Raw genomic sequence first — 237,601 nt, 5'->3', positions numbered from 1 at the left:
AATTCTTCTAAATTTTCATACAACAAACATTCTGGTTGGTTTTTTTTTTAATGGTCTGCTTTTGTTGTGCTAGAATAGTGCAGGAGTGCCCCTTCTAGCAGCAAAAATGCAATAATAAGAAAGCGGAATGATGTTCAGTATAAATCAGCCACCAAATGCACTATCATTGTACCAGTGACATTTCACAAAAGCACATTTGGAGAAACCCCACCACCATGCTGGAGGGGCCCTAACAAATTTGTTGTGGCATATGGTTTCACAGATTCAAGTCCACTTCATCAGATGCATGAAATAAGGTATGGAAGTCCTTGTTCCCCTAATTCCTGGCCCTGGTAAATCAGTGCCCATGTTTTGAGGAAATACCTTTGAACAATTTTCTTTAAAAATGCTTTGCTAGCTTTTCTTCCTCTTCCTCTTGTGTGTCCCGCTCCATCCCAACCAACTGCTTACATGCAAAATGGTGCTGAATGCATTTTGCATTTCAGTCATAGGAGGTTGTGGCACATTAAAGAGGAAGGTCACTTCCACAGTACACATTTAAAGCACTTCTAACAGCCATGGCTTCACCCACAAAAACCTGGAATGTTGCTTGCTAGTGGTGCTGACAGTTGTTAGAAGAGCCTCAACAGAGCTGTAATTCCCAGCACCCGGGGCAGCGGGGGGGGGGGGGGGACAGTCTCCAAGATTGCAGAAGGGGAAAGCCATGACTGCTTTAAATTTACAGGGTGGGTGCCTCCTAACACAGAGATCAAGTTCACCAAGGTTCTGCCACAAACAAAACTGCCAAAATTTCACAGGACTGCTAGGCTTTTTGTATGTATGTACTGGCTTTCACACATGCACACAAGATTTTAAGTACAGTGGTACCTCGGGTTACATACGCTTCAGGTTACAGACTCCGCTACCCCAGAAATAGTACCTCGGGTTAAGTACTTTGCTTCAGGATGAGAACAGAAATTGTGCAGTGGCAGCGGGAGGCCCCATTAGCTAAAGTGGTACCTCAGGTTAGGAACAATTTCAGGTTAAGAATGGACCTCCAGAACGAATTAAGTACTTAACCCGAGGTATCACTGTACTTTTTTTTAGTGTAGGCATTCTTTTTCAGGATTGCTATACAGTATTTATACTTGCACACCAGTCTGTGAACAGAGTCTCTGCCACTCCTCCCCAAAAAAGTGGTTTGGCAGAGTCTAGTGCAACAAGCCCACCCACCCCCCAAGAAAAGTTAGACTTTTTGCAATAAGGAAAATGATGAGTTTCCCCAACGCACTGGAAAGTGTGGGATAACCCTTGTTTTGACACATCATCTTACCTGCCGGCAAACAAATCAGAATAAATGCTCAATAAACAGGGTGTCTGGAAGCAGCCTTAGACTGCAGACACCCCATGTATTCAAAGCCTCCCCAAATCCTGGGAACTGTAGTTCCACTCCCCACAGAACTACAATTCCCAGCACCTTTAAACTACTTTCCATGATCCAATGGTGTGTTAGCAGCCTGAGTCTTCTGCCCATCTCTCTTCTTGCTCCCATCCCTTCGCTCTGTGGTGCCTTCGGGGCGAGATTATGGACAGATGTCCAGGGCCGCCACTCAGCAGAATGAGGAGGGCCCCCCAAGGCAGCAAGCCTGGCAGATGGAGTTTGTGTGCAAGGACAGACATTAATCTTTGTGAATGTATCCAAGTTTGGCATAGGCCTTTAACAGCAACCTGAGAAAACCATTCTACTTCCAAGGAAAGAGGGGTCAGTGCAGTTCAAAGCATAGAGACAGTTTAGGAAGCTGGAGGCCTTCTACTCTTGTTTTAACCTCATGCAAAAGCCCTTAGAAAGCTGAGCTGTGCCCCACTTACCACATTACAAAGAAAGTGATGTAATACCCTAAAGAGCCCCATCAGACCATTAAGTCTAAAATTAGTTTCCACTTTCAATACTCTGCTTTTCTCCTCCTACATCCAATGTATTACAATTAGAGAGGGAAAGGCCTGGGGGGAAAAACAGAAAAATGGGGGTGGGGAACGGGACAGATTTTTCACCCCAAAACCGTCCCCTCCCCTGAAAAAAATGGGGGGGGGGAGTGTGTGGAATATGTTCTTTTCCATTGATAAATAATTTATCTATGACATTTTATTCAAACAATATAACATGAAGACCTGAATAAAAGATTTCTAAGGCTTTTTGTAAATTAAATTATTGCAAGTTCTCTCAGCTGAAGACAAGCAAATCCTGGAATAGAATTAAAGTTATACTGTACAGTACTTACTTCTCAATGAAGCTCTCAAACAGCAGAAACATGCATTTGTGCCACTAGGGGGCACTGCAGGGGAAAGCCTCCAGTTTACAGTGGTGCCCCGCAAGACGAATGCCTCGCTAAATGAAAAACCCGCAAGACGAAAGGGTTTTCCGATTTTTTAGCGGCTTCGCAAGACGAATTTCCCTATGGGCTTGCTTCGCAAGACGAAAGCCCATAGGGAAATCTCCGGGGACAGTGGGGAAGCGCAGCGCGCCTTCTCCTCTGTTCCCGGACCTGTCCTAAGGCTTGCGGTGGGAGGTCCGGGAACAGAGGGGAAGGCGCGAAGGGCTTCTCCTCTGTTCCCGGGGCTTGCGGTGGGAGGAGGGTTTTTCCTCCCCACCGCCAACATTCAGAACAGCATTCTGAATGTTGGCGGTGGGGAGGAAAGCCCTCCTCCCACTGCAAGCCTTCAGGACAGGTCCGGGAACAGAGGGGAAGGTGCGCAGCGCTTCTCCTCTGTTCCCGGGGCTTGCGGTGGGAGGAGGGTTTTTCCTCCCCACCGCCAACATTCAGAACAGCATTCTGAATGTTGGCGGTGGGGAGGCAAGCCCTCCTCCCACCGCAAGCCTTCAGGACAGGTCCGGGAACAGAGGGGAAGGTGCGCAGCTTGCTGCCCCGCGCGAGGGGTGCTCTTAAGCAGAGCGCCCCTCGCGCGGGGCCGACATTCGCCGCTTGGAGAGCCCTGCGGGGAAGTCCTGCAGGGTTCCCCAAGCTGCGAATGTCTGCGCCGCGCGAGGGGCGCTCTGCTTAAGAGCGCCCCTCGCGCGGGGCAGCAGGCCGCTATCCGCAGCTTGGAGAGCCCTCTGGACCTCTTCTGAAGGCGGGTGGGGGGCAAAAGTCTTTGTCCCCCCTGCCTGCCTTCCCGGGGGATTTTAAAATGCTGGCGGGCGGCAGCATTTTAAGATCGCCCCGGACAGCGGAGAAGGCAGGTGGGGGGGAAGCAAAGACTTTCGCCCCCCCCCCCGCCGGCCTTCAGAAGAGGTCGGGGGACAGACTGTCCCCGGACCTGGTCTGAAGGCGGTTTCCATAGGAACGCATTGATTGATTTTCAATGCATTCCTATGGGAAACCGTGCTTCGCAAGACGAAAAACTCGCAAGACGAAAAGACTTGCGGAACGAATTAATTTCGTCTTGCGAGGCACCACTGTACTATACTTGTGTACCTCAGACCTCCTACAGTTGAATAATGGTTAGTATATTCAGGATGTGATAGTTTCTGTCCTCCTCTCAGGTCTTAACTGACAGGTAAGAGGGTAAATTTGTCTGACAAATTAGTTTCTCTTTTGTAACCCTTAAATGATTCTTATTAATGTTCTCCACCATCACAGCATAATGTTTACCTATAGTCTGGTCAGTAAACTGATAGCAGTAGTTCAGAAAATGAGATAGAATAAACTGCATTTATATGTTGTGTCTTCTGTTTCTTTCTTTTTAAAGCACCCCTCAAAGGGTAGACCTTCCATGGAGCTTAAATATTGAGGTGGACCTTAACTTTATTTGCTGTTGGCGCTAAGGGGCAAATCTGATTATTTTTTATGTTGATGGTTTCTTGCTTTTTTGTTGCTTTCGAGGGAAAGGGGGGTGGTTACCTATTTTATTGCAAGCATAATACTTTTATATACACTGCTTTTCACACAATTTGTAAAACTACTCCACACTGAACTTTCCCCCCATTTCCCCAAAATTTCTATTTTTTCTGGGGGGAAACAGGGGAAAAACATTTTTTTCTCATGGCTTCAAAATTTCCGGAAATTTTACCTCTCTAATTACGATACATACACAGATACACACACAACAAAGCAGTAACTCAAATTCCTCTTTATCAATGATTATTCAAAGTGGCTTACAAATAAAGGTTAAAGACAATATAAAGCAACTAATAAATGCAAAAATTCATCAGAGGAGCTGGTCTAATGGTACAAGACAGGAGCTGGTAAAAATCCCTTCCCAGCAGGAGACACACACAAACAGCCACCCCTAACAATAAAAAAATGAGCTACAGGGAGGAATGGATCAACAACCACCCTCAAATCCCACCTTTTCTATGAGGCCTTTGGCTTAACCCTCTAGTTCCCATGCCCTACTTAGCCTAAAACTAAGGATCATGCAATCGAAACAACCATATATTGCTTCTTTCTTGACCAGCAGAGGCCACTCAATCGAGATGCATGGGGCAGTGCCACACCAACCTCAATTTTTGGCCTGGGGGTTCAATGAGCACAGTGTCCGGGCTTGGCAGAACCTCTTGAGGCAGGGGCATTCTGCACCGTGGTGCAGCTGCAAAAAAGGCTCTGCTCTTAACAGAGGTCCGCTGAGCTTTGTTTGGCAGTGGTACATAGAGTGGGGCCTTAGATGTTGAAGAGTGTGAGCAGGGCATGTAACAGAAGGTGGTGGTCCTTAAGATGCACAGCTCCCAGGCCAGTTAAGGCCATCGCCTGTGATTTGAACCCCTTTCACTTCATCACAGCCCTGCTTATATCCTCAGGCCCACCCTTATGGCTGTTTCTCGGCGTGGACTTTCTTATGTTTACGAAGACCCGTGAGACCGCAGAACCTTTTCTCACACTCCAGGCATTTGTACGGTTTTTCCCCTGTGTGGGTCCTCTTATGCGCTTTCAGCAAGGTGCTGGACCGGAAGCTGAGGTCACATTCTGGGCACTTGAAGGGCTTTTCTCCCGTGTGGATTCTCTCGTGTTTAATGAGGTTGGTCCTCCGGCTTAAGCTCTGCCCGCAGTAGGAGCACTTGTAGGGTTTCTCTCCCGTGTGGGTCCTTTTGTGAACGTTGAAGACCGAGCTGTTTCTGAAGCTCTCCCCGCAGTCGGTGCATTTGTAGGGCTTCTCTCCGGTGTGGGTCCTCTCGTGCACCACGAGGTGCGGCCTTCGGCTGAAGCTCTGGCCGCAGTCGGAGCACTGGTACGGCTTCTCACCCGAGTGGATCCGCTTGTGGGTGATGAGCTGGGAGCTGGTGCTGAAGCTCTTGCCGCACTCTGAGCACTGGTACGGCTTCTCTCCCGTGTGGGTCCTCTGGTGGATGACAAGGGTGGCCTTCTGGTTGAAGCTTTTGTCACAGTCGGCGCACTTGTAGGGCTTCTCCCCCGTGTGCGTCCTCTCGTGCCTCAGGAGGTTTGAGTGCTGGGAGAACGACCTCCCGCAGTTCAGGCATTCGTACGGTTTCTCTCCGGTGTGGGTCCTCTCATGAATCGACAGGTGGGATTTGTTCTGGAAACTCTCCCTGCAGTACGTGCATTTGTACGGCCTCTCCCTCACCTGCTGCTTCTGATTCTCCAGGAGATCAAAGATCTGGCGGATTCCGTGCTGGAAGGTATTCTGGTTCAAGCCCCTGTTGCCTTCCTCGCGTTGCCCCGATGGTTTTGCCGCCTTCCTCGGGTGCTTGTCCCGGCGATTTTCTTGCCCCTCCTGGCTTCCAGGTCTCTTGTCAACTTCAGAATCCTGAAATAAATCTCCCTTGGCTCTTTCCGGGGATACTCCAGCCACAACTACCTGCTCAACTGTTTCCTCTTCAAAGATCCCTTCTGCATCTTCCAGTTCGTGCCTGTCATCTGTTGAAATAAATAAGAGAAACAAGAAATGATAGAGAAGATTCTAAATACCATGATTTAGAATGGGAAAGGTCGTAACTCAATGGTGGAGCATCTGCCCTGAATGCAGAAGACCCCACGTTCAACCCCCAGCATCACCAGCTAAGAAGCTTCGTAGTCAAAGGACTCAGACCTAAATCTTGACCCAGCAAGTCGATCTCATCTGCTTCCTCCTTGACCTCTGTGCAAATCTGCATTTCAGCGGTGTCTGAGGAATCCTCCTCTGACGCGGGCGAATGAATGGCCACATTTGTGAAAGGCCCCCATATCTGAAACCAAAGAAGAACGAAAGATTTAGAACTGTAGGTGTTAAATCTGTATTATTAGTTTTATTAGTCACTTTAAAAACTTATTCGTCACTTTTACAAAAAGGAACTCAAAGTGACTTACCAAAATTAGCACATACATTACCTACATAAAACTAAATCAGTACAGTGGATCCTCAGGTTACCCTTCAGGTAACGTAATCCTCGGGTTGCAAAGGCGGCAAACCCAGAAGTGGGTTTGCCACTCACACATGTGCAGAAGCGCTCTGCGGCACCGTGTGTATAGAATCAATCCTCTGGTTATGAAGATTTTGGTATACAGCCAGGCCTCCAGAACGAATCCCGTTCATAACAAGAGGTACCACTGTAAAAGCTACAGAGGGTGGCTACAGATTATAAAAAGGCCTGGCTGAAGAGAAACATGTTTCCTGCACGTAAAGAAATGTAGTGATATTGCCAGACATCTGTAGCCCGGGAGATTGTTACATAAGCATTGAGCCACCACTAAGAAGACCCAGTCTCATGCTGACACTCTCCACATCTCCCTCTCAGAGGGGGCACTTGGAGAAAGGCCTTGGATTATGAAAGCAGGGTCTAGGCTGGATCATGTGGGGAGAGGTGGTCCATATACACACACACTTAAAAAAAAAGAATTAAACACTGATACGATTATTGCTGCATATAGAGATATTGCACTGTATTGTTTATCTATATACATTCAGGCCTCACCATTAGCGTTGCCGTACGACCGGATTTCCCCTGACATATCCGGAATACTGCAGTCAGCAGCAGTGTCTGAGTGGAAATTGGGAAAACATCTGGGGAAATTTGGACATATGGCGACCCATATTGGCATAGCTCAAAAATGGCATTTTGCCCCAAAAGCTAAAGCTCAACAGCTTTTCTGTCTGGATTTTCAGTTTGAAATATGGCAACCCTACCCACCATCCACCTGCTCATTATGCAAAAATTCACTTCTCTTTATACAGAGAGTTAAACCCAAGCTTCGCTGCACACTCAGCTGACTCAGATATGTGAACAGCTGGAGTTTGCCCACTTCCCTGCTTGTTTGTACTTTTGCTGGAGTAGAAACCATGGCGAAAGAAATCAGACTAATCAGGGAGCAGCAAACAAATCAGTTTTCCTTTTGCCTCTCTTTTGCTGGTTGGCTGCAGCCATTTTAGGAAGAAAGTATGGTGGGAACACACATGAGAAATGGTCCCATAAGAAATAATGAAAATGGTCAGCTCATTATGCGGACGTTTGCCTAAAGGATGATTTCCTGGGAAGCACATTGTGTTCGGAAAGCAGGACCTATATGTAGCTGGATTTTCTTCATCCTAAATTGTTGAAAGTGTTTTATTCTATATTTATGTTCCTGAATTTTTTAACATGTAAACCACTTCAATGTAAGCTGCTTCAAGATCTATTGATAGCGAATGGCTTAAATAACATATTTTCCTCCACATAAAATGGAATTTGGAGCAGATAGGAATGTAATGACTGAAAAGTAGTATCAGGTATGAGGATAGTGCTAAACTACAACTCCTGTCAGGGTTGTTTGCAATTTAGGGTTAATTTGATTAGCATTAATGTCAGCTAGCCAAGAGGGGGACAGGTGGAGTTATTACTTAGCAACCAGGCAGTGGCATTATCTTTAGTGAGATAGCACATGCTCTGGTTGGCTGTGCAGTTCCGAGGGAGTTTTACCTCTATATGTTTGACAATGTCTCCCAGCACTCTGTACAAGGCCCAAACTGAAACACAAAACCTCTGTTTCCTTTCTCCTCAAATTATACACCATTTTGTTCAGTATACTTAGTAAAGTGTTATCAAGACTTTTCTCTCTGGACACAGTCTGTGTTATTGAACCGTGTTTGCCAAGAGACATTTCCAGACCAACTTTTCCACACTCACAGACGACCCAAGCTGTCACAACTCCTAGGTCAATTCGCACAAGCTCCGTTCACCTTTTCCTCTGGCCTCTCGGCCTCTCGAGGCTTCAGCAAGAAATCTTCAGCAAGGTCCACCGCTTGGGTACAGGTCTCTGGGCCCCATTCCCGGACCCAGCACTGCATCTCCAGGGGCAGGACGGTCAGGAACTGCTCCAACGTCACCAACTCCAGGATCTGCTCCTTGGTGTGCCTCTCAGGCATCAGCCACTGGCGGCAAAGCTCTCGGAGTTGTCTCAAGGCCTCTCGGGGCCCCTCGGTCTCCTGGTAGCCGAAGTGCCGGAAGCGAAGACATCGAATCTCCAAGCTGAGAGTTTCCTCATCCAGAATCTCCTCCTTCACTTTCACAAAAGGATCCAGCCTCTGATGGGCCCCACGGGCTTCTCGACGGGACGCACTCTCTCCTGTTGGCCACCGGCTGGTGTCAATGACAGCCTTGAAGGAGGCCTGGAAGTCATTAGCATCATCCAACCTCGGCTGGGACTGAAAGAGCCGCGAGGGTTTTGATCTTGAACGCATAGACCATTTGGACTTCAGGAACCCCAGCTGCGGAGTTTTCTGGTGGGGCCCCTTGTTTAGCTCATGCTTAACTATTCCCGGGGTTGTCTCAGCTAGAAACTCCCTGGCAGTCCCAGTTTGGACAGTACGGGAGCCTTTTCCTCTCATTTCTGATCTCTTTGCTGGATTGGGTCCTGGCAGGTCCTGCTCCTCCATTTTTATTCCTGGCAGCAGCGTCTGAGGAAAAATAAAATAAAATTGAAATACAGTGGTACCTCTGCGAACGGGATCCGTTCCGGAGCCCCATTCGCATCCTGAAGTGAACGCAACCAGCATCTGCGCGGGTCACTGCTTCTGCGCGTGACATCATTTTGAGCGTCTGCGCATGCGCAAGCAGTGAAACCTGGAAGTAACACGCTCCATTACTTCCGGGTTGCCGTGGAGCGTAACCTGAAAACGCTCAACCTGAAGCACATTTAACCAGAGGTATGACTGTATGAGTGAAAGATTCTGTATGCTTATAGCAAAATCTTAGGATCTTGCTTGCATTCTAAGATAAGTTAGGTCTCCTTCAGACCACCTATTTACTGAGCATTCATCCCAATTTGTTTGTGGGGCGGTAATATGACAGCAAGCATTCTCTCCGATTTGCTTGTGTAGTGTTTTTTATACATCTCCCTGTTAATCATTTGTTCATCCCACACTATTCGGTGCATTTTCCTCATTTCCCTAACCACTATAAATCTCCTTCTCTCTTTTTTAATTGCACTAGGACAAGATTGTGCTTTAAGTCACTTTAATTATACAAACTAAGGGTCCCTCTACAGTTGAGGTTTGTATGTGTGTTCCGCAACAGGTCAATGATGCAAGAATAGCAGCCATATGTATCAAGGCTTGTGTTTCTTTTCTTATTTTATTTTTCAGCATATTTTTTTTTGCAAGTATACCAAAAAGAAAGTAAAGGATAATGAACCGTTGCTGACACCGATGATAAAAATAGTCCATCAGTCCTAATCTAAACACATAGATTAACAGAGGCAGTCCATATATCCAAGGTATCTAAAAGACATAAACTATTATAAGCCATGTGTTTTGTCTCTTTGTAGTTACAGAACCTCTCACAATTCTGTCCTGCATTCATGGAGGTTAACCTCACTCCTCTCATCAGTAACTTTCCCACTTCCCTTATAATCAGCTCCCCTTTCAGAATGAATTTTATCAGTCTGGTATATATAGCAAGGAAGGACAGGGTATGAGCAAACATCAGCATCTCAGAACAGAATCATTTTCTAATTGTTTAATGGGAGTATTTGCCTGATCATCAGTGACAGGCGACTTCACAGAAGAGCCACACAAAAGCTGAAATGCACCTTCTGAAATGACAGGACATCAGAAGCCATGGATGGCCCATCTAGCTCAGTATTGTCTATAGCAGGGGTGGGAAGCCTCAGGCCTGAGGGCCAAATTCCCTCCTGTCTGGCCCTTGGGTCTCTCCCCCAGGCCACACCCTCCCTCCAAGTTGCATACTTCTTCAACCCTGTCCATGCCCTTCATAGGTGTTTTCAGAGCACCTATGAGTGCTCTGAAACAAAGTCATTTGTGTCCTTAGTGTTGATGATAGTCTTACCCCCCCCATTGAATTTTCCAAATCCTCTTTTAAATCCATCCTCTTTAACCAGGCATTTGGTTGATCCAATTTACATCCTATGCCTTTTTAAAATGTAGGGCTTTTTGGGGGGGTGTAATGGGTTGCTGTTTTTATTTTTAATTAGGTATTTTGTGGTTTTATATCTTGATTTTATTCTTTGAACCGCCCTGAGAATAGGGTGGTATATAAATTATATTATTATTAATAATAATAACTCGGTGCCCATCACTATTTCTTGCGGCAGTGAACCCCATAGTTCAATTACATGCTGCATGGAGAAGTCCTTCCTTTTGTCTGTCCTGCATCTCTCACTGCTTGGCCCCAAGTTCTGGTTTCACGAAAGGCGGAGTAGAACGTCTCTCGAGCCACTTCCTCCCAAACGCCGTGCCTAATTTGATGCACCCCTTTCCCGGCTCTCCATTCACTCCCTCCGCCCCCCAAATGCTGCACCCTTTCATCACTGGGGAACTGCTCCAACCCCCTTCGATCCATCCTGGCTGCCCTTTTCTGAGCCTTTCCCAGCTTTTGTCAGCAGAAGCCCCCCGGGAGAGCTGCTTGCAGGGCAGACTCTGAGCAGAAACAGGCAAAGAGGCCAGAGGAAGCGTCTCCATTAACTTCTCGCTCTCCCCTCCGCCATCTCCCAACTCACCTTTGCGGGCAACCTCGGCTAATCTCCAATTCCGATGCCCAAGCCCGGACCATCGAGACGCGCTGGAACAGGAAGCGGGGAGCATTCTTACGCTTCCGGATCTTGTCTAGGCAACCGGTTGCCGTTTCCTTAACCCTTTGAGGAATGTCACCCTGCGGAGATGCGAAAGGGAGACGGTGCAACGCTGCGCTGTGAAAATATTTTTTCCTGGTGTGCATTGAGACAAGAAGTGCCCTCTGCACGTGCCTGTAATAGTTATTTTAACAGGATTGTCCCATTTCTGGAGGAAATGGGGGCGTGGCAGGCTGGGAGTGTTGCAAGCGTGGATTTATATACTTCCCTGTTTTTGTATGTAATTTGTTGTTATAATGGTTAATGTGTGTTTATAACTGCATTTTCTATCGCTGTAACCCGCCCTGGGCAATGCCCTCTTTCCCCGAGAATGAGATCCCAAGGGTTAAATCAGCAGAGCTGCATTTTTACAGAGAGGCCTGGACATCTGGGAATAAAGCTACCCATCGCCTTTTCCTGTAGCTGTTAGGAAACTCGGTGGTTTGTGGGGCTCCCTCCCCCTTCGTGGGGTTTTTAAAATAAATATATTTATAAATATTGCTAGCCTCCGGACTATTTGGACTGCAGAGATTTCTTGAAAAGGAGGTTGCATCACCAAGGCGGCGGCTGGCTAGTGCAGGGAAAGAGAGAGAGAAAAGAGGTGCGTTGATGGAGATGGAAGAGGAAGGGTGCGGTTGGGGGAAAGGAGCAGCTATCCCTGCAAGGAGGCATTTGAAATGACACAGGAGAAGCGAAGGGGGAAACTGCTAACAGCACCCTGATCTCCTTCCCTTCCTGCCTGCCACCCACCAGAATGCAAACCGAGGGGGGAGAAGGGGACTAGATCCCCAGCTCTGAAACAGAATGAAGCCCATTCTCAGGATGTTTTGGATGGAAAGAAAGAAAGAAATCATTATGGAATGTCAGTCTGACTCTCAGAAATCGAAACAAATTGTCGTGTAGCCAACTAAATTATTCTTATCAAAATTAATGGGCCAAAATGAGTCATGTCAGTTAATTTCAGTAGGTCAGCTCTCAGTAGAAATAACTTTGGGATACCACCCCAAGTTAAGAAATCAACCATGAATACATATACCGTATATCTTTAAAGTGTCACTTAAAAAATATCTGTCTATTGTGTTCTTCATAGAGTTAGCGTCCTTGCATGTACAGTGGTCAACTTACTTTGCAGGACTTGGCTCCCATGTTTCTACCAGCAGCCTGCTCTGGTTATGACTGTGTGGATAGCCTGGGGCCCTACTCCAGATCAGTGCCGGTCAGCCAGCAAAGCCAGGGATGATGGGAGTTGTAGTTTGGCAACACCTGGAGAGCTATAGCTACCCAGCCTCTGGTCTATACATACATTTGTATTGACTTGTTTAAGATGTTTGTAAATGGTCCACACACGTGGGTGGCGCTGTGGGTTAAACCACAGAGCCTAGGACTTGCTGATCTTAAGGTCGGCGGTTCGAATCCCCGCAACGGGGTGAGCTCCTGTTGCTTTGTCCCTGCTTCTGCCAACCTAGCAGTTTGAGAGCACGTCAGAATGCAAGTAGATAAATAGGTACCACTCCGGCGGGAAGGTAAACGGAGTTTCCGTGTGCTGTTCTGGTTCGCCAGAAGCGGCTTAGTCATTCTGGCCACATGACCCGGAAGCTGTACGCCGGCTCCCTGGGCCAATAAAGTGAGATGAGTGCTGCAACCCCAGTCGGTCATGACTGGACCTAATGGTCAGGGGTCCCTTTGCCTTTTTAAATGGTCCACACACATAAAATATCAAAGTGGTGCACAGCAGGTACAACAAAACCTAAGATCCCATGAAAACACTAGCCTTTACACTAGTATTTATATGTTGTTTGAATTTCATTCATATTTGTATGGTGCTGCCCCGTAACCTTTTGACAAAATTTGACAATTTCCCCCTTTCTTTGGGAAAATTATAATGGAACAAATCCACCTGCTTATTTCATAAACTTTTTGAGTGAGGCTGCAGTTCTTTTTCTCTGGGAAATGGAGAATTTGGTTCGGGTTCAATGCCCGGAGAGCTGTGCTTGGGTCGTGACCCAGGTGAAGGATTTCCTGCTGAGGCAGCAGGAGAATGAAAGATGGGGAGCTCAGGTGAAGAGGCATGCAAGCCCCAAAGCTTTTGCAGTACAGTCGTACCTTGGTTCTTGAATATAATCCATTCCAGAACTCTGTTCGACTTCTGAAAACGGTCAAAAACCAAGGCGCAGTTTCCGACTGGCTGCAGGCGCTTCCTGCACTCAATCGGAAGCTGCAGAAGCCGCGTCAGACATTCAGGTTCCCAAGAACATTCGAAAACCAGAACACTTTTGGGTTTTCGGTGTTTGGGAGCCAAAACGTACAGGTACCAAGGTGTTCAAGAACCAAGGTACAACTGTACTGTATTGAAAGTGGGTTTGTGTGTGACTGCCCTGATAGCATAATGAGCACAAATCATCTTGAATGCAGAATAAAAACGTCTGGTTGTGTACTGCCTCTGAAGCTAGAGGTTCCATTTACCTATGAGTAGCAGCCATGTTAGTCTCCATTGAAAAATATGGCCCATCCTGCTTTTCAGTTTTGTATTTCAATTCATACTGTGATAGCATTAGGTGGGAGAAGTGTGTCTTTTGGGTCACAATTCTTTATTATAAAAGGTTGCCTTTAAAATACACACACCACACCATTTTGTTTCTAAGCCTTTCTGCTCCTTTCTGACTCATGATTCTTAATGTCTAACTGCAGGCAGCAGCCACAAACCTTTCTGATACCAAACTGCATCCCTCAGACACTGAGCAGGAGCAGAACCTAAAGCAGGAGAAAGATGAGGACATGGTCTCACTCAGTAAGGATTTATTTCCCCCCAGGCACTTAATTTTTAAAATGAGAGGTGATGGAGCTTTAGATTACCTAGATGTTCCACTGTGCCCACTTAGGACAGGAGCGGAGAAGTTTTTCAGCTCAAGAGCCACATTCTCTCATGAGACACTGTATTTTTTGCTCCATAAGACGCACCTGACCATAAGACGCACCTAGTTTTTAGAAGGGGAATGCAAGAATTTTTTTTTTTTTTAAAGGAGCGCTGAGCTGAGCCTGTATGCATCCCAGGCTCTGCTCAGCGCTCCCTTTCACGAGCCGCGTGGAGCGTATGTGCGGTGCTTGCAGGCTTTTCCCCAGGAGGGAGAATGGCAATTCCCCCACCTCATAGAAAAGCCCACAGGAGCCGTGCACCCTTTAAAGAGCGCGCGGCTCTTGGGGGCTTTTCCCCGAGGAGGGAGAAGGGACTGACTGGCCGCTTCAGTTTATTCTCCCTCCTTGGGGAAAAGCATGTAAGAGCCGCGCGGAGCGTGTGTGCGGCTCTTTGGGGGCTTTTCCCACCTGCCACCCGCCTGCATTCGCCCCATAACACACACACACATTTCCCCTTACTTTTTAGGAGGGAAAAGGTGCATCTTATAGAGTGAAAAATACGGTATCTCCAGGTGAGGCCACAGGCAAAAGTGGGCAGATCAGTGAAATTAACCCTTACATCCTCTATAGTAGACTACATTCCAACTCTGCAGGGGGCAGATACCGGTAATTCTTTTCTTAACTCTGCACCAGGCAAATAGAGGGATGTATTCCAGCAATGTAAAAACCTTGGTGGGGTGGGGACAGAGAGGAGTGGGAGACTTCCCAAGGTTGGATAGAGAGGCCTGGACAGCCACGTTTAATTCTTGAGCCTAAGGTTCCCCACTCCTCCCTTAGGAATTCTTGCTATAGAGGTACGCAATCTGCACATGTTCAGGGATGCTCTTACCAGGGGCTGTGCATACTGCACCAAAAATCCTTGAAATCTGCTAATCTGCATGAGCTGGACAAGCTAACATTACATTCTTTTTATTTTCATATGATCAGCAATGCTTTATTATTTTTCAGTAACTTTTATTAGGTTTTCCTCACCATGAGGGAAGGTATGGGGCTGTTCAAGACACTGGATCCCTTTTCCAACTCTAGGGGGGAGGGGGGAATTAGGTGCAGCAACAGGAACCATACACAGCATTTCAATTGTAGTTACATCATAATTACCATTGTGCTATTGACAGCTTTATTTTTGATCGCTCTCTGAAAGATTCCTAATGCGAGTTCTGCTTTTTGTGCTGCGCTGATGCTTCCATGCATGTGCTGCTGGGCTCTAGTCTGGGGGTTGGACAGAACTTGTGGTTCTCCAGTTTTTGCTGTGCTTCAGTGCTGATCTTCCCAGGCTATTGACCATGTTGACTGAGGCTGATGGTTACTGGAGTTAAGCAACATCCAGAAGGAGGCATGTCAGTTGTTCTTGGCTTTATGTCATAATAAATTAGCTAGTCTTCAAGGTGACGCCAAGCTCTGTTCTTTGGGGCCCTTCATTATTTAATTCCGTGGCTGAAGGTTTCATTAGCTGCAACGCCACAAAGCTCAAGGGTTGGATTCATGACATCAAGGTTTTCTGCTTCTCTCAGCAGGTGATGGAAAGCTGAGTGAGAAGAAGAACGAGGACCAGCTCAGCCTGGAAGAATCTGAGGCAGACGGAGCAGCCCTTGGAGGAGACAACTGGGACATTCATGAGATGGTAGAAACATCTGGAAATCGCCAGGACTCAGGTGGGCACGGGAAACAGAAGGACATACCTGTTCCTCCTTATGACCAGGGAGACAAGCCCTACGACTGCTTAGCCCTCGTGGCGCATGAGAGGTCCCACACTGGCAAGAAACCATTCACCTGCCTGGACTGCGTGAAGAACTTCCACCGGAGGTCGGGTCTTTCAGCGCATGAGAGGATGCACACAGGAGAGAAGCTGTACAAATGCACAGAGTGTGGGAAGAGTTTGAGCCAGAGCTCAAGTCTTTTGGCCCATGAGGGGACCCATCCAGGAGAGAAGCCATATGTGTGCACCAAGTGCGGGAAAAACTGTGAATGCACACATTTGTGTTTTACCACAATGCCAAGGAGGAAAGACATCAGCAATGCTCTTCGAGAAGCAATTGTTGCTGCCCACGAAACTGGGAAGGGTTATAAGGCCATCTCCAAACAATTTAAAGTCCATCATTCTACAATCAGAAAGATTATTCAGAAGTGGAAAACATTCCAGACAGTTGCCAACCTTCCCAGGAGTGGACGTCCCAGCAAATTCACCCCAAGGTCAGACCGTGCAATGCTCAGAGAAATTGCAAAAAACCCAAGAGTTACATCTCAGGCTCTACAGGCCTCAGTTAGCATGTTAAATGTTAAAGTTCATGACAGTACAATCAGAAAAAGACTGAATATGCTTGGAAGGGTTGTCAGCAGAAAGCCTCTTCCCTCTAAATAGAACATGGCAGCACAGCTTAGGATTGCAAAGTTGCATCTGAACAAATCACCAGACTTCTGGAACAACGTCCTTTGGACACACGAGACCAAAGTGGAGATGTTTGGCCATAGTGCACAGTACCATGTTTGGCGAAAACCAAACGCAGCATATCAGCACAAACAACATACTAACTGTCAGGCGTGGTGGTGGAGGGGTGGTGATTTGGGATTGCAGCCACAGGACCTGGGAACCTTGCAGTTATTGAGTTGACCACGAACTCCTCTGTATACCAAAGTATCTTAGATTAAATTGGGAGGCCATCTGCCTGACAGCTAAAGCTTGGTCGAAACTGGGTTATGCAACAGGACAATAATCCCAAGCACGCCAGTAAATCTTCAACAGAATGACTGAAAAAGAAAAGAATCAAGGTGTTGCAACGGCCCACTCAAAGTCCAGACTTTGACCCAATTGAAATGCTGTGGTGGGACCTTAAGAGAGCTGTTCATAAGCAAATGCCAGCAAACCTCAATGAGCTGAAGCAACTTGTGAAGAAGAATGGGCCAAAATTCCTCCACAACAATGAGATCGATGGATAAAGAATTACTTCATGTTATTGCTGATAAAGGTGGTTCTCCAAGCTGTTGAATTAAAGGTGTACTTAGTTTTACACACATGGCTTCTACATCTTGGCTTTATTTCTGTTAAATAAATCACAATGCGACATATTATGTGCTGTTGTTCACCTGAGGTTGTATTTACCTGATATTAAGACCTGCTAAGGAACATATATTTTTTATTATGTCCTCGTGTGTAAAGCCACATAATTCAAAGAAGGTGTACTTTCTTTTTCCCATGACTGTATACCTCCTTTTCTCATTGGCCGCAATCCTTTTCGGTCCCAAATCTCTTAGGATATTGTTTCCTGAGGTGGAATTCAGAGTGCTTAAAAACATCCAAATGGTTGCTCCGTATGAATAAGTGTATGGAGGAAGGGGGAAGTGGATGAGAGATTTTGGAATCAGGGCCATTGTAGACGTGAGAGTCGATAAAGTGTTTAAGACCAGCTGTAAATGTCTCCCTCTGATAACACTCTGAAAATCCCATTTCCCAAAGCCCTCTTCCACTGGAGGGATTGGGAATATATTAATAACACCAACCCTTCTTTTTTACCAAGAGTTGGAGAACCCCAGGCAGAATAGCCCTGCAAGCCTTTTTTTAGTTTTTATTTATACTTTTCAAGTTTGTACATTTCATTAGTTTTACATTAACATTGATTTAACATTTCAGAATTTGACTTCCTTCCCGCCCCTTTCTGCAGTTCCTTAAATTTATTTTTTAATATCTTCTGCATATCCAAATTCATTTAATTTGCTCATTTACTCATCTCCTTTAAATATATACTCTTATGAAACTGCTGGTTATTACAATAATCCTGCTAATGTTTTTATCTGATTGCAATTTATCTGTAAATATTCAATAAACCAGAAATGAAAATGGATATGGTGCTGAACAAAAGACAAATAACGGAGAAAAGGATAGCAGGGATGTTATATAAACTGATGATAAGCGACAAAGAAAGAATGATAAAGATAATCCAGATTAAATGGGAGCAGGAAGGTATGATCCATCCAAATATGGCTCAAGAACTGATGAAGAATATAAACAATATTAAAATAGAAAAGTATAAAGAATTAAGTAGAATTTTTTTATTAAAATGGTATAGAACCCTGGCACAAATGGCGTATATAGTGAAAGGGTTTAGTCCCAAATGCTGGCATTGTGGTCAGGAAAAAGGACTATATTCACACATGTGGTGGGAATGTAATCTGGTTAAGGAATATTGGCAAAAGATTATAAAGGTAATTCTGGACTATTTCAAATAAATAGGGATTTGTTATTTTTGGGAATACTGGGACATAACAAAGTAAAGAGTAATAAGCAAGAGTTGTACAAGATTATGATTCTAGCTGGAATGGCAGTTACTGCTTTGGGATGGAAAGAAAAGGTCAAATGGAATATGGAAAAATGGAATGATTATGTTTTTGAATACGTACAATCAGAAATATTAGCAAAGATAGTGGCAGAGGATAGTTGGGAAAATAAATGTCAAAGAATCACAAATAAATGGGCATTTTACAGGAACTGGATAGAAAGAGGGGAAGCCAACCCTAACATACAAGCTCGAATGAACAGACTGTCTACATGGATAAAGATATGAAGAAGGAAGGCCTGACCGGGGGCGGGGAGGGCTGGAGTGGGGAGGAAGGGGGAAGAAAAAAGACCAAGTAAACCGGATGGTATTTTGAATTGATTTTGTTATGTAAGCCTTTTTTTCAGAAACCATATACAGTATATTAATGTTATGCAGTTAGGCATTGTAGTATGAATGAATTTTGTTCTGTATTCTTTGTTTTATAGAATATATATAATAATGTTATGTTACTAAGCAAATTTAATAAAACAGAAAGTAAAATATTCAATAAACCATTTCCATTCTTTTATAAAAAGTTTGTTGATCTTGATTTCTTATTCTTCCGGTAAGTTTCGCCATTCCTGCATATTCCATAAGTTTTTGTATCCATTCTTCCTTTGCTGGGACTTCTGCTTCTTTCCACTTTTGGACGAGTAGCATTTTTGCTGCTGTAATAGCATACATAAATACATTTCTATACAGTTTAGGTAGTTCTGTCCCTATTTAATTCCCAAAATAAAAGCTGCTGGTTTGTTTTACAAAAGTTATTTTGAATATCCTTTTCAGTTGCTTGTATATTATTTCCCAAGGCTTTATGCCTGGGCCTGTGGGAAATTCACCCTCCCCAGTCTGACTGCATATGAAGCACCAAAGGTTTTCCACTCCTGGTAGAAGAGAGAGTTGTTCTGAGGAAGAGGGAAACATTTGGGGGGGGAGGGGGGAGATGGACTAGTTGGTTCTCGTGGTCCCTTCCAACCCTTATCATTCTATTATTCCCTGAGAATGATCCTATTTGCGGGGGGGGGGGGAATGAATGGCCACCCTCCTCTGCTGAAGACACTTTGGGGGGGGGGTTGGGGGTTGGAAGGACCCTTGTAATGGGGAAGTCAGTCATTAAGAACATAGATAGTTGGGTGTCTGATGGGCATTGTTATGTACTGAGTTGAATAGGATCCAAACTGCAGCAGTCTGATTGGTCCTAGAACAATAGGCTCCAAAAGGCAGCAGTCTGATTGGTCCTAGAACAATAGGATTCAGAATGCAGCAGTCTGATTGGTCCTAGAACAATGCAGCAGTATGATTGATTAGCAGGAATCACCCAATCATGCTCCAGATAGAAGTGAATCCACAACCTGATTGGCTTGCAGTAGAATTCCGGAATTAGCCAATCATGTGCAGCCCATTGTGTAAATAATGTATATAAAGCAGATACTTTGAGGGGACTTTCATTCATTCCTCCTCACCACTATGAGCTGAATAAAGAGCATGAAATCACTTTGTGACTCTGAGTATATTTCAGGCATAGAGATAGCAAAGGTTGGGGATGTTCCCCATCGCCTAGATAGCATGTTGAGGCAAAAATAAATAAATTTGAATTTCACATATACTCTCATGGGATGACAGACCAGGAATGAGACCTTGGAGTCGTAGTAAATAGTTTTAATGAAGACATTGACCTAGTGTGTGGCGGCCATGAAAATGTGCTAGGGTTCAATAGGAAAGGGAATGGAAATAAACTCCAGGTATCATAATGCCATGACACTAATCGATGATGGGACCACATTTGGAATCCTGTTCTGGCTGGCTCACCCCCAAAAGGATATTGTAGAGTGGAAAAACTTCAGAAAAGGGCCGTCAAAATGATTGAGGTGATGAAGTGAGCTCCCCTTCCCATGAAAGAAACATTGGGACTTTTTAGTTTAGAGAACAGGTCAGAAAGAAGCAACATGATAGAAGTGTAAAAATTATGCATGGCACGGAGAAAGCGAATAGAGAAAAGTTTCTCCCTTGTAACACTAGAACTTGAAGACTTCCAATTAAGCTCAAGGTTGGAAGATTCAGGACAGATAAGACAATGTAGAAATTTAGCCGCATGCGCGTTGCTGGGGGAGGGGGGAAGGAGCGGGCAGGCAAAAAGAAGTAGAAATTCATGTGGCACATTGTTAATCTTTGGAACTCACTCCCACAGGAGGTAGCAAGGAACACTATCCTAAACAGTTTTAAAGTGCTTCCCCTCCAAACAAAATATGTTTAGGGGTACTCTCATTTTCCTACTCATATTGAAATACTGCTCCTCAATGAGGCCAAACTTAGAGTCACAAAATGTTTAGGGATATGCATGTGTGTCCCCCCCCCCGACAAAAAGCACTGGTTTAAAAAGGATTAGACATACAGTGGTACCTCAGGTTACATACGCTTCAGGTTACATACTCCGCTAACCCAGAAATAGTGCTTCAGGTTAAGAACTTTGCGAAGTGGTTAACTTTGAAAGAAGAAGATGTTGCACAAGCAATAGAAAAGGTTTTCAGAATAAAAATAAGACCCAAACAAAATAAATTGAAAAAGGTCCCAGGAGATTGCTTAGTGATCTTTAAATCGATAGAGCTGAGAAACATAATTCTGAGAGAAAGCTATCAGAAGAAACTCGTAATTGATGGAAGACCAATCATCATATTTAAAGAAATACCGATTAGGCTCCTTCGTAAGAGGGAAGGCTACAAACAACTAGTCAACACCCTGAAAAAGAATGGTATACAACACAGATGGGAATTCCCAGAAGGGATTTCCTTTTTTTACAAGGAAAAAAGATTTAAGATTACCGAAAGTCAGGAAGTCAGTAAATTTTTACGCAGATATGAGAAAGATCTTGGGAGGATGGAGGAAAGATTTGGAGGGAGGGGTAGAGAGAAGGAGGAGAGAGGTGGTGAGGGATTGGGGGGAGGGGGGGAGAGGGATCTAGGGGGGGAAGAGGTGGGAGAGGGGGAAGGGGGTGAGACAGGAGAGGAGGAAGTAGGTGAGGAAGAAGAAGAAACAGAAAGCAAAACCACCCGAATTTAATCTAGCAAAAACCCAAATCGGTAAATTACTGACTTATTAGTAGATAAAAACAAGAATGAATCTTAAAATTTTAACATGGAATGTAAACGGTTTGAATGACAAAACAAAAAGGAATAAAATTGTAAATACCTTGAAAAAGAAAAAATTGGATGTAATTTGTATGCAAGAGACCCATGTGGCCAAAAAGCACAAACATGTCTTGTCAAACAAGAATCTAGGAACGGAATTCATAAGCTCCACGGCAGAGAAAAAAAAAGGAGTAGTAACATATGTCAATGAAAAATGGGAACCTAAACTGATCTACAAAGATGAAGAAGGTAGGATACTAGGGGTGCAAATCAGTTTTCAGGGGGAAAAGATTAATGTGGTAAATATATATGCCCCAAACTCAGATAGGCCAGAATTCTTTAAGAAACTAGAACAAATTTTAATAAAATTAGAAAGCAATAGGACGATACTATTGGGAGACTTCAACGCAGTGCCAACACTAGAATTTGACAGACAAACAGAAAAGAAAAAACGAAAACAAGGGAAGCTACCAAAATCATTCCAAGATTTGGAAGAAAACATGGACTTAATAGACATATGGAGACACAAACACCCAACAGAAAAGCAGTTTACATTTTTCTCAGAGGTACATAAAAGTTGGGGTAGAATAGACCAAATTTGGATTTCGAGGGAACTTACCTTAAGGGCCTCAAAATGTGAAATCCAACCGAGAACCCTCTCAGACCACAACTCAATAACATTGGAAGTAAAAGGGGCAACGCAGGGTGGTTTCAGATGGAGGTTAAATGAATATCTATTAGACAATGAGGAGGTTACGGAAAAAGCCAAAGCCACTTTAAAAGAGTATTTTGATCTGAATCTCAATACGGCAACGAATTTAGAAGTGGTATGGGATGCTAGTAAGGCGGTTCTAAGAGGTTTCTTCATCCAACAAAATAGTTACAAGAAGAAAATAAGACAGCAAAAGACAGAAGAAATTATTAGACAGCTAAGGGAATCTGAGAAGAAACTAACAGAGAACCCGAAAGATGAACAAAGTATACAATCAATAAAATTATTACAAACACAATATTCGATGTTGACGAATCAGGAAATTGAATGGAAAATCAAGCAAATGAGGCAAAGATATTTCGAATCGGCAAATAAAATTGGAAAACTTCTAGCTTGGCAACTGAGGAAAAGACAAAAGCAAAATGTGATAAATAAAATAAAAGTAGAGGAAGAGTTGATAGAAGACCCAAAAAGGATACAAAATAATTTTCTCAAATTCTATGAGGAGCTATACAAAAAAGGAGAAGAAGACCCAATCAAAATAGAAAAGTATCTTGAGAACTGTAAAGGAAAGACTGTAACGGATGAAGAAAGACTTCAATTGAACAGACCCATAAGAATAGAAGAGATTCAGAATGCGATCAAAAAAATGAAACCAGGGAAAGCACCGGGACCGGATGGTTTATCGGCAAAATACTATAAAGTCTTGGGAAATCAACTGGCACCAGCACTTTGCGAGACCATGAACAATATTTTAAGAGGAGGAAAAATACCTGAGTCCTGGAGGGAGGCCTTTATAACGTTAATTCCAAAACCGGACACAGATAGACTGAACATCAAGAACTATAGGCCAATATCCCTATTAAACAATGATTATAAAATATATGCGGATATTATGGCAAACAGATTGAAAAAGTGCTTAACAAATTTAATCCATAAAGACCAGGCGGGTTTCCTGCCGAACAGGTTTATGAAGGATAACGTGAGACATATCATAAACATAATTGAATATTTGGGGATTAATAATGAAGTTCCAGCGGCTCTGATGTTTATAGATGCCGAAAAGGCATTCGATAATGTTTCTTGGTCGTTTTTAATAAAATCCATGGAGAGGGCAGGAATAGAGGGCGAATTTCTGAAGGGAATACAGGCAATATACTCAGTCCAAACTGTCAAATTAGTAATAAACAATAATCTTACAAACACATTTAAAATTGAGAAGGGAACAAGGCAAGGATGCCCTCTCTCCCCGCTCTTATTCATCATGGTATTAGAAGTACTGGCGAATAAAATAAGATCGACATCGGAAATACAAGGAATTAAAATAGGACTGAAGGAGTACAAATTAAAAGCCTATGCGGACGACCTGATGTTATCCTTGGAAGAACCGCAAGAAAGTATGGGCAAAGCGCTGGAGATATTAGAAGAATATGGCAAGCTATCCGGATTCAAATTGAACAAATTAAAGACAAAAATGCTGACAAAGAACCTGGGAAATGAGCAAAATGAAAAATTAGAGAGAAATCATGGAATAAAGGTGGTAAAAAAAAATAAAATATTTAGGAATATGGCTCACACCAAAAAACATAAATTTAATTGAAGACAATTATTCGACAACATGGAATGAAATTAAAAAAGACCTAGACATTTGGAATAGAATTAACCTCTCGTGGCTGGGCAGGATGGAGGTAATAAAAATGAATGTTCTTCCAAAGATGCTGTTCTTATTCCAGAACATACCTGTAATCAGGGGACCTAGACTATTCAAGGACTGGCAGAAAACCCTTTCAAGATTCATATGGCAGGGAAAGAGGCCTAGGATTAGATTTAAATTACTCACGGACCGAAAGGAGAGAGGGGGAGAGAGGGGGCAGTTCCCAATCTAAAATTGTATTATGAAGCTGCTTGTCTCTGCTGGGTTAAAGACTGGATAACCTTGGAAAATAATGACCTATTGGATTTGGAAGGGGCAGACAACAGGTTTGGCTGGCATGCCTACCTGTGGGCAAATAAAGAGAAAGTGCACAGAGGGTTCTCAAGCCACATTATCAGGGGCCCACTGTATGAAGTGTGGGGAAAAAACAAAAAACTGCTGGAATGGAGAGTACCTTGGTGGCTATCCCCAACAAACATCCTAATAAACAAAAAAATAAACACGGAGGAGCAAAAATTGACTTACGAAGATTTATTGATTAGATCAGAAGACAGCTGGAAACTAAGACCGTATGAAGAACTAAAGGGAAAGATGACAGGCTGGCTACAGTATCATCAAATCAACGCAATTTGGTCGGAGGATAAAAAAATTGGAATGAATGAAAAAAAATCAAAATTTCAGATTGAGATAATTGAAAGTAATTCTAAATTATTGTCTAAAATGTATAAAATATGATTGGACTGGGATACAAAAGATGAAGAAATTAAAGAAGTTATGGTTAAATGGGCAATAGACTTGGGGCATAACATAGAATATGAAAAATGGACAAAATTGTGGAATGAGGGAATTAAATTTACGGCGAGTGCTGCAATCAGAGAAAACCTAGAGAAGATGATATATAGATGGTATATAACACCAGAAAAACTAAGTAGGATATATAAGAATGGAAATAAGGCTTGCTGGAGATGTAAAACAAAAGAGGGTAATTTCATACATATGTGGTGGGCATGTGAGGAAATAAAGAAATTTTGGGACATGATATATAATGAGTTAAAAAAAATATTTAGATACACATTCCCTAAAAAACCAGAGGCCTTCCTACTAGGTATTATTGGAGAAGAAATTAGGAAAGAAGATAAAATTTTATTTCAATATTCAACAGCAGCGGCCAGAATGTTAATTGCCCAAAACTGGAAAAGCATAAATATACCAACGGTGAGGGAATGGCAAACGAAATTATTCGATTTTGTCGAATTGGCAAAAATGACGCAGAGAATTAGAAACCAAAAGAATACAAAGTTAATTGATGACTGGATTAAATTTATGACATATATTGAAGGTAATCATAGAAACCTACCAACTATAGCAGGACTGTTATAAAACTTCCGATGTAAAAATTAATAACCAATACCAGTTGTAAAAATGAAACTTTTAAAATTAGAAACCCGAAATCAGGAGGGAAGGAAGTCAGACAGTGTGTATTATGTATTAGTTTTTATTTTTCTGTATTTTTCACGCTTTTTTTTCCCTTTTTGTTTTGGTGCCTTTAATGTATTTGTGTGTTTTTTTTCTTTTCCTTGTGTGTATGTGATAAGTGAAACTCAATAAAAAGATTAAAAAAAAAAAAGAACTTTGCTTCAGGATGAGAACAGAAATTGTGTGGCAGCAGGAGGAGGCCCCATTAGCTAAAGTGGCGCTTCAGGTTAAGAACCGTTTCAGGTTAAGAACAGACCTCCAGAACAAATTAAGTACTTAACCTGAGGTACCACTGTATTCATGGAGGAGAGGGCTCCCTATGGATGTTAGCTATGATGGTTGTGCTCTGCCTCCACAGTTAAAAGCAGTAATTTTTCCAAACCCCAGTTGATGGAAGCTGCAGCAGGGGTGAGAGCTCTTTTGCTCAAATCCTGCTTGTGAGTTTCCCATAGGCATCTTGTCAGCCACTGTGAGGGCAAAATGCTGCACTAGGTGAGCCACTGACCTGATCCAGCAGGCTCTTATGTTCTTATTTCTGACCTTGAAATAAATAACTTGAGACAACTCTGGATGGAATTGTTTATTGAGCACCCATCCTGATTTGCTTCATTAATGTCTTCCTGTTAATGATTCAAAACAAAACAAAATTCCTTCCAGTAGCACCTTAAAGACCAACTAAGTCTAACTTAGTTGGTCTTTAAGGTGCTACTGGAAGGAATTTTGTTTTGTTTTGACTATGGCAGACCAACACGGCTACCTATCTGTAACTGTTAATGATTCAGTCATCCCATAATTTTCAATGCCTTTCCCCTTCATTTTCCTAACTCCCCAAAATCTCTTAAATGTAACGACGTGGATTTCTTCTGCTAAACTGGTAGCATCTTGGTAAAAAGTTCTGCTTTTTCCAAGGCAATTGTATGCCCTCTCTTCAAAGGAACGATGTTCCCCCTGACCTTGTGATATTTGCAATCTTCTGAATAGGCCCAAATATTTACTGTCCGAATGGATACATCTCTGTGTGTGTTGCAGTGCAATACACAAAACTTTTTTTTAAAAAAGAAAGGCGTGGGGGGGGGGGAGAGAAAGAGAGAAGCTACACCGGTCTAACTCCTGCCTGCACCCAAAAGGACCACAGCAGCAGCCGTTCAAGAGATCGAGGTGTGTGGCTGCAAAGACCCTCCCCTTTCCTCCCCAATGGAGGCCTGAAGCCGTTTGTCCATTCTTTCCCCGAGAATGAGATCCCAAGGGTTAAATCAACAGAGCTGCATTTGCACAGAGAGGCCTGGACAGCTGAGAAGGAAGCTGCCCATGGCCTTTTCCTGTAGCTGATAGTAAACTGGGTGGTTTGTGGTGCTTCCTACCCCTTCGTGGATTTTTAAATATATATATATATATACATATATTTAAATATTGCTAGCCTCCGGGCGATTTGGACTGCAGAGATTTCTTGAAAAGGAGGTTGCATCACCAAGGCGGCGGCTGGCTGGTGCAGGGAAAGAGAAAGAGGTGCGTGGATGGAGATGGAAGAGGAAAGGGGCGGTTGGGGGAAAGGAGAAGCTCTCCCTGCAAAGGAGGCATTTGAAATGACACAGGAGAAGGCAGTGCGAAGGGGGAAACTGCTAACAGCATCCTGATCTCCTTTCCCTCCTGCCTGCCTGCCACTCACCAGAATGCAAACCGAGGAGGGAGAAGTGGACTAGATCTGCTGCTCTGAAACAAAAGGGCTTTTCTACCCAACTGCATTATTCTCACCGAAGTTAACAGGCTAGCTCTTAGTAGAAGTAACTCTGGGATGCTGTCCCTAGTTGGTATGTGGCTTCATAATAAATTGAGCAATGAATTGTGCATCCAGAGAGAGAGAGAGATCTTTATGGATTTAGCATCCTTGCATGTAGTGTGACCTATTTATTTTGCAGGGCTTAGCTCCTGTGCTTCTAACAGAAGCTTGCTCTGGAGAATATCTTACAGTGAAGGAGGGTGGAGAGCCTGGGGCCCTCCTCCAGATCAGGCCCAGCAAGCAAAGCCAGGGATGATGGGAGTTGTAGTCTAGCAACATCTGGAGGGCCATAGCTACCCAAGCCCTGATCTATACATATGTATTTATTTGTTTAAATGTTTGTAGACAGTCCACACATATAAAATATCTAGGTGGTGCACAGCAGGTACTATAAAACCCAAGATCTCATGAAAGCACTACTAAATGATTGTAAATATGTCTTTCCATTGTATTTATATATCGCTTGCATTTCATTTGCGCTTTTGTATGACGCTGCCCCTGTCAGTTTTTGACAAAGGACACTCTGGAAATAAAGGAAACAATTTCACTTGTTTGTTTCAGAACGCTTTTGAGTGGCACCGCAGCGATTTTCCTGCGAAATGGAGAACTGGGTTCAGGATCGAGGGCCAGAGATCTGTGCTCAGGTTGTGGCCCTGGCAGAGGATTTCCTACTGAGGCAGCAGGAGAATGAGAGATGGGGCATGCAGGTGAGAGGGAAGGAATTCACTCTCCATGGATGCTTTTCTCACACCTACATTGCAGTTTTTGAAGTGTTTGGGGGGGGGGAATTCTATCAGGGTCCCACCAAGATTGGTGGGGAGGGGGGCAAGTGTATTCTGTAATATGTCATTGGGCTTACCCACACTATATATTTCTAGCACTTTTATACTACTCTAATTGTCAGGGTTTCCCCTAAACCCTGGGAATTGTAGTTTGTTAAGGCAGGGACGCGGGTGGTGCTGTGGGTAAAACCTCAGTGGCTAGGACTTGCCGATTGCATGGTTGGCGGTTTGAATCCCCGCGGCGGGGTGAGCTCCCGTCTTTCAGTCCCAGCTCCTGCCCACCTAGCAGTTCGAAAGCACCCTTAAGTGCAAGTAGATAAATAGGTACCACTTTATAGCGGGAAGGTAAACAGCGTTTCCGTGTGCTGCGCTGGTGCCGGCTCACCAGAGCAGCTTCGTCACGCTGGCCACGTGACCCGGAAGTGTCTCCGGACAGCGCTGGCCCCCGGCCTCTTAAGTGAGATGGGCGCACAACCCTAGAGTTGGACACGACTGGCCCGTACGGGCAGGGGTACCTTTACCTTTACCTTTAAGGCAGGGGTAACCCAGTTGGATGGGCGATATATAAGTAATAAATTACTGTATTGTTATAAGGGTGTTGAGAATTGTTAGGAGAAACCCCTCTGATTCCCCTCACAGAACTACAATTTCCAGAGTTCCTTTGGATAGAGGATTGATTGTAAAAGCTCTTGAAATCTGTAGTGTGGGTGTGCCCATTGATGCAAAAATGGTGTATTAGTGATGGATTCATACTGGACCATCCATCGTTCTGCTTTATAAACTGTTCTGTGATCCTTCCACAATGTTACCGCATTATTGCTGTGTGGAGCGGGACTCTTGCACTGTAAAAAGTGGGACCCAGAAACCCACACTGGAACATATGTGGTATAAAAACTTACAGGAGTTCAGCAGGAAGCTACAGGACATGCACTGATTGGAAACGAAGAAGCATGCCTGTCCCAAACTTTCACTGTACTGTATTGAAACTGGCATTGTGTGTGACTGCCCTAAGACCATAATGAGTGCAAGTCAAGGACTTCTCTATATAACAGTCCATTGCTTAGACAGAATTGCTCAGGACTTTCAGGGGTTAAAGGCACGTCAGATTTGGCTGCCTCAAAACAATTAACTAAATCAGCATCTTCTTTCTGTTCTTGGGCAAAACTATGTTTTTGGTTTTTTATAAAAGGAACCAGGAGGGCTTCATTTCTCCCCTCAGAGATCTGTTCCTCAGCTCTGCCTCCTTTGGCAACAGTAGCATTCCCCTCAGCATCAGGTGACTGTTTACCCCCCTTTGAGCGAGTAACTACAAAAGAACTCTGTACATGCTCTAAGAGATCCCATCTGATCAGCACAGCAGTAGGAATCTCCGCAGAAATAGCAACCTGCCACTTCCCTGACCAATCTTGGAACTTAACATGGATTTCTGCAACTGGTAATACCTCAGGGTGTTTTGAAATTCCTTTTAATCGCATAACTTTTCCTGGAATTATTTTGGTGGGACAGATTATCTCTGGGTGGACTATAGTGACTTGCGAACCTGTATCTTTTAACCCTAGAAATCTCCTCCCTTCAATCCAAATATTTTCCCCAGCATTTTTCAAAAGAAGATTGTCTTGTTTAATAGCATAGCAATGTGCCACTCTAGCCTCCACCACTTCAGCAGGCTTCGGCCTATTCTGACTAGCTTGGCTCTCCTCAGCTGCTTTGATACAATAGGTTTTTTCGGAGGGCTAATATCATTTGGGGTCACGATTATTCATGTAAAAAGTTGCCTTTTAAAAAAACACACATGAGAGACACCTTTCTGTTTCTAAAACTTTCTGCTCCTGTCTGACTCACGTTTATTAATGTTTAACTGCAGGCATTGGCCACAGACCTTTCTGATACTGAGCTGCCTCCCTCAGACACTGAGCAGGAGCAGAGCTTAAAGCAGGAAGAAGATGAGGACACGGTTTCACTCGGTAAGGATTTATTTAATTCCATGCCTGAAGGTTTCATTAGCTGCAACACCATAAAGCTCAAGGGTTGGATTCATCACTTCAAGGTTTTCTGCTTCTCTCAGCAGGTGATGGAAAGGAGGGTGAAATTGAGGAGAACGACAACCTTGTGCAGGAAGATTTTGAGGCTCTTGGAGGAGACAACTGGGACATCCTTGAGACGGGAGAAACATCTGGAAGCCGCCAGGGCTCAGATGGCCACAAGAAACAGAAGGACATCCCTATTCCGCCTTATGACCAGGGCCCCTGGGATCTGAAAGAGCCCAGGATCCGGGCAAGGATCTACAACTATGGGGGGTTGAAGATGTGCATGGACTGTGGGAAAACCTTCAAGCAGAGCTCGAGCTTGTACAGGCACCGGAGACTTCACACTGGAGAGAAACCGTATGGCTGCCCACAGTGTGGCAAAAGTTTCAGCCGGAAGTCCCACCTCATTGCACATGAGAGAACCCACACAGGGGAGAAGCCCTACGACTGCGCAGAGTGCGGCAAGAGCTTCAGCCGGAAGTCCCACTTAATCACGCATGAGAGGATCCACACAGGGGAGAAGCCGTACAAATGTGGGGAGTGCGGGAAATGCTTCAGCCAGAGCTCAGCCCTCGTGGCTCATGAGAGGTCCCACACCGGTGAGAAACCCTTCACCTGCCCGGACTGCGGGAAGAACTTCCACCGGAGGTCGGGCCTTTCAGCGCACGAGAGGACCCACACGGGGGAGAAGCCGTACAAATGCACAGAATGTGGGAAGAGTTTCAGCCAGAGCTCGGGCCTTTTGGCCCATGAGAGGACCCATACTGGAGAGAAGCCGTACCGGTGCACCGAGTGCGGGAAAAGCTTTTGTGAACGCACAGCTCTCGTTAGACATTTGAGAACCCACACGGGGGAGAAACCATACACGTGTGCAGAGTGTGGGAAGAGCTTCAGCCAGAGCTCGGGTCTCCTGGCACACGAGCGCACCCACACAGGGGAGAAACCATACAAATGCTCCGACTGTGGGAAGAGCTTTGGGCACCGCTCTGACCTTCTACGACATCAGAGAATCCTCAAAAGAGGGAAGCCATATAAATGCTCCGAGTGTGGGAAATGTTTTGGACGGGGCTCCGATCTCCTCCAGCACCAGCAAATCCACACAGGGGAGAAGCCATATAAATGCTCCCACTGTGGAAAGTATTTCAGCTGGCGGTCAAATCTTATTAAGCATGAGAGAATCCACACAAAGGTGAAAACTTACAAATGCACAGCCTGAGTGCTACGTCTTCTGTCTTAGGACATGAAAGAATCCACACAGACTGGTTGTGGTACTAAAGGCTCCAGCTGTGTAAATCACAGAAAGTGTTCCTGGCTGAATGTCAATAAATGTGATTTGGGGGCGGGGGGGTAGGATCTAAATGAAAGTGGGGAAGAAGAGAAACCCTCATTGGAGGAGCAGCTTCAGTCTTGGGTTGTGTGTTATTAGAAGTCAGAGAATCTATGCTGGAGAAAGGATTGTATCCTTTGCCCTGGCTAACCCGGAATTTCCCATCCATATCTCCCAATGGTGTAATTTCCAAAGAGTCTGGTTCAGTTGCTGGAAACAGTAGAAGAATTGTAAAACTGGTAGTAATTGTCAGTCCTTTTGCCCCCAGCTCTTAAAATTCTGTTCCAAGTCCTAGTCTAGAAATGTTCTTGATACAACATTTTTTAATAAGAATGGTGGGGAAATTCCACTACTGTATACATACATACATACATACATATATATATATATATATATATATATGCTTTCGTAGATTTTCACGGGTACAGGAATGCAGGTTTTGGTGTCCTCGGGTGTCCTCCATAAACACAATATCAAAACAGCCTTTTGCACCAACCAAAAAATAGCCAATATCCTCAGAAACCCCAAGGATAAAATCCAGTTGGAAAACCAAGGGATCTATGAAATACCCTGCAAAGTCTGCCCAGCCACGTACATTGGACAAACAAACAGACGAATAAATGCACGTATCGCAGAACACAAGAATGCCGTCAAAAAAGAAGAAAAAACTTCCTCTCTTTTCCAACACATGAAAGAAACAGGACACGAAATTAATTTTGCAGATTCCAAATTGCTCTTTAACACGGAACATCACCACAAGAGAATAATCATGGAAGCCATCGAGATAGAGAAACACCCTCACAACATGAACAAGCGTGACGACACATCCCGCTTGCCAGACATCTGGAAATTAGCCCTCCCCACAAAAACTGACACCAGATCCAGAGGCACACAGAACGCCAACACCAATCAACCACACCAGACCCAAACCCAGACCCTCTCCACAGATGAATTACTGACACCATCCAGTAGCCAATCCATGGTGGCACCTCCGGATGCTGCACCCCCCTGCAATCCCTACACAGATCTGGCTGACACAAGCCACAAAACCACAGCTCGCCCCTATACACGAAGCCAAGCCAAAGCACAACTAAGTGCAATACAGCCATCTTCTCAGGAAAACTCTTCACAAAGTTCAAGAGGTCAAGACACAAAGACTTTAGCAACTAATCCACACCTAATGACCCACCTAAGTGGTACTCAGGATATCACTCAAGAAATCACTCAAGGTATCTCTCAAGTAATTAAGGAACAAAAGAAGAAAAGGCACACTAGCCTGGGAACTTCCTCTCTGCCCAGAACATTGGAGGCTAGACACCACACCCCCTCTACAGTATTTATAGGAACTCAAACATTGAGATCCCGCTCTGTTCCAGTAACAAGAAGCCGAAAGCACCAGCCTGAAGATGACGAGTGAGACCTCGTCGAAACGTCGCCTAGACACCCCAACTTTTACACGGGAAGACACCCGAGGACACCAAAACCTGCATATATATATATATATATATATACATACACCGTATTTTTCGCTCTATTGGACGCAGTTTCCCCCCTCCAAAAATTGAGGGGAAATGTGTGTGCGTCCTATGGAGCGAATGCAGGCTTCTGCCATAGCCGCGCGCAACCCCTCCGGCAAGGAGAGGCTGCACGGGGCTATGGCTTCTTTAGCCCTGCGCAGCGTCTCCCGGCAAGGAGAGGCTGCAGGGGCTAAAGGGGAAGCCAAAACAGCGAGCGGGATCCATCCCACTCGCTGCCTTGCCTTCTTCCATAGCTGCGCGCAACCCCTCCGACAGGGAGGGGTTGTGTGCAGCCTGTACGTTGCTCTTTGGGGCTGGGGGGGGGAATTTTTTTTTCTTGATTTCCCCCCCTAAAAACTGGGTGCGCCCTATGGTCCGGTGCGCTCTATGGTGCGAAAAATACGGTGTGTGTGTGTATATATATATATATATACACACACACATACACCTCCTTTTCTTGTTGACTGCAATCCTTTTTGGTCCCAAATTGCTTAGGATATTGTTTCCTGAGGGCGGGGGAAATGGCCGAGAGATTTGGGAATCAGGACCATTCTGGATGTGCAAATGGATGGAGTGTTTAAGATCCGTTGTGATAACATTGTGGAAAACCCAAGCACTCTTCTGCTGAAGGGGGGAAATCTTCATAACGCTAACCCTTCTTGTTACCAGGGGTTGGACAACCCCAGCAGAGTGGCTCTTCAAGACTTTATGCCCTCGGAACATTCATCCTCTCCAGCCGCACTTGTTACAGACCCTGCTCTGCCTTTTCCTTGAGTGTTTTCACGTGTCCTTGAACTCTGACCATGACTCTTACTTACCTAGATGGAGGATACAGAGAGGGAGGGTGCAGATTGGAGACATTGCTCATTTATGTTGCAAAGATAACACAGCTATTTACCCAGATGCATCCAGTGTGTCACTCCTTTGGGGGAGGGATCCAACTGCCTACAGTAAATTTAGGTTTGCACAATGATAGTGGATTTAAGCACTCCGGTGCCCGAGAACAGGAAACCCATGTCTTTAAATTTTAAGAAAGAGACTTTGGTGAGTTAGGAAAGTGAAGAGGAAAGGCGCTGAAACTTGTGGGATGATTGAATTATTAACAGGAAGACATTAATGAAGCAAATCAGGACAAATGCTGATTGTCATCTATCCCCTGTTATTAAATCCAAAGTAAAAAATAAGAACATATGAAATGCCTGCAGGATCAGGCCAGTGGGCCATCTAGTTCAGCATCTAGTGTTCAGAAGAATTACTTTTTCCAACTGTGGAGACAGAGCATAGCCATAAAAGCTAACAGCCCTAGGGATCCCTCTTCTCCATGAATTTGTCTAATCTTTTAAAACCATTTAGGACAGTGGCCATCACTGCCTCCTGTAGGAGGGAGTTCCATAGGTTAACTATGCACCATGTGAATATGTACTTTCTCTTATCTGTCCTGAATCTTCCAATCTTGAGGTTCAAGTTCTAGTGTTACAAGGCTGAAACTTTTCACTATTCACCTTCTCCAAGCCATGCATCATTTTTAAACTTCATGTTGCCTCTTTCTCACCTGCTCTCTAAACTAAAAAGTCCCAACCTTCCTTCACGGGAAGTGGGCTCCCTCCATCCCCTCAGTCATTTTGGTGGCCCTTTTCTGAAGCTTTTCCAACTCTACAATATCCTTTTTGAGGTGACCAACTAGAACTGTACACAGGATTCCAAATGTGGTCCCATCATCGATTTGTATCATGGCATTATGTTAGGGACTGGGTAAAACCTCAGTGCCTAGGACTTGCCGATCGTATGGTCGGCGGTTCGAATCCCCACGGCGGGGTGCGCTCCCGTTGCTCGGTCCCAGCGCCTGCCAACCTAGCAGTTCGAAAGCACCCCCGGGTGCAAGTAGATAAATAGGGACCGCTTACCAGCGGGATGGTAAACGGCGTTTCCGTGACCCGGAAGTGTCTGCGGACAGCGCTGGCTCCCGGCCTCTAGAGTGAGATGAGCGCACAACCCTAGAGTCTGTCAAGACTGGCCCGTTCGGGCAGGGGTACCTTTACCTTTACCTTTATTATGATACCTGGAGATCATTTCCAATCCCTTTCCTAGTGAACCTTAGCATGGAATTTGCCTTTCTCACGGGCAGGACACACAGGATCAACAACTTCATCAAGCTTTTTACTAGGCCCGAAGGTCTCATTTGTGGTCTGTCACCACCAGTTCCGACCCCATGGGTGTGTATGTGAAATTCCTGAGAACACCACTCTTCTCTGAGATGCTCATTCTCCCTGACAGTGGGGAGCTATAATCATGAGAGTGGGACACAGCTATAACATCCCAGAAGGCCTTATATACCAACCTCTTAGCCTCTTCTTAGCTTTTCTGGCTAAGAGCTGTTGCCTCAAGGCAACAAACATGTTCCTGGAGAGTCAGGAACTCGTTACACCTCAGACACACCCATTACTTCTGTTTAAGAAGCAAGATAGTCATACATGTGACAGGCACGGCAAAATATTTGAGATGTTTTTTGGGCCCAGAGGCGCATTTGGAAATCACAAGGAACTGCTACGGCAGCACAAAATACCTATGTCCTAAAAGAAAACTGGAGATGCTTAGGCACCACCATCATTCAAACACTCCAAAACCTGGATACAAAAACAATGTCACACGCAGAGAGGAAGGGAGGACCCTCAACAAAACAAAGGAGAACATGCCAATAAAGTTAGTAATAGATAGTAAAAGATAATAATAAAGATAGTAATTAAAAAATTGAGACAGGCAGGAAGCATTGACAGCGGTGACACAGTGGTATCTAAGAGTGCTGTGACACAGGTGCAGTTACAGATAGGTAGCCGTGTTGGTCTGCCATAGTCAAAACAAAAAAAATTCCTTCCAGTAGCACCTTAAAGACCAACTAAGTTAGTTCTTGGTATGAGCTTTCGTGTGCATGCACACTTCTTCAGATACACTTCTTCAGATACACTCACAGGTGCCACACTGATCCAATAATTATTTATTTTGATTTGTGATCCACCTTTCACCATAAGGTCCCAGCACAGAACACAACAATATAAAATGCAGTATTTTGTCTTTCTATTCTGACTGGTAGTGGCTTTCCAGAGTTTCTGATGGGGCTCTCCACCCTACTTGGCAGATGCTGGGAAGTGAACCTGGTACCTTGGTGTTCTAACCACAGAGCTACATCCTCTGTCACCTCTCCCCACATGGGCCCATTTGTATTCGGTATTCTTACAAACTATACAAGTGGGATTCATGGGAGATAGACAGGGCTGCTGCCCACTTGCTGCTTCTATTTAGCTGTTTCTATTTTATCCATAAACTGCCTTGAGTTCCTGTTAGTGAAAAATAATATAATAATAATGAGGAAGAATTTTTCTAAAAGAGTTTTGCGGAGGGAAGAGGGCAGAAGATCTATGCGTCTATTCATCTAGAAGTCAGCTTTCTTACATGCTTTCTTACATGCCCTTCACCGTAAGGTCCTAGGGCAGGTTACAGCAACAGAAAAGGCAGTTATAAAAACAGATACTGTACAACGAGAAATTACATATAAAAACAGGGAAGTACATAAATCCATGCTTGCAACACTCCCAGCCTGCCATGCCCCCATTTCCTCCAGCACCTATAAAAATTTGGATGAATATAAATAAAAATAATAAGGATGACCCCATCAGCATGAGAAATTAACAATATGGGCCAACCTAAAATTAAAAATTGGAAATCAAGTAATAATTTGGCAAAATTGGATGAAAAAAGGTATTTTGACATTAAATCAATTAATTGATGAAAATTACAATTTTTTGGAATATAAGACTTTGCAAGTAAAGTATGGATTAACCAGTGAAACACAATGGCAATACATCCAATTGAAACATACGTTGGAAAGGCAGTTTGGCCTGACGCTATAGCAGCATCGGAAACACCTATGCTGCTACAAGATTTAATTTCTGCAACAAAAACAAAAAACTCTACACTTGCACTATATAAAACCCTACTCAACAGGAAGAAATATGATTTAGAATATGATAGACAAAAATGGAGTGAAGAGTTAGGGGTACACATAAATGATATATGGGAGTCAAGTATAAAATCAACAGAAATAGCCTCTGTGGATCTAAGACTAAGACTTATTCAACAGAAAATAATATTCAGAGTCCACTGGACTCCAGCAAAACTATACCAGAAGAAAATAACAAGTGCAGACAACTGCTGGAGATGTGGGAGTAAAAATGTGAACTTTAATCATATGTACTATGATGATTAACTGCCCGATGATAAGATCACTTTGGTGCGAGGTGAGGATATTTATAGCAAGAGTAATAAAAAGAAATTGTTATTTAGGGGAATTGAATTGAATTCTAAATTATATTCCGGAAACGTGGGAGATTTCAAGGGGTCAAAAAAAATGGATGTACCGTACTATATTAGAAGCAAAAAAACTTGTTTTGATGAATTTGAAGAGCCGCAAAAAGATTCCATTGAGCACATGGATTGATAATATGGACAGATTAGCTACATATGAACAAATTGCATGTCGATGCAAAATAAGAATGGATAAATACTGTATGAAGAAATCTGGAACAAATATTTAAGCAATAAGGCGGATAGTGGCGGGACATAGGGGGAGGAGAGAGAGGTGGGGAAATATTGTTAATAAAGGTGTAGCCATAGGTATATCAGTGTATTCAAATCTCACTTGTCAAATCGTGTTATTACGGTTTTTGTTGTATGTGTCTTAAAAGGAAAAAAAACCTGAGTACAAAAAGTACACTCCCCTCCCAACAGTGCGCAGAAATGGATTCAAAGGCACACTGCCTCATACTGTCGTGGTGGAGCATAGCCCTCTTGGCCCTTTAGCTGTTTATAGCCTCCTCCTGCCTCCATGAATTTGTCTAATCCTCCTTTAAAGCTATCCAAGTTGGTAGCCTCCATTACATCTTCCAGGACCAAATTCCATCGTTTAATGTGCTGTGTGAAGGAGTAATGCACTCTGCACCCCCCATCAGATCAACCTCTGTAGGTGATGAACATCATAGAAGTGTAGATTAGGAAGATGTCCCAAAGGCCATCTGGTCCAGTCCCCCAAAACGCAGGAAGTAAACAATCCCCAATGGGTGGCCTTATTTCCGAGTAAAGAGGAGTAGGCTTGCATTGTCTCATCACTAACCCCAGAGTAGAGTCCTTACACACTGTTGCATAGTTAAAAGTGCATTGTGTATGGGGGGGGGGGGGAACTGTTGTAAACGCTGAAAGAGTTAATCACAGAGAGCTGTTCGAGCCTAGAAAGGCCCATGGAGGGGAGAGACGGTAGAAGGTGGGACTTAAGGCAAGTAGAGCGGAGATTGTCGGGTTTTCCTTCCTTGGGGCGATGGGTCGAGTGTGCGCGGAGTTTCAATTCCTAGAAGGGCCGGCAATGCAAAGGCTGCAAACAGCAGGTGAGTTGAAACGGGGGAGAATGAGAGATCGGGATTCAGGGGCAGGAGAAATTGAGCAAGCTTGGGGGGGAAAGAGAGACTCCCCATCCAGGGTTTTCATTGCAGCTGTTCCCAGGGGAGAGCGTCCTCCGTGTCGCTCATTCCGCTTAGGGCGGTGCAGAAAAAGGGAGAGAGGGAAAGAGGACGCAGTTCAGAGATTTGGGGTCGGGAAGAGGTCAGGATGGAGTTACAGATAGGTAGCCGTGTTGGTCTGCCATAGTCAAAACAAAAAAAAATCCTTCCAGTAGCACCTTAAAGACCAACTAAGTTAGTTCTTGGTATGAGCTTTCGTGTGCATGCACACTTCTTCAGATACACTGAAACAGAAGTTTCCAGACCCTTCTATATAGTGAGAAGGTGGGGAGGGGTATTACTCAGAAGGGTGGTGGGAATGGGTGATTGGCAGATAGCTGTGATGAGCCTGTTGACTACTCTTAACGACTGCAATAGGTCTTACAGGAAAAAGCAAGGCGTGAGAAGGTGAAAAGTGGCTTTGTCATATATAATGAGATAAGAATCCAATGTCCTTGTTCAGACCAGGTCTCTCCATGGTTTTAAGGAATCACAAGACAGAGAAACCAGTAGGAGAACACTTCAGTCTCCCCAGGACATTCTATACAAGATCTCAAAGTAGCTGTTTTACTACAAAGGAATTTCAGAAATAGACTGGAAAGAGAAGCTGCTGAATTGCAACTTATCACCAAACTTAAAACCATGGAGACAACCCGCAAGAACGCATTCTCAGTGGCAACTCCACATTTGTGGAATTGTCCCTAGTGAGGCATACTTGTCTCCCTCACTATTAACTTTGAGGAGACATTTGATGACTGAAATATATTGTTCCTGGCAACCTTGAAATTATTAACTATAAGGACATTGGACTGCTTTTAAATGTTTCTAGGTGTTTCTAATTATTGTTACCGGTAAATGATTTCAATCTGTTATTTTATTTTATTTTTAATTATAATGTTTTCCCATTTTGCTTTTTGCTGCCCTGGGCACTTTAGGGAGGAATGAGGAGATGGAAGCTGCCTTAGACCAAGTCAGACCATTGGTCTATCTTGCTCATTATTGTCTACACTGAGTGGCAGCTACTCCCCAGGGTTTCAGACAGGTGATATTCCTAGCAGCAGTCTTTTGTATGCAAGGCCTCTACTCCATCACTGAGTTATGGCCCCAGTTGTATCCTGATGCATTGATTAATACATGGGGCTGTTTGGTTTTCTTGTGCTTTGCCCTTTCCAGAGCTGGAGGTAGAGCAAGAAATAAAAATGGAGGACCAAGACCCTGCAGGGCCAGAATTTTGAAAGAGCTTGAAGCTGGAAGGCAAGGAGTCTCATTTTCTGACAGCTGGGACCAGAGGTGAATTTGTGACTCGGCCGCTTCTGCGGCATATTAAGCAAGATCTGGAGGGGGAGCATTTATGGAACTGGGATGTTCGGTGGGAAGCATATTTGAAGACAATGGAGTCACCACTGGTCCCCCATTCAAGGGAGAATAGGAAGACATTCCCGGGCTCCCTTGTTGCAGTAGCTGATGACATCCATGGGACTGAAGGAAAGGAAGCAAGCCTCCGTCAAGCCCAAGAAGCCTCAGGAAGCCTCTATTCTCTTGTGAAAGTGAAGGAAGAGATTGTGGACAAGGGCGCCATCATCCAATTCTGCTACCAGGAAGCTGAGGAACCTCGCCAGGTACGCAGTGTTGGGCATGATCAGGGCTGTCTCCTGGTTTGAGAGGGCTCTTGGTCAAATGTTCTCTGGTGGACCCGCTCGTAAGACCCCTCCTGAATCAGGCCAAAGTCCCTGGCTTTTGTGCTCACAGTGGCCCTGCAGATAATTCTGGGAATCCCACAAGCAGGTTATGAGCACAGCAGCTCTCTTCCCACACTGGTGGGCCTCATTTCTTACCAGACAGATTCTGGTGCTAGCTGTGATACCGCTATTGTCAGAGGCCGTGTGTATTCTGAATCGCTAGAATTCACGGGGGGGGGGGGGGAATGGGACTTTGGCCTGATCCATCAGGGCTCTTCTTATGTTCTTAGATGTGCTTCTGCAAGAGATAAAGTGTTGCTAATTTCCCTGGTAGGGAGGCTCTACAGTTTTGGTGCCAGGAGTCAGAGGAACCAACCCCCACGGCAGGTTGCCAGGAATGGATAAGACAAGGGAAAGTCCTTACCATCTGCTTTTATTCAATATTTACAAAGAGAGACTTGGGAATGCAGCCTCCTGGTGTTGTCCCAAGAGAATTTCCACCCGCTTTTTCTCTCTCTTCCTCATTCGTCTTCTCTTTTACAGGTGACACTAAGGGCCCTTTGCTTCTAAGCCCTTTGCTCTCCTACTTTTAAGGCTTGCTGGGTTCTGGGAGATGGTGGGTCTGGAATGCTTTCTAGTGATAACGTGTCAGCCAGCTGCTCCAGCTCTGCCTCCGCCTCTCCCATTATTTCCCAACTTTTCCCCTTATTTTCCTCTGAGCTGTGACCTCCCTCAAACCCGTGTTGTAATTCTGAACTGTCTTCTTCTCTGGAAGGGCAGGCTGGGGAGATGGTCTCCACCATTCCTCCTCTGCCCAGTCCCTGACAAAAGGACCTGTCTAATAACACCTCTAATGATGTTGGCATGCATAGTGGGATTTGCGACATCCCTTCCCTCCCTGCAGTCCCCCACATTCTACTCTCAAAATCAGTGCCAGAGGGTTGGTGTGCCCTTTGGTACAGTATGGGAAGGAGCTGCTGTGTAGGGTGGTGGGATGAGGAGAATCAGCAAAAGATTGCCCTCCTTGTTCTGTTGACAGATGCCTCTGCAGGATCAAATAGCCTCCTTCTGTTGGCATGAGAGACAGCACTAGACTTAGCGTATTGGGAGTTCCACGATTGGCAACCTTTGAATTACACGTGATCTGTGCTCTTTATGAGCTTGCAGAGACTCCTTCCTTGGAGGTTTTTAAGCAGACGTTGGGTGGCCATCTATCATTGATGCTTTAGCAGAGATTCCTGCATTGGACTACAGGAGGAGGTCTCTACCAACTCTACAATTCTGTGATTCTATCTGATGGTGATATCATTCTCCTCTTACTGTTTTCAGGGACCCAAGCCTTTAAACAATGTGGCTGTTAATCTCCCCAAGTCAAAGCAGGTACCATTACACATAGTGGAACCCACCATGGAAGTCAAGCAGGAAGCTGACAGGGAGGCCAACTTGCTAGGTAAGTGTTACTGTCTGAACAGTTGAGCCCAGAGGAAGGGAACCTGCTGTGGCCTTCCAAATGCTGTTGGGTCTCCAGCCCCCTTCTGCCACAGCCACTGTAGCCAGTGACCAGGGATGAAGGGAGTTGGAGTCCAGCAAGTTCTGGAAGGCAACAGGTTCCACATCCCTGTTTTGGGTGTTTTAGGCCTGGTTCTGACACAGACTCTTCCGGACAAAGTAACAGCAACCAGGGCTATTCCCCCAGTAAAGGCGTAATATGTGCATGTCCAATTTCTCTTCTCAGTAACCTGGCTACAGCTTCTGGACCAGCCACAAGGGAAACCCCCACTGTAGTTGTCAAGTTGTGAGGTTCAATATTATTATTATTATTATTATTATTATTATTATTATTATTATTACCCCACCCATCTGGCTGGGTTTCCCCAGCCACTCTGGGCAGCTTCCAACAAAATATTAAAAATTCAATAAAACATCAGACATTAAAAACTTCCCTAAACAGGCTACCTTCGGATGTCTTCTAAAAGTTAGATAGTTATTTATTTCCTTGACATCTGAAGGGCAGGCGCCACAACTGGGTAACTAAAGCACACAAATGAAATAAAGACTCTTCATTTCTAGCGTGGAAGAATGAGGAGACAGAAGAATCCAAACTCTCAAGCTTTGGAAGAAGATGGTTGAGCACAACCCAAGAGAGAGACTTCCAGATTGCTGAGCCAGAAGAGACCCCTGGATGTCAGTTGGACCCAGAAGAATACTGTGGGAAGCATCCGGAGAAGGCAGCCGAAGAGGTCTCTTTCTGTGAGAGGGGTGATAGACGACTGTCTCAAAGTACCTTCCAAAATGGAAGCCACAGCAGGCATAGGAGGAAAATGAGAGCCACTGAGGGCAGCAGAAATCTCTGCCAAAACACCGACTCCCTTGAAAGTAGGGAAGTAGAAAGGGAGGGCAAGCCTTATGCATGTGTTTACTGCGGGAGAAGTTTCAATGAGAGTTCGTCGTTAATTATACACCAGGGAGCCCACGCGGGAGAGAGGCCCTACAAATGTTCAGATTGCGGGGAAAGCTTTGCAGAGAGAGGAGACTTTAGGAAGCACACTTTGGCTCACATGGATGACAAGCCATACGAATGCTCGCACTGTGGGAAAAGTTTCCACAGCAACTCTCACCTCCGAGCACATACGAGAATCCACACTGGGGAGAAACCCTTCGACTGCACTCACTGCGGAAAGACTTTCGGCACTAGCTCACATCTGAAGAGGCATGTTCGGGTGCACACTGGGGAGAGCCCTTTCACGTGCACCGAGTGCGGGAAAAGCTTCACTCAGAAGCCGTCCCTTATTAAACACAAGAGAACCCACACAGGAGAGAAGCCTTACAAATGCCCTGAGTGTGGCAAGAGCTACCGGGACAGCTCTTGCCTGCTGAGGCACATCAGGGCCCACACAGGTGAGAAACCCTATCAATGCTCAAGGTGCGAGAACCGGTTCATCCAGAGGTCGGATCTCATCCGGCATGAGGGGACGCACACCGGAGAGAAACCATACGAGTGCTCAGTGTGCAGTAAAGCCTTCAGTCAGAAAGGGTCACTTGTGAAACATGAAGGCATGCACACGGGGAAGAATCTCTACGAATGCTTGGACTGTGGAAAGAGTTTCAGCCGGAAACAATCTCTGGTTAGGCACAAGAGGACTCACGCGGGAGAAAGACCGTACAAATGCACTGTTTGCGGCAAAGGTTTCAGCACTGGTGCTTGCCTGGCAATACATGAAAGAGTGCATACTGGGGAGAAGCCATACAAGTGCTCGGAGTGCGGGAAAAGCTTCTGTCGGAAACCATCCCTCGTTACGCACAAGAGAAGCCATACGGAAGAGAAGCCGAATGGCTGCTCGGTGTAAGGCCTCATCTGCACCAGGCCTTTAAAGCTATTGAACGGTTTCACCACAAAAAATCCTTGGAACTGTAGTTTGTGAAGGGTGCTGAAAGCTTTTAGGAGGCCCCTAATTCTCCTTGCAGGCCTCAGATTCCCAGAGTGGCTTTAAAAACAGGTCCCTTTTCCCAGGGAACTCTGAGAATTGTAGCTCTGTGAGGGGAATAACTCTCAGTCAGCACCCTTAATAGTTTCCAGGGTTCTTTGGGGGAAACCGTGGCTGGCAAAGTGGAATAAGAGTGCATTAAATTTCTGGGGCCTAAGGTACAGATTGGAAACCATGGCCCTCCAGTTCAGATGGTGCTGGACTCCCATTTCTTTTGGCTACGCTGGCTGGAGCCAAGGGAGGCCATGTGCCTCTGAATGGCAGTTGCCTGGAATCGCAGGTGGGAAGAGTGCTGTTATGCTCGGGTCCTGCTTGCGGGCTTCCCAGGGGAATCTGGTTGGCCCCGAGAACAGAATGCTGGACTACATGGGCCTTTGGTCTCATCCAGCAGGGCTGTTACGTTCTCATGAGTTGGGGGGCTCCCTATTTCAGCTTCGAAGGGGTGGGAGAAGTTTCAGTTTCATTCCAGAGCCTATGGAACACAAAAATAACCACCTGGGAAGAGGGCTGAGTTAATAAACGTGTCCCGAGGGAGAGACAATTCTGTTGTCTGAGAAGTTTCTGTAGCTGTCAGAAAATTCACATTTATTTCACCAAGTGGGCCAAAGCCCTTCCTGAGCAGGAATAATCTTGGGTCCTGAAAACTGAAGGGATTTTAAATAGGAAAGAAACCCCCTGAATGTGAGAATATCCCCATCTGGGCAGATCGCATTGGAAATAAGCCAGACAGGAGGCATCACGGTTCAAATACACGTATTAGTCATGGAAAGGCAGTTGAGGAGGGCATGTAGCAGGACCAGTGAGGGGTGTGGCCTGGGAGAAGGGGTGTGGCCTCGGTGGCATTCCAAGGGTCATACAGGGAGACCTAGCTGGAGGGCCAAAGTTTGCTCCTGGCTCTGAGGTTCCACAACCCTGACCACTGATCCTGCTGGCTAGGGATGATAGGAGTTGTAGCCCCAAAACAGCTGGAGACTCTAGTTGGGGAAATCCTGATTTAGATTCTCTGCTATCTGTGTACCCTCAAAATTTCACTGGGCTTCTCTCAATCTCAGTCTCTGTGTGTGTCTCCATCTTGATAGTACTATTGTCCTCCAATCTCCCTTTGCTTCTCTCTAATCTTCCCCTATTTAGTACCCTCCAGAACTTCTCAGACTACAACTCCCAGCAGCCCTGATTACTGGCCATGCTGGCTGGGGATGATGGGAGTTGGAGCCTAAACGTACGCTGCCACCAGAAATGTTTCCAAATCCACTACAGTGGTACCTCGGGGTTAAGAACTTAATTTGTTCTGGAGGTCCGTTCTTAACCTGAAACTGTTCTTAACCTGAAGCACCACTTTAGCTAATGGGGCCTCCTGCTGCCGCCGCACCGCTGGAGCACGATTTCTGTTCTCATCCTGAAGCAAAGTTCTTAACCTGAGGTACTATTTCTGGGTTAGCGGAGTCTGTAACCTGAAGCGTATGTAACCTGAAGCATATGTAACCCAAGGTACCACTGTATCTGTCGCTCCCTCCTGATTTCTCAAGGCTTGAAATGTCATAGCACACCACTCCGGCACCAATCATTCTCCTGTTTACACTTCAGCTCATATTTGGGGCCTGCAGATGCATGGAATGTGCTAGAACACAAAATGCCTCGCCAGGACAGCTGCCAGCTCTCGATTAATAATCAACAGAATATATTGCTAAAGTTTACCTATTTCCTTCTGCTCAGATCACCTTTCAGGCCTAGGTCCCAAGAAGCAACTGAACAAACCAAATGTTAAAAATAATAATACTTGTTACCACTTTGCCATAACTGCCTTGCAAGAGACGTTGACCATGAGACTAGCTCCCTCTCCCTCTGCCAACTCTGGCCAGGGATGAGTGAGGTAGCCGTGCACCAGAACCAGCGTGGCCTAGTGGTTAGTGCAGTGGTCCTCAAAAGGGTGTGGCACACCACACTGGTGTGGCAGGAAAGGGTGGCAAGTGTGGTGAAAGGACAGTCAAAGAAACATTTAAACTTTTCATGTTAGTATAGTGGTGCCCCGCAAGACGAACGCCTCGCAAGACAGAAAACCCGCTAGACGAAAGGGTTTTACGTTTTGGAGGCGCTTCGCAAAACGAAATTCCCTATGGGCTTGCTTCACAAGACAAAATGTCTTGCGAGTTCCTGCGGGTCCCCCCCCCCCTTTCCCCCTTTTCCTAAGCCGCTAAGCCGCTTATCAGCTGATCCGCTAAAAGCCGCTAAACCACTAATAGCGCTAATCCGCTAAGCTGTCAATGGGCTTGCTTCGCAAGACGAAGAAACCGCTATACGAAGAGCCTCACAGAACGGATTAATTTCGTCTTGCGAGGCACCACTGTATAAAATATAAAGAACAGACTATAAAGAACACACAATGCTGCTTTTAATTAAGCAGAAAAATGTTTGGAGTGGCCAGTTGTGACATATTTTTATTCTGAAAGTGCGGGTCAGTCACTGAAAAGTTTGAGAACCACTGGATTAGAGTGTCTGACTGGGAGATGCTTCCAATCATCAATCGGCCACGAAGCTCTCTGGGTGACCGTGGGTCAGTCACTTCATCTCAGCCTAGCCCAGTGGTTTTCAACCAGTGTGCCGGGGCACCCTGGGGTGCCTTGAATGATGCTTAGGGGTGCTGTGGGCAACACTGCCTCTGTCCCTCTTTCCTTCCCTCTCTCCTCTGATACGCTCTGGAGTCTCTGCCTCCCAAAGGTTTGCACAGCTGTTTGTTGCAGCAGCCTGGCTACAAGCTCCCCAGGCGAATAGTGCCTCAGGGGCTGGCCAGGGGGTGCTTCCCAGGCCCCTGTAGGGCACTGTGAGAAGCCACCTCTCTTTAGGGGGGGGGGGGACAGCTCAAAGACAAAATGTGGCAGCTACAGCTGCCCAGAGGACTCCCAAGGAGAGGGGAGAAGATAGAAGGCTGAGGCAACGCTCCACAAGGGAGGATTCGAAAAGGGGTGAGGGGCTGCCAGCTCTACAGGCAAGGGGTGACACAACTGGGCTCCTGAGCCCCACAGGGGTGCTGCAGAAATATGTAGTTGGTCAAGGGAGCCATGGACCCAAAAAGGTTGAAAACCTCTGGCCTAGCCCACCTCCATGGCCAGACTGCCTCTGTGGCTGGTGAGGCAGTCTCCTCAAGCGACAGGCTGGGGGGCAGCTGGGAAAGGTGGCAGTCCAGCCCCACAAGAGTGTGCTGCTCGCTGCCTCCTATGCTTGTTGGCCTCTTTCTCCATCGCCCCTTGATCCTCTCCAGCCTCTTTTTTTCCCTCCCTTGCTACCTTCAGCATAGGGACGTGGGTGGCACTGTGGGTTAAACCACAGAGCCTAGGACTCGCCGATCAGAAGGTTGGCGGTTCAAATCCCCGCGACGGGTGAGCTCCCGTTGCTCAGTCCCTGCTCCTGCCAACCTAGCAGTACGAAAGCACAAAGTGCAAGTAGATCAATAGGTACCGCTCTGACAGGAAGGTAAATAGTGTTTCCGTGCGCTGCTCTGGTTTGCCAGAAGCGGCTTAGTCATGCTGGTCACACGACCCGGAAGCTGTATGCCGGCTCCCTCAGCCAATAAAGCGAGATGAGCGCCGCAACCCCAGAGTCGGCCACGACTGGACCTAATGGTCAGGGGTCCCTATACCTTTTTACCTTCAGCATGCCAGGGCTTCCCTGGGCCACTGTCAGTTGCCTCAGGTGGTGGTGAAGGAGGAGCAGCCACCATGCCTACCTCACAGGGTCATTGTGGGGATTAGAGGAGGCGGAGAACTCTGTACACCACCTCCTTGAGCCTCTGGGTGTGGTGTGATATAGACACAATAAATAAATAAAATTATCGCCACCCTGTAGACACCTATGCCCAGATGTTGCTGTACTACAGCTCCCATCCCTAACCATTGGGCTCTGCTGGCTGGGAGTGATGGGAGTTGGAGTCCAACAACACCTACAGGACACAACATGGGCTAGCTCCGATCCAGGATATCCCTGTGTTTGCGTTTGCAGAACGATTTCTCTACAAGATACTTTTTCCGGATCAGTCTCTTGTATTCCAGGTGTGATTAAAGTGAGCTTTAAAACAAGAAAAGGAAATAATGAAAAGGTTTCGGTAAACATGCTGGTGGAAAACCTGCAATATGGTTGGACTCCAACTCCTGCGATTCCATAAGGACATAGGAAGACATTTGTCGATCAGTGCAATGGCATCCTGGTCTCTCAGAGGCCAACCAGGTGCCTATGGAAAACCTACAGACGGGACTGAGCCCCAAAGCCCAAAAGCTTCCAGCACCTGGTATGCAGAACCATTGCTACCTCTGACCATGGAGGCAGACCACAGCCATCATGGCTAGTAGCTGTCCTTCCTGTAATCTGTCCTGAATCTGTAAAGTGAGAATCACAGCATTCTAGAGTTGGAAGGGACCCTGAGGATCATCTAGTCCAACCACCCCCTGCAATGCAGGATTATACAGCTGTCCCATATGGGGATCAAGCCGGCCACCTTGGTGGTATCAGCACCAAACTCTAACCAACTGAGCTATCCAGGACCAAGTTTTTCTTTGTTCACTTTCTTTTGTTTATTATTTATTTCATAGAATTTATATATTGTAGGGGGGACGACACCTCATAACGCTTTACATTAAAAATAAAAATATCACCGTAATTATTATTTTTTAAACAACCGTAATGTAAAACATACAGAAAAGTTAAAGCCACAATAGAATAAAGCACATTAGCTTCTTCTGCATCTGTCTTATTTCCTGTCCATGGTCAGGATGGGCGCTGTAACCCAACACTCTCTCAAGGGCCAGATGTTTCCCTGATCTAAGAAAACCCCACCCCCGTTTGATCGCTTTTGCCTCAATTTCATGTATATAGGGGCCGGGCTGCCTTGTTCCTTTCCTGCTTTTATGCCATGTCCCACCCGGACTCTTAGGGGTTAAACTGATAGAGAGAGGCGTTTCCTAGACGGGCACTCTCCCCCACCCCCAAGGTGTGCTCAATTCTTTTTCCTGTTTCTCCTTGGCCAGGTGGGAGAGGCTCTTCTCTCTCCGTTCCGCTTACTTTTTCCTCTCTTTTTTTTGCCTTCTCAAATTTTTGGCCATTTTGGATTGCAACATCCGAGGGGCTGCAAGGGATCCTGCAAGTGGAATAATAGTAATAAAAAAAAAGGTGAGCGAAGAGGGGATTGTTTTGGGGAGAAAAGTTGTGAATTGGGAAGGAAAAGGCAGAGAAGTGTCTTCTGGAGGGAAGTCTAAGCAAAAGACGGTTGTTTAATGCGGAGCCAAGTGTGGTTCAGTGGTTAAGGGACTGAGCTACAACTGGGGCAGGCGGGGAACCTGGGTTCAAATCGTCACCCAGCCACGACGCTGCCTTGGTGAACTTGGGACACTATCTCAACCTAACCTTCCTTGTTAGCTTTTTTTATTAAAAAATATGGATGTGGAAGTGATTGGTCGTATGCTGATTTGAACTTCCTGGATGAAATGTGAGATAACTGTAGAATAAGGATCCCAATCTCCTGCAAGTGTGTGCCACGTAATTTTCGTTCCGCACATTAGATTCATAGAACTGTTGGAAGGGACTCCAAGGGTCATCTAGTCCAACCCCCTTGCAACGCAGAATTCAAACCTAAATAACCCAGACAAGTGGCCATCCAACCTCCACAACAACTACAGAAATGTACATCAGGCAGAACTTTAAAGCTTGCAGGAAAAAAAAGAAAAAGGAATTTTTCCAGGGTGGTCAGGGAAATAAACACTCCAAATAAGTACATCCGCAACTCGCATCCGGGACCAGGTGGCTGAGAAACCCACTGCAGCAGGAGAAGAGGGTTGCCCATGGCTCTTTGACATCAAAGCCAAGAATGGGCTATCTTAGAGCCATACTGGATCAGGCCAATAGCCCATCTAGTTCAGCATCTTGTTCTCGCTGTGGCCAAGCAGGCGCCCAGATAGAATACCCACAAGCAGAATCTGAGCAGGAGAGCCCTGTCCTCTCCTGTGGTTTCCAGCAGCTAGAATTCAGAAGCATCTCTGCCTCCCAAGTGTGGAGGCGGAGCAATAGCCATCCTGGCTAGTAGCCCTTGAGAGCGTTTTCCTCCTTGAATCTGTCCACTCCTCTTTTAAAGCTGTCCAAGTTGGTGGGCATTACTGCCTCCTGTGGCAGTGAGTTCCATAGTTTATGCAATGGCAAAGAATCAATATCAGGCAGGTTCCTTCACTGAACTGTTTTAAGTGCCTTATAAATACCTACTTTGTTTAAGCAAGTCCACTCAGGCGTGTAACCTTATTGCATATATATATATATATACACACACACACACACACACACACACACACACACACACACAGTGGTACCTTGGGTTAAGAACTTATTTTGTTCTGGAGGTCCTTTCTTAACCTGAAACTGTTCTTAACCTGAAGCACCACTTTAGCTAATGGTGCTGCCCTCCGCCACACAATTACTGTTCTCATCCTGAAGCAAAGTTATTCACCCGAGGTACTATTTCTGGGTTAGCGGAGTCTAACCAGAAGCGTCTGTAAACTGAAGTGTCTGTAACCCGAGGTACTGCTGTATGTTTGAAAACATATACATATGAAAACAAATATATCCCATGCTCCGATTCATGGGAAGGGACCTTCTGGGCCAATGTCCAATTTCCAACACGATTACGTTCTATTGATTCAGACCTTTGGTCCATCTGGTCTACCCCAGGTCTACGCCTGCAGGTGTCCCCAGATGCTGCTGGATTCTAAATCCCATCCTCTGATCACTGTCCAGACCAGCTGGTGCTCATGGGCATTGGAGTCCCAACAACTTCTGGGAGCTCACAGCTCCTCCACTTCTGATCACAATGATTTTTGTCTGTTCTTGGAGTCAGCTTCACTCTTATCAGTTCAGCAAATTTCCCACTTGCCTTGTTTACTCCTCTCCCACTCTGCTTTGCTCCCTCCATGTTTTTGCTTTCTGGGATGGGTCATTGAACTCTGAGAATGCTTCTTGCTTGCCTGCAGGGAGGATAGAGAAGGGTGTGTGTGTGTGTGTGTGTGTAAATTTATCTTGCTGTACAAAGGTAAAAATTTTGCTCATTGCTTTGCTCATGTTTGCCTCTGGTCCCACCCACCTCTGACATGTGGCTCAGAAGGGAATGCAGCCTTCAGAATCCCCACCTCTGCACTAATTTCCTGGTTCAGAAGGAGTATGTGCCAATGACTGCAGTAATGGGAGAGGGTGGGGGGCTGTTGCCCTGCCTCTTGGGTCATCTAATCCAACTGCATGCAAAGCATTTTCCTGAACTACTAAGCTGTGGCCTTTTCCCGCAGATGTGCAATGCTTGTGCACAGTTTACGCCTCTTCCCTTGAGGCCACGGGTGGGGGAATCGGTGCCACTCCAGACATGGTTGGGTTATTTCTATTTACTTAACAAAATTGACATGCCTTTTGACTGAAAAAACACCTCGAAGCCATTTACAAAAATATACATACTATACTGTATGTCTGTAGAATGTATATCATTGGTCGTCCTGGCTGAGGGTGTGGAACATGGACAGGGGTTTTTATTTTTTGTATTTTTTAACTGCAAGTTTTAAAACCATAAAGGCTGGTAATAATAATAATAATAATAATAATAATAATAATAATAATAATAATAATCCCCGTGATGGGGTGAGCTCCTGTTGCTCAGTCCCAGCTCCTGCCAACCTAGCAGTTCGAAAGCACATCAAAGTGCAGGTAGATAAATAGGTACCGCTCCGGCGGGAAGGTAAACGGCGTTTCCGTGCGCTGCTCTGGTTCGCCAAAAGCAGCTTAGTCATGCTGGCCACATGACCCAGAAGCTGTATGCTGGCTCCCTCGGCCAGTAATGCGAGATGAGTGCTGCAACCCCAGAGTCGTCCGCAACTGGACCTAACGGTCAGGGGTCCCTTTACCTTTACCTTCATACATACAACAGGAGGGCTGCAACCCCGCCCCCATCTCTGATGTAACCAAACAGAGGAGTTTCCTCAGTTCACAAGTATTGATGGTTGTTTGCTTTTCATTCTCCGTTCTGCAGCCAGAATAAGAATGGAAGACAAGAACTTGACAGGATCCTTCCAAAAGAAGAGATTTGAGGCAGGAGGGGAAGACCCCCAGGTTACCCCCATTGGGGCCTTGAGAGAGTTTCAGGCAGGGGCAACCCTGCGACAAATTAAGCCAGAGCCGGAGGAGCAGTGCTGGGATGCCCAATGGCAGCAGTTCCTGAAGACGATGAAGAGCCCTCAGTCAGGCTGGAGAACTCCGCAGATATCCAAGTTCACACCAGAGGAGGATTTGAAGGACTCCCAGGCCTCGGGGAAGACCGTCGCCATGGGCAACCAGTGGCCTACAAGGGAGTGTGTGGCCCAAGCCCTGCCAGGCCTCCCGGGAGAAGTCCAGGAGGCCCATCAAACTCTGGACCTTTCCGTGAAAGTGAAGGAAGAGGTTCCGGAGAAGCAAGCTCTCAGCTTGGAGATGCGCTGCCTACGCTTCCGCCATTTTGGCTACCGGGAGGCCGAAAGGCCCTGGGAGGTCTTGAGGCAGCTCTGGGAGCTCTGCTGTCAGTGGCTGACACCTGAGAGGCACAGCAAGGAGCAGATCCTAGAGCTGGTGACCCTGGAGCAGTTCCTGACCATCCTGCCCCTGGAGATGCAGTGCTGGGTTCGGGAGCGCAACCCGGAGACTTGTGCCCAGGCTTTGGCCCTGGCGGACGAGTTCTTGCTGAGGCTGCAAGAGGCGGAGCAAGTGGGGAAAAAGGTCTGAGATATTTTTGTAATTTCATAAAATGTTGTACTCCAGGTCATGAACCTATGTCGGTCGTGTCCATTGACGTCAATGGGTCTACTCTGAGTAAGGCTAACATTGGCCGCCACCCAAGGTTTCCCCCTGAGCCTGCTGACACCTCCGTCTTCTGTGTGGACGGTGCCATTTAACTTGCATAAGCGACTTCATCTCACCGGCTGCGTCTCTCTTCCTGTTTCAGCTCCCGGAGCCTTTTCATATAGTGACTGTTAAGTCCCCCAAATCAGAGGAGGATCCCTCAGATGCTGTGGAGCTTCTTTTCCCTGCGGAGGTGGCCCGGGACAATGAGGAAATTGCCAGGTTGCTGGGTGAGGATCCCCGTGTCCAAATCTCATGGTTGGGTGGCCTCTGTGGGGATGATTCCTGTGCTGGCATTGGAACTGCCTTTGCCGTCCTGGTGCCCTCCACATGTGGGACTACAGCTCCCATGGTGTGCAGGCCAGGATAATAGTAGTAGTAATAATAGTACAGTGGTGCCTCGCTAGACGAAAAGAATTCGTTCCGCGATTCTCTTCGTCTAGCGGTTTTTTCGTCTTGCGAAGCAAGCCCATTGACAGCTTAGCGGATTAGCGCTACAGCTGTCAAGCGGCTTCCAGCGATCAGCTGTTAAGCGGCTTATCAGCGGAACAGCTGATAAGCGGCTTAGCGGCTTAAGAAAAGGGCGAAAAAAGCGAAAAAAACCCGCGGGGGGATGCAAGATTTTTTTCGTCTTGCGAAGCAACCCCATAGGGAAATTCATTTTGTGAAGCGCCTCCAAAACGGAAAACCCTTTTGTCTAGCGGGTTTTTCGTCTTGCGAGGTGTTCGTCTTGCGGGGCACCACTGTAATAGTAATAATAATAATAATAATAATAATTTATTTATACCCGTCCCATCTGGCTGGGCTTCCCCAGCCACTCTGGGTGGCTTCCCACAAAATATTAAAATACATCAAACGTTAAAAGCTTCCCTAAACAGGGCTTCCTTCAAATTAGGGGGGGAGTAGTGCTCCAGCAGACGGGGAAACGTGCGACCCTCCGCATGTTGCTGGGTGCCAAGGGTGCTGCCAGTGAATGTACCCAGCAGAGAGTTATTTCTTTATTGTCCAAGCTGACACTTATAGTAGTTTCCATGGCTCAAAAAAAAACCACACACACCAGCCTAGTGTCTAGACAGCTATTCCTAGACCTGTGCTTTATGGAGCAGTTGCAACAACAAGAGACCACAATACCTCCACCAGTTTATGTACCATTTCCTGATAGGCTTTCACACATGTACCTGGAGACTTCCTCAGTTAGCAGAGCCAGTGATCAGACATGATGGGAATTGTAGTCTGGCCATGTCTTGAGGCCCACATGCTCCCCAGCGCTGCCACAGAGTAAGACGTGTGGTCTCCCAAAGGTCTGTCTTTGACCCTGTGCTTTTAAACTAGATTATAAACAACCTGAAGTTTGCGAGGAGCCTTGACGTTTGGCCAGGTTTGCCCGTGGTACCAAATTATGGAGGGTGGTAAATATGGAAAAGTTGTGATGAGCCCCAAAAAGATCTCTCCAAAGTGGGCGAACGGCCAATGAAATGGCAAGTGCTGTTTGGTGTAAGTATGAAAGTGATGCATGTCGGGGCAAGAAATCCTAGCTTCACATATGTGCTGAGTGGTCTGAGATTCTAGATACAGTGGTACCTTGGGTTACATACGCTTCAGGTTACAGATGCTTCAGGTTACAGACTCCGCTAACCCAGAAATAGTGCTTCAGGTTAAGAACTTTGCTTCAGGATGAGAACAGAAATCGGGCTCCGGCGGCACGGCGGCAGCAGGAGGCCCCATTAGCTAAAGTGGTACTTCAGGTTAAGAACAGTTTCAAGGTTAAGTACGGACCTCCGGAACGAATTAAGCACTTAACCCGAGGTACCACTGTACTGAACAAGAGAAGGATTTTGGGTTCATTTTGTGGATAAATCGATGAAGGTGTCCATCCAGTTTGCAACAGCTTTGAAAAAATGCAAATCCCATGTTGGGCAATCATTGGGAAGTGAGCAGATGTAAAACTGCCAGACTTATTAGAAACCTATAGTGCAACCATACTTTGAATACTGTGTATAGTTCTGATTCTCAGAAAATATATTGTAGAACTAGAAATTATCATCATTTTTTAATTTATTACCTGGCCTTCACCAGCAGGTCCCAGGGCTAGTTACCACTATTTAAACTTCAAAATGAATAAAAGTTAAATATTACCATCAAAGGAATAGGGTCAGCTCTGAAAGCACATGTCTTGGGGTGTCAGAGGGCAGGGTAAAAATTCAACATTCTCCCCACAGATTCCTCAGATTGTTCTTTACCCCACAGGCAATGCAGAAACAAAGGCAAAGGAGGGAGATCTTCCATTGCAAAGATCGAAGCAAGCAGAATTCAACTCAATACCTTTGGGGAAAGCCAGAGACGACTTGCTCCATCATGACAATCGAGGCTGGCTTTTGACTCACCAGGGACTAGAAACATTCCAGCAGTCAGTGCCTCGTGAGGAAGTGGACACCATCGTATGTGACAGCCCTGTGAAACAGGGACTCACTGAGAGTGAAAGAAGAAATATGTGCGTGGACTGTGAAAATCTGTGCCATAGCTTCAACTTTCCCCAGAGTCAGAGGATGCAGATGGGAGAGGACCCTGACCACTGCAGTCTGTGCGGGAAAGCCTTGAGGAGCGGCCCCTCCCTCGCTGCACGCAAGGGGGCTTTCGCGGGAGAGAAACCGTACCGGTGCTCTGAGTGCGGGAAGAGCTTTGGCTGGAAATCGTCGCTCACTTCACACAAAAGGATCCACACGGGGGAGAAGCCATACAGGTGCTCCGAGTGCGGGAAGAGCTTTGGGATCAGCTCCCAGCTGGTGAGGCACAAGAGAATCCACACAGGTGAGAGAAACTTTCCCATTGCCCCGACTGCGCTAAGAGCTTCAGCCAGGTAGCCTCTCTCTCCTGACACACGGGAAAACCACCACGGGGGGGGGGGGGGAATGATCTGAAATATCATAGCTTGAATTGGTTTTATTGTGGATTGTTTTATTTGATGTGTTGTAAAGCGCTTTGAGGCTTTTTCTTTAAAATATAAAGCGGTATAGAAATGAAATGAATAATAAGGATAATTTCATTGCCAAAAGTAAAAAATGGCACCTCGGCATTCCATTGTGGCGACCGTAGCCTAGGTTTAAGGTGCCATTTAGCAATTAACTGATAGATATCTGAGTTTTTAATCCTGCCATGGAAGGATGTCATCAGCAGGGCTTCCTCTCCCACTAATAAGGCTGAAGGAGGCTGAAGCACAAGATGGCGGTTGTGGAGCCTTGGTTTCCAGTATTTTCTCTTGATTATAATTATATCTTCACTCCCCTCACCCTGAAAGAAATCCAGTTAACCGCTCCACCTGTTTCTTTGTTAGATCATTTGGTTGCAATGCCGTCGCACAAGAAGAGGAAGATAGATTTGGAGTGCCGCATTTTCAATAAGAAATGGACACAAGACTATTTCTTTGTGGAGCTGAAAGGCATGCCCGTGTGCCTCATTTGTGGTGAGGCCCTCTCCATCCTGAAGAAGGCCAACCTGCAGAGGCACTACAGGACGAAGCACATCCAGTATGAGGAGTTCCAAGGGCAGCTGCGCGAGGAGAGGGTCAAGGCGCTGAAAATGGACCTGCACGCCCAGCAAGGCATCGCCCCAGAACCAAGGAAGGAAATGGACAGCGTGGAGCAAGCCAGCTTCGTGGTGAGCGAGCTGGTCTCCAAAAAGCTTCGCCCGCTCTCCAGAGGCGAGCTGGTGAAGGAGTGCATTGTGGCCACCGCTGCTCTCTTGGCCCCAGAGAAGCTGAAGCTCTTTGAGAGCGTGAGCTTCTCTCGCAGGAGGGGGCCAGCTCACAGCAAGAACTCGACTCGGGGAATGGAGGGGTCTCTGGCAAGGGATCCCCGGGGCCCCCGATTACCAGAGGTGAACTTGGAAAGCCAGCTGCTAGCGGCCACATTGTTGATGCCGCCAGGCAAAAGTGAGCTTGAAAAAGAAACACAGCCACAAGTGTCACACTGAAAAGCTGCTGTGTTGAATGTTTATCATTATTTTATATACATTCACGTCTTTATTTTTTTCTTAAGTTCTTCATCATCAGAATTTTATCATTTGTACGCCACCCATCTAACTGCGTTGCCCTACTACTCTGGGTGGCTTCCAACAAAATATTAGAAACACAAGAGCCCTCAAACAGTTAAACCTTCAGCTATGAAGTTATATAATTTTTACTTTTTTATCTTGCAGATTATAGAAGATGGTTCTGGAATTGGTTGGCTCCGCCTAACACTTCCTCCTGCTCTGCCAAGCAATGGGCATCAATCCCCACTGCTTCTGTTTGGACCCCACTCCCCACAAAATAGATTTTTCCAATGGGTCACTGGCCTTTCATTTAACAAATAACGAAAGGTTCCCCACAGCAGAGTGTTTAAGTGTAAGCTGGTGCCAAAGGTTCCTTTTTTTCCATTTTTTCTTCTGTGAAAAAGGTTCCTTTTTATTCCTTTTTTTCTTCTGTGACTGACCTTCAAGAAAGCGACCTGGTGGTGAGGCAGGGATTGGGTGATCTTTCCTCTTCGAGGCACAGTTTGTTCCTTTGTATGTTCAAACATGAAAAGTAAAAGTGGGCCAGCACGACAAAATGGTTACAGAATATTTACCTGGCGAAAGGCTGGCATCCTGTGGCCCCTTCAGATGTTGTTAGATTTCAACTCGCGTCTTCCCTGGCCATTGGCCATCCTGGCTGGGACTCATGGGAGCTGGAGTCCAATGATCTCTGAAGGACCACAGGTTTCCTTGCGTCTAGGTCCACAAATGCTGGGGACAATTCAAATCCCTCCCCAGTCGTGAAGCTGATTGGGTGACTTAAAGCTGGTCACCATCTTTATGTGAAACCTCCCTCACAGGGTTGCTGTGTGCGTGAAAGCAATATATCTTGCAGCGGCCTTGATGAGGGAAGTGTGGAACAGAAATGTACTTCCTAGGTAAAAAGACAGGAAATAGTTCTGAATCTGATTGGGAAAAAAGCATTCCTTGTCTCCATATAGCATATAGCAGGGCTGCGGCCCATGTGTTGTTGAACTCCAGTTGAAGTCCCAGCATCTGGTTCCTCAGCCCTCTGCACTCTCTCTCTGGAAACCTCCAGCTGCCAGGTGACAGGAACCAGCCAATGCCTTATAGTTCAGAAACAGACTGCCAGGAACTGGGACTGCAAGTTGCCAATCTGGGAAACTTAGGCATAGGCGCCGACTCCATGGGGCCTGAGGGGGCCCGAGCCCCCTCAAAAATTCGTTTGGGGGGGCTCTGCCCCCCAAATAATTTAAGAAAATTATTAGTTATATTATGCTTTGTAAAATCACAAAATTATGTTGGTATTTTTTATTTTCCTTGTTTGACGATAGTTACCTTTTAAAATACATTCAGTAATGAGTTAAAACAAAGCCACTCCCAATCTAGAGAGGGGGTGGGGTTGCGGGCTCTCGACCCATCAACAATCTCGTGGGGCTGGCGTCAGACCCGCGAGAAGCGGGGATTCCCCCTAGCTCATTAATATTCACCGCCCACGGCGGCAGCCAATCGGCTGCCGCAAAGGGCAGGCCCTCACAGGTTCACTTAAGGTTGGGGCAGCCCGGGGCTCGCCCCTTTCGTTCCCCCAGCAGCAGCAGTTTGGAGGTCTTGGGCCCCCCCAATATTTTTTATAAGTCGGTATGGGCCCCCCAATATTTTTTATAAGTCGGCGCCCCTGAACTTAGGCAAGCATCAACATATTCGGTTTCCATGCTTATGAATGTTGATTTGGATCAGATCGTCTGAGGTGTGGAAATATTAGGGAAAATATCTGCTTGACACCACCTTGGGATAGTTTTGACAGCAATTAGGGGAACTGGGAATATTTCTAGGTCCATCAGGGTTGATGGACCAGCAAATAGCTAGAGAGGATTAAGGTGTGTGTTGGTGGGGTGGGGGTGGAATTAGGCCTTGCTTCTTGTGTGGCAGATGAGATTCCATAGTTCTTAAGGGTGAAGGTTTGCTGCCTGTCAAAATGATGCTTGAGCCTTTTTTTTTTCCTTTCAAAAAACCAAAACAAAACAACCCAAACATGGCAGCTGGTCTAGTCAAGCAGGAAAATATAAGGTTCATTTGTGAAGTTACCTGTTTAGCTCCGAGCTTTGTTTACACCTGTCCTTTTTAGCAAACAAATCCACATAATTGTTGGTGGCTGTCAATGTTCTTGTCAAATAGAACTAATTAAAAGTTTTTACTGTTAAAAAAAGTTGTGAAAAATACTTTCAGCTGAAGTTGCAAACACACTGATCCTGATCCCTGTACAGTCGTACCTTGGTTCTCGAATTTAATCCGTTCTGGGAGTCCGTTGGATTCCTGGAACCGTACGAGAACCAAGGCGCGGCTTCCGATTGACTGCAGGAGCTTCCTGCACTCAATCAGAAGCTGTGTCGGACATTCGTCTTCCAAAACGTTCGAGTTGCAAGGCGTTTGACATTCAAGGTATGGCTGTATTACATATGCACTACAGTTGGGTTGAAACAGTTCTCTTTACACTTACCTGATTTGCACTTAATAATTTATAATAATAATTTATTATTTATACCCCGCCCAGCCACTCTGGGCAGCTTCCAACAAAATATTAAAATACAATAGTCTGTTAAACATTAAAAGCATCCTAAACAGGGCTGCCCTCAGATGTCTTCTAAAAGTCTGTTAGTTGTTTTTCTCTTTGACATCTGGTGGGAGGGTGTTCCACAGGGCGGGTGCCACTACCGAGAAGGCCCTCTGCCTGGTTCCCTGTAACTTGGCTTCTCACAGGGAGGGAATCACCAGAATGCCCTCAGCGTGGACCTCAGTGTTTGGGCAGAACAATGGGGGTGGAGATGCTCCTTGAGGTATACTGGATCGAGGCCGTTTAGGGCTTCCTAAAGGTCAGCACCAACACTTTGAATTGTGCTCAGAAACGTACTGGGAGCCAATGTAGATCTTTCAAGACTGGTGTTATGTGGTGCCAAGGGTGAAGAAATTCATACCTGGGGGGGCCAATTGCACATGTGGTCTATGGTCCTCAGAATCCACCCCACCCCCTTCCATGGCTCTGCTTCGCACCTTAGCCAGCCGGGATGTCCCTTTAAACTCCTGACAATGCCTCCTCCTCGCCTGGATGGAGGGGAGAGAGTTGTGTGTGCATTTGTATCTCAGATATATCCTTCCCATACAAGGCAAAACTGTTCAAACTATGGCACTACATCTTTTTTTGCTTTAAAAAGAAAGCATTGAAAGAAGGGTTGTTTTTAAAATTTATTGCTTTATTTTTCACAACTTAATGCAAAGAAAAGAACTTCCCCTTTTTCCAGCCAGTGTGGTGTAGTGGTTAAGAGTGGTAGTCTTGTAATGTGGTGAACCAGGTTTGTGTCCCCGCTCCTCCACATGCAGCTGCTGGGTGACCTTGGGCTAGTCACACTTCTCTGGAGTCTCTCAGCCTCACTCAACTCACAGAGTACAGTGGTTACATACGCTTCAGGTTACAGACTCCGCTAACCCAGAAATAGTACCTCGGGTTAAGAACTTTGCTTCAGGATGAGAACATAAATCGTGTGGTGGCGGCACAGTAGCAGCGGGAGGCCCCATTAGCCAAAGTGGTGCTTCAGGTTAAGAACAGTTTCAGGTTAAGAACAGACCTCTGGAACAAATTAAGTACATAACCAGAGGTACCACTGTATTTAACAACAAGTACTTGAAAGACCAAACCACGATGTAGCCGTGCTCTTTTCCATCCCTTTCCAAGAATTGCAACAATCTGTTCCTCCAATTGGTTCTCCCTTCACTGCAGCCAACTGAAGGCAACCAACTATGCCCTGGGGGCCCGATCTTTCTCACTGCCAATGAAAATGAATGAATAGAAGGAGAACCTATGCATGTGTCACCGACACAAAAACTTTGGATATGCACTCTGTAAAATAATGAAAGTTTACTTCCCCCCCCTCTATCCCCACTTCTCAACTCCCCAACCTTATATTGTATGCAACATTATAGTCTGTCTGTGTGTGAATTTTGATGATATCCAAAGTAACAGAGTAGCTTATAGCTAAGAAGCAAAATAGCTGTTCTAGGTGATAGTTCCTTTTTACAGACTACAATGTCCAGACTCTTGGTATTCAAAAGAACCTTACTTTCATAAACATATAACTGAGAAAAATACATTTACAATCTCATGCTTACTCAAACACGGGCATGTTCTCACTTGAATTGTCTTACAGTTTCTTACAAAAGGTTTTTACTTTCACCTCAGCAGTAATTCTGTTTTTGAACTTTTGAGCAGTAATTTTGATCAGCATTTAGTGATCTTCCACTGTTTCACTTCAGACAGATCACACTGACACACAATAGTATCCTGAGACATCTCTCTCAGCAGCACTTCTCCCTCATGCACAGAGAGAGAAAAGAACAGAAAAGCAGTTAAAAACAACAGTTACTGGAATAACAGTCTCAACAGAATGGAATGCCTCCCTCATGTGACTAACACACATGAGGGCTACTGTCAAAGGAAACTCCATCTTAAAACATTCTCATTTATGGAAATTAAACCATCATCCTTAGTACTTTCCCCAGACTTAGAGAAACCAGCGAGCCTTAAAACTAGGAGAGCAAAAAGCTCAAAGACAGAGGGCACGTAGCGGCACCCATAGAAAAGATGATTATGATGATAGCTCCATTGATGTCAGTGAGCTTATTCTGAATAAAACAATCCATTGCTTTGTAGACCTCAGATCTCCAGAGGAGGAAATAAGGGGATTTGTGTCAGGGAACAGCTTCCAAACCCTGCTGCCAATGCATTCTCCTCCTAGCTACACTTGCTATTCACAGTTCATTGTCTTCTGGATCAGTGCCTTAATCCTTTGTAGATTCTGTATATCACAGAATAACCATTGAGGTGTCCCCAGATGTTGGTGTCCAGTTCCCATCAGCTTCAGCCAGCAGGGCAGATAGTCAAGGAAGATAGAAACTCTAATCTGGACCTCACCACCTGGACTCTGCTGCCCTATATCCTTCCCATTGAAACAACCGTGAAAATAAATTTTGGACGCTATAGATTTAGCCTGGTCTGGTGCATGCAATGTCTTTTGTTTTGCAGCTGCATGATTTGTGCTTGTATTGTGGTGGCCATTGGCTATAAACAATAAAATTTATAGATACAGTAGATTGAACTGCAAAAAATAAGTAATAAAATAATAAAATGATTATTATTTTTTTGGTCCTCACTCCCAAATGGTGTGTGTGTTTTTGCTTAAATTGGGGGTGGGGGTTGAGAAGTATGAAGGCGAAAACTGCTTCCCTCCTCTGCTAAATGGATGCAGGAGACCAGAGGCAGTGAATGAAAAAGCAGGGAAAGACAAACCCTCCAAGTGCCACTATTTTCCAGGGATGTCCCTGATTTAGAGAAGCCGTCCTGGTTTCTGATTTGATCCCAGAATGTCCCGCTTCTCCTTAGGGTCTCCCTATTTTCATTGAAGAAATGCTGGAGGGAATGGAGTTATCCGACCCCCGGGCATCTGACAAGGCAATCCTGTATAGGAAAGTTTTTTAGGAAGGAAGTCTAAACAGAGTTAAATTTGAGAAAATTAGGTTAAGATTGTATATTCGTGTTGAAAAATTAATAAAAATTATTTTTAAAAAAAGGAAAGTTTTTTTAATGTTTAATGTTTTATTATGTTTTTATACATGTTGGAAACTTCCCAGAGTGGCTGGGGCAACGTAATAAGATGTGTGGTGTATAAATAGTAAAATTATAGTTATGGAATGGGATGTCCCTATTTTCATCAGTTTGCGTCGGTTGCTGGAGCTAAGTGATTGTATGATCCCAACCAGCAGAGCTGGGAACTGGACTGCCTCCTCCAGCTACACATTCGAGCTGCAGGCATAGCTGTCAACCTTCCCCTTTTTTTTGCCGGAAATTCCCTTATTCCAGTGCCATTTCCCGCTGCTATCCCGGATTGTTAGATATCCTGTAGACTGTCCCCGGGACAGGTGAGGCTGCCGATCCCTTATTTTCGAGTCAGCTGATCCCTTATTTTCAAATCTGAAAGTTGACAGCTATGGCTGCAGGGTGGCATCGTCCCAGCTTTCTGAAAATATTTACTGATGAGGAAACCAGTGACTGCACATCGGATCACAGGGAGACTTATTTGTGCAACATTCTGGATGGCATATAAGATGCCAGATAGATTCCAATGATACAATAAATTTTGAGGGACAGCGCAAGGGGGCGCATCCAGCCTCGCAGCCTCCCAGGGCCCAACCCACAGCCAGCGAGCTCCGATGCTCAGAGAGGCAGGAAACGGGGCCAGCCAGGGGGACTCGAGAGCGGCTGCACTTTCCTGTCCCCGCCGAGGAGAGCGGAGGAGCAGCGGCCCCGTGGCCTGGCGAGTTTCCCCGGAGAGGAGCCGGATTCCGCTTCAGGGACGGAGCGAGGAGTCCGAGGTGCGGGAGGCGGGGGGGGGGGAGGAGGGGGAGAGCAGGTGGCCCTGGCAGGATCAGGCCCCGAGTGGAGTCAGAGGCTGCAGGCCGCCCCCCCCCAACCGGGCAGGAAGGGGAAGGGGCGCAGCTGAGGGGCAGGGCATCTGCAGGAGGGCACAGGGGCAAACATCTCTGGCTCAGGCTGGCACGGACCCTGCCGGAGACCCTGGGGAGCTGCTCCCTTCAGTCCTGAGCTCAAGGGGCAGAATGAGGGGTCCAAGGCAGCTGCTGCTTCGCGATAGACGATGAACTCATTGCTAATTCAGCAGGGTCTTCTTGTGCTCTTATTTCTCCTCCAGCCCAGCACTGGGATTGGAAGGTCTAAACATGCTGATTGTGTTTGCAAGACTTGTATGTATGCTAGAGGCCATGTCTGGTGAGTGTGTGCAGCACCTCTGGCGTGTCTGCATGTGACTTTATGGTCTGCATTACTTTTCTGTGTGTACATGCATGTGCATACATTGGCCTCAAAGCTCACTGGAATGTGGCCTCCAGAATCAATGCAGCTTTAAGCCCATAAATGTTTCGTTCCTCCTGCTCTATAGGAAAGAACAATCAAATCTGAGACTATCAGGTGGAGAGAACTCCTGGATCTACAGAGTTAATGTTCTCAAGATCCTATGGACACAAACGGCAATGAGATTTCCCTTTAATTGCTTTGAGATTTTTTTCCCTTAAAAATATGAAGCAGTATAGAAATGAAATGAGTAATAATCTGAACATGAATAAAACCTTAAGACTCTCCCACTTATTTACACACAGACACAAGAGGCCAGCTTTGATAGCTTGGGGAAAGGTCAGATGCGTTCTCCAGGGAATAAATCTATCAGCTATTTTATTAGCCTTGACAGATCAACAGAACCTCCATGAGTAGGCACAGTGTACCTTGATTTGGGGAAGGCAAAAGAAGCCATTTCCTTGCTAAATGAATCGGATAGACATCATTGCCACAAGATGCGGTGATGGTGGTGGCAAAGAGAGCTTTAGAAGGCGATCTGACCAATTCACGAAGGAGGGCGATAGGTTTATCAATGGCACTGGCAGAGGAAGGGGGGGCAGGAGTAGTGGCCAGCAAAGGGTGTCAGGGGGCTGCAGAGTGAGAGGGGCACCTCCCTGCTGCACTTTCCCCCCTGCCTCGCCTTCTCTCTCCACCGGTGGGAGAGCGTGAGCTTGTGCCTGTGCTGCCGCCCCCGGAACCCACTCATCACCCTTTCATCCCCCACAGGGAGGCAGAAGCAAGCGAGAGGGAAGGACAGTCAGTGGGTTTTTGAAGTTGGTTTTAGTGATGTGAGGACTGGCAATAGAGGGAATGATCATCATGATATATTTTCTTTAAAAGATGAATTGTCCAAAAGCATGTTTCCAATAATAATAATAACAGTCAATGGGTTTTTGAAGTTGGTTTTTGTGTTTTAACCTTCCCTGGTGTTTTGCCTTGTGCAGCAGAGTGATGTGAAAATGGAGGAACAGGGACCAAAGAGGAAAAGACTGGAGCCCAAAGGAAAAGAATCTTCTGCGGACCAACTTGGGACCATCAGGGATCTTCTGCCTCAGGAAGATGTACGTCAAATTAAGCAGGAGGCAGAGGAGGAGCAGCCGCAGCAGCAGCACTGGGAAGCCCAGTGGCAGGATTTCCTGAAGACGATGCACCCCCCTCGTTCACGGTGGGAAACCCCACAGGCTCCCAGTCCTCCCCTCTCTGGAGATGGTGTCCTCCCGGCCTCCTTCAGGGGAGCTGCGGATGCCAGTCGGTGGCCCAGTGGGAGAGCAGGGGGGACAGACCAGACCCTGCCAGACCGGAGTGGGGAGGCACACGAGGAAGGAGGGGAGCAGATTTCCTCTGTGAAAGTGAAGGAGGAGATCCTGGACGAGGAGGAAGAAGACGCCAACCTGAGGTCGGAGATGGAGCGGCAGAGCTTCCGGCGGTTCTGCTACCAGGAGGCCGAGGGGCCCCGAGAGGCCTGGCTTCGGCTCCAGGAACTTTGCTCCCGGTGGCTGAAGCCAGAGAGGCGCACCAAGGAAGAGATGGTGGAGCTGCTGGTTCTGGAGCAGTTCCTGACCATCCTGCCTGCGGAAATGCAGAGCTGGGTCAAGGGAGGCAGGCCAGAGACCTGCGCCCAGGTGGCTGTAGCGGTGATGTTTCCATATACTGACAAGAATGATACATTCCACCAGCATCAAAACACAATAAATGCATGCACCTTCCCAGTTTGGTGGGGTTAAGGGACAAAGGACCAGTTATCATGATATACAATTCCTGTGGCTGGAGGCTCTGCACTTAGGATTGGGCATATAAAGTCCAAGATAACTGTGTAAACTTGCCAATCTTACAGACTGGGGTTGTTTGTGTGAGTGAGTGAGTGAGTGAGTGAGTGAGTGAGATAATAATTTTAGCATCCCTGTGTAATGGCTTGGTTCTCCCGCACAGACATGAGATAACTCCAGTAGTGATTATCTCAAACTCATAAATCACTGTGGAGCTCAGTCTTCGGCCTGTTCATCCCAGCTTGCAGTTGCCGAGTCCTCCAGCAAAGAAGGCCCCACTTTCGCTTTCTTTTCCCCTCTTCTCGCAGATTCTCTCGAGCCTACGATTTTTTGGACAGGCTCTTTTGGGGGCTCTGTGTCAGAGCTAAAAATGGAGATAACGGTCTGTGCCCCCCCCCCGCCGGCACCCCCTCTTCCTGCTCTTTGTTCTTTGCTCCTGCTGCAGCTTGGCTGCTCCTCCCCTGCTTCACATTCCAACTGAATCACATCTCTTGCGTTCTCAGGCTCTGTCAGCGAAGGCACAAGAGGTTTGAGATTCACGGAGCTGACACCCTGTAATTTTGTCCGTCCCTAAGCTTCCATGGAGATACTGTGGTACAACCTTGGTGCAAATTTCAAAATAAGTACACAAAGCCAACAAAGAGACTCAGAGGTTTATAGTGGCACCAGCTTTCCTGGTCAAGAGTCCACTTTGTCAGACTGCAGCCCACAAAAGCTTAGGCCATAATACATTTATCAGCCTTTAATTTTTTTCCAATAATATTCAAATTTTAAAAGGTTACAAAAAAGAACACAGTATACAAAAACAAAACATATCCAAGAAAAAAAAAGAAAAATAGCAAAAGCAGCTAAAAAAGAAAAAAGATACAATCCAAAAAAAATCAAAAGAACAAGTTAAACCTTAATATAACTCCCTTTCTTAACTCATCTCCTTGACCTCCTCACACCTCCCCTCTTTGTATTCTAATTCATATAGATATTTCAGCAAATCCTTCATCTTATTTTTATCCTTATATCTTACCTTAATATACTGTAATTTTCCATTCTTTCTTTCACCAATTAACCATCCACTTTTACTTTATTTAATCTTATTTCTCATTAAAACTTATATATCTGAACTTATTCTTTAGACGTTTCCCCGAGGGTCAAAAAAAATATTCCATTCCACGATTTTCCCATCTCTCATTAAAAGAAAAAAAAAAAAACCGCCCAAGGTCCCAGCTCACAGAGGACCAAGGCCAGGTCGTTGTTATATACAAAAGTCTTTATCGAAGTTCAGTTTCCATTTCAAAGCCGTAGCGCGCAGCTCTACGTCTTAAACCCTAGACCGCCGAAGTTCCGTCTGAATCTCCTCCCCCCTGACACCAGTTTAAGACTCTAGCCCTGCTCCACCTCTTCCTCTGCTCTCTCCTCCTCTGGGTCCTCCTGTCCGCTGGGGCATTCCCCTTTCTGGACTCTTCTGACGCTGAGTCCCCTGACTCCTCCCCCTGCCTCCGGCGGGCTTTAGGACCCAGTTCCCAATCCTCGTTCCCTGCTGTCCCGCGCACCTGTACATTTGAACTTGGCTCTCTCGCCAAGCCAGTGACCTTCCTCCTGACGGTTACACTGCTTCTGTCACTGCTTCCCTCTTCCGGGATGCTAGCTGGACCTGACCTCCCCTCCATTGCCTGACTCTTCGATGGAGGCGTGGTCAGCCCTGACTCATCTTCTCTCCCTGCTGGGGGAGACGCTAGCCCCGATACCTGGGACTCTTCCCCCCCGCTACGCTCTGGTGGGGAAGCTGGTCCTGATCTCCAACTGCTGCTCTGGGAGTCCCCGCTGGCCCCTTGCTTCTGGAGTGTCCCCCTTGGGACCCCCCTTGCCCTGGCCACCGGCGCCCCCTTCTGTGAATCTTCCGATTCGCTGGAGAGGCTCATGGAATCTCTCGGGCCACTGTCATCTTCTCCTACGCTGCCCTCAGATTCTTCCCCTTCGCTCTCCATTCGCTCTCTTCCCTGTGCTTCTGCTCCTGAGCCCCTGACAGATAATATATACAGTGGTGCCTCGCAAGACGAAATTAATCCGTTCCGCAAGTTTTTTCGTCTTGCGAGTTTTTCGTCTTGCGAAGCACGGTTTCCCATAGGAATGCATTGAAAATCAATTAATGCGTTCCTATGGAAACCGCCTTCAGACCAGGTACGGGGACAGTCTGTCCCCCGACCTCTTCTGAAGGCTGGGGGGGGAGGGCTTTTCTTCCCACCCCCAGCATTTTAAAAAACCCCGGGACAGCAGAGGACTTCTCCGCTGTCCCAGGGTTTTTTAAAATGCTGGCGGGCGGCAACACTGCCACCCACCAGCATTTTAAGATCGCCCCGGACAGCGGAGAAGTCCTCCACTGTCCCGGGGTTTTTTAAAATGCTGGTGGGCGGCAGCGCTGCTTTTAAAGCCCCCGGGAAGGCAGGCGGGGGGGAGCAAAGACTTTCGCCCCCCGCCAGCCTTCAGAAGAGGTCCAGGACCTCTTCTGAAGGCCAGCGGGGGGTGAAAGTATTTGCTCCCCCCCGCCTGCCTTCAGAAGCCGTCCAGGATAGCAGGAAGGCCGCCGCCGGCCTTCCAGGACCTCTTCTGAAGGCCGGAGGGGGGGGAAGGCTTTGCTCCCCACCGCCAACATTTAAAAGAGGTCCCCGGAGATTTCCCTATGGGCTTTCTTCTTGCGAAGCAAGCCCATAGGGAAATTCGTCTTGCGAAGCGCCTCGAAAAATGGAAAACCCTTTCGTCTAGAGGGTTTTTCATCTTGCGAGGCATTCGTCTGTACACTTTAAATTCCCAATTTTCTTTCACCAGCTCCCCTCCCCGGTTTCGGCCCCTAGCAATAGTTCCATCAATCTCGGAAAACCATCAACCTGGAGATCTTAAGTCCGAGGCTCTTAAGTCTCTTTCGTGTCCCCTCTGCCGGTCTTTTTGGTAGTCTTTGGTATTAAAAACCAGATCTCGGGGAAGCTCCAACCCAACGGTAATCATATTCCTTCCTGCCAGACTTCCATAGTTAAAAATAGGGCCTATAGGATATTCCAAATCTTGTTTCACACTCCTTTCAAATCCAAAGGCCCCAAAACCTCCAGCCTCCACCTGGCTCAGATTTGTATCCCAAAAGACATTTGATCTCCACATAGGGTGATCTCTCCATCTTTCATTTTCCAAACCAAGCCAGGCTTCCATCTCCAAAAACTTCCCCTTTACACAATCAAGTTCAGCAAATTCTAACCCTCTTTCAGACCTCATTTATAATTGTAAATTTCAACCTATTATGTCTCCAATTTTTCTTCTCTTTTCTAAATCAATTTTTACCTATTATTTATAATTTAAACCCTTGTGCCATTTTGTTGAAGTTTGACATAATATTACTCTGGTCTTTTCCCCCTTTTCATTTTCAGAATTTTTGCATACTCCTTTTAACTATATCACTGATGCCATATTCTCTTTAAATCCAACATCATTCTAACATTCAAACATTTTACAATGTTTCTGCAAGTAGTCTTTAAACTTCTTCCAGTCCTCTTCCATCGACTCTTCTCCCAGGTCTCGGATTCTGCCAGTCATTTCTGCCATCTCCATGTAGTCTATCACTTGCATCTGCCATTCTTCCAGGGTGGGCAAATCTTGTGTCTTCCAATATTTTGCGATGAGTATTCTTGCTGCGGTTGTTGCGTACATAAAGAATGTTCTATCTTTCTTTGGCACCAATTGGCCGACAACAATTCCCGAATTTTAACCTTCTCCTGCAGGCTTCCCTGCTTCCAAAAGAAATATTGATAGTAGTTTCAATCAGTGGAATTTAAATCCTTTACGTAAGACTCTCCATGACCTTAGTTAACAAATTCTTTGCTTTAGTTTATTTACAGAAAGGGGAGGTGGACTTCCTGTTTAGACCTTCCCCGATCGGTGCCAATTTTAAAATACTTTAAAAGTCCAATTTCCGTTATACTCACGGGTTGTTGTTTGAATCCAATTGTCCACAAGAAAAAGTCAGCGCTCTCCGGCAACGGCTTCACACGGCTTCACTCTGTAAAAATAGCGGCCGATTCAAAACACCGTGCCGCTCACCTCACGTCACTTCGGAACCCCCAAAAAGGGATTTCCCTGCAGGTAGTGGGGTGCTCCTGGTGTCAGCCGAATCCCACGTTCCCAGGCTTCCTCCACCTGGGATTTCTAAAGGGTCTCCGCCTTCGCGACAGCGGCATGACCCGAATTCCACATAGCGGGTTCCTCTCAGTCAGAGGAACGCCGCCATTGCCGATGGCGCTAACCCGGAAGTCCCCCATTTATCTGCCTTTAAGGGCTACAAAAGATGAATAAACAGAAGCATAGTTCATCTATGGAATCTATCCTACAGGAGACAGTGACGGCCAGCAACATGGATAGCATGAAGAAAAGGATAAGACTGATGCCTCTGCTCTGCCCTCGTGGTCTAGGCAATAATGCTTCTTGATACTAGTATCTGGAAAGCACATGAAGGCAGAGAAGACTCTTGTGCTCCAATCCTGCTTGCCAGTTTCCCACAGGCATCTTGTTGGCCTCTGTGAGAAGAGGATGCTGGACTAGGTGGGCCTTTGCCTGATCCAGCAGGCTCTTCTTAGGTTCCAATATATTGCAATATTTTTACAGTTACATGTAGCACTTAAGTTTTATTTATTTCACAATGGAGACACTGTTACTTGAGCCTGAGATCATTTCTTCACATCAGAAAGAAAAAAATAGATGTGTCTAATAAGCCAATTCCACCATAGATTTGTATTATAAAATGATGGTGCATTATTCAGTTTGAATAGATTTGCTCTTGCCACTATCTCATCAGCTTTCGTAAAATTTGGAACATAGAGAGGATAGTGGAGAATGAAGGTGTTAAAATGAGAGAAGGTACAGATTGGGATTGACAGGTGTTCAGTTCCCTTTTTGTCTTTCATGAAAGTCTAACAGGATTCTCTTTCCTCCCAGACTCCCAAACAAGTGAGGAAGATGAAAGTCAGAATTCTATGGAGCCACATGTGAATTTATGGGGGGAAACAAATTGAGGATACAACAACAAACTCACAAAGGAGAGAAACTATTTGAATGTGGAAAGAGCTTCAGTGAAAGTGGAAAACTTCGAATACACCAACGAACTCACACAGGGAAGAAACCATTTAAATGTATTGAATGTGAAAAGAGCTTCAGTACAACTGGGAAACTTAGAATACACCAACGAACTCACACAGGGGAGAAACCATTTAAATGCATTGAATGTGAAAAGAGCTTCAATGAAAGTCAAACACTTAGAGTACACCAACGAACTCACACAGGGGAGAAACCATTTAAATGTGTGGATTGTGGAAAGAGCTTCAGTCGAAGTGGAACACTTAGAATACACCAACAAACTCACACAGGGGAAAAACCATTTAAATGTATTGAATGTGGAAAGAGCTTCAGTCGAAATGATGCACTTAGAATACACCAACAAACTCACACAGGGGAGAAACAATTTAAATGTATTGAATGTGGAAAGAGCTTCAGTCAAAGTGGAAACCTTAGAATACACCAAAGAACTCACACAGGGGAGAAACCATTTAGATGTATTGAATGTGGAAAGAGCTTCAGTACAAGGTGGAAACTTAAAATACACCAACGAACTCACACAGGGGAGAAACCGTTTCAATGTATGGAATGTGAAAAGAGCTTCAGTACCAATGGGAAACTTAGAATACACCAACAAACTCACACAGGGGAGAAACAATTTAAATGTATTGAATGTGGAAAGAGCTTCAGTCAAAGTGGAAACCTTAGAATACACCAAAGAACTCACACAGGGGAAAAACCATTTAGATGTATTGAATGTGGAAAGAGCTTCAGTGATAGTGGATCACTTAAAATACACCAACAAACTCACACAGGGGAGAAACCATTTAAATGTATTGAATGTGGAAAGAGCTTCAGTGATAGTGGAGCACTTAGAATACACCAACGAACTCATACAGGGGAGAAACCATTTAAATGTATGGAATGTGGAAAAAGCTATCGTCAATCTGGAACACTTAGAAGACATCAACAAACTCACACAAGGGAAAAACCACAGATACTTTAATAAACTTTAATAAACCGCATAGGTGTTTTTTACCTTTCCTTCTATGCTTCCTTGCAATACTGATAAAATCAAACCACGCCAATGCTTTCAGCCCCAGAAGAGGAGCTCCCCTTGGTGTCAGGGGAGGGGTCCAAGGGAGCATCTGAAGCCCTGCCATTCCTTCTGTCCCTGGCCCCTTCCCCTTCTCTCTCCACCATCCCTGTGCCACTCTTGACTCCACAGCAGGAGACTGGATCTGTCTGTGATGGTGAGATGTCCTGGCTGGTTGAAGGACCACTTCCTGTTTCCTGGAGCTCCATCCTGCCTTCTCATGCAAGGTGGAGTCATGAAGCAGGTGAAGGCTGAGCACACCTAAGGGTGGCGCAGCGGGTGGGTGGGATTCTGCTTAACCTTTCCCCGTCTGCTCCTTTTCTGGATCCAAATCCCCACACAAAAAGGGGCAGTGTGAGGCCGCAATCAGTGTTATGGAGCTGCACTGAAAATCATTGCTTTGTGACCGTAAGAGGCCCTTCTCAAAAAAAACAAGCATCAAGGAAATTTAAGCTATAAAATTTAAAGCAAACAGATAATTACAAAAAAAAGAAAGCAGTCTGGTGCCACATTGCATAGGAGTTACTTTAACACACTCTACCTGGGGCTGCCTTTAAAAAGAGCTCAGAAACTTCAATGGCTCAAAGAGCTGCAGACACATTACTGACCAGGGCTGGCTATAGGCAGCATAGGACTCCCATATGAGAACAGCTCCGTCTGCCTAATTGTCTCTTTCTGGACACAATAAATGTGTCCACAAGAAGAGGAAGATAGATTTGGAGTGCCGCATTTTAAAAAAAGATGGACACACAACTATTACTTTGTGGAGCTGAAAGGCATGCCCGTGTGCCTCATTTGTGGTGAGGCCCTCTCCGTCCTGAAGAAGTCCAACCTGCAGAGGCACTACAGGACAATAGCACATCCAGTACGAGGAGTTCCAAGGGCAGCTGCACCAGGAGAAGGTCAAGGTGCTGAAAACAGACCTGTTGGGTAACCTGTGGCCCCTCCAGATCATGTGATATTGCAACTCACGTCTTCTTTAGCCATTGGCCATGCTGGTTGGGGCTCATGGGAGCTGGAGTCCAAGGATCTAGGTCCAGAAATGCCAGGGACAATTCAAATCCCTCCTCAGTCGTGAAGCCAATTGGGCGACTTAAAGCTGGTCACCATCTTTATGCGAAACCTCCCTCGCAGGGTTGCTGTGTGTGTGAAAGCAATATATCTTGTGGTGGGCTTGATGAGGGGAGTGTGGAACAGAAATGTAATTCATAGGTAAGAAGACAGGAAATAGTTCTGAATCTGACTGAAAATAAAGGATTCTTTGTCTCCAAATTGCATATAGCAAGCACCTGTGTTGTTGAACTCTAGCTGAAGTCTCCGCATCTGGTTCCTCAGCACTCTGCACTCTCTCTCTGGAAACCTCCAGCTGTCAGGTGACAGGAACCAGCCAATGCCTCCCAGTTCGGAAACAGTCTGCCAAGAGCTGAGATTGGAAGTGGACAACCAAGCGATGCTGGAGAGGGGCCCAGCAGGGAGAGAGGGAGCTCATTGGCTGGGGAAGGAAATCAGTGCAACACCAGTAGAGAAAGGGGGCAGATGGGGGATTTGGAGAGGAGGCTCCAAGACTCTTCGCCAGAAACCAGTGGGGAGAGCACGTGCACTCCGCTGCCCACTCCCTCCCTGCGCAGAAGACTTCCGCGCAGGGAGAGTAGGAGGGGACTTGGCGTCAAACAACTTCTTTGCTGGAAGAGGTTCAAAAAATGCCCACTGACGGATTCTGCTAGCGACTGAACAGCCACGGAGTGAAGGGCTGTCAGCCAGGACAGGTTTAACCAGGCAACCTAGCCAGGAGTGGCGGTAACTTCGCACGAGCAACCCCTTATAACCATTACACTTATGAATATTGATTTGAATCAATTCATCTGATGTGTTCAAAATAGAGAAAATTTATGGTTGACACCACCTTGGGATAGTTTTGACAGGAATTCGGGGAACTAGGAATATTTTTAGTTCCATCTGGGTTGATGGATCAGCAAATAGCTAGAGAGGATTAAGGGGTGGGGGTGGGAATCAGGCCTTGTTTCTCATGTGACAGGTCTTAAATTCCACAGGTCTTAAATGTGACCATTTGCGACACAAGATCTACCCACCAGGGAAGAATGGCAGATGAAGGTGATGGACTATATGGAACTGGCGAAAATGACTGGCAGGATCCGAGACCAGGGAGAAGAGTCGGTGGAAGAAGATTGGAAGAAATTTAAAGACTATTTACAGAAACATTGTAAAATTAATGAATGTTAGAAAGATGTTGGAATGAACTTAGAATCATGGAATCATAGAATCATAGAGTTGGAAGAGACCACAAGGGCCATCGAGTCCAACCCCCTGCCAAGCAGGAAACACCATCAGAGCACTCCTGACATATGGTTGTGAAGCCTCTGCTTAAGGACCTCCAAAGAAGGAGACTCCACCACACTCCTTGGCAGCAAATTCCACTGTCGAACAGCTCTTACTGTCAGGAAGTTCTTCCTAATGTTTAGGCGGAATCTTCTTTCTTGTAGTTTGGAACCATTGCTCCGTGTCCGCTTCTCTGGAGCAGCAGAAAACAACCTTTCTCCCTCCTCTATGTGACATCCTCTTCTCCACGCTAAACATGCCCAGCTCCCTTAGCCGTTCCTCATAAGGCATCGTTTCCAGGCCTTTGACCATTTGGGTTGCCCTCCTCTGGACATGTTCCAGTTTGTCAGTGTCCTTCTTGAACTGTGGTGCCCAGAACTGGACACAGTATTCCAGGTGAGGTCTGACCAGAGCAGAATACAGTGGCACTATTACTTCCCTTGATCTAGATGCTATACTCCTATTGATGCAGCCCAGAATTGCACTGGCTTTTTTAGCTGCCGCGTCATACTGTTGGCTCATGTCAAGTTTGTGGTCAACCAAGACTCCTAGATCCTTTTCAGATGTACTGCTCTCAAGCCAGGTGTCACCCATCTTGTATTTGTGCCTCTCATTTTTTTGGCCCAAGTGCAATACTTTACATTTCTCCCTGTTAAAATTCATCTTGTTTGTTTGGGCCCAGTTCTCTAATCTGTCAAGGTCGTTTTGAAGTGTGATCCTGTCCTCTAGGGTGTTAGCCACCCCTCCCAGTTTGGGGTCATCTGCAAATTTGATCAGGATGCCCTTGAGTCCATCATCCAAGTCGTTGATAAAGATGTTGAATAAGACCGGGCCCAAGACAGAACCCTGTGACACCCCACTAGTCACTCTTCTCCAGGATGAAGAGGAACCATTGATGAACACCCTTTGGGTTCGGTCAGTCAGCCAGTTACAAATCCACTGAGTGGTAGCATAGTCAAGACCGCATTTTACCAGCTTCTTTACAAGAATATCATGGGGCACCTTGTCAAATGCCTTGCTGAAATCAAGGTAGGCTACATCCACTGCGTTCCCTTCATCTACCAGGCTTGTAATTCTGTCAAAAAACGAGATCAGGTTAGTCTGACATGACTTATTTTTCAGAAATCCATGCTGACTATTGGTGATCACAGTATTCCTTTCTAGGTGCTCGCAGACTGTTTGCTTAATGATCTGCTCCAGAATCTTCCCTGATATTGATGTCAGACTGACTGGGCGGTAATTATTTGGGTCCTCTCTTTCCCCCTTTTTGAAAATAGGGACAACATTTGCCCTCCTCCAGTCTGCCGGGACTTCGCCTGTTCTCCAGGAATTCTCAAAGATGACTGCCAGTGGTTCTGAGATCACATTTGCCAGTTCTTTTAATACTCTTGGATGCAGTTCATCTGGCCCTGGAGACTTGAATACATCTAAACTAGCCAAGTATTCTTGTACTATCTCCTTAGTTATTCTGGGCTGTGTTTCCTCTGCTGAATCATTTGCTCCAAATTCTTCAGGTCGGGCATTGTTTTCTTTATTGGAGAAGACTGAGGCAAAGAAGGCATTGAGGAGTTCAGCCCTTTCTGTGTCCCCTGTTTGCATTTCACCATCTTCTCCTCTGAGTGACCCCACTGTTTCGTTGTTCTTCCTTTTGCTACGAACATACCCATAAAAGCCTTTTTTGTTGCTTTTAACCTCTCTAGCAAGCCTGAGTTCATTCTGTGCTTTAGCTTTTCTGATTTTGTGTCTACACGTGCTGGCTATTTGTTTGAATTCCTCTTTGGTGGTTTCCCCCCTTTTCCATTTTTTGTACACATCCTTTTTTAATCTTAACTCAGTTAAAAGTTCTTTAGCAGAAATGTTATAAAGGATTAGATAAAAAATAAACTGTTAATTGGTGAAACGGGGGAAAGTAAAGTTAATCATAAATTACAGGACAAAAATTGGAAAAGATGGAAAGGATTTGCTGAAATAGTTAACCGAACTAGAATACAAAAAAAGGGGGGTTGAGGAGGTTAAGAAAACAAGCTAACGAAAGATAAGTTATGGGAAGATTCGATGTGTTATTTTTTTAATGGACTTTATTTTCTGTTTTTGTATTTTCTCCCCCCCTTTTTTCTTTTCTTATTATGATGTGTTGTTTTTGATGTTGTTTAATATGATGTTATTATTTTTTCTTTTTGTAACCTTTAAAACCTTAATAAATATTATTTAAAAATAAAAAATAAATGTGACCATTTGCTGCCTCCCAAAATTATGCTTAAGCCTTCCCCCCCCCAAAAAAAAAAACCACAACTCAAACATGGTAGCTGGTCTTGTCAAACGGGCCAATATAAGGTTCATTTGGCAAGTTTGTTGTTGTTTAGTCTTTAATTTGTGTGTGACTCTTCATGACCCCATGGACCAGAGCACGCCAGGCACTCCTGTCTTCTACTGCCTCCCGCAGCTTGGTCAAACTCATGTTCATAGCTTTGAGGACACTGTCCAACCATCTCGTCCTCTGTCGTCCCCTTCTCCGTGTGCCCTCCATCTTTCCCAACATCAGGGGCATCTTTTCCAGGGAGCCTTCTCTTCTCATGAGGTGGGCAAAGTATTGAAACCTCAGCTTCAGTATGTGTCCTTCCAGTGAGCACTCAGGGCTGATCTCCTTCAGAATGGATACGTTTGATCTTCTTGCAGTCCATGGGACTCTCAAGAGTCTCCTCCAGCACCATAATTCAAAAGCATCAATTCTCTGTTGATCAGCCTTCTTTATGGTCCGGCTCTCACTTCCATATGTCACTACTGGGAAAACCATAGCTTTAACTATACGGACTGTAGCCTTATTGGAGTTCACCGATTGGGTCTGCGTTGCTCCGGGACAGGAGGAAGGAAGTCAAAATGATACCGAGGTTGGTTCAAAGAAAGAGTTTATTCTGCTCTCCGGATAGCAGAAGGCACTTGCGTGGTGAGTCCACAGCAAGTACAAAGAAATGACAGGTTTCATGCAGTTTATATATCCTCCAGGCACCCTCTCACTCCTCCCCTAGGAGCCCAACCACGTCGGCGTACGTACACAGGTTGACATCACATATGTTCCTGCTCTGGTACTCTCAACCATAAAGGGATCTTCCTTCCTGCACTCCTGACCATAAAAGGATATTCCTGTTCCTACTCCTATCTTGGAGCAAGAGGTCACTACTTCCGAGAACATGCTCTGGCGTTAGTCCCAGACTTGGGTCTCTGCATCATTTGTGTTCAGAACATAAGATATGTCTGTGTCTGTTCTACTGGTAGAGTCAAGGCCAGTCTTGCCGTCAAACTGATAAGGGAGAGAGCTGTGTTCTTGTTTTGCATTTGCTCAACGGCTAAAGTTTATGCATTTTAGCTAAGGAGAAATGGGGATTTTGGTGCAGTTTAAAAACTGCCTGCACAGTCAGTTTTGGGGTTTGGGAAACCCATTCCTTCATTCCCTACTCTTCTTTTGGACAGCCTTTCGGCTCGTCCCAAGGTACTGGCTGGTATTCTCGTGTCAGTGCTGTAATCTGGGGCTGAATCGTTCGCAACATCATTTTATGCATCATATTTTGCAGGCATTGCGTTAAGCAGGGTATACAGGAGCAGAAAAGAAGCAAGATTAGTCTATTAACATCATTACAAGTCCTCTAAGCCACCCAAGGTTTGGAAGCCACTCAGTCAAAGAAGACATGTCCCATCCCTTCCTGGTTGGGACAGGAACATGGGCTACTTTCTCTCTTTCTGTTGCCAGGTGTCAAATAGCTACACCATGGTCAGAGATGTTAAAGCAACAGGCTCCTCCTGTCAAATTTTTAACGAAGCCCAAAATCCGGCGGAACCCAAAATCGGGGCTGTAGCTGAGGACTCATTCCTAGGTCACAGAGTCCGAGAGGTTCCAGGTGCAGACCGTGCAATTGGTTCGGTTTTGCAGAATAGGCTTCCATTTCTCTGTGTTGCGGGCACCCCATTCTCTCATTAGCCACTGGGTTACCTTAAGTGGTATGGGCGCGGTGATGGCTAGAAATAAGAAGATCACCATCCCGGCCAAAACCATGTCCCCCCTCAGCCCTACCTGCATCATTTGGGCACAGGGATATATATCTATTTCCTAATACCTTCCTTCTTCTAATACCTGGGGTACCTCCCACAAAGCAATATACAAAGCTACATATTCATTCAAGGGGAAAGAAAAGAAAATGTCCTCTTTTAGTCCACACTGGAATTTTCTCTTGCCGTGCGTAGAGATGCCAGTTTCCCGGGGTGGCACCAGCAGGGTGGTCGTTTGGTGGACGCTGAGCCGATGCGGTGAGGAGAAGCATGAGGCGATGTCTGTAGGGCACCGAGAGATGATGAGTTGAAGGGGTTGGTGTAGATCAATCGTAGATATCCAATCTCATACTGCCTGGGGTTTGCTTCATCCTTCAAATCAGGCCTGCTGTAATATCAGGTGTTGGAGGCCCATCCTCTCCCATAGGTAACCAGGTTAAGAGTCTCAGTAATTTGCAGCTGCAACCATGGGTGCATGGGCAATATAAGTCAGCGGCTAGGCGCTTCATCATCTCTGCTTGGGATAGAAAAATAAGTTCCTTTCATGTCCACCAATGCTGGCACAGCATGAGGAGTGACGCACGTAGTTTCTTGTCCAAAGGTGAACCTGTCAGTTCTCTTTAGTCAGTGGCAGCCGCCACTACTGCTCACATGCAGGGAGGCAAACCTTGTTCCGTAGTGGTTAATTTTTCAGACAAATAGGCTATGAGTTGGTCATCAACAGGGTCTAACAATTACCTTGATAAAATTACCTTGATAAAAACATATTTTGCCATGTGCAAATGGCTTTAGATACCTACTAGGTCCACAAATCACCATATGGCATATATTCAACACACACAAAAAATGACAATTTGATTCCAACAAAGGACTGCTGGACCTCCAAAGGGCCCCATTACCCCATTAATGCCTTCTGTTTCTTCAGCCAATTCCCATCCCTGTACTCTGCTGCCCTCAGGACCAAAGGCGCTACACCCACTTTATCGCTATATGATCTTATATCCTGAAGCTCCCTTTTGTACTGTCCTTTTGTCCACTTCACCCCCTTTTCTTAAGTCCTTTCTAAATTATTCAATCCCAACATCATCATTATTATTTTTTTCCCTCTCTCTCATCCTCTCTCTCTCTCTCTCTCTCTCTCTCTCTTTTTTCAAAATTTTTATTAGGTTTTTTTAATAAAAGAGATACAAAAATGAAAAACAGCATTGTTTGTGTCTTTACAAAATTTCATGACATCTTTGGACTTCCTCGCGTCATCCGCTCGCACTTACATTGTTCATAAAATTTTTCAAGCAAATTACCATCTTATTTGTAATCTTATAACCAATCATTACAATATAGTCTAATAATACTCATCTAATTTAGTGATGGCCAATTGTTTATAATCAAGCATCCTTCTTAGCATTCCATCAAATTACAATAATTTTGTAAATAAATCTTAAATTTCTTCCAGTCTTCTTCAATCCTTTCTTCTCCCAGGTCTCGAATTCTGCCAGTCATTTCCGCCAGCTGCATATAGTCCATCAGCTGCATCTGCCATTCTTCCAGCGTGGGTAGATCTTGAGTTTTCCAGTTCTTTGCGATGAGTATCCTTGCTGCCGTTGTTGCATACATAAAGAAAGTTCTGTCCTTCTTTGACACCTTCTGGCCGACAATACCCAGAAGGAAGGCCTCTGGTTTCTTAGTGAAAGTATACTTAAATACCTTTTTCAGTTCATTATATATCATTTCCCAGAAGGCCTTCACTTTAGGGCAAGTCCACCAGAGGTGAAAGAATGTTCCTTCATTTTCTTTACATTTCCAACATTTATTGTCAGACGAGTGGTATATTTTGGCAAGCTTAACTGGGGTCATGTACCATCTGTATATCATTTTCATTATATTTTCTTTCAAAGCATTACATGCAGTAAAGTTTAGCCCAGTGGTCTCTCTCTCTCTCTCTCTCTCGTTTGTGTGTGTGACACTGACACAAAGATGAAGTACATTAACAAGGTAACACAGGTGATGATCTGGCATCTGAAATCATTCACACAAACAGAAAGCTTAAAAACACAAAAAAAGCATACCAGATGCTGGCTCTCTTCTCCAGGGTTAAATGTGATTGTAGCATATACACAGAAATTGCAAGCAGAAATTAAATCACAAAAGAATGAGATCCTCTTGGAAGGTAGCATATTACCGTGATTACCCTTCCTTTGCCTTTTAAGATATGCTTCTGTTTTAAATTCATTCTGCAGAATATTTACTGCGGAAGGGTGTTCTGTTGGCTGCATTTGAAAGTTGATTGAACTTTTGAATAAACTGTGGGACAGTCCTTCCCAGTTTTCCCTATTATTATCTATTATTTATCTGCAAATAATTTAATCCTTGATATCCATATTCATGTACTGTACTTAATTGACTTGGGACAGTGGTTCAGTTAAATTAGGGTACAGCAATAGGTTAAGTTCTGCCTGCTGTATGGCTCAATTTTCTTATAAAAAGCATCTGATAACAGTTTGACAGGGTGCAACTCAACTTTTAACACCAATTTTTTTCTTCATTTCTATTCAATTCAATCCTATATACATATCAGATGGGGGGTCGGGGGGGGGGGTTGAGAGAGCAGGTACCAAGACACTGTTTAGGGGAAAGGTTCCTGCTTGTTCCTTTTCATAATGTGAAACTAAATATCTGACCTAGAGCACTAGGAACATTTTAGAGAACACCATGTAGAAGGCTATGACAGCATACAAGCAGCCCTGATAAGAAGTGCCTGATAACTTCCATATTTGAAACCACAAAGAAAGGCACAAACCACAAATGAACGAATACAGGCAGTGGGGCCTCTTGCTTGGTGTTATTTGCTTTATGAATTAAGGTCCCAGTTTCTCAATACACACACTTGCTATTCACCCCAACACTCTTCCTACATGGATTCACACACACAGAATTCTTATCAAGTAGTTACAAGAATATTAAACTGGAGTGTGCCTGAATTTGCGTCAGTGTAACCATGTTTGGTAATAATAAAATTCTGCACATTTATGTAATTCAGACATACAAATTATAATGCACTTTTGCATTCAGTTGGGCCAGTGTTCACAACATTCTGTTTTACTTAGCATTTTGTTTTGAAAACCCAAGTTCCACCTTCTCTGCACTTGCTGCAAGATTGTATATTATTAAACAATAAAAGGCACAATTTTCCAAGAGAAAATATGTCTTGGAGTTGCATATAAGCCCCACCAGGCGTCAGAAACTGGCAGATATTACTCGGAAATTTCAAAATTAATGCCCAGATAATTCATATCTTTTTCCTCTGGGTGGTCGCAAATATAAACTTGAAAGTCTTTTGATACATTCATATAAAAGTTCATTTACACCTTACATACTTCAGATAGAAATGGTTCTGGAAAAGTGCAGTTACAATCAGAACACAAAATTCTTCCTCCATCCAATTATTCACCATGGTTCAGTAGCATACCAGTGATTAGTTCATTGTACATACTTTCTCCATTTACTTTAATACATCAATTTGCATGCAAACATTAAAAATCACTTTTCCTTCAAAGGAACCATACATAAGGTAACTTTGTTCAATATTGCCTTTCACCCAAGGGAAACCTAGGAGGAATCACCTACTGGGTAACTGTATCAATAAGCATCGAGGTATTTGTCTATCAACATCTTAATTCTGCTGTCACTAATGCATTTGACAACTTTTGATTCTGGCAACTAACCTGAGTATGTGTGTCTCAGAAACAGGAAAATTTCAAAGCATTGGACACTTTCCACAGCCTAATGTGAACAGGGAAATAAAACTTATTTAGCCAAAGACCTCTTCTGGCATGTACACTTATAAATCAAAAAGGTCCATCTCAATTTTCAATTAATAGATATCCAAGGGGTATCTTTCATGGGAGGGACATACTAAAAAGAGCACAAACAATATTCCAGGTCCCTACTCTTGCTGTTAATTTATGGATGGTTAGCTGTCCAGCCAGCCAAAAAGAGGGCTGTTCCATAATATATTATATTATCAGTTCTTAATTCAGAATTCTTAAAAGTTGGCTTTTACTCATGAAAACCTCAACCAATAATCTGAGTGCATTTTAACAGCACATGCAAGACTTTGACTAAGTGTGTCGCTGGTCACACACCACCTTTATGCAATTCAGCTTTTACTATATTTAGTAAACTCTCAATAATAGCATCTTAATATATTACTTTCATTAATACTCATCAGCATAAACACTCAACCGTCTTTACAGTCTATTACCCAACTTTCCTCCTGTTCCAACATTCTCACTTCTCTACCCTCTACCTCTCACCTTCTTTTCTACTTCCCTCTACCTTCTCCAGCTCTTACTACTTCAACACCTTCCCCATAACATTCAGGACACAATTGTTCATCCCTTTTACAAATAAAAATTATACGCATTTCAAAAATATATCAGAAGAAAGGTAGTGCAAAAATCAATTTTGGTATCAAATAGCTCTGGGGGACTGGCATGCCATGCAATATTTGGTAATTTGTCATTTTCCTGAGTGTTCTCTGGCCCCATTTTAACCTGGTTTCCAGACTCCACTAATGGCTGCATAGCATCTTTGTTTCTGTGTTAAACACAGACACTGCAAGGAGGAATGATTTACTGCTTTGTCCCCTGTAACCCTCTCACTTATCTTCTCATCTGTCTGAACATGGGATTTAAAACCCCATCCCTTTTGACAACACTACCTTTTCCCATACATTTGTACATTTTTACTTTTGATCAACATTTAACAAGTGGTTTCTAAATCACCCAGGGTACCTTATGCAACAGAGTCAATAAGAAACAAACTTATTAACAAAAACATTAAGATACCAGGTAGCTCAAAGCACAGTGAATTGATGACATTCAAATTCTGAAACCAGTACATGATTACATGATTGTATTAGTAATTGAAACCTTCCCAACTTTAACATGAAAATATAAAATTTGACCTCATGAGCAACTCATGTCACTTTTAATATTAAAGACCAAATAATCCCCCCTTTTTAAAAAAAAAATACTTGTACTCTGCAAGATTCTGGGTATTTTAAGGTCTGTTTCCCAACCCCCCAAGATGCAGCACAGTAGATGTGGCAGAATCGGGAACCCCTTCATGCAGGGTTCTATTCCTGGTGCCTCTGCGCATCGGCAGAGCTCATATTTTTTTTTCCCGGACTCCACGTGTTGGCAATACAATACAAGCCAACTGGACGCACCTATTCTGGTCACTGCCAGAATACAGAAAGGAGCTTAAAGGGGTTTTTTTCAACTGTAGCTTGACATTTCCAATTGTCCAAAAAGAACAAACACTGCAAGGGGGTTGGTTTACTTTTTCTTTTCTTTTCTTTTCTTTTTCTTTTTCTTTCCCTTAACCTCTGGGACACTCCGTCCACCTAACGTTTCTCACTCAGTCACCTTTCTCCGCGCCCTGTTAGTGGCCTAGACGGACTCGCGTCACTAGGAACCGCACCTTACAAGGACCACACTTCGCTTCGTCAGCGGCTCTGAGCCTCGATGTCTCATCCACTCAAAACATTCACTGAAGTGTCCCCATACAAAAATAAATACACATACATACAAACCCCCATACACATACAAACCCCATGCACCTCCCCAATCCCCTTTACCCACAAACTTCCCAAGACCGGTGGCACTTTACTGCTCTTCTACCGGCAAACCAGCAGCACTTTACTGCTCCTACTGGGCGGGGCTGATCAAACCCCTGACTCCCACAAAACAAGCTGTGGAGCCTACCTTTCCCCTGGGTACCCTTCTCCCGTGCAGCTGCTGTCTTTCTTCCGTCTCTGCTGCGTCTCCACTCAGGTACGGGGTGGGGGGCTCCCCCTAGAAAATGTAGGGTGCGCGCTTGGAGCCACCAACGCCGACCGAGCTGTTCGCTGAGCAGTGACGCCCCGGTCCTTCGTCCTTGTCCTCAGAGAACGCGGATTCCCGGCCAATGCACCAATAAATGTAGCCTTATTGGAGTTCACCGATTGGGTCTGCGTTGCTCCGGGACAGGAGGAAGGAAGTCAAAACGACACCGAGGTTGGTTCAAAGAAAGAGTTTATTCTGCTCTCCGGATAGCAGAAGGCACTTGCGTGGTGAGTCCACAGCAAGTACAAAGAAATGACAGGTTTCATGCAGTTTATATATCCTCCAGGCACCCTCTCACTCCTCCCCTAGGAGCCCAACCACGTCGGCGTACGTACACAGGTTGACATCACATATGTTCCTGCTCTGGTACTCTCAACCATAAAGGGATCTTCCTTCCTGCACTCCTGACCATAAAAGGATATTCCTGTTCCTACTCCTATCTTGGAGCAAGAGGTCACTACTTCCGAGAACATGCTCTGGCGTTAGTCCCAGACTTGGGTCTCTGCATCATTTGTGTTCAGAACATAAGATATGTCTGTGTCTGTTCTACTGGTAGAGTCAAGGCCAGTCTTGCCATCAAACTGATAAGGGAGAGAGCTGTGTTCTTGTTTTGCATTTGCTCAACGGCTAAAGTTTATGCATTTTAGCTAAGGAGAAATGGGGATTTTGGTGCAGTTTTAAAACTGCCTGCACAGTCAGTTTTGGGGTTTGGGAAACCCATTCCTTCAGGACCTTTGCTGGCAAGGTGATGTCTCTGCTTTTTAAGATGCTGTCTAGGTTTGTCATTGCTTTTCTCCCAAGAAGCAGGCACTTTTTAATTTCGTGACTGCTGTCACCATCTGCAGTAATCTTGGAGCCCAATAAAGTAAAATCTCTCACTGCCTCCATTTCTTCCCCTTCTATTTGCCAGGAGGTGATGGGACCAGTGGCCATCATCTTCGGGTTTTTTGATGTTGAGCTTCAGACCATATTTTGCGCTCTCCTCTTTCACCCTCATTAAAAGGTTCTTTAATTCCTCCTCGCTTTCTGCCATCAAGGTTGTGTCATCTGCATATCTGAGGTTGTTGATATTTCTTCTGGCAATCTTAATTCTGGTTTGGGATTCATCCACTCCAGCCTTTCGCATGTTGAATTCCGCATATAAGTTAAATAAGCGGGGAGCAATATACAGCCTTGTTGTACTCTTTCCCAATTTTGAACCAATCAGTTGTTCCATATCCAGTTCTAACTGTAGCTTCTTGTCCCACATATAGATTTCTTATGTTAAGGAAATTAGGGGGCGGCACATCTTTAAAGTTATTAAATGTTACAGGTATTATGCCTGAATGTATCCTTTCAACTTGACAGCTCAGGGAAGTTACCGTATTTTTTGCTCTATAAGACTCACTTTCCCCCTCCTAAAAAGTAAGGGGAAATGTGTGTGGGTCTTATGGAGTGAATGCAGGCTGCACAGCTATCACAGAAGCCAGAACAGCAAGAGGTGTTGCTACTTTCACTGCGCAGCGATCCCTCTTGCTGTTCTGGCTTCTGAGATTCAGAATACTTTTTTTATTGTTTTCCTCCTCCAAAAACTAGGTGCGTCTTGTGGTCTGATGCGTCTTATAGAGCGAAAAATACGGTACCTAGCTTTAAAAATAATATAAAATCAACTCCTTTGCCAGTTTCCTCCGTTCCAAAGCTATTTTCCCCTTGAAAAAGGACTCCAGGAAGTGTCCAGGGGTGACAATTGCTGAGCTGGGCCAAGGAAAGCCTAATCCCATCACCAAACTTGTCAAGGGGCCAGACATGCAAAGGAAGTTCTATTGTACTTTGGGTGATGGGCCTTCAGAGGTGTTTGCCTATGCTAATCTTATACCTGAGTCTTGCCCTGACATGGGCATGCTTATGCTAATCTTGTACCAAGGACTTGTCTGGTCATGTTTGCCAAGGTTAGACTAGTGTAACCCCTGTCTACCCCTCCGCTATTGTGACATGTCAGTGATGTAAGAATCATATAGCAATGATGCTCTAGAAACGGTATTCTGGGATATCGTGGGGAAGTTTTAAAAGTCTTTGTCACCCCATGCTTGGGGTCCAAAATTCCTCTTTGAACCTGTTGCGCAATAAACTTTGGTCTACAGCGATTTGCTCCAGTTGGTGGCTGGATTCCTTCCTTTATTCTGCAAGGGACCTGCGGGCTCTTCCCAATGAGCTGGTTTGACTGAACAGCCTCACACCTAGATTTTTCCATAACACTCAGGAGACAGATGAGGTGATCAGGCACTCCCATTTCTTTAAGAACTTGCCATAGTTTGCTGTGGTCGACACAGTCAAAGGCTTTTATGTAGTCAGTGAAGCAGAAGTAGATGTTTTTTATGAAACTCCCTAGCTTTCTCCATAATCCAGCATGTTTGCAATTTGGTCTCTGGTTCCTCTGCCCCTTCGAAATCCAGCTTGCACTTCTGGGAGTTCTCAGTCTGTCAGGTTCCACTCTGACAGAAGACTCAGAGGAGGCTGGATCTTTCCTCATAACTCATCGCTGGAGGCATAAGCTGCAGAGCTCTCACGGAAGGAAGCTTAAACTTGAGAAGCCAGTGTGTTCTTGCTGGAGATGGCTAGGAGAAGCAGCAGCAGCAGTTGCAAATAAGTCATGCAATGTTGAAGAAGCTTAGGATCTCCCTCTGGGAACAGGGATAGGAAAGCTGACTGAATTACATAAAGGACTGAACATTGTTTGCAATGTGCTACTTTATCATGCTTATCTTATTGTTAGACTGTTTAAGACTGTTCTGCGGTAAAGCTTCAAAACTTATTTTTGTGATGGAGAGAATTCATTTCCACACAAGGTCCAGATCAGGAGTTCCACAGAACAACTTTAACAGCAAGTACTTGAAGGGTACTTCAACAAGTACTTCAACAAGTACTTGAAGGGACGCGGGTGGTGCTGGTTGTTAAACCACAGAGCCTAGGGCTTGCCGATCAGAAGGTCGGTGGTTTGAATCCCTGCGACGGGTTGAGCTCCCTTTGCTCGGTCCCTGCTCCTGCCAACCTAGCAGCCTAGCACGTCAAAGTGCAAGTAGATAAATAGGTACCGCTCTGGCGGGAAGGTAAACAGCGTTTCTGTGCGCTGCTCTGGTTCACCAGAGGTAGCTTAGTCATGCTGGCCACATGACCCGGAATCTGTACGCCGGCTCCCTCGGCCAGTAAAGCGAGATGAACGCCGCAACCCCAGAGTTGTCTACAACTGGGTCTAATGGTCAGGGGTCCCTTTACCTTTACCTTTCCCTTTACTTGAAGGACCAAACCAAGAATTACAACAATCTGTTCCTCAAACTGGTTCAGCCTCCACCACCTTTACTGCAGTCAACTGAAGGCAACCAACTATGCCCTGGGCCCCCCGATCTTTCTCACTGCCATTGAAAACTAATAAATGAAAAGGAAGAGAAGCTACCCATGTCACACTGACACAAACACCTTGCATATGAACTTCGTAAAATAATGAAAGTGTCCTGCCCTTCCCCCCCCCCCGCTTGCTCTCCCCACCTCTCAATTCCCCAACCTTACACTGTATACAATATTAAAGTCTGTCTGTCTGTGAATTTTTATGATATCCAAACAGAGTAGCTTATAGTTAGGAAGCCAACACCCTCCCTTCAGATGTGAAGGTAATAAGCAGCTATCCTATCCTAAAAGACATCTGAAGGCATCGCTGTTTAGGGAAGTTTTTGATATTTAATGCTGTACTGTTTGATTTGATTGGAAGCCGCCCAAAGTGGCTGGGGGTATAAATAATAAATAATAATAATAATAATTATAATTATTATTATTATTATTATTTTGTAATGATCTTCCTCTGTTTCACTTCAGATAATTCAGTGGGGCCTCTTCTCAGTTCATTCTCTTCTGGATCAGTGTCTTAATCCTTTGTAGATTCTGTATATCACAGAATAGTCATTGAGGTGTCCCCAGATGTTGTTGTCCAGTTCCCATCAGCTTCAGCCAGCAGGGCAGACAGTCAAGGATGATAGAAACTCCACTCTGGACCCCACCACCTTGGTTCTGCTGCCCTATATCCTTCCCATTGAAAGAAATGTGAAAATTGATTTTGTACACTATAGATTTATCCTGGTCTGGTGCATGCAGTGTCTTTTGTTTTGCAGCTGTGTGATTTGTGCTCATATTGTATTGTGGTCGCCATTGGCTATAAACAATAAAATTTATAGATACAGTAGATTGAAATGCAAAAATAAGTAATAAAATATATAAAACGATTTTATTTTTTGGGTCCTCACTCCCAAATGGTGTGTGTGTTTTTGGTTATATTGTGCTTTTGGTTATATTGGGGGTGGCGTGGGGGTGGAGAAGTATAAGGCCAAAAAGGCTCCCCTCCTCTGCTAAATGGATGCAGGAGACCAGAGGCAGTGAATGAAAAAGCAGGGAAAGAGAAACCCTCCAAGTGCCACTGTTTAGAATTAGAGAATGGAGTTATCCAACCCCCGGCCCTCTGAAGGCAATCCTCTATAGGAACGTTTTTTATGTTTAATGTTTCATTATGTTTTTTATATATGTTGGAAACTTCCCAGAGTGGCTGGGGCAGCGTAATAAGATGTGCGGTGTATAAATAGGAAAATTATATTTATGGAAAGGGATGTTCCTATTTTCATCAGAGAAATGTTGGAGGGTTTGGAAAGGTCGGTTGCTGGAACTAAGTGATTGCATGATCCCAACCAGCAGAGCTGGGAACTGGACTGCCTCCTCCAGCTACACATTCGGGCTGCAGGCATAGCTGTTAACCTTCCCTTTTTTTTGCGGGAAATTCCCTTATTTCAGCGCCATTTCCCGCTGCTATCCCGGATTGTTAGATATCCTGTAGACTGTCCCCGGGAGAGGTGAGGCTGCTCATCCCTTATTTTCCAGTCTGCTGATCCCTTATTTTCAAATCTGAAAGTTGACAGCTATGGCTGCAGGGTGGCATCGTCCCAGCTTTCTGAAAATATTTAGTGATGAGGAAACCAGTGACTGCACATCGGATCACAAGGAGACTTATTTGTGCAACATTCTGGATATCTTATAAGATGCCAGGTAGATTCCAATGATACAAAAAAAATTGAGGGACAGCGCAAGGGGGCGCATCCAGCCTCGCAGCCTCCCAGGGCCCAACCCACAGCCAGCGAGCTCCGATGCCTAGAGAGGCAGGAAACGGGGCCAGCCAGGGGGACTCGAGAGCGGCTGCACTTTCCTGTCCCCGCCGAGGAGAGCGGAGGAGCAGCGGGCCGTGGCCTGGCGAGTTTCCCCGGAGAGGAGCCGGATTCCGCTGCAGGGACGGAGCGAGGAGTCCGAGGTGCGGGAGGCGGGGGGGGGGGGAGGAGGGGGAGGAGGAGAGCAGGTGGGCCTGGCAGGATCAGGCCCCGAGTGGAGTCAGAGGTTGCAGGGCGCCCCCCCCAACCGGGCAGGAAGGGGAAGGGGCGCAGCTGAGGGGCAGGGCATCTGCAGGAGGGCACAGGGGCAAACATCTCTGGCTCAGGCTGGCACGGACCCTGCCGGAGACCCTGGGGAGCTGCTCCCTTCAGTCCTGAGCTCAAGGGGCAGAATGAGGGGTCCAAGGCAGCTGCTGCTTCCCGATGGACGATGCATATAGTCGCTCACGGATCAGCGGCGTAGCTGGGGCTTTTGCCGCCCCTCTCCCTGTCCCTCATCAGGGAGCCCCGTCCTCTTCCACGGTCCTCCCCACGGCGGAGAGGGAAGGGGAGGCGGGGGGGGGGGAGGAAGAGCAGTGCAACAGGGAGGTGTCCCTCTCACCCTGCAGCCCCCTGACACCCTTTGCAGACCACTTCTCCTGCCCCCCTTCCTCTGCCAGTGCCATTGATAAACCTATCGCCCTCCGTCGTGAATTGGTCTGATCGCCTTTGAAAGCTCTCTTTGCCACCACCATCGTCGCATCTTGTGGCAATGATGTCCGTCAGGTTCATTTAGCAAGGAAATGGCTTCTTTTTCCTGCCCCAAATCAAGGTACACTGTGCCTACACATGGAGGCTCTGTTGATCTGTCACGGCAATTAAAACAGCTGATAGATCTATACTCCAGAGAGTGCATCTGATCTTTTCCTAAGCTGTCAAAGCTAGTGACCTCTTGTGTCTGCGTGTAAATCAGTGAGACAGGCTTAAGCCTGTTTCATTAATTGTTTTATTTCCACCTTCCTCAGTAAGGCTGCAGAGTTTTCAGATGAAGGCTGAGGGTTGAAGTGGGTGACAGTTTAGAGAATGCAGAAGAAAGGAGGATTCTTAAGATGTGTGGCATATGGAAATGAATTAATGATAAAAACGTTGAAGACAGTATTGTAAAAGACTGAGGAAGGCGAAATTGAAATTAGCTATTCATGTTCAGATTATTACTCATTTCATTTCTATACTGCTTCATATTTCTAATTTTTTTATAATAAATTTTATTAAAATTTTCACAATATCTCCAATCATACAATTTTCCAAATCACATATTTTGACTTTTTGAACCTCCCTCCTCTGACAATCATTCGTAATTAAATTTCTACCTTCACATTCCTTAATTATAGTATCGCCTTCAAGTAAAATCTTTCTATCCTCGTTTACATTCTTGCAATATTCCTTATTTTTTTCACAAAGCTTCTTTAAAACACACTAGCGTTGTTTGTTCCTCACATACACTCTTCAAATATTCTCTGAATTTTCCCCAGTCCTCTAGGAACTTGTGGTCTCTTTGAAGTCTGATTTTTCCAGTTAATTTATCTAGTTCTGCGTAATCTGTTAGTTTTTTTTCTCCATTCTTCCAAAGTCGGTAATTCTTCTTGTTTCCATTTTTGGGCCATCAATGTTCTCGCTGCTGTTATTGCGTACTGAAAGAGTTTACAGTCCCTCTTATTTATTTCATTTCTAGTTATTCCCAGTAGGAAGGTTTCTGGTTTCTTTACAAAGCTATATTTCAGCATTTTCTTTAATTCATTATATATCATTTCCCAGAACCCCTTCACTTTCTTACACTCCCACCACATATGAATAAAAGTACCCTCTTTCTCTTTACATTTCCAACATTTGTTACAGGTTTTATACATTTTTGCCAATTTAACTGGTGTTATATACCATCTGTATACCATTTTCATAACATTTTCTTTTAACATAGTACATGCTGTAAACTTCAGATTTTCATTCCATATTTTTTGCCAGTCTTCCATATCAATACTATACCCTAAATCTCTGGCCCAGTGAATCATTACAGATTTAACTTCCTCATCCATCGTGTGCCATTCCAATAATATTTTATACATTTTTGAGATTATCTTACAATCATTGTTAACAGTTTCCGTTTGAAATTTTGAATCTTTTTCTTTATACCCTTTTTCTTTCACATCCTTTTTAAACATATCATTTATCTGGTAGTAGTGCAGCCAATCAAATACATGTTCTTTTACTTGCTCGTATGGCTTCAATCTCCATTTCTCTCCTTCTTTTACCACTAAATCTCCGTAAGTAATCCAATTACTCCTCATATTAATTTTCTTGACTCCCATAACCTCTAATGGGGATAACCAATGTGGAACCCCCATTTCTAATAGATTTTTATATCTGTCCCATACTTCAATTAACGATTTCCAGAAGATATGGTTTTCAAACGATTTATAACCTTTTTTCTTCTCTTGCCATAGATATGCATGCCACCCAAATCTGTTATCTGCTTCATATTTTTAAGAAAAAAAATCTAATTGAGAGAAATCTCATTGCAGTTTGTGTCCATAGGATGTTGAGAACATAAACTCTGTAGATCCAGTTCTCTCCTCCTCATAGTCTTAGATTTGATTGTTCTTTCCGATAGAACAGGAGGAACGAAACATTTATGGGCTTAAAGCTGCATTAATTCTGGAGGCCACATTCCAGTGAGCTTTGAGGCCAATGTATGCACATGCATGCGCACACAGAAAAGATATGCAGACCATAAAGCCACATGCACACACTCACCAGCGGTGCTGCACACATTCACCAGACATGCCATCTAGCATACATACAAGTCTTGCAAACACAATCAGTATGTTTAGACCTTCCAATCCCAGTCTTGGGGGGAGGAAAAATAAGAGCACAAGAAGACCCTGCTGAATTAGCAATGAGATCTGTGAAAAAAAGTCCCTTCTGATTGTTCTTTAGAAATCCTCTTTAAAGAGCAGCCAGAGGGATCATTTATTTTCCTTTTGCCCCATTTCAGCACTGTGCTGGTTTGTGCTGAAATTGGAGTTGAAAAGATCTCTCTAAGGGCCCCTTAGGCATCTTTCTCTCCAGGACAGACAGAGATCTTCATCCTATGATCAGATCAGGAGATGGAAACGGCAGGGACTAGCAGGACACACCCTGAGGCTTGGCAAGCCATATGCAGCCAATGGACTGCAAGTTAGAGTGTCTTCAGTCAAGAGAGTTTGTGAGCATCAAATATAAAATATTTTGGAGTGGGTTGTTTGATTTTGTTGTTCAATATTCCTTTTGTCTGTTTGTTTTTTAGACTGTGCAGATACCATACATTTAAAGCATGTGGCTTCCCCCAGAGAACTACAGGACTTGTAGTTTATTGCTAGAGTTCTCAACACCCCTAACAAACTGCAGCTGGCAGGATTTCTTGGGTGAAGTCATGTACTTTAAGTGTTAGGTGGGTCTGTCGCAGCCTTAATCATATACGAAGATCTGTTGTTTCTTTTCCAACATGGTAGAAGTTGCAGCCAGGATCAGCATTCCCTGTCCACTGAACATGCTCAGTCCTCTCAATGGGTTGTTTTTGGATTTCCCTCCCTCTGCCTTGGTCCCCCCCCCAAATATTATTTGTACTTCCATAAACCTTGATGTTTTCCCCAGTCTTTGAATAACTTCCCCTCGTCCCTGGGTGGAGTAATTTGGGTGACATAATGATTGTCATTCACTGCCTGAACATCAGAAATAGAAAGAGTAATAATATATTTCAAAAACTGGCTAATGGTTAAAATGTGCTTTTGTTTTTATTCTTGGGTTTTATTTTACTTTGTGTCTAATTCTTTTCCAGCAGGGTGGTGTAAAAATGGAAGAGCAGGGACCCAGGAGACCCATTCAAAGGGAGAGACTGGAGTGCAAAGGAAATAAACATCCTGCCGGCCAAGTTGGGACCATCAGGGATCTTCTGCCTCGGGCAGATTTATGTCAGATTAAGCAGGAGCCAGAGGAGGGGCAGCCGCAGCAGCACTGGGATGCCGAGAAGCAGGATTTCCTGAAGACGATGCAGCCCCCTCGTTCACGATGGGAAACCCCACAGGCTCCCAGTCCTCCCCAATCTGGGAATAGTGTCCTCTCCTTCAGGGGAGCTGCAGATGCCAGTCGGTGGCCCAGTGGGAGAGTAGGGGGAGCAGACCAGACCCTGCTCCCAGACACTGAGGGGCTTCTGGGAAAGGTAAGTGCCCTCCTTCTTGTAAAGAAGCTGGTAAAATGTGGTCTTGACTTTGCTACCACTCAGTGGATTTGTAACTGGCTGACTGACCGAACCCAAAGGGTGCTCATCAATGGTTCCTCTTCATCCTGGAGAAGAGTGACTAGTGGGGTACCACAGGGTTCTGTCTTGGGCCCAGTCTTATTCAACATCTTTATCAACGATTTGGATGATGGACTCAAGGGCATCCTGATCAAATTTGCAAATGACACCAAACTGGGAGGGGTGGCTAACACCCCAGAGGACAGGATCACACTTCAAAACGACCTTGACAGATTGGAGAACTGGGCCAAAACAAACAAGATGAATTTTAACAGGGAGAAATGTAAAGTATTGCACTTGGGCAAAAAAAATGAGAGGCACAAATACAAGATGGGTGACACCTGGCTTGAGAGCAGTACATGTGAAAAGGATCTAGGAATCTTGGTTGACCACAAACTTGACATGAGCCAACAGTGTGACGCGGCAGCTAAAAAAGCCAATGCAATTCTGGGCTGCATCAATAGGAGTATAGCATCTAGATCAAGGGAAGTAATAGTGCCACTGTATTCTGCTCTGGTCAGACCTCACCTGGAGTACTGTGTCCAGTTCTGGGCGCCACAGTTCAAGAAGGACACTGACAAACTGGAACGTGTCCAGAGGAGGGAAACCAAAATGGTCAAAGGCCTGGAAACGATGCCTTATGAGGAATGGCTAAGGGAGCTGGGCATGTTTAGCCTGGAGAAGAGGAGTTTAAGGGGTGATATGATAGCCATATTCAAATATATAAAAGGATGTCACATAGAGGAGAGAGAAAGGTTGTTTTCTGCTGCTCCAGAGAAGCGGACACGGAGCAATGGATCCAAACTGCAGGAAAGAAGATTCCACCTAAACATTAGGAAGAACTTCCTGAGAGTAAGAGCTGTTCGACAGTGGAATTTGCTGCCAAGGAGTGTGGTGGAGTCTCCTTCTTTGGAGGTCTTTAAGCAGAGGCTTGACAACCATATGTCAGGAGTGCTCTGATGGTGTTTCCTGCTTGGCAGGGGGTTGGACTCGATGGCCCTTGTGGTCTCTTCCAACTCTGTGATTCTGTGATTCCTCTCACCTGGGTTTCCAGCACCTGGAGGTCACAGGTCCAGTGCTTCTAGACATGGAGGTTCTGCTTAGCTTTGGTGGTGAATATTCCTCCTCCCTGCACTTTCTCTCTAATCCACTTTAAAAAGGTTTGCTAGACCAAACCTTACATGGCAGGTTTGCGATCATATCTCCTGCTATTCTTACTTTACCTAAACAGCTGCAGGTGACTCTGAGTTTTATCAGAGCAGAAGTTGTGTCAGAAGAGGTGACCTTCCACCAACCCCCGTTTTCCTCCTCTAAATTGCCTCCATTTCCAAAATGCTCTTTGGTCCCCACTGAGGTAAAAATCTTGGCACGTCTTGCAGCCTCAGCAATCCCATGTGTAGTCGCATTAAATAAGACTGGCCTACCTTGCAAGGTTGTTGCAAGATCTATTAAGATAATGGCCAGGTTCAGATGACTAAATCACAGCCTGAAAAGCTGGGTTAAAAATAGGAACAGTTTTTAATGCATTGCTGCAGCAAAGTTACGCTAAAACCTAAGTTGACCCAAGTTCAAAACAAAAAACTCTAGCCGCCGCCACCACAGTCTCCTGACCCCCACAACCAGAATGCATCACTCCAGGAAGGACCCCCGCCTAACCTTTAGTGAGAGAGGGCAAAAGAAAAAGACTCTAAATGGGTAGTTGCACAAATTTACCAGCCGTGGTCCTGCACTGGCAGCAAGGCTAACAAACAGGGGAGCTGGGAACGTGCTCTTCCCATTTCTACTTGCATCTGCCTCCTGACCTAATTGTCCCAGCTTACCTCATGATTGGGCCGGCCCTGAGGGTGAACTGTGATGAAACCAGGCACTCTCTTATGAGCCATAACTAACAAACTTTCCATTTTGCCCAAACCAGGAAACTACAGCTGCCAGCTTTGGAACAAGCTGGGATATTAAGCTAACTTCAAACTGTGCTTGGTGAAAACAGGAAACTCTGGCTGATCAGTGGCTTCGTGGTTTGACTGATCCCACTGATAGCAGTAAAAATAGGAAGCCCTGTTGCGTTCAAAGGGGTTGTTTGGACAGAGTCTCTGATCAGCATGCCTAGCAGGACAGGCTTAAAAAGGTAAAGGACCCCTGACCATTAGGTCCAGTCGTCACCAACTCTGGGGTTGTGGTACTCATCTCGCTTTATTGGCCGAGGGAGCCGGCATACACCTTCCGGGTCATGTGGCCAGCATGACTAAGCCACTTTTGGCAAACCATAGCAGCGCACGGGAACGCTGTTTACCTTCCCGCCAGAGTGGTACCTATTTATCTACTTGCACTTTGACGTGCTTTTGAACTGTTAGGTTGGCAGGAGCAGGGACCGAGCAATGGGAGCTTTAAAGTGCTTATCTTGCAAACTTGCCATCTAAGTTGTTTACTCTTGACCGAAGTTCCTGTTTCCCAAAAGGACAGGAGGGGGAGCAGAGGAGGCTCTTTCTGCCTCTCTCCCCTGAGAAAGGCTCTTTCTGCCTCTCTCCCCTGAGAAGGCTCTTTCTGCCTCTCTCCCCTAAGAAACAAGAGCAAAGGGTTTTTGCAGGGCAGGAGGACAGAGGAGGAGGCAGTGAGGGCAGAGGGAGCAGTGGGCGGATCCACCGCCTCTCCCAGGGGGTCCAGATGCAAGCAAGGGGCTTCCTTCTTCTCCATGCAAGGGCCACCCATGTATTCAGAGCAGTCCTTTGCAGATTAACTCTTAACTTCCAAGGGATCTACTCTCAGGCCACTAATGTGCATACCATGCCAGCCTTAGGAAGGAAGGTGGGACAGGCAGGTGAAAGGAATTGCCAAAGGTGTTTGAAAATGGGTGAAGGCTCCTGGGAAGTGGGTGCCCAGTTGGGGCTTCTTCAGGGGCAGCGGAATGTCTTGGGCAGGAGAATCCCTGCAGGGTCTCTCAGACTCCCTTGGCTTCTTCTTCCCCCCCTCCCAGGAAGCTGCAACTTGCTCTGGATTCTGTGCTCCTCAGGAAGCTGAACCTGCAAACCTAGCTGAGACTGAACCTGCAACCCTGGCCAGGATGGAAGGAGGAAGATGGACCGTTGACCTGGTCAGGCTGTCTCCCGCATCCCTCCCCACAACCTCTGAGCATTCCCTCCCAGGACCCTTGGAGAAATCTGGTGAGTTCCAGGGGGGAGGAGATGGGGACAGGGATAGATGGATGGTGGAGGGAGAAAGAGGAAAAGATGGAGAGGAGACAAATGGAAGGAAGTTCCTGACAGGAAGAAGGAAGGGGTGAGGCCTTCTCCGGAGTATCTCTTTGTTTCTTGAATCTTTTTTCTAAAGTAGTGGGGGCAGATTTTCTTCCTCCAGGCTTTGAAATCTTAGGTGTTATTTCCATGGCAGGAATAATTGATGATAATGATGTTGCACACCAATCCTGAAAAATGGGTGAAGGGGAATGGAAATGTTTCCCATAATTATTTATAATTAATGTATTTAAATGGTTTCTATTACCTTTATTTTTTATAGACAGAGTCAGAATGATACATTCCACCAGCATCAAAACACAATAAATGCATGCACCTCCCCAGTTTGGTGGGCTTAAGGGACAAAGGACCAGTTATCATGATACACGATTCCTGTGGCTGGAGGCTCTACACTTAGGATTGGGCATATAAAGTCCAAGAGTGTCTGGTATTATAAGCAAATTGTGTAAACTTGCCAATCTTACAGACTGGGGTTGTTTGTGAGAGTGAGTGAGTGGGATAATAATTTTAGCGCCCCTTGGTTCTCCCGCACAGACGCGAGACAACTCCAGTAGTAATTATCTCAGGTTTATTGCTCAAACTCACAAATCACTGTGGAGCTCAGTCTTCAGCCTGTTCATTCCAGCTTGCAGTTGCCGAGTCCTCCAGCAAAGAAGCCCCCACTTTCGCTTTCTTTTCCCCTCCTCTCGCAGATTCTCTCGAGCCTACGATTTTTTGGACAGGCTATTTCCAGGGTCTCTGTGTCAGACCTCAAATTGGAGATAACTGTGCCCCCACCCCCGTCACCCCCTCTTCCTGCTCTTTGTTCTTTCCTCCTGCTGCAGCTTGGCTGCTCCTCCAGTGCTTCACATTCCAACCGAATCACATCTCTTGCGTTCTCAGGCTCTGTCAGCGGAGGCACGAGAGGCTTGAGATTCACGGAGCTGACACCCTGTAATTTTGTTCGTCCCTAAGCTTCCATGGAGATACTGTGGTACAACCTTGGTGCAAATTTGAAAATAAGTACACAAAGCCAACAAAGAGACTCAGAAGTTTATAGTGGCACCAGCTTTCCTGGTCAAGAGTCCACTTTGTCAGACTGCAGCCCACAGAAGCTTAGGCAATAATACATTTATCAGCCTTTAAGGGCTGCAAAAGATGAATAAACAGAAGCATAGTTCATTTATGGAATCTATCCTACAGGAGACAGTGACGGACAGCAACTTGGATAGCTTGAAAAAAAGGATAAGACTGACGTCTCTGCTCTGCCCTCGCGGTCTAGGCAATAATGCTTCTTAATACTAGTTTCTGGAAAGCACAGGAAGGCAGAGAAGACTCTTGTGCTCCAATCCTGCTTGCCGGTTTCCCACAGGCATCTGGTTGGCCTCTGTGAGAAGAGGATGCTGGACTAGGTGGGCCTTTGCCTGATCCAGCAGGCTCTTCTTAGGTTCCAACATAGTGCAATATTTTTACAGTTACATGTAGCACTTAAGTTTTATTTATTTCACAAGGGAAATACTCTTACTTTAGCCTGAGATCATTCACTTGAGAAAGAGAAATAGAGATGTGTCTAATAAACCAGTTCCAGCATAGATCTGTATTATAAAATGAAGATGCCTTAGTAAGTGTGAATGGAGTGATCATGTATTGCTCTTGCTATTATCTTGCCATTATTAGCTTTCGTAAAATTTGGAACCTCGAGAGGATAGTGGAGAATGAAGGTGTTACAATGAGAGAAGGTGCAGACTGGGATTGACAGGTGTTCAGTTCCCTTTTTGTCTTTCTTGAAAGTCTAACAGGATTCTCTTTCCTCCCAGACTCCCAAACAGGTGAGGAAGATGAAAGTCAGAATTCTATGGAGCCACCTGTGAATTTATGCGAAAGAACAAAGAAATTGAGGATACAACAACAAACTCACAAAGGAGAGAGACTATTTGAATGTACGGAATGTGGAAAGAGCTTCAGTCGAAGTGGAAAACTTAGAATACACCAACAAACTCACACAGGGGAGAAACCATTTAAATGTATTGAATTTGGAAAGAGCTACAGTCAAAGTGGAGCCCTCAGAATACACCAACAAACTCACACGGGGAAGAAACATTTTAAATGTATTGAATGTGGAAAGAGTTTCAGCAAAAGTGGAAATCTTAGAAGACATCAACGAACTCACACGGGGGAGAAACCATTTAAATGTATTGAATGTGGAAAGAGCTTCAGTGAAAGTGGAGCATTTAGAATACATCAACGAACTCACACGGGGGAGAAACCATTTAAATGTATTGAATGTGGAAAGAGCTTCAGTCGAAGTGGCACACTTAAAAGTCATCAGCGAAGTCATACAGGAGAGAAACCATTTAAATGTATGGAGTGCGTTAAGAGCTTCAGTCAAAGTAGACACCTTAGAATACACCAACAAACTCACACAGGGGAGAAACCATTTAAATGTATTGAATGTGGAAAGAGCTTCATTCAAAATGGACATCTTAGAATACATCAAGGAACTCATACAGGAGAAAAACCATTTAAATGTATGCAGTGTGGAAAGAGCTTCAGTCATAATGGAGCACTTAAAGTACATGAACAAATTCACACGGGGGAGAAACCATTTAAATGTATTGAATGTGGAAAGTGCTTCAGTCGATATGAAATCCTTAGAATACACCAACGAACTCACACGGGAGAGAAACCATTTAAATGTATTGAATGTGGAAAGAGCTTCAGTGAAAGTGGATCACTTAGAATACACCAACGAACTCACACAGGAGAGAAACCATTTAAATGTACTGTATGTGGAAAGAGCTTCAGTCATAGTGGAACACTTAGAATACATCAACGAACTCACACGGGAGAGAAACCATTTAAATGTATGCAGTGTGGAAAGAGCTTCAGTCATAACGGAGCACTTAAAGTACATGAACAAATTCACACGGGGGAGAAACCATTTAAATGTATTGAATGTGGAAAGTGCTTCAGTCGATATGAAACTCTTAGAATACATCAACGAACTCACACAGGGGAGAAACCATTTAAATGTATTGAATGTGGAAAGAGCTTCAGTCGTAGTGAAACACTTAGAATACATCAATGAACTCACACGGGAGAGAAACCATTTAAATGTATGCAGTGTGGAAAGAGCTTCAGTCATAACGGAGCACTTAAAGTACATGAACAAATTCACACGGGGGAGAAACCATTTAAATGTATTGAATGTGGAAAGTGCTTCAGTCGATATGAATTCCTTAGAATACATCAAAGAACTCACACTGGGGAGAAACCATTTAAATGTATTGAATGTGGAAAGAGCTTCAGTCGTAGTGGAACACTTAGAAGACATCAACAAACTCACACAGGGGACAAACCAGAGAAAGCATTTAAATGTATTGAATGTGGAAAGAGCTTGAGTCGTAGTGAAACACTTAGAATACATCAACGAACTCATACGGGAGAGAAACCATTTAAATGTATGCAGTGTGGAAAGAGCTTCAGTCATAACGGAGCACTTAAAGTACATGAACAAATTCACACGGGGGAGAAACCATTTAAATGTATTGAATGTGGAAAGTGCTTCAGTCAAAGTGGACACCTTAGAAGACATCAGCTAACTCACACACAATGAAAACTACAGGTGTATTGAATGTGGAAAGGACTTCAGAGGGAGTGGAGACCTTAATATTCATTAGCAAATTCACACTAGGGAAATGATATAAATGTATGGAGTTTTCCACTCAGGGTTCACTACTTACACCAAGAAACTCATAAAGGGGGAAATCAGATGTAAATGCATGGAATGATGTTTTAGTGTTTGTACTTAAATTTGTATACACATATGTATGTATAAAAGTAATGAAGGTCATATATACTAAATGTACAAAATAAGTGGCAACTTTTTCCTAGATAAACAGGGAGGGAGTGTGAATCTGGAATGCTCAAGGTGTGTGTTGAATCTGTTTAGTTTTCAGGTCCGCCTTTCACTGCCAAAATGATGGGCTGCCCTTGTCTTGTAGATCAGTATTCCAGGCGCTCATTACTTGAACTTTGCATAACCCATTGAAGACCTTTTTACTGATAGCATTTTCCAGCTGAATGAAAGGTCTCTGTGTTAAATGTTCATTTGGTATTGCTTTTGAAACTCATCTCCTTTTTTCTGTGCTCTTGTGTACCTGTTTAGAGCTGTTTTTATTAAATATTTTCTGCATTGGCTTTTGACCTGTGGAAGGTGACCAGTGAGGGTGTTTTTTGTGTTCCTTAGTTCACAGAAATGTTTTAAAGGAATGTGGAAGAATTAGGGCTAGGGGAGGTTAGTGAAAGGGACTGAGGAGTGGGAGACTGATTTGTTGTGAATGTGGGAGGTGGAGAGGGAGAGAAGAGAGAGCTCCGTTATTTGGTCAGGGCTGTGGCTAAAGGCCTTGGTCCAGCATTTCTGGGAATTGTAGTTGGCTGAGGAGGCTCAGAAACCTCTGAGAGGTTCCTCCCAGAACTACAGTTCCCAGAGTTCCTAGGAAGCGAAGATGGTTGTGAAGTCTCTGGACAGAGGTCAGCAACCTAAGGGCCACGGGCTGGTTCCGGCCCGAATGGGTTCTGGATCCGGCCCACGGAAGGTCCAGAAATCGCATCATGTTTCTGATTCATATAGTTTGGGCTGCACCATTTTTCTCTCTCTTTTTCTCTTCCTGACGGTGGCGCCTCCTCCCTCCCTTCTGGCTTCTCCCCCGCCCTGCAGAGGAAGGGGGCCAGCCTTTGATTGGTGCCAGCAGCATTGTTTCCCTCTGATTGGTTGCAGAGTTCTTTCCAGGAAAGGGCCTGGGCTTTGTTTGTGCCAGCCTGGTTGCTCGACAGCCGCCATTTAAGGCAGCCCCTCTCTGGCCCTCAACTGGCTCACTGCTCCTGCCGCCGCAGCGAGTGGTTCCGTTCTGAGACACCCTCCCAGGGTTCTGGGGTGTATGAAGCCTTGTTTACCTGTTTTTAACTCTGCTTCCGAAAGCATCTTCCCCTCCAATACAGGAGAGCGGAGAACACGCGTCTTGCAGAAGGAACCGCTCGCTGCATTCGGTAGCGGAGTTAAAAACAGGGAATCAAGGCTTCATACACCCCAGAACCCTGGGAGGGTCTCTCAGAACGGAACAGATATGCTGCGGTGCAGAACTGGGACCTTCAGAACTTTATTATTTTTTGGTTTAATCTTTGCATCGTGTAGTAACGAAAGAATGCGCACGCATACTCCATCCCGTGGTGAGGTTTGAGGACAGTGATCTGGCCCTCGACTTTAAAAGGTTGCTGAGCCCTGTCTCTGGGGGTGCAAAAAAGAATTTGGAAGTGTTTGTTTTCATTCTTGGAGGCCATGATGTTTGGCAACCCTCTCTTTTTCAAGAGCTAATTTCAGGGCTATGAGAGCCTAAGGAAAAGCCTTTTGTTTGTTTTTAATAAAAAACCCCTTCAAGATGTGACAAATGTTTGTGGGGGCTCCATCTGTTGTTGCTGCTGCTGCTGAGGGGGCCCTGGATCTCACCCCCAAATGTCTGCCATGATGGTAGCAGGATGGGAGAAGTCAAGTGCCCAGAATCAAAAAGGAAAAGTATTTTCTGCATCTTTCTTGAACAAAATGTATATGTCTGAAACCTCAGACAAAGCTCATGTTGACAGCATTGAAGCTGTTGTTCAGTAACCAATTAATGTCATATTTATCACTGCTGATAAGTATGTCCTAAATAAACAACCATATATATTTGCCTTCTGGAAGGTGGGGTACGATGCTGAGGGAATCTGTATTATATCTGGAGGAGAGAAGGCGGAAGGGGGGGAAGCTCAGTGCACCTAGAAGACGCCAGTTGTTGGTTATAGTTGCATCTATACAAAGTGCATAGCCTTTGCCCCTCCATAAAGAAATGGGGAGGAGACAAGAGCTGGAATAGCTGACCAGAAGGAAATGTAACCTGGGAACTTCATGTTACTCCCCAACTCCCTGACCTCAAGAAAAGACTCCTCCAGGGAGACAGGTGAGTATCACAGCTAAACCCCACATTATGCTCTCCAGCAGCTAATTGCTCAGAACAGGGCTTTTTTCATTCAGTTCTTTGTGTTTGGGGGGGGGGGGTTACCTTCCCTCCTTCCCTTGCAATCATGACAAAAATGAAACCTCCACGGCAATGCTTTCAGCCCCAGAAGAGGAGCTCCCCTTGGTGTCAAGGAAGGGGTCCAAGGGAGCATTTGGAGCCCTGCCTTCCCTTCTGTTGCTGGGCCCTTCCCCTCCTCTCTCTGCCATCCCAGGGCCACTCTTGACTCCCCAGCAGGAGACTGGATCTGTCTGTGATGGTGAGATGTCCTGGCTGGTTGAAGGACCACTTCCTGTTTCCTGCAGCTCCATCCTTCTTTCTCATGCAAGGTGGAGTCATGAAGCAGATGAAGGCTCAGCACACCTAAGGGTGACCCCGGGGGGGGGGGGATTCTGCTTAACCTTTCCCTGTCTGCTCCTTTTCTAGATCCAAATCCCCACACAAAAAGGGGCAGTGTGAGGGCACAATCAGTGTTATGGAGCTGCCCTGAAAATCATTGCTTTGTGACCGTAAGAGGCCCTTCTCAAAAAAACAAGCATCAAGAGAATTTAAGCTACAGAATTTAAAACAAACAGATAATTACAAAAAAAGAAAGCAGTCTGGCGCCACATTGCGTAGGAGTTAGTTTAACACACTCTACATGGGCTGCCTTTGAAAAGAGCTCAGAAAGTTCAACTGGCTGAAAGAGCTGCAGGCACTTTGCCTCCAAATTAGCATTATTAATACATGATCGGTGTTCACCAATCCGAACCCCCACAGCTCGAGTGGTAGAGCCTATATACAATAAATTGCCAGCTGCTGCCTTTGCTGCCTTCGTGTGTTGTGTTGGCAGCAGCAGCGGCAGAGGGAGCAACCCTCTCATTCCACTAACGAAAGGAACCTCTGAAGCCTGGTGCTGGGCTGGCTCCCTCCACCATCCCTCCACTTGGATACCCACTCACACACAGAGAGAGAGACCCATGCACCTTCTTGCCTTCCCTCACGCGCACTGCCCTCAACCTCAACTTGCCCTCTTGGTCAGGCTGCCGAGAGGGAGGGGAGGGTGGGCTTCTGCTGGGCCAGAGCCGCTTCTCTTCTGGGCGACACCCCCCTCCACACCCCAATCCCTTTTCTGTTCCGAGCGGCTGTGTTGCAGGGCCCCCGGGTAACATATAAATACCCTCTATTTAAAACTTTTTCTTATCAGGGGATCATCGAAATTTTTATTTATGGACATATTACTGACATATTTTTTAGCTGCTTTTGGGGGGGCCCTCCTCACCTGTGCCCCTAGTGGGGGCTTTCCTCGCTGTCCCCTAACTATGGCCCTGACCCCAATCACTGCAGCCTGTGTGGGAAAGCCTTGAGGAGCTCACTGTGTGCAAGGGGGCTTTCCCAGGAGAGAAGCTGTACTGGTGCTCCGAGGGCAGGAAGAGCTTTGGCTGGAAATCGTTGCTCACTTCACACAAAAGGATCCACATGGGGAAGAAGCCATACAGGTGCTCTGAGTGCAGGGAGAGCTTGGGGGTCAGAATCCACACAGGTGAGAGAAACCTTCCCATTGCCCTGACTGCAGTTAGAGCTTCAGACAGGTAGCCCCTCTCTCCTGACACACGGGAGAACCCACACGAGGAGAGGGGGAGAAGAAGGATCTGAAATATTTCCCTTGAAGCTTGAATTGGTTTTTATTTTTTTATTTGTTTTATTTGATGTGTTGTGAAGCCCTTTGAGGCTTTTTCTTTAAAATATAAAGCGGTATAGAAATGAAATAAATAATGATAATGATAATTTCATTGCCAAAAGTAAAAAATGGCACCTCGGCATTCCATTGTGGTGACCATTTAGCAATTAACTGATAGATATCTGAGTTTTTAATCCTACCATGGAAGGATGTCATCAGCAGGCCTTCCTCTCCCACTAATAAGGCTGAAGGGGGCTGAAGCACAAGATGGTGGTTGTGGAGCCTTGGTTTCCAGTATTTTCTCTTGATTATAATTATATCATCACTCCCCTCACCCTGGAAGAAATCCAGTTAACCGCTCCACCTGTTTCTTTGTTAGATCATTTGGTTGCAATGCCGTCGCACAAGAAGAGGAAGATAGATTTGGAGTACTGCGTTTTCAAAAAAGATGGACACACAACTATTTCTTTGTGGAGCTGAAAGGCATGCCCGTGTGCCTCATTTGTGGTGAGCCCCTCTCCGTCTTGAAGAAGACCACCCTGCAGAGACACTACAGGACGAAGCACATCCAGTATGAGGAGTTCCAAGGGCAGCTGCGCGAGGAGAGGGTCAAGGCGCTGAAAATGGACCTGTTGGGTAACCTGTGGCCCCTCCAGATGATGTCATATTGCAACTCACATCTTCCTTGGCCATTGGCCACGCTGGCTGGGGCTCATGGGAGCTGGAGTCCAAGGATCTAGGTCCACAAATGCCGGGGACAATTCAAATCCCTCCTCAGTCGTGAAGCTGATTGGGTGACTTAAAGCTGGTCACCATCTTTATGCGAAACCTCCCTCGCAGGGTTGCTGTGTGCGTGAAAGCAATATAAATATCAAGGGGAGAATATAAAGTAGGCGAACTGGGAAGTCTGTGAACTGTAGTCTCCTGATCAAAAGGAGATTTGTAGGAGGGAAATTCGGACAGGCTTAGGGTATGAAGTATCTATGATGTAAACAGAGCAGGGCCCTTCCTCTTTACAGCAAGAGCTGGGGAGTTGGCTGTGCAGCCGTGTTTTGAAAACAACTTGTGGTTTTACCTGATCTTGGTGACAGACTCCTTTTTTTTACAGAGCAATTGACTCCCTCTGGGGAAGATCCCTGGGAGACTCCATGTGCTACTGGGGTCATTGCTACAGAGTTCTTGTGTACATAGTTGTGTTATAGGAATTCTAAGGTCATCTATATCTACTGTATATCATCTATATCTATATCATCTATATCTATATATAATATGTTCATAAATTTACAAGGCCAAACACATACATAAGTACATAAATGAAGTGTCTGAAATAGTACAGGTGAGCAATCCTGAAACCATTTTGTCTCTTCCAAATTGACTTCAAATGTTTCTCTGCAAGGAGGAAGGAAATGGGAAAGCCTCTCCATTGTCTCTTTGCTCACAAATCCTGTCTTAAGAGTGTATCTGTGTATGAACAGGGTGAGCCTGTGACCTGGATTCAGGAACTAAAGTATTAACCGTCACAAAAAATGGCCAGGATGCCCAGGTAAAAGCAATCAGTGACCATTATCAGGTATCCTGGCAGACAGATTTTCTAATGTAGACCGCCCCTTCTGTGATGTATGTATGATTTTTTGGGGGGTGGTCTTGAGCTACAGAGGAGGCAATTTTCAAATGTCTATATAAGAGCTTGCACACCATTGTTCTAGGTTCCTCTCCTCCCTCCCTGCATGTGGCGTGTGGGGGACCCTGTTGCAACAGTTAAATAAAGATCATGCTTACTAGCTGCTTTGCTTCTGAATAGTCTCTGGTTGGCCTCTGTTAATAATAATAATAATAATAATAATAATAATAATAATAATAATAATAATATTTTATTATGACGGTCAGAGACCAGCTTGCTGGAATTAAATGTCAGTTATATATATTTATGTATGTGTTTGCCTGGTACATTTATGAGCATTTATTTTATATCTTAGAGCTTATAATTCTCATAACAGCCTCTGTTATTTTCTCCTACTGATAGAGGACTTACTTAAGGACTCTATATGGGCTTTTAGATACCCCATAAGGGAAAGGGGAGGTGGGTGGCGTTGTGGGTTAAACCACAGAGCCTAGGACTTGCCGATTAGAAGGTCGGCGGTTCAAATCCCTGCGACGGGGTGAGCTCCTGTTGCTCGGTCCCTGCTTCTGCCAACCTAGCAGTTCGAAAGCACGCCAGCGCAAGTAGATCAATAAGTACCGCTCTGGCGGGAAGGTAAACGGCGCTGCTCTGGTTCGCCAGAAGCGGCTTAGTCATGCTGGGCACATGACCCAGAAGCTGTACGCCGGCTCCCTCGGTCACGACTGGGCCTAATGGTCAGGGGTCCCTTTACCTTTTGTTGTTTAGTCGTTTAGTCATGTCCAACTCTTCATGACCCCATGGACCAGAGCACGGCAGGCACTCCTATCTTCCACCGCCTCCCGCATTTTGGTCAGGCTCATGTTTGTAGCTTTGAGAACACTGTCCAACCATCTCGTCCTCTGTTGTCCCCTTCTCCTTGTGCCCTCCATCTTTCCCAACATCAGGGTCTTTTCCAGGGAGTCTTCTCTTCTCATGAGGTGGCTTCACGATCTGTCCTTCCAGTGAGCACTCAGGGCTGATTTCCTTAAGAATGGATACGTTTGATCTTCTTGCAGTCCATGGGACTCTCAATAGTCTCCTCCAGCACCATAATTCAAAAGCCTCAGTTCTTCGGCGATCAGCCTTCTTGATGGTCCAGCTCTCACTTCCATACATCACTGCTGGGAAAACCATGGCTTTAACTATACCTTGCTGGCAAGGTCATGTCTCTGCTTTTTAAGATACTGTCTAGGTTTGCCATCACCTTTCTCCCAAGGAGCAGGCGTCTTTTAATTTTGTGACTGCTGTCACCATCTGCAGTGATCATGGAGCCCAAAAAAGTAAAATCTCTCACTGCCTAGATTTCTTCCCCTTCTACTTGCCAGAAGGTGATGGGACCAGTGGCTATGATCTTTGTTTTTTTGATGTTGAGCTTCAGACCATATTTTGCGCTCTCCTCTTTCACCCTCATTAAAAGGTTATATAATTCCTCCTCACTTTGTGCCATCAAGGTTGTGTCGTCTGCATATCTGAGGTTGTTGATATTTCTTCCGGCGATCTTAATTCCGGCTTGGGATTCATCCAGTCCAGCCTTTCGCATGATGAATTCTGCATATAAGTTAAATAACCAGGGAGACAATATACAGCCTTGCCGTACTCCTTTCCCAATTTTGAACCAATCAGTTGTTCCATATGCAGTTCTAACTGTAGTTTCTTGTCCCACATAGAGATTTCTCAGGAGACAGATGAGGTGATCAGGCACTCCCATTTCTTGAAGAACTTGCCATAGTTTGCTGTGGTTGACACAGTCAAAGGCTTTTGCATAGTCAATGAAGCAGAAGTAGATGTACCTTTACCTTAAGGGAAAGGGAGCAGTATTTTTATTATAACAGCTGCATACAGGTATAACTGGACAGAGCCAATCGTCTTCCACCCCCTGTGCAATTATGCTGCTTTAAACAAAAGTGGGGCTTTTTCCGGGGGTACACAAACATCCACAACATTCCCCAACTGTTCAAAGTATGGCACTTACTGTAACAATTCCATGGTGAGTATCTGCATCTTTATTGCTTTAAAAGCAAGCACTGGAAAAAAGGGGTTGCTTTTTAAATATTTTGCTTTATTTTTCACGACAGAAAATGAAGCTAGGAACTACCCCTCTGTCCTTACGTATTAAAATTTCCCTCCACTTTTTCTCAGTACTTCCCACAGAGAATATTTATTTCACATCCGTAGTGTACATTCAGCACGTACTGAAAGTACATGGTTCCCTTAAAAAGATTCATGGGAGGGGTTGCATGTGAGGAATTCTTTGGCAGTTAGTCTGTCTGGCAGCTGCTGCTGCTGCTGCTGCAAATCCCTGTTCAATGTTCCTGTGTCTCTGTGTATGTGAGGAGAATAGCAGACGACACAGCGATTTCTCCAGAGCAGCTCTTTATTTGTAAGCTGGACAGAACTGAACAGCAAACAGCTCAGCCGGCCTGCTTTTATAGGCAGCCGGCTGTCAACATTGTAGCAGCAACAACCCAGGGTTTCCCACATAAAATAACTGACGTGAACCTGAGTGAAAACTATCTACAGTATCCCCCTGCTGGCCCAGGGTGAGAACTTCAGTACATAACAAATACAGGACACTGCAAAAGACACTGTGTGTAATGAATGTGCAATAAGCCAGAGAGAGAGTGTTCCCTTCCTATAATGTAAACAGGGAGACTTCTGTCCAGGAGATGGGTAGGGCGGGCGGGTTGCCCCTTCAGCAGACATCATACACAAACACACCGACTACCTGAATCAACACAATCACTTCTGCAAATGTCCCCACAAAACACTTCATTACAGTTTTTCCTATCTATTCAAAGGGCCTCTGCTGCACATAACAATTCACTGATAAATTTACAGTGGTGCCTCGCAAGACGAAATTAATTCGTTCCGCAAGTCTTTTCGTCTTGCGAGTTTTTCGTCTTGCGAAGCACGGTTTCCCATAGGAATGCATTAAAAATCAATTAATGCGTTCCTATGGAAACCGCCTTCAGACCAGGTCCCGGGACAGTCTGTCCCCCGACCTCTTCTGAAGGCCGGCGGGGGGCGAAAGTCTTTGCTCCCCCCCCGCCTTCCCGGAGAGCGGAGAAACGCAGCGCTGCGTTTCTCCACTCTCCCGGGAAGGCAGGCAGGGGGGAGCAAAGACTTTTGCCCCCCGCCGGACCTCTTCTGAAGACGGGCGGGGGGCAAAAGTCTTTCTTCCCCCCTGCCTGCCTTCAAAAGCCATCCGGGGGCTTTTAAATCGCCCCGGGACTGTCCCGGGCGATTTAAAAGCCTCCAACGGCTTTTGAAGGCAGGCGGGGGGGGGAGCAAAGACTTTTGCCCCCCACCCGCCTTCGGAAGAGGTCCAGGACCTCTTCCGAAGGCGGGGGGCAAAAGTCTTTGTCCCCCCTGCCTGCCGTCGAGGGGGCTTTTAAATCGCCCCGGGACTGTCCCGGGCGATTTAAAAGCCTCCGGACGGCTTTTGAAGGCAGGCAGGGGGGACAAAGACTTTTGCCCCCCGCCCGCCTTCGGAAGAGGTCCAGGACCTCGGGGGGCAAAAGTCTTTGCTCCCCCCGCCTGCCTTCAAAAGCCATCCGGGATAGCGGGAAGCGCTTCCCTGCTATCCCGGACTGCTTTTAAAATGCTGGCGGTGGGGAGCAAAGCCTTTCGGCCCCCGCCGGCCTTCCTGGACCTCTTCTGAAGGCTGGAGGGGGGGGAAGGCTTTGCTCCCCAACGCTAGCATTTAAAAGAGGTCCCCGGAGATTTCCCTATGGGCTTTCTTCTTGCGAAGCAAGCCCATAGGGAAATTCGTTTTGCGAAGCGCCTCCAAAACAGAAAACCCTTTCGTCTAGCGGGTTTTTCGTCTTGCGAGGCGTTCGTCTTGCGGGGCACCACTGTACAGTGGTACCTCGGGTTAAGTACTTAATTCGTTCCAGAGGTTTCTTCTTAACCTGAAACTGTTCTTAACCTGAAGCACCACTTTAGCTCATGGGGCCTCTTGCTGCCGCCACACCGCCGGAGCACAATTTCTGTTCTCATTCTGAAGCAAAGTTTGTAACCCGAGGTACTATTTCTGGGTTAGCGGAGTCTATAACCTGAAGTGTATGTAACCTGAAGCGTATGTAACCCAAGGTACCACTGTATCTATGTTCTGGCTCACTGGGAAAACTTCAGAAATTCATATAGAATCACTTGAGTGTCGGATTTACACCATTCCAACATTGATCTGTTCAGGAAGGAAATGGCTGCCAAGGGAGGAGCTTGGGACATGAGTGAGGGCAGCCGTAATCTCTGAAGTGTGAGCCCATGTACTCAGCAGCCCCTCTGCCTGAGTGATATAATCTCTGGCATCCTGATACCTGAGTGCGGGACAGGTAGCCATTCCAGAAACAATAGCAAACCCAGATCAAGACAAAAGGGTGTGATTAACTTGACTGGGAAACAGGGAAATGTAAATCTCTCTTTTGCATCACTTGATGAGTGTATGGTGGAGGTCAGTGGAAGGGGGGGGCAAGCCCTGATGCTCAGGTTTCTGTCGCCAGACCCTCCCAATTTGTGACGTAATTTGTAATGTATCCATGATGTAATTTTAGGGGTGTTGTGGGTATCTCTCTAAAACTGATCAAAGTGGGAGCCATGCTTTGCTCTGGGCTTCCTTCCTGGTGGTGGGTGGAAGTCCTGTTTGCAATAGTTTTTTAAAAATAAAGATCCGGCCTCCTGGCTGCTGCTTTGCTCCTATATTCCTGGCTGGCGTCTTTGTTTGGTAATCCATTTGAGCCCAAGGATTTTCCTATAACAAGACCCTTGAACTTGCTCCTTAAAATGCAATCTGAGCAAAACTGGTGAAGCAGTGAGGACAATATATTCTTGCAAGAGCTGAGAGCCAAAGCAGGCACAGTCCAGCTGGGGCAAAGAATGAGCTTATATTCCCTATGCACACGTTCCCTCCCTCTTATCTCCATTGCTTGGGTGGTTTTCCTTCCCCCATTTATCAAATAACAGACAAGAGGCGGAACCTCCGGGCTTGCAAAGGAAGGAGGTGAGGAGGCGGGAAGGGGGGCTGCATCCTGCGGAGGCGGAGGAGGGGGCTTCTTCCTAATCAAGCCTCCTAATTAAGCGCCCTCACTCCCTGCCTCCCACGCGGGGGCTCCCATTCCCGCCCCCGCTGCCTGGGATTTCGGGTGAATGCAAAGCCAATGGCGGGGAAGGAGGGAAGGGGCTTTGCGAGGGGGTCCAGGATGAGAAGCCCCCAACGGGGAGAGGCGGCCCTGCACAAGATCCGGGCGGGAAGAAGAGAAGGGAGGAAAGGGAGCTGTTTTCTTAAAGGGGTCCTTGAAGGCGGAGTGGGGGGAGGTTGCGCTGGGGAAAGAGAGAGAGAGAGAGAAGCCTCCTGCAAAGGGATCTGGTGCAAAGGGAGTTGCAGGGAAGGAGGCGGGAAAGGGGAGAGGGGTGGGAATTGCTGGCCAAGATCGCCTTAATAATAGTATTAATTTTAATATTTATACCCCAGCAGAAGACTCCTGGTAGGAGGACCTCAGTGTCCCGGCTTCCTTCCTTCCTTATCTTTAGGCACCAGGCGAAAGCATTGCTCTTCTTCCAGGTATTTGGCTCATGAAACCATATGTGGCCTTCACAACTGCAGGGGAAGGGGCGTTTTCCTTTTTATTTTTTACTCTGCTATGCATCTCTGTGTTTTTCTATTGTAAGCTGCCAGGTGATCTGCTGGGGAAGGGCAGTATAGAAATGTAAAGAATAGCAGGAAAAACAGGAAGCCCTGTTGCGTGAACCAGGTGCTGCAGCTCCTTCCCCTCTCACTGGGCTACTGCAAGAAAAGGCTGCAGAGGAGGAAAGGGATGGGTTTGAAGGCTCTTCCTGCCTCTCTCCCCTGAGCAACAAGAGCAAAGGGTGTTTGCAGGGCAGGAGGGCAGAGGAGGCGGCAGAGGGAGCAGTGGGCGGATCCCCCGCCTCTCCCAGGGGGTCCTGATGCAAGCAAGGGGCTTCCTCCTCCTGCATGCAAGGGCCACCTATGTATTCAGAGCAGTCATTTGCAGATTAACTCTTAAATTCCAAGGGATATATATATATATATATATGCAGGTTTTGGTGTCCTCGGGTGTCTTCCCGTGTAAAAGTTGGGGTGTCTAGGCGACGTTTCGACGAGGTCTCACTCGTCATCTTCAGGCTGGTGCTTTCGGCTTCTTGTTACTGGAACAGAGCGGGATCTCAATGTTTGAGTTCCTATAAATACTGTAGAGGGGGTGTGGTGTCTAGCCTCCAATGTTCTGGGCAGAGAGGAAGTTCCCAGGCTAGTGTGCCTTTTCTTCTTTTGTTCCTTAATTACTTGAGAGATACCTTGAGTGATTTCTTGAGTGATATCCTGAGTACCACTTAGGTGGGTCATTAGGTGTGGATTAGTTGCTAAAGTCTTTGTGTCTTGACCTCTTGAACTTTGTGAAGAGTTTTCCTGAGAAGATGGCTGTATTGCACTTAGTTGTGCTTTGGCTTGGCTTCGTGTATAGGGGCGAGCTGTGGTTTTGTGGCTTGTGTCAGCCAGATCTGTGTAGGGATTGCAGGGGGGTGCAGCATCCGGGGGTGCCACCATGGATTGGCTACTGGATGGTGTCAGTAATTCATCTGTGGAGAGGGTCTGGGTTTGGGTCTGGTGTGGTTGATTGGTGTTGGCGTTCTGTGTGCCTCTGGATCTGGTGTCAGTTTTTGTGGGGAGGGCTAATTTCCAGATGTCTGGCAAGCGGGATGTGTCGTCACGCTTGTTCATGTTGTGAGGGTGTTTCTCTATCTCGATGGCTTCCATGATTATTCTCTTGTGGTGATGTTCCGTGTTAAAGAGCAATTTGGAATCTGCAAAATTAATTTCGTGTCCTGTTTCTTTCATGTGTTGGAAAAGAGAGGAAGTTTTTTCTTCTTTTTTGACAGCATTCTTGTGTTCTGCGATACGTGCATTTATTCGTCTGTTTGTTTGTCCAATGTACGTGGCTGGGCAGACTTTGCAGGGTATTTCATAGATCCCTTGGTTTTCCAACTGGATTTTATCCTTGGGGTTTCTGAGGATATTGGCTATTTTTTGGTTGGTGCAAAAGGCTGTTTTGATATTGTGTTTATGGAGGAAGTTTATGAAAACTTCCTCTCTTTTCCAACACATGAAAGAAACAGGACACGAAATTAATTTTGCAGATTCCAAATTGCTCTTTAACACGGAACATCACCACAAGAGAATAATCATGGAAGCCATCGAGATAGAGAAACACCCTCACAACATGAACAAGCGTGACGACACATCCCGCTTGCCAGACATCTGGAAATTAGCCCTCCCCACAAAAACTGACACCAGATCCAGAGGCACACAGAACGCCAACACCAATCAACCACACCAGACCCAAACCCAGACCCTCTCCACAGATGAATTACTGACACCATCCAGTAGCCAATCCATGGTGGCACCCCCGGATGCTGCACCCCCCTGCAATCCCTACACAGATCTGGCTGACACAAGCCACAAAACCACAGCTCGCCCCTATACACGAAGCCAAGCCAAAGCACAACTAAGTGCAATACAGCCATCTTCTCAGGAAAACTCTTCACAAAGTTCAAGAGGTCAAGACACAAAGACTTTAGCAACTAATCCACACCTAATGACCCACCTAAGTGGTACTCAGGATATCACTCAAGAAATCACTCAAGGTATCTCTCAAGTAATTAAGGAACAAAAGAAGAAAAGGCACACTAGCCTGGGAACTTCCTCTCTGCCCAGAACATTGGAGGCTAGACACCACACCCCCTCTACAGTATTTATAGGAACTCAAACATTGAGATCCCGCTCTGTTCCAGTAACAAGAAGCCGAAAGCACCAGCCTGAAGATGACGAGTGAGACCTCGTCGAAACGTCGCCTAGACACCCCAACTTTTACACGGGAAGACACCCGAGGACACCAAAACCTGCATTCCTGTACCCGTGAAAATCTACGAAAGCATATATATATATATATATATATATATATATATATATATATATATATGTATATTGTGGGGAAGGAGGGGAAAGGAGAATGTTAGCCGCTTTGAGACTCCTTAGGGTAGTGATAAAGCGGGATATCAAATCCAAACTCTTCTATACACACACACACACACAGATTTTTTATTAGTTTTCAATTACAATGATGTTGCACACCAATCCTGAAAAATGGGTGAAGAGGGATATGGAAATGCTTTCCCGTAATTATTTATACTTCATATATTAAAATTGTTTCTATTACTTTTATTTTTTATAGACAGGGTCAGAGTGGTACACTCCACCAGCATCCAAACACAATAAATGCATGCACCTCCCCAGCTTGATTTGTTTAGGGACAAAGGACCCATTATCATGATACACAATTCCTGTGGCTGGAGGCTCTGTACATGGGATTGGGCATAGGAAGATTGGGCATTGGGCATAGGAATTATAAGCAAATTGTGTAAACTTGCCAATCTTACAGACCGGGGTTGTGTGTGAAAGTGAGTGAGTGAGTGAGTGAGTGAGATAATAATTTATAGCACCCCTGCAATTTTGTCCATCCCTAAGCTTACATGGAGATACTGTGATACAACTTTGGTCCAAATTTCAAAATTAGTACACAAAGCCAACAAAGAGGCTCATAAGTTTATAGTGGCACCAGCTTTCCTAGACAAGAGTCCACTTTGTTAGACTGCAGCCCACAGAAGCTTAGGCCATAATACCTCTAGTTGCACTAGGTTCAGGTTGTGGATTTTCGGGTTGCGAACGCTGCAAATGCCGCATGTGCAGAAGCATTCCGTGTGCTTCGAGCATGCGCAGGGGAGCGCCCTATTGCATCATGCACAGAAGCGGCGCTCTACAGACTTTTCAGGGTGCAAACAGCACCCTGGAATGGATTGCGTCCATAATAAGAGGTACCACTGTATCAGTCTTTAAGGGCTACAAAAGATGAATCAACAGAAGCATAGTTAATCTATTGACTACCCTTTCTTTGAAATGTTTTTAGTGGTTTTTACAAATACAAGTTGATATCAAAGACATTTATATAATCATTTAATGAGATTCTCTGAATCTCATGACATCTCCCCGTTCCTTTCATGGATCCTTATATTAATTTTTTCAAAACTAAATATTATTTTTTTAAAGTATTTTTCTTAAACAATTTCAGCATAACAAAGTATCAGTCCACATAATCAATTACATTATTCCCTCCCTTTCCCCCCCACCAAGGCCTTCCCTCAGCTCCCCTCTCTGATTTATTTGCACATATCGTTCTCTGCATATTATAAAATTGTACATATCCTTACTTTATCTATCATGTGTTCAGTTAATAAATTTGTGGATGTTTATTCAAAACCTGCCAAGGAGTCCAAATCATTTTGTTGTCTTTTTAAGTAATTTGTAAAAAGCTCCCATTCTTCCTTGAAGTCACTGTTGTTCTTTTCACACAGTTTATATGTCAATTTGGCCAATTCCGCACAGCTCATCAATTTTTCTTGCCATTGTTCTTTCCTTGGGATTTCCTCATTCTTTCATCCTTGTGCTAACAAGACCCTTGCCATTGTTGTAGCATACATAAATAAGTTTTTTTTTTTTTTTGGCAGGTCTTGCCCTACAATCCCTAACAAAAATGCTTCTGGTTTTTTTACATATGTTAATTTAAACATTTTTTTCAATTCATTATATATCATTTCCCAAATTTTTTTGACTTCTCTACATTCCCACCACATATGATAAAAAGTCCTTTCTTTTTCTTTACATTTCCAACATGTGTTTAACCCAGTTTTATACATTTTTGTTATCTGTACTGGTGTTATATACCATCTATACATCATTTTCATATAGTTTTCTTTCAAAAGAGAACAGTCTGTAAATTTTAAAAATATTTTCCACACTTTTCCCCCAGTCCTCAAATTGTATATTATGTCCTATATCTTGTGCCCATTTGATCATAACTGATTTGACCTCCTCATCTTTCATTTCCCATTCTAGCAAGATACTATATACTTTGTTCAGCAACTTCACTTCTTCTGTAACTTCCCTTTGAAATCTAGAAGTTGTATAACTAAACCCCTTCTTGTTGTCTTCCTTGTACATCTCATGTAATTGTCTGTAGTGTAACCAACTCTGAAAATGATCTTTTATTTCCTCATAATCTTTTAATTTCCATTTTCCTTCTTGATCCTTCAACAAATTTCTATATATAGGCCAACTAAATATTGATACATTTCCCACAGTTTTCATTTACCTAAATTGTCCATAAACTTCTTTACTTTACAAGTGATTCTTAAAGTCCAACTAACGTTTTGATTTGCTTGCAGTAATCTCTTAGGCAAAATTATAAATTTCCCCCATTCTTTTTTAAATTCCTTATCTTCTTGACTGCAGAGTCTCGTGGTAAATTTTGCCATTTCGGCAGAGTCTAGCAGTTTGACTTGCCATTCTTCCCTAATCAAGATTGTTGCATATTTCCATTTTTGGGATAATAACATCCATGCAGCTGTTGTCGCATACATAGTCTTTCCTGGTCTTTTGGGATCTTGGTACCTGTAATTCCTAATAAAAGGCTTCTAGTTTCTTAACAAAAGTTGTTTTAAACATTTTTTCAATTCATTATATACCATTTCCCAAAATAATTTTGTTATCTTACATGACCACCACATCTCTTTTCTTTTCTTTTCTTTTCTCTTCCTCTCTTTGGCAATCACTCATAGCTGAGTAAGAGTATCTTCCACAAACACAGTTTTAACAATGAGTCCGTAAGTGACTGTGGAGGCCAATTCTGGATCCACACGACCTTCCACAGAGGGGACATTGGTTTCCAGGCGGGAGTTGATCACAGTGTGGATTTGCCAAGCGTGCCTTCCTCTTAGCACATTTCTCCCTTGCATCCCGAGTTTGAGTGTCCTCAAAGCCCATGACACGTTCTCCAATTGGAGCGCTCGCAGGCAAGCATTTCCCAGTTGTTGGTATTTATACTACATTTTTAATATTTGTCTTGAGACAGTCTTTAAACCACTTTTGTTGACCACCAGCATTACGTTTCCCCTTTTTAAGTTTGGGGTAGAGTAGTTGCTTTGGAAGATTATAATCAGGCATCCGCACAACATGACCAGGCCATCAAAGTTGATGTTGAAGAATCATTTGCACATATAGTAAAAGGTACCCACGTCTCTTTACATTTCCAGCAGGTATTTGAATTTGTTCTATACATTTTAGATAACTTGCTAGGAGTCAAATACCACTGATACATCATTTTAATATAGTTTTATTTCAATGTACAACAAGCTGTAAAGTCCAGATCTGTTTTCCAAAGCCTTTCCCAATCTGCCATTTGTATGTTATGTCCTTAGTCCTTTGCCCATTTAATCATAACTGATTTGACTTGTTCATTCTTTGTTACCATTCTAGGAGCAAGTTATACATTTTAGACAGATTTTTGTTGTTACTTCCTAAGAAGAGTTCTTTTTGAAATTGTGATATCTCATAACTGAAACCTTTCTTTTTGTCTGTCTTAAAGATATTGTTTAGTTGATGGTACTGTAACCAGTCAGTTACAGCTTCCCTTATCTCTTCAAAATCTTTTAATTTTAGTTGGTTTTCATCTTCAGTTAACAGCTCTCTGTAAATCGGCCAATTACTTCTCATATTCCGTTTTTACAGAGATATTGCTTCAAGGGGGAAAGCCACCAGCAATTTTTTATTTGCTCAAGCAAATTTTTATACTTCTCCCAAACCCTAAAAATTGATTTTCTTACTATAGTGGTACCTCAGGTGTCAGGAAGCTGCCATCGGAGCCTCAAGTGGTGGAGGGGCTCCAGGATGCTAGGAGACCCTCGGATGCTGAGGAGGGAACCAGCAGGGGGAGAGGGAGAGTTTCAGCGGAAACCGAGTCGGAGGAACGGCTCCGAGACGCTTCCAGTGAGAACAGCGGGGAGAGCTCAGGACCTCCCCTTGGGATGCCTACTCTGCGCAGGAAGCTGTCACATAGAGAAGCAAGGTGTAGAGTTTCTGTCAAAGAACTCTTATGTTGGAAGAAATTCCGGAAACGCCCACTGACGGATTCTGCCAGCGATTAAGGCAGCCATGCACCGATGGCTGCACGGAGAGGGACAGTTTTGAAACTGATCACAAAACTTTGAGAGTGTAAACGCTTACGCACAAGTAGCCCCATATCTCATCGCATCAGGTTAAGAACTTGATTCGTTCTGGAGGTCTGTTCTTAATCTGAAACTGTTATTAACCTGAAGCACCACTTTAGCTAATGGGGCTCCGGCTGCTGCTATGCCGCTGGAGCACAATTTCTGTTCTTATCGTGAATCAAAGTTCTTAACTCAAGCTACTATTTCTGGGTTAGTGGAGTCTGTAACCTGAAGCTTCTGTAACCCGAGGTACCACTGTATATGATTCTGAAAAGCTCTATGCACCTCCCAGATCTAAAATACCTCCTAGAGGTATTTTAAAATGTCCTCCCAGATCTAAAATACCTGTGTTTTCCAATGTAATCAATTCCCGGTTCTAGCAGATACAGGATGCTTCATACTAAAGTTTCAAATCCAGCAGGGTGAAAGAAGAAGAGAAGAGTTTGGATTTGATATCCCACTTTATCACTACCCGAAGGAGTCTCAAAGCGGCTAACAATCTCCTTTCCCTTCCTCCCCCACAACAAACACTCTGTGAGGTGAGTGGGGCTGAGAGACTGAGAGACGTCAGAGGAGTGTGACTAGCCCAAGGTCACCCAGCAGCTGCATGTGGAGGAGCGGAGATGCGAACCCGGTTCCCCAGATTACGAGTCTACCGCTCTTAACCACTACACCACACTGGCTCTCTCTCCTCTCTCTCTTACAACTGTAAATAATTTATATTTTATCCTTGGTTTCTTCCCTTGCCAGATAAACCTAGATATGTCTTTTTGCCATTTTTCAACACATCCTGTGTTGCCTATCGCCATGACTGATTGGAATAAAAATGACATTTTTGGCAATACATTATTTTTTATTACTGAGATTCTTCCCCAAAATGATAAATTCATTCTTCCCCATAGATCTAAAACTCTTTTTCTTTCTTTCCACACATTATAAAAATTGTGTTTAAAAATATTAATATTCTTAGCTATCAACCAAACTAAGTATTTGACTTTGTTATGTATAGCTACTGTAACTCTGTTTTCTGTTGTAATTCCTTTTTGTCTTATTCCGTCAGGTTTTTTACCAAAAACTTAAGTCTTATTCTTGTTTAGTTTAAAGCCTATGACCTGCCCGAAGTCCTGTATCTTTTCTAACACCTTTGGTAGAATATTTTTGAGATTACAAGGTCAACTACAAAAGCTTTTAATTTACCATATTTTTCGCCCTATAGGGCGCACCTAGTTTTTTTTTTGGGGGGGAATAAAGGGGGGAAAATCCGCCCCCCCCCAGGCACGGGGCTGGGGAAGCCCGAGTTTCCCCCGACCCCAGAACAGGCTGCTATCTGCAAGCCTAGGGAGCCCGGCGGGAGCTCCCGCCAGGCTCCCCAGGCTTGCGAATATCTGCCCGAAGCCTGGGGCGTGCTGCTCAGCGCGCCCAAGGCTTCGGGATGCAGGCTGCTATCCACAAGCCTGGGGAGCCCGGCGGGAGTTGCCGCGGGCTCCCTAGGCTTGCGGAGAGCTTCCTGAAGCCTGGAGAGCGAGAGGGGTCGGTGTGCACTCTCGCTCTCCAGGCTTCAGCGAAAGCCTGCATTCGCCCTATAGGATGCACACCCATTTCTCCTTCATTTTTGGAGGGGGAAAAGTGCGTCCTATAGGACGAAAAATACGGTATATGTTTTATTTCCTACTGTTATTCCTCTAATTATGTAATTTCTTTGCTCTTATCTCTCCAGGGCCTCTAATACCAAATTAAATAATAATGGTGATAGGGAACATAATTGTCCTGTCCCTTTCGTTATCTTACACTTTTCTGTATCTAACCCTTATTAACAATCAGCATGGCCTGTTGCTCAGAATAAATGACATCAATTCCTCTCCCAAATGCTTCCCAAAATTCATTTTTTTCTATGAAAACCCATGAGACGTTATCAAAAGCCTTTTCAGCATCTATAAACATTGAGGATGCTTTTATCTCATTTCTTACTTCCAAATATTCAATAATATCAATTATATTCCTTATGTTATCCTTCATCTGACATACTGGACTGATTGTGATGAATTATTTCTGCTAAAACACCTTTCATTCTATTGCCCAAAATGTTAGCGATACTCTAATTGGAGTATTTTTCTGACCTTTTAGTTCAAGAATTATTGAGTTGTGGTCCGAAAGTGTTCTTGGTTGCATTTCTCCTTTTTTAATCTATGGACTCCCATCCTACAGGAGACAGTGGTGGCCAACAACTTGGATAGCTTGAAAAAGAGGATTAAATTGATGCCTGTGCTCTGCCCTCACGGTCCTAGGCAATAATGCTTCTTAATACCAGTTTCTGGAAAGCACAGGAGGGCAGAGAAGGCTCTTATGCTCCAATCCTGCTTGCTGGTTTCCCATAGTTGGTGTCAGGAGCTTGTATTACTCTCGAGTAGGACCCTGGCAGAGACACATGTCTGACTGGCATGTTCTGTCCCTCCTGATTGTTCGTTCGGGAGCTTTAAAAGCTTTCTTCTGCCCGAACATCACAGCGACCGATGCCAACAGACATCAGCACACTTGGGGATCCGCAGAGTGTTTGCAGCTTGCATAACAGAACTCAGAAACTCAGCATTTTGGCTAATCTACTTTGTTTGCATATAAACACACACAGAGCACTGCAACATGGCTTCCTCTCTCTCTAGCATCAAACAGCAAAAGAGAAAGAACAAACACTTCACGGAACACAGTAACACAAACATCCTGTCTTCATCACTTCCCACACTGTGGAGTCAAAACATACACCGTCATGTGATAGACATCAAACCCATGACTGCAGTCACAGAGCAGGAATCTTAACAGTTGGCCTCTGTGAGAACAGGATGCTGGACTTGGTGGGCCTTTGCCAGATCCAACAGGGTCTTCTTATGTTCTAAAACATTGCAATATTTTTACAGTTACATGTGGCATAGTAACACTAAAGTTTTACTTCTTACTCATTGGAGAGACTACTTGTCAGGGGCTCAGGAGCAGAGGCACAGGGAAGAGGGGAAATGGAGAGCGAAGGGGAAGAATCCGAGGGGAGCGTAGGAGAAGAGGACAGTGGTCCGAGGGATTCCATGAGCCTCTCCAGCGAATCGGAAGATTCACAGAAGGGGGCGCCAGTGGCCAGGGGTAGGGGGTTCCCAAGGGGAACGACCCAGGAGCAAGGGGGCAGCAGGGACTCCCAGAGCAGTAGTTGGAAATCAGGACCAGCTTCCCCACCAGAGCAGAGTGGGGGGGAAGAGTCCCAAGCATCGGGGCCAGTGCATTCCCCACCAGGGAGAGAAGACGAGGCAGAGCTGACCACACCTCCATCGGAGAGTCGGACAACGGAGGGGAGGTCAGATCCGGCCAGTATCCCGGAAGAGGGAAGCAGTGACAGAAGTAGTGTAACGGTTAGGAGAAAGGTCACTGGGTTGGCGCGAGAGGCAAGTTCAAATGTACAGGAGCGCGGGACAGCAGAGAATGAGGGTTGGGAACCGGGTCCTAAAGCCCGCCGGAGGCAGGGGGAGGAGCTAAGCGACTCAGCGTCGGAAGAGTCCAGAAAGGGCAATGCCCCAGCGGGCAGGAGGACCCAGAGGAGGAGAGAGCAGCGGAAAAGGTGGAGCAGGGCTAGGATCTTAAACTGGTGTCAGAGGGGAGGAGACTCAGACGGGACTTCGCCGATCTAGAGTTTAGACGTAGGGCTGCACGCTCTGGCTTTGAAATGGAAATTAAACTTCAATAAAGACTTTTGTACATAACATCAGCCTGGCGTTGCTCCTCTGTGAGCTGGGACCTAGAGGCAGCCCTGACACTACTACTAGAACCTGAGATCATTTCCTCACTTGAAAAAGAAAAATACAGAGATGTGTCTAATAAGTCAATTCCACCATAGATCTGCATTATAAAATGATGCTGTATTACTTAGTGTGAATGGAGTGATCATGTGTTGCTCTTGCCATTTTCTCATCTGCATTGCTATAAATTGTAACATAGAGAGGACAGTGGAGAATGGGGAAAGTGTTAAATTAACAGAATGTGAACATTGGGTTTGGAATGTGTTCAGTCCCTTTCTTGTCTTTCTTGAAAGTCTTAACAGGATTCTCTCACCTCTACTCCCAAACAGGTGAGGAAGATGACGGCCAGTATTCTATGGAGCCTGTGAATTCATTAGGAAGAACAAAGAAACAGTTTAAATGCATGGAATGTGGCATGAACTTTAGTCACAGGGGAAGACTGAGGATACACCAACAAATTCACACAGGGGAGAGACCATTTAAATGTATTGAATGTGGAAAGAGCTTCAGTCAAAGTGGATCACTTAGAAGACATCAACGAACTCACACGGGGGAGAAACCATATAAATGTATTGAATGTGGAAAGAGCTTCAGTGAAAGTGGGAACCTTAGAACGCATCAACGAACTCACACAGGGGAGAAATCATTTGAATGTATTGAATGTGGAAAGAGCTTCAGTGAAAGTGGATCACTTAGAAGACATCAACGAACTCACACAGGGGAGAAATCATTTGAATGTATTGAATGTGGAAAGAGCTTCAGTGAAAGTGGATCACTTAGAATACACCAACGAACTCACACAGGGGAGAAACCCTTTAAATGTATTGAATGTGGAAAGAGCTTTAGTGAAAGGGGAAACCTTAGAACGCATCAACGAACTCACACGGGTGAGAAACCATTTGAATGTATTGAATGTGGAAAGAGCTTCAGTCAAAGTGGATCACTTAGAACACACCAACGAACTCACACGGGGGAGAAACCATTTGAATGTATTGACTGTGGAAAGAGCTTCAGTAGAATTGAACACTTTACAACACACCAACGAACTCACACAGGGGAGAAACCATTTAAATGTATTGATTGTGGAAAAAGCTTCAGTAGAAGTGGAACCTTTAGAATACACCAACGAACTCACACGGGGGAGAAACCATTTCAATGTACGGAATGTGGAAAGAGCTTCAGTGAAAGTGGATCACTTAGAACACACCAACGAACTCACACAGGGGAGAAACCATTTAAATGTATTGAATGTGGAAAAAGCTTCAGTAGAAGTGGAACCTTTAGAATACACCAACGAACTCACACGGGGGAGAAACCATTTCAATGTACGGAATGTGGAAAGAGCTTCAGTGAAAGTGGATCACTTAGAAAACATCAACGAACTCACACGGGGGAGAAACCATTTAAATGTATTGAATGTGGAAAGAGCTTCAGTGAAAGTGGATCACTTAGAAAACATCAACGAACTCACACGGGGGAGAAACCATTTAAATGTATTGAATGGAGGAAAAAGCTTCAGTGGAAGTGGACACCTTAGAATGCATCAAGGAACTCACATGGGGGAGAAACCATTTAAATGTATGGAGTTCGGTAAGAGCTTCAGTGAAAGTGGAGCACTTAGAAAACATCAACGAACTCACACAGGGGAGAAACCATATAAATGTATTGAATGTGGAAAGAGCTTCAGTGGAAGTGGATCACTTAAAAAACATCAACGGACTCACACTGGGAAGAAGCCATTTAAACGTATTGAATGTTGAAAGAGCTTCATTGAAAAGGAACACCTTAGGAAAAATCAGCTAACTCACACGGGGGAAATTATAGATGTATGGAATCTGGAAAGAGCTCCAGAGGGAGTGGAGACCTTAATATTCATAAGCAAATTCACACAGGCGGATAACCATATAAATGTATGGAGTTTTCCACTCAGGGTTCCCCGGGTTCCTGATAAGTGACGGTGACTGTCAAGTCTCTGGATGTGCAGAAAAGAATTTGGTAGTGTTTGTTTTCCATCTTCGGGGCCATGCTGTTTGGAGACCCTTGCTTTTTTAATTTGAACTGTTGATCTGGATAGCTTGGAATCTGGCATTCTGGACTTTCCCCACAATGCTGCTTATTGGTCAGAACAGAGAGCTGGATCTGGATTTCCTGCTTCAGTGCATCATTCCCACGCACACTTCCTCAGTTTGTGAATATGGCTGCTTTGGATTCCTTTGGGCCAGTTACTAATAATCTACTTTTGTTGTTGTTCAAAATGGGTTTTTGCTGATAATGGGTTCATGAAATTTCAATAAAGCAAAGATCCCTTTCAAGAGATTTATTTTCATGTATTCCACTGTATAGTTTGGTTGGTCTGTGACACCCCCCTGCCCGGTCGTTTTGTTTCTTGCAGAGCGCCCAGTCTTTTGGTGAAGTGTGTTTGTTGCGCAAGAACTCCAAAGCAGCTTTAATTACGAAACCTGAATTTTCCTGTGTGTGACTGAATCCCACCCCAAAACAGAGATGGTTTGGAAATGTCCTTTGTCAGATGCATGAAGCATGAATGTAAGCTTGTTATATTTATCTCTACACACACACACACACACACACACACACACACACACACGTGTTCATGGGTGGAAAGAAAAAAGTGAGGTCAGACAGACAATGAAATTCAAGCAATGCAGAAGGGCAGGTTTATGAAAATTAAACTATTATCCTTAACACTTTCCCAAACTTGGGGAACCCAGTGAGCCATAAAAGTAGGAGAGCAAAGAGCTTGAAGACAAAGAGCACTTAGTGGCAGAGCAGGTGATACTGATGGCGGCGAATGAGGAGGTGGGAGAGATTGGGGGGGTGGAGATTCACTTGGGACAATGCCATTATCCAAGAGGCTGGGTTCTACAGCTTCTCTCTATAAAGTTTTAAATAAATAAGGACTGTTAGAAACTTTCCCTTGTCTTTATACTTTCCTGGGCTACCATCTGACAGCACCCTAACAGGTGCAAATAGCCATGGGCACAAGTCTCTTGGGGTGGGGAGCCCACACAGAATACCAGTATGCCCAAGGGACCTGATCCGAGGAAGAAGCCAGCCAATCCATAAACGGGTTGGAGGTCAGAGCGGCCAGACTGGCCCTCCTCTACTTTGAGATGTGATGGAATCTATAATCCCTATCAGCAGACCACATAGCAGACCTCCCAGGCGAAATGGAGCCTTTGCCCACAGGTTTTGCAGCAAATAGGGGATTGCTTTGTCCTCCCAAGAGTGGAGCTGTTTGCAAGTCCAGAAAACCAAAAGGTGGAGCTCTTCTCCTGGTTCAGGACCCAGGGAGCAATGGGTATGGATTCCTTGACTTCCTCTGGCTGGGGTTGGGCTCCCATATGCCTTCCCACAGCCCTAATCCAGCTATTTCTCAGGCGAGTCAGATCTGCTTCACTGTGGTAGCTCTCTTCTGGCCATGGAGGCTCTAGTTCACAGAACACATGGCCCCAGAACTCATGCTGGAGGACTTATCCGCTGCTGGGAGGCCTTTTCCACCTGACCTGGAGGGCAGAATCTAGCCTCCATATTAAAAAATAATGCTGAAGCAAACTCTTGGGTTGCAGTGTTAGGGTCTCCTTTTCAGGTCTCTGTTATTGGTTTTACTGCCCCAAATGTCTAAAATGCTTTAAAATGGCTTTTAATCTGTGGGTATTTAAATTTTATTGGAGGTGGCTCCAATACTTTGGCCACCTTATGAGAAGAGAAGACTCCCTGGAAAAGACCCTGATGTTGGGAAAGATGGAGGGCACAAGGAGAAGGGGACGACAGAGGACGAGATGGTTGGACAGTGTTCTCGAAGCTACCAGCATGAGTTTGACCAAACTGCGGGAGGCAGTGGAAGACAGGAGGGCCTGGCGTGCTCTGGGGTCACGACTAAACAACATTTAAATTTTGGTTGTTTTGTTTTAAATGAGTGCAGCATGTGCCTGGGAAGAGAGGAGAAGGGGGGGTGTAATTACAGTGCTTCAGAGTAGGGGGAAATACAGTGGTACCTCTGGTTATGAACTTAATTCGTTCTGGAGGTCTGTTCATAACCTGAAACTGTTCTTAACCTGAAGCACCACTTTAGCTAATGGGGCCTCCTGCTGTCACCGCATGATTTCTGTTCTCATCCTAAAGCAAAGTTCTTAACCCGAGTTACTATTTCTGGGTTAGTGGAGTCTGTAACCTGAAGTGTATGTAACCTGAGGTCCCACTGTATAGGGGAAATGGGGCAGGCCCGGTAAGGAGCACATGGCATAGGCAGTTGGTGACTAGTGCTCCTGTGAAAGCCCTGACTGACCTCTGGAACATCTGAATGGCTCCCCCCCATTTTGTGGAGCCCACTTGGCTCCCTGGTCTACTCCATAGCTTAGGGCAAAGAAGGAAGCTAGGAGAAAGCTCAAACACAACTGGAGGAAAGATCCTGTAAAATGTTATCAAAAATTGGTAAGGGCTCCTCATCGAGCCTAACGAGTGACAGTGAAGGCAGCCAAGAAAGGCATACTGCCATGGACTGACTGGATGAGGAGTGGTGGGAGACACGAGCTGGGGGACCTCTAAGAGAACCCCCAGGGGAAGAAAGCTCAGAACTAGGGGAGTAGAGGTGGGATGACAATGGGTGGTCAGAGGGAGAAAAAGGAGTAGATGGGGGGGGGGAGGAGGTGTCAGAAGCTGAAGGGGCAACAGGGCTTAGTGAGCAGGGAGAGTCTGCACCAGAGAGAAGTCCAGAATCAGAGGCAGAAGCGGGGGGGGGGGGCAAGAAGAAGAAATCAGACAGGCTGCTGGAGAAGCCAGGGAATCTTCCTCCTACTGTGACCAGTTCCCTTCCTCTTGATCTCCCAGAACACACAGAGGAACAGCCAGTCTATATCTGCATCAGGAACAATATGGGTGTGGCTGAAGTGTCAGGCAAAGTTCATGCAAGAAAGGCCAAAGCAGTTACTCATTAACCATTTACTGTAATATTTCTGATTTTAAAAAGCCTTCCATGCCTCCCCCAAAAGAAACTATGTCTTTGTTCTATTTCGTATAAAGACGTCTCACACAAATGCTCAATTTAATAACGATGGAGAAGGGTGGTTTTCTCTTTCTTTCTTTCTTTCTTTCTTTCTTTCTATGCAGACTTCTATATTGAGGGTGGGGCAAAGATGAAGAGGAAATCTGTGATATTTGAGAAGTGAAGAGAGAGAGGGAGGGAGGAAGTTGAGCATTCCCAGAAGCACCATTTAAGGCAACAGTTCCTGGTTGTAGTTACATCATTCTGTACATAATACACACTTCTCTGCCCTGTCATAAAGAAAGGGCGAGGAAGCAAGAGCAAGAATAGCTGACCGGGGGAAAAGGAAACCTCGTCGATCAGTCAGCCCAGCATCTTGGCAGCAAGAGAAAGCTAATTCAGGGGTGAGTATTTTACCACTAGACCCCAATTTATGCTCTCAGGCAGCTGGTTGCTCAGAAAGGGCTGTTTTCATTCAGTTCTCAGTGAGCCTGCAGGGGTGTTTTAACCCTTCCCTTCTCCTTCACAATCCTGTGGAAAATAAGACATCCATATAGAAACTGTTAGCCCCAGGCAAGAAACTTCTATTGCAGACCACAAAAAGGCCAAGTGTTTTTAAATTTTGTTTGTTCCAATAGGATGGTGGAGCTATTTAATCTATTTTCGCTCCAGAATGTGCTTGAATCCACACACCCAGTCTGGAGGCACTGTCACTCCCCACTAGAAGGATTTGGAAATGCTTATTGACCAATAGTTTTCACCCCAACCCCTTTATCCTCTAGCTGCTTCTCATTTTGCTTTTTTTTCTAGAGCTGCCTCTTCTGTCAACAAATCCGCAGACTCTTCATCCACCATGGCCTCCTATTCTCCATCCACAGATGTGGAGGATGAAGTTAAGTGCCCCATCTGCAGGGACTATCTGACAGACCCCGTGACCTTGGACTGCGGCCACAACTTCTGTCAGGGCTGCATCCAGAACTGCAGCGATAAATGGGAAGAAAAGGGTGCGGGGGACTTGGAGTGTCCGGTCTGCAGAGCCAAGATCCAGAAAGGGAATTTCCGTCCCAATTGGGACCTGGCAAACATATCAGAAAAGTTTAAACTCCGAGGAAAGGAGCTATGTGAGAAACACAAGGAAAGACTCCACCTGTTCTGCAGAGATGATAAAGAATTGGTGTGCATGTTTTGTGAACGTTCCCCGGAACATGAATCGCACACTGTGGTCCTCAAGGAAGAAGTTGTCCAGGAATACAAGGTACGAAGTCATCTTGGCACTTGGTAACTGAATCCTTCCTCCTCCCCACCATTCGTTCTCTTTGCAGAATATTGTCTCAGTGTGTCTGGAAAATAACTCCCACTGCAAGGGTACGTCTAGTTTTCTGTCCCCTCAGCAAATTACCAATACTGGAGGGTACCTTCTGCCCTCTCCCTTCAAAAAACAGCTCCTATTGCTCCAACACCACAGCAAGGGGAGGGCAGGGGCTAGACCAGGGGTGAGGAACTCTGGCCCTGTAGGTAGTGGCCTCGATCCAGTATACCTGAAGGAACGTCTCCACCTCCATCGTTCTGCCCGGACACTGAGGTCCAGTGCCGAGGGCCTTCTGGCGGTTCCCTCGCTGCGAGAAGGCAAGTTACAGGGAACCAGGGCCTTCTCGGTAGTGGCGCCCGCCCTGTGGAACACCCTCCCACCAGATGTCAAAGAGAAAAATAACTACCAAACTTTTAGAAGATATCTAAAGGCAGCCCTGTTTAGAGAAGCTTTTAATGCTTAATAGGTTATTGTATTTTAGTTGGAAGCCGCCCTGAGTGGCTGGGGAAGCCCAGCCAGATGGGAAGGGTATAAATATATTAGTAGTAGTAGTAGTAGTAGTAGTAGTAGTAGTAGTAGTATTGGGGCTCCCATCTTTTCCCTAAAAAAAATTCTGTATTAAGGGATTCTTTGTTTTGACATTTCCTGGAACATTTTGTAAAGGATAGTTTCATCCATCCCAAGGGGTGAAGAACAAGGTAACACCCTTCTCCTCATTGCAAACACAGCAGCTGTGCAGTCTGACAGGACAATCTTAGGGTTCATCCACACTTATGCTCAGTGGCGTAGTAACGTCAGGCGGTACGCGGTGCGAAAATTTCTTGTCACCCCGCCCCCCCCCCCACATTGAAATTATTAAAATAAGGAAAAATAAGATACTTATAGTTGCAGGTGTTATTTTCTGGTTTATTTACTTAACATTGTAAGCAAAAGCACTTAAAACCCCTTTTCCGAACTTTGTTCTCTGCAAATTTTGAAATCACATCATCAAAATCAATTCCTTTCGCTACTTTATTTTCAATTGACAAGATGGCTAAGCCAGAGATCCAAGCTTGACTCATTCTGGACCTGAGATAACTCTTGATTAATTTTAGTTTTGAAAAACTCCTCTCACATGCTGTCTAGCAATGTAAACTGAACTTTAGAATAACTTCGTAATTTGAATTAAGGCTGAAAGCAAACAGGAAATTGCCCTAAAAATGGCAATTTATACATATATTTGTATTTACCTTTTAGGCTGTGTACCTGTTTCAGCAATTCACATAAGCCTATAGTAAAAATAACATTTATAGAAATAGCAGGAGTTATACAAACGGGTCTTACTCAAAAATGACAGAAAGCACTTTGCAACTACTCACTTAAAACCTAGGATCGCATCCTCTGCAAGGAGATAGAGCAGTTTCAAGCCTATCACTCTTCCTAAGCGCAGGGCCGACCTTGCTCCCAGGCGCTTGAATGCATGGCAGAAAATAAGCATATCGTCCACCTCTACTCTCTCCAAATCAATCCTGAGTTTTTGTTTTCTCTTCAGAATGTGGTGGATAGTTGCCTGGAGAATCTGCTGGAGGAGAGAGAGAAAATTCTGGTAAAAAAAGCTGCGGTGAAAAGGGAAAGCGAAGACTTGCTCGTAAGTGACCTGGACACTGGGAAGGGAAGAAGGACGTAAACCATCACCCTCATATTGAGAAACTTCATGTAAAATGCAGAGAAACAAAAGCCAAGAGGCAGACCAAGTCCTCAGAACACCTGTCCTTTTGGAAAGGCCTCATATCTCCTAAAATTTGTTAGCCGGGAGTAAGGCACACCGAACGCAATGTGACTTTCTTCTGAGTGCACTGGCTATGAATTAGTTTCCGGGCTCAATTCAAAGTGCTGGTTTTAACCTATAAAGTGCCTCGGCAACATCCAAAGGCCCCGATCTACTAGGCGCTGGGGTGGATTGCAGAGTCAGGCCCAGACTGCCACCAGGCCCAGCAAAAAAGCAGCTCCGGCTCACCCAACCCTGCCCATTGCCATCCCACCACCGCATTTACCTGGCATGGGGGTTCTGGGTTGTGGGCTCTATAGGTCAAAACGGGAGCCTCAGCAATTGCCCCCTCCTGCCAGGAAAAAACCAGGACGACTCCAAGAAAACGCACATGGCAAAAAGGAGTTCCAGGCCCTGGTGGGCACTGCCTTACACACTTGGGATTGGCCAAGCAAATAGCTAGCCAATCAGGATTTTCTTTCTTCACTTTTCACTTCCCTCTGTGGCCCCCTAGTCTCTTGTTGTGGCCCCCCATTTATGCATTTTTTACCTGTGGCCCCCTTAGAATACCATGGGGGGGCCGGTTGGGGGACACTGCTTTACACCACCAGCCCTTTCTGGGTCAAATTACTTGTTACAATCCTTGGCATTTTACCCCCAATGCTTCCCACCAAGTCTAGAAGTCTCAGAGTCAGCATCTTCCTGACTTCTCATCTTTAATAATAATAATAATAATAATAATAGTTATTTATACCCCACCCTCCCCTGCCAAAGCCAGGCTCAGGGCGGCTAACGCTAGTAAAATTACAGTAAAAACATAATGGGGGGGGCAATTTAAATACAGGTTAAAATGCAATTTAAAATGCAGCCTCATTTTAAAAGTAGCCCATAGATTAAAACCATAAGGGGAGGGAAACATAAGGGCCAGACTGAGTCCAAACCAAAGGCCAGGCAGAACAGCTCTGTCTTTTTTTTTTAATTGATTTTAATTCGTTTTGCTACATCAAACATTAAAACAAAAGAAACATACATAACACATACACACAAAAAAGAAATACATAAAAAAGAGAAATAATAATAACGAAAACAAAAGAAAAAACATCTCCTAACATAAGATACCAACAAATTAACTTATATTTACTAAATAACACACGACACTGATTGACTTCCCTTCATCTCGGTTTCAGAATATATTATATGATTTTTTATCTGCAGTTTCTTTTCCTCAAAAAACTCTTTACATCACAAGTGTTATTTCACACCTACTGTGATTTTTAGATTTTTTACCTCTGTTTCCATGTATGTCATAAATTTATTCCATTCTTTGTTAAACTTTATATCTTTTTGATTTCTTATTTTCTGTGTCATTTTTGCCAATTCTAAATAATCAAATAGTTTGGATTGCCACTCGTTTATAGTTGGGATTTTTGATGTCTTCCAATTCTGCTCTATTAGAGTTCTGGCAGCAGGGCCCTAGTCTCTTGTGACAGAGCGTTCCACCAAGTCGGGGCCAGTACTGAAAAGGCCCTGGCCCTAGTTGAGACCAATCTAACCACCTTGCGACTTGGGACCTCCAAAATGTTGTCATTTGTGGACCTTAAGGTCCTCCGCGGGACATACCAGGAGAGGCGTTCCCGTAGGCTTTGAGAAGCCAGAGTTGCCCTTCCTGTGGAATTCTCTCAACACCCCTCTATTCTGCGAAGATTGGACACAAATAGAGATGCTGAATTCATTTCCTCTTCTTTTTATTCTGCTTATTGCAGAAATTAACAGAAACGGAGAGGCAAAAGGCAGCCAGTGAGTTCAGGCAACTGCGCCAGTTTCTCAAAAAGCAAGAGAAGCGCCTGCTGAATCAGATGGAAAAGGTGGAGAAGGAGATTGCAGCAAAAAGGGATCAGCTCATGGACCAGCTCTCTGAGGAACTCTCCTCTCTTCAAAGGATCATCCAGGAGATGGAGGAGAAACGACAGCAGCCAGGAAGTGAACTCCTCCGGGTAAGGCTGTGGCAGAAGCAGCTGAATGTGTGTTTGTAAGGGAATTATTATCATTTTGGGAAGTATTTAAAGATTTGATGTTTCCTTATTTTTATATATATATATATATATATACATATATATATATATATATATATATATATATATATATATATATTCTGTTGGAATATGCCCAGAGCTGGTTGCCAGGGCTGTTCTATAGAGGAGCAGGGTGAGCCTCGAGTTCCCTTCAACTATACAATTCTACGATTCTATGGGAGCTTCTTTCCATTGTTTTCCAAATGTGGGTTTTCTCTCTTATGTTGCATGAAAAACTGGGAAGTTTCCCTGCAGATTTTAAAAAGTGGGAGCAGCTTTGTTCTATTCATTTGCATCTAATAGTTCACCTTTCACTGCGTCGAAATGGAGCCATTTTGTCTGTTGACAATAATCTCGTGAATATCTCCTCCATGGGAAACCCACAGCCCCAAAGGGCCAGAGCGAATCCTATCCTGGGTCTATCTTGTGGCAGGCACTGATTTCCCTTCTTCTCTCCCTCTTTTTCTCTCTAGGATGTGAGAAGCACCTTGCAGAGGTAAGTGGGTCCTTCTCATTTACAGTAGCTTCTCCTCATGAGGCTGGGAAGGGTCCAGGAGCCCAGTACATAAAACCTGCCCCTCCAGGCTCCAAGGGAGAGACAGTGGGACTCCCCACACCTGCAGCATTTCGCAGGTAACAACAGGAGTCCTCCTTTGAACCCCTCAGGTCCAACCTGTTTTTCTGCTCCTTTGTTCTCTTTCTCAGAAAATGACAAAGAATAGAAAGCATCTTTTAAGTTGTTGTTGTTGTTGTTGTTGTTGTTGTTGTTTAGTCGTTTAGTCGTGTCCGACTCTTCGTGACCCCATGGACCAGAGAACGCCAGGCACCTCTGTCCTCCACTACCTCCCGCAGTTTGGTCAAACTCATGCTGGTAACCTCGAAAACACTATCCAACCATCTCGTCCTCTGCCGTCCCCTTCTCCTTGTGCCCTCCATCTTTCCCAACATCAGGGTCTTCTCCAGGGAGTCTTCTCTTCTCATGAGGTGGCCAAAGTACTGGAGCCTCAGCTTCACGATCTGTCCTTCCAGTGAGCACTCAGGGTTGATTTCCTTCAGTATGGAGAGGTTTGATCTTCTTGCAGTCCATGGGACTCTCAAGAGTCTCCTCCAGCACCATAATTCAAAAGCATCAATTCTTCGGCGATCAGCCTTCTTTATGGTCCAGCTCTCACTTCCATACATCACTACTGGGAAAACCATAGCTTTAACTATACGAACCTTTGTTGGCAAGGTGATGTCTCTACTTCTCAAGATGCTGTCTAGGCCTGTCATTGCCCTTCTCCCAAGAAGCAGGCGTCTTTTAATTTCGTGGCTGCTGTCACCATCTGCAGTGATCATTGAGCCCAAGAAAGTAAAATCTCTCACTGCCTCCATTTCTTCTCCTTCTATTTGCCAGGAGGTGATGGGACCAGTGGCCATGATCTTCGTTTTTTTGATGTTGAGCTTCAGACCATATTTTGCGCTCTCCTCTTTCACCCTCATTAAAAGGTTCTTTAATTCCTCCTCACTTTCTGCCATCAAGGTTGTGTCATCTGCATATCTGAGGTTGTTGATATTTCTTCCGGCAATCTTAATTCCGGCTAGGGATTCATCCAGCCCAGCCTTTCGCATGATGAATTCTGCATATAAGTTAAATAAGCAGGGAGACAAAATACAGCCTTGTCGTACTCCTTTCCCAATTTTGAACCAATCAGTTGTTCCATATCCAGTTCTAACTGTAGCTTCTTGTCCCACATAGAGATTTCTCAGGAGACAGATGAGGTGATCTGGCACTCCCATTTCTTTAAGAACTTGCCATAGTTTGCCGTGGTCGACACAGTCAAAGGCTTTTGCATAGTCAATGAAGCAGAAGAAGATGTCTTTCTGGAACTCTCTAGCTTTCTCCATAATCCAGCGCATGTTTGCAATTTGGTCTCTGGTTCCTCTGCCTCTTCTAAATCCAGCTTGCACTTCTGGGAGTTCTCGGTCCACATACTGCTTGAGCCTTCCTTGTAGAATTTTAAGCATAACCTTGCTAGCGTGTGAAATGAGTGCAATTGTGCGGTAGTTGGAGCATTCTTTGGCACTGCCCTTCTTTGGGATTGGGATGTAGACTGATCTTCTCCAATCTTCTGGCCACTGCTGAGTTTTCCAAACTTGCTGGCATATTGAGTGTAGCACCTTAACAGCATCATCTTTTAAAATTTTAAATAGTTCAGCTGGAATACCATCACTTCCACTGGCCTTGTTATTTGCAGTGCTTTCTAAGGCCCATTTGACTTCACTTTCCAGGATGTCTGGCTCAAGGTCAGCAACCACACTACCTGGGGTATACGAGACATCCATTTCTTTCTGGTATAATTCCTCTGTGTATTCTTGCCACCTCTTCTTGATGTCTTCTGCTTCTGTTAGGTCCTTTCCACTTTTGTCCTTTATTATGGAAATCTTTGTACGAAATGTTCCTTTCATATCTCCAATTTTCTTGAACAGATCTCTGGTTCTTCCCATTCTATTGCTTTCCTCTATTTCTTTGCATTGCTCGTTTAAGAAGGTCTTCTTGTCTCTCCTTGCTATTCTTTGGAAATCTGCATTCAATTTCCTGTATCTTTCACCATCTCCCTCACATTTTGCTTGCCTTCTCTCCCCCGCTATTTGTAAGGCCTCATTGGACAGCCACTTTGCTTTCTTGCATTTCCTTTTCATTGGGATGGTTTTCGTTGCTGCCTCCTGTATAATGTTACGAGCCTCCATCCATAGTTCTTCAGGCATTCTGTCCACCAAATCTAAATCCTTAAACCTGTTCCTCACTTCCACTGTGTATTCATAAGGGATTTGACTTAGATTGTATCTTACCGGCCCAGTGGTTTTTCCTACTTTCTTCAGTTTAAGCTTGAATTTTGCTATAAGAAGCTGATGATCTGAGCCACAGTCAGCTCCAGGTCTTGTTTCTGCTGACTGTATAGAGCTTCTCCATCTTTGGCTGCAGAGAATATAGTCAATCTGATTACGATGCTGCCCATCTGGTGATGTCCATGTGTAGAGTCGTCTCTTGTGTTGTTGGAAAAGCGTGTTTGTGATGACCAGCTTGTTCTCTTGACAGAACTCTATTAGCCTTTGCCCTGCTTCGTTTTGATCTCCAAGGCCAAACTTGCCAGTTGTTCCTTTTATCTCTTGACTCCCTACTTTAGCATTCCAATCCCCTATAATGAGAAGAACATCCTTCTTTGGTGTCCCTTCTATAAGGTCTTGTAAGTCTTCATAGAATTGGTCAATTTCAGTTTCTTCAGCACAAGTAGTTGGTGCATAAACTTGGATTACTGTGATGTTAAAAGGTCTGCCTTGGATTCGTATCGAGATCATTCTATCATTTTTGAGATTGCATCCCAGTACAGCTTTCGCCACTCTTTTGTTGACTATGAGGGCCACTCCATTTCTTTTACGGGTTTCTTGCCCACAGTAGTAGATATGATGGTCATCCGAACTGAATTCACCCATTCCCGTCCATTTTAGTTCACTGATGCCCAGGATGTCAATATTTATTCTTGCCATCTCATTTTTGACCACCTCCAACTTACCCAGGTTCATGGTTCTTACATTCCAGGTTCCTATGCAATATTTTTCTTTACAGCATTGGACTTTCCTTTCGCTTCCAGGCATATCCGCAACTGAGCGTCCTTTCGGCTTTGGCCCAGCCGCTTCATCAGCTCTGGATCTACTTGTACTTGCCCTCCGCTCTTCCCCAGTAGCATGTTGGACGCCTTCCGACCTGAGGGGCTCATCTTCCAGCATCATATCTTTTATATGCCTGTTGTCTTTGTCCATGGAGTTTTCTTGGCAGGGATACTGGAGTGGCTTGCCGGTTCCTCCTCCAGGTGGATCACGTTTGGTCAAAACTCTCCACTATGACCTGTTCATCTTGGGTGCCCTGCTCGGCATAGTTCATAGCTTCTCTGAGTTCTTCAAGCCCCTTCGCCACGGCAAGGCAGTGATCCATGAAGGGGTCCATCTTTTAAGAGCCAGGCAAAATCCTTTCAGTTTTTTCTAGACTTGTAAACTTCTTCTTAGATACCCTTACATATACTTTTAAGATGGTGGGAGTTGTCTTCTGTAGCCCACTCTGCTGTATCTTGAAGTGCTTTTTTGAGTTACATTTGATTCCATTTGTTGAATTTTAACAAATGGTTAGAGCAGCCCAAAGGCATAATCAAGGCAAAAATGAACTGAGCAATCGGTTGAAAAGAGGGCAAGAATGGCCCAGTGCCGTGTAATGGGTGATGGAATGAAATATGCAGTGTGCTGTCAATACACTCAGATAATTTATGCCCTTTTAGGGTTGCCATGTTTCAAAAAATTAAAAACTGGATGCAGAAGTTGTTGGGGTTTTGTGGGGCAAAGTTGTTGAGTTATGTCTGGGAAATTTCGGACATATGGCAACCCTGTTATAGGCAATGCAGCAAAGCTGGAAACAGAGAAACTCTGAGCGTAATGGTATCACTTGACGTTTCTTTTTACTGGCATAGATGTAAGTGGGGAGACTTAGAGACCGTGTTCTGGCCCCCAGGTGTCTGGCTTTGGCGTCCATAATCTCCTCCATCCCTCTGGGCCTCAATCCCTCTGTGCTTGCCCCTGCCTCTTGGCTTTCTAGAGGTTCCTTCCTCCTCTCAATTCCTTTGCATTCCTTGGAGTTGGGTGGTTTAAAATTGTTTTTCTCCACCAGATATGAGAAAAGAGAGAGACTAGGGAATCCAGTGGATCTCCCTCCAGAGCTGAAGAAAAGGATCTCGCAATTCTGTGCTACAAATCCCCTTCTGCAAGGTGACATGAAGCAGTTCAAAGGTAATGAATAATGGCGGTGAGGATTTTATGCTAGGTATTGTATAAGTCTGAAAATGAGCATGCCGGACTCTTCATTATATTTTGTTCTTGCCAAATAGTCAGTGGTAGCACCAGCAGAGATTCCTTTTTTACAGCCTAGTCATCATTCTCTCCTCCTCAACTACCTATTGCCCCATTTATATTGCCATTCTCGTCCTCAGAGGCTGGAGTGGTAACCGCTGCAAATGCACCAGGGTATATTGTATTGTAAAGTCCTGAGTTTTTGTTCCAACATGTTTCTGTTCATAACTATATGGAATCTCCTTTGCATATTGTTGCTAATCTGCACAATCAGGAGTGGTCCTTTGGGAGATTCTCAGTTTGCTTGGGCTTCACAACAAGCACCTGTTACCCTACAGAAGCATCTCCTCCTCCTCAGACTCACACCCGCACCTGCTCTATCTATCATCTATCTATCATCTGTCTATCATCTATCTATCTATCTATCTATCTATCTATCTATCTATCTATCTATCATCTATCTATCTATCTATCTCTATCTATCTATCTATCATCTATCTATCTATCTATCTATCTATCTCTATCTATCTATCTATCTATCTATCTATCTATCTATCTATCTCTATCTATCTATCTATCTATCTATCATCTATCTATCATCTATCTATCTATCTATCATCTATCTATCTATCTATCTATCTATCTATCTCTATCTATCTATCTATCTATCTATCTATCTATCTATCTATCTATCTATCATCTATCTCTATCTATCTATCTATCTATCTATCTATCTATCTATCTATCTATCATCTATCTATCTAATCTATCTATCTATCTATCATCTATCTATCTATATCTATCTATCTATCTATCTATCTATCTATCTATCTATCTATCAATCATTTTTATACCACTCCATTATTCGATCTCAGGGCAAATCACAGAATGAAAAAATCTAGTGCTGCAACCATCTTGGTCTCACAAGAGATTCCACATTTCACTGGAGAAGGGGAACATTCCAAACAGCCTGTACCTAAATGTTGGTTTGAAAGAATCCCAAACCCCCAAAATGCTTTTATCCACTTTCGAACAAGAACCAAAACCACAATGTGGACTACATTAAGGCCATAAAAATAGGACACAGTGCAAGCAGTGCTGAAGTTGACGTCTATATTTAACTGAGTTCTCCGCCTTCTGTGATTGAGATCCAAATAGACCATATAGAAATTTGAGTACAGAAGTGTTACTGCTTGCAAAAAAAGGAAGAGAAACCATAAGCTTTCCAAACTGACCTCATTTGGCAAACCTGCTTATCTGACCAGTCAACAGAGCTGTGTCGTGTGCTCTGAGAGGGCAACGTCCCATATATGATCCTACCAGCCTTTGATGCAAAAACCATCTCTAGAGTCCCAGGGCAATGCTACTGGAAATTAAAATTCAGTGAGGCAGGACTTCATACCCTCCAACATTTCTCCGATGAAAATAGGGATGTCCTAAGGAAAAGCATGACAATCAGAAGCCGGGACAGCTTCTGTAAATCCGGGACTGTCCCTGGAAACTAGGGACACTTGGAAGATCTGGGACTTCCTTTTGCTTGAGAGCCTTGCCAATTCTGCCTCTGCAAATTTAGTTTCTTGTTATGTTAAACAATTGCAGCTTTAATAACCCCCACCATCGAAACCACCAGTGTACTTGGGGCAGATGTGAAGCTGTGGCCAGCTCCCCTTTGTCTTCCTGCCTAAGACTGGTATTGCAGAGCTTATGCACCACTGTTGATCCTACTTTGAACTATGAGGTTCATAGACAATCTTTTCTAGTATGATTTATTATTTCTGTGTTTTACATTTTTAATTATTTTAATCTGTTCCCCATATGAACTACCCTGATATATTCTGGTAAAGGGCAGTATATATACATTATTATTATTATTGTTGTTGCTGCTGCTGCTGCTGTTGTTGTTGTTATTCACACCCTGGCCAGCACTTTCTTGATCTCCTGCCCTCAGGCAGAAGATATAGAAACATGATTAGTCACACCAACAGGGTAAAGAACAGCTTCTATCTGTGGGCTGTTAGGCTGCTGAATGAAAAGATAACAACAGGCCAACTGACTTTCGGGTTTGGTGGGTGTGCGTCAGTAAAGGAGGGGAATTAAGACTAAGAGAGCTGAGTGGGGGGTTGCTCATGTAATCTCACTGTATACAAGTTGCACAAGTGACAATAAAGTATTTCAATTTCAATTTTTTTAATTAGTTTTTTTTTAAAAAATATATTTGTTCAACTTAATTTCTTTAACTTTAAATAAACAATATGCAGTATGTTGTGAAGTCATATTATTGTGACAAGATTTACCAAAGGTCCAATACTGTAGTGCTTAAACTTTCTATCTTCTTCCCTCTTCAGACACTGTATTCCTCAGACTGGCTCAGAAAGGTAAATTTCCAATGGAAGACCAAATTCACAGGGGGGGATGGGAAATGTTGTTTTATTGAGTTTAAACAGCCTGTCCCCCAGACTTTGGAACTATCAGTAGCTTAACTTGAGTGAATTGCACTATGATGTAGCAGCCATCATGGCATCCAATTCCTGGATCCACTCTCACAAAAAAGGAAAGTAAACATGTTCTGGGTCATTTGAGATACCTGGATTGACAGGAGGGGTACAGCATAAATAATGTTATTATTTTGTTTCTTTATTACATTTATCAATTTCTTTATACAGAGAAAATGTCTCAAAATGACTTGAGCAGATAAAATACACAACGTAAAAGCCATTTAAAGTCAGAAAAATGTAAGGCAATGAACAGAATATACAAAATGTTCATCCAGCAACATATGTTGAATAAGGGGGGTGGGGAGCCTAATTTTAAAAGACAGCAAAAAGGGCATTTATCATCTGGAGGAAGGAGAGGAGGATCCCAATCCTGAATGCAATGCAAGGAAGTCCTATTTCATGAGAGAGGGAACCTGGTTCTTGGGTTTTGTCTTGCCTTGGTGTCTCCTCTCTTTCCACGGATTCTGCCTCTTTTCCTTACGCCTCATCTCTCTCCCCAACAGCAAATGTCGCTCTGGATCCAGCCACAGCTTATCCTCGGCTTGTCCTGTCTGAGGACTGCAAAAGCGTGAGATGGCGAGACGAGTATCAACACCTGCCCAACAATTCCGAGAGGTTCTACAGCGATCCTGCTGTGCTGGGACGTGAGGGCTTCACCAAAGGCAGCCATTACTGGGAAGTCATTGTGGGAAGTGAGGAGATGTGGGCTGTTGGGGTTGCCAGGAAGTCAGTGAGGAGAAAGGGCTGCTTAGCCTTAAGTCCTGAAGGAGGGGTCTGGGCTGTGGGGAAGAGGGGAGGTTGGTACAGTGCCTTCAACCCCCCTGACAACCCTCCCCTGTCCCTGAGCAACAAGCCCAAGAGGATCCGAGTGACTCTGAACTACGATGGGAGGGAAGTGTCTTTCTTCGATGCTGACACAGGAGCCCATCTCTACACCTTCCTAGGAGCTTCATTCTCTGGAGAGATGCTCCTCCCTTTCTTTTGGCTGTCAGGAAACAAAACCCAACTCAGGATGGCTTAAGCCTTAAGGGGACCAAATCTACCTCACGGGCCCAGGAGGCGTTTCTCTCCAGAGCAAAATGATTGCTCTGAAAGGGAACGTTTATTTGCAAAGAGCTCTGTTGACATCTTCGTAGAGGTCCATGGAGAGGATTCATTCCAGCCACAATCAGCAGAAATATGAAAAAAGTGGGCTTTGCTTTTCCCATCCCACCCGCAGTGTTCTCCCTGCAGCTTTGTTCCAAAAGAGACAGCAACACTTTCAGCAGTTCCAAACAATTTATTTCAGCGTCACTGATGTCCAATCCTGGTTTCATTTTTTATTTTTCCACCTCTCCCTCTGCACTAGACCTCCACCAGCTGTTGGCATGCGTTTTTGTATTGCTGAAGTGGATTACTAGAGAGCAATCCCTCCACCCACATCGGCAGGGAAACCTCACTGAGTTGCATCCAAGGATAACCATGCTTGGACTTAGACCCACTGAAAGTCGTGCACGTGGGTAACTTAGCTCCACTGATTTTGGTGAGCTTATTCTGAATAAAACAACCCATTGCTTTATAGACTTCAGATCTCCAGAGGAGTAAATAAAGGGGTTTAATGTCAGGGACCAGCTTCCAACCCCTGCTGCAAATGAAGCCTGCCCCTAGCTATAGTTGCTCCAAGGTAATTCAGTGGGGCCTCTTCTCAGTTCATTGTCTTCTGGATCAGTGCCTTAATCCTTTGAAAGAAAGAAAGAAAGAAAGAAAGAAAGAAAGAAAGAAAGAAAGAAAGAAATGTTTTATTTATACCCCGCCCTCCCCGGCCAAGACTGGGCTCAGGGTGGCTAACAACCAATAATTAAAAAAAAGTTGATGATTAAAATACAATTTTAAAAACAAGATTAAAATACATTAAAACATTAGGGTGCAGCCTCTTCACAGGAGGGGAAAGGAAAAAGAGAGGGGGATGGAATCAAACTGATTCTAAGCCAAAGGCCCGGTGGAACAACTCTATCTTACAGGCCCTGCGGAAAGAAATCAGATCCCGCAGGGCCCTGGTCTCATGAGACAGAGCGTTCCACCAGGCCGGAGCCAGTGTTGAGAAGGCCCTGCCTCTGGTTGAGGCTAATCTAACTTCCTTAGGACCTGGGACCTCTAGGGTGTTGCTATTTATGGACCTTAAGGTCCTCCGTGGGACATACCAGGAGAGTATTGTAGATTCTGTATATCACAGAATAGCCATTGAGGTGTCCTCAGATGTTGTTGTCCAGTTCCCATCAGCTTCAGCCAGCAGGGATGACAGTCAAGGATGATGGAAGCTGTAATCTGGACCCCCCACCTGGACTCTGCTGCCCTATATCCTTCCCATTGAAACAACTGTGAAAATAAATTTTGGACGCTATAGATTATCCTGGTCTGATGCATGCAATGTCTTTTGTTTTGCAGCTGTGTGATTTGTGCTCATATTGTATTGTGGCCATTGGCTATAAACAATAAAATTTATAGATAGATTGAACTGCGAAAATAAGTAATAAAATAGTAAAACATTTTTTTGGTCTTCGCTCCCAAATGGTGTGTGTGTTTTTTGTTATATTGTGCTTTTGGTTATATTGGGGGTGGGGTGGGGGGTGGAGAAGTATGAAGGCCAAAAACGCTCCCCTCCTCTGCTAAATGGATGCAGGAGACCAGAGGCAGCGAATGAAAAAGCAGGGAAAGAGAAACCCTCCAAGTGTCACTATTTTCCAGGGATGTCCCTGATTTAGAGAAGCCGTCCTGGTTTCTGATTTGATCCCAGAAGGGAGAGTCCACCACTCCTTGTGTTGCAGAGTCCACTGCCTCTTGAGGCAAAACAGAAAATGGTGATCACCTGCTACTGCTGCTGAAGTTATCACCCACTGAAGCTGCTGCTGGAGGAGGTGAAAAAAGGAGGCTAGAGAGCAGCAGGGGAGGAGACAGGAAAGCAGCATCCCTGGGACTTGGATCTGCGGCCCCCCCTTACTGTCTGCCCCCTTAGGCAACCGCCTCACTGGGCCCTGCTACTAGCTGGTTGCAGTATTTTTATTTCAAAAAGAATCTCTTGCACAGAAGAGCTGTCCTTAGAAATAAATGCTCAGTTGCTTTCTCCCAGCCCTCCTGGCTCTTTCCGCTTCTGTCCTGCTCTTAGCCTCCGTTTCTCAGCCTTTCTGCACACCCAGAGTTTTGCCCCTCCTGCTACCCAGCTGGGCCTGATCTCAATATCCTTTCGATGCCATTGGCCAGGGGATCCTCTGGGGTCGGCCCTGTGGGGCATGTACTGAATGCGTTCACAGTTTCACAGCAGTTACCTCCAGGGTTGGTTGCAAACAGCAGCTTGAGAGTAGCTGCTCTTCGCCCCTTGGAATCTGGGTTCCACAGGGCACTTATACCGATGCTATTAGACACCTATAGCAGGGATGGAGAACCATTTTTGATCTGAAGAGCTGCATTCCCCTCTGAGCAACCTTCCGCGGGTCACATGCCAACAGCGGGAGTGTCCAAATGGCAAAAGTGGGAGGAGCAACTAATGTAAACTTTACCTTTGTACCTTTCCAGAGACGCAAGAGACGTCATGAGTTCAAGAAGACATTCCAGTCGGGCAAGAAAACAAGTTGGGAGCAAAGCAGGGGTACATCCTGGCGGTGGGATTCCAAGGGTGAGAGAGGTACCCTACCCCTGATTTATACAAAGCAGTTGGGAGCAACTAAGACAGGATTTGAAGCGTCCTGATGGCACCCAATTCTGCTTCATAACATGTGAATCAGGTGTGGCTGTGCAACAACTGGATTGGTGCCAAGGCACAGCTGGATGAGAGCCAATAAACTGGTCTTGAGGGTTGACCTATCTCTTTGGATCTAAGAGTAGTAATCTGATATAGTGATTTATCATTTGCATTTGGATTTTCGAAGGCAAATTTTTTATTGATTTTACATGGTTCACCATCACAGCATATTTTTTTATATTGACAGTTAATATTGCAAATAAATAATATAAATATTTGAGGTCTGTTCCGGAGGGTGAGCATAGAGAGCAGCCTGTGCCAGCGGCAACATTCTCCCATGCTTTGGGTGCAAAATATGTGCTCGCAGACTCTCCATTCACCTGAATCTCCTCCCCCTTCGCCAGAATTCTTGTCGTCCCCTCCTTTTTTTTTTAGAGCTAACCATGGTGCAGTGTTACATTGACACCAGCACTAATTCTAACCATGGTTATCTTCAGACAAGACTGCAACCAGAATCTTGAGCACGTGTCAGGCTGGAGCCAGCAAGCGGACAGCAGCAGCTGCCAGACTTGAACGGCAGCCCAGGGGACGAAGGGAGGTTTGTCATGGGAAGATCAGAGGAAAGGGCAGGGGGGAGTTCACAGCCCAGAGAAACACAGGACTTAGCAGACGATAGCTTGTTCGAACCAGTTTGCAAACCTCTCAGCTTGCAAGAACACAGAAGAGGAGGGGTACAAGAAAAGGGGATATTGACATCACAAAAGCAACAGAAGAGCTTCGTTTTTTTGCATTGTTTCCTGAGGAAGATAAACAACGCTGAGGATTTAGTTGAGTCGTCATCAGGGTAGCTATAAGTCATGGTGGCAGAGAGCTCCAGACAAGTGGCATGGTTTTTCTGGAGTAAAACCAACTTTTAATTGACTGTTGCTGCTGCTACTGCAGGTGTGCAAATACTGATTAACACGAGCTACAGGTAGACACAATCCTGAGCTATGGTTAAGTCCACTGAGGGAAAGAAGCAGGGTGTACTATAGAGGAGACGGGGAGCGAATCTGTGGCATGATATTGATCTCCAACCATGGTTAGAAGATTGGGAGAGTTATGTTTGCACACATTATTTGTATGTTTTTAGAAACTGTAAGGACCAAGCTATTCCTGAGCTGCTGATCACAGCCTCTCTCTGTCCACCTCCATCGTGGAAACAAGACAATATGAATTTCTACCTGAAGCCCTCTACCCATATTCTTGGGCAACCTGTGACTCTCCAGATATTGCTGGACTTACAACTCCCATCATTCCCAAACATTGGGTCATGCTAGCTTAGCTAGTGGGAGTCCCAAACATCTGGAGAACCACAGTTTCCCTCATCCTTGCTCTGTACTTTTATTATTTCTCCTCAGTGTAGGTCCCCTTGTGCTTCATAAGGCTGAGTTTCTGATGGAAGCCTTTGCCGCAGTCTACGCAGTCCCATCGCTTCACACCCATGTGGACTCTCTTATGCCTTATCAGGTGAGAGCTGGTGCTGAAGCTTCTTCCGCACTCGGCACACTCGTACGGTTTCTCCCCAGTGTGGGTCCTCTTGTGCGCAATCAGTTCTCCTTTCTGAATGAAGCTTTTCCCGCAGTCTGAGCACTCGTACGGCTTCTCCCCCGTGTGGGTCCTCCTGTGTCTTATCAGGGATGCGTTATGGCTGAAGCTTTGTCCACAAGCCAAGCATGTGTATGGTTTCTCCCCCGTGTGAACCCTCTTGTGGTTTATGAGGTTCGAGGTGGTGCTGAAGCTTTTCCCGCACTCGGAGCACTCGTAGGGCCTCTCCCCCGTGTGGGTCCTCTCGTGTATCATCAGGTTCGTCCTTCCGTTTGAGATTTTCCCACAGTATGAGCATTTGAAGGGCTTTTCTCCCTTCTGCATCCTCTGGCGACTGAGAAGGACCAAGTTCTGGGAGAGGCTTTTCCCAGTGTCAGAGGCCATCTTTTCTCTCTTACACCCATGAATCCTCCCTTGGAAGGGCCTTTCATCACATTCCTTGGGATGAACAGTGTTTTCTGCTGCTGTTCCCAGATGGACTTCCTGGAGATGTATGGGTCTTTGCTGACCTATATCCCTCACTTCCTCCTCAGTGGCCTGGAGGGATAGGCCTTCAGCACTTTTCAAGGATGTTGTGTCAAAGTTCATGCAGTCAAGTCTTTCCAGCTCAGGATCCTCCTCCTTCATCCTCACTTGCATATCACCTGCTGGAAGACATCGAAAAACAACCTAAGTTACCTCTTCTTACCTTACATATTGCCTCAATAATAATACAGTGGTACCTCGGGTTAAGTACTTAATTTGTTCCGGAGGTCCGTTCTTAACCTGAAATTGTTCTTAACCTGAAGCACCACTTTAGCTAATGGGGCCTCCTGCTGCCGCCGTGCCGCCACTGCACAATTTCTGTTCTCATCCTGAAGCAAAGTTCTTATCCTGAGGTACTATTTCTGGGTTAGCGGAGTCTGTAACCAGAAGCGTATGTAACCTGAAGTGTATGTAACCCGAGGTACCACTGTACAGGATAGCTAATGTGGTGTATTGGTTTTAGGAGGAGTGGAGTGACTCCGGCCTGTGGCCTTCTTTATCTGGTTCTCATGACTCTCCTCATTCTTCCCCTACCCCCAGACCCCTCCCCAGCCCTCCGTGCCCCTCTCAAGTGCTCCTAAGAGGAACTGGTTCCATTTACTGCTCTGGCAGGGTTCTTCACCAACCTGGTACTCCCAGCTGTTGTGGGCTACAACTCCCATTAACCAGCTGTGTTGGCTGGGCCTGATGGGAGTTGTAGTCCTGAGCTGAAAAGTCCATGTTTTGTAGTCCCAAAACTAAGGTGGAGAATCAGCTCTAAGCCATGGTTTCCTTGCTGGCAGCTGAAATTGTGGTTTGGGTTCTAAGCCATGCTTAGTGCAAACTATTGTGTGGCATGAAACCTGAACGGAGCCAGTGGTCAAATAACAACAACAACAACAACAACAATAACAACAACAATAATAAATTTATTAGCACCCATCCATCTGACTGGGTTGCCAATGCCAACATATATATATATAAAATAAAACATTAAAAATCTTCCCAATACAGGGCTGTTCCCTAAACAGGCCCACAGAAAGAGGTTTCTGTGCAGGATAGCCAATAATTCCGTCAAAGAGCAGGGAATGACAGAAACAACCTCAGGAAAAGAAACTCGTTAACATTTAGCCATAATAAAATCCTTACCCACCAACTTGGTCTCCCCATCATCGCCCTCTTGCTTGGCTTCCAGCAAGAGATGGATTTCCATGGTGGTTGATGAATTCTGCTCCAACGTGGGCAAGTTAACAGGCCCTTCTTCTGAAAGGCCAGGGACCTGGAACAGGAAGAGGCACACAGTTCAGGATCCTCTTGTCAGGGGTCACAGCTCAGAGGCAGAGCAGAAGGTCCCTAATTCAATACCCAGGAGAGCAACTGTCAATCTATGTAGGCAGACCTGAGCTAAGTGACAATGTGCTAAATATTTATTTGCTAACCTTTATACAGACTTTCTTCAAAGAAATCTTGGGCTAGACCTTTCCGGAAGTCTCTGATGTTGTTGGCATCTGCCTTTCTCGAGAAACAGTGGTGTATTCAGTGAAACCACAGCCTCCCGTGTTGTTTTTGCTGCTTAATTGACACTAGAGCTACATGCCTGGAGCACAAGCCTGCGTGGTGTACATGGAGGTCCTGGGATACCCAGAGGACAAAAAACCCCTCTCAACCTTGCTGATGGTGGTCCAAAGGAAAGCAGAGCAATACATCTGGCACCAGCTTGGCTGCAGAAGTTGCCGGAAGGAGAGGTACAAGCAGGGCCGTCTTTAGCAGATGCGGCGCCGGGGTGCAAATATTCACCCAGCGCCCCCAAATTACCACGGATAGTGTTGGGGTGGCCATAGCTGCACACTGCCAGCCATTGGGGGGCGCACCTCTCTCCCATGCCGCTGCGGGACAGCGATCCCCGCAGAGGCTTGGGAGCGGCCGCGGAGACCACATAACACCGGTCTTGAAAGACCTACATTGGCTCCCAGTATGTTTCCGAGCACAATTCAAAGTGTTGGTGCTGACCTTTAAAGCCCTAAATGGCCTCAGCCCAGTATACCTGAAGGAGCGTCTCCACCCCCATCATTCTGCCCAGACACGGAGGTCCAGCGCCGAGGGCTTTCTGGCGGTTCCCTCACTGCGAGAAGCCAAGTTACAGGGAACCAGGCAGAGGGTCTTCTTGGTAGTGGCGCCCTCCCTGTGGAACGCCCTGCCACCAGATGTCAAATAGAACAACAACTACCAGACTTTTAGAATACATCTGAAGGCAGCCCTGTTTATTTATACCCCAGATGGGCGGGGTATAAATAATAAATAATAATAATAATAATAATAATAATAATAATAATAATAATAATTCCCTCCCAAGCCTCCTCGGGAGGAGAGTGGTCCCCGCAGAGGCTTGGGAGGGAAGTTGCGTCCCAGCCAGCCATATGGTTGGCGGGGCGCAGCTGGCGGGTTTGCAGGGAAAGGGGAGGCCGCCAGTAAAGCTGCGCAGCTCCCCCACTTGCTGGGGCACCCCAAAGAGGCTGGCACCCTGGCGCGACGCACCACTAAGCGCTATGGGAAAGACGCCTCTGGGTACAAGGTGCAATCCAACCACAATACCTCAAGGACTACCTCTTTCCATATGAACTTTCCTAGACCTTAAGATCAACTTCTGAGGGCCTTCTTTGTGTGCCTCCTCCATGTGAGGCCTGGAAGGTGGCAACACAAGAAGGGGCCTTTTCGGCGGTGGCTCCCCATCTGTGGAATGCTCTCCCCAGGGAGGTTCGTCTGGCACCTGCATTATACACCTGTAGGCACCAGGCAAAAATGTTCCTATTTAACCAGGGCTTTGGCTGTTTGACATCCAATGCTCTTTTAAAATGAGTTGGGGAGGTGGGCGTGTTAGATGTATCATCACTGAAGCAGTCAAATACAACATTTCCTGTTGGCTAGAGTGGACACACAGGGAAATGTTGCTCCAGACAGGGAGGACTTCCTGTCATACCAGCTCTGGAGCATCCTCCGTGTGTGTGTGTGTGTGTGTGTGTGTGTGTGTGTGTGTGTGACCAAATAGATGGGCGTGACCCTAGCAGACCCTATAAAAAGGGCTAGTCATGCAGCAATCTTCCTCTTCTGCTCTTTTGCCATCTTCCTCTCTTCTGGCTCTTAGCCAGCAGCACACGGCTCATCCTTACAGAGGATGGAAGCCACAAGGTAGAAAGTCTGAGGGCTAGCTCAGACTTCTTCTCTCTACAAATGTAACTGTAACCACAAGATAAAGCCTGCCTTCAGGACAATACTGTGAAGTGAATGTAAGTAAACTTTACTCTTACTTTTAAACACGACTGTCATGTTATTATTATTTTAAGAGGGAAATAAAGAGGGGAAACTTACCAGGACCAATCCAGACTGGACATGTCAGACTGGATTGCTCAACTTAAATGATGCTAACGAATCCATCAACTTGCTTCCAGCAATGTGCAAGGGAATGTGCTCTGCTGCTTGCTCACTAGCATGAGTGAGGAGGGATAATATTTAATAATAATAATAATAATAATAATAATAATAATAATAATAATAATAATTATACCCCACCCATCTGGCTGAGTTTCCCCAGCCACTCTGGGCGGCTTCCAATTGAGTTTTAAAAACAATACAGCATTAAATATTAAAAACTTCCCTAAACACGGCTGCCTTCAGATGTCTTTTAAAGATAAGATAGCTGCTTATTTCCTTCACATCTGAAGGGAGGGCGTTCCACAAGGCAGGCGCCACTACCAAGAAGGCCCTCTGTCTGGTTCCCTGTAACCTCACTTCTCGCAATGAGGGAACTGCTAGAAGGCCCTTGGTGCTGGATCTCAGTGTCCGGGCTGAACGATGGGGGTGGAGACGCTCCCTCAGGTATACTGGACCAAGACCCTTCAGGGCTTTAAAGGTCAGCACCAACGCTTTGAATTGTGCTCGGAAACGTACTGGGAGCCAATGCAGATCTCTCAGGACTGGTGTTAAGTTGTCCCGGCAGCCATTCCCAGTCACCAGTCTAGCTGCCGCATTCTGGAATAATTGCAGTTTCTGGGTCACCTTCAAGGTAGCCCCATGTAGAGCATATCCTCTTCTACTTTCCTCAACATCCCCACAGGGTGGTTATTGGGTTTTTAGGTTATTGGCTCTATCGTCTACGACTGGCAACAGCTCTTCAGGATTTTCAGTGAGAGACTCTCCCAGCCCTACAGATGCCGAGGCCTGAACCCGGGACCTTTTGCATGCAAAGCAGATTGGATGGACCTTTGTCCTGACGCCACAGGTCTCTTTTTATGCTGCCACTGCCCTCCACAGGTGCATTAAGGTGAACAGCATGCAAAACCCTCACCTCTTGTTCTGTTCTCATGGCCTCCCGGTGGATCTTCATCAAGAAATCCTCCACCTGAGCCACAGCCTCCGTGCAGTTCCCCGGACCACGTTCCCAGACCCAGCTCTGCATCTCCTGGGGCAGGATGGTCAGGAACTGCTCCAGAACCACCAGGTCCACAATCTGCTCCTTGGTGTGTCTGTCTGGCTTCAGCCACCGATAGCAGAGTTCCTGGAGATGATTGCACACGTCTCGAGGGCCGTCAGTCTCCAGGTAGCAGAACCGCCTGAAGCTTTGGCGCTCCATCTCCAAGCTGGCGGCATCCTCATCCAGAATCTCTTCCTTCACTTCCACAGGAGAATCTTCCCTTCTACTAGGCCACCTGCTGAAAGAGACCTGGGTATCCTTATGAACTCCCATGGACACCTGTTGAGGCACCTGCAAGCTTTTCCACCCTGAAAATGGGGCCTGCATCTGCAGTGGCAAAACCTTCTGCCGCTGAGATTCCCAGCCCTGCGGGTCTTGCTCCTCCATTTTCAGGTCTTGCTCCTCCATTTTTATTCCTGGAAAACAAAAGCAATGCCAATAAGCAACAGGCGATGAAAACTGGGCATGTTTACTCTCCCCTAATAGACACATATTATTAATAAAAAATATAGCATATGTGCTATCAACCATCCATGACTCATGGATGGGGAACATGTGACCCTGCAGATATTGCTGGACTACAATTCCCATCATCCTTGGTTGTTGGCCTTGCTGGCTGGGGCCTGATGGGAACTGCATTCAATAATGTCTGAAGGGCCCCTGGTTTATACAGGAAGCTGCCTTATGCCAAGTCAGACTGTCAGCTGCTCTCCAGGGTTCCAGGCGTTAAGAGTTTCATGCTCTACAGAAGTGTTTCCCAAACTTGGGCTTCCAGCTATTTTTGAACTACAATTCCTATCATCCCTGACCACTGGTCCTGCTAGGTAGGAATGATGGGAGTTGTAAGTTCAAAAACAGGTGGAGACCCAAGATTGGGAAACTGTGCTCTACAGCAAGAGGCAGGGATAAAACCTCTGTTTACAGTAAATATTAAAATTAACAATAAAAACAGCTAATAACATTTAAACAAAGACAAAAACCAACAGTGTATGATATTTAAACATGCCAGCATCTATGTGTCTGGATAGGTTTGACTAAACAAAAATGTTTTTAAGCAGGTGCTGCAAAGAGCACAGCGAAGGCGGCCTGCCTGATGTCAACAGTTTCTAACTTTTAGAAGATAACTAGAGGCAGTCCTGTTTAGGGAAGTTTTTAATGTTTGATGTTTTATTGTGTTTTTGGTAATTCTGTTGAGAATCGCCCAGAGTGGCTGGGGAAAACCCAGCCAGATGGGTGGGGTATAAATTATTATTATTATTATTATTATTATTATTATTATTATTATTATTATTATTATTATAACAGGCAGACAGGTAGGGATCTCCAACATGTTGCCCCTGCCACACTAAAGGATAAATTTCTTACAGCTGAGGAAGGAGTATGTGTGGCACCTGTTAACATTGCCAGTTCTGCGGATCCAATTGTCTGAACCAGCACATATGCTGTGCGGTGATCCTGAAGGTATGATGAAGATTATGATAATAAATAAATACAATTTGTGATTAGCACAGCACCCATTCTTCCTTCACAACCAATATCAGTGGTCCTTTCTAGCTGATCTGACGCCCTTGGTGAGAGGTGGAAGCCCTGATCTCCACTGAGCCCGAGGACACTTGCTAGAGAGTCTCATCTCTCACCCTCTGCTTGCTCTCCCAGCAGATCCCCTTCTGCTAGATTCCGCTCAATCCACTTCCCCTCCCTTCCTTCCTTGAACGCACCTGCTTCAGGCCGGCTTTGCATTGCTCGCCCTTGGCAGCAGCCCCCTAATGGCTCCAAGGATAAGAAATCCAAAAGGGGGAGGGATTTGTTTTTCAATTAAAAAAGAAAGGAGGAGGGTAAAGTGGCTTTGCTTTCCTCAATTCTCCCCCAATTTGTCACACACACTCGGCCACTCTAGGCATCATCTCGTTCAGTGCCCTTTAACTCTTTCAGTGCCTCGCAGCAAACGCTGGAGTTCATTGGTGCGTCCCCCGCCCCCAGATTAATGTTGGAAAGTCTGTTTCCATTCGGGAACTCGCAATTTTGCCACAAAAAAAAAAAAAAAAGGGAATGAGCGCCATCTGCCTGATTAGGTGTTTCCTGTCCAGCAAAAGGACCACATTGCAATCCCAACCTGTGCTTGTCTACTCAGTCGTTAAGTCCCATTAAGTTCAATGAGATTTACTCCTAGGTAAGTGTATGCCCATTGAAGCCCCTCTGCAGACACCCACAAATTGGTACTGTCTCTTCTGAGTTCCCCGACTGTGCAATATATTTATGATTCCTTGTTTTGTTCAGTATTATTCAAAGCAGCCTTTAAGAACACCCGGCCTCCCGGGTTACGTACAAACTTAAACCCAGTATTGAACTCGCTGGTTGGTATCTTATCATCACGCTCCAAATTACAGCCTTACAAAGAGTGTGAAAGCTTTACAGAAGGAGCAGGTGTATCCCTGATTTACAGAAGGCTTGTTCGCACGTTACACTGAACACTGGTGCACACTGTCTCTGCATATGTGCAAGTGCTCTTGCGAATGAGTGAACTCTTGTTGATCTGCATATCACAGCTGCTGCGTAAAAAAGGTGTCCAGCCTGTGACTTGTGAAACGCTACACATTAGTAACTCTACGCGTGTCAAATACTTGTGTACAGAGAGGTATACTGCACATATTGTGCACTCATAGAATGTAACATGTGAACACTCCTCTTGTATTACCAAGTACACTGGTTGTGCATCATTTGAATGCAGCATGTGGACACACGACACGCACACTGCGATGTATTTTTGAAGTTGGTATTTGCTAGTATATGTGATGCTGTACAAAATTCTGCAAATTAAATAAGTAAACAATAGCAACACGCCTACAGATACAGAAGTAGGGAGAGATGGAGGCTAAGGGAGAGGATACATTTATTATGAATCAAAAGGGGTTAGTCTAAAACTTCTGCTCCCCACCACCCATTAATAAAAGGTGTACAATGCCTCCAATAATCTTTGTGTCGAAGGGAAGAGTTAAACTGACAACTCTCCCGTTCCTAGATAGGCAAGGGGGTGGGTGCGTCTTGGAGGGGCATTGACTTCCTGTTCCTGCCCATCCCCATAGCTTTGGTGCAATAAATAGCTGGGGGGGGGGGGGATATTTTGCCTTAGGAGACTTTGGCTCCAGGGATCTGAATCGCCAGCACTGGAGACAGTAGCGAGAGGTAAGTTGAGTAGGGGATGAAGCGGAAAGGCAGAGATAGCTGGGAAGCGAAAGAGGGAGAGAAATGGCAGAGAAGGGACGGGATTGCAATTGGCCGGTCAGGGTTGCAAACAGGGAGAAGACATGCAAAGTACCCAGATCTTGCGGGTTGTCTGTGCACCAGTGCGCCCTCTTCGAAATGGGAAAGGAGCAGGGCTAAGAGATGCAAAAACGCTGGAGAGAAAACAAGGCTTCTCTAACCAAGTGACAGCCTTAAGCTTATGGGGTGGGGAACCTGTGGCTCTCTAGATGTAGGGGGAGGACAGCAACTCAGAGCACCTGCCTTGCAGGCAGAAGTTTCCGGCTTCAATCCCCACCTGAGCATCTGCATTTTTTAATACAAACTCTTTTCTATTCCAGGAGCTTCAGTGAGAATAAAAAATGGAAGTACATGAACCAGCAGGACCTGGACCAGGCGAGCGATTGGATGCAGGAAGAGGCAAACCCCACTTCTGCCAAATGGGAGCCACCAGGGAGTCTCTGACAGGGGCTGCTCCACAGCCTGTTAAGCAAGAACCGAATGAGCAGGGCTGGGAAGGCCAGTGGCCCGGATTCATGGAGACCATGCCGGCCCCTCAGTCCCAGAGGAAAACTCAACGGCTGCTTGAGCCCACCTCAGGAGAGGGTGCTGAGGGATTCCAGGTCTCCTTTGAAGGAGCTGAGGGCGGCCTGGAGCACAGAGGAGGGGACATGTCTAGCACCCTGCTAGGCCTCAGCCAAGAGAGCCTGGATTCTTCAGTGAAAGTGAAGGAAGAGATTCTGGAGGACGAGGACACAGTCAGCAGCTACTTCAAGGAATTCACTGGCCAAAGAGCCAAGGAGGCCTCAGAGGTAATTTAGCCCACTCTGGGAAGCTTTGCAACCAGGATTTATTCAACCTTCCCATTCTGCCCATTCGTATTGTGCAATAAATCTCTTTCTGTCCACTCCATTTTATAGGGACTTGACACAGCCCCAAGAAGGTTGTCCTGCATGGTTGTTCCCTCAGTGCTAGGTGGAGTGGTGATTGCAAGAAATCAGAATTACTTTCTAATTTGTATCTCCCCACCTCCCTTTCTATTTCAGATGCCACCAGGATCCGTTGAAGACATGGCAGCTAATTACCCCAAGTTAATCTCAAATCCTGTGAAGGGCCAAATTCCTTTGGAAGTCAAGGAGGAGGGTTGTGAAGAGGCCAGCTTGCTGGGTAAGGATTTGAATCCGAAAGTTAGTATTATTTGGAAACTTCTAGATGCTTCTGATATGTAGAAGTTTTTCTCCCTCTCTTTTAACACTATGACTCAGGGACATTCAACAAACCTCAATGCTGGAAGATTCAGGACACATTTGTAAGGCTTGTATTTCTGCACACCTTTGGGTTTCCCTGAGCCTGTTGATGTGTGGATGGTAGCTTTTTGGCTACATCACTTAAAGGAAAAACTCAGTCTTAAGAGTAGAGGATTGGGTAATTCACTTTATTTCTTTGAGAAAACTTTTTCTAACTCATGCCCTTATTCTGTTTCTTCCAGTAGGCCAAGAGTGGGAGAGCGTAAAGGAGGCTTTTCCACTTAAGCAAATTGACACCAGTGGAATATCCTTGGAAAGAGCTAAAGGGGTGTTTTTCCTGGGTGGCGAGGTGGACGAGATGCCTGCAGTTCAAGAATCCAAGCAGGAGTACCGTCAGTGGACAATGCCAGAATACAGGTTACTTTGTGAGGAAGGTAACAGTGACTCGTGCAAAGGAAGTTTCCAAGATAAATTCTTGAGGCATGAGGCAATACAGATGGACTCAGAGTGTGGAAAGAACTTCTGTCAGGACGTTGACCTAACTAAGAATCAGAAAATGCTGTACACATGCACATTCTGTGGGAAAATTGCTAACAGGAGAGCAGACCTTCTTGTTCACGAGAGAACCCACACTGGAGAAAAACCATACGAGTGCTCCGAGTGTGGGAAAAGCTTCAATACCACGTCTTACCTCACAAAACACAAAAGAATACACACAGGAGAGAAACCATATAAATGTTCAGAGTGCGGGCAAAGCTTCTGTCAGAAAGGGAATCTGGTTTCACATGTCAGAATCCACACGGGGGAGAAACCATATAAGTGTGGGGAGTGCGGACAAAGCTTCAGTCAAAGGAAAATTCTTGGTAAACACCAGAGGATCCACACGGGAGAGAAACCGTATAAGTGTTTAGAATGTGGGCAAAGCTTCAGTCAGGCATCACATCTCCTTACACACAGAAGGACCCACACAGGAGAAAAACCTCATAAATGCTCAGACTGTGGGAAAAGCTTCAATCAGAAAGGAGACCTTGTTATCCACAAGAGAAAGCACACTGGACAAAAGCCATATGAATGCTCTGAGTGTGGGAAAAGCTTTAGCACAGGCTATCAATTCATAAACCATAAAAGGTTACATACAGGGGAGAAACCCTATACTTGCTCAGAATGTGGACAGAGCTTTAATTGGAAGTCAAACCTTATTACACACAGGAGAATCCATACTGGTGAGAAGCCATATGTGTGCTCCATCTGTAGGAAAAGTTTCAGCGATAAATCCTCCCTCACTAAACACCTGAGAACCCACACAGGGGAGAAACCCTACAAATGCTCTGATTGCGGGCAAAGTTTCAATTTGAAATCAAACCTTATCACACACCAGAGAACCCATACTGGAGAGAAACCGTATTCGTGCCCCGAGTGTGGGAAAAGCTTAAGTCACAGATCCTCCCTTACGAAGCACATAAGGACCCACACAGGAGAAAAGCCTTATGAGTGCTATGAATGTGGGAAAAGCTTTATTTCTAGCTCTGACTGTAAGAAACACGAAAGGGTACACACACGAGAGAAACCATACAAACGCGGGAGGAAATGTCCACTATTCCCTCTGTTTCTGTAACAGAAAATCTACATGTGAACCTTTAGGATGTCTGTGAAGAAGAGTTTGGAGTGAAAGCTTCATAAATTTAGACTGTGTGAATAGTTTATGATGGAGATCAACGGCTACTAGATAAAAAAAAACGGTGAAACTACACAGGGTTTTTTATCTCTAGGCAACATTCCATTCATTGCACATGGAAAGCAGACCTCATAGATAGATTCTTGAAATTCCTTGATAGAAATTAAGTCATTGCTAGATTCCACCATATTAATATTTAGTTTAGTTGCTGAAATTCATTGGAGGCAGATGGAGCACTAACCTCACTCTCCAACAGCCAGAAGATTATCCAAAACTCAGCAGGGAGGATAGGGACAAAACCAGAACTATCATGGGCTCTGGCTCCACCTACTGTTGGCCTCCTTGCCTTCCCGCTACCAAGTCACAGTGGGCACCGTTCTCCACTGCTGAACATATGGGTGCTGAACTAATGTTCCAACATTTTATCTTGCTCTAGAGAAATCTGATGGACTCTGGGCCTGTGCATCCAAAACGTTGGTGTTGGCCCCTTAGAAGTTCCAAATATTTATTCAACTATTTTGGAGTGCTGGTGCCTACAGATGATAGAAGCAAAATAGCTGCTTCTAAAAAAAGCACAAAAACACCCGGAAATATTGTGTGCAGCTAGTAAAATTTGTATTGAATTGGGGTGATTTTGATGTTAGTTTGTTTGTTGGTTTCTCCCTCTCTCTTTTTAAAGGTTTTCAATATACCTGTTCTGTGTAGTTTTCTTTTCAGCCATTGTTAGACTCTGTCTGGAGTTGCATGACTGGATGTTTTGAGTGTGTCAATTCATACACACTTCAGACTCCAGGGATGCTAAATGTAGTTGATGCACATGCAATGGCTGAAAGAGTTGTGTGCAAAGAGTTTTCTCATTAAATTCTAGATCTTCCCCCAATCCTGTTCAATATATACAAATCTCAGGGGAATTCAGCACCATATACTTGCGCCAAAAAACCACAAGTCCTGTCACCTTAAAACATGGACAGGGAACCTCAGGGGCTGAATGTGGCCCTGCAGACCTTTCTCTAGCCCTGGGAACTCTCTCCAGGCATCCCAAGTGCTTTTGCCTGGCTGGAATGTGTCCTTGAACTCTGATCATGCCTCTTGCTTCCCTGGATGGAAGACACAAATAGAGGTATAAGTGTAGAAAAGTAATATTTGCATTTGGTGGTCTGCCCATTTTTGCCTCTGGCTTCACTCATCCCTGGCCCACAGACGTTTGCCCAAAAAGGAAAATGGCTCTCAAACCAAAAACACTTTCCACCACCCCTGCCTTAAAGGTAAAGGGACCCCTGACCATTAGGTCCAGTCGCGGACGACTCTGGGGTTGCGGCACTCATCTCGCTTTACTGGCCGAGGGAGCCTGCGTAGAGCTTCCGGGTCATGTGGCCAGCATGACTAAGCCGCTTCTGGCGAACCAGAGCAGCGCACGGAAATGCCGTTTACCTTCCCGCCAGAGCAGTACCTATTTATCTACTTGCACTTTGATGTGCTTTCAAACTGCTAGGTTGGCAGGAGCAGGGACCGAGCAACGGGAGCTCACCCCGTTGCGGGGATTCGAACCGCCAAACTTCTGATCGGCAAGCCCTAGGCTCTGCGGTTTAACCCTTACAACCTTGCAGATCAACAAATTTATTATGGACAAAACTTACCTATAGCCATGTTGCTCTGCTGTTTGAGGAGGACCTCTAACAGAAAAAAGAAAAAGGATGACAGCTAGATTAGTACTCAGAACTAATGTGTCAGAAGTTTGCAGTGCAATCCTGTACGATTCTACTGAACATAGAAATGGTAAGCCCCATTCAATTCATTTGGTCTTACTCCAAGAAAAATGTAGCTTTCGACCTTAAGAGGCAGTGTGCCTTTAAGTACGAGTTGCTAATAAGTCACAATAGGAATATGCCATAGTCGTCGTTGCTTATGGGCTTCCCAGAGTTAGCTGCCTGGCCACAAAATGTTGCAATATAAGGGTCTTTGAGATGATCCAGAATGGTTTTTTCATACCACAGAATAGTGAGTTAAAGTACAGTGGTACCTCGGGTTACAGATGCTTCAGGTTACTGACGCTTCAGGTTACAGACTCCGCTAACCCAGAAATAGTCCTTCAGGTTAAGAACTTTGTTTCAGGATGAGAACAGAAATCGCGCAGCAGCGGCACAGCGGCAGCGGGAGGCCCCATTAGCTAAAGTGGTACCTCAGGTTAAGAACAGTTTCAGGTCAAGAACGGACCTCCAGAACGAATTAAGTTCTTAACCTGAGTTACCACTGTATGAGCTTTCTTTAATTCTTGTTTTCAGTTCATGCTACAATTCCAAAGCAGAGGTCCAGGACCACCTGCATAAAAAGTGTGTGTGTTGCCCCTGAACTACCAACCCTCTCTGGGAGTGTGAGAATGGGAGAGGAACAATACATTTGCTTTTCTGCTCTCAAACTTTTTGTTTTTTTTTTAAAAAAAATAACAATGTGCACACATAGGTATAAAAATACCTGTTCACGTGCTCAGAATGGAAAAGGGGAGTGGGACAGCAGGGATGAAATGACTGAAAGGGGAGAAAACAGCCCAACCCCGAAACATTTGTCAAGCTTTGTGCCCTGTTGTGAGCAATAAATGAATGAGCCATTGCAATTTTCCGAATGGAATGTGCGGCAGCCAAACAGACCAATCACAGAGGCATCCATAAAAACAGGATCTGAATGACTCGCATGATGTTAAAGTACTGTCTGCAATCACCTTTAGGCTTCCTTACTGTAGGGCTGTCCCTGTCCCCCCACCCCCAACCCAGACAAAACCTCAATTGAAGGATACTCCTTCACCTCCTGAGGGACTCTGTTCCACTGTCAAATGTCTAATGGCAGTGGCATTTCTATACAGGAGCCACTCATTTTCCAGCTTCATAAAGTGCTACATGTTGATTGATTTGAAAAACTCAAATAAACAAATTTACAAAAAAAGAAAGAAAAATAATTCAGTATTTTACCTAAGAAATTGTGTACACGTAAGAGGTGGGGTCGAAGCCCTGAACACCAAACCATGGATTTTACCCCAGTTTTGCTGTTTTATAAAAAACAGCAAAAACAATTTCACATAAGCCTCTTTGCTTAACTTATCCCCAATTAATTTCCCACCAAAACAATAGGACTGTAACAATAAACAAAACATAAACAGCTTTACAAAATCAACGAAGTTTATTTAAACAGACAGAAAGAGGAAAAAACACAGACAAGCCTCATGTAGTAATTATTATTGTTGTTGTTATTTAAATCAAAATAATTCTAAGTCATAGGTTAGGAATACTATACTATGTCCTCAGTAGATGACCACCTCACTTAACTATTGGTGAATTCTTTAAATGCTAGAGTTGTTTCCCTAACTCAGGGAAGAAAGATGTCCCACAGAGGGGCAATTAAGAGTCATCTTCAACAGCCTTTGCTGTTTGTACGCCCTAATAACTTTAGCTAGTAGTTTTGTAGAGCCAGTTCAGTTAGGAACATTAGAAGTGACCCTATACCACGCCAGACCAACTGCTTCATGTTGCTCAGAATAGTCTGCACTGACTGGTAGCGGTTCCCCAGGGTTTCAAACAGTGGTCTCTCCCAGTCCATCATGGGGGTGTGGGAACCTTCTGCATGCAGACTAAGCTAAAACTGCCCCCCCCCCCATCGTCTGCACTGACTGAGAGCAGCTCTCCATAGTTTCAGGCACAGAGTCTTTCCCGACCCTACCTAGAAAGGGCTCCGTTCACAAGCGAGGGGGAACAGGAGGCACACAGAATTGCAGAATTGGATCTCAAAGGTCTTCTCGTCCAACTGCCTGCAATGCAAAGCATCCATGACGGATGGCCACCAACACCTGCTAAACAACATGTGACGGAGATGCTCAGAGGTCAGGAGAGGCCCTGTCTGCACCATCTTCATGCCCCCTCCCCCTTTTCCATGGGGGAAACGTGAAGCCAACTTATACTGACCAGGCCATTGGTTCCACTGTCCCAGAATTACAGCGCTCTCAAATATTTTTTTTTAATGGGAGATTTCAGGAACCCAATGCAGGACCTTTTCAAAGGGCGCCATAGCTCAGTTGCAGGGCACAATTTTCCCGTGTAAGGCTCATCTCCAGCAGGTGAGGTGGAAGGCCCACTCTCCCCCTGAAAGCTTGGAGAGCCCATGCCTGTCAGAATGCATAACACCAGGCTAGATGAATAAGGCTACTTCTTACATCCTTGTGTTCTGCCTGTGAGATCTGGATGCTTCTGGTGAAAGGTGCAGGAGCCAGTGAGGGGAGCGGCCAGGGGAAAGTTCTACCTCTCTTTTAAATCAGAACCAGTGGAGGGAGTGAAGGTCCTGTGTGAGTGTCTGGAGACGGTTGGAGGATGGTTGGCAGCTAACGGATTGAGGTTGAATAATGACAAGATAGAAGTACTGTTCTTGGAAGATAGAGGGCGGGCTGGAAGGGAGGACTCCCTGATCCTGAATGGGGTAACTGTGCCCCTGAAGGACCAGGTGCACAGCCTGGGAGTCATTTTGGACTCACAGCTGTCCATGGAGGCACAGGTTAATTCTGTGTCCAGGGCAGCTGTTTACCAGCCCACAGACTGTCTTGCCAGCGTGGTGCATGCTCTATTTATCTCACGCTTGAACTACTGCAATGCGCTCTACGTGGGGCTACCTTTGAAGGTGACTCGGAAACTGCAATTAATCCAGAATGTGGCAGCTAGACTGGTGATTGAGAGTGGCTGCCGAGACCACATAACACCGCTCCTGAAAGATCTTCACTGGTTCCCAGTACGTTTCCGAGCACAATTCAAAGTGTTGGTGCTGACCTTTAAAGCCCTAAACAGCCTCGGTCCTGTATACCAGAAGGAGCGTCTCCACCCCCATCATCCAGCCTGGACACTGAGTTCCAGCGCCGAGGGCCTTTTGGCGGTTCCCTCGCTGTGAGAAGTGAGGTTACAGGGAACCAGGCAGAGGGCCTTCTCAGTAGTGGCGCCTGCCTGTGGAACGCCCTCCCAGCAGATGTCAAGGCAATAAACAACTATTTTACTTTAAAAAGACAACTGAAGGCGACCCTGTTTTTAATGTCTGATGCTGTATTGTTTTTAATGTCTGATGCTGTATTGTTTTTAATATTCAGTTGGAAGCTGCCCAGAGTGGCTGGGGTGTAAGTAATAAATTATTATTATTATTATTATTATTATTATTATTATTATTATTATTATTATTATGAAGGCCAGGCCAGGATGAGAGAGGTCAGTAATTGTCCTTATTTGCTTTAACCATTAAAAGAGATCCCCAGTATGAATTCTTCCAGCATTTACATTTAAAGCACCATCGTCAATCCCTGGTGTTCCAGCTCAAAATCTGACCCTGCAAGTCTAGGCCTGTTCTAGCTGGGAAGGTCAGAGGTAGAGCAACTGCTTTGCATGCAGGTTGCAGGATCAATACCCGACATCTCCAGGCAGGCCAGGAAGGTGCCTGAATCCCTGCAGAGCCACTGCTAGTCAGTGTGAAAAACGGGTGATTCAAGGATGGGTGTTAATAGTACAGGTTCAGAGCCATCGCAAACGGGTCACTGACAACAGCTTGGTCTTTTTTAAAGTTCCTGAAAAGGGTAAATCTGGACTAATGGGGGGTTGGGCGGGGATATGGGCTGGCATAAGGTGAGGAGCGCTTAAGGTAAAGGTAAAGGTACCCCTGCCCGTACGGGCCAGTCTTGCCAGACTCTAGGGTTGTGTGCTCATCTCACTCTATAGGCCGGGAGCCAGCGCTGTCCGCAGACACTTCCGGGTCACATGGCCAGCGTGACAAGCTGCATCTGGCGAGCCAGCGCAGCACACAGAACGCTGTTTACCTTCCCGCTGGTAAGCGGTCCCTATTTATCTACTTGCACCCGGAGGTGCTTTCGAACTGCTAGGTTGGCAGGCGCTGGGACCGAATGACGGGAGCGCACCCCGCCGCGGGGATTCGAACTGCCGACCATGCGATCGGCAAGTCCTAGGCGCTGAGGTTTTACCCACAGCGCCACCCGAGTCCCTGAGGAGCGCTTATCCCACCGTAAACAACCATCTGGAAGCACCCAATTCTGAGCTAGAAATAGGAAGTTGCCTTATACCAAGTCAGACCACTGGTTCATTTAGCTCAGTGACCTGGCAGTGGTTCTCAAAGGTTTCAGACAAGACAGTCAGTCAGAGCCCTGCCTGGCAACACCGGGGATTGAACCAAGGACCACCTGTGAGTGAGGCAGGTGCTCTACAACAGCCCTTCCTAAGCTAGACAGGTCCATGGTCTCTAGACAGACTTGGTCTCCTACAAGCCTGTGAGAAGAGCAGGTCTCAACCTTTGTCCGCAATGCAAGCACTCAAGAGGTGGTCTCTCTCGAGTGGATTCTCTTGTGTCGTCTAAGGGATGCTTTGTGGCCGAAGCTCTGCCCACAATCCGAGCACTCGTAGGGCTTCTCGCCTGTGTGGACCCTCCTGTGATTGACAAGGTTGGAGTTCGTGCTGAACTTCTGCCCACAATCCATGCACTGATAGGGCTTCTCTCCCGTGTGCACCCTCTTGTGATTGACAAGGTTGGAGCTTGTGCTGAAGCTTTTCCCACACTCGGCGCACTCAAAGGGTTTCTCTCCCGTGTGCGTTCTCTCGTGGATGAGAAGCTTGGACCGGCTGATGAAGCTCTTCCTGCAGTAGCTGCACTTGTGGGTTTCTTCCCCGGCTTGGGTTTTCTTCCCCGTGTGAAGCCTTTCGTGTTTCCGGAGGTAAGAGCTCGAGATGAAGCTTTTCCCACACTCCGCGCACTCGTACGGCTTCTCCCCGGTGTGGGTTCGCCCGTGTATAATGAGGTCTGCTTTCTGATTGAAGCTCTTGCCGCACTCCAGGCACTCGTACGGCTTCTCTCCCGTGTGCGTCCGGATGTGGATGACGAGCTGGGGCCTGTGGACAAAGCTCTGCCCGCACTCGGAGCACTTATACGGCTTCTCCCCCGTGTGCACCCTTTTGTGAGTGATGAGGTTGGAGCTGGAGGTGAAGCTTTTCCCGCACATCGGACACTCGTAAGGCTTCTCTCCCGTGTGGGTTCTCTCATGTACGATAAGGGAGGCCTTGTCGCTGAAGCTCCGCCCACAGTCCGAGCATTTGTACGGCTTCTCGCCCGTGTGGACCCTTGTGTGCTTCATAAGGTTGCAGTTGGTGCTGAAGCACTTGCCGCACTCTGAGCACTTGTACGGCTTCTCCCCGGTGTGGGTCCTCTCGTGGATAATCATGTGCGCACTGTTGTTGGAGATCTTCCCGCAGTAGGTGCACGTGTATAGCTTCTGCATCTTCTGGTTCCGAGGGAAATCAAAGCTCCGGCGCAAAACGCTGCCCCAGTCAGGGCCTGTCCTTTTCCTCTTCGCCTTCTGGCTTCCCCCGGGGAAGGTGCTTCCTCTGGTGCTCTCATCACAAAGAAAAGCTTGGACCTCTGCTGAGTTCTCCCGGTGGCTTTCTTGACTCTGTTGATCCCCTGGCATCTCTCCCAACCCACAAACCTGGAAAAATTTCCCATTGAGTCTTGCCAAGGACACTCCGCTGATGCCCACTTGTGGGTGTCTTTCAAAGGGGAAGGACTCGCCCCCATTCTCATACGCTTGGTCGCTGCCTGCCGGAACAAAGAGAGAATCAAAAACTCACCTCTACTCCACACTGGAGGAAAAACCCTCAAAGCTGCAAATTGGATCAATTATCAAAGCTATTTTATACTGCCACACTCATATAGGAACACAGGAAGCTTCCTTATAATGAGTCAGAATATTTGTGGGGAAAACAGAAGCTTCTTTTACTACGAATTTTAGGTCCAGAAATACCAAAGGAGCGGAAGAGACTGCTTTATGTACACTACGACAGCTGCGCAAATACTACTTGCTCAAAGATGGAAGGAAGATAAACTACCTACAAAGGAAGAATGGCTGACAAAGATGGTGGAGTATGCTGAAATGGCCAAAATGACCGGGAAGATCAGAGATCAAGAAGATAACAAATAGAATAAAGAATAAAAGAATAGGGGAAGTGTACAAGTTACTTAAAAGAACATTGTAAACAATTATCCGGACCGGGGACATTCTCAGCCTCAGTTGGAGATGCTGGGAATTGGGAGCCTTCTGCATGCCAGACAACTGCTCTACCACTAAGCTATGGCCCTTCCTTGTTTCCTTTCTGTAACTAAGCCTAACAACATGTGATTTAATTTAATACTTCTCCTTCCTCTTTCTCCATGCAAGCATGTAACACATATTTACATAAACTGTGCTTATGAATTAGTTGATGGCAGTAAAGTTTATGGAGAAGAAAACTTTAAAAGACTGTCATTTTGTTATTTTGTCGATGGGACAACTGTATTGTGGCTTCCAAAGAAGATAGTACTATTTGTATAATCTACGGCTCACTGGCATATTGAATTTTATATGTATTTTATTTCGCATTATGGTTTTAACTTTGCTTTGTTTGCCATCCCGGCCTCTCGCAAGAGGGACGGCAGGGTCAAAGAAACAATAACAGCTAATTCCTTGACCTCACCAGGTAGGGCTGACAGGAAGCCTGAAGGTTTGGTACCAGTCAGCGTACAGTAGACAATATTGAGCTCAATGGACTTTGATAAAAGACAGCTTCCTGTGTTGCTGCTACTACTAATAACACTATATTCTTCTAGAAGGAAATTTAATAAACCAAATGCATTAAATAAAATACATCAATTTTAAAAAGGAACGTGGCAAAGGGCATCTAAGGCCTTTCGGTTTGCAACTGAAGCTAGAAAAGCTCTCCCTTTTCTAGATGATGCTCGGCCTATCCTAGTCAACCAGAGCAGCCACTTGCTCCATGTTGTATCAAGCTCTGAAAATGGAATGAGAGATCTAAAGGGCAGAGACCCGGGTGCCACTCAAGGCTTTCCTCCCAATGCAAACGGCAGCTGCAGGAGAGCTGACAACAACCCACCCCTTGAAAATGTTATTTGCATTAACACACACACACACAAAAAAAAAACCACAGGCGCGGTAAATAAATGCGAAGAGGCATTTCATATCACATCTGGGTCTGAGAAAAGGAGGGTGAAAGTTGGGCTTTCCCCCCACAATAGCATTCTCCCAAATTGATCCCTTCAGGTAATGCTAGCTGCAGATGATGGGAGTTGCAGCTCAAAATCCCTCCAAGACACTAGATTGGGAAGTGGCTTTTTCAGAGCTTTCACTGTCAAAAGCAGTCTGATAATTTCGCCACAGAAATTGCAAAACGACCAGAGGATCCAGACCCCTATCCCTTACCCAGAAAGCTGGCCTCCTCTTCACTCTCCTCCTCAACCTCTGCAGAGAGATGAATGTTTGCTGTGTCAAACAGATCTTGTTCGGACTTTGGGGAATTAGCAATATCTTCTGCAGGCCAAGACACCTGGAACAGAAACACGGGTGCAAATCCAGATTTATTTATTTAAAATTTGTATACTGCAGGTCCCAGGATAAAATTACAATATATATATATTGTAAAAATATATATATATATATATATTATATTTTGTTTATATATATATATATATAAACAAAAAATACATAATGAAAACAAAAACAACCCAATAGCCCCCACAACACATTGGAAGGCAGATTAGTGGAGACACTGCTGTATTTCGATAAACAGCATCTGAATAGCACTTTAGACCACAATCCTATACACACCTACCAGGAAGTGAGTCCCACTGATCTTGTATAAATAAATGGCTTATTCCTTTCCATGTTTAATAAGCCAAGGTACAATCACCTGTCCTGAACATGGGCATCATCTCAACAAACATTACAACAATCTTACACTGCAGATGGGAGTGTTGAAACCACAAGAAAAATCTAGATCCCCCCCCCCTCCCACCGGGGAGCAAACAGCATTTTGGACAGGGTGGGGGAGCAATTTAGATCAGGAAGACGGTGTGATAGGAAGGAAACCTCCTTCGCCACAGCTGCTATACTGATGAAAACCAAATTCCCCTGAAGATGCTTTGAATGCCTCCAGATATTTGCTCTAATAAGCCTTTTTTAAGGATTAGAGAGAAATGCAGTGAGGACGATGGGCCTGTCCATGAATCTTTGTCACTATAGCTCAGGGGTGCCCAATCCTTTTCCAAAGGGGGCCAGATTTGATGAAGTGAATATGCATGAGTTCTTGAGCTTTTTTTTAGGGTTGAAGTTGTTGAGCTTTTTTTTAGGATCTTACCCCAAATTTTTTTTATAACCCAGAGAAGGAACTGCCTGTAGGGGCTGACCGGCGGGCCGGATTATGCTCCCAAAACGGGCTTTGGATGTGCCTGCTATAGCTAAACAGAACCTCCATGTCTAGAGGAACTGGACCTGAGACCATGAGATGCTGGAGACCCAGGTGAGAGGAGGGCACTTACCTTTCCCGGAAGCCCCTCGGTGTCTTGCAGCTGCAGCAGGAAGTCTTCAGCGAGGGCCGCCGCCTGGGCGCAGGTCTCTGGCCTGCCTCCCTTGACCCAGCTCTGCATTTCCGCAGGCAGGATGGTCAGGAACTGCTCCAGGACCAGCAGCTCCACCATCTCTTCCTTGGTGCGCCTCTCTGGCTTCAGCCACCGGGAGCAAAGTTCCTGGAGCCGAAGCCAGGCCTCTCGGGGCCCCTCGGCCTCCTGGTAGCAGAATCGCCGGAAGCTCTGCCGCTCCATCTCCGACCTCAGGTTGGCGTCTTCTTCCTCCTCGTCCAGGATCTCCTCCTTCACTTTCACAGAGGAAATCTGCTCCCCTCCTTCCTCGTGTGCCTCCCCACTCCGGTCTGGCAGGGTCTGGTCTGTCCCCCCTGCTCTCCCACTGGGCCACCGACTGGCATCCACAGCTCCCCTGAAGGAGGCCGGGAGGACACCATCTCCAGAGAGGGTAGGACTGGGAGCCTGTGGGGTTTCCCACCGTGAACGAGGGGGGTGCATCGTCTTCAGGAAATCCTGCCACTGGGCATCCCAGTGCTGCTGCGGCTCCTCCTCCTCTGACTCCTGCTTAATTTGATGTAAATCTGCTTGAGACAGAAGGTCCCTGACGGTCCCAACTTGGCCCACAGGAGATTTTTTCCCTTTGGATTCCAGTCTCGCCCTTTGAATGGGTCTCCTTGGCCCCTTCTCTTCCATTTGTACGCTGCCCTGCTGGAAAAGAAATCAACACAAAGTAAAGTAACAGTATAGAATAAAACTCAAGAATAAAAACAAAAGCATATTTTTTAACCATTACAGTGGTGCCTTGGGTTACATTGCCTTCGGGCTACGTAACCTTCTGATTACCTTTGGGTTACTTCCTGGTTTCGACGCTCGCACATAGACAGAAGCGCTAAACCACACAGCGCGCATGCGCATGGGCAGTGCCTTGGCCTGAGGAAACTTTGGGTTGCAGATGAGCCTCCGGAATGGATTATGTCTGCACCCCGAGGTTCCACTGTAGTCAGTTTTTGAAATATATTATTACTCCTAATTCTTATGTTCAGGCTGTGAATGACAATGTCACCCAAATGGCCCCACCCATGCACAAGAGGAAGTTATCCAGACCTGGGGAAACCCCAAGGTTTATGGAAGTACAAATAATATTTGGGGGTGGGAGAACCAAGGCAGTGGAAGGGAAATCCAAAAACAACCCAGTGAGAGGACTGAGCATGTTCAGTGGACAGGGAATGCTGATCCAGGCTGCAACTTCTAGCATGTTGGAAAAGAAACAACAGATCTTTCTATAGGGTTAAGGCTGTGACAGACCGACCTAACATTTAAAGTATATGACTTCACCCAAGTTCTTAAGGGTGCTGGGAACTGTAGCAATAACCTACCGTTCCCATGATTTTCTGGGGGAAGCCACGTGCTTTAAATGTATGGTGTCTGCACAGCCTAAGAAACAAACAAAGAGAAGGAATATTGACCAACAAAATCAAATAACCCACTTCATGTGGCCTGCTAGTCCCTGTGGTTTCCATCTCTTGGTCTCATCATGTGATGAACCTCTCTGTCTGTCCCAGAGAGAGATAGAGGTGTCTAAAGAGCCCTTAAAGGTAAAGGTAAAGGGACCCCTGACCATTAGGTCCAGTTGCGGATGACTCTGGGGTTGCCGCGCTTATCTCGCTTTATGGCCGAGGGAGCCGGTGTACAGCTTCCGGGTCATGTGGCCAGCATGACTAAGCCACTTCTGGAGAACCACAGCAGCACACATAAACCTTCCCGCTGGAGCAGTACCTATTTATCTACTTGCACTTTGACGTGCTTTCGAACTGCTAGGTTGGCAGGGGCAGGGACCGAGCAATGGGAGATCACCCCGTAGCGGAGATTCAAACTGCCAACCATCTGATCGGGAAGCTCTAGGCTCTGTGGTTTTGACCACAGCACCACCCACGTCCCTTAAAGAGCCCTTAGAGAGATCCTTTAAACTCCAATCTCAGCAGGAATCAGCACAGTGCTGAAATGGGATAGAAGCCCTGATCTGGAGATAAATGATCCCTCTGGCTGCTCTTTAAAGAGGATTTCTAAAGAACAATCAGAAGGGTCTTTTTTCTTAGAACTCATTGCTAATTCAGAGGGTCTTCTTGTGCTCTTATTTTTCCCCACCCAAGAACTGGGGTTGGAAGGTCTAAACATGCTGATTGTGCTTGCAAGACTTGTATGTATGCTAGATGGCATGTCTGTGAGTGTGTGCAGCACCTCTGGCATGTGTGCATGTGACTTTATGGTCTGCATCTCTTTTCTGTGTGCGCATGCATGTGCATACATTGGCCTCAAAGCTCACTGGAATGTGGCCTCCAGAATCAATGCAGCTTTAAGGCCATAAATGTTTTGTTCCTCCTGCTCTATCAGAAAGAACAATCAAATTTGACACTATCAGGAGGAGAGAACTGGATCTACAGAGTTAATGCTCTCAACATCCTATGGACACAAACTGCAATGAGATTTTCCTTCAATTGCTTTGAGATATTTTTCTGAAAAATATGAAACAGTATAGAAATGAGTAATAATCTGAACATGAACAGCTAATTTCAATTTCGCCTTCCTCAGTCTTTTACAATACTGTCTTCAACGTTTTTATTATCATTAATTCATTTCCACATGCCACACTTCTTAAGAATCCTCCTTTCCTCTGCATTCTCAAAACCGTCACCCACTTCAACTCTTTGTCTGAAAACTCAGCCATATTACTGGGGAAGGTGGAAGATAAAACCTTTAACAAAACATGCTTTAAGGCTCTCTCACTTATCTACACGCAGACACACTAGCTTTGATAGCTTGGGGGAAAGTTCAGATGTGTTCTCCAAGGAATGGATCTATCAGCTGTTTTATAAGCCCTGACTAATAAAGGCACAGTGTACCTTGATTTGAGACAGGCAAAATATGCCATTTCCTTGCTAAATGAACCTGACGGACATCATTGCCACAAGATGCGGTGATGGTGGTGGCAAAGAGAGCTTTCAAAGGCGATCAGACCAATTCACCAAGGAGGGCGATAGGTTTATCAATGGCACTGGCAGAGGGAGGGGACAGGAGTAGTGGTCTGCAAAGGGTGTCAGGGGGCTGCAGGGTGAGAGGGACACCTCCCTGTTGCACTGCTCTTCCTCCCCCCCCCCGCCTCCCCTTCCCTCTCCGCCGTGGGGAGGACCGTGGAAGAGGACGGGGCTCCCTGCTGAGGGACAGGGAGAGGGGCGGCAAAAGCCCCAGCTACGCCGCTGATCCGTGAGCGACTATATGCATCGTCCATCGGGAAGCAGCAGCTGCCTTGGACCCCTCATTCTGCCCCTTGAGCTCAGGACTGAAGGGAGCAGCTCCCCAGGGTCTCCGGCAGGGTCCGTGCCAGCCTGAGCCAGAGATGTTTGCCCCTGTGCCCTCCTGCAGATGCCCTGCCCCTCAGCTGCGCCCCTTCCCCTTCCTGCCCGCTTGGGGGGGGGCGCCCTGCAGCCTCTGGGCCTGATCCTGCCAGGGCCACGTGCTCTCCTCCCCCCCCCCCCGCCTCCTGCACCTCGGACTCCTCGCTCCGTCCCTTCAGCGGAATCCGGCCCCTCTCCGGGGAAACTCGCCAGGCCACGGGCCGCTGCTCCTCCGCTCTCCTCGGCGGGGACAGGAAAGTGCAGCCGCTCTCGAGTCCCCCTGGCTGGCCCCGTTTCCTGCGTCTCTAGGCATCGGAGCTCGCTGGCTGTGGGTTGGGCCCTGGGAGGCTGCGAGGCTGGATGCGCCCCCTTGCGCTGTCCCTCAAAATTTTTTGTATCATTGGAATCTACCTGGCATCTTATAAGATATCCAGAATGTTGCACAAATAAGTCTCCTTCTGATCTGATGTGCAATCAATCACAATCTGATGTGCAATCCTCATCACTAAATATTTTCAGAAAGCTGGGACGATGCCACCCTGCAGCCATAGCTGTCAACTTTCAGATTTGAAAATAAGGGATCAGCAGACTCGAAAATAAGGGATCAGCAGCCTCACCTCTCCCGGGTACAGTCTACAGGATATCTAACAATCCGGGATAGCAGCGGGGAATGGCGCTGGAAAAAAGGAATTTCCTGCAAAAAAAGGGAAGGTTGACAGCTATGCCTGCAGCTCGAATGTGTAGCTGGAGGAGGCAGTCCAGTTCCCAGCTCTGCTGGTTGGGATCATGCAATCACTTAGCTCCAGCCACCGACCTTTCCAAACCCTCCAACATTTCTCTGATGAAAATAGGGACATCCCATTCCATAAATATAATTTCCCTTTTATACACCACACATCTTATTACGTTGCCCCAGCCACTCTGGGAAGTTTCGAACATATATAAAAAACATAACAAAACATTAAACATTAAAAAACTTTCCTATACAGGATTGCCTTCAGAGGGCCGGGGGTTGGATAACTCCATTCTCTAATTCTAAACAGTGGCACTTGGAGGGTTTCTCTTTCCCTGCTTTTTCTTTCGCTGCCTCTGGTCTTCTGCATCCATTTAGCAGAGGAGGAGAGTGGTTTTGGCCTTATACTTCTCCACCCTCCACCCCACCCCCAATATAACCAAAAACACCAGGAGACACACACACACACCATTTTGGAGTGAGGACCAAAAAAATAAAATCGTTTTATTATTTTATTACTTATTTTTCTAGTTCAATCTACCGTATCTTTAAATTTTATTGTTTATAGTCTGTGGCCACCACAATACAATATGAGCACAAATCACACAGCTGCAAAACAAAAGACATTGCATGCACCAGACCAGGATAAATCTATAGCGTCCCAAATTTATTTTCACGGTTGTTTCAATGGGAAGGATATAGGGCAGCAGAGACCAGGTGGTGAGGTCCAGATTAGAGTTTCTATCTTCCTTGACTGTCTGCCCTGCTGTCTGAAGCTGATGGGAACTGGACAACAACATCTGGGGACACCTCAATGGTTATTCTGTGATATACAGAATCAATAAAGGATTAAGGCACTGATCCAGAAGAGAATGAACTGAGAAGAGGCCCCACTGAATTATCTTGGAGCAACTGTAACTGGAGTGTGTCAGTGTGATCTGTCTGAGGAAGATCACTATATAATACTAATTTATTATTTATACCCTGCCCATCTGGCTGAGTTTCCCCAGCCACTCTGGGCGGCTCCCAATCAAGTGTTAAAAAAAGTACAGCATTAAATATTTAAACAGGGCTGCCTTCAGATGTTTTTTAAAGATAGGATAGCTGCTTATTACCTTCACATCTGAAGGGAGGGTGTTTCACAGCGTGAGTGCCACTACTGAGAAGTCCCTCTGTCTGGTTCCCTGTAACCTCACTTCTCGCAATGAGGGAACCGCCAGAAGGCCATCGGCACTGGATCTCAGTGTCCGGGCTGAATAATGGGGGCGGATATGCTCCTTCAGGTACACAGGACCGAAGTCGTTTAAGGCTTTAAAGGTCAGCACCAACACTTTGAATTGTGCTCGGAAACATACTGGGAGCCAATGCAGATCTCTCAGGACCGGTGTTATGTGGTCCTTGAGGCCACTAAATGTTAACAAGCAGAAACCTGTGCAGGAATAGAGACAATACTGCTGATGTGAAAGAAAAATATTTCATAACAAACTATAAGAGAATTCAAGGGACAACATGCCCGTGTTTGAATAAGCAGAAGATTGTACAGTGGTACCTCATGTTACATACACTTCAGGTTACAGACTCCTCTTCTACTCTTCTCAGTTATATGATTATGAAAGTAAAGCTCTTTTGAATAGCCGCTGTATAGTCTGTAAAAAGGAACTATCAACTAGAATAGCTGTTTGGCTTCCTAACTATAAGCTACTCTGTTACTTTGGATATCATAAAAAATCAGAGACAGACTGATTTTAATGTTGTATACAGTGTAAGGCTGGGGAATTGAGAGGTGGGGAGAGTGAGCGGGGGAAGGGGTAGTACACTTTCATTATTTTACAAAGTTCATATGCAAGGTGTTTGTGTCAGTGTGACATGGGTAGCTTCTCTTCCTTTTCATTTATTAGTTTTCATTGGCAGTGAGAAAGATCGGGGCCCCCAGGGCATAGTTGGTTGCCTTCAGTGACTGCAGTAAAGGTGGCGGAGGCTGAACCATTTTGAGGACGTGAGTTGCAATTTGACATCAACTGGAGGGGCCACAGGTTACCCAACAGATCCGTTTTCAGCGCCTTCACCTTCTCCTGGCACAGCTGCCCTTGGAACTCTTCGTACTGAATGTGCTTCGTCCTGTAGTGCCTCTGCAGGTTGGCCTTCTTCAGGACGGAGAGGGCCTCACCACAAATGAGGCACACGGGCATGCCTTTCAGCTCCACAAAGAAATAGTCGTGTGTCCATCTTTTTTGAAAATGCGGCACTCCAAATCTATCTTCCTCTTCTTGTGGACACATTGATTGTGTCCAGAAACAGACAATTAGGCAGACGGAGCTGTTCTAATATGGGAATCCTATGCTGCCTATAGCCAGCCCTGGTCAGTAATGTGTCCGCAGCTCTTTGAGCCATTGAAGTTTCTGAGCTCTTTTCAAAGGCAGCCCCAGGTAGAGTGTGTTAAAGTAACTCCTACGCAATGTGGCACCAGACTGCTTTCTTTTTTTGTAATTATCTGTTTGTTTTAAATTCTGTAGCTTAAATTCTCTTGATGCTTGTTTTTTTGAGAAGGGTCTCTTACAGACACAAAGCAATGATTTTCAGTGCAGCTCCTTAACTCTGATTGCGCCCTCACAAAGCCCCTTTTTGTGTGGGGATTTGGATCCAGAAAAGGAGAAGACTGGGAAAGGCCATGGGGAAGGGGAAGCGACAGAAGGGATGGCAAGGCTCCAGATGCTCCCTTGGACCCCTCCCCTGACACCAAGGGGAGCTCCTCTTCTGGGGCTGAAAGCATTGGGGTGGTTTGATTTTATCAGTATTGCAAGGAAGCATAGAAGGAAAGGTAAAAAACACCTATGCGGTTTATTAAAGTTTATTAAAGTATCTGTGGTTTTTCCCTTGTGTGAGTTTGTTGATGTATTCTAAGTGCTCCAGATTGACGGTAGCTTTTTCCACATTCCATACATTTAAATGGTTTCTCCCCTGTATGAGTTCGTTGGTGTATTCTAAGTGCTCCACTTTCACTGAAGCTCTTTCCACATTCCATACATTTAAATGGTTTCTCCCCCGTGTGGGTTCGTTGGTGTATTCTAAGTGATCCACTATAAGTAAAGCTCTTTCCACATTCAATACATTTAAATGGTTTCTCCCCTGTGTGAGTTCGTTGATGTCTTCTAAGTGCTCCACTTCGACTGAAGCTCTTTCCACAATCCACACATTCAAATGGTTTCTCCCCCGTGTGAGTTCGTTGGTGTCTTCTAAGTGCTTCATTTTGACTGTAGCTCTTTCCACATTCCATACATTGAAATGGTTTCTTCCCCGTGTGAGTTCGTTGGTGTATTCTAAGTGATCCACTTTCACTGAAACTCTTTCCACATTCAATACATTTAAATGGTTTCTGCCCTGTGTGAGTTCGTTGATGTATTCTAAGTGTCCCACTTCGACTGAAGCTCTTTCCACAATCCACACATTCAAATGGTTTCTCCCCCGTGTGAGTTCGTTGATGTATTCTAAGGTATCCATTTTCACTGTAGCTCTTTCCACATTCAATACATTTATATGGTTTCTCCCCTGTGTGAGTTTGTTGGTGTACTCTAAGTACTCCACTTTTGCTGAAACTCTTTCCACATTCAATACATTTAAATGGTTTTTCCCCCGTGTGAGTTCGTTGATGTATTCTAAGGTATCCATTTTGACTGTAGCTCTTTCCACATTCAATACATTTATATGGTTTTTCCCCTGTGTGAGTTCGTTGATGTATTCTAAGTGATCCACTATCACTGAATCTCTTTCCACATACAGTACATTTAAATGGTTTCTCCCCTGTGTGAGTTTGTTGGTGTCTTCTAAGTTTTCCACTTTCACTGAAGCTCTTTCCACATTCAAAACATTCAAATCGTTTATCTCCTTTGTGAGTTTGTTGTTGTATCCTCAATTTCTTTGTTTCCCCCCATAAATTCACATGTGGCTTCATAGAATTCTGACTTTCATCTTCCTCATCTGTTTGGGAGTCTGGGAGGAAAGAGAATCCTGTTAGACTTTCAAGAAAGACAAAAAGGGAACTGAACACATGTCAATTCCAATCTGCACCTTCTCTCATTGTAACATCTTCATTCTCCACTGTCCTCTCTAGGTTCCAAATTTTTTGCAAAGCAGATGAGATAATGGCAAGAGCAACACATGATCACTCGTTTCAAACTTAATAAAGCAACATCGTTTTATAATACAGATCTATGGTGGAATTGTCTTATTAGACACATCTATTTTTTCTTTCTGAAGTGAAGAAATGATGTCAGGCTCAAGTAACAGTGTCTCCCATGTGAAATAAATAAAACTTAAGTGCTACATGTAACTGTAAAAATATTGCAATATATTGGAACCTAAGAAGAGCCTGCTGGATCAGGCAAAGGCCCACCTAGTCCAGCATCCTCTTCTCACAGAGGCCAACCAGATGCCTGTGGGAAACCGGCAAGCAGGATTGGAGCACAAGAGTCTTCTCTGCCTTCGTGTGCTTTCCAGAAACTAGTATCAAGAAGCATTATTGCCTAGACCACGAGGGCAGAGCAGAGACGTCAGTCTTATCCTTTTCTTCAAGCTATCCATGTTGCTGGCCATCACTGTCTCCTGTAGGATAGATTCCATAGATGAACTACGCTTCTGTTTATTCATCTTTTGCAGCCCTTAAAGGCTGATAAATGTATTATGGCCTAAGCTTTTGTGGGCTGCAGTCTGACAAAGTGGACTCTTGACCAGGAAAGCTGGTGCCACTATAAACTTCTGAGTCTCTTTGTTGGCTTTGTGTACTTATTTTGAAATTTGTACCATGCTTGTACCACAGTATCTCCATGGAGCTTAGGGACGGACAAAATTACAGGGCGTCAGCTCCATGAATCTCAAGCCTCTCGTGCCTCCGCAGACAGAGCAAGAGAGGTGATTCAGTTGTCTGGCAGGGCAAAAAGCCCAGAATAAAGTATAAGATATTAACTGATGCAAAAGAAAGAGGGGGATTTGCCCTGCCGGACTTAAAATTGTACTATGAATCAGCAGCGTTCTGTTGGTGAAAGACTGGCTACTTCTTGAGAATACAGACATTTTAGATTTAGAAGGGTTCAATACTAGGTTTGGTTGGCATGCATATATATGGTATGACAAGGTAAAAACTCATAAAGGCTTCAAAAACCATATTGTTAGGAAAGCTTTATATAATGTTTGGATTCGTTATAAAGATCTGTTGGAAAACAAAACCCCAAGGTGGTTGTCGCCAATGGAAGCCAAAGAGGCGAAAAAACTTAATATGCAATCTAAATGGCCGAAATATGGGGAAATTTTAGAACAAGAGGGTGATAAAGTCAAATTACAGAGTTATGAGAAATTGAATTTCAAAGTACGAGATTGGCTCCATTATTATCAAATAATGGAGGTATATAAACAGGACAGAAAAATTGGCTTCCAAGTGGAAAGATCAAAACTAGAAACAGAATTGTTAGATCCCAATACTAAGAATTTGTCAAGAATGTATAACTTGTTGCTGAAATGGAATACACAAGATGAAACAGTTAAATCAGCTATGATCAAGTGGGCACAAGACATTGGTCATAATATTATGTTTGCTGACTGGGAACAGTTATGGACCACTGGTATAAAGTTTACGGCATGTAATGCCTTAAGAGAGAATATTATGAAAATGATTTACAGGTGGTACATGACCCCAGTCAAGCTTGCAAAAATTTATCACTTGCCCAATAACAAATGTTGGAAATGTAATGAAACTGAAGGTACCTTCCATCACCTTTGGTGGACATGCCCGAAGATTAAGGCCTTCTGGGAAATGATCTATAATGAAATTAAGAAGGTACTTAAATGTACCTTTCATAAGAAACCAGAGGCTTTTCTCCTGGGCATGGTCGGCCAATTGGTGTCAAAGAGAGACAGGACTTTTTTTATGTATGCTACTACAGCAGCAAGGGTACTTATAGCAAAGTATTGGAAGACACAAGAACTACCCACTCTGGAAGAATGGCAGACGAAGGTGATCGACTACATGGGACTGGCCGAGATGACTGGCAGAATCCGTGACCAAGGAAAAGAGACAGTGGAGGAAGATTGGAAGAAATTTAAAGTTTATCTTAAGAATGATTATAAAATTAATGAGTGCTAAAATGTCGAGGTTAGAGAAAAAAGAGGATTACAGCTGTAAATGATTAGGTAAGAGAGAAGGGGAAAGAAAAGAGTAATTAGTTAAATTAAGGGAGGATTTGCTGAAAGAAATTTGGAAATAGGGATGCAGAAAGGAGAGGTATGGGGAAGTCGGAGAAGTAATGTTTATGAAAAGAAGGTTTTGAAATTATATTTTTGTGTGTTTATGTGTGTGTTTGTCTTTGTATAGTGTATTGTATTGTGTTTAATATGTGTTGGAAAATCAATAAAAATATTATTTAAAAAAATGGAATGTGAAGCAGGGGAGGAGCAGCCAAGCTGCAGCAGGAGGAAAGAACAAAGAGCAGGAAGAGGGGGTGACGGGGGGGGGGCACAGACTGTTATCTCCAGTTTGAGCTCCGACACAGAGACCCCGGAAATAGCCTGTCCAAAAAATCGTAGACTCGAGAGAATCTGCGAGAAGAGGGGAAAAGAAAGCGGGTTGGCGCCTCTGGTAAGGGCGGAATTCCTCTGATCGGGAGGAATTTGTCTCGTGGAAATTCGGGTCTGGCCGCCACGGCGAAGGCCCACTAAAAATCACAGGCGTGTGAAGCCTGTGAACGTGGGATTCGGCTGGCACCTTTTGCGCCTCCCCTACTCACAGGGAAACCCGGTTTTGGGGATCCGGAGCGACGTGGGGTGAGCGGCGCAGTGCTTCGAATTGATTGCTTCTTCCACGGAGCGAAGCCACATAGCTGTTGCCGGAGAGCGCTGACTTTTTCCTGTGGACAATTTGATCTTAAAGCAACTACCCGTGAGTAGAGCGGAGAATTGGATTTTTAAACGTCTTAACTTGGTGTCGAAACGGGGAGGTCCAAAACAGGAAGTCCACCTTCCCCTTTTGTAAATAGATTGAAGCAATGAGGATGCAAGCTGAAGTCACGGAAAGTCTATTGTAAAGGACTAAATTTCCATCGGTAAAAAATACTAAACCCCCCTTGGTGGCAGGAGAAGATGGGGGAAGGTTTTGGACTGAATATACCTGCAGGAGAGAGCGAACAGTGTTAAAATACCACCGCTCCGATCCTGGAAACGGGCTGCCAGCAGGACTGACGTGCTTTAGAATGCTCATTGACCGTGATTAGAACGTTCACTGACAGCTAGTTAAATAAGAGAAATACATTGTTTCCCATTGTCACCGTCTGTGTTTAAAAAGGAGTAAAAGTAACTGAAAATTGAAACTAATTTTATTGTTTGAACTGTGTCTAAAAGGACCAATACAAATAGAAACTGTTTCCCTCTAGAGGAAGCCTTTGAAACTGTTACAAGAGCTGAGCTGGGGGAATTTCCAGCTGCAAGATAAAAAGCTGTGAGATTCTGGGACTGACCTTGAATCAGTTAAGAATGTCGGCAGAAGAGGCCTTAGCGGTTGCATTAAGTAAGATAAATGACTCACTGGAACAGCTTAACAAGAAGGTGGATGTGGTAACTACCAAAATTGATAATTTGGGACAAAAAGTGAACATCAATACAGAAACTATTCAGAAATTGATACAGGAATCTACTTTGACATGGCAAACTGCGGAGAAGGCTAGGGAGAAAGTTGTTGTCATTGAACCTAAAGTAACACAACTGGAGAGAGAGAGAGAGAGTCCCAGCCTTACAGATGCAACTTGATGATCATAAGTTGATGCCTTCTATGATTGAATTTAAAGAAAATCAGATTTCGAGGATCAGAGCTCTACCTGAACTGGAGAAGGAAAGTTTGATAGATCCCCTCACACAGGAATTTGCTGGTTTTTAGGACCTGGACTTGGGGCAAGAAGAGATTAAAATTGTGAGGGCCTTCAGACTTGGAGAAATTTTGAAAGACGTCCCGAAATATCTTTTGGATCTTAGTTTTAACTACGGAGATTTGGTTGCCCTGTCGAGAAGGAATAAAATCATCTCTAGGTGGGAGTTTTCCCGAGATCTACTCTTCAGTCTCAAAGGAAGGAAAATAAAAATAAGATCAGTAGAAGACAAAGTAAAGTGCATGTATAAATACGAAGAAGACTTGCAAAAGGGACTTGGAAAAGACTTAAGAGCCTCGGACAGAAGATTACCAGGTTGATGGACTATATGGAATTGGCTGAATGACTGGCAGAATCCGAGACCAGGGAGAAGAGACGGTGGAAGAAGATTGGAAAAAGTTTAAAGACTATTTATGGAAATATTGTAAAATTAATCAGTGTTAGAAAAATGTTGGAATGAAGCTATACGGCTTTAGTAGAAATGTTAGAAGGAATGAACTACAAGTAGATTATTGGAGTATTAAAGGGAAAATAAGGTTAACATATGTTAAGACAACTATATGACAGAAAATAGAGGAAGATGGAAAGGAATTGCTGAAACAATTAATAGAAATGGAATACAAAAAGGGAGGTGTGAGGAGGTCGTTGAAACAAGTGAATGTAAGATATGATATTGAAATGGTATGATGTGTGTTTTAAATTGTTTTTGCTTTGTTTTGTTTAGTTTACTGTGTTAGTGTCGTGTTGTGTATTGTTTATACATTGTATTGTATTGTTTTTTTCTTTCCCCCCTTTTTTCCTTTCCTTTTTTCTTTTTTGTAATCTTTAAAAGTAATAAATATTATTTTTTTAAAAAATTGGAGGCTCGAGAGAATCTGCGAGAAGAGGGGAAAAGAAAGCGAAAGTGGGGGCTTCTTTGCTGGAGGACTCGGCAACTGCAAGCTGGGATGAACAGGCTGAAGACTGAGCTCCACAGTGATTTATGAGTTTGAGCAATAAACCTGAGATAATTACTACTGGAGTTCTCTTGCCTCTGTGCGGGAGAACCAAGCCATTACACTGTGGGAAAATGGTTGCTTGTACATAAGAGCATGAGCAAAGTTCTTATTATTGCAGGGTGCTTTCATAGCTAAAAGCATCCTTGGAGCATGATCAACGCGTGAACAGCTCATGCTGTCCCAAATGATTGGCCCACGTAACATGGCCTGATCGGCTACGTGGCCTGGTGTGATGGCATGGCACTGTCCTTAACTGCTGGCTCAGAAAAAGTTGCATTCCTTGTATTTTGTATCTTTCTGACTTTACACAATAAAGGCTGTGCTGCAGCAGCTCTAAGGCAGCCAGAATTCTTCAACCCATCTCTGTGTTAGACTGATTCTTACTGATGGTGAGCTGGATCTCGTCATTACACAGGGGCGCTAAAATTATTATCCCACTCACTCACTCACTCACTCACACTCACTCCCACAAACAACCCCAGTCTGTAAGATTGGCAAGTTTACACAATTTGCTTATAATACCAGACGCTCTTTGACTTTATATGCCCAATCCTAAGTGTAGAGCCTCCAGCCACAGGAATCGTGTATCATGATAACGGGTCCTTTGTCCCTTAACCCCACCAAACTGGGAAGGTGCATGCATCTATTGTGTTTTGATGCTGGTGGAATGTATCATTCTGACCCTGTCTATAAAAAATAAGAGTAACAGAAACAATTTAAATGCATTAATTATAAATAGTTATGGGAAGCATTTCCATTCCCCTTCACCCATTGTTCAGGATTGGTGTGCAAAATCATTATCATCAATTATTCCTGCTGTGGAAATAAGACCTAACATTACAAAGCCTGGAGGAAGAAAATCTGCCCCCACTACTTTAGAAAAAGGATTCAAGAAACAAAGAGCTGCTTTGGAGAAGGCCTCACCCTCCTCCTCCTTAATGTCAGGAACTTCCTTCCATTTGTCTCCTCTCCATCTTTTCCTCTTTCTCCCTCCACCATCCATCTATCACTGTCCCCATCTCCTCTAACCTGGAACTCACCAGATTTCTCCAACGGTCCTGGGAGGGAATGCTCGGAGGTTGTGGGGAGGGATGTGGGAGACAGCCTGACCAGGTCAACCGTCCATCTTCCTCCTTCCATCCTGGCCAGGGTTGCAGGTTCAGTCTCAGCTAGGTTTGCGGGTTCAGCTTCCTGAAGAGCACAGAAGCCAGAGCAAGTTGCAGCTTCCTGGGAGGGAGGGAAGAATCAGCCAAGGGAGTCTGAGAGCCCCTGCAGGGATTCTCCTGCCCAAGACATTCCGCTGCCCCTGGAGAAGCCCCAACTGGGCACCCACTTCCCAAGAGCCTCCACCCATTTTCGATCACCTTTGGCAATTCCTTTCACCTGCCTGTCCCACCTCCCTTCCTAAGGCTGGCATGGTATGCACATTAGTGGCCTGAGAGGAGATCCCTTGGAACTTAAGAGTTAATCTGCAAAGGACTGCTTTGAATACATGGGTGGCCCTTGCATGGAGAAGAAAGAATATTCACCACCATAGCTAAACAGGACCTCAATGTCTAGAGGCAGTGGACCTGTGACCTCCAGGTCTTGGAAACCCAGGTGAGAGGAGGGTACTTACCTTTCCCAGAAGTCCCTCAGTGTCTGGGAGCAGGGTCTGGTCTGTCCCCCCTGCTCTCCCACTGGGCCTCCGACTGGCATCCGCAGCTCCCCTGAAGGAGAGGACACCATCCCCAGAGTGGGGAGGACTGGGAGCCTGTGGAGTTTCCCACTTTGAACGAAGGGGCTCCATCATCTTCAGGAAATCCTGCTTCTGGGCCTCCCAGTGCTGCTGCGGCTGCCCCTCCTCTGCCTCCTGCTGAATTTGACGTAAATCTGCTTGAGGTAGAAGATCCCTGATGGTCCCAACTTGGCCGGCAGTAGGTTTCCTTCCTTTGCACTCCAGTCTCTCCCTTTGAATGGGTCTCCTGGGTCTCTGCTCTTCCATTTTTATGCCACCCTGCTGGAAAAGAAATAAACACATCTCCTGATCTGATCATAGGATAAAGATCTCTGTCTGTCCTGGAGAGAATGGTGCCTAAAGGGCCCTTAGAGAGAACTTTTAAACTCCAATCTCAGCAGGAATCAGCACAGTGCTAAAATGGGATAGAAGCCCTGATCTGGAAATAAATGATCCCTCTGGCTGCTCTTTAAAGAGGATTTCTAAAGAACAATCTGAAGGGTCTTTTTTCTTAGAACTCGTTGCTAATTCAGCAGGGTCTTCTTGTTCTCTTATTTTTCCCCACCCAAGAACTGGGGTTGGAAGGTCTAAACATGCTGATTGTGTCTGCAAGACTTGTATGTATGCTAGATGGCATGTCTGGTGAGTGTGTGCAGCACCTCTGGCGTGTGTGCATGTGACTTTATGGTCTGCATCTCTTTTCTGTGTGCGCATGCATGTGCATACATTGGCCACAAAGCGCACTGGAATGTGGCCTCCAGAATCAATGCAGCTTTAAGGCCATAAATGTTTCGTTCCTCCTGCTCTATAGGAAAGAACAATCAAATCTGAGACTATCAAGAGGAGAGAACTCCTGGATCTACAGAGTTAATGTTCTCAACATCCTATGGACACAAACGGCAATGAGATTTTCCTTTAATTGCTTTGAGATATTTTTCTGTCTTTTTTTCTATTTTTTATGTTTTGTATTGCATTTTTCTGTTTTTATTTGATTGTGATAATGTTTTTTCCTTCCTTTCTTTTTTTTTTGGTTTTGATTGTGAAGTTTGTTCTATTGTTCAAAATTGCAATAAACATCTTTTTAAAAAAAAGAGATATTTTTCTGAAAAATATATAGAAATGAGTAATAATCTGAACATGAATAGCTAATGTCAATTTCGCCTTCCTCAGTCTTTTACAATACTGTCTTCAACGTTTTTATTATCATTAATTCATTTCCATATACAGAATTTCCTGTGTATATACACATTTCCATATACACATTTCCTGTGTATCTGAAGAAGTGTGCATGCACACGAAAGCTCATACCAAGAACTAACTTAGTTGGTCTTTAAGGTGCTACTGGAAGGAATTTTTTCATTTCCATATGCCACACATCTTAAGAATCCTCCTTTCCTCTGCATTCTCTAAACTGTCACCCACTTCAACCCTCAGCCTTCATCTCAAAACTCTGCTGCCTTACTAAGGTGGAAATAAAACCTTTAATGAAACAGGCTTAAGTCTGTCTCACTTATTTACACGCAGACACAAGAGGTCACTAGCTTTGACAGCTTGGGAAAAGATCAGATGCATTCTCTGGAGTATAGTTCTATCAGCTGTTTTAATTGCCGTGACAGATCAACAGAACCTCCATGTGTAGGCACAGTGTACCTTGATGTGGGGCAGATAAAAGAAGCCATTTCCTTGCTAAATGAATCTGATGGACATCATTGCCACAAGATACGGTGATGGTGGTGGCAAAGAAAGCTTTCAAAGGCGATCAGACCAATTCACCAAGGAGGGCGATAGGTTTATCAATGGCACTGGCAGAGGAAGGGGGGCAGGAGTAGTGGCCTGCAAAGGGTGTCAGGAGGCTGCACAGTAAGAGCCCCCCCCCGTGCTGCACTGCTCTTCCTCCCCCCCCCCGCCTTCCCTTCCCTCTCCCCCGTGGGGAGGACCGTGGAAGAGGACGGGGCTCCCTGCTGAGGGACAGGGAGAGGGGCGGCAAAAGCCCCAGCTACGCCGCTGATCCTTGAGCGACTATGTGCATCGTCCATCGCGAAGCAGCAGCTGCCTTGGACCCCTCATTCTGCCCCTTGAGCTCAGGACTGAAGGGAGCAGCTCCCCAGCGTCTCCGGCAGGGTCCGTGCCAGCCTGAGCCAGAGATGTTTGCCCCTGTGCCCTCCTGCAGATGCCCTGCCCCTCAGCTGCGCCCCTTCCCCTTCCTGCCCGCTGGGGGGGGGCGCCCTGCAGCCTCTGACTCCACTCGGGGCCTGATCCTGCCAGGCCCACCTGCTCTCCTCCTCCCCCTGCCCCCCTCCTGCCTCCTGCACCTCGGACTCCTCGCTCCGTCCCTGCAGCGGAATCCGGCTCCTCTCCGGGGAAACTCGCCAGGCCACGGGGCCGCTGCTCCTCCGCTCTCCTCGGCGGGGACAGGAAAGTGCAGCCGCTCTCGAGTCCCCCTGGCTGGCCCCGTTTCCTGCCTCTCTAGGCATCGGAGCTCGCTGGCTGTGGGTTGGGCCCTGGGAGGCTGCGAGGCTGGATGCGCCCCCTTGCGCTGTCCCTCAAAATTTTTTGTATCATTGGAATCTACCTGGCATCTTATAAGATATCCAGAATGTTGCACAAATAAGTCTCCTTCTGATCTGATGTGCAATCAATCACAATCTGATGTGCAATCCTCATCACTAAATATTTTCAGAAAGCTGGGACGATGCCACCCTGCAGCCATAGCTGTCAACTTTCAGATTTGAAAATAAGGGATCAGCAGACTCGAAAATAAGGGATCAGCAGCCTCACCTCTCCCGGGTACAGTCTACAGGATATCTAACAGTCCGGGATAGCAGCGGGAAATGGCGCTGGAATAAAGGAATTTCCCGCAAAAAAAGGGAAGGTTGACAGCTATGCCCGCAGCCCGAATGCATAGCTGGAGGAGGCAGTCCAGTTCCCAGCTCTGCTGGTTGGGATCATGCAATCACTTAGCTCCAGCAACCGACGTTTCCAAACACTCCAACATTTCTCTCATGAAAATAGGAACATCCCTTTCCATAAATATAATTTTCCTATTTATACACCACACATCTTATTACGTTGCCCCAGCCACTCTGGGCAGTTTCCAACATATATAAAAAACATAATAAAACATTAAACATTAAAAAACTTTCCTATAGAGGATTGCCTTCAGAGGGCCGGGGGTTGGATAACTCCATTCTCTAATTCTAAACAGTGGCACTTGGAGGGTTTCTCTTTCCCTGCTTTTTCTTTCGCTGCCTCTGGTCTCCTGCATCCATTTAGCAGAGGAGGGGAGCGTTTTTGGCCTTATACTTCTCCACCCTCCACCCCACCGCACCCCCAATATAACCAAAAACACCAGGAGACACACACTCACCATTTTGGGGTGAGGACCAAAAAAAATATAATCGTTTTATTATTTTATTACTTATTTTTCTAGTTCAATCTACCGTATCTTTAAATTTTATTGTTTATAGTCTGTGGCCACCACAATACAATATGAGCACAAATCACACAGCTGCAAAACAAAAGACATTGCATGCACCAGACCAGGATAAATCTATAGCGTCCAAAATTTATTTTCACGGTTGTTTCAATGGGAAGGATATAGGGCAGCAGAGACCAGGTGGTGAGGTCCAGATTAGAGTTTCTATCTTCCTTGACTGTCTGCCCTGCTGTCTGAAGCTGATGGGAACTGGACAACAACATCTGGGGACACCTCAATGGTTATTCTGTGTTATACAGAATCTACAAAGGATTAAGGCACTGATCCAGAAGAGAATGAACTGAGAAGAGACCCTACTGAATTATCTTGGAGCAACTGTAACTGTAGTGTGTCAGTGTGATCTGTCTGAAGTGAAACAGAGGAAGACCACTATATAATCATAATTTATTATTTATATCCTGCCCATCTGGCTGAGTTTCCCCAGCCACTCTGGGCGGCTCCCAATCAAGTGTTAAAAACAGTACAGCATTAATATTAAAAACACCAACACTTTGAAGTGTGCTCGGAAACATACTGGGAGCCAATGCAGATCTCTCAGGACCGGTGTTATGTGGTCCTGGCGGCCACTAAATGTTAATAAGCAGAAACCTGTGCAGAAACAGAGACAATACTGCTCATGTGAAAGAAAAACGTTTCATAAGAAACTATAAGAGATTTCAAGCGAGAACACGCGCGTGTTTGAATCAGCAGAATATTGTACAGTGGTACCTCGGGTTACATACGCTTCAGGTTACAGACGCCTCTTCTATTCTTCTCAGTTATATGATTATGAAAGTAAAGCTCTTTTGAATAGCAAGAGTCTGGCCGCTGTATAGTCTGTAAAAAGGAACTATCACCTAGAATAGCTATTTGGCTTCCTAGCTATAAGCTACTCTGTTACTTTGGATATCATAAAAATTCAAAGACAGACAGACTTTAATGTTGTATACAGTGTAAGGTTGGGGAATTGAGAGGTGGGGAGAGCGAGCGGGGGGGAGGGGTAGTACACTTTCATTATTTTACGAAGTTCATATGCAAGGTGTTTGTGTCAGTGTGATATGGGTAGCTTCTCTTCCTTTTCATTTATTAGTTTTCTTTGGCAGTGAGAAAGATTGGGGGCCCCACGGCATAGTTGGTCCTAAGCTTCTTCAAAATTGCATGACTTATTTGCAACTGCTGCTGCTGCTGCTTCTCCTAGCCATCTCCAGCAAGAACACACTGGCTTCTCAAGTTTAAGCTTCCTTCCGTGAGAGCTCTGCAGCTTATGCCTCCAGTGATGAGTTATGAGGAAAGATCCAGCCTCCTCTGATGCTTTGACAAAAGTGGAACCTCTTGCCTAAGTCTAAGAGAAACTTACTGTCAGGGGCTCAGGAGCAGAGGCACAGGAGAGGGAGGAAATGGAGAGCGAGGGGGAGGAATCCGAAGGGAGCGTAGGCGGTGACAGTGATCAGAGGGATTCCATGAGCCTCTCCAGCGAATCGGAAGATTCACAGAAGGGAGCGCCGATGGCCAGGGCAAGGGGGGTGCCAAGGGGGAAACCCCAGAAGGAAGGGGCCAGCGGGGACTCCCAGAGCAGCAGTTGGAAATCAGGACCAGCTTCCCCACCAGAGCGCAGTGGGGGGGAGGAGTCCCAGGCATCGGGACCAGTGTTTTCACCACCAGCGAGAGGAGATGAGTCAGGATTGGCCACGCCTCCATCGGAGAGCAGGGAAACAGTCAAGAGGAAAGTTACCGGCTGGGCGCGCGCGCCAAGTTCAAATGTACAGGCGAGCGGCACAGCAGGTAGCCCGGATAGGGAGCCAGGTCCTAAAGCCCGCCGGAAGGAGGGGCAAGACTCAGGGGGGTCAGCGTCAGAAGAGTCCAGAAAGGAGGAAACCCCAGGGGGCAGAAGGACCCAGAGGAGGAAAGAACAACGGAAGAGGTGGAGTAAGGCTAGAGTCTTAAACTGGTGTCTAAGAGGCGGAGACTCAGATGGAGCTTCGCCGGTCTAGGTTCTAAGACGTAGAGTTGCACGCTGCGGTTTTGGAAATGGAAACTAATCTTCAATAAAGACTTTTATACGTTATTACTGACTAGCGTTGGTCCTCTGTGAGCTGGGACCTGGAGGCAACTCTGACACTTACCTTTATAGTATTTTTTTTACAATGCATTCAAGCACAGCATTATATGTACATTAAACTTATAGCACTTGTTCCCTTCCAAGTAACAATGACACTTACCAGCAAGTTGTCACTTTCTTTTTCTATGTCTGCTTCGTATGCCCCAATGTTCTCTCTCTTTCCCCTCAAATGCTCCAGGCGACCACAGATGAGTGTCTAAAGAGAAACCAAAAGCTCAGAGTTTGGGGGTGGGGTGAAGCCTTGAACATCAGGTTGCCTCCTAGTGCCTGGGGGGCAAGCTATTAGATTTCTATTTGGTAAGTGTTGTAGGAGTTTTAAGGTTTTTTAGCTGTATATTTAAAAAACAAGGCTCTTGTCAGTCTACATCCCAATCCCAAAGAAGGGCAGTGCCAAAGAATGTTCCAACTTCCGCACAATTGCGCTCATTTCACACGCTAGGAAGGTTATGCTTAAAATTCTACAAGGCAGGCTTAAGCAGTATGTGGACTGAGAACTCCCAGAAGTGCAAGCTGGATTTCGAAGGGGCAGAGGAACCAGAAACCAAATTGCAAACATGCTGGATTATGGAGAAAGATAGAGAGTTGATGAAAAACATCTACTTCTGCTTCATTGACTACACAAAAGCATTTGACTATGTCGACCTCAGCAAACTATGGCAAGTTCTTAAAGAAATGGGAGTGCCTGATCACCTCATCTGTCTCCTGTGTGTTACGGAAAAATCTAGGTGTGAGGCTGCTCAGTCACCCAGCTCGTCGGGCGGAGCCTGCGGGTCCCTTGAGGAATAAAGGAAGGAGTCCAGCCATCAACTGGAGCAAATAGCTGTAAACCAAAGTTTATTGCGCAACAGGTTGAAAGAGGAATTTTGAGCATGGGGTGACAAAGACCTTTAAAACTTCCCCACGATATCCCAGAATACCGTTTCCAGAGCATCATTTCTATATCATTGTTACAACACTGACATGTCTCAAAAGGGGAGGGGTAGACAAGGGTTACACTAGTCTAACCTTGGCAAACATATCCAGACAAGTCCTTGATACAAGATTAGCATAAGCATGCCCATGTCAGGGCAAGACTCGGGTATAAGATTAGCATAGGCAAACACCTCTGAAGTCCCATCACCCAAAGTACAATAGAACTTCCTTTGCATGTCTGGCCCCTTGGCAAGTTTGGTGATAGGATTAGGCTTTCCTTGGCCCAGCTCAGCAATTGTCACCCCTGGACACTTCCTGGAGTCCTTTTTCAAGGGGAAAATAGCTTTGGAATGGAGGAAACTGGCAAAGGTGCCTGCTTCTTGGGAGAAAAGCAATGACAAACCTAGACAGCATCTTAAAAGGCAGAGACATCACCTTGCCAACAAAGGTCCATATAGTAAAACCTATGGTTTTCCCAGTAGTGATGTATGGAAGTGAGAGCCGGACCATAAAGAAGGCTGATCATTGAAGAATTGACTATCTCTCCTCTTTCAACTCTTTTTGTCTCTCTCTCTTCTCTTTTACTCCAATCTCCCCTCTCCCCCCCGTCTCCCCCCTTCTTCTTTCTTTCTTCTTCTTCCTTTTTCTCCCTCCACCCTTTACATATAGCCTATTTGTCTGTCTCTGTTTCTGAGCGCACCCCCAACCCCAACCTCCACCTTAACCGGACCCCAATACCCTTTTTGGGTATATACAACCCCCTCCTAAACACATATTTTCCCTGGCCCCACCCCTCTAATCTCTTGCATCTCTACCTGCTAACCCCTCCCCCTTATATGAACTGTCTGTCCGTTAGTCTACCCATCTCTACTTACCTGCCCCCCCCCCCCCGCTTTGGCGTCAACGCTGAGGCAACCACAGAAACTCTAGACAAGTTCTTAAAACACAGGCTAGAAGTGACACAAATGACCACCTAATCCAAACGCTCTGTAAAAGCCACCTGCAACGCCTGATCAGCCCAGCAACCCAACAATACCCAGGAACCACCACTGCCACAACTCCTAACCACCACACGCCCTACTCCAAGAGGATGCCAAGCCAACCTCAAACCAAAACCATTAGGGAGACTGAGATGACACCAACCAGGGCAAACAATGCCAATACCATAACTCCCCTTCAAGATGACGACCACCCAGTAACGAAACGAGATCTGAGGGAAATGGAAGCAAGATTAGAAGCACGATTAGAAGAAACACTGAAGGCCACAATGGCTCCCATGCAGGCACTAATCAACAATCTAACCTCCAAAGTGGAAGCTCTAGAGAACAAGAACCAAATGCAAGAAAGAATAATAGAGCAATACCGGGAGGAGAACGCACGTGTGAACAAGAAACTGGACGAACTGGTAAACCAAATGGAAGCAGAACACAGAGGGATGAAAATTAAGCAAGCCGACCTTGAAGATCGCAATAGACGCTGTAACATCCGCTTCCGCAACTTTCCTGAAAAAATAGAGGAGAAAAGCCCAGCAGACCTAATTATACGCTGGCTGAAAAACACAATCCCAGGCCTGAAACTTGAGGCAGATGACTTGGAGAGGGCTCACAGAGCCCTAAAACCCATGCCAAAACCCAGCGCCCCCCCAAGAGACATCATTGTATGCTTCACGCGCTACAAAAAGAAGGAAGAGGTATGGAACAACCTCAGAAACTCAACCAACCTTCGATATGGAGAAACCCCCATTCTGGCCCTACAGGACCTATCCCAGGATACCCTAAACCGGAGGAAAAGCCTGCGCCCATTCACCCAGCGTCTCCAACAAGCCGGGATCAAATACCGATGGGGCTTCCCCTTCCGCCTAATTGTAACAACTAATACAACACAACACACGGCCACCAACATATCTGAGGCCCTACAACTACTAAAGAGCCTTGAACTCGACCTCCCACCGGAATGGCAACCGACAAACCCACCAAGTGACAGCCCCAACCACGAGGAAATAACAGCAAACAACTGGACGACGGTAGAGAAGAAGAAAAGGAAACAACAGAAGCGGCACAACAACGCAAACCAATACAGACAAGCATCATGCTCAGAACCGCCACGCCGGCCATACGACACAAGAAACCAGACCAAGATTAACCAAACCAATTCATCGCAGATGGACAACCCTACAACAACAACAACAACCGCAGCTGAACGAAGCCACAAACCGAAGGACTGGTGATTCCCCCCCCCCCCGTTCCCCCTCTCCCCCCCAAAAAAACATAGATTTAGTTAACACCATCAACATCCCCCCAGCCCCACACCCCCACAGAAATCCCCACCCCAACACCAGCCCAGACGACCTCAACCACATTCCCCACCACCCACACCTTCAACACTCCCATACTCCATACTAAGGAAAAACAACTCCTCCAACCTCAACAACACAACCCACAATCAGGCTAAAATCTGATACCCAACCAGCACTATGGTGGCACCAGAGCGTACCAGCACCCACACCCACACCCCAACACACCAACAATGTTGCTCATAACATTGGCAACATTGCTCATGAACCTTATACTTGACAGCGACGTTACAAAGTCACTTCACACTGTCTCACTGATCTCCCCCTCTCGCAAACAACAGGGGGGACGGCCTGTCCTTGAACACGGCCTTCCACACCAGCTGAGACCTAGGACCAACCGGCTAAATGCCAGATGGCCCAAAATACCCCAAACAAACACCTATATGACTACATATAGGAAACTCTCTACAACTTACCCCCTACTCTTTAACCCAAATCTTACTCTAATCCCATTAGCCCCCCACCCACCACACCCTAGGTCAGCGCAACCCCACTGGTTCTTTAAACAACACGAAGAGAGAGACACAAGACAACCCGAACGGGTTGGCAGGGAATCGCCCCACATAATAGATAAGCAAGATGGCTAACCTAAAAGCAATTACATTAAATGTGAGGGGGCTGGGAAACCCCATCAAAAGAAAATGCATCACCTCATACATAAACACCATGAAACCACACATCACCTTCCTACAAGAAATACACAACCCACCCAAAGGCAGCAAACTCCTGAGCGACCCCCGCTTCAGTCAGCAGTGGGTCGCACGAGGCTCAGGGAAAGCTCGCGGTGTAGCCATAATACTCAGTAGAGACCTGAACTTCACTGCCACAACAGTCCTCAGGGACAAAAAAGGCAGATTCATTTTCGCTAAAGGGACACTAGATGGTAAAATCAAACTGACAATTGGCTCCATATATGCCCCAAACGCGAAACAACTAGAATTCTTCCAGAAGACACTAAACAAATTCCTCTCCTTCTCTGAAGGGGAAGCAATCCTAGGAGGGGACCTCAATCTAAATATGAAAGGTATATCCCTGAAAGACATCCACCCTACAACCCCATGGGCAACCTTCCTCCGAAGGAAACCCCCAACAACTAGGAACTCTTACAAGTTACTAAAAATGCTAAAAAACAGGGGTCTCTACGACATTTGGAGTGAGCAAAACCCGGGAGACATCAGCCATACATTCCAATCGGGACGTCATGATACAGTGTCCAGACTGGACAGCATTCTACTCACACAGGGTCTGATCCCCTCAGTGGAATCAACAAACATCGGTAACATTAAAATCACAGATCACGCCCCAGTAGAAGTCATCGTTAAAATAGGAGAAGGAACACAAACCACCCCATCATGGTCCTTCAGTCCCATCCTAACTACAAACAAACAAATTAGAGAGAGTCTCACAAAAACCCTCCAAAACTACTTCAAGGAAAACGATGTAGACAATATAACAACCCCCCTCCTATGGGACACAATGAAAGCGGTCACCAGAGGAGCTTGCATAAAAGAGAAAACATTCCTTAAAAAACAAACCTCCTCAAAAATTAGCAAAATAGAACAAGACATCACAGCCCTCTCAACACGCTACAAACAAACAGGATCTAAAAAACTCCTCAAACTTATAGAACAAAAAAGGAGAGAACTAGACTCCCTAGAAATTAACAAAACAATGATCAGCATTCTATATTCTAAACAACGTTTCTATGAATATGGAGGGAAAAACTCCGGATTACTAGCAAACAGATGTAGGAAAAAAGCACTCAAAACAAGAATACACTGCATCACCAAAAAAGACGGCAGCATAACATCCTCCCCTGAAGAAATAACCTCAGAATTTGCAAAATTCTACTCCAACCTATAAAATAAACCAAGACTACAAGATATTCACATCAATCTTGGCCAACCGCCTAAAAATCTTCCTACACAAGTTAATAGCCCCAGACCAGACTGGCTTTGTCCCTGGCCGCAATATAACAGACCCCATCAGGAAACTACTGAACCTGATCGAACACAGCAAGGCAACGAAACTCCCATTGACAATTATGTCCCTAGACATCCTCAAAGCCTTTGATTGCTTAGAGTGGAAATACATATTAGCAGTACTAACTAACATGAAATTTGGCCCCAACTTCCTACAAATCCTCAAACAAATATACCCCCAAGCCTCAGCAAAATGCAGAATTAACAATATGGATTCTAATACTATAGCTATCCAAAGAGGCACGAAACAAGGATGCCCACTGTCTCCCTTCTTATTTATCCTGGCTCTGGAACCCTTAGCAATCCGCATCCGAGCAGCCACAGACATCAAGGGAGTGGAAATAAAAGGCAGAACCTATAAATTAGGGCTCTTTGCAGATGACCTAATGGTGACAACACCAGACCCCATAAGCACAGCAACCTCCCTAATCAGAGAACTCAACAAATTTGCAATGGTGTCGGGCCTACAGGTAAATTTTACAAAGTCAGAAGCTATGTGCTTCAACACCCCTCCTCACACCCAAAAAGAGCTCACGAAGGTCACCAAAATAAAACTCTGCCACACCAAGTTCAGATACCTAGGGGTACAAATAACCAGAAACCTCAACAAATTGTACCTCCACAACTACAAGCCCCTGTGGCGGCAAATTAACAAAGACCTAAAGAGATGGAATAACACGAATTTCACTCTCTCAGACAAAATAGCCATGATCAAAATGATCACACTCCCAAAACTAACCTACCTATTCCAAACCCTCCCAATCTGGATCCCCTCAACCCAACTCCGCAGTTGGCAGAGAAAACTACACTCTTTCATATTCTCACATAAAAAACCAAGAATAAGCCCCAAATACCTGCACCTCCCCACCTCGGAAGGAGGATGGGGAATCCCCAACATAGAAGCATATTACAATGCCAACCAAATACGCCATATAATCCCATATATACTAGAAGATGAGACAAAACAATGGGTACACCTAGAGAGGGACACAATTGAAAACACCTGCACCACAACATACCCACTCCTCCCAAACAAACTAAAGAAAATTCCCACAACACTTAACAGGTACACACAGACCATGCTCAAAGCATGGAAAACACAAATAGGTAAACTATCCCCAACCCCATCCCCACTAATCCCCCTGGCGTACCACCCATTATTCCACCATGCAGCACAAAACCTCCAGATAAAAGCCTGGCGAACCAAAGGCTTATATCGCCTAATAGACTTTTATAAAAATAACAAACCCTTGTCAACACAAGAAATACAAGACAAACTAGAAGACACCCAAATGCCCTGGTTAACACAACACCAACTACATGCCCTCTTAAACAACCCAACAGTAAAATCAGCAGCAACTAGGCCCCTGACAACCTTTGAAAACCTCCTCCTAACAACAAAGGGAAATGGTAAAGGGACGGTATCCGCAATATACAAAATACTACTCCAAAATCCCGCAAATCCCCTAGACGCAATCAAAAAACAATGGGAGAATGACATAGGCTATGAGATTAACCCCACTCAATGGACCAGAATGTGGTCTAAACCCCCCTTTAAATCCATATCAACAAAAAGAAAAGAACTCACACTGAAACTCACCTACAGGTGGTACCTAACACCAAGGAAACTAGCGCTAATACACCCAGGAACCTCACCAAAATGCTGGAGAGGGTGCACCTCCACAGGCACATACCTCCACATGTGGTGGGAGTGTCCCAAAATCCAACTATTCTGGACAACAGCCATACAAGAAATATGTAAAATAACAAAGCAAGTATTAGACTTCACCCCAGAATTGGCCCTACTAAACATCTTCCAAGACAACAATGCCCATTTACTCCACAAAGAACTCATAACCCACCTACTTTCAGCAGCCAGAAACACCATAACCAGACACTGGAGAGACCTGTCAGGAGTAAGCATGGACCAATGGTACCAAATAGTATGGGAAACAGCCCTACTAGAAAAATTAACTAACAAACTGAAACTGACATGGGGACAAACAGAAGAAGACACCTTCACCCCGGTATGGCTCCCCTTTATCACATACACAGCCCAACAGGACAATGACAATAATCCACCAACAGCATACAAATCAATATGGCTAACTTGACCCAAAACACCCACCCACCTCACTCACACACGAAAACAAAGATCACCACAGCCAATCACAAACAAACAATCACATCCTAGGCCAACCCCAACCTCTCTCACCACCAAAGGAACACAAGTGAACAACACAAGCACGCTGACACCAAACTACATACATTAAGCATAATAGAAACACCGCTACCCCACCCCACCCCCATCCATCTCCCCTCCTTCCACCCTCCTCTCTTCTTCTTTTTTCTTTTTTCTTCTCCTCCTAATGCCTCAACAAATGAAATGGATTTGTAAAAATGTTACACGGGGGGGAAAAAAATACACGAGGCATTACACTTACACTGTAAAACAAGAAAACCCTTAATAAAATATATTTTAAAAAAAAAAATCATTGAAGAATTGATTCTTTTGAATTATGATGCTGGAGGAGACTCTTGAGAGTCCCACTGACTTCAAGAAGATCAAACCTCTCCATTCTGAAGGAAATCAGGCCTGAGTGCTCAGTGGAAGGACAGATCGTGAAGCTGAGGCTCCAATACTTTGGCCACCTCATGAGAAGAGAATACTCCCTGGAAAAAACCCTGATGCTGGGAAAGATGGAGGGCACAAGGAGAAGGGGAACGCAGAGGACTAGATGGTTGGACAGTGTTCTCAAAGCTACCAGCATGAGTTTGACCAAGCTGCGGGAGGCAGTGGAAGATAGGAGTGCCTGGCGTGCTCTGGTCCATGGGGTCACGAAGAGTCGTAAACGACTAAATAACTAAACAACAACAAACTTGCCAAATGAACCTTATATTGGCCCGTTTGACAAGACCAGCTGCCATGTTTGAGTTGTTATTTTTTGGGAGGGAGACTTAAGCATCATTTTGGGAGGCAGCAAATGGAGAGCTTTAAGAACTGTGGAGTCTGTTATCTATCACATGAGAAACAAGGCCTGATTCCTGCCCCCACCCCTTAATCCTTTCTAGCTATTTGCTGATCCATCAACCCAGATGGAACTAAAAATATTCCTAGTTCCCCAAATTCCTGTCAAAACTGTCCCAAGGTGGTGTCAACCATAAATTTTCCCTTCTATTTTGATCACATCTGACAAATTGATTCAAATAAATATTCATAAGCATGGAAATGAAAATGCTCCCCTAAGTTTCCTTGGTTGTCCACTTCCAGTCTCAGCTCTTGGCAGACTGTTTCTGAACTGGGAGGCATTGGCTGGTTCCTGTCACCTGACAGCTGGAGGTTTCCAGAGAGAGAGTGCAGAGTGCTGAGGAACCAGATGCTGAGACTTCAGCTAGAGTTCAACAAAACAGGTGCTTGCTATATGCAATTTGGAGACAAAGAATCCTTTATTTTCAGTCAGATTCAGAACTATTTCCTGTCTTCTTACCTATGAATTACATTTCTGTTCCACACTCCCCTCATCAAGCCCACCACAAGATATATTGCTTTCACGCACACAGCAACCTTGCGAGGGAGGTTTCGCATAAAGATGGTGACCAGCTTTAAGTTGCCCAATCGGCTTCACGACTGAGGAGGGATTTGAATTGTCCCCGGCATTTGTGGACCTAGATCCTTGGACTCCAGCTCCCATGAGGCCCAGCCAGCGTGGCCAACGGCTAAAGAAGACGTGAGTTGCAATTTCACATCATCTGGAGGGGCCACAGGTTACCCAACAGGTTCGTTTTCAGCGCCTTGACCTTCTCTGGGCGCAGCTGCCCTTGGAACTCCCTTGTACTAGATGTGCTTTGTCCTGTAGTGCCTCTGCTGGTTGGTCCTCTTCAAGACGGAGAGGGGCTCACCACAAATGAGGCTCAAGGGAATGCCTTTCAGCTCCACAAAGAAATAGTCGTGTGTCCATCTTTTTTGAAAACGCAGCACTCCAAATCTATCTTCCTCTTCTTGTGGAAACATTGATTGTGTCCAGAAACAGACAATTAGGCAGATGGAGCTGTTCTAATATGGGAGTCCTATGCTGCCTATAGCCAGCTCTGGTCAGTAATGTGTCTGCAGCTCTTTGAGCCATTGAAGTTTCTGAGCTCTTTTCAAAGGCAGCCCCAGGTAGAGTGTGTTAAAGTAACTCCTATACAATGTGGCACCAGACTTTCTTTTTTTGTAATTATCTGTTTGTTTAAAATTCTATAGCTTAAATTGTCTTGATGGTTGTTATTTTGAGAAGGGCCTCTTACGGTCACAAAGCAATGATTTTCAGTGCAGCTCCATAACATTGATTGCGTTCTCACACTACCCCTTTTGGTGTGGGGATTTGGATCCAGAAAAAGAGCAGACAGGGAAAGGTTAAGCAGAATTCCACCCACACCCTGCACCACCCTTAGGTGTGCTCAGCCTTCACCTGCTTCATGACTCGACCTTGCATGAGAAGGCAGGATGGAGCTGCAGGAAACAGGAAGTGGTCCTTCAACCAGCCAGGACATCTCACCATCACAGACAGATACAGTCTCCTGCTGTGGATTAAGGAGTGGCCCAGGGATGGTAGAGACAGGAGGGGAAGGGCCATGGGGAAGGGGAAGCGACAGAAGGGATGGCAAGGCTCCAGATGCTCCCTTCGACACCTCCCTTGACACCAAGGGGAGCTCCTCTTCTGGGGCTGAAAGCATTGGCGTGGTTTGATTTTGTCAGTATTGCAAGGAAGCATAGAAGGAAAGGTAAAAAACACCTAAGCGATTTATTAAAGTTTGTTAAAGTATCTGTGGATTTTCCCCTGTGTGAGATTGTTGGTGTCTTCTAAGTTTCCCACTTTCACTGAAGCTCTTTCCACATTCCATACATTTAAATGGTTTCTCCCCCGTGTGAGTTCGTTGGTGTATTCTAAGTGCTCCGCTTTTGCTGAAACTCTTTCCGCATTCAATACATCTAAATATTTTCTCGCCTGTATGAGTTCGTTGGTGTATTCTAAGTTTCCCACCTGTACTGAAGCTCTTTCCACATTCAATACATTTAAATGGTTTCTCCCCTGTGTGAGTTCGTTGGTGTATTCTAAGGTTTCCATAATGACTGAAGCTCTTTCCACATTCAATACATTTAAATGGTTTCTCCCCCGTGTGAGTTCGTTGGTGTATTCTAAGAGTTCCACTTTTGCTGAAACTCTTTCCACACTCAAAACATTCAAATGGTTTCTTTCCCGTGTGAGTTCGTTGATGTATTCTAAGTGATCCACTATCACTGAAGCTCCTTCCACATTCAATACATTTAAATGGTTTCTCTCCCATGTGAGTTCGTTGGTGTATTCTAAGAGTTCCACTTTTGCTGAAACTCTTTCCACACTCAAAACATTCAAATGGTTTCTCTCCCGTATGAGTTCGTTGATGTATTCTAAGTGATCCACTATCACTGAAGCTCCTTCCACATTCAATACATTTAAATGGTTTCTCCCCTGTGTGAGTTCGTTGGTGTATTCTAAGGTTTCCATAATGACTGAAGCTCTTTCCACACTCAAAACATTCAAATGGTTTCTCTCCTGTGTGAGTTCGTTGATGTATTCTAAGTGTTCCACTACGACTGAAGCTTTTTCCACATTTAATACATTTAAATGGTTTCTCTCCCGTGTGAGTTCGTTGGTGTATTCTAAGTGTTCCACTTTCAATGAAGCTCTTTCTACATACAGTACATTTAAATGGTTTCTCCCCCGTGTGAGTTCGTTGATGTATTCTAAGTGCACCACTTTGACTGAAGCTCCTACCGCACTCCATACATTCAAATGGTTTCTCCCCTGTGTGAGTTCGTTGATGTCTTCTAAGTGTTCCACTACGACTGAAGCTCTTTTCACATACAGCACATTTAAATGATTTTTCCCCCGTGTGAGTTTGTTGGTGTCTTCTAAGTGTTCGACTTTCATTGAAGCTCTTTCCACATTCAAAACATTCAAATCGTTTCTCCCCCGTATGAGTTCGTTGATGTATTCTAAGTGCTCCACTTTCACTGTAGCTCTTTCCACATTCAATACATTTAAATGGTTTCTCCCCTGTGTGAGTTCGTTGGTGTACTCTAAGTGTTCCACTTTTGCTGAAACTCTTTCCACATTCAAAACATTCAAATCGTTTCTCCCCCGAATGAGTTCGTTGATGTATTCTAAGTGCTCCACTATCACTGAAGCTCTTTCCACCTTCAATACATTTAAATGGTTTCTCCCCTGTGTAAGTTTGTTGGTGTATTCTAAGTTTTCCACTTTCACTGAAGCTCTTTCCACATTCAAAACATTCAAATTGTTTATCTCCTTTTTGAGTTTGTTGTTGTATCCTCAATTTCTTTGTTCTTTCGCATAAATTCACATGTGGCTCCATAGAATTCTGACTTTCATCTTCCTCGCCTGTTTGGGAATCTGGGAGGAAAGAGAATCCTGTTAGACTTTCAAGAAAGACAAAATGGGAACTGAACACCTGTTCAAAATGGGAACTCTTGCAAGGCTCCCCACGCTGCGGATGTGTTCCTGAAGGGCCGGGCACTCTGCTTTCAGGGCGCCCGACGCTCCGGGAAGCAGGCTGCTATCTGCAGCCTAGACACGGCTAGCAGAGCGCTAATCCCGAAGCTTGGGGCGTGCGGAGCTCAGCGCGCCCCAAGCTTCTGAGTGCCGGCTAGGTCTAGAGGTGCCTGCAAGGTATAGAGCTAGGTCTCCCACGGCTAGCGGATAGCATCCTGAAGCCTGGAGAGTGAGAGGGGTCGGTGCGCACCGACCCCTCTCACTCTCCAGGCTTCAGCGAAAGCCTGCATTCGCTCCATAGGATGCACACACATTTTCCCTTGCTTTTTAGGAGGGAAAAAGTGCGTCCTATGGTGCGAAAAATACGGTAAGTGCTACATGTAACTGTAAAAATATTGCAATATATTGGAACCTAAGAAGAGCCTGCTGGATCAGGCAAAGGCCCACCTAGTCCAGCAGCCTCTTCTCACAGAGGCCAACCAGATGCCTGTGGGAAACCGGCAAGCAGGATTGGAGCACAAGAGTCTTCTCTGCCTTCCTGTGCTTTCCAGAAACTAGTATCAAGAAGGATTATTGCCTAGACCGCGAGGGCAGAGCAGAGATGTCAGTCGTATCCTTTTTTTCAAGCTATCCAAGTTGCTGTCCCTCACTGTCTCCTGTAGGATGGATTCCATAGATGAACTATGCTTCTGTTGATTCATCTTTTGCAGCCCTTAAAAGCTGATAAATGTATTATGGCTAAAGCTTTTGTGCGGTGCAGTCTGACAAAGTGGACTTTTGACCTGGAAAGCTGGTGCCACTATAAACCTCTGAGTCTCTTTGTTGGCTTTGTGTACTTATTTTGAAATTTGCACCAAGGTTGTACCACAGTATCTCCATGGAAGCTTAGGGACAGACAAAATTACAATGTGTTATTCCGTGAATCTCAAGCCTCTGGTGCCTCCGCTGACAGAGCCTGAGAACGCAAGAGATGTGATTCAGTTGGAATGTGAAGCAGGGGAGGAGCAGCCAAGCTGCAGCAGGGGCAAAGAACAAGGAGCAGGAAGAGGGGGTGACGGGGGGGGGCACAGACTGTTATCTCCGGTTTGAGCTCTGACACAGAGACCCTGGAAATAGCGTGTCTAAAAAATCGTAGGCTCGAGAGAATCTGCGAGAAGAGGGGAAAAGAAAGCGAAAGCGGGGGCTTCTTTGCTAGAGGACTCAGCAACTGCAAGCTGGGATGAACAGGCTGAAGACTGAGCTCCACAGTAATTTATGAGTTTGAGCAATAAACCTGAGATAATTACTACTGGAGTTGTCTCGCGTCTGTGCGGGAGAACCAAGCCATTACACAGGGGCGCTATAAATTATAATCCCACTCACTCACTCACTCACTCACTCCCACAAACAACCCCAGTCTCTAAGATTTACACAATTTGCTTATAATAACAGACACTCTTGGACTTTATATGCCCAATCCTAAGTGCATGTATCATGATAACGGGTGCTTTGTCCCTTAACCCCACCAAACTGGGGAGGTGCATGCATTTCTTGTGTTTTGATGCTGGTGGAATGTATCATTCTGACCCTGTCTATAAAAAATAAGAGTAACAGAAACAATTTAAATACATTAATTATAAATAATTATGGGAAGCATTTCCATTCCCCTTCACCCATTGTTCAGGATTGGTGTGCAACATCATTATCATCAATTATTCCTGCCGTGGAAATAACACCTAAGATTTCAAAGCCTTGAAGAAAATCTGCCCTCACTACTTTAGGAAAAGGATTCAAGAAACAAAAGAGCTGCTTCGGAGAAGGCCTCACCCGTTCCTTCTTCCTGTCAGGAACTTCCTTCCATTTATCTGAAGACTGAGTTCCACAGTGATTTATGAGTTTGAGCAATAAACCTGAGATAATTACTACTGGAGTTGTCTCGCGTCTGTGTGGGAGAACCAAGGGGCGCTAAAATTATTATCCCACTCACTCACTCTCACAAACAACCCCAGTCTGTAAGATTGGCAAGTTTACACAATTTGCTTATAATACCAGACGCTCTTGGACTTTATATGCCCAATCCTAAGTGTAGAGCCTCCAGCCACAGGAATTGTGTATCATGATAACGGGTCCTTTGTCCCTTAACCCCACCAAACTGTGGAGGTGCATGCATCTATTGTGTTTTGATGCTGGTGGAATGTATCACTCTGACCCTGTCTATAAAAAATAAGAGTAACAGAAACAATTTAAATGCATTAATTATAAATAGTTATGGGAAGCATTTCCATTCCCCTTCACCCATTTTTCTGAATTGGTGTGCAACATCATTATCATCAATTATTCTTGCCGTGGAAATAACACCTAAGATTTCAAAGCCTTGAAGAAAATCTGCCCTCACTACTTTAGGAAAAGGATTCAAGAAACAAAAGAGCTGCTTCGGAGAAGGCCTCACCCGTTCCTTCTTCCTGTCAGGAACTTCCTTCCATTTGTCTCCTCTCCATCTTTTCCTCTTTCTCCCTCCGCCATCCATCTATCCCTGTCCCCATCTCCTCTCCCCTGGAACTCACCAGATTTCTCCAAGGGTCCTGGGAGGGAATGCTCGGAGGTTGTGGGGAGGGATGCGGGAGACAGCCTGACCAGGTCAACCGTCCATCTTCCTCCTTCCATCCTGGCCAGGGTTGCAGGTTCAGTCTCAGCTAGGTTTGCAGGTTCAGCTTCCTGAGGAGCGCAGAATCCAGAGCAAGTTGCAGCTTCCTGGGAGGGAGGGAAGAAGAAGCCAAGGGAGTCTGAGAGCCCCTGCAGGGATTCTCCTGCCCAAGACATTCTGCTGCCCCTGGAGAAGCCCCAACTGGGCACCCACTTCCCAAGAGCCTCCACCCATTTTCGATCACCTTTGGCAATTCCTTTCACCTGCCTGTCCCGCCTCCCTTCCTAAGGCTGGCATGGTATGCACGTTGGTGGCCTGAGAGTAGATCCCTTGGAACTTAAGAGTTAATCTGCAAAGGACTGCTCTGAACACATGGGTGACCCTTGCATGGAGAAGAAGGAAGCCCCTTGCTTGCATCAGGACCCCCTGGGAGAGGCGGTGGATCCGCCCATTGCTTCCTCTGCCCTCGCTGCCTCCTCCTCTGTCCTCCTGTCCTGCAAACACCCTTTGCTCTTGTTCCTCAGAGGAGAGAGGCAGAAAGAGCCTTCAAACCCATGCCTTTCCTCCTCTGCAGCCCAATGAGAGGGGAAGGAGCTGCAGTGCGTGGTTCACTGCAGATACACACATGGTAAACACTGTGATTGTGAATGAACACATCCTCCGCCTTCCATGTGGTGGGAGTGGGGGGGTTAAAAGTGGTGAGGAGACCCCCTCCCCTCCAGTCCTTTTGGGAAACAGGAGTTTTGGTCAGGAGTAAACAACGTATGTGGCAAGTTCACAAGAGAAGCACTTTGGAGCACTGCTTGCTCTTACTATGTGTTTGGACCTAGAGGACAACATACACGTTTACACCACGTGATATCTTAAAGAGAGCACTTCTTTAAAACCTATTTTGACTGTTATTCTTTACATATCTATACTGCCCTTCCTCCAAAGATAACAGGGCAGCATACAATAGAAAAACACAGAGATGTATAGCAGAGTAAGAAATAAAAACCACACACCCCCATTGCAGTTGTAAAGTCCATAGATTGCCTGGGAGAAGAGAAAGGCTTTCGCCTGGTACCTAAGGAAGGAAGGAAGGAAGCCAGACACTGAGGCCCTCGTCCGAGGGGTCTTCTACTGGGGTATAAATATTAAAATTAATACTATTATTAAGGCGATCGTGGCCAGCAATGCCCACCCCTCTCCCCTTTCCCACCTCCTCGCCTGCAACTCCCTTTGCACCAGATCCCTGCAGGCTGAAGCTTCCCCCCCCCCTCAAGGCCCCCTTTAAGAGAACAGCTCCCTTCCCTCCCTTCTCTTCTTCCCGCCCGGATCTTGTGCAGGGCCGCCTCTCCCCGTCCCGGAGCTTCTCATCCTGGACCCCCTCGCAAAGCCCCTTCCCTCCTTCCCCGCCATTGGCTTTGCACTCACCCGACATCCTGGGCAGCGGGGGCGGGAATGGGAGCCCCCGCGTGGGAGGCAGGGAGTGAGGGCGCTTAATTAGGAGGCTTGATTAGGAAGAAGCCCCCTCCTCCGCCTCCGCAGGATGAAGCCCCGCTTCCCGCCTCCTCCCCTCCCACCCTCCTTTCCAAGCCCCAATTTTATCTCTGCTGGTGAAGCCGGAAGTGGAGGCAACTCTGAGGAGGAAGGAGAAGTTTGTCTCCACGTTCAGCCTCTTGTCTGTTATTTGATAAATGGGGGGAGGAAAACCTTGTAGCACCCAACCAATGGGGAGACGAGGGAGGGAACCTGTGCATAGGGAATATAAGCTCATTCTTTGCCCCAGCTGGACTGTGCCTGCTTTGGCTCTCAGCTCTTGCAAGAGTATATTGTCCTCACTGCTTCACCAGTTTTGCTCAGATTGCATTTTAAGGAGCAAGTTCAAGGGTCTTGTTATAGGAAAATCCTTGGGCTCACCTGGATTACCAAACACAGACGCCAGCCAGGAATATAGGAGCAAAGCAGCAGCCAGGAGGCCTGATCTTTATTTTTAAAAAACTATTGCAAACAGGACTTCCACCCACCACCAGGAAGGAAGCCCAGAGCAAAGGATGGCTCTCACTTTGATCTGTTTTACAGAGATACCCACAACACCCCTAAAATTACATCATGGATACATTACAAATTACGTCACAAATTGGGAGGGTCTGGCAACAGAAACCTGAGCATCAGGGCTTGCCCCCCCTTCCACTGACCTCCACCATACACTCATCAAGTGATGCAAAAGAGATATTTACATTTCCCTGTTTCCCAGCCAAGTTAATCACACCCTTTTGTCTTGATCTGGGTTTGCTATTGTTTCTGGAATGGCTACCTGTCCCGCACTCAGGTATCAGGATGCCAGAGATTATATCACTCAGGCAGAGGGGCTGCTGAGTACATGGGCTCACACTTCAGAGATTATGGCTGCCCTTGGCAGCCATTTCCTTCCTGAACAGAAGAACGTTGGAATGGTGTAAATCCAACACTCGAGTGATTCTATATGAATTTCTGAAGATTTCCCAGTGAGCCAGTACATAGATACATTTATCAGTGAATTCATAGAATAATAGAGTTGGAATAGACCACAAGGGTCTTCGAGTCCAACCCCCTGCCAAGCAGGAAACACCATCAGAGCACTCCTGACATATGGTTGTCAAGCCTCTGCTTAAAGACCTCCAAAGAAGGAGACTCCACCACGCTCCTTGGCAGCAAATTCCACTGTCAAACAGCTCTTACTGTCAGGAAGTTCTTCCTAATGTTTAGGTGGAATCTTCTTTCTTGTAGTTTGGATCCATTGCTCTGTGTCCGCTTCTCTGGAGCAGCAGAAAACAACCTTTCTCCCTCCTCTATATGACATCCTTTTATATATTTGAACATGGCTATCATATCACCCCTTAACCTCCTCTTCTCCAGGCTAAACATGCCCAGCTCCCTTAGCCGTTCCTCATAAGGCATCGTTTCCAGACCTTTGACCATTTTGGTTGCCCTCCTCTGGACACGTTCCAGTTTGTCAGTGTCCTTCTTGAACTGTGGCGCCCAGAACTGGACACAGTACTCCAGGTGAGGTCTGACCAGAGCAGAATACAGTGGCACTATTACTTCCCTTTATCTAGATGCTATACTCCTATTGATGCAGCCCAGAAATGCATTGGCTTTTTTAGCTGCCACGTCACACTGTTGGCTCATGTCAAGTTTGTGGTCAACCAAGACTCCTAGATCCTTTTCCCAGTACTGCTCTCAAGCCAGGTGTCACCCATCTTGTATTTGTGCCTCTCATTTTTTTTGCCCAAGTGCAATACTTTACATTTCTCCCTGTTAAAGTTCATCTTGTTTGTTTTGGCCCAGTTCTCTAATCTGTCAAGGTCGTTTTGAAGTGTGATCCTGTCCTCTGGGGTGTTAGCCACCCCTCCCAGTTTGGTGTCATCTGCAAATTTGATCAGGATGCCCTTGAGTCCATCATCCAAGTCGTTGATAAAGATGTTGAATAAGACCTGGCCCAAGACAGAACCCTGTGGCACCCCACTAGTCACTCTTCTCCAGGATGAAGAGTGTTGTGACGTGGGGTTTGTGATTTCAGCTCTCTTGACATAATATGCTGGAGACAGTTCTCTAGTAACACTTCTTTATTAAAGCAAACAAGACTGGGGCCTGAGGAGGGGAGAGCTACATTTATAGGGACAGGGAACTAGCTAGAAAGGATACATTTTGGAGGGAACAATATCAGGCAATCACAGTCCTGCCTTTTGGAGGAAACCAATAAGACAGAGGATCCAAATACAGCAGCTTAAATGAACCAATAGTAGCTGTACCCTCTGGAACCAAAAGGCAGTTACTTTACCCTAATGCAAATACAGACAATAATAATACAGATATAAAATCCTTTGACTCAATACACAACACCGAGGAACCATTGATGAGCACCCTTTGGGTTCGGTCAGTCAGCCAGTTACAAATCCACTGAGTGGTAGCATAGTCAAGACCGCATTTTACCAGCTTCTTTACAAGAATATCATGGGGCACCATGTCGAATGCCTTGCTGAGATCAAGGTAGGCTACATCCACTGCGTTCCCTTCATCTACCAGGCTCGTAATTCTGTCAAAAAATGAGGTCAGGTTAGTCTGACATGAATTGTTATGTGCAGCAGAGGCCATTTGAATAGGTAGGAAAAACTGTAATGAAGTGTTTAGTGGGGACATTTGCAGAAGTGATTGTGTTGATTTTGGTAGTCGGTGTGTGTGTGTGATGTCTGCTGAAGGGGCAACCCGCCCTACCCATCTCCTGGACAGAAGTCTCCCTGTTTACATAATAGGGAGGGAACACTCTCTCTCTGGCTTATTGCACATTCATTACACACAGTGTCTTTTGCAGTGTCCTGTATTCTCCTCACAGACACAGAGACACAAGAACATTGAACAGGCACTTGCAGCAGCAGCAGCAGCAGCTGCCAGACAGACTAACTGCCAAAGAATTCCTCACATGCAACCCCTCCCATGAATCTTTTTGGGGGAACCATGTACTTTAAATATGTGCTGAATGTACACTACGGATGTGAAATAAATATTCTTTGTGGGAAGTACTGAGGAAAAAGTGGAGGGCAATTTTAATTTGTAAGGACAGAGGGGGAGTTCTTTGCTTTGTTTTCTGTCGTGAAAAATAAAGCAATAAATTTAAAAAGCAACCCCTTTTTTCAGTGCTTGCTTTTAAAGCAATAAAGATGCAGATACTCACCATGGAATTGTTACAGTAAGTGCCATACTTTGAACAGTTGGGGAATGTTGGGGATGTTTGAGTACTCACGGAATAAAGCCGCACTTTTTTTTAAAGCACCATAATTGCACAGGGGGTGGAAGACGATTGGCTCTGTCCAGTGATACCTGTATGCAGCTGTCATACTAAAAATACTGCTCCCTTTCCCTTATGGAGTATCTAAAAGCCCATATAGAGTCCTTAAGTAGGTTCTCTATCGGTAGGAGAAAATAACAGAGGCTGCTATGAGAATTACAAGGTCTAAGATATAAAATAAATGTTCATAAATGTACCAGGCAAACACATACATAAATATATATAACAGACATTTAATTCCAGCAAGCTGGTCTCTGACCATAATAATAAATTATTATTATTATTATTATTATTATTATTATTATTATTATTATAAAAAACAGAGGCCAGCCAGAGAATATTGAGAAGCAAAGCAGGTAGTAAGCATGATCTTTATTAAACTGTTGCAACAGGGTCCCCCACACCCCACATGCAGGGAGGGAGGAGAGGAACCTAGAACAATGGTGTGCAAGCTCTTATATAGACATTTGAAAATTGCCTCCTCTGTAGCTCAAGACCACCCCCCTAAACATCATATGTATGATCATAGAAGGGGCGGTCTACAGCAGAAAACCTGTCTGCCAGGATACCTGATAATGGCCACTGATTGCTTTTACCTGGGCATCCTGGCCATTTTTTTTATGATGGTTAATACTTTAGTTCCTGAAACCAGGTCACAGGCTCACCCTGTTCATACACAGATACGCTCTTAAGACAGGATTTGTTTTCAAAACACCGCTGCACAGCCAACTCCCCAGCTCTTGCTGTAAATAGTGGGTCTTTATATGATACCTGGGGGCCCTGCAACACAGCCGGTCAGAACAGAAAAGGGAGGGGGTGTGGAGGGGGGTGTCTCGCAGAAGAGAAGCGGCTCTGGCTCAGCAGAAGCCCCCCCTCCCCTCCCTTTCGGCAGCCTGACCAAGAGGGCAAGTTGAGGTTGAGGGCAGTGCGCAACGTGAGGGAAGGCAAGAGGGTGCATGGGTCTCTCTCTGTGTGTGAGTGGGTATCCAAGTGGAGGGATGGTGGAGGGAGCCAGCCCAGCACCAGGCTTCAGAGGTTCCTTTCGTTAGTGGAATGAGAGGGTTGCTGCCTCTGCCGCTGCTGCCGCCATCACAACACACGAAGGCAGCAAAGGCAGCAGCTGGCAGCTGTCCGGGTTTGGTTCAGCACAGCCACTGGCCTCGTTGCCAGCCTGCCCCCCTGCACAGGCAGGTGTGTGGGATGTGTATGAGACCCAGACAAGCTGGGCTGAGGGACGCTGCTTGGGGCATTTCCCGCAGGGCCACCCTTTAAAAAAATATTTTTTATTCTTTATTTTATTTATTTTGTAAAATATATTTCACAATTACCACATTTGAATTTTGAAATGAAAAAAGATTCTTCTTTGCGGGATAACTTACCTTACGGACAATTTTTACGCCTTAAAAGAAATTCCTCTTTTAACCACGATTTTTGTAATAGTGCAGATATCCTAGCTCATTCTCTTTCTTCCAAACAGATCCAAAATTAAATCCCTCACAAAGGATCAAACATTTCTTCTCTTTCCCACTACCACCTCACATTCTCAAAACCACATCACGGGATCATTAGAATACACCTCTCATGCGGATAGAATCATCAGAATAATACGCAAACATTAGCATGTATTCTGGAACATACCAGGGTGTAATGAATTTCCTCTGATAGGCAGACCAAATCCATTTAAGATATGTTAGTAGATACAGACATAAATTCTGAAAAAATCATTCCTCGCACCAATAGCACTTCCGGCCCCACTGGACATCATAGATGTGGTAGATGCTCATCTTGCCCATACAGACTAAAGAAATTTAGGATGAGAAAACGAACTTCAGACTATTATTCATCATTTTAGTACCTGTCAAACCAAAGACATAGTCTACCTGATTCAATGTCCTTGTAATTTATTGTATATAGGCTCTACCACTCGAGCTGTGGGGGTTCACATTGGTGAACACCAATCGCGTATTCGTAATGCTAATTTGGAGGCACCTCTGGTAGAACATTTTGTTTCTCACAATCATTCAGATACGGATCTATTATTTACAGTTTTATGGGTGAATCAGAAGGCAATTAGCATTAGAAAAGATTATGAGCAATAGTTACGGCAGCAAGTAACACAATTTATTTTCATGTTTAAAACCATTTATCCAGGGGGTCTAAACTCTGAGTTAACCCTTAATTGTGTTGTTCGATTATTTGTATTTTGTCTGTAACTTTACACTGCTCCTTTTATCCCAACCTCCTTGTATTTGTATTGTTACTTTGCACTGTACCTTTAAACTCAACCTCCTTGTTATTAGCACCACCTGGAGTTGGCTTTATATGTTTTTCAAAATATATTGTTAGTAGCAGTGACTACATTATTACATGAGCACTGTTCCATAGCATTTGGTATTTTCATTTACATACATTCCTTCGAAATAAGATGGGGTATGTACTCTTTTTCATTACTGTTTGTATTCTAGTTTAAATTTTTTGTAAAGTGGTATGTCATGCAGCTCATCGTCTGCAAAACTTTATTTTCAGTTTATGAAGCAATTCTATATCCTCCCACCACGCTGACAAGAATTCCACAAAACAATAGTCAATATCCGGAATCACTGTTCAGTGTTGGACATCATATTTGTTGAATACACAAAGCTTCACAGCTTGTCTTCCATCCTGCAAAGTCTGGTTCCTCACTTCATTTAAAGATTTCCAGAGACTTTGAGACTAAAGATTTCATTTTGTACTTGTCATGGTTTGAAGGAATGCTGTAAAGCTTGTCCATTGTGTATATACATGGTCATCGTGCTGCCTAGACATTGCTGACGTGAGCTTAGGGGCAACAGCGGCCACAGTGCTGAAAAGTCCAAATAAATGGGCAGTCGCAGATCATGAATCTGACTTTCCTCCAACTTCCAAACCAAAACGGGAGGAAAAAATATTTCAGGTTTGAAGGTGGCATGTTAGTCTGGTTTGCTAAACCAAAACTAAGCCAAAATTTAGCTTAGTAAGTGTGAGGCAAAATACAGGGCAGTAAAACAAGGAACAGGGTGGTGAATCCAGGGCAGGGCAGGGAGGGGGGTTGGGGGACAGTTGGTTTTCTCTTTCCACCTGGTACTGAAGTGACTTCAAAACAATCCATTCCAATCTCCGGCAGCCTCACAGGATGGGCCCCCTGGAATTTGTCACACATGCATGCACCAACCCAGATACTCATAAATCTGTCAGTCTGTCTGTGCTTGGCTACCCAGAGTTTAAATGCAGGACTTTTCACATTCACACACCCTTTCAAACACAGGTCCTTGGAGAGGATCCCTAATTTGGCAGAGGGGGGGGGGGGAGAGATAGATCTGAAATACTGGACAAAACTATCAATACAGGACATGCCATTTTTGAATTAGGCAAAGCAGGACTTTATAGGTGATATTGTGTCCAGAAACAGACAATTAGGCAGACGGAGCTGTTCTAATAAGGGAGTCCTATGCTGCCTATAGCCAGCCCTGGTCAGCAGTGTGTCTGCAGCTCTTTCAGCCAGTTGAACTTTCTGAGCACTTTTCAAAGGCAGCCCTATGTAGAGTGTGTTACAGTGACCCCTACACAATGTGGCACCAGACTGCCTCTTTGGGGGGGGGGGGTAATTATCTGTTCTAAACGTGTGTTTGTTTGTTTTTGTGTGTGTGTGTGTGTGTGTGTGTGTGTGTAGTTTAAATTCTCGGAATGCTTGTTTTTTGAGAAGGGGCTCTTCGGGTCATGAAGCAATGCCTTTCAAGACAGCTCCATAACACTGATTGTGCCCTCACGCTGCCCTATTGTGTGTGGATTTTGATCCAGACGGGGAAAGATACAGCAGAATCCACCCCCCTCTGTGTCGCCCTTAGGTGTGCTCAGCCTTCACCTCCCCATTTCTTTATGGAGGGGCAAAGGCTATGCACTTTGTATAGATGCAACTACAACCAACAACTGGCATCTTCTGGGTGCACTGAGCTCCCCCCCCCACCGCCTTCTCTCCTCCAGATGTAATACAGATTCCCTCAGCATCTTGCCCCACCTTCCAGAAGGCAAATATATAACAATAATACATTTTATTTATATCCCGCCATCCCCGGGAGGCTAACATCAGTAAAATTACAATAAAAACATAATAGGGGGAAAAACCCAATCCAAATTACAAGTTGAAATACAATTTAAAATGCAGCCTCATTTTAAAAGTAGCCCATAGATCAAAACCATAAGGGGAGGGAAACATAAGGGTCAGACTGAGTCCAAACCAAAGGCCAGGCCCTGCAGAAAGATGCTAATTATTATTATTATTATTATTATTATTATTATTATTATTATTATTATTATTTATTATTATTTATACCCCGCCCATCTGGCTGGGCTTCCCCAGCCACTCTGGGCGGCTTCCAACAAAATATTAAAATACCGTAATACATCAAACATTAAAAGCTTCCCTAAACAGGGCTGCCTTCAGATGTCTTCTAAAACTCTGGTAGTTGTTGCTCTCTTTGACAGCTGGTGGGAGGGCGTTCCACAGAGAAGGCGCCACTACCAAAAAGGCCCTCTGTCTGGTTCCCTTTAAACTTGACTTCTCGCAGTGAGGGAACCGCCAGAAGGCCCTCAGCGCTGCACCTCAGTGTCCGGGTAGAATGATGGGGGTGGAGACGCTTTTTCAGGGCCCTTGTCCCTTGTGACAGAGCGTTCCACCAAGTCAGGGCCAGTACGGAAAAGGCCCTGGCCCTAGTTCAGACCAATCTAACCACCTTGTGACTTGGGACCTCCAAAGTGTTGTCATTTGTGGGCCTTAAAGTCCTCCGTGGGGCATACCAGGAGAGGCGGTCCCCTAGGTACATGGGTCCTAGGCCGCATAGGGCTTTACAGCTCAAAACCAGCACCTTAAACCTGACCCTGTACTCCACCAGGAGCCAGTGTTGTTGGTAAAGCACTGGATGAAACTGAAAAACAGTTTCTATCCAAATGCGATTTTGGTTTTAAACGCAATGTAAGGTAGTCTCTAGGTGAGTATATTGTATTTAATTATGGGAATCAGTGTTTCTAGGGGGTTAACCAGGCTGGGATAGCAGGTTTGTTGGTTTTTGAATGTCTGATGCAGATTTTTTCAGTTTCGTTGTTCTGTATGGGACAATGACAATAAAGATTATTGTATTGTATTGATACATGTGATCCCATGGCAAGGACCCCGTAAGGAGCCTCGCCATGGCATTCTGCAGCTGCTGGAGTTTCTGGGTCTGATTGTTTGTTTAGGACATCATTATATTGTAGGAAATACCGCCTTGTGTCTTTGAAGGGTAGACTCTTTTCATCAGCAGTGATAAATATGACATTAATTGGTTACTGAACAACAGCTTCAATGCTGTCAACATGAGCTTTGTCTGAGGTTTCAGACATATACATTTTGTTCAAGAAAGATGCAGAAAATACTTTTCCTTTTTGATTCTGGGCACTTGACTTCTCCCATCCTGCTACCATCATGGCAGACATTTGGGGGTGAGATCCAGGGCCCCCTCAGCAGCAGCAGCAACAACAGATGGAGCCCCCACAAACATTTGTCACATTTTGAAGGTTTTTTTAATTAAAAACAAACAAAAGGCTTTTCCTTAGCCTCTCATAGCCCTGACATTAGCTCTTGAAAAAGAGAGGGTTACCAAACATCATGGCCCCCAAGTATGAAAACAAACACTTCCAAATTCTTTTTTGCACACCCAGAGACAGGAGTCAGCAACCTTTTAAGGTTGAAGGCCGGATCACTGTCCTCAAACCTTGCTGCAGGACGGAGCATGCGTGCACATTCTCTCGTTACTACACAATCCAAAGATTGCACCAAAAACCAATAATAAAGTCCCGAAGGTCTCAGTTCTGCGCTGTAGCATATCTGTTCCGTTCTGAGACACCCTCCCAGGGTTCTGGGGTGTGCAAAGCCTTGATTCCCTGTTTTTAACTCCGCTACCGAATGCAGCGAGCGGTTCCTTCTGCAAGACGCGTGTTCTCCGCTCTCCAGTCCTGGAGGGGGAAGACGCTTTCGGTAGCGGAGTTAAAAACAGGGAAACAAGGCTTCATACACCCCAGAACCCGGGGAGAGTGTCTCAGAACGGAACCACTCGCTGCGGCGGCGGGAGCAGTGAGCCAGTTGAGGACCGGAGAAGGGCTGCCTTCAATGGCGGCCGTTGAGCACAAACAAAGCCCAGGCCCTTTCCTCTCGGCTCTAGGAGGAGGGAGGGAGGAGGAAAGAAATCTGCAACCAATCAGAGGGAAACAATGCTGCTGGCACCAATCAAAGTCTAGCCTCCTTCCTCCGCAGGGCGGGGAGAAGCCAGAAGCCAGGAGAAGGGAGGGAGGTGTGCCGCCATCAGGAAGAGAGAGAAAAGAGTGGTGCAGCCTGAACTATATGAATCAGAACCATGAGGCAATTTCTGGACCATCCGCGGGCCGGATCCAGAACCCATTTGGGCCGGAACCAGCCTGTGGGCCTTAGGTTGCGGACCTCTGTCCAGAGACTTGACAGCCATCTTCACTTCACTCCTCAGTTCCTTTCACTAATCTCCCCTAGCCCTAATTCTTTCACACATTCCTTTAAAACATTTTTGTGAACTAAGAAACACAAAAAACCACACCCTCACTGGTCACCTTCCACAGGTCAAAAGCCAATGCACAAAATATTTAATAAAAACAGCTCCAAGCAGGTACACAAGAGCACAGAAAAAAGGAGATGAGTTTTAAAAGCAATCCCAAATTTAACACAGAGACCTTTCCATTCAGCTGGAAAATGCTATCAGTAAAAAGCTATCAGTTAAAAATAAATTATGCAAAGTTCAAGTAATGAGTGCCTGGAATGCTGATCTACAAGACAAGGGCAGCCCATCATTTTGGCAGTGAAAGGCGGACCTGAAAACTCAACAGATTCAACACACACCTTGAGCATTGCAGATTCACACTCGCTCCCTGTTTATCTAGCAAAAAGTTGCCACTTACTTTGTACATTTAGTATATGTGACCTTCATTACTTTAGTACATATATATGTGTATACAAATTTAAGTAGAAACACTAAAACATCATTCCATGCATTTACAACTGATTTCCCCCTTTATGAGTTTCTTGATGTAAGTAGTGAACCCTGAGTTGAAAACTCTATACATTTATATCATTTCCCCCATGTGAATTTACTAATGAATATTAAGGTCTCCACTCCCTCTGAAACCCTTCCCACAGTCAATACACCTGTAGTCTTCATTGTGTATGAGTTAGCTGATGTCTTCTAAGGCGTCCATTTTTACTGAAGATCATTCCACACTCCATACATTTGAATGGCTTCTCTCCTGTGTGAGTTCGTTGATGTATTCTAAGTTTCCCACCTTCACTGAAGCTTTTTCCACATTCAATACATTTAAATGGTTTCTCCCCTGTGTGAGTTCGTTGATGTATTCTAAGTGTTCCATTCCTACTGAAGCTTTTTCCACAATCCACACATTCAAATGCTTTCTCCCCCGTGTGAGTTCGTTGGTGTATTCTAAGTTTTCCACTTTCACTGAAGCTCTTTCTACATTCAATACATTTAAAGGGTTTCTCCCCCGTGTGAATCAGCAGAGAACATCAGGAGATTCTTGGATATGGGAGGGGTGAAATCTCCTCATCCTCCCCCATTTCATCTGACCATTCAAGAATCTAAACATAACAGTAAGTTACGCACACACTCCAAAAGTTGTCCTCTGCTTACAACTTTTGTTAACACATTTGCAGGTATCTCTTTTCCCCTTTATCTAAGACACTTTTATCACATCATTAAACAGTTACTGCAACCATTAGGGAAAGAGTTAAAACACAAACCACAATCTGTAGTTTAAACAAAATACACACTGTGAATACACAAATGAATAAGCAGCTTCTAGAAAAATCTTCATACACATTTTTCCCCCTCCCAGATACAAATTAACATTGCTAATTAGGCAGATTTGAACAAACCACTTTTGTACTCAAACACATGCTTGCTCCTTCAATCCTTTTAACGTATTACACATGAACCACTTAAGGTCAGGTAAGGAAATAAATAAAGCGTTTTGTGCTATTACTGTCAACACATTTCATGCTTGGTTCAAAAACCGCACCAGAGTTGCTTGTGACCGCAGCCTTAGCAAACTCTTCAGAAAACCTTTTCGGTGGTACACCCTTGGTTGTTCTCTCGGATCTGCGCAGAACTCTCTGATCTTCTTGTTCTGGTGCTTCCTCCTCTTTGGGAGAATGGGGAGCTAAAGTATATGAAGCTGCTAAGTCTTAATCTGCGTCAGACTCACCTGAGGCTTTGGGCTCTGATAATCTGTGCCATCATCCGAATCTACATCGGCATCAGAATTATCGTCAGCTACAACAGCACTTGCCTCCCTCTTAACTGTCTTTGCCCCTTTTGCACCATCATCACAAATGGGAAGGCTCTGAAAAATGCCAACTTTGTCCCATTTCGGATTGTCATCAATACTCCTGGTCAGCCTTATGGTTTTCGTGTCTGTGATCAGGACACGATAAGACCCTTTCTCATATCCTAGGAAAACACCATGTTCTCCACGCTTACTCAGTTTGTCACCCTGCGAGGTGTGCACCCAAACCTCCGACCCAAAATTTTTAAAATGCTTTACATTCGGCTTCCTCTTGTGAAGCATTTCGTTCGGGGTGCAATTTACAGCGGACTGCTACCTCCTGTTAAAACACGTGACAGAAAAACGAAAGAGCTTCGGCACAAAAGGGATTGGGCAGCCCCAAATCATGCAACAGTGTTCTGATTCCTTGCTGCAGGGTCTGGTTTACTCTCTCACATAAACCATTCCGCCAGGGTGATCTGGGCGTGGCAGTCCTATGCTCAATGCCCTGTTCAGAAAGAAAAGCCTCAAACTCTTCTCAACAAAACTCACCTCCCCTGTCACTGAAAAGACAACGTACATTCTCATTATGTACATTCCTGAGCCATTTACAAAACTGACAAAACTTGGTAAAGGCTTCAGACTTTTTCTGCAACATATAGACCCATACATATCTTGAATAGGAGTCTATCAACACCATAAAAAACCTTGAATTGACTCTAGAGAGCGCTAGAGGCCCCACTAAGTCTGCATGAATGACTTTGTATGGTTTCTTGGCCTCTCTCCCAGACTCTGTACCTTTGCTCTGTACCTTTCTCAGCACAAGAAACACATTTCACGTGGTAAGGACATTCCTTCAACTTCATTCCCTCAACCATAATAGGCATTTTTGCCACAGCCTGGAAGTTCAAATGACCATAAACACAGTAGTATAATGAATACATTGGTCATGCAACTTCTCATTCTTATCAACTGATAAATTGCAACACTCTTTCTCAGTTGCTTCTGCAGTACCTGTAACAAAAGGCAATTGGTGAAAACCATTAACACATTTTGCATACAGAATGAGCTTCCCATCTCGACGAATTTCACAACGAGATCTAGCAGAAACCACCTTAAACCCCTGGGACACACTCAACAGATTGTCCTGAATATGAGGAGCATACAGGACATTCTTAATTGTTGCATTCAGGCTCCTTAAAAACACAGTTCCCTTAGCCAAACTCCTGAGAACAGTCCCATCTGCTTGATGAATTCCTTTCTCTTGCTTCTCAAGCTGAACAAAGAGACTTTCATCGTTGGCCATGTGGTTGGAACAGCCAGAGTCAACCACAAAGAAACTCCGCCCACGTTGATTGGAACAGCGAGAGATCAAAGCCTTTGAAGTAGCAGGTGCTTGGGGATTTCGTCCTCCTCCCCCTCTGCCTTTGAAGCTTCCCTTCTTCTTTGAAGATTTCTTACTGCACTGGAAACTCAAATGGCCTTGTGCTCCACACAAAAAGCACCGCCGCAACTTTAGTGCTTTAACAGCAGTTTCACTTTCACTTTCCCTGCTGAAGACTCAGGCACATTTCCAAGCATTTTTAACAGCACAGTCCCTGCTTTCTCTAACAGCCTGTCTGCGATCCCACTCATTCAAGAGCACGCTAGACACATAATCTTCTGTTAGCCGGTCAGAAGGCATCGTAGAAATCTGGGCAGGTACTCCATCGTAAGACTCATCTAGGCTGTTTTCTAGGCTGTTTATCATCAGCATTGCAAACACAGCATCTGAAATAGCCCGGTCTCGCTGAACAAGGTCCAGTCTGAGACGCTTTAACTGAGATAGATGGCTAGGCAAATCACCACCTTTCTCCAACTGCAGCCTGCACAGCTTCTTGAAGAAAATCACACTGGAACCAGCATTCTGCCTCAAATGCATATCTCTCAGCTTATGCCAAACAGCTTGTGCAGTCTCTTGACCCTCTAAATTCACCAACAAGTGGTCTGCAACACTCAAAACAATTGTCCCTTGGGCTTTCATGTCTGCAGCATGCCACTCAGGCCAATCATCATCATCCTTATCGGGAGGGTCATCTTTTATAGTGTGAAATAGCTTTTCCCTTTGTAAAAGCGCTTTCATCTTGACCTGCCATACTGCATAGGTTTCAGGCATGAGGAGAGGAAAGGATAGAGCCATCTGGCCAGAATGTGCACAGGCCATGTCTGCTATTACTTAAAGCAAGATAAAGCCTTGGACTCCTTCAGCTACTCTCTCTCCCACTCAGAGCGCAATTAACAGGCAAACAGGGATGCTATCTTCTTCTCTTTGCAGTCAGCAACATACCTTCATAAATCAAGCAGCTGCAACAGCAACAGTGGAAGCTTAAACAATCTGCTCCGAAACAGCTCTGCTTCTGGGCACCGCAAATCAGTCCAGCATGCAGCGTCCGTTCCGCTGTCCGGCAATCAGCAACAGAAACCTTTGGCGACTGGGACGACTGGAACAACGACTGGTCAGACGACCGGGCCCATAACCGATGTCAGCATCGCCCTTGAGCCAGTGCCACCAACTGGACTCATCCACTTCAGCCCCGACTGGGCTAGGCGAGCTGGGTAGCACTTCCAGAGACCACCTTCCGCACAGGAACAGGTCAAAGTGCTGTGGACTCACAGCTTAGAGTTGTGAGCACCGGATTCACTCCAACAAGAAGATAGTCATCGCACAGCAGAGTATAGCAGGGCATAAAAGACTTGGAGAGCAGCTCTGTAGAATATTTTCTTTATTCTATCTACAACTATAATACACAACTACGGTATATACAGAGCTAAATGAGGTCTAAACTGAAAATGAATGCTGAACTGCACTGAGTGCCTGCAGCTGCTCTTAGCAACAACCTTATCTATACACACGATCTCTAACACTCAGTCTCTCTCTCTCCGACACACTGACTGACACTTTGATGTGAGGCTGAAGCGGAATAAGTAGAGAGCAGAAAACCGCCCCTCCTCTCTGAAGAATGAGTAGAGAACATCAGGAGATTCTTGGGTATGGGAGGGGTGAAATCTCCTCACACAAACCTCCCATGTAAGGTTTAGTCTAGCAAGCCTTTTAAAAGTGGATTAGAGAGAAAATGCAGGGAGGAGGAATATCCACCACCATAGCTAAACAGAACCTCCATGTCAAGAGGCAGTGGACCTGTGACCTCCAGGTGCTGGAAACCCAGGTGAGAGGAGGGCACTTACCTTTCCCAGAAGCCCCTCAGTGTCTGGGAACAGTGTCTGGTCTACTTCCCCTGCTCTCCCACTGGGCCACCGACTGGCATCCGCAGCTTCCCTGAAGGAGAGGACACCATCCCCAGAGAGGGGAGAACTGAGAGCCTGTGGGGTTTCCCACTTTGAACGAGGGGGGTGCATGGTCTTCAGGAAATCCTGCTTCTGGGCCTCCCAGTGCTGCTGCGGCTGCCCCTCCTCTGCCTCCTGCTTAATTTGACATAAATCTGCCCGAGGCAGAAGATCCCTGATGGTCCCAACTTGGCTGGCAGGAGGTTTCTTTCCTTTGCACTCCAGTCTCTCCCTTTTAATGGGTCTCCTGGATCCCTGCTCTTCTATTTTTATACTACCCTGCTGGAAAAGAAATAAACACAAAGGAAAATAACATTCAAGAATAAAAACAAAAGCACATTTTTTAACCATTACCCAATTTTTGAACTATATTATTACTCTTTGTATTTCCGATGTTCAGGCTGTGAATGACAATCATTATGTCACCCAAACGATTCCACCCAGAGACAAGTGGAAGTTATCCAAAGACTGGGGGAAACATCAAGGTTTGTTTTAGTTGTTTAGTCGTGTCCGACTCTTCGTGACTCCACGGACCAGAGCACGCCAGGCATTCCTATCTTCCACTGCCTCCCACAGCTTGGTCAAAGTCATGCTGGTAGCTTCAAGAACACTGTCCAACCATCTCGTTCTCTGTCGTCCCCTTCTCCTTGGGCTCTCCATCTTTCCCAACAACAGGGTCTTTTCCAGGGAGTCTTCTCTTCTCATGAGGTGGCCAAAGTATTGGAGCTTCAGCTTAAGAATCTGTCCTTCCAGTAAGCATTCAGGGCTGATTTCCTTAAGAATGGAGAGGTTTGATCTTCTTGCAGTCCCTGTAACAATCAAGAGCCTCCTCCAACACCATAATTCAAACACATAAATTCTTCGGCGATCAGCCTTCTTTATGGTCCAGCTCCCACTTCCATACATCACTAAATTCATATATACGTGTATACAAATTTAAGTACAAACACTAAAATATCATTACATGTATTTACAACTGATTTCCCCTTTATGAGTTTCTTGATGTACCGTATTTTTCGCTCTGTAAGACGCACCAGACCACAAGACGCATCTAGTTTTTGGAGGAAGAAAACAAGAAAAAAAATATTCTGAATCTCAGAAGCCAGAACAGCAAGAGGGATCATTGCGCAGTGAAAGCAGCAATCTCTCTTGCTGTTCTGGCTTCTGGGATAGCTGCGCAGCCTGCATTCGCTCCATAAGACGCACACACATTTCCCCTTACTTTTTAGGATGGAAAAAGTCAGTCTTACACAGCAAAAAATACAGTAAGTAGTGAACCCTGAGCGAAAAACTCCATTTATATCGTTTGCCTAGTGCGAATTTGCTAACAAATATTAAGGCCTCCACTCCCTCTGAAGTCCGTTCGACATTCAATACACCTGTAGTTTTCATCGTGTGTGAGTTCGTTGATGTATTCTAAGGTGTCCACTTTGACTATAGCTCTTTCCACATTCAATACATTTAAATGGTTTCTCCCCCGTGTGAGTTTGTTGATGTCTTCTAAGGTGTCCACTTTGACTGAAGCTCTTACCGCACTCCATACATTTAAATGGTTTCTCCCCTGTATGACTTCGCTGATGACTTTTAAGTGCCCCACTTCGACTGAAGCTCTTTCCACAATCCATACATTTAAATGGTTTCTCCCCTGTGTGAGTTCGTTGGTGTATTCTAAATGATTCACTATAACTGAAGCTCTTTCCACATTCAATACATTTAAATGGTTTTTCCCTTGTGTGAATTCGTTCATGTACTCTAAGTTTTCCATTAACACTGAAGCTCTTTCCACACTCAAAACATTCAAATGGTTTCTCCCCTGTGTGAGTTCGTTGGTGTCTTCTAAGTGCTCCACTTTCACTGAAGCTCTTTCCGCATTCAATACATTCAAATGGTTTCTCCCCTGTGTGAGTTCGTTGATGTATTCTAAGTGCTCCACTTTCACTGAAGCTCTTTCCACATTCAATACACTTAAATGGTTTCTCCCCTGTGTGAGTTCGTTGGTGTATTCTAAGTTTTCCATTAACACTGAAGCTCTTTCCACACTCAAAACATTCAAATGGTTTCTCCCCTGTGTGAGTTCTTTGATGTATTCTAACTGCTCCACTTTCACTGAAGCTCTTTCCACATTCAATACATTTAAATGGTTTCTCCCCTGTGTGAGTTCGTTGGTGTATTCTAAGTGCTTCACTTTTGCTGAAGCTCTTTCTACATTCAATACATTTAAATGGTTTTTCCCCTGTGTGAGTTCGTTGATGTATTCTAAGTGCTCCACTTCCACTGAAGCTCTTTCCACATTCAAAACATTTAAATGGTTTCTCCCCTGTGTGAATTCGTTGGTGTATTCTAAGTTTTCCACTTTCACTGAAGCTCTTTCCACATTCAGGACATCTAAATGGTTTCTCACCTGTGTGAGTTCGTTGATGTATTCTAAGGTGTTCATATCGACTGAAGCTCTTTCCACATTCAATACATTTAAATGGTTTCTCCCCTGTGTGAGTTCGTTGGTGTATTCTAAGTGTTCCGCTTTTTCTGAAACTCTTCCCACATACAATACATCTAAATGATTTCTCCCCCTTGTGAGTTCGTTGATGTTTTCTAAGTTTTCCACTTCCACTGAAGCTCTTTCCACATTCAATACATTTAAATGGTTTCTCCCCTGTGTGAGTTCGTTGGTGTATTCTAAATGATTCACTATAACTGAAGCTCTTTCCACATTCAATACATTTAAATGGTTTTTCCCCCGTGTGAATTCGTTCATGTAGTCTAAGTTTCCCAGGTTCACTGAAGCTCTTTCCACACTCAAAACATTCAAATGGTTTCTCCCCTGTGTGAGTTCGTTGATGTCTTCTAAGTGTTCCACTTCGACTGAAGCTCTTTCCACATACAGTACATTTAAATGGTTTCTCCCCCGTGTGAGTTCGTTGGTGTATTCTAAGTGTTCGACTTTCATTGAAGCTCTTTCCACATTCCACACATTCAAATAGTTTCTCTCCTTTGTGAGTTTGTTGATGTATCCTCAGACTTCCAATGTGATAAAAGCACATCCCACATTCCATACATTTAAACTGTTTCTTTGTTCTTCCCAAAGAATTCACATGTGGCTCCATAGAATTCTGACTTTCATCTTCCTCACCTGTTTGGGAGTCTGGGAGGAAAGAGAATCCTGTTAGACTTTCAAGAAAGACAAAAAGGGAACTGAACACATGTCAATCCCAATCTGTACGTTCTATCATTGTAACACCTTCATTCTCCACTATCCTCTCTAGGATCCAAATTTTATGAAAGCTGATGAGACAGTGGCAAGAGCAACACATAACCACTCTATTCAAACTTAATAAAGCATTTTATAATACAGAACTATGGTGGAATTGGCTTATTAGACACATCTGTTTTTTCTTTCTGAAGTGAAGAAATGATCTCAGGCTCAAGTAACAGTATTTCCCTTGTGAAATAAATAAAACATAAGTGCTACATGTAAATATTGCAATATATTAGAACCTAAGAAGAGCCTGCTGGATCAGGCAAAGGCCCACCTAGTCCAGCATCCTCTTCTCACAGAGTCCAACCACATGCCTGTGGGAAACCGGCAAGCAGGATTGGAGCACAAGAGTCTTCTCTGCCTTCGTGTGCTTTCCAGAAATTAGTATCAAGAAGTATTATTGCCTAGGACCACAAGGGCAGAGCAGAGACGTCAGTCTTATCCTTTTTTTTCAAGCTATCCAAGTTGCTGGCCGTCACTGTCTCCTGTAGCATAGATTCCATAGATGAACTATGCTTCTATTTATTCATCTTTGCAGCCCTTAAAAGCTAATAAATGTATTATGGCCTAAGCTTTTGTGGGCTGCAGTGTGACAAAGTGGAATATTGACCAGGAAAGCTGGTGCAACTATAAACTTCTGAGTCTCTTTGTTGGCTTTGTGTACTTATTTTGAAATTTGCACCAAGGTTGTACCACAGTATTTCCATGGAAGCTTAGGGACGGACAAAATTACAGAGTGTCAGCTCTGTGAATCTCAAGCCTCTCGTGCCTCCGCTGACAGAGCCTGAGAACGCAAGAGATGTGATTCAGTTGGAATGTGAAGCAGGGGAGGAGCAGCCAAGCTGCAGCAGGAGGAAAGAACAAAGAGCAGGAAGAGGGGGTGCCGGGGGGGGGAGGCACAGACTCTTATCTCCAGTTTGAGGTCTGACAGAGAGACCCCAGAAATAGCCTGTCCAAAAAATCGTAGGCTCAAGAGAATCTGCGAGAAGAGGGGAAAAGAAAGGGAAAGTGGGGGCTTCTTTGCTGGAGGACTTGGCAACTGCAAGCTGGGATGAACAGGCTGAAGACTGAGTTCCACAGTGATTTATGAGTTTGAGCAATAAACCTGAGATAATTACTACTGGAGTTGTCTCGCGTCTGTGCGGGAGAACCAAGGGGCGCTAAAATTATTATCCCACTCACTCACTCTCACAAACAACCCCAGTCTGTAAGATTGGCAAGTTTACACAATTTGCTTATAATACCATCCGCTCTTTGACTTTATATGCCCAATCCTAAGTGTAGAGCCTCCAGCCACAGGAATCGTGTATCATGATAACGGGTCCTTTGTCCCTTAACCCCACCAAACTGTGGAGGTGCATGCATCTATTGTGTTTTGATGCTGGTGGAATGTATCACTCTGACCCTGTCTATAAAAAATAAGAGTAACAGAAACAATTTAAATGCATTAATTATAAATAGTTATGGGAAGCATTTCCATTCCCCTTCACCCATTTTTCTGAATTGGTGTGCAACATCATTATCATCAATTATTCTTGCCGTGGAAATAACACCTAAGATTTCAAAGCCTTGAAGAAAATCTGCCCTCACTACTTTAGGAAAAGGATTCAAGAAACAAAGAGCTGCTTCGGAGAAGGCCTCACCCCTTCCTTCTTCCTGTCAGGAACTTCCTTCCATTTGTCTCCTTTCCATCTTTCCCTCTTTCTCCCTCCACCATCCATCCATCTATCCCTGTCCCCATCTCCTCTCTCCTGGAACTCACCAAATTTCTCCAAGGGTCCTGGGAGGGAATGCTCAGAGGTTGTGGGGAGGGATGCGGGAGACAGCCTGACCAGGTCAACCGTCCACCTTCCTCCTTCCATCCTGGCCAGGGTTGCAGGTTCAGTCTCAGCTAGGTTTGCAGGTTCAGCTTCCTGAGGAGCGCAGAAGCCAGAGCAAGTTGCAGCTTCCTGGGAGGGAGGGAGGGAGGGAGGGAGGGAAGAAGATGTCAAGGGAGTCTGAGAGCCCCTGCAGGGATTCTGCTGCCGAAGACATTCTGCTGCCCCTGGATAAGCCCCAATTGGGCACCCCCTTCCCAAGATCCCCCACCCATTTTCAAACAGTTTTGGCAATTCCTTTCACCTGCCTGTCCTACCTCCCTTCCTGAGAGTAGATCTCAAGAGTTGTTTACACTACGTGATCCCTTAAAGAGGGCAATTCTTTAAAACCAAAGGCCATTTCTACAAAATGGAAGACTTCCAAAGGCAGCCTTTTACAAGGAAATTTTTGATGCTTTTTATTTTGTTGGAAGCTACCCAGATGGGCTGAGGCAACCCAGTCAGATAGGCAGGATGCAAGTAATAATAATTGGTGGTCTGCATCCCTGCGATGGGGTGAGCTCCCGTTGCTCGGTCCCTGCTCCTGCCAACCTAGCAGTACGATAGCACGTCAAAGTGCAAATAGATAAATAGGTACCGCTTTGGCAGGAAGGTAAACGGCATTTCCGTGCGCTGCTCTGGTTCGCAAGAAGCGGTTTAGTCATGCTGGCCACATGTCCCGGAAGGTGTACGCCGGCGCCCTCTGCCAGTAAAGCGAGAGGAGTGCCGCAACCCCAGAGTCGGTCATGACTGGACCTAATGGTCAGGGGTCCCTTTACCTTTTTAAGCCTGTCCTGCTAGGCATGCTGATCACAGACTCTGTCCAAACAACCCCTTCGAACGCAACAGGGCTTCCTATTTATACTGCTATCAGTGGGAACAGTCAAACCACGAAGCCACTGATCAACCAGAGTTTCCTGTTTTGACCAAACACAGTTTGAAGTTAGCTTAATATCCTAGCTTGTTCCAAAGCTGGCAGCCGTAGTTTCTTGGTTTGGGCAAAATGGAAAGTTTGTTAGTTATGGCTCATAAGAGAGTGCCTGGTTTCATCACAGTTCACCCTCAGGGGCTGCCCAATCATGAGGTAAGCTGGGACAATTAGGTCAGGAAGCAGATGCAGGGAGATATGGGATCAGCACGTTCCCAGCTCCCCTGTTTGCTAGCCTTGCTGCCAGTGTAGGACCATAGCTGGTAAATTTGTGCAGCTACCCATTTAGAAAAGTTGGTCTAGCAAGCCTTTTTAAAGTGGATTAGAGAGAAAGTGCAGGGAGGAGGAATATTCACCACCATAGCTAAACAGAACCTCCATGTCGAGAGGCAGTGGACCTGTGACCTCCAGGTGCTGGAAACCCAGGTGAGAGGAGGGCACTTACCTTTCCCAGAAGCCCCTCAGTGTCTGGGAGCAGGGTCTGGTCTGTCCCCCCTGCTCTCCCACTGGGCCACCGACTGGCATCCGCAGCTCCCCTGAAGGAGAGGACACCATCCCCAGAGTGGGGAGGACTGGGAGCCTGTGGGGTTTCCCACCCTGAACGAGGGGGCTGCATCGTCTTCAGAAAATCCTGCTTCTGGGCATCCCAGTGCTGCTGCGACTGCTCCTCCTCTTGCTCCTGCTTAATCTGACATAAATCTGCCCGAGGCAGAAGATCCCTGATGGTCCCAACTTGGCCGGTAGGAGGTTTATTTCCTTTGCACTCCAGTCTCTCCCTTTGAATGGGTCTCCTGGGTCTCTGCTCTTCCATTTTTACGTCACCCTCCTGGAAAAGAAATAAACACAAAGTAAAATAAAACCCAAGAATAAAAACAAAAGCACATTTATTTACCATTTGCCAGTTTTTGAAATATATTATTACTCTTTCTATTTCTGATGTTCAGGCTGTGAATAACAATCATTATGTCACCCAAACAACTCCACCCAGGGAGGAGGGGAAGTTATCCAAAGACTGGGGAAAACATCAAGGTTTATGGAAGTACAAATAATATTTGGGGGTGGGGGAACCAAGGCAGTGGGAGGGAAATCCAAAAACAACCCAGTGAGAGGACTGAGCATGTTCAGTGGACCGGGAATGCTGATCCTGGCTGCAACTTCTAGCATGTTGGAAAGGCAGCAACAGATCTTTGTATATGATTAAGGCTGCAACAGACCCAGCTAACATTGAAAGTACATGGCTTCACCCAAGAAATCCTGCGAGCTGCAGTTTGTTAGGGGTGTTGAGAACTTCAGCAATAAACTACAGGTCCTGTGGTTCTCTGGGGGAAGCCACGTGCTTTAAATGTATGGGATCTGCACAGCCTAAGAAACTAACAAAAGGAATATTGAGCAACAAAATCTAAGAACTCACTCCAAAATATTTTAAATTTGATGGTCACAAACTCTCTTGACTGAAGACACTCTAACTTGCAGTCCATTGGCTGCATATGGCTTCCCAAGCCTCAGGGTGTGTCCTGCTAGTCCCTGCCGTTTCCATCTCCTGATCTGATCATAGGATGAAGATCTCTGTCTGTTCTGGAGAGAAAGATGCCTAAGGGGCCCTTGGAGAGATCTTTTCAACTCCAATTTCAGCACAAACCATCACAGTGCTGAAATGGGGCAAAAGGAAAATAAATGATCCCTCTGGCTGCTCTTTAAAGAGGATTTCTAAAGAACAATCAGAAGGGACTTTTTTTCACAGATCTCATTGCTAATTCAGCAGAATCTTCTTGTGCTCTTATTTCTCCTCCATCCCAGCACTGGGGGTGGAAGGTCTAAACATGCTGATTGTGTTTGCAAGACTTGTATATATGCTAGATGGCATGTCTGGTGAGTGTGTGCAGCACCTCTGGCATGTGTGCATGTGACTTTATGGTCTGCACCTCTTTTCTGTGTGCGCATGCATGTGCATACATTGGCCACAAAGCTCACTGGAATGTGGCCTCCAGAATCAATGCAGCTTTAAGCCCATAAATCTTCCGTTCCTCCTGCTCTATCGGAAAGAACAATCAAATTTGAGATTATCAGGAGGAGAGAACTGGATCTACAGAGTTAATGTTCTCAACATCCTATGGATACAAATTGCAATGAGATTTTTCTCTAATTACTAATTAGATTTTTTTCTTAAAAATATGAAGCAGTATAGAAATGAAAGGAGTAATAATCTGAACATGAATAGCTAATTTCAATTTCGCCTTCCTCAGTCTTTAACAATACTGTCTTCAATGTTTTTATTATCGTTAATTCTTTTCCATATGCCACACTTCTTAAGAATCCTCCTTTCCTCTGCATTCTCAAAACTGTCACCCACTTCAACCCTCAGCCTTCATCTGAAAACTCAGCTGTATTACTGAGGAAGGTGGAAATAAAACAATTAATGAGACAGGTTTAAGCTTGTCTCACTTATTCACACGCAGACACAAGAGGTCACTAGCTTTGATAGTTTGGGGAAAGATCAGATGCATTGTCCGGGGAAAAGATCTATTAGCTGTTTTATTAGCCGTGACAGAACAACGGAGCCTCCATGTGTAGGCACAGTTGTACCTTGATTTGGGGCAGGCAAAAGAAACCATTTCCTTGCTAAATGAATCTGATGGACATCATTGCCACAAGATGCAACGATGGTGGTGGCAAAGAGAGCTTTCAAAGGCGATTAGACCAATTCACCAAGGAGGGCGATAGGTTTATCAATGGCACTGGCAGAGGGAGGGGGCAGGAGTAGTGGTCTGCAAAGGGTGTCAGGGGGCTGCAGGGTGAGAGGGACACCTCCCTGTTGCACTGCTCTTCCTCCCCCCCCCCCGCCTCCCCTTCCCTCTCCGCCGTGGGGAGGACCGTGGAAGAGGACGGGGCTCCCTGATGAGGGACAGGGAGAGGGGCGGCAAAAGCCCCAGCTACGCCGCTGATCCGTGAGCGACTATATGCATCGTCCATCGGGAAGCAGCAGCTGCCTTGGACCCCTCATTCTGCCCCTTGAGCTCAGGACTGAAGGGAGCTCCCAGGGTCTCCGGCAGGGTCCGTGCCAGCCTGAGCCAAAGATGTTTGCCCCTGTGCCCTCCTGCAGATGCCCTGCCCCTCAGCTGCGCCCCTTCCCCTTCCTGCCCGGTTGGGGGGGGCGCCCTGCAGCCTCTGACTCCACTCGGGGCCTGATCCTGCCAGGCCCACCTGCTCTCCCCCTCCTCTCCCCCCCCCCGCCTCCCGCACCTCGGACTCCTCGCTCCGTCCCTGCAGCGGAATCCGGCTCCTCTCCGGGGAAACTCGCCAGGCCACGGGGCCGCTGCTCCTCCGCTCTCCTCGGCGGGGTAAAGGAAAGTGCAGCCGCTCTCGAGTCCCCCTGGCTGGTCCCGTTTCCTGCCTCTCTGAGCATCGGAGCTCGCTGGCTGTGGGTTGGGCCCTGGGAGGCTGCAAGGCTGGATGCGCCCCCTTGCGCTGTCCCTCAAAATTTTTTGTATCATTGGAATCTACCTGGCATCTTATAAGATATCCAGAATGTTGCACAAATAAGTCTCCTTGTGATCCGATGTGCAGTCACTGGTTTCCTCATCACTAAATATTTTCAGAAAGCTGGGACGATGCCACCCTGCAGCCATAGCTGTCAACTTTCAGATTTGATAATAAAGGATCAGCAGCCTCTCCTGTCCTGGGGACAGTCTACGGGATATCTAACAGCGGGAAATGGGATAGCAGCGGGAAATGGCACTGGAATAAGGGAATTTCCCGCAAAAAAAGGGAAGGTTGACAGCTATGCCTGCAGCCCGAATGTGTAGCTGGAGGAGGCAGTCCAGTTCCCAGCTCTGCTGGTTGGGATCATGCAATCACTTAGCTCCAGCCACCGACCTTTCCAAACCCTCCAACATTTCTCTCATGAAAATAGGGACATCCCATTCCATAAATATAATTTTACTATTTATACACGGCACATCTTATTACTGCCCCAGCCACTCTGGGAAGTTTCCAACATATATAAAAAACATAGTAAAACATTAAACATTAAAAAACTTTCCTATACAGGATTGCCTTCAGAGGGCTGGGGGTTGGATAACTCCATTCTCTAATTCTAAACAGTGGCACTTGGAGGGTTTCTCTTTCCCTGCTTTTTCATTCACTGCCTCTGGTCTCCTGCATCCATTCAGCAGAGGAGGGGAGCGTTTTTGGCTTTCATACTTCTCCACTCCCCACCCCACACCCAATATAACCAAAAGCACAATATAACCAAAAACACACACACCATTTGGGAGTAAGGACCAAAAAAATAAAATCGTTTTATATATTTTATTACATATTTTTGCATTTCAATCTACTATATAAATTTTATTGTTTATAGCCAATGGCGACCACAATACAATATAAGCACAAATAACACAGCTGCAAAACAAAAGACACTGCATGCACCAGACCAGGATAAATCTATAGTGTACAAAATAAATTTTCACATTTCTTTCAATGGGAAGGATATAGGGCAGCAGAGTCCAGGTGGTGGGGTCCAGAGTGGAGTTTCTATCATCCTTGACTGTCTGCCCTGCTGGCTGAAGCTGGTGGGAACTTGACAACAACATCTGGGGACATCTCAATGACTATTCTGTGATATACAAAATCTTCAAAGGATTAAGACACTGATCCAGAAGAGAATGAACTGAGAAGAGGCCCCACTGAATTATCTGAAGTGAAACAGAGGAAGATCATTAAATAATAATAATAATAATAATAATAATAATAATAATAATAATAATAATTTATTTATACCCCGCCCATCTGGCTGAGTTTCCCCAGCCACTTTGGGCGGCTTCCAATCAAGTGTTAAAAACAGTACAGCATTAAATATCAAAAACTTCCCTAAACAGGGATGCCTTCAGATGTCTTTTAGGATAGGATAGCTGCTTATTTCCTTCACATCTGATGGGAGGGTGTTGGCTCCCTAACTATAAGCTACTCTGTTTAGATATCATAAAAATTCACACACAGACAGACTTTAATGTTGTATACAGTGTAAGGTTGGGGAATTGAGAGGTGGGGAGAGCAAGCGGGGGGGGGAGGGCAGTACACTTACATTATTTTACAAAGTTCATATGCAAGGTGTTTGTGTCAGTGTGACATGGGTAGCTTCTCTTCCTTTTCATTTATTAGTTTTCATTGGCAGTGAGAAAGATAGGGGGCCCAGGGCATAGTTGGTTGCCTTCAGTGACTGCAGTAAAGGTGGTGGAGGATGAACCAGTTTGAGGAAGAGATTGTTGTAATTCTTGGTTTGGTCCTTCAAGTAAAGGTAGAGGTAAAGGGACCCCTGACCATTAGACCCAGTTGTAGACAACTCTGGGGTTGCGGCGCTCATCTCGCTTTACTGGTTGAGGGAGCCGGCGTACAGATTCCGGGTCATGTGGCCAGCATGACTAAGCTACTTCTGGTGAACCAGAGCAGCACACAGAAACGCCGTTTACCTTCCCGCCAGAGCGGTACCTATTTATCTACTTACACTTTGATGTTCTTTCGAACTGCTAGGTTGGCAGGAGCAGGGACCGAGCAACGGGAGCTCACCCCGTCGCGGGGATTTGAACTGCCGACCTTCTGATCGGCAAGCCCTAGGCTCTGGGGTTTAACAAACAGCACCACCCGCGTCCCTTCAAGTACTTGTTGAAGTACTTGTTGAAGTACCCTTCAAGTATTTGCTGTTAAAGTTGTTCCGTGGAACTCCTGATCTGGACCTTGTGTGGAAATGAATTCTCTCCATCACAAAAATAAGTTTTGAAGCTTTACCGCAGAACAGTCTTAAACAGTCTAACAATAAGATAAGCATCATAAAGTAGTACATTGCAAACAATGTTCAGTCCTTTATGTAATTCAGTCAGCTTTCCTATCCCTGGTCCCAGAGGGAGATCCTAAGCTTCTTCAACATTGCATGACTTACCGTATTTTTCCTTCTATAACACGCAGATTTTTTCTTCTAAAAAGGAAGGGGAAATGTCTGTGCGTGTTATAGAGCGAATGTGTGGTCCCTGGAGCCGAAAAAGCATGCAAAAATCAAATCGCGGCGCTGCACGCTGCACGGAGAAGCGAAACCTGAAAAGAGGAAGCGGCTGCTTTCCTGCATTCTGCCTCAGGGTCTTACTGCCCACCCCCCTCTGTTTCGTTGCTGTGTTTGCTGAAACGGAACAAAGAGCAGGGAAAGCCCCTCCCCTCCAGGCAAGCTCCGGTGCTGCTGGGGGGGAGGGAGAGAGAGGGGGGAAGGGAGAGAGAGGGGGGGGAGGGGGAGGGAGGGAGGGAGGGAGGGAGGGAGAGAGAGAGAGAGAGAGAGAGAGAGAGAGATGGCTGGCTTGGGTGGGGGGAAACTTTTGCCTTTCTTTCCTCCCTCCCGTTAAATCCCTCTCCTGCATTCTTAGTCAGCTGCTTCTCTGCACACCCCTCTAATGTCCCTTCTTTGTTTTTCCTTTGCTCCCCACTTAAAATGTGGTTACAAAGCATGGATCCTCAGGATTTTGGCATTGGGTCACCCCAAATTCACCATCAGATCACATAGCATGTCCATGGCTACAGCCTGCCCCCCCAAAATCACGCACCCACTGTTGCCTGGGGCTGCAATGGTGCAAAAATGTGGTTAAAAAGCATGGATCCACAGGAATTCTCAGGATTTTGGCATTGGGTCACCCCAAATTCACCATCAGATCACATAGCATGTCCATGGCTACAGCCTGCCCCCCCCCAAATCACATACCCACTGTTGCCTGGGGCTGCAATGGTGCAAAAACGTGGTTACAAACCATGGATCCACATGGATCCTCAGGATCTTTGCATTGGGTCAGCCCAAATTCACCATCAGAGCACATAGCATGTCCATGGCTACAGCCTGCCCCCCAAAAATCACGCACCCACTGTTGCCTGGGGCTGCAATGGTGCAAAAACGTGGTTAGAAACCATGGATGCACAGGGATTCTCAGGATTTTTGCATTGGGTCAGCCCAAATTCACCATCAGATCACATGTCTGTGGCCACAGCATGAAGCACAAAAATTATACATCCACTGTTTCATTCAGAATGTTTTTTCCCTTGTTTTCCTCCTCTAAAAACAATGTGCGTGTTATGGTCAGGTGCGTGTTATAGAGCGAAAAATACGGTATTTGCAATTGCTGCTGCTGCTTCTCCTAGCCATCTCCAGCAAGAACACACTGGCTTCTCAAGTTTAAGCTTCCTTCCGTGAGAGCTCTGCAGCTTATGCCTCCAGCGATGAGTTATGAGGAAAGATCCAGCCTCCTCTGAGGCTTCTGTCAGAGTGGAACCTCTTGCCTAAGTCTAAGAGAAACTTCCCTTTATAGTATTTTTATTACAATGCATTCAAGGACAGCATTATATGTACATTAAACTTATAACACTTGTTCCCTTCCAAGTAACAATGACACTTACAAGCAGGTTGTCACTTTCTTTTTCTATGTTTGCTTCGTATGCCCCAATGTTCTCTCTCTTTCCCCTCAAATGCTCCAGGCGACCACAGATGAGTGTCTAAAGAGAAACCAAAAGCTCAGAGTTTGGGGGTGGGGTGAAGCCTTGAACATCAGGTTGCCTCCCAGTGCCTGGGGGGCCAGCTATTAGATTTGTATTTGGTAAGTGTTGTAGGAGTATTAAGGTTTTTTAGCTGTATATTTAAAAAACAAGGCTCTTATGAGATGTTTCATTATTTTGTTATTCTGACATTGCATTGCACAGGAGCACCTTTGCACAGCTGTTTGAATTTTTTTATGAAAAAAGAATAAGAATGCATTCTAGAGGGTTTCTTTAGAAGCAGAACAAGTATTTTATTTTTAATAACATAGGATATGATGCCCAATTCTTAGTGCTCATCCTGGCTTTAAGATTAGCAGCCACAAAAACCCTCACAAAAAGCTATGAAAGGATTTTGTTAGCAAGATTCAAGGTTAATTCCTGCCTTGTATTCCTGGGCTGCCTCTTCCTTGAGAACCAAAATTTTAAAAGATGATGCTGTTAAGGTGCTAAACTCAATATGCCAGCAACTTTGGAAAACTCAGCAGTGGCCAGAGGATTGGAGAAGGTCAGTCTACACCCCAATCCCAAAGAAGGGCAGTGCCAAAGAATGTTCCAACTACCGCACAATTGCGCTCATTTCACACACTAGCAAGGTTATGCTTAAAATTCTACAAGGCAGGCTTAAGCAGTATGTGGACTGAGAACTCCCAGAAGTTCAAGCTGGGTTTCAAAGGGGCAGAGGAACCAGAGACCAAATTGCAAACATGCTGGATTATGGAGAAAGCTAGGGAGTTCCATAAAAACATCTACTTCTGCTTCACTGACTACATAAAAGCCTTTGACTGTGTCGACCACAGCAAACTATGGCAAGTTCTTAAAGAAATGGGAGTGCCTGATCACCTCATCTGTCTCCTGAGTGTTATGGAAAAATCTAGGTGTGAGGCTGTTCAGTCAAACCAGCTCATTGGGAACAGCCCGCAGGTCCCTTGCAGAATAAAGGAAGGAATCCAGCCACCAACTGGAGCAAATAGCTGTAGACCAAAGTTTATTGCGCAACAGGTTCAAAGAGGAATTTTGGACCCCAAGCATGGGGTGACAAAGACTTTAAAAACTTTCCCACCATATCCCAGAATACAGTTCGTAGAGCATCATTGCTACATGATTGTTACATCACTGACATGTCACAATAGCGGAGGGCTAGACAGGGGTTACACTAGTCTAACCTTGGCAAACATGTCCAGACAAGTCCTTGGTACAAGATTAGCATAAGCATGCCCATGTCAGGGCAAGACTCAGGTATAAGATTAGCATAGGCAAACACCTCTGAAGTCCCATCACCCAAAGTACAATAGAACTTCCTTTGCATGTCTGGCCCCTTGGCAAGTTTGGTGATGGGATTAGGCTTTCCTTGGCCCAGCTCAGCAATTGTCACCCCTGGACACTTCCTGGAGTCCTTTTTCAAGGGGAAAATAGCTTTGGAATGGAGGAAACTGGCAAAGGTGTTGATTTTATATTATTTTTAAAGCTAGGTACCGTATTTTTCGCTCTATAAGACGCATCAGACCACAAGACGCACCTAGTTTTTGGAGGAGGAAAACAAGAAAAAAAGTATTCTGAATCTCAGAAGCCAGAACAGCAAGAGTGATCGCTGCGCAGTGAAAGTAGCAATCCCTCTTGCTGTTCTGGCTTCTGTGATAGCTGTGCAGCCTGCATTCACTCCATAAGACCCACACACATTTCCCCTTACTTTTTAGGAGGGGGAAAGTGAGTCTTATAGAGCAAAAAATACGGTAACTTCCCTGAGCTGTCAAGTTGAAAGGATACATTCAGGCATAATACCTGTAACATTTAATAACTTTAAAGATGTGCCGCCCCCTAATTTCCTTAACATAAGAAATCTATATGTGGGACAAGAAGCTACAGTTAGAACTCGATATGGAACAACTGATTGGTTCAAAATTGGAAAAGAGTACAAGGCTGTATATTGCTCCCCGCTTATTTAACTTATATGCGGAATTCAACATGCGAAAGGCTGGAGTGGATGAATCCCAAGCCTGAATTAAGATTGCCAGAAGAAATATCAACAACCTCAGATATGCAGATGACACAACCTTGATGGCAGAAAGCGAGGAGGAATAAACCTCTTCATGAGGGTGAAAGAGGAGACCACAAAATAAGGTCTGAAGCTCAACATCAAAAAACCGAAGATGATGGCCACTGGTCCCATCACCTCCTGGGAAATAGAATGGGAAGAAATGGAGGCAGTGAGAGATTTTACTTTTTTGGGCTCCATGATCACTGCAGATGGTGACAGCAGTCACGAAATTAAAAAGCGCCTGCTTCTTGGGAGAAAAGCAATGACAAACCTAGACAGCATCTTAAAAAGCAGAGACATCACCTTGCCAACAAAGGTCCGTATAGTTAAAGCTATGGTTTTCCCAGTAGTGACCTATGGAAGTGAGAGCTGGACCATAAAGAAGGCTGATCAACAGAGAATTGATGCTTTTGAATTATGGTGCTGGAGGAGACTCTTGAGAGTCCCATGGACTGCAAGAAGATCAAACCTATCCATTCTGAAGGAGATCAGCCCTGAGTGCTCACTGGAAGGACACATACTGAAGCTGAGGTTTCAATACTTTGCCCACCTCATGAGAAGAGAAGGCTCCCTGGAAAAGATGCCCCTGATGTTGGGAAAGATGGAGGGCACACGGAGAAGGGGACGACAGAGGACGAGATGGTTGGACAGTGTCCTCAAAGCTACGAACATGAGTTTGACCAAGCTGCGGGAGGCAGTAGAAGACAGGAGTGCCTAGCGTGCTCTGGTCCATGGGGTCATGAAGAGTCGGAAACAAATAAAGGACTAAACAACAACAAACTTGCCAAATGAACCTTACATTGGCCAGTTTGACAAGAGCAGCTACCATGTTTGAGTTGTTTTTTTTTGGGGGGGGGAAGGCTTAAGCATAATTTTGGGAGGCAGCAAATGGTCATATTTAAGAACTGTGGAATTGGTTATCTGTCACATGAGAAACAAGGCCTGATTCCCGCCCCCACCCCTTAATCCTCTCTAGCTATTTGCTGACCCATCAACCCTGATGGAACTAAAAATATTCCTAGTTCCCCGAATTCCTGCAAAACTATCCCAAGGTGGTGTCAACCATAAATTTTCTCTACTATTTTGAACACATCAGATGAATTGATTCAAATCAATATTCATAAGCATGGAAATGAAAATGCTCCCCTAAGTTTCCTTGGTTGTCCACTTCCAGTCTCAGCTCTTGGCAGACTGTTTCTGAACTGGGAGGCATTGGCTGGTTCCTGTCACCTGACAGCTAGAGGTTTCCAGAGAGAGAGTGCAGAGTGCTGAGGAACCAGATGCTGAGACTTCAGCTAGAGTTCAACAACACAGGTGCTTGTTATATGCAATTTGGAGACAAAGAATCCTTTATTTTCAGTCAGATTCAGAACTATTTCCTGTCTTCTTACCTATGAATTACATTTCTGTTCCACACTTCCCTCATCAAGCCCACCACAAGATATATTGCTTTAACGCACACAGCAACCCTGCGAGGGAGGTTTCGCATAAAGATGGTGACCAGCTTTAAAACGCCTAATCGGCTTCACGACTGAGGAGGGATTTGAAATGTCCCCGGCATTTGTGGACCTAGATCCTTGGACTCCAGCTCCCATGAGCCCCAGCCAGCGTGGCCAACGGCTAAAGAAGACGTGAGTTGCAATTTCACATCATCTGGAGGGGCCACAGGTTACCCAACAGGTCCGTTTTCAGCGCCTTGACCTTCTCCTGGTGCAGCTGCCCTTGGAACTCCTCGTACTGAATGTGCTTCGACTTGTAGTGCCTCTGCAGGTTGGCCTTCTTCAGGACGGAGAGGGCCTCACCACAAATGAGGCACACGGGCATGCCTTTCAGCTCCACAAAGAAATAGTCGTGTGTCCATCTTTTTTGAAAATGCGGCACTCCAAATCGATCTTCCTCTTCTTGTGGACACATTGATTGTGTCCAGAAACAGACAATTAGGCAGACGGAGCTGTTCTAATATGGGAGTCCTATGCTGCCTATAGCCAGCCCTGGTCAGCAAAGTGTCTGCAGCTCTTTGAGCCATTGAAGTTTCTGAGCTCTTTTCAAAGGAAGCCGCAGGTACAGTGTGCTAAAGTAACTCCTACACAATGTGGCACCAGACTGCTTTCTTTTTTTGTAATTATCTGTTTGTTTTAAATTCTATAGCTTAAATTCTCTTGATGCTTGTTATTTTGAGAAGGGCCTCTTACAGTCACAAAGCAATGATTTTCAGAGCAGCTCCATAACACTGATTGCGCCCTCACACTGCCCCTTTTTGTGTGGGGATTTGGATCCAGAAAAGGAGCAGACGGGAAAGGTTAAGCAGACCCCCCCCCATGTCGCCCTTAGGTGTTCTCAGCCTTCACCTGCTTCATGACTCCAGCTTGCATGAGAAAGAAGGATGGAGCTCCAGGAAACAGGAAGTGGTCCTTCAACCAGCCAGGACATCTCACCATCACAGACAGATCCAGTCTCCTGCTGTGGAGTCAAGAGTGGCCGAAGGATGGCAGAGAGGGGAGGGGAAGGGGCAGGGGACAGAAGGAATGGCAGGGCTCCAGATACTCCTTGGACACCTCCCTTGACACCAAGGGAGAGCCCCTCTTCTTGGGCTGAAAGCATTGGCGTGATTTGATTCTGTCAGGATTGAATGGAAGCATAGAAGGAAAGGTAAAAAACACCTAAGCGGTTTATTGAAGTATCTGTGAATTTTCCTCTGTGTGAGTTCGTTGATGTCTTCTAAGTGTACCATAGTGACTGTAGCTCTTTCCACATTCAATACACTTTAATGGTTTCACCCCTGTATGAGTTCGTTGGTGCATTCTAAGTGCTCCGCTTATGCTAAAACTCTTTCCACATTCAATACATCTAAATGGTTTCTCCCCTGTGTGAGTTCGTTGGTGTATTCTAAGTGATCCACTTTCACTGAAGCTCTTTCCACACTCAAAACATTCAAATGGTTTCTCCCCTGTGTGAGTTCGTTGGTGTCTTCTAAGTTTTCCACTTTCACTGAAGCTCTTTCCACACTCAAAACATTCAAATGGTTTCTCCCATGTGTGAGTTCTTTGGTGTATTCTAAGTTTTCCACTTTGACTGAAGCTCTTTCCACACTCAAAACATTCAAATTGTTTCTCCCCTGTATGAGTTCATTGGTGTATTCTAAGTGTATCATTTCGACTGAAGCTCTTTCCACATTCAACACATTTAAATGGTTTCTCCCCTGTATGAGTTCGTTGGTGCATTCTAAGTGTTCTGCTTATGCTAAAACTCTTTCCACATTCAATACATCTAAATGGTTTCTCCCCTGTGTGAGTTCGTTGGTGTATTCCAAGGTCTCCACTTTTACTGAAGCTCTTTCCACACTCAAAACATTCAAATGGTTTCTCCCCTGTGTGAGTTTGTTGGTGTCTTCTAAGTGCTACACTTTCACTGAAGCTCTTTCCACACTCAAAACATTCAAATGGTTTCTCCCCTGTGTGAATTCTTTGGTGTATTCTAAGTTTTCCACTTTGACTGAAGCTTTTTCCACATGCCGTACATTCAAATAGTTTCTCCCCTGTATGAGTTTGTTGGTGTCTTCTAAGTGCTCCAGTTTCACTGAAGCCCTTTCCACATTCAATACATTTAAATGGTTTCTCCCCTTTCTCCCCTATATGAGTTTGTTGGTGTCTTCTAAGTGCTCCACTTTGAGTGAAGCTCTTTCCACATTCAATACATTTAAATGGTTTCTCCCATGTATGAGTTCGTTGGTGTATTCTAAGTGTATCATTTCGACTGAAGCTTTTTCCACATTCCGTACATTCAAATAGTTTCTCTCCTTTGTGACTTTTTTGTTGTATCCTCAATTTCTTTGTTTTCCCCCATAAATTCACATGTGGCTCCATAGAATTCTGACTTTCATCTTCCTCACCTGTTTGGGAGTCTGGGAGGAAAGAGAATCCTGTTAGACTTTCAAGAAAGACAAAAAGAGAACTGAACAGATGTCAATTCCAATCTGCACCTTCTCTCTTTTTAACACCTTCATTCTCCACTATCCTCTCTAGGTTCCAAATTTTACGAAAGCTGATGAGATAGTGGCAAGAGCAACACATGATCACTCCATTCAAACTTAATAAAGCACCATCGTTTTATAATACAGATCTATGGTGGAATTGGCTTATTAGACACATCTATTTTTTCTTTCTGAAGTGAAGAAATGATCTCAGGCTCAAGTAACAGTGTCTCCTTTGTGAAATAAGTAAAACTTAAGTGGTACATTTAACTGTAAAAATATTGCAATATATTGGAAGCTAAGAAGAGCCTGCTGGATCAGGCAAAGGCCCACCTAGTCCAGCATCCTCTTCTCACAGAGGCCAACAAGATGCCTGTGGGAAACCGGCAAGCAGGATTGGAGCACAAGAGTCTTCTCTGCCTTCCTGTGCTTTCCAGAAACTAGTATTAAGAAGCATTATTGCCTAGGACCACGAGGGCAGAGCAGAGACGTCAGTCTTATCCTTTTTTTCAAGCTATCCAAGTTGTTGGCCGTCACTCTCTCCTGTAGGATAGATTCCATAGATGAACTACGCTTCTGTTTATTCATCTTTTGCAGCCCTTAAAGGCAGATAAATGTATTATGCTCTAAGCTTTTGTGGGCTGCAGTCTGACAAAGTGGACTCTTGACCAGGAAAGCTGGTGCCACTATAAACCTCTGAGTCTCTTTGTTGGCTTTGTGTACTTATTTTGAAATCTGCACCAAGGTTGTACCACAGTATCTCCATGGAAGCTTAGGGACGGGCAAAATTACAGGGTGTCAGCTCTGTGAATCTCAAGCCTCTCGTGCTTCCGCTGACAGAGCCTGAGAATGCAAGAGATGTGATTCAGTTGGAATGTGAAGCAGGGGAGGAGCAGCCAAGCTGCAGCAGCAGGAAATAACAAAGAGCAGGAAGAGGGGGTGCCGGGGGGGGGGGCACAGACTGTTATCTCCGGTTTGAGCTCTGACACAGAGACCCTGGAAATAGAGTGTCCAAAAAATCGTAG

General features: G+C 45.4%; 13 protein-coding genes and 3 long non-coding RNA genes across 33 annotated transcripts; 8 read left to right on the top strand and 8 right to left on the bottom strand.

Moving 5' to 3' along the window:
• Positions 1–4,092: 4,092 nt before the first annotated feature.
• Positions 4,093–11,429, bottom strand: LOC310837456 (uncharacterized protein). Of its 2 annotated transcripts, none has more exons than XM_083724078.1 (4): positions 10,902–11,429; positions 8,125–8,841; positions 6,022–6,157; positions 4,093–5,849 (listed from the first exon to the last, which is right to left on the bottom strand). In XM_083724078.1, exons 2-4 carry the CDS (start codon positions 8,818–8,820, stop codon positions 4,783–4,785), a joined length of 1,899 nt encoding a protein of 632 aa, XP_083580204.1. In that variant the 5' UTR covers positions 8,821–8,841; positions 10,902–11,429; the 3' UTR covers positions 4,093–4,782. The 2 variants fall into 2 exon arrangements, with proteins under 2 accessions (XP_083580204.1, XP_083580203.1); XM_083724077.1 differs by having other exon boundaries at positions 10,518–10,907.
• An 89-nt stretch (positions 11,430–11,518) lies between these two features.
• LOC310838058 (uncharacterized protein) lies at positions 11,519–19,162 on the top strand. Its single transcript, XM_083725449.1, has 4 exons — positions 11,519–11,613; positions 13,701–13,800; positions 15,437–17,728; positions 18,732–19,162. The coding sequence occupies exons 2-3, from the start codon at positions 13,788–13,790 to the stop codon at positions 16,282–16,284; spliced, it is 861 nt and encodes a 286-aa protein (XP_083581575.1). The 5' UTR covers positions 11,519–11,613; positions 13,701–13,787; the 3' UTR covers positions 16,285–17,728; positions 18,732–19,162.
• Positions 19,163–25,966: 6,804 nt separating this feature from the next.
• LOC310837727 (uncharacterized protein) lies at positions 25,967–31,475 on the top strand. Of its 2 annotated transcripts, none has more exons than XM_083724753.1 (4): positions 25,967–26,708; positions 27,541–27,686; positions 29,626–29,725; positions 29,830–31,475. In XM_083724753.1, the coding sequence occupies exons 2-4, from the start codon at positions 27,579–27,581 to the stop codon at positions 31,002–31,004; spliced, it is 1,383 nt and encodes a 460-aa protein (XP_083580879.1). In that variant the 5' UTR covers positions 25,967–26,708; positions 27,541–27,578; the 3' UTR covers positions 31,005–31,475. The 2 variants fall into 2 exon arrangements, with proteins under 2 accessions (XP_083580879.1, XP_083580878.1); XM_083724752.1 differs by having other exon boundaries at positions 29,827–31,475.
• Positions 31,476–37,838: 6,363 nt separating this feature from the next.
• LOC310837591 (uncharacterized protein) lies at positions 37,839–43,880 on the top strand. The gene is made up of 4 exons (XM_083724428.1): positions 37,839–38,064; positions 39,351–39,794; positions 41,184–41,304; positions 41,925–43,880. Exons 2-4 carry the CDS (start codon positions 39,567–39,569, stop codon positions 43,199–43,201), a joined length of 1,626 nt encoding a protein of 541 aa, XP_083580554.1. The 5' UTR covers positions 37,839–38,064; positions 39,351–39,566; the 3' UTR covers positions 43,202–43,880.
• Positions 43,881–48,341: 4,461 nt separating this feature from the next.
• LOC310837401 (uncharacterized protein) lies at positions 48,342–72,410 on the top strand. 3 transcript variants are annotated; one of them, XR_014560526.1, is made up of 7 exons: positions 48,342–48,496; positions 51,381–52,099; positions 52,326–52,452; positions 54,470–55,030; positions 55,554–55,876; positions 56,417–56,972; positions 72,173–72,410. XR_014560526.1 is itself a non-coding variant. In XM_083723956.1 (5 exons), the coding sequence occupies exons 2-5, from the start codon at positions 51,392–51,394 to the stop codon at positions 56,189–56,191; spliced, it is 2,034 nt and encodes a 677-aa protein (XP_083580082.1). In that variant the 5' UTR covers positions 48,343–48,496; positions 51,381–51,391; the 3' UTR covers positions 56,192–56,557. The 3 variants fall into 3 exon arrangements, 1 of the variants encoding a protein (XP_083580082.1); XR_014560527.1 differs by lacking the exon at positions 72,173–72,410 and adding an exon at positions 57,919–58,439 and having other exon boundaries at positions 56,417–57,402; XM_083723956.1 differs by lacking the exon at positions 72,173–72,410 and having other exon boundaries at positions 48,343–48,496; positions 55,554–56,557.
• LOC310838196 lies at positions 59,461–87,119 on the bottom strand. Its single transcript, XR_014560786.1, has 2 exons — positions 86,684–87,119; positions 59,461–59,951 (listed from the first exon to the last, which is right to left on the bottom strand). It is a non-coding gene; the product is annotated as an uncharacterized lncRNA (long non-coding RNA).
• On the top strand, positions 62,477–65,435 carry LOC310839508 (uncharacterized protein; the record flags this gene model as incomplete). Its single annotated transcript, XM_083728146.1, has 3 exons — positions 62,477–62,653; positions 64,133–64,822; positions 65,400–65,435. The coding sequence occupies exons 1-3, from the start codon at positions 62,492–62,494 to the stop codon at positions 65,433–65,435; spliced, it is 888 nt and encodes a 295-aa protein (XP_083584272.1). The 5' UTR covers positions 62,477–62,491.
• An 8,837-nt stretch (positions 87,120–95,956) lies between the features above and the next one.
• LOC310837711 (tripartite motif-containing protein 10-like) lies at positions 95,957–141,404 on the top strand. The gene is made up of 9 exons (XM_083724722.1): positions 95,957–96,048; positions 126,516–126,780; positions 127,189–127,631; positions 129,217–129,312; positions 131,196–131,426; positions 131,978–132,000; positions 136,201–136,319; positions 138,725–138,754; positions 139,378–141,404. Exons 3-9 carry the CDS (start codon positions 127,230–127,232, stop codon positions 139,893–139,895), a joined length of 1,419 nt encoding a protein of 472 aa, XP_083580848.1. The 5' UTR covers positions 95,957–96,048; positions 126,516–126,780; positions 127,189–127,229; the 3' UTR covers positions 139,896–141,404.
• Positions 96,059–123,690, top strand: LOC310837774 (uncharacterized protein). The gene is made up of 3 exons (XM_083724863.1): positions 96,059–96,325; positions 113,656–113,677; positions 121,704–123,690. The coding sequence occupies exons 1-3, from the start codon at positions 96,284–96,286 to the stop codon at positions 122,909–122,911; spliced, it is 1,272 nt and encodes a 423-aa protein (XP_083580989.1). The 5' UTR covers positions 96,059–96,283; the 3' UTR covers positions 122,912–123,690.
• Positions 141,405–142,767: 1,363 nt separating the features above from the next.
• Positions 142,768–151,043, bottom strand: LOC310837630 (uncharacterized protein). 3 transcript variants are annotated; one of them, XM_083724536.1, is made up of 5 exons: positions 150,867–151,043; positions 150,540–150,603; positions 149,023–149,564; positions 145,830–145,959; positions 142,768–144,823 (listed from the first exon to the last, which is right to left on the bottom strand). In XM_083724536.1, exons 2-5 carry the CDS (start codon positions 150,547–150,549, stop codon positions 143,976–143,978), a joined length of 1,530 nt encoding a protein of 509 aa, XP_083580662.1. In that variant the 5' UTR covers positions 150,550–150,603; positions 150,867–151,043; the 3' UTR covers positions 142,768–143,975. The 3 variants fall into 3 exon arrangements, with proteins under 3 accessions (XP_083580662.1, XP_083580661.1, XP_083580660.1); XM_083724535.1 differs by lacking the exon at positions 150,540–150,603 and having other exon boundaries at positions 142,768–144,820; XM_083724534.1 differs by lacking the exon at positions 150,540–150,603 and having other exon boundaries at positions 150,867–151,042.
• A 1,178-nt stretch (positions 151,044–152,221) lies between these two features.
• Positions 152,222–156,000, top strand: LOC310837448 (uncharacterized protein). Of its 3 annotated transcripts, none has more exons than XM_083724064.1 (4): positions 152,222–152,331; positions 152,730–153,200; positions 153,435–153,555; positions 153,881–156,000. In XM_083724064.1, the coding sequence occupies exons 2-4, from the start codon at positions 152,751–152,753 to the stop codon at positions 155,248–155,250; spliced, it is 1,941 nt and encodes a 646-aa protein (XP_083580190.1). In that variant the 5' UTR covers positions 152,222–152,331; positions 152,730–152,750; the 3' UTR covers positions 155,251–156,000. The 3 variants fall into 3 exon arrangements, with proteins under 3 accessions (XP_083580190.1, XP_083580188.1, XP_083580189.1); XM_083724062.1 differs by having other exon boundaries at positions 153,878–156,000; XM_083724063.1 differs by having other exon boundaries at positions 152,238–152,335; positions 153,878–156,000.
• A 4,534-nt stretch (positions 156,001–160,534) lies between these two features.
• Positions 160,535–183,059, bottom strand: LOC310837317 (uncharacterized protein). 4 transcript variants are annotated; one of them, XM_083723706.1, is made up of 4 exons: positions 182,795–183,059; positions 165,697–166,446; positions 164,582–164,705; positions 160,535–162,924 (listed from the first exon to the last, which is right to left on the bottom strand). In XM_083723706.1, the coding sequence occupies exons 1-4, from the start codon at positions 182,954–182,956 to the stop codon at positions 161,648–161,650; spliced, it is 2,313 nt and encodes a 770-aa protein (XP_083579832.1). In that variant the 5' UTR covers positions 182,957–183,059; the 3' UTR covers positions 160,535–161,647. The 4 variants fall into 4 exon arrangements, with proteins under 4 accessions (XP_083579832.1, XP_083579833.1, XP_083579835.1 ...); XM_083723707.1 differs by having other exon boundaries at positions 165,697–166,443; XM_083723709.1 differs by lacking the exon at positions 182,795–183,059 and adding an exon at positions 169,283–169,446 and having other exon boundaries at positions 165,697–166,443.
• Positions 172,239–226,034, bottom strand: LOC310837389 (uncharacterized protein). 7 transcript variants are annotated; one of them, XM_083723928.1, is made up of 5 exons: positions 225,592–226,034; positions 204,440–204,542; positions 200,403–200,589; positions 195,993–197,760; positions 172,239–172,334 (listed from the first exon to the last, which is right to left on the bottom strand). In XM_083723928.1, exons 1-4 carry the CDS (start codon positions 225,618–225,620, stop codon positions 196,121–196,123), a joined length of 1,959 nt encoding a protein of 652 aa, XP_083580054.1. In that variant the 5' UTR covers positions 225,621–226,034; the 3' UTR covers positions 172,239–172,334; positions 195,993–196,120. The 7 variants fall into 7 exon arrangements, 5 of the variants coding, with proteins under 5 accessions (XP_083580054.1, XP_083580056.1, XP_083580057.1 ...); XM_083723930.1 differs by lacking the exons at positions 195,993–197,760; positions 204,440–204,542; positions 225,592–226,034 and adding exons at positions 172,587–173,850; positions 179,806–179,992; positions 180,384–180,764 and having other exon boundaries at positions 200,403–201,510; XM_083723931.1 differs by lacking the exons at positions 195,993–197,760; positions 200,403–200,589; positions 204,440–204,542; positions 225,592–226,034 and adding exons at positions 172,587–173,850; positions 179,806–179,992; positions 180,384–180,764; positions 182,133–182,733.
• Positions 194,259–195,977, bottom strand: LOC310838191. The gene is made up of 2 exons (XR_014560781.1): positions 195,436–195,977; positions 194,259–195,400 (listed from the first exon to the last, which is right to left on the bottom strand). It is a non-coding gene; the product is annotated as an uncharacterized lncRNA (long non-coding RNA).
• On the bottom strand, positions 205,633–212,868 carry LOC310838204. Its single transcript, XR_014560796.1, has 2 exons — positions 211,086–212,868; positions 205,633–206,258 (listed from the first exon to the last, which is right to left on the bottom strand). It is a non-coding gene; the product is annotated as an uncharacterized lncRNA (long non-coding RNA).
• On the bottom strand, positions 218,357–226,351 carry LOC310839507 (uncharacterized protein; the record flags this gene model as incomplete). Its single annotated transcript, XM_083728145.1, has 4 exons — positions 226,249–226,351; positions 223,454–223,834; positions 221,987–222,173; positions 218,357–220,110 (listed from the first exon to the last, which is right to left on the bottom strand). The coding sequence occupies exons 2-4, from the start codon at positions 223,817–223,819 to the stop codon at positions 218,357–218,359; spliced, it is 2,307 nt and encodes a 768-aa protein (XP_083584271.1). The 5' UTR covers positions 223,820–223,834; positions 226,249–226,351.
• Between the last annotated feature and the right edge of the window lie 11,250 nt (positions 226,352–237,601).

The sequence above is a fragment of the Podarcis gaigeae genome, assembly GCF_964106915.1.
Source record: "Podarcis gaigeae genome assembly, chromosome: 2".
In the NCBI taxonomy this organism is placed as follows: domain Eukaryota; kingdom Metazoa; phylum Chordata; class Lepidosauria; order Squamata; family Lacertidae; genus Podarcis; species Podarcis gaigeae.
This window is presented reverse-complemented; position numbering and strand designations above follow the sequence as displayed.

Bases quoted from the DNA above. Each gene is read 5' to 3' on its own strand.
- LOC310837456 (XM_083724077.1), bottom strand. The intron at 6,158-8,124 runs GTGAACGGAGCT...CTTTGGTTTCAG, and splicing joins CCGAGAGGCCAGAGGAAAAG to ATATGGGGGCCTTTCACAAA. The intron at 5,850-6,021 runs GTCTGAGTCCTT...TTATTTCAACAG, and splicing joins CTTGCTGGGTCAAGATTTAG to ATGACAGGCACGAACTGGAA.
- LOC310837727 (XM_083724752.1), top strand. From the start codon at position 27,579: ATGGAGAACTGGGTTCAGGATCGAGGGCCAGAGATCTGTGCTCAGGTT. The intron at 27,687-29,625 runs GTGAGAGGGAAG...GTTTAACTGCAG, and splicing joins ATGAGAGATGGGGCATGCAG to GCATTGGCCACAGACCTTTC. The intron at 29,726-29,826 runs GTAAGGATTTAT...TGCTTCTCTCAG, and splicing joins TGAGGACACGGTTTCACTCG to CAGGTGATGGAAAGGAGGGT.
- LOC310837591 (XM_083724428.1), top strand. From the start codon at position 39,567: ATGGAGTCACCACTGGTCCCCCATTCAAGGGAGAATAGGAAGACATTC. The intron at 39,795-41,183 runs GTACGCAGTGTT...TACTGTTTTCAG, and splicing joins AAGCTGAGGAACCTCGCCAG to GGACCCAAGCCTTTAAACAA. The intron at 41,305-41,924 runs GTAAGTGTTACT...CTTCATTTCTAG, and splicing joins CAGGGAGGCCAACTTGCTAG to CGTGGAAGAATGAGGAGACA.
- LOC310837401 (XM_083723956.1), top strand. From the start codon at position 51,392: ATGGAAGACAAGAACTTGACAGGATCCTTCCAAAAGAAGAGATTTGAG. The intron at 52,453-54,469 runs GTGAGGATCCCC...TTTACCCCACAG, and splicing joins GGAAATTGCCAGGTTGCTGG to GCAATGCAGAAACAAAGGCA. The intron at 55,031-55,553 runs GTGAGAGAAACT...TTTCTTTGTTAG, and splicing joins GCACAAGAGAATCCACACAG to ATCATTTGGTTGCAATGCCG.
- LOC310837774 (XM_083724863.1), top strand. From the start codon at position 96,284: ATGATAATGATGTTGCACACCAATCCTGAAAAATGGGTGAAG. The intron at 96,326-113,655 runs GGGAATGGAAAT...AAATGGGTGAAG, and splicing joins ATCCTGAAAAATGGGTGAAG to AGGGATATGGAAATGCTTTC. The intron at 113,678-121,703 runs GTAATTATTTAT...ACTCCCAAACAG, and splicing joins GGATATGGAAATGCTTTCCC to GTGAGGAAGATGACGGCCAG.
- LOC310837711 (XM_083724722.1), top strand. From the start codon at position 127,230: ATGGCCTCCTATTCTCCATCCACAGATGTGGAGGATGAAGTTAAGTGC. The intron at 131,427-131,977 runs GTAAGGCTGTGG...TTTTCTCTCTAG, and splicing joins CAGGAAGTGAACTCCTCCGG to GATGTGAGAAGCACCTTGCA. The intron at 138,755-139,377 runs GTAAATTTCCAA...TCTCCCCAACAG, and splicing joins CCTCAGACTGGCTCAGAAAG to CAAATGTCGCTCTGGATCCA.
- LOC310837630 (XM_083724534.1), bottom strand. From the start codon at position 150,888: ATGCAAAGCCGGCCTGAAGCAG. The intron at 149,565-150,866 runs GTGCGTTCAAGG...TTTGTTTTCCAG, and splicing joins GCAAAGCCGGCCTGAAGCAG to GAATAAAAATGGAGGAGCAA. The intron at 145,960-149,022 runs GTGAGGGTTTTG...TTCCTGTTCCAG, and splicing joins CCATGAGAACAGAACAAGAG to GTCCCTGGCCTTTCAGAAGA.
- LOC310837448 (XM_083724062.1), top strand. From the start codon at position 152,751: ATGGAAGTACATGAACCAGCAGGACCTGGACCAGGCGAGCGATTGGAT. The intron at 153,201-153,434 runs GTAATTTAGCCC...TTTCTATTTCAG, and splicing joins GAGCCAAGGAGGCCTCAGAG to ATGCCACCAGGATCCGTTGA. The intron at 153,556-153,877 runs GTAAGGATTTGA...TGTTTCTTCCAG, and splicing joins TGAAGAGGCCAGCTTGCTGG to TAGGCCAAGAGTGGGAGAGC.
- LOC310837317 (XM_083723706.1), bottom strand. From the start codon at position 182,956: ATGCCTAGAGAGGCAGGAAACGGGGCCAGCCAGGGGGACTCGAGAGCG. The intron at 166,447-182,794 runs GTGCAGGAGGCA...TTTCTTTTCCAG, and splicing joins GACGGAGCGAGGAGTCCGAG to CAGGGCAGCGTACAAATGGA. The intron at 162,925-164,581 runs GTAAGGGATAGG...TTGTTCCGGCAG, and splicing joins AGAGGAGGCCAGCTTTCTGG to GCAGCGACCAAGCGTATGAG.
- LOC310837389 (XM_083723927.1), bottom strand. From the start codon at position 203,425: ATGGTCAAAGGTCTGGAAACGATGCCTTATGAGGAACGGCTAAGGGAG. The intron at 200,590-203,185 runs GTAAGAGCTGTT...CCTCCCTCCCAG, and splicing joins TTAGGAAGAACTTCCTGACA to GAAGCTGCAACTTGCTCTGG. The intron at 197,761-200,402 runs GTGAGTTCCAGG...CTTTCCTCCCAG, and splicing joins AGGACCCTTGGAGAAATCTG to ATTCCCAAACAGGCGAGGAA.